Raw genomic sequence first — 279,908 nt, forward strand, 5'->3', positions numbered from 1 at the left:
AAAAAGAAGTCTAGTCTAGCAAATCAAAGTGCCGTTAGGCAGAGCATCTTCCCTTACAAAAAAAAATTAATGTTAATCTTCTAAGCTTGTTAAGAAGAGAGAGAAAAGCCAATAATAAGGCAAAGACATGCTTAAGCAGAGACTCGGATTTGAAGTGTCGACATCGATGGATACCTTCCGCAACCAAAAAAAACTATGCACGCTCTCTCACGCTGAACCGCACAGTCAGAGTCTCCCTCCAGCTCCAGGCTCACTCACTCACCCCCTCACTCGACGCGGGTACCTCTCTCTTTCAAAAACCATAAATAAAGTAAATAAAATAAACACCATTAAATACAATGCTCCCGAGAAAACAATGCTAGTAGGGTAATATTTTTGTGGCTGCGTTTTGCAGTTCCAGTACAATGATGACCCCTCCCTCTAATCATGCATAGAGTATTCTATATTATTTTCTTTATTATTAGAATATACAATAAACCTCCTTTCTTCTCTCTCTCTGCGCCTTCTTACTTGTCAAAATCAATCATCAACATAACATTGTGTTGTTGTATTAACTGATAATTAACTGAAGGGTCTTATTCATGGCAGTTCCACAATCCCGACTTTTTTCTGTTACTTCTTTCTTGGCCTAGATGTTTGCTTTAGCTTGCTATGATTTCCCATTGCTTTCACCTTTCCCTTTTGGAGATACGTTGGCCATCATAAAACTCCAAAAGAAGCACAAAAAACCCTTGCAAAGTTTTTGGCAATTAATAGAACAAAGATAAGAATTTGAGAGAGACCAGTCTCCCAACCAAGCTAGTTCATCAGTAATGGTGCTGGCGCTTCCTCTTCTGGTTCTTGTCTAAGGTTTCTCTCTGGCTGTCTCTTGTTCGGGCACATTTGAGATGGGTGGCAATAAAGGAGATGCAACCAAGAAGCAAACACCCCAGCCAACTCAACAACTCTCATCTTCTCCCAAAGAGCCCCTTGAGGAATCTTCAGAATCAAGGCAAAAGCATCTCCAGCAACCATCAGCTCTTGTGGTCACAGCGACTGGACCTCCTTTCATATCTGCGCCTTTATACGTCCCAACTGGTGCGACTTCTCCCTATGAACAACAATTTGAGTCTGTCAATCCCAAGAGATCTCGATACAACAGTGGCCAATGGAAACTGCTCCCATCACCATCTTCCCTACAGTCGCAAGCCCAAATGGCTATAATCACCAGCGAATCAAGCCCATCACCCACAAATCCCATTAACCCTCAAACTCAGGCTCAGACCACAGCAGCTTCCTCCTCAGACGCAGCCTCATCTCCATCCCACTCTCCTCTCCCATCCACAACCTCAGGCCAGGAAACCAACAAACCGGAAGATCAGCAATTTCATCACCAATTCAGAAAGGGAAAGTATGTGAGCCCCGTCTGGAAACCGAATGAAATGTTGTGGTTAGCAAGGGGTTGGAGGATTCAATATCAAGGAGGGTCTGATGCGCCTGGCTCTTCTTCGAGAAGTGGCCACCAAGAGATTGGTCCTCTTACAGGCAGCGATGTTGCAGTCCAATCAAAAAGAGGCAAGACTAGGGCTGACAAAGATAGGGAAGTAGCTGAGTTTTTAAACAAACATGGAATCAATAGAGATGCCAAAACTGCTGGTACGAAGTGGGATAATATGTTAGGTGAGTTTAGAAAAGTTTATGAATGGGAGAGAGGGGGAGAAAGGGGACAAGTTGGCAAGAGTTACTTCAGACTTTCTCCTTATGAGAGAAAACTGCATAGATTGCCAGCTTCCTTTGACGAGGAAGTCTTCGAGGAGTTGTCTAAGTTCATGGGGCCCCGCATGCGAACTTCACAAAGCAGAGGAGCTTCTGCGATTGCTTCAAGTGATGATGGTCGGTCGGTTCTTTCTGGTCCTAGACCGCTTCCTCCTCCCCCTCCATTCAAAGTAGATGAGCTTCCTCTCTCAGGTAAACAGACATCCTGTATTTCTTTCTTCGAATTTTTATTTTTAAAGATTCTTGAATATAACTAAAGCCAGACCGCTGTTGTGGTTTTATATCGTTTCATTTAGTGAGGACAAAACAACTGGTAACGGCTACCGGAGGAGATGCTTTCTTTCATGGAACAAGAGGAAGTCTGGTAGGGTTCGACACTTCATTGGACGTTGGGTTAGGTCTTCCTTCTTCATCTTCCAAGGAACTACGTAGAATTGGGAAGATAAGAATGACATGGGAGGAGTCAGTAAGTTTATGGGCGGAAGAAGGCGAGCACCATAGAGGAAGAGTGAGACTTCAAGGTTCAAGCTTTTTAAACGCAGATGAACTCACGTTCTTTGATGATTCCGTAGTTGCTTGCACAATGGAAGCCTTTGAAGATGGCCCTCTAAAAGGTTTCTCTGTCGATAGATTCGTCAATGGACAGCAAGTCAAAGTGTTTGGTAGGAGAAAGTCATCCACAGCTTCTGCATCTTCTGTTACAGGCATGTTTGTTAATGTTACTAATTCTGAAACGTTTCAGGAATCTCCATCTAAAAGTCACTCTCTTTCTCTCTCTATGAACCAGGTTTCACTGAAAGAGCGCAGCTTCCCTTTGCAGAACCCTCTATCAGATGTAAGTCCAATTAAAACTATTGTTTTTACTTAACAATCTAGCTTGAACATTGCAAATAGAATCTAAGAAATATCTTGACTTCTCGATGGCTACCTCGGAGAAAGTGCTTTTATAGCTATTTTCATATTTGAAATTTATTCGTATTGTACTGAATTTTATATATTTTTATATATGCATTCTTTGATAAGATTATTATTCGGTTAGCTGCAGCAATGCCTCCCTTGGAGTTCCAAGACCCAACAGACTACTACATTGGGTGTCTTCGAGTTCCCCCAACGATACTGCCAGGTTTGTTTGAACTTTCATGGCACTTGCAAGAGCCTCTACCCGAGGAATATCGATTTCCTCTAAGGAAAGATGTGTACCGAGATTTGCCAGCTGGTAAAGAAGTTTTATTTACTACTACTAGTGAATTGTTAGATTGTAGAGCTATGGTGTATGATGTCTTGAGCTCGATCATACGCACCAACCCTAGTCTCAGTGCTGCTACTGCCACAAGCAGAGACTCTTTTATTGGCCTTTGGGACGATTGCATCAATAGGGTTATCTCCAAATTTTGTTCCGTTGAAATGGTTATTATCCGAAAACCGTCTTCATCATCAACTGAGCCTTTGCAGGATCAATGGCCAAACGTGACTGGTTTTGTTAGAAATTTTTGCTTGTGGAGGGGAGAGGAGACTGATCAAGTGAGGGAAGGTCATCCTGACCCATCATCTTCTCTAGTGGAGAAGTTGCTATGGACTTACATGGATCTTCCGTACGTATTAGGCTATTATACTGTTGGCTACATGGTAACATTCTGCGCATTAAGCCGATCACAAGATCGCATTTTAAGGACAGATTTATATTCTGTAGATCTTTCTTCCCCCTCAGAGAGACTGAAAGCCCTAGTGCCTTGCTGTAGAATAGCAGGCCTGTTGCCCTTGCTGGCTGATCGATGCTTTAATACCATCAGTAATGTTGGTTCGTACAAGCAATTTCCATTCAGCGATTTTGAAAGGATTAATTTGCGGAATGGAAGTATAATGGAAATGACACCAAATACGGTGACAAGGTCATTTTCGAACAAGAAGAAATGGGCAGCAGTGAAAGAAATATATGACATATTGGATCATCGAATCCCGCACTCTGAACTTATTTGTCGGGCATGTGAAAAAGATCTTGTATTGGTGTTTAAACCTAGAGGGTGCAAATTCAAGCCCATCAACTGTGAGCAACTTGTAGAAGCTGTTAAGTACGTGACAAAAGCATTGGTAGCTCTACATGACTTATGCTTCATGCACAGGGACTTGGGCTGGGACAAAGTGCTGAGACGGAGCGACACAGAGAACGAATGGTTCGTTTGTGGGTTCGACGAAGCCGTGGGTGCACCCCAGATATACCCACACCCAGTGGCGGGTGCGGATACAGATGCGCGTGGAAGGCACGCGCCCGAAATGGGGAGGGGGTTGCACGGCGTCAAAGTGGACGTGTGGGGAGTTGGCTACTTGATCAAGACCTGTGGGCTCACAAACGTGCCTAAAATGCTGAGGGAGTTGGAAACCAGGTGCTTGGATCAGAACCCTGAGCAGAGGCCGACTGCAGCCGATTGTTACCACCACTTGCTACAGGTGCAGTCAGCTTCGTCCGGTGCACCCTATTGAAGGACACCGTCACAGATTAGCGATTCACTCTATTTAATTCTACGCTAGTTTCAGCTTTATGTCGCATTAATTAATTCCTGGAGTTGAGCTTAGTTTTAGGTCCTTATGATTTATGCTACATTAATATTTGTTTTTTCCAGTTCGTGGAGGTATGATTGTTTCGGTGGTGGGGGCAGTTGATGCAGTTTGATACCTTAAAAATGAATGAGAAAAGGGGGGGAGGGGGTTGTGTTTTCCAAAGGTGGGCCTCGATCTGATCAACAGCTGATCTGGTCTGATATTTTGGAAAGGAATGGCGGCTGCTGCTAAACGCCGGCTGCTCGGGTTAACCAGTTAGTTCTTTCTATTCAAATCAAATCAAGATTTATAAAGTGGTTTCTGGTACTTTTTCTTCCTTTCTCAATCAGGGAACAAATTTATTAAAGGCTCTACCCTTCCTGAACTGAAACAGAAACATAGAAAATAACACCTAAAATGCCTTTACAACCATGCCGAAATTAATTTGTTGCTAAAATTAAGTCACTCTTTATTATTTCTGACTGATAAAATATTAGTAATTACTGACTGTTGCAGATGCAGTCTGAGATGTCTCGAGGTATGATATGTGCGGGATTTTGTTATTTGCCCACTGCTATTAGTATAGCATATGTATCCTACATTTAGTTTAATTTAATCAAACAATCAAGCCATTGTATTTTGTTCTCTGTTGCTAAAATTGCCCAAACATGCTTGCCTACTTAAAAATTTATATTAAGAGCATGCGATAATAAAACAATTAAAACCCTAGAAATTTTGAACATGTCGATGGCCACCTAAATTGAAATCTCCATGTTTGAAGTTTGAAGTGTAATAATACTGCAGAACAGTTTACAGATTGACTTTTGTTGTAAATATAAAAAAGAAATGAAAAAGCGTAAATGTTTATCATCTTTGCAAACCCCACATATCCTGAAGCACTATAATTCCATCTCCACATATTCCCTATCCTACACTGTCAAAATGCACCTTTAATGCAGCATAATACTTCAATTTCCTTCATCTAAGCCTCTTTTAATCTAATTATTATTACTTCTGGCAGAGAGGCTTTTCTGCCTATATGCTATACCTACGTAACCTAATTCCCTAATGCACTCATAGATGCACTTCTGTAGATCTATCTTTTAGCGGTAACATAAAAATTGCTAGAAAAAAAAAACAAAAACATTTCGATGCTTCTTTTCATGCAGATGATATCATCTACTAAGTCAAGCTTACTGTTCCGTCAATGATGCTGATCATCCGTTAATTGAGATGGCGAGAAACAGAAACCAGGTTTAAATTAAGAGAGGTCCTATGGCCACGAGAGTTACATGTCCATTCTCTCACAAGTTTTCTATATCTTCCTCCGTTGATGTTGCTTTCGTATGGCATCATCCCCACGTAGCCATTGACAAGCATATATGGTCCAGTCCAGTTCCAAATGGACAGTGCTCTCCACGTGGGGCCACTATGTTTTCCACTATGGCGTCGCACCATAGAATAACCTCAACCACGATCACGTCCCTTCAATGTTGCGATCATAGCTTTGGTAGCAAAAAGAGATGCTGTAGATATATGAAAAGAAAAATACACGAAGATTGTGATTTCTCTTCAACCTTTATCTCACCCACGTATATAGGATAACGTAGCCCTAAAGATGGGCTGTTGCCTTGCCTGAATATGGGTTACAGTGACAGAACCAATGATACCAGACATTGTAGCAACTTTTTTGGGCAGCTTATTTATTCCAAACCCCCACCTCAAAATCTTAAAGGAATCCTTGTAAAAAGTTGCCTGCTAGGCTTTTTCAAGGTATCTTGGAATTAATAATTATCGTAGATTAGGAACATGCAAAATAATGGTTTAAAGGGAGTAGATGTTATTTATTGACAATGGTAGATTCTCTTTTGCCAGTGAGGATCTCACGATTCAGCCTTTCGTGCTAATATCTTTATGCATGTGGACTGCCGATTTAATATTTATTAATTTTTACTTTCTTGCCTTCCTACTCTCTTAGTGTCACTTTCCTCTTCTTTTTTTTTTTTTTTCATTTGGACTTGCTGTTTCCCGATAGCGTAGAGTGACTACGTTTGGATTTTGCTTTGACCAAATGAAGCCCTATACCACTATTCATGCATGGTAGAATTGAAGCAGGTTCAAGACGGGATTCTAAATAATGACGCTTTCTCTACATCAGAGTATTATAAGCATATGTCAAATCTCAATTAAGTTCTTATTTTCTTAAGTGTACAAGCATATAATCAATCCTTATCTATAAGCATAATATCATAAGATCATTAACCATTGTCAGTTTGCACCCATTTTCTACTCATAATTATAACAACACAATTCAATTCACAACAAAATTTCATAGCACGATTAGTATTAATTCTCATATCATAATTCTTGATTTATTCCTTATTAACTTATACGAGATAAATGATAAGTACACAAATCAGTCCACTAACACACTAGCATACACACATAAGTGTTAATTGGACATAAAGCTACAATATCTCTAAATACACCAATATGCATTGAAGTGCTAGAATAAGTTGCACCAAAATGTCAGAATACTCTCCATCTATCACATATAAATCTTACGACATATCAACTATACCCGAACTCTATTCGCAATTCTTAATAGGGCAATATTTATTATCAATTCACGTAAATAGATAATTTAGTCTAAGACTTATCACATTAATCATTAACATCATAGTTCATTCTGAAATATTATAATTTATAATAAAATTTTACATCAAATTCATCCATACACACATGTATTCATATATATATATACACTACACCAAAACAGGTTTTTAGCGGCGTTTTTTAGGCCTTTAGCGGTGCTTTTTAGCGCCGCAGATACTTTTAGCGGCGCTTTGAAAAGTGCCGCAACAGACGCCGCTAAAGAATGCGCCGCTAACTTTAGCGGCGTTTTTAGAAATAAACGCCGCTAAAGGTGTTGGTCTATAGCGGCGCTACTAGCACAAACGGCGCTGAGAGTAAGACATTTAGCGGCGCTTTAGTGGAAGCGCCGCTAAAGACCCTGATCTTTAGCGGGATTTTTGGGAGAAGCGCCGCTAAAGATCAGGGTCTTTAGTGGCGTTTTTATCTAAAACGCCGCAATAGACCCTGATCTATAGCGGCATTTATACCACAAACGCCACTAAAGAACCTATTCTTTAGCGGCGCTTTGACCACAAACGCCATAGAAGACCTATTCTTTAGCGGCGTTTTCCCCTCAAACGCCGCAATAGACTCTGATCTATAGCGGCGCTGTCTCACAAACGCCGCTAAAGACCATGATCTTTAGTGGCGCTTTTTCCACAAACGCCGCTAAAGACCCTTATCTTTAGCGGCGCTTTGAACAAAAACGCCACTAAAAAGGCCAACAGCTTTAGTGGCGTTTTTTTTAAAAAAACGCCATTTTTTAATATTTTTGCAGCCCTCTTGTAGTGATATATATATTTCTTTTCAATATCTATCATGTTAACACGTTAATTCACTATGTTTAGTACTTATATACCTTTTAGAAATGACACAAACAATTCATGCTATGGACTTGACACTCAAAATATATCATATAATGAAATCCATTAAGTTAGGACAAATCAATTTAATTATTTGTTAGTAGTCTTCTTCTTCCCTTTCGCTTTTGACGTTCTGACTTGTCTTTAGGTACATATGAAAATTTCGATATAAAAGCAATATCAATTTCTTTAACACTATGCATATATATATTTATATAACTTGCAATTAAACATGTCATGCATATATTCACTTTGGTCCTTAATGATCTTAATGTTTGAATTTCTCATATCTTCAAATTGAATTGAAATTCAACTTCATAACTATTCTCTAGGGACCTCAAGCTATCAATTTATAGCATTTATTTTCTACAACTTTCATTGTTTACATATTGTTCCCTATTAACTAATCTATGGTTTCCTTTACAATTACCTAATTTAGCTTAGTCTCAACATCACCCTCTTCATGTAACCAACATATATCAAGCTTAATAACTAAACAATTCATGATTCCATGCTTCAATTCACTAAGTATTTAACAATGGCTAATCAATCTAACTCCCAAAAGCACAAAAATTGGTTAATGGGTTGTTAGAACAAGTTTCCTACATTAGAAATCTATGAAAATTTTGAAGAAAACACATGCTTACCTCTTGGATTTATGGCCGATTATTGAAGAAGAAAAACCTAGCTTCTTCTTTTCCTTATGTACAATTTAGGGAGGAAGAAGATGATGAAAATGTTTAGAAATCCTCTCCCCCACTTAGCTTAAATAAATATACTTAAGCTTAAATGACTTAATTTACCATTAATCTTGTTTAATCTGATGGCTATAGTTTATCATTATAATAGTTAGTGGAATTTAATGGATGAGACAACTTTGATCTCTTATTGTAAATTTAACCTTTGGTAGTTTGCTATCAAGGCCTTGGCTTAATTCCTAAATCAGTTTCCACTTATTTGGCCATTTTACAATTTAGTCCATGTACTATGTTTAGTAACCTATTTAATGATTTAATAAATAGTTTGTTTTCCTAACCTCATAAACAACTCATGACTGTCTCGGTTCAATATTCGGACACTTTCGATTAAGAATTTACGGCATTGAAATTGGCTTTCTGACACTAATGAAAATTGGGTCGTTGCAGAGGAGAGATAAAAGGACATAACACAAAAGAAGAATTGTTATACAATACCTAGAACTATCTATAACCCTCTCCAATCCTTAAATAGGTGGATAAACATGCTTCAGCTAGCTTGAACCCATGTCCTACTACACTGCACTGACAATAATACCAATGTCAACCAAACTAATACTAAATCGACTACCCTATTAATTTCTAATGACAAAAAAGAGTTGGTTTTATATATTATATAGATTAGCATTTTGTAACATTCAACTTTTGTGCCCTTTATAACTACACCAATTGTCCCTAATTTTTGTTTAAAAATACATTTGGTCACCCAACTTGTAAAAGTTTTGTCACTCTGTTATTAACTTCCGTTAAAAAAGTAACGTTACACCTTAATTAAAAGGGTTAATAGTTAATTTGGTCCCTGAACTATAGTTAAAAAATCATTTTGATATTTTGAAAATATTCTTAACAATAATGGTAAAAATAAAATAAAAAGTCTTAAAAAATCATATAAAAAATCAATTAGAGCAAGGAAAAACCAAGAATTTTGCAACTAATCTTTCCATATCAATCTCATAAAAAAGCAAGAATTTAAAAAAAAAATAGATACCCTTCAGTTTGATCCTATTCGTTTTTCATTTGCTTTGTTGTTTTACGCTCTTTTCATTTTCATCTTTCTTTGCTTTTTTTTTGTTCTCTTTTTTCATGCAGATTGGAGTCGTCTTCGCTCTTTTCAAATCATTAAAATTAATATATATGTTTTATTTATAGTTGAAATTTGAGATATGAAATGGTGGGTTTGGAGAAGAACGAGAGCCTTTTGTATTATAAATTTAAAAAATTCAAAATTCCAAAACTGAAAGTTAATAAAAAGCCCAATCAATCTAGTAATTGGAGTTACAGAAAAAAAATGATGGGTTTAGGAAAGAAGTAAAGTACTTTGCACTGTAAATTAAAAGAAAAAATTATCAAATTTTTAAAAGTTGAAACTTATCAAAGAACGGAGACAATATAATAAAACATTTTGCTCTTCTCTCTTGCCCTCTTCTGTCTTAATTTTCTCCTCTTTTTTTTTTTCATAATTATCAGAAAAATCTTGCAAATATCCCGTGGATGGTAGGAGTATTTATGATTCTCAAGAATGAAAGCAGTATTGCAAGCCTAGATTTTATTTCTTGAAAACTCGAGTAGCAACAATTAGTCTAATAGTGGAATCTGAATCTTGCATTGAGATATATTTTGCTAGGGCTTTGGGAAAAAAATATATATAACAAAATAAAATTTGCTAAGTAATTTCCGTGTAAAATAAGATGAAGTTGATGTGATTGAGTGTGTTCATCAATGGTGGAAAACAAATGAAATTTAGTTTAAATTTTTTTGTGAAAGTTCAAAGATTACGATTTTTAATTAGATTGGATATAAAAAAATAGCTTAGGGACTAAATTAGTTGCTAATCTTTTAAATTAAGGTGCAATATTACTTTTTTTAATAGAAGTTAGCAACCGAGTAAAAGAAATGTAGTAATTTAATAACATTAGTGACTATTGCGTAACTTTTGAAAATTGAATGAGTTTGGTTATTTACTATGAAATTAAGTATACAAACACTAAATTTCCGAACTAAATCACTTCAAACTTGTACCTTAAGGATCATATAATTTAATTGTTATTTGATGCAAAGTTGATAACTCCACACTATAACAATTAGGCCTCAACCCAGAAAGTGTACAACCCCATTTTCTGAGACAATTATTGTGGGCCAAAACCTGGTAAAATTTATAAGGCCTTCCACAAGCCATTTAATCTTTACGGCCAATTGACCTCTTTCAAAGAAACCCAAATATTGACTCCGACATCGTCGAAAAACCGCTTTCTTGATTTATTCGAAAACCTGAATTTATGTACGTCTCAAATCTTTTGTTCTTCTACAAGAAAAATAGTAGACTTTCTCGGCCGCAAACAATACATTTCTGCGCCACAAAAACTTGTGTATGCCATTAAACTACTACTTGTGATGGTTGGTAAATTTCTCGTTTTTGTTTTTCAAGTTCTTTCTCTGCTTCAGAAAAATATAATATTCCTATATCCTCCGTATATATCTATCTATATTTGAGGTTCAACCAATGTGGCTTTGAATATGATAGATTGATGTTTGTTGGACTCTCACCTCATGACACACTTGTGCAAAAGCATATTCACGATCTCATCGAAAATAACTATCACATCAAATTCAATTTCATTAATGCTTTTGATTTCTTAAATTTATCAGCCTTCCATGAGAATTCACAAGAGTTCATATCCTAATATAGGTCTAAGTTAGATACTACTAAAGAGGTAATCATGATGTGAGACACCCACTCCAAACCCTCATTCTCCTATAATTATCCCCTTCTTTCATGATCATGGAGAACTAAGAGATAGAGAATAAGACACTTAGACAATAAAAGCTCAACCATTGGCCATCACTTTGTTAAAATACCATTTTAACCTCCATCTGTAGTGGCTCTCCACACCACACATGGTGTAAACCACCACCATAGTTTACTTCAAAATTTTATGTAACTTAATTGTTATAAGAATTGGCGTCGTTTGTGGGAAATTGGAGGAAAAGTCAATTACTAATAAATAGTAATGAAATCATTTGTTCAAGACATATAAAACGTGGTCATGTTACTTTTTCATCTATCATGTAATGTCAATGAGAGGATCTCATTTACCCTTTATTGAGCTATGAATTCCACTATTGTAAATGAAGCTATGTCCTGTAAAAGTCGTATACTCAACGTACCAGCTTTCGAGTCTTTAGTTATTTGAATTCGGGATTTTAAATATCAAAGTGTACAAGTCACACACACATAGTTAGTCACTTGCCTAGGATTGAGATAAGCCACATTATGAACATCACAAATGAATTAATCCATAAACAAATGTAGGATTAATTTGTTTTGGGTCTTATTTATTCAAATTATAGACGCTCTAATACCCAATATAAGGTATCTCATTATTTGAACTTGATAGATGATATAATAGTCTTTTAACCGGTTTACTCAATTTCGGTTCATTAGATTATGAATTTTTTAGATTACCTACTAATACAAGTTGTTTTCTTGCATTACGATCCAACCAGTAATGCAACCTAGTATTAGTTAAACATTTGTTAATCTATGAGATAATATTTGCTTACATTTTACTTTGCGTGTAAAAATCGTTGAGGATAAAAGCATATGATGTTAATGTGTATAATAGAATTTTATTTAAACTAATTTGTTCGAAAAAATATAAGTATAAATGATGGATAAACTACAATTAGGGCACTAGATTCTAACAATCTCCTACTTTCCCTAGTGAAATAAATGGGTCATATTTCGAATTTTCATATCCTCTACATGTTTCTCAGAACTTTTAGCCACCAGAGTCTTGGTAAACAGATCCACAAGGTTTTCTTAAATGCAATTTTGGCTACATTCATTATTCTGCCAGCCAACGTCGCTCGAATAATTTGGTATTTCCGATCAACATGTTTTGTCTGTCTATTATATTGTGTTTCGTTAATATTAGCTATTGTCACACTATTATGACATTACAGTGCGATATCTTTCTCTATACCATGAATGACTTCAAAATCTGTAAAGAACTTCCAAAGTCAGATTGTTTGTTTTTTACTTTAGTAGTAGCCACGTATTCGACTTCTATAGTGCAATCAGTAGTACAACCATACTTGACACTTTTTTACACTATAGACCCACCATCTAGGACAAAAACACAACTTGATATTGAATTCCTCAAATCTCAATACATTTGAAAAAAGAAATAAATGTCATGATTACAGTAAAGTAGTAAATCTTATAATTTGAATTGTAATGGAAAAGTTAATTTTATATGGAAATTACGTAATTTAATTAAGCATGTTAACACAATTTTTGAGAACATAATTTATTTTATAACTTTAAAATTTAATTACAATTCATACAATAAATTGAGACCATTTCTTTTTATGAAAATAAAAAAAGAAGAAATTAATTTATATGAATGCTACGTTGTCACGTACTTTAACATCTGTTTGGAACATTGGCAATTATAATTACATGGGAACTTACGCAAACGCCTCTCGTTTTCAAAAAAAAGTTGGCAGCATTATTATTATATATAAATAAAAGAATGTTGCAGCATTTAAAGACAAACACAACGACAATGGTGCTTGTATTCCTTTCTATTCTATATATTAGCATAACCTTCCAAATCTCCAGATATATATAAATAAACAAATAACCCAATAAAGTATCGGCAGAAGAATACATTTTACAGAGAAAAGCTAGCTCTGCCATTCAATCGGTGGGTGAGCTCCTCCTTTGGATTTATTTGGCAGCCTTAAGCCCCATGTAAGTCCAACAACTTCATATGCATCAAGATTATTGGTTGATGCAACTTCGGATCAACACATTTGTAATCGAAAAATGAATGATATCTTCTTTGGTATTTAATCAAATCTTTATTGTTTTAACCAATATTAAGAGGTATTATGTGGTCAAATTGTAATACAAAAAGACAACGTATATTAGTAAATTAATCTAAATATTTTGTTACTCTAATTAGAAATGAGCAAAGCGATTGACAAACTAATATACCGTCTATCAAGTTCAGTTGAGAAGATGTTTTGTTTTGAGCATCAGAGCAGATGTGTGATAGTACATCGGACATGACACAATTAGAATAGAACCTGGATCTATTTATGGATTTATTCATTTGTGACATTTATAGAGTGTCATACATTAATCTTGAGTGGATGATGGACTATGTATGCGTGACTCGTATACTTTGATGTAAGTAAAAGTCTGAATTCAAATAGATAAGGAATCGAAAACTAGTGCATTATATGACTTTTGTAGTATGTACAGTATCATTCATAATAGTGAAATTCATAGCCCAATTAATGAGTAAATGATATCCTCTCATCGACATTACATAGATGAAAGTAAATGTGGCCATGGGTTGTTTGTCTTTGTGATAAATGACTTTATTATTATTCCATAGTAATTGACTTTTTATGAAGGAAGATACAATGGTTACCATGAGATAAAATAAGATCATATTGGGAGAATGAATTTATCCCAAAGAGATTAATGATATCCTATGAGGGTAACACACTTGTGACAATTTCATTAGACGAACACCTATTAAGTAGCTTTCATAATGATATGTAATTAGGGAGAGCTCAGTCATGATACTATAGTGAAATGACTTCACAATCAATTGCCTCGGGGCCACTTCGAAGGAGTTCAACACATCAACAAACTAGGGATGTGGGGGTAAATTAAAATCCAATTCGAAAATATATAAGACTAAAAAAAATACCTTTTTTGTTATAAAGGACATCATTCAATTGATGAATATTGATTGTAATGGTGAATTATATCCGTAATCGAGATCCCAAATCCTCCTAAATTGTCATGGTATACACACAATGTGATCACTAGTAGCAAAGAAGTCATCTTGGATTTTTATTTTTCCCTTATGACCTTATTTAATGAACCCCATGATTGATCATGAAGCAAGATAAAAAAAAAAAAAGAAGAAAAGAAACAAAGGAAAAAGACAAAAGCTTACAAAAGTTGCAAATCACAATAATGCAACAAAAATACTTTCCAAGATAAATAAAAGATATTGATGGATGAATCCCGAAAGACAATGAGAAAAGCACCAAAAAAGACAAGAAACTTGAAGAATCAAGGGATAAATACTAGAAGATAGCAAAAGTCCTTTTCAAAAGACCTAAGGACTTTATTTATAGTGAAAAGATTTAAGTTCTGAAACGAAAACAAAATGGAGAAAAAAAGATTCCCAAGTGAAGTAACTGTTGGCCAATAAAATAATGGCAAACCTAACAATAATATTAACTAAAGATGTCATTTTGTACATTGAAATAGCTACAAAGTAATCATTAACCATACAATGATTAACCCAAACAACAAAGACTTCACCTTTGCCTAAAAAGATGTCATTTTGTACATTGAAATAACCACAAAGTAATCATTAACCATACTATGATTAACCCAAACAAAAAAGACTTCACCTTCACCTAAAAATGACAAATTGTTGCCTCAAAATTACAATCTCAAAAAAGCTTAATGGGGGGAGCGATTGTTATACCATTTTACTACCAAGATACTAATCACATCATATCCAATTTATTAATTTTTCCAACATCCCAAGCTCACCAACCCTGTATCAGAATATACCTAGGTTATATTCTAATTTGGGTTTAAATTGGGACTCTATTGAGAATGCAATCATAATGTGAAGGGTCCACTCCAAAACTTCTTCTTTTTTCTTTAAATACCTCTCTTCCAAAATCGAAACGTGAGAGATAATGAAAATAAAACACATAAACAATGCAAAATCAACCATTGACTATCACTCTAGTAAAACACCACCATCTTAAACTTCCATCTTTTGCACCATGTATAACATTAACCGCCATAATCTAACCCAATATCTTTTGTACCTTAATTGTTATAATGATGGTCACTAAACTAACTATAATTACGACAAAGGCAAGTGCACCTATCAAACAATAGTATAGCTATGGTGAGAAGGGAATATCGTATCCACGAGAATTAAAAGTACTAGTAATTACTATTTTTCTATTGTTTAGCTGATAAATTGAAAGAATTGTTTTAATCTAAATTTACTAATCTAAATTGACTAAGAACGAGACAGAGAGTGAGTTGGGAAAAATAAACGAAGAGAACCAATGAGATAGACAATACCCAAGAAAGAATCCATCTAGACTTCACTTATTAATCTAAATCTAAATTAAACGATTTATTCACTTGCACCTTGATCCGTAGAAATCCTTAAATTATGTTAATATCTCTTTCGAGAGCAAGAACAACTGTCTTTAGGTTGATTAATTGAAATCTCTTTCTAATTAAAACTCTTATTGTCCCATTAATTCAATCTATGGATTCCCCTATTAGATTTGACTCTAATCCAGTAGATTTATGTCGTCCTATTTCTAGGGTTGCATGCAACTCCACTCAATTATGCTAGATCTACTCTTAAACAAGGACTTTTGCTCCACTGAAATAAGCACATTGAACTTGAATCGATATCTCAGAAATATTAAAAAAAGAAATAAACATACATAATTGAGAACAAGAATCAAGTATTTATCATGTAATTCAGAAATCAAATAATAAGATCCATCATAGGTTTCATCTTCCCTAGGTATCTAGGGAATTTAGTTCATAATTTGGAATAAAACCATATCAAAGTTAGGATAACATCAAGACATAAAGAAACCCAATAAAACTTCTAAGGAAATTGAATGGAGATCTTCAATCTTAAAGGAGATCCGCTTCTGAGTTGAATCTGGTGGCTTTCTTCGAGTCTTTTCTTCGTTCTTCTCTGTGTACCCCCTTAAGTTCTCTTCTAATATGTATTTATAAACTTTAGAATACTCAAAAACCCTAAAAATGGCTTTTTTCGCGTAAAAGAGAAGCAGGGTACGAAATCAGCACGAGTTCACACATAGGCGTGTGGCCAACCCAGCCCGTGTGGAAATGCCCAGGCCATGTGGATCCTGAAAACAACTCTTTTTGTCTGATTTTGGCCTGTTTTTCACTCTTTTCACTTTCCTATGCTCACCTAAGTATAGAAACATGGATTTAAAGGATTAGGAGCGTCAAATTCACTAATTTACATGATAAATCATCCAAAATGCATCAAGAATGGGATAAAAAATATGTTATTTTTATGGCTTATCAAATATCCCCACACTTAAGCGTTTGCTTGTCCTCAAGTAAAATCCTCAACTCACAATTAAAAATTAATTTTTCTCAACTTATACTTATTATCAATAATGTTTTATCATAATTCACAAATAATCATACATTGATAATTCAACTAAAAGAGCACTAAATATTCAAACAATCCAAATCGAACATTTTTAAAGTATGAAAACATAGGTATTTCCCATTATCTAAGTAATTACCTTTAATTCAAAATCGACAAGAATTGACATCCTCACTAAAGATTCACTCAAATCACTCAAAGTGTTTAAGGTTCAAAAATAAGCACTCGACAGTTAAACATGAAAAGTCATTACCATAGGCTTGCATGAAAATCAAATCTCCACCACTATAAAATGAGATGATACACAAATCAAAAGGTCTTTAAGAGGTTGTAATGGGGCTTAGGTTAAAGGTGTGGAGAAAGGCTGAAAAAGATGGTTAAAATCGAGATCAAATTGATAAATTACCAAACTAGAAAAATAAACAAATGCTAAATTAAAAATAGTTACATCAATCGAAAACTATTTAAGAATAACACGAGCTTTTTCTCAAAATATAAATTTAACTGTTCAAACTCAATTAACATAGAACTAAATAATAATCAATATATATATGTATTTATTTATTTATTTTCTCATCATTTTTTTGAATAAGAATTAGAAATAACTCAGCAAATGAAACAAAAGAGCATAGTTAGGCAATTAACAAAATCAAATCTCGACAAAAAGGGAGTGAATAAGACGAGAAAAATTCTTAATGAACAAAAAAATGAGTTATGGGTTACCATTAATGGGTAAATCAAGAAACGGTATGTTAGGCTCAAAGAGGTTCACTAAGGGTTAATTATGTGGGTAGGCTTTTATGGGATAAGTGAGTTAGAACCTAAGTGTCTTTATCATCTCAGTATATCAAATCAAAGGTGTGGTCTCGACATGCATAATCGAAGCAAGTTCTAGAATAACAAATTAATATTGACACACTCATAACCAATAATAAAAATGAGCAAGAAAAATGTATGCTCTAAATGTTCAAAATCTCACAAAATAAATTATGGTTTTTGATGTCAATCTTGCAAATCTCAAACCTCAAGGTAATACCTCAATTTAACAAAACAACCTAACAATTTTTAATTTTGAAAATAGACTTATCATGCTTGATTCTTTGATGTCTTAAAGTTTAAAACAACCAATGCAGAAATATATATGAATTTAATCTAAAAGATATCAATAAAAATCACAAATCGATAAAAATTCATTCTAATAGTAGTATGAGAAAATTACTTAAGCACAAAACGTAATTCATGGATTTTCTAATAATTATATAAATAACCTCCCCACACTTAAGAGCATTAACATAGATAACCACAGTATAAACAGAATATCATAAGAGAGGGAGAAAACTGAAACTGCCCTGGATATTGGATGAAATCCCTAGAATAGTAAAAAGCGGAGTTGTAGGAAAATCTAAATGTAGAGCATGATTCCAAGCAAACTAATAAAAAAATAAACATAAATAGTGAAGAAGATTAATGGATTATACTCGATTAGAAACAATCATAAAAAAAAATTTAGTTCAAAAGATAAAAATAAAATAAGACTAAGAAAATAACCATAAACATAAAAATAAAAATAAAAATAAAAATAAAACAAATGGAATCAATGGTCCTCATCATCAGATGCGTCGGTGTCGTGGGTCGTCGGCGTCGAGGAAGAGATATGGAGATGCTGACAAATCTGCTACAAAGTTACATTAATATTGTCAAACCTTTGAAAGCAATGCTACTTGAAGCAAGTGAAATGCTCGGAGAGGTCCGTCAAAGTGGCAGCAGAAGAAACATGACGGTGACTCGAAGGTGGAGGATGATGTGGATCCTCATGATGTAGTGGGACATCATCAGTGAAGTCTTCTGGGTCATTCTGAGAGTTAGAATGAAGTAAACGGTACTGATGAGGATCAACTCCACGAAGCTGATCTATCATCCTCATATGGATCATGGTCGAGATTCCTTGTTGGGACATCTAGCCGACGAGTGTAACTGTAAAAGACTGCTCCGGTGTATCGAAGAGACTGAAGTGTCGAGCAAGTCGAGTCACATAAGGGCCAGATGAGACCCTTCATGTGGGTCAGGTCGGGTCGAGCGTTGGGTGTGTGTTGTGCGACAGGAAAAGGGAGAAGGGGCAAGAGGGTTGTTAAGGTGGTTGGTCATGGGGTGTGGGCGCTGCTGGTGGGTGGTTCAAATAGGGAGGAAAGGGAATAGGGGGAAAGGGTGGGTATGGGGCTATGTTGTGAGAAATGAGAAGGAGAGAAGATGAGAGAGGCTGAGGGAGGGTGGTGTCTCGAAGAGGTGAGGAAGGGGGAAAGAATGGCTGCCGAAAAGGAGCGATTGGAGGGAGCGGCGACTAGGGTTTATGGGTGGAATTTGGGGAGGAAGAAGACAAACTTAGAAAAATAAAATTAGGGTTAGGGATTTTTAAGAGTGACATGATCGTGTAAAGGCCTGTGTTGGGTCACACGCCCGTGTGGCTCTCCCTAGACCGTGTATATTTAAAATACCAACCCAGTCTTCACACGACCTCAGACTTGCCCATGTGTCCAGGTCGTATGGCACACACGGCCGTGTGCAACCTCTTTCGCTTCTCCCACACACGTGTGACAGCCCACACGCTTGTGTGCCTCGGCCGTGTCTCGTACACGACCGTGGGTCTTACCTGTGTAACTCCCTAACTTGATTCAAAAATGAAAAAATTAGCTTCAGGCTTCACACGGCCTAGGACATGCCCGTGTGTCTAGGCCGTGTGGGTTACACGGCAATGTCGTCAGGCCGTGAAACTCACTGTTGATTTTTTTAAAAATTTTAAAACTAAATTTTAGGATCCATACGGCTAAGGACACGTCCGTGTGTCTAGGCCGTGTAACTCACAGTCGAACCCCTTTTAGTGCACACGGCCTGGGACACGCCTGTGTGTTCAGGCCGTGTGGGTCAAAAAATCCTTAGTTAACATGAATTAAAAATAAAAATAAATGAATTAGCAGCGTTAATACTAGGGTTGCCTCCTAAGAAACGCTTATTTAAAGTCTAAGCTTAACTTACCTCATATTTGCACTGTTACGGTGGTTCGTGGAGTTAAAACTCCTCTTTCTCACTATCAATTCTATTATCAAAATAAGGTTTGAGTCGAGAAATATTTACCTTAAAAGTGCCGAATTCAGAATGAGTTACCTCGATTGTACCGTATGGGAAGACATTCAATACCATAAAAAGAGTTTTTCCGTTTGCATTAAACTTTGAAGTGGAAATTCGAGGGTCTGTTTTATCCAACAATACCTGGTCCCCAACCTTAAATTAGTTCTTTCCATCTTTATGCTCGTCATGGCGTCGCTTTGGTTTTGCATCGTGTATTCTCGGTTTCTCCTTGACATGTGTTTGCCATTCGTCTAGCTCATCGATCTGTAGCATTCGTTCTTCATGAGTTGTTCTGTTTTGGTCGTATGGACTAGAATGTGGCTCCATCACGTTTTTCCCAGGGATTTTCTGCAAATAATTTTGAGCCACAATGTTATTCATATTAACAGAACTCGTATAATCATCTCGATCACTAGATATCTTAGTAGAATCACGAGCTTAGAGAGTAATCGTGTCATCATCTACATGAAGTATTAGTTCACCTGTACCAACATCAATAATAGTTCTGGCAGTTGTCCTCATCCATGTCTAAAACAATAAAATCAACTGGGAATATAAATTTATCAATTTTCACAAGTACATCTTCAATAATACCTCTAGGAAATCTAATGGTTCTATATGCTAATTGAACATTCATCCTAGTTTGTTTGGGTTTCCCAAGACCTAATTATTTTCAGCTAAAGCATTATTCACATTTAAACTACCAATTAAATAAGGAATAGTAAAAATCCCTGAATCTTTCAATTTGTTGGGTAGTTTATTTTGCAAAATAGCTAAGCAAACTGCGTTTAGGTCCACGTGCAACGAATCATCTAACTTTCGTTTGTTTGCTAAAAGCTCTTTTAAGAATTTAACGGAATTGGGCATCTGCGAAAGAGCTTCAATAAACGATAAGTTAATATGAACTTTTTAAGAAGTTTAAGAAATTTACCAAATTGTTCGTTCGTGCTTTCTTTCTTTGTCGCGTTAGAGTATGGTACTCAAGGTTTATATTCCTTACCGATCGATTTTTGCTCATTTTGGCTTGCCTCTACCTTACCTTTACTTACCATACATTCTTGCATCGGTTCTGGTTTAGATTCAACTAACATTTCTTCATTTCGCACAGTAATTGCATGAAGTTGCTCCCTTGGGTTAGTTTCGGTATTACTAGGCAAGCTACCTTGTGGTCGTTCTGAAATCAACTTCGTAAGTTGACCAATTTGGTTCTCAAGCCCTTGAATCAATGCTTGTTGATTTTTAAGTGTTGTTTCGGTGCTTTGAAAGCGAGTTTTTGACACTGAAATAAACTTCGTCAACATCTCCTCAAGGTTCGGCTTTTTCTCTTGTTGGTAAGGTTCTTGAAAGCCTGAAGGGGGTTGTGGTCTTTGATTTCCTTGACCACCTCAAGAGAAATTGGGATGGTTCCTCCAACCTACATTATAAGTGTTATTGTAAGGATTATTCTGAGGTCTAGAATTATTACCTATATAGTTAATTTAGTCGTTCTCCGTGCTATGACCGTAGGGCAAATATTTTGGATTGCTCATTCCTCCTCTATTTACATTGCATTGCATCATCGAATGTACCTGCGTAGAAACACATAAACCATCAATTTTCTTATTTAATTGTTTTACTTGATTTGATAACATGGTGACTGCATCTAGATTGAAAATACAGGCTGCTCTATTAGGCTTCTTCCTCATGACTTGCCACTGATAATTATTCAGTGACATTTACTGTATAAACTTATAAGCCGCTTCAGGTGTCTTATTGTTTAGGGTACCACCGACTGCTACATCGATTAACTACATAGTTGAAGGATTCAAACCGTTGTAGAAGGTTTGAACCTGTAGCCATAAAGGTAACCCATGGTGAGTGCATTTTCTCAATAAATCCTTATACCTCTCCCATGAATCATATAAGGTCTCTAAGTCGATCTATACGAAAGAAGAGATATCATTCCTCAACTTGGTTGTCTTAGCCGATAGGAAATATTTCAGTAAAAACTTCTTGGTCATTTGCTCCCATGTAGTGATAGAACCTCGTGGTAAAGAATTCAACCACTGTTTAGCTTTGATCCTCAACGAGAAGGGAAACAACCGTAGGCGAATGGCATCGTTAGAAACGCCATTTATCTTGAAAGTATCATAGGCTTCCAGAAAGTTAGCCAAATGAGTATTTGGATCTTCGTCTTGCAAACCATCGAATTGAACAAACTGTTGGACCATCTAAATAGTGTTCGACTTCAGTTTGAAGTTATTCACAGCAATGGTGGGTCTCACAATGCTCGATTCATCCCCAGTTAGAGTGGGCTTGGCATAATCGTACATAGTACGAGTAGCAAGATTTGGATTTGCAGGATTCGCAACAACCACAGGAGGTAGCTGATTATTCTGATTATCAGCCATCTCCTCAGTAATAAGAATGTCCTCTTGCTTTTCCATTATATTCTGTCGACTCTTCTTTGCTTCTTTACGGTTTCTGCGAGCTGTACTTTCAATTTCACTATCAAATACTAGTGGTCCCAACGGATTTCTTTTAGTCATAAACTAAAGCAACCTGCCAGAAGTAAATAACAGAAAAAATAGAGAAAAAATTAAACTAAAAACAAAAATAAAATGCAATAAAAATAAATGGCTAAATTAATAAAAATCAAGTGTTCCTAATATTTTAGTTCGCGGCAACGGCGCCAAAAACTTGATGGTCACAAACTAACTATAATTACGACAAAGGCAAGCGCACCTATCGAACAATAGTATAACTATGGTAAGAGGGGAATATCGTATCCACGAGAACTAAAAGTACTAGTAATTACTGTTTTCTATTATTTAGCCGATAAATTGAAGGAATTGTTTTAATCTAAATTTACTAATCTAAATTAACTAAGAATGCAACAAAGAGTGAATTAGGAAAAATAAACGAAGATAACCAATGAGATAGACAATACCCAGGAAAGAATCCACCTAGACTTCACTTATTAATTTGAATCTGAATTAAACAATTTATTCACTTGCGCCTTGATCCGTAGAAATCCCTAAATTATGTTAATACCTCTTTCGAGAGTAAGAATAACTGACTTTAGGTTGATTAATTGAAATCTCTTTCTAATTAAAACTCCTATTGTCCCATTAACTCGATCTATGGATTCTCCTATTAGATTTGACTCTAATCCGGTAGATTTATGTCGTCCTATTTCTAGGATTGCATGCAACTCCACTCAATTGTGCTAGATCTACTCTTAAACAGGGACTTTTGCTCCACCGAAATAAGCACATTGAACTTGAATCGATATCTCAAAAATATTAAAACAAGAAAAAAACATACATAATTGAGAACAAGAATTAAGTATTTATTATGTAATTCAGAAATCAAATAATAAGATCCATAATAGGTTTCATCTTCCCTAGGTATCTAGGGAATTTAGTTCATAATTTGGACTAAAATCATCTCAAAGTTAGGATAACAACAAGACATAAAAAACCCAATAAAACTTCTAAGAAAATTGAATGGAGATCTTCAATCTTGAAGGAGATCTGCTTCTGAATTGAATCCAGTGGCTTTCTTCGAGTCCTTTCTTCGTTCTTCTTTGTGTTTCCCCTTAGGTCCTCTTCTAATATGTATTTATAAACTTTAGAATGCTCAAAAACCCTAAAAATTGGCTTTTTTCCGCGTAAAAGAGAAGTAAGGTGCAAAATTGACACTGGCTGGCACATGGGCGTGTGGCCAGCCCGTGTGGAAATGCCCAGGCCATGTGGGTCCTGAAAACAACTCGTTTTGTCCGATTTTGGCCTGTTTTTTTCTCCTTTCACTTCTCTGTGCTCACCTAAATATAGAAACATGGATTTAAAGGATTAGGAGCGTCAAATCCACTAATTTACACGATAAATCATCCAAAAACGCATCAAGAATGGAATAAAAAACATGTTACTTTTATGGTTTATCATATAATAATGTTAAATATCATATTCTAAAAAGAAGTTAGCTAGAATCATACAATTAATACTTTGAGTATTATAAAAATACATAAGATTTAATTATCCTATGGAAATTGGAACCACTAGAACTGCGACAGCTTCTCATTTTAGCTGTTAAAATAGTATTATCCTCTTGGGTTTTGTGTGGCTTAATAAAATTGGGCCTCATCATCACTGCCACTTAATTGTATGTTTGATGGTTAATATAATATCAATGGATTAATTCTTTATTTTGACATGCTATTTGTGTATATTATCTATAAAATTTGTTGACATTATTCTAAAAAATGTCACGTGATGTTCACCAAATTTATGAATTTGTTAAAATTATTAGGTTTTTTTTGAGATATTGTTAAAATTATTAGTAACAGTTAAATTTCTTATGATTCTATATATATTTAGGTTCAACTTTTATTTATTTACTTTGCTAGTTTTAGTGTTTTTATTATTATACAATATTAATATTAAAAGTAGGATGTGCCACACGAATATGTGTAAAACCGATGGTTAATAAAAAATTTAACAACGGTTCTATACAAGTCAAGTCTACTAATTTTAGGTTAAATGGTTCACGATCCTAAATACTTTTTTAAAATTTTCTTTTATTAGCATGTGTTACGTATTTTATTCAAGGGTGAGCAAAATCTAATTCTGTTTGAAAAATTCGATAAAAAAATTTAAATTTTGAATTAAATAGTTTGAGTTATTCGAGTTAATTGAGTTATTCAAATCAACTCGAATAAAAAATCAAATTCTTCGGTTTAACTCAAATATGAATTATACAATTCGAATTATCAGAAAATCCGAATAAGAAAAGACAAAACTACGTCGTTTTGATAAATATTTACCTTTTCTAAAGTTAAAAGTCAAAACCATTAAGTTAAAAGCAAAACTACTTCGTTTTAATAAATGTTTACTCATTAAATTAAAATGCAAAATCATTCTATTGTTTATGTAGTTAAATAATCTTGTACTTCGTCTACTAGCTAAATAATCGGTCCATGTAAACGTAAAATTGAGTATAAATAATAGGATTCTTTAACTCGACTCGAAATTTTTTGACTCGATTCGATTCGATTCAAAGAAATTTCAAATTGAGTTTGGTTGCTAAAATATGATCCATCAACTCAACTAACTCGAAATTTTTTAACTCGACTCGATCGAATACTCACCCCTAATTTTACTATCAAACAATTCATGCTGCTTGGAAAAGAAATGTTATATATATGGTCGATTTTGCAAATTAAAACTTTAACAAAAATGACAAAGGTGTTAATATCGAAGATTGTTCCATTTTACAATGTACTTTGTTCCGTGATGCATTTGTAAAACATCAACTCCTTTATAGAACTCAACAATACATATTTAACATGTCACATTAACACAAGAATCGACCACTACACTAAGTGGCAAGCAACAATTTCCGAAACCTTTTTTGAAATGTTTTGTCTCATCCCAAGATATGTCCAAAAGACCAATGGGTTTATATATTGCACGAAACGAACTCTATACTAATTAATATATATATGAATAAAGTTCAAAACTTGTGTCATTCTCATGCACTAGTGGTAGTACTAGCACCTATCATGACATTGTAATATTTATTTTTATTTTAAGTAGATGACGAGGGAATCCGTCGATATAAAAACTAACTAATGGAGGCCACTCGCACATGATCTATTCATCGAGAAGGTAATGATTGATGTGAGCTTAGATCGAATTTCGAGAAGGCAAGTTACGTGGCGAAATGCTAATCTAAGGAGCCCTATATATGTATAACTTAACAGCAACTATAGGTGATCTTGAGTTTAGAGAAGATAAAAACACATGGGGAAAGAAGTGTAGGCAATTCGTCGTCTTCCCCCGACGACATCGCTTCCCATTTCACTATCACACCATGCAGCCAAAAGAAAAGACAAAGGAAATGAGATTTTGATTAACGGTTATGTGTGTTGGACATCCTAGCACGTAATTATGGAATAGGATCTTATGTAAAAATATCACTTAATTATTGGAAAGAAACCAAGTTTCCCAACTCGATTTCATCATGCCTTTTTTATCAGTACATGTATTAATTAAACAGCCTTAAATTAGACAGCTTTGAGTGAGCTAATCTTGTAAGTGATGTTGGGTATTAAATATTAGCATCCAAGTAATCAAGGGCACTCTTGTTTTGCCTTCTTCCTTTTACTTTACTAATTGAAACATCAGCCTTCCTGTTGTCGTGTTCCATGAAAATAACTGAGGAGAAATTATATATATTAACTAAAAGCAAGATAAGAAAGAGAGAGCAGCCCTAGAGCTTCCAGTTATAGCTATCAAAATTAGATTTAATTAAATGGTATGCTAGCTAGTTTTAGACATTAAACTAAGGGAATGTGGGGATAGCATTTGGATTTTAGCTTTGTTTTTCTCCGAATTGTTTATGAATGTTTTTTTTGCCTGAATTATCTTTTTATTTTTACTTTGTACTTGATGATATAAGGGTATATTCACTAATAAGCAATCAATCTTTGTCTCGCCTTAACTAAATTTACATTTAATGTTTATTAGGATGGAAGAAGTGATAAGCCTTCGGAATTGCTATGTATATATCTACCATGATTGTGAGCCACTGTATAATGACTACTCTTCATGTGGGGGAAATCTTGTTGGTTTTTCCTTGTAAGGAAGGAAAGACAGATCAAATTTAGCAATTAAATGTGATTTGTTATATTTTTATGTTTCAGTTCATAATTTACATAGCCTGCAAAATATTACCAATTACAGGAATTTGAAATTATTTATTGGCTGATTTTTGTCCAATCAGTATCGCTAAATTTTCCTATCAAAATAAGCTAACAACTTTTCTAAATAAGTTAGACAACTTACCAACGTGTATCAAAACATTGGGATAGTTTGCAGCATCTCAACTTGGCATAGTCGATTAGCATCTTGATAGTTCGCCTTCAATAGCTTAGAGCATGCCGATTAGCAGGGTAGCTCACGTCTTGTGTATCCGTGAGTCTTGTTTGTATTTGGACAATATTTCAGATAGTCCGCCAATGGTTATCCACTAAATAGTTCACCAACTGACAATCCATTATTCTTCTTGCATTTGGCTTGTCCGTCAAATGACCCACACCATTGTTGTCCGTGGGACTACTTGTTCTTGATTTGTTCGCAAGGTAGTTCGCACTTTGCTTGTCCGCTATATATAATGGTCATCTCGCAACAAATCTTCTATAATTGAAAAGACTTTTTTTTGTGAGTGGTTGATTCAATTATATTTAACTCTATATTTGAGATGAAAGATGAAAACTCCAAAGAAGAAAGAAATAAAATTATAACAAAAAGGAAATATTATTTCTAATTTTATCACAGAAACAATCTACTTATATCGGTATAAAATTTAAATTTTTTTTCTGAATTTTAGATCAAAATTAAACCTATGGTTAAAATTAGATATTATTTTATTTTAAAAATATACTTTTATATTATATTTTCTTTCCTTTTACAATCATCTTCGTCGAGTTAATTATTATTATATATAAACAAAAGAATGTTGCAGCATTTAAAGACAAACACAACGACAATGGAGCTCGTATTCCTTTCTATTCTATATATTAGCACAACCTTCCAAATCTCCAGATATATATAAATAAACAAATAACCCAATAAAGTATTGGCAGAAGAATACATTTTACAGAGAAAAGCTAGCTCTGCCATTCAATCGGTGGGTGAGCTCTTCCTTTGGATTTATTTGGCAGCCTTAAGCCCCATGTAAGTCCAACAACTTCATATGCAACAAGATCATTGGTTGAAGCAACTTCGGATCAACACATTTGTAATCGAAAAATGAATGATATCTTTTTTGGTATTTAATCAAATCTTCACTGCTGTTTGGTGAATCTTTGAATGAAGATAGGCAGATATGGAGAAAGATCAAGTAGCCTAACGCAATAAATCAAATGGGAGCGAGTAGTATGTGACCTTGACTAACTAATAAACTATAAGGTGGTTAAGAGATCAATAATATAACCACAAAAACATTGAGTGAAGTTAAAGAGAAATAATTTTTTTATCAACCCATTTATGTTGATAAAATTTTTAATTGAATTGATCTTACGAGAGTGTAATGTTTCAGATATATTGACTGAATTTTGTAATGCTCCGATGCCACAATCCTATGCAAAGCTATAGGTTAGCTATTATAGGATTGGCTGAGTTTTGGTTCTACGAGGCCATACCTAAAAATAAAAATCTAAGCCAAAGTATGAAACAAAATATATAACGACTTTGCAATGGAAGAAGTTGCTTGAAATATAATAACAAAAGAAAGAACCTAGCAATTAAGTAGCCTAATTTTGTTTTTACATGAAGAGAGGTAATTCTATTGATAGCTTTCTATATTCTCAAAGGAGATACAAAAAAAATTAGTGATGGTCGAGCTGTTTATTGGGTTCCTCGTAGCATCTCATGTCTTGTATTTCATTTCATCACTTAAAATGCTTGTCACCTGACCCCTTATCCCCTGACCTTGCCTTCAACTCGTAGCAAAAATCCCAGCACTTGAATCAGTTTTCTGTCCACCCATCAAGTGTCATGTTCTTGGCAGAGAGGCCAGTGATATGCCATGTCTGTTTTGTAATCACACCTAGCTAATTTACAAGACGGTAGAGACAACAGCGGTTCAGCGGCTTCTCTGTTGAACCCAGTTTGAGAATACTTCAAGCGTATTCATGTCAGCTCTGTAGTGCTTTTGTGTGAATTCAAGCAGCATTGGCCATGTAAAATCTGGATATACTCTGGGGCTATATGCGTCCACCAACTCTTTTGGTGGGGTAACCACTTTATCACCCTTTGGGCACAAAAAGAAAGCAAGGGATTTTCTTGGGGTGTGGCTGTTCACAACCGCCCGGTGCAAGCAACTTTTGTATCTTCCATTTGATAAAGCCTGAAAATTAAACCCACACAGCTTAATCAACATTACTCCAAAACTTAATCACCAAAGCATTCCTACACTTAAAGAATGCACGGATTAAATGGAAAAGCATCTTACCATGAAGGTGTCGCCAATGTTAACAACAAATGCTTCGAAATTTGGGCTGATTGAACGCCATTCGTTGTCTACAAACACTTGAAGACCACCAACTCGGTCTTGGTGAAGGATGGTTAAAGACGTTGGATCGCAATGAGGCCCCGTTCCTAAAGTGAGGTCTGGTTTTTGGCAAGGCGGATAGTAATTCAGCCTCATTATTGAATCATTTTCCTCAAAAAATTCCCTGAACTGTGCTCTGCCTACGCCCAGACTGATGGCTAAAAGCTCCATGATCCCTAGAGAAAGCTTGCTCATAGCCTCGCAGTAGCTCTGGTATACCATTCTGCAGGCAATTAAACTCAAGATTTCAGCATCGAGGAGTATAATAACAATAAGCAGAAAAAATGACACGGAAAACTTTACAACATTCGAATTTCTTACCCGAAATGCCTGAATTCATCTCCCATTTTATTAACAAGGTAGTCTTCAACCATCGTGGATGCGTTTCTCTGAGCTGAGTAGCGAAAAGAAAGTGTTTCTTTCCAAGGCAGCTTGGAGGAGAACCTGCCGGTGAAGCTGCTGGCATATCCACAGTGCTCACCAACTTTTCTCTGAGCCCTTTGCTTTTCGCAGAGTGGCAATTCAAAGAAGTTATCCATGTACCTATGGGCATCGGCCACGAGTGTGGCATCGACTCCATGATTAACTACAAGAAAGAAACCATGCCGTTGACATGCCTCGCCGACAAGCCTTGAAGCTTCCATCGCAGCAACAGGGTCACCAGAGAGGAAACCTTCAAGGTCAATGAGTGGTACTTGGAGTTCTGGTGCATTAACGCAAGGCTTTTCATCGTCAGGCCATATAAATTGTTGTGGTATGCGGGATTGGTATTTAAGCACAGAAGCATCAAAAACTAGTTGTTTTTGCTCATCTTTACTGTCGTCTTTGAGATGATGAGGCATGGAGGCTATGCTGGAGACGCAGTCAATTGCCATTGCATGAAGAGTAAATATTTTGAGGCCTAAGAAAGATGGATATATTTATATACTTGAGTGATTTTAGGAGTAGTTAAGGGCGGTAAGAGATGGACTGAGACAGAGAAAGGAATAGTTAGTTATTGGAAAGAAGAGGGAGAGACATAAGTTTGAGAGGTGTGATGAAAGAAACGCCAAGGCCGCTCTCATTGGGGAAATCAGTGCGCAAAATTTGGAATCTTATAGCTCCTCCCCCTCTCTCTCTCTATCTCGCTCTATCCCTATCTCTGTTGAATTTATTTATTTATTTATTCTTTTTTTGCAAACAAGGGCTACTCAAAAGGGAGAATTGCAGTTTTGGTACTTTTTGAATTGAAAAATTAAGAAAACTGCTACAGGTTGTAGGGGAGGTTGTCTTTTTTTCTTTTCTTTTTAATTTTTAAATGTTTGCCAGGAAAGCGTTTCCATTATATTTGGCGTTTTATTAGTGGAGAGATATCCTAATGTCAACTGTACTAAGACCTCACTATTTTATAGCAGAGGGCGTCCTTGGCAGTCAGACCCATAGATCTCTGTACCTAATGGCAAAGCCCAATATGAGACAGCATTATGCATGCTTTCCCTTATAGGACGACCCGTCGAACTACACTCACCCCACTGATAATCCAACTATACATACACGTGAGCAAACAAATGCTGAAATTCACCTTAATTCATCTAACTCATCATGTATCATTTTCAACTTCTTTCCTCAGCATTATTAACCCTGCTAAAAGGACACAGAAACATCAAGATAAACAGCACTTTAAACTTGCCAAAGTAGCGAGCACCCTGAAAGAGACTGGCTTTGTTGTGTTGTGACAGAACCCAAAAACTTTGTAGCAGTTATAGCTTACTTGTTACCAGAATGATTGTCAATCAAACATAGTACTAAAGGAAAAGACACAAAATTTTCTGTTTCATTTCATATCACCAAGATCTTTCATTGCAACAAACTGACAAGAAGAAAATATTCTGGGAGTTAGCTTTCATATTTCATGTCAAGGAAACACAGCAACTACCACATGACTTTGAGCAGCGTACACTTGTCACAGCTTTTTTTTGGGGGGGTAGGGCCTTAAACTCTCAATGATTTGTGATAGTGCTTCTTCAAGCCTATGCTATGGATGTCTGGGGTTCCGCTAAGACTGAGATGCCTATTTATAATGCTCCTCCAAGGGGCTAAAAACAACGTTTGCCAACAACAAAAATATCTTTTCAACAGCTTTTGATAGAAACAGCCAACTGTTTAGGATTATTTTGGGTATGAAAAGGGCTTTTGGGCAGTCAAACAATACTAAATAGGGCCTTTACCCCTAACATCAGTTTTCTTGAAGATAATCTAAGTTGTTGCCGACATCTTGAAGTCACATGTCTAATGTATCGTGCAAGGGACTTTTGACTGAAGCATAGTAAACTTTAACTGTGTTAATCATTGTCATGTTTTGGATTCTTCTGCTCTTTTGTTTTTGGGCAACAAATTGTTATCATTTTACGGATATTGTCAAAGATTTGTAGCATATTTCATCAGTTTCCAGTTAAAGCAACTACTATACATTGAGCTAACATATAGATGGCAAGTAGAGTAACATTTTGGTACATTAATTTATCCATAACAATCCAAGAAAAAAAATTAGCGCAACCTAACAGCCCTGTTTCTTGCTGTTCAAAATTTGAATTTCCTTGTGCCTTCTAGAGTTCACTGTCTACTGAACAAATTTTATTTTAAACCCAAGCTAGATAAGGCTACAACTTTATTTATGTAAAATAATATATATATTTGGTTTTAATCTACAGCTACAAGACATATATTCTCATATATGTCACTCCATTTTTATATTTTCGATATTGTGGTCCTGAATTTGAGTGTTATGTCACGTTATTAATACTACCTACCACATTTTCTCTATCATGTCTTTATAATTATATATAGTAAGACAAAATGACTAAAAATGATGGATAATTAATAATGTCATAAAAGTAAAGCAAACAACGAAGGTAAAACAACAAGAGATGAAGAGAATAGAAAGGAAAGTATGTATACCAACTAATGGTTAGAAGGAATTTTCCTTTTTCGGGTATTTGGATTGAGTTTGAATCTTGAAAATTTTATTGTTAAGAGGGGTTTACTTGAATAATATCCTTTACTCTAATCTTTTATATCAAAGAGAAAAAGAGTTGATTGGCATGGATAATGTTACTAATGCAGGAAGATGTGGGTTCGAGTTTATTGAAGCATATTATCTTCCTATTTATGAGTTAAGAAGAGGTTATAAGTAGTTCTAGGCATTTTTGTGTCACAATGAGTAGATATAATCAAAATTTATAATAAAATTATTCAAAAGAAAAAGAAAAGAGAGAGAGAAGTGCGTATTATTTATTTATCAATAAGATATTTACTATGTTCCTACAAAGTTTATATTTACAAATATAAAAATATTTACAATACTCCTCGTTTGATATCTTGTTGTCAAGCATATTCACTTTTCATGTCTCATAATATATCACTTATAAGCGATCAAAATTATATACCTATACTTTACTTTCGAAACATAACAATCCAATGCATAATAGTTATGTTTTTATTCATATCTCATTCATTAGAATTAATAATTAAGTTTCATCTGAAATTCTCAAAACTAGACATCCCACCATTAATATAAAAATTTTCATCAAATTTTTTAAATTAGCCATTTAATACAATTTGTCTTCAAAATTTCCCATATTTTGCTCTTAGACAACTTTGACTTTCTTCCATTAAAAAATATTTATCTTTTAGTACAAAACTTGTACAATGTCGTTGTTTGTTCTTCTTCAAAATAAACTCATTAAGATTTTTATACATATAAAGTTCATCTTCCAATTCTTTTCTTTTTATTTTTATACTTTTTAATTATTTTTCAAAATTGAAACAGGAAACCTAAAATTAGATTGACCCTATCTCACCAAAACTGATTTTTCTCATTAATTACAATCCAATTCATTACACTCTTTCTTCTATGTAAAACTAGAATGACTAAGCTTTGATTTCATGTTTAGTTCAAAATTTAACTCAATTCCTACAAATTTTTTTGTAAAATTATAAATTTGCTGTCTGGAATATGTTATATGTTTTAGTGAGATTTATAACATTTTAGCTTTGTAGTTTACTATAAATTAACTAACACAATTCAATCATATTTTTTCAATACAATTTAACCTTTCAACCCTTTAACATATTCATCAATATCTTATTAGTCCATGTCTTTATTTTCGTCGAAACCTAACATGGTAAGAAATTTCCATAAGAATACTTACCTCTTTTTGACAAGAACATCACTTATTTACTTTTTTTTTTCTTTCTGTCACCAGAGGTGAAGCCAGAAATTTTTTTAATGGGCCAAAATTAAATTGTAATTTTTATGATAGCAAAGATGCAACTTTTAAAGGATTAAATCAAAATTTTATCATTTTTAGGGGGCTAAAGTGTAATTTTACCTTTACTAATTTAAATTTTTAAAAACTTTAAAAGGCCAAAATAAAAATTTAGAAAAAAATTCCATTTTAGAAGGGTCAGGGCCCTGCTAGCCCCCTAGATTAGCCCCCTGTCTGTCACACCTTTAACTTCCTTTCAATTTTCTTCAACTCTAACTTCTAATGTCTTAGTTTCAAGATGATCAACAAACTCTCTAAGATCTTTATTTCACTGTTTCTCTAGGTAGCTATGAAAATTCCCAAAGTTTAGTGTGAACTAGTGGAATTTAATGACAAAAGACTAAAGTGAATAAAAGATAAAATTTCTTTCTATATGAAGGCATTTGTTCATGTAAAGACTCATATTAATTCCATTTTCATCAAGTAAATCCAAGGGCTGCAATTAAATACACATCTAAGGGCATTTTGATAATTTTACTAAAAATATCTCTTGTCAAATGACTATTTTGCCTTTATAATTTTTAACATTTACAATTTCACCATTCACACTTTTGAAAAAATGCGACTTTGGTCATCCAACGATTTCATATTTTTCATTTAACCCCTCAACTTTTAAATATTTATAATTTTACCCCTTTAGTTTCCACTTCTTTACAATTTAGGCCACACCCCATATTAATATCTCCCAACATAACTTATTTTCAACTTTCTCCGATATCCAATTACCTTCTCTACTAATATTGATAAATAACATTTTATTTACTCTAAAAAATCTAGCACATATTTTCTCGAAATAACATTACTTATAATCAAGGGGAGTTTAGGGATATTACATTTTATTCAGTATTTTGAATCCAATTTAAGGACAATTGTTTTTTTTTTTAACGTCAGTTGTAGAATTTAAAAAAATCAAGGCTAGTGCACCAAATAATTATACATAGGTCAAAATACAGATATTGATTATTAATATCAAGCACAAGTAGAGTGGTAAAGGACTTGTGATCACGTCTTCAACATCAATCCTGGGTTCGAACACCGAAGAAGTCCTACCCTACTCAATTATTAGAAAAAAAAAGGCCTTTAATATTTAAATAATGTGGCAATTTGGGTTATTCAATTGTTGAAGCAAGGGTGGCAACTCTAAGGGTGTAACCAAGTCGAGTTGAGCTCTATACTTAAAATTTGAATTTTAATATTCGGTTCAAACTCGATCAAACATCATTTTTTAAGTTTAAAATCGACTTAAGATATAATTGAATTACTCGGGTTGGAGCTTAATTTAATTTTCGTACTCAAGCTTGAACTTGGGTTCGATTAAGCTAGTAGACATTTAAACTTGAGCTCGAGCTTGATTCGGTAATTAATGCTAGGTTTGATAATATATTTAAGGGCAATAATATAATTGCATAAAATCAAAATATTTAAAATATATATTGAAAATGAAAAGGTTGATAATGCTTGCAAGTCATTCTAGTTGAGTGTTACTAAACTAATATTCGGCTCGATAATTATCAAATCGAGTTCGAGTATTTTTCAAGTTGAACTCAAGTAGCTTGCTAGTACCAACCTTACGTGAAGCCAAGAATTTTATTCAGGGTGCAAAATGAAATTATAAAATTTTGGGGGGCAAAGCTAAAAAATGTTGTGTTAAAAATACTTAAATTAACATATTTATTTTCGCAGGGGTAAAAATTTGAATCTTTCATTTAACTAAAGGCTTAAATTGAATGTTTTACATTCTAGAGGGCCTAAAATCAAAATTTTACCATTAGGCCAAGGGCCGGCCAGGCAAGGCATGGGAAGAAATTCAAAGAAAATAGGAATACGAGGGTTAAATAGCAAAATTGATATAATTCCAAATACAATCTGGGGAAGAGAACACAAAAGTTTGGAAATGGTAGCCAAGAGCCCCGTCCTTTTCTTCAAAACTCCAAAACCAAAATCAATGGGGATTCTCTGCCCCCCATTTGTAATGTGATTTAAAATCCCACCACCAGACCCACCAACAAATAATGGTACAGACAGGGAGAAAAGCAAGCAATCGTTTTAGTGGATAAATAAATTAGAAGATGGAACTGTGTTTGTCCTAATTGTAAGCACCTCTTCAACTACTGTTTGTGCATGGATCCAACCTTGTTGGGTATATCAATATCATGGGACTTGCTCTTTGCTCTTGGCCTCAACTCAAATTAATTTGCCCCACTTGTTTATGTGCATCACATTATTACAACTCCACCATCATGTTACATGCCTGCTCTGATGGAGAGTTGATGCCTCCCCTCCTGGCTTGTTATCGTATGTCCTCTAGTGTTTCTAATTTTGGATTTTGCCAAAGCGTAGGCCACAATATTTATTCTACTTCAGACAGCAATTAGCTTGCTGCTCTGTGTCATGTGTGTGGATTTTGGACAAGTTGAAATTGACGATGAACTATATGTGTCTGGGATGTTTCTTGATTTGAAGGAAAAAAACAAGAATTATGTAGGAAAAGAGTGAACATGACAGACATTCAGTCATTAACGAATTGAGTCCAAAAAAAATGTAGTCAAAACCTACATTATGTGGCTTCTATATAAAGCACTGAAACAGGAGAATGAAAAGATAGTTTCATATGAACAGGTCATCGCTTCATTATGACTTTCCAATTATGATTCAACAAGTTCAAGTGGACCTTTGTAGTTAACCACACTGCACCCATTCAAGAATTATTATTATTTGTTGCTTGAGAGATAGTTGTCTTCCACTATACGCATTGTATATTTACCTTTAATACGACATTATGAACAAAAAATATCTGATAAAAAGAAAATACAAATATTTTATTATAAGAAAACAAACAAAGATGAGGAAAGGGAAAAACATAAAAAGTTTAGTGACTTTTCCAAAGTTAATCATCACTATATTTAACAACTTTTTTAAAATAAATTTTACAATTTTGTAAAGGTAATATAATTTATCTCTATATAAACTAGAAGAAATGGAAAGCCAGAATCAATCTTTAAGATTATTAGGTAATCATGTAATATTTTAATTAAAAAGTTAGTTATATTAACAATAATATAGGGACCGAATTATGTTAGAAATAAAAGTGTGATGGTTAAACTTCAAATTTAAACATAATAAAGGGACCAAAACTGAAGTTTTACCATTTTTTAAAATGTAAAAAGGAAAGCATTATGATGGTGCACGTGTCAATAAAGAAAGGCTATTAATGCATTCCTTTATAGGAGTTATGTTTTTTCTTTAAAGAAAAGTTATCGAGTCAAACAAGGCATGTTTTTTTCTCATTCAGGTTAAATTAACCATATTTATCCTGACAAATCAATTTATGAGAGTGTAAATGTATGTTCTGATCGAGTTTTGGTCCAACAGTCTGTCACTTGTCACACGCAGATACTGGACACCTTTCCACATGTAAAGTTTGTAATTTTCAAAGCCATGAATGCTATTCCTTGCTAGCTATTTCTAGTTGAACCCCTTTATGTTGTAGCTGGCAATGATAAGGGAACAGTTAAACAGGGAAAATGGCATCTTTTTTAGATTTCCATATACACTGAAAATTTTATGGAAAAGCACGTTGCTAGGACCCTCCTAATAGAAGAAATTTATTTCGTGAAGGGAAGAGGATATTGTCTGAAAGTGTCACGTCCAAAGAAAGGTAGAAATGCATTGAAGAAAGACGTGAATGATACAAATTAAATTGCATGGTTCGAAAGCCACGCAAGCATACTGTCCCAACATGCTTCCTCCCGTTGAGTGCTTGCTGTGCCATTATGTCACTTTTGGGTTTTGCTGGAGAGCGGTGGCTCGCATTTCATAGGAAAACTGTGGGCACGAGGGACAACATTTTTTTGACATCAAAAATTGCATGGTGCTCATGCTTGTCTTAGTTGTACCATATGAGTTGGTCGGGACACTACCATTGGATGGCTTTCAATGTCTCAAATTTGAATCATCCAAATCTCATCAGCTCAAATAGATCTACGAACTCACCTTGACAAGTGAAAGCCAGCTTCTCTCCTATCCTTATCGTAAATTCTCCACCAGATCAAGTCTTCAAAAAGGATGAATAGTGTTAAAAATCAATTTATTCAATTGAAATACCTAGTCAATGAATTCGTTGAGGAAAGTTTTGAAGTAGCCACTTTTATCATCATTGCGGTGATTGTTACTTGTCATGTTTAAAGTTAATAACTTATTAAAATAAATTTTTTTGCGCTTTGAATGTTGTTGATTTTGTGGAGGTATGAAAGTCTGACTTTGAAGATCAATCCATTTGAAGCAATTTATCTTCAAGATTGGATTGGATGATCAAACAATTGGATTCCTTGGATGGGGGAAAACGAATTGGATTGTAATTGATGTTTAATATGTTAACAAGCCTCGAAACCTCTTATATATTAAGATATTTGTATAAATTTTGATCTAGAGAGTATTAATTTGTTCATTGTGGAACACTTTATTGAGTGCATTTGAAAGAGTAAACACATTTTGTTTACTGCCGAAAGGGGGATTGAGAGGTGAGTGGTCTAGGTATTTAGATACAAAAGTGAGATTGTTATACTAGAAAAGTGATAGAATTTAATACAATTGTTGTATTACGGATTAAAGATAGTAAATTTACTTACCAAATTAAGCTTCATAGATGTAAGGAAATTGAACTCCATAAACAATCTTTAGTGTCATTGTTTTACTCTGTTTTTCAATTTGTCCATCACGCCAAAAACTTCCATTAAACATTTTATCTTTTTCAAAAATTAGCAACTACAACAAGATTTTATTAGTTGCAATCGAGTCAAAGTAGAATTTGTTGAAGTTGACTTGCAGCCAAGAAGCAGAGGAGCTACCCGAGCCATGCATGTAGTAGCTGAAGAACATTGCTGCTGTTGTATTTCATTTTGTTTTGTTACTTCAAGTGTTGTTTTGTAACTTAGTCAGATTTGAACTAAGTAGGTAACATATTTGATGTAATTAGGTGAAGCTTAAGCTAAAAAATCAGCTTTGCAAAGTGTACAAGTTATGTTTAAGAAGTTTCAGTGTAGTTTAGTGGAGTTAGGTAAATGTTTAGGTGACGTTTGCTTATTTTTTACCAGCTTGTGTTTGGTATATGTATTGGCATTAAGCCTTCTTTCAAAGTTAATGAAAATTCATTAGAATTCTTCATCTAATGCTCTATTAATTCTTTGGTTTTCATTAGAATTCTTCATCTAATGCTCTATTAATTCTTTGCTTTCTTTTGTTCTTCAAGCTCGATTCTGTTTATGTTTGCACAGCAAGTATCGAGCCTTCAAGCTCAAGAAACTGCTTGTTTCATTCATCTTTGTTCTTAGTTCCAACAATTAGTATGAGATCATTTTCTTAGTGAACCTGTCATTTTTTCAATCCTTAAAACCATGTCTTTATCCGATTTCTCACTAGCTCCACCACCAGTGTTCAATAGAGAAGGCTACCACATTTGGGTAGTAAAGATGAAAACCTACCTGCAGGCATTCGACTTGTGGGAAGTTGTTAACTCCGATGTTGAACCAACATCTCTAAGAGCCAATCCCATAGTGGCTCAGATCAGACAACACACAGATGAAAGAACCAAGAGACACAAGGCCATGTATTGCATCCAAGACAGTGTGTCTGATGTGATTTTCACAAGGATCATGGCTTATGAGTCACTAAAGTAGGCCTAGAATATGCTGAAGGAGGAGTTTCAAGGGACTGAAAGAATGAGCCAACAACAACTATTGAATTTGAGAATGGACTTTGAAAATTTGAAAATGAAGGAAGAAAAATAGTGAAGCAATATTCAGATAGAATGATGGCTGTTGTGAACAACATCAAATTGCTTGGGGACCAGTTTAGTGAAGCAAGAATTGTAGAGAAGGTTATCTCAACATTGCCTGAGAGTTATGAAGCCAAGATTTCTTCCCTTGAAGATTCAAAAGATCTGACTAGCATCTCCTTGACTGAGCTGATCAATGCTCTTTATGCTCAAGAGCAAAGAAGGGCCAGGAGACAGAAAGAGCATCAAAAAGGTGCCTTTCAAGCCAAAAGCAGACCTGCCTTGAGCTCCTCTAGCTACAAAGGGAAGAAGGCCTGGTCTGACAAGCATGGAAGAGATGGAGCAAGAAGAAGGTATTTATCTTGCCCACATTGCAATAGGCTCAGTCATTTAGAAGCAAACTGTTGGTTCAGGCCTGATGTTCAGTACAAAGTCTACAAAAAGATAGGTCATGCTGAGAAAGTTTGCAGAAACAAAGGCAAGCTGAGACAAAACCAACCTCAATAGTCAAGAGTTGAAGCTCAAGTGGCAGAAGAAGGCAGTGACCAGGAAGAGCAAGTCTTTGCAGTCTCTTGCTCAACTGCCAAAGGAAAAGCCACAAAAGGATGGTTGATAGACAGTGGTTGCACAAACCACATGATCCCTGATGCTGCTATCTTCAAGACAATAGACAGAAGCTTCAAAATAAGGGTAAAAGTTAGAAATGGACACTTCATCAAAGCAGAAGGCAAATGAGATGTGCTGATAGACACTCCTACAAGTGACAAACTTGTCTCTAATGTCTTATTTGTGCTTGAAATTGACAGAAATCTGCTCAGCATAGCTCAGTTGCTAGAAAAGGGTTATTCAGTAGTGTTCAAAGGCAAAGAATGCCTGATCAGTGATCTAGGTAGATCCAAGCTTATGTCAGTGACCATGGCTGACAAAAACTTTATAGTAGACTGGAACAAGAGCTCAGACAGTGCCTACACAGCTGTTTTAGATGAATCCAAGTTGTGGCACAAGAGGCTAAGACATGTCAACTATAAGTCACAGTCTCAGCTGACCAAAGAGGACCTGATTGAAAACTTCTCCAAATCAGTTGAGAAAGAAGATGTTTGTGAGGTGTGTCAATTAGAAAAGCAAGCCAGATTGTCATTTCCTTCAAACAAGGCTTGGAGAGCTTCTAAAAGGTTGCAACTAATCCATATTGATGTGTGTGGCCCTATGAAGACACTGTCCTTGAATAGCAGTAGGTATTTTATCGTATTTATTGATGATTACTTGAGGTATTGTTGGATTTACTTCCTAAAGCACAAGTCAGAAGTGGCATCAGTATTTTAGAAGTTCAAGGCTGCAGCAGAAATAGAAACAGGTTGCAAACTCAAGACATTAAGGTCTGATAATGGCTCAGAGTATAACTCAGCTATTTTTACCCAAGACCCTGTGGGCTGAGGTAATTAACACTACTGTATATCTTCAAAATAGGTTACCAACCAAGGCATTGGTTCAAAAAACTCCATTCGAGACCTGGTTTAGGTTCAAACCATCAGTTGCTCACCTGAGGGTTTTTGGTTGCATATGTTATGCACATGTTCCAATAGTAAAAAGAGACAAACTGGCCAAGAAGGCTCAACCTAGCATCTTGGTGGCCTATAGCAGTGTCAAGAAAGGCTATAGGATCTTGGACCCTTCATCTAACAAATTCTTTGTGAGCAGAGATGTTATATTTGATGAGAAGTCAAGTTAGAATTGGGATAAAAATGAACCAAAGGCTGCTGCTGAAGACCTGGTGATAGATCAGATTGAAGTTGATCGAAATGATCCTAAAATAGACATTGGTGATGTGCCAGTTAGGGGAACCAGACCATTGGCTAAAATATATGAGAGGGTTGATGTGGCTACTGTTGAACCAAGTTGTTTTGAAAAGGTTGAAGCTCAACAAGGGTGGAAACAGGCTATGCTCGATGAAATAAGCATGATTGATAAGAATCAGACCTGGGAGCTAGTTGCAAGACCAGCCAATAGAAAGGTCATATGAGTGAAATGGGTGTTTCGAGCCAAGTATAATGTTGATGGAACTTTGAACAAATTGAAGCAAGGCTGGTAGTAAAAGGATTCAGTCAGAGGTATGGCATTGACTACCTTGAAACATTTGCACTAGTGACTAGGCTTGATACAATTAGGTTGCTGGTTGCTTTAGCTGCACAGAAGCATTGGAAGATTATCAACTAGATGTAAAGTGTACCTTCCTCAATGGTTTTCTTGAAGAGGAGATAAATGTTGAACAGTCTGAAGGTTTCAAAGTAACAGGCAAGGAAGATAATGTCTACAAGCTGAAGAAGGCCTTGTATGGCTTAAAACAAGCACCAAAAGCCTGGTATGACAGAATTGTCAGCTACCTAGCTAGCTTGGGATTTGAAAGAAGCATCAGTGAGCCAACCTTGTATGTGAAAAAGGACGATGATGAAACACAACTCATAGTCTCCTTGCATGTGGATGATCTACTGGTGACAGGAAGTAACATTGCCACGTTGTCTGATTTCAAAGGAAAGATGGAGAAGATGTTCGAGATGTCAGACTTGGGACAAATGTCCTACTTCCTTGGCATGGAAGTGTCTCAAACTCAACAAGGGATCTTCCTAAGTCAGAAGGCATTTGTCTTGAAGATTTTGAATAAATTCTTCATGTTGAACTGCAAGGCAACAAGCACACCAGTTGTTGTTGGAGAGAAGGTAGATGGCACAACCTACAGAAGTTTGGTTGGATGCCTGCTCTATTTGACAGCCACTAGACCAAACATTATGTTTGTTGTAAGTCTGTTATCTAGATTCATACATTGATGTAATGTGAAGCATTTACAAGCTGCCAAAATAATTCTCAGGTACATCAAAGGTACACTGAGCTTTGGAATGATGTTCAGCAAAGTTGATAGCATGAAGCTACTTGGTTATGCTGATAGTGACTGGGCTGGATCGATAGATGATATGAAGAGCACCTCAGGGTATCTGTTTACCCTTGGTTCAGCCATTTTTTTTTGGAGTTCGAAGAAGCAAAATGTTGTTGCTCAATCAACTGCTGAAGCTGAGTATGTAGCAGCTGCCAGTGCTGTTAACCAAGCCATTTGGCTAAAAAAGATCAGGACAGACTTGAATCTTCACCGAAGGGAAGCAACAGAGATTAAATTTGACAACCAATTTGTTGTTGCAATTGTAAAGAATCCAGTGTTCCATGGGAGAACAAAGCACTTCAAGATTAAGTTTCATTTTGTTAGGGAAATGGAACAAGCTCAAGAGGTGAAACTGATTCATTGCAGTTCTGAGGATCAGCTTGCTGATATCTTGACAAAGCCCCTTACAAGGTTCGTACATTTGAGAGTCAAAATGGGAGTATGCAGCATGTAAGCCAAGGAGGAGTGTTGAAATTGACCTGCATGCAGCCAAGAAGCAGAGGAGCTACCTGAGTCATGCATGTAGCAGCTGAAGCACATTGCTGCTGTTGTATTTCATTTTGTTTTGTTACTTCAAGTGTTGCTTTGTAACTTAGTCAGATTTGAACTAAGTAGGTAACATATTTGATGTAATTAGGTGAAGCTTAAGCTAAAAAATCAGCTTTGCAAAGTGTACAAATTATGTTTATTAAGTTTCAATGTAGTTTAGTGGAGTTAGGTAAATGTTTAGGTGACATTTGCTTATTTTTTACTAGCTTGTGTCGGGTATATGTATTGGCATTAAGCCTTCTTTCAGAGTTAATGAAAATTCATCAGAATTCTTCATCTAATGCTCTCCTAATTCTTTGCTTTCTTTAGTTCTTCAAGCCCGATTCTATTTTTGTATTCACAGCAAGTATCGAGCCTTCAAGCTCAAGAAACTGCTTGTTTCATTCATCTGTGTTCTTAGTTCCAACATAATTCCATTAATCTACCATTCGAATGGCATCTCTTTTTAGCCTGTGCGGATGTCTTATCAACAGAAATATATTACTGGATCCCACTTGCTCTTCATTATCTAGCGGTGGAAGTTAGATGCTTTATTTCTGCATAAACAGTCCACATAAATTACATGGAGCGTAACGGCCACTTGAGATAACAGTTGACAAGTAAGATTCAGGATGAGTGCGGTTTATGTGATGACTGTAGCTTTCTCTTCCTGTAAAGTGTTTTGAAATACAAGCAAACAATTTATTCAAAACTTGCCCAGAGGAATATATGTAAAATCATCAGTAACTGAGCTATTAATGACTTGAGGGCATCCATGTCGTGTCTGGAAGCATGTGGTTTAAACTGTTCAATACAGATTTGAATGGTAGCACCGGCTGAACCAGTTCCCTGTATGCATATGAAATTAACATGTGATAAAGAGTAAGCAAGTTATGAGCCTTAAAGTTTGAGTTAGGGAAACAAAGCAATGACATACCGATCAACGAAATATAATCCTTGAACCATCGGTGAAGACAAATCAAACACCCTGCTTTGTAGTTACACTTCCATCCACCTAAAAATACGGACGATCAATATTATAGATATTTGAAGATAGTACAGTAATATGTTGAAGGAAATCAAGTTTTAAGCAGAGACAACAAAAATGTAGACTTCCAGGATCAGTGAATCAAAAGTCATTGGCAAACAGACGCAAAATAAGGTCATTTATAGTAGCTGGTGCAGATGGTATAAGATTTGGTTAAGACATCATTTTTACTTTAACTGGAGGATAAGTTTACAGTGAATAACAAAATCCACAAAAGCAACATAAACAAGGAACAGTTGCCTTAAAACATAAATTAGTTCTTTAATGGTGAATGCACACACAAGGGAGCAGCAAAAAAGCAAGTATTCAGGCCCATTATGCAATTCTGAAAATCTGGCTGGTAAATAAGTACCTATGAAGCCAAACGAAGAGTCATATTAAACTGTCTTCTATAGAGATAATGAAGAGAAGAGAGTGCAAATTACTTTTTTTTTCCCTTCCACTCGCAGTTTGGAGCTAATCAGATCTGAGAAATTTGGAGAAATAAAACTATTCACAAGTGTTCATATATAAGTAAACTTTAACTATTCACAAGTGTTGATATATAAGTAAAAGTACTATGGAGCCTATGTATTAGGATTAGGGTTGTATTTTGCCTCCTCTATTTAAAATGGACAAATTAGTCCATACATATTAAATCAAAAAGTCAACTTGTCATTCCATTAAAAATTTTGTTAATATCTATGATAACATGGTTATAATGCCAACGATGTAAGAACCTATAGGGTCACATTCTCTGGTTGTAATGATCGGAATAAAAAAATGTTGGATTATATTTACCATATCAGACAAGTTAAATTAATTATAGAAATGTTATTATAATTATTTTATTTTGACATAAATAAAAATCTTATCGTTTTCTTTTTAAGGTAAATTATAAAAATAGTCACTTTTGTTTGCCTCAGATTACATTTTAGTCACTTATGTTTGAAATATTACGTTTTAGTCACTTATGTTATTGTTTTGTTACGAAGTCATTCTGCCATTAAACTCCATTACCTTCTTAACAGCAATCCTACGTGGTAGTCCAAATGGGTTTTAAATGCCAACTTTGATATTCAACTAGGATAAAAATAGTTTTTTCAGTAAAAATAGAAAAGAAAACTAAAAGTGATTATTTTTATAGTTTACCATTCTTTTTAATATGGATTATCAAATGTGCTTAAAATAAATAGACAATGAAAATACTAATTTTTAGTTGATTTAACTCTTCGTCTAAAATTATTTATAATTTTAACTATAAATTGAAATCAATTATAAAAATCAAGCATAATTTCCTCTTTGACTATAAGGTTTTGAGTAATTAAATAATGTATGTTTATATTTTATAATTAAAGTATTTCTCATAAATTTTCGTTTTGATATTTGGCTCATGTAATGGTAAGGTTTCCAAGAGTAGGTGGAATACTGAAATGACAAATCTAACTCATTCTTGGCATGATTCCATCATGGAAAGATGTTATGTGAAGTATTGCAATGACAAATGGAACTCATTCTTTGCATGATATTAGAGCATCATAAGATGTTAATATTGCAGTGAGTAGGTGAAATACTGAAATGACAATTAGAGCTCGTTCTTTGCATTGCAACGAGTAGGTAGAATATTGAAATTACAATTCCTCTCCAGTTTTATTTCATCAATCAAAAAGTATCAACTTCCTAATGACAGTTCTATTGTACTTTCATTTGAGATAAACCAAATATAGCTTCAGTTCCATGGATCTCAAATTCCCTGCAATATGAAATGAGATTCGTAGCCTAGAATTTCTTGATGCATTTGTGATAGCAGTAACTCACATATCCTGCTTCTTTCTTCTTATCTGAAAGAACAAGGATACCAAGAAATGTTTTTATCAGAAATCGATATTGATACCATGAAAAGATTTAAAAGACAAGTTAACTTAAAAGAGTCTTTTTACCGGATTTGCAAAGTTTGGGCATGGAATATGCACAATGAATGGTACAGTTGTAGACAAGCTGCCAGTAATAGAGTATGCATCTTTTCCCACAGATTTCGTTGCATAGGTTATTAAGAAGGGGAACTTTGTGTCTTATGCAAAGCGTAGAACACCTTGTTTTACAAGTGTTATCTAAAATCCATGGATGTTTAGGAGGATATGGAGGTTTTGTAGGTGAAGGTGGTGTAGCTGAGGACAAAGGTGCGGGAGATGGAGGAGGTGACTGGATTTTGACATTTGAATCTGTTTCATTAGGAAATTCTGATTCAAAAGGGTCTTCAAAAGGCTCATTGGGGTCTTGAGGAAATATAAATTCTGAAGAGAGAGAGGTATTGGGAGAACGTGATTGTTCTTCAAGAGATGACTTTTGGGTCTCCCTGGGGTATTTCATGTCCTGAGAATTCTGAGGAAATTCAGATTGCGAAGAAGAATAATCAGAAGGGAAGTCTCCTTGAGCGTGAACTGCAATAAGCATACATAAAATGGAGACTACATTGGTTATCACAAATCTCTTCTTCATGGAAACTGTTTCCATTGTCTCAAAAATATCTTTGAATGAGTAGCTAAAGACGAACAACAAATTTATAGGCCATGAACCCATTCGAATGCTTGCCACTGATTGATCCTTATTATAATTGCTAATATCTAATTAATGGGGTAGTCTAAGTTCTATAAAGGTTAGGAGTTGTGATATCTTTTACGTAGACATATAAAATAAAGCATGGTACATGAGCCATTTTGGTAGAGTGAGTGTCCTAGTTCTTTAATCCACGCATCAGCATTTTCACAATATTTATTTTACTAGTAGGTCCTATTTTGTAAATTATGGTTTTTAATTACGTTTTGGTAGTAACTGTCATGTATAAAATGTTATTAACACCTTGTATTTATATTAGGGGTGAGCAAAACTCAATTCGACTTGAAAATCTTTTCAAATTTCGGATTAGCTCGAATAAATAATTTAAATTTTGAGTTTGAGTCAAGTTTAACTCTACAATAAGGATAACTCACTATACCAAAACAGGCTTTTAGCGGCGCTTTTTTAGGCCTTTAGCGGCTCTTTGAGAAGCGCCGCTAAAGAACGCGTCGCTAACTTTAGCGGCGTTTTTTTCTAGAAACGCCGCTAAAGACCAAGACGTTTAGCATACGCCGCTAAACGCCGCTAAAGACCACGACTTTTAACGGCGCTTCTCCCACAAATGCCGCTAAAGACAAAAATCTTTAGCGGCGCTTCTCCCACAAACGCCTCTAAAGACCAAGACCTTTAGCGGCGCTATTTCCACAAACGCCGCTATAGACCATGACCTTTAGCGGCGCTTTTTCCCACAAACGCCGCTAAAGAACAAACCTTTAGCGGCGCTTCTAGCAAAAACGCCGCTAAAAACATAATCTTTAAAAAAAATTATTTTAATCAAATAATATTTATTTTTATGATAAATATTTTATTTTATTTTATTTTTAAAATTTAAACTTTAAATATACTTTTTAAGGATAAATAAAAATATTATTTAAATTAAATTTTTTATAAAAATTTTAACTTTAAAACTAAATATAAAAATTAATGAATTTAGTTTTAGAATTTAGGGCTGTAAATTAATAACACAATTAAAATCCAAAAGTTAAAACTCAAGTTGTCGTAAATATTAAAGTAAAAATAAAAATTTAGAATCAAAACTAAAATAAACAATGGAAAGATAGCTCAAATGTAAGTTTTTGATGCAAGTTACACAGACAATAACGAAAAATAAAACACCCACAGATAAAATTTATCAAACTAGTTAAGAAATACATGGTGCAGCCATGCAGTATAAATACAATAGAATCATAGGGTAATTTTGCATAAATATCTTCAGAGTACCAAGAACAATTTGTCACAAAATTATAAAACATGATAATAATAAAAAAAGAACAGGTAGCAGACAAGCTATTTGTTACTTTTTGTTTTGCTTCCAAGGCTTCCTCAGCTGCCTTCATCTTAACATCATGGAGTGACAGTAATTAACACTAGAGATCAACTGCTGAAAAAAATATCTAGCCTGAAGAAATACAAGTAAGCACTAAAATAAATTTTGTTTCCAAAAAAAAAAGTGGGAATGAAAAGAATAAAAATAGAAATAGAAAAAGGACCTCATCTCCACTGAATCTACCAGCACTACAAATTCGATCAAAGAGCTCACCACCAGCAGCATACTCTATCACAATTGCTAAATGGGTAGGCATCAAAACCACCTACAGCATTCATATCCCATCAAAAATAGAAACATCCTAAATTTTTTAAAAGGGAAATGAAGCAAGAGACGATACTTGCCTCCTTGAACCGGATTATATTAGGGTGTCTAAGAGATCTGTGATTGATAATCTCTCTTGCCACATTCTCATCTATCTGCAAACAAACACAGCTAAGCTAAGCTTTCAATCAACCGGTTTGGCATTCAAAAGAAAGAGACAGAAAGAAGAACGTGATTCGAAGTGATGAAGTAATGAACATGATTAATAATACCCAAAAAAATGCAAGAACAAGTGAGAGAGATAATAGACATTAAAGAAACAAACCTTGTGACCTCTCTCAGTATATTTCATAGCAACAAGCTCCTTGGTACCCTTGTGTCTGAGAAGTCGAGCAACCCCAAAATTGCCAGCTCCCAAATCTTTGACCACCTCATATTTCTCCATTTTACATCAATAACTACTACTACTACTAGTAGTAGTAGTAGTAGTAGTAGAACGATATTGCTTCCATTTTTGTCATTACATATTAGAGAAAGTTACTTAGAAATACATTAGCATATATCTAACTAAAAAATTGTAAAAAATCTACTGTTGCAAATACAAGTAATTAAAACAAATCATATTCATAAGATTTTAAAGAAATCATAAACATACCAACTCCAAGAGGTCTATATAAGCATGTTGAGTGTAAACGTGTGATTTGTCAGCAATCCTACATCAATAAAGCACGTTACTACAAATAAGTTACTACAAATAAGCTGTACGATCATCGAGATGCACAAAAACCCATATATCAAAGAAAAATTAATGAATTTGATAGTAACGTGAAATGCAGTCAGTTATTGATTTTAGAACCAACATTATATTCACAAACTAACAAAAATAAAGTGCATTGCCTCCAATATGAGAAGATGAGCAGTAATGAATCGGGTTATACATTTTTGTCCAATTTTTACTGGAACACATACAAAGGCATAAACTTGCACCTTGGTCTGTCTTGGGCCCTTTGCGGTTGTAGTTCCACCCTCCTTTGTCTTTCTGGTGATCGTTGAACAATCTCCCCATTAACAAACAATTCAACTGCAAAATAATAATTGCAATTGTCAAATATCAAATATTATCCGTCTAGAGATTATAGAATATGCAAAGGCAATTTTTTTATGTATCTTCTCAGATAACTCTGTAACTCCGTAAATAAAAAGCACAAAACAAGAGTACCGAGAGGACTTTGATGTGAGTCCATTAGCAGGCTAACTCAAGGCTAGTAACTTAGCAAAGATAGACTGAGCAAATGGTTTTACAAGCATTAGAATATAGACAATTTCTGTTTTTAAATTCCCAATGAACAATATTGGCTTCCATTGACATAACATGCAGTTATCGACAGAAATAAAGGATAAGATAATTAAGGTAAATGCTCGGTTATTGTTTCAAAAGAAGATGCCATAAGCTATGTGCAAAAACAAAATAATGTATCATCTCTATGAATCCGAACTCCATGTAGGATGAGATCAGAAAGTCATGAAAGATGCATTCAATTTAAGTCCATTAGCATTCAAAACTAAACATTGTCTATAAGACGTTTTAGCTTTGCCAAGATGGACTAAATGCATAGCTAAAATACTCAAACATTGTCTATAATGTCTTCTCTAGTTCGCCCTACTGGTTGAGTCCATGTTGTAAAAATGGAAGCACAAAGTTAAAACAAGAGTTATCAGGGTATAAACAAGGCATATAACTAAAGCAAATAAATCAAAATCAAAATTAAAATTAAAACAAGAATATGAAATTAGAGACCTGATAGTGTCGTTATCAGGGTTGTGACTAATAACAATGGCATAATCACCAGAAGCCCGAGCGAACACCCCACGATCACCAACGTGGTGTTCGACGTTGCAAACGACAGCTCCTTCGGGGATAGATCTAAGAGGCAACACGTTTCCGGCCATAAGGGTGGCCTTCTTACCACAGTACACGAACTGTCCGGTGTACATACCCTCAGCGGCGACGAACAGATCCTTCCTTCTGCTTCTTGTAACGGAATGGGTGACGGAACATGACGCGAGCTAAGGGCGCACCGCGGCCTGGGTCATAGATAACATCGGTGATGACGCCTTTGAGGTAGTCGTTTTGTTCACCTAAGTCGAGGCTGCAAAAATGGGCAGGACCAACGGAGATGCAGAGGGCTGTCGATTTGGAGAAATTGGGGGCAAAAAATAAAGGAGAAATGGTTTGGGAAAAATAAAATGGGGAAAAAAGAAGAAAGATTCCAGGTGGGATTTCATTTGAAATTTTGGGAAAAAAAAGGGGGAAAAGAAGAAGGGATTTTATGCGCCATTTTTAAACGCGAAATTCTTTTGTGGCGTTTTTTAAAAACGTCGCTATTGCTTAAGGGGAAAAAGAAGGGATTTTATAAAAACGGCGCCATTTTTAAAAGTGAATTTTTTGCGGCGTTTTTTTATAAAAATGTCGCTATTGCTTAAACCCCTTAAAAATTAATAAAAAAATCAAGTACACTTAAAATAAATATTATATATTTTAATAAGAAAATAAATGATAAAATGGTTGTAATTAATTATTAAGTTAGAATTATCTAAATTAAATAATTACCTATATATCCATATCATTTTTATCTCATTTTTATTTTTGTATTTTTTTCTTATAATTTGGTCCTATCCAAATTAAATAATTACCTATATATCCATATCAAATATATCAAATGGTTTAGATTAAATATTTTTAAATATAAAAGTATTAATTGATTGTATAAAATTGTATCATTTAACAAATCTCAAATAAACCTTAAACCCTAAATTAGCCATTCAATATACATAAAGTCTATCTATTATATATCTCTTAAATAATATAAACTATACTCATAATTTTAATATATTAAATTTATTATTATCTCTTTTACAATTATATAAGAACATGTTTAATATATAAATTAAAAAACTAATTAATTTAAACCCTAAACCCTAACCCGACCCTTAAATCCCTAAATTCTAAACCCTAAATCACTAACTCTTAACCCATAACTCTTAACCCTTAAACCTTAAATCCCAACCCTTAAACCATAATTCCTAAATCCATATATAATTATTTGATCACGGCGGGGGCAAGGCAAAACACACAAAAAACTGAACTGGATAAAAAAATTTGAACCAAGCACTAAAAATACTAAACCGAGATGGGATAAGATGGGGATATCCTTGGCCAGATATAGCTTATATCGATTTTGAAGAACCAAATCTTCACACGATTTTGAAGAACCAAATTAATATTATCTCTTTTTCAATTATATAAGAAATTAATATATAAATTAGAAAACACTAGTTAATCTAAATCTTAAACCATAAACTTAAACCCTAAAACCATAAACCATTAACACATAACCTCTAAACCTTAAACCCCAACCTTTAAACCATAAACCGTAAACTGTAAACCATAAACCATAACCCTAAACCCATAATCCACAAACCTTAAATGGTAACACCTAAACCTTAACTCTAAACTAGAGTGATAATTAATTCAATATTTTAAAATTAATACTATCTCTTTTACGATTATATAAGAAATTATTTAATATATAAATTAAAAAATCAGTATTGTATCCAAAAAACTTTAAAATAATAGTATTTTAATTTTTTCCATTTTTAAAAAATATTTTAAATTATTTTAAATCCCTGAGCATTAACGGCGCTTTTTAAAAAACACCGCTAAAAATAGAGCATTCGCGGCGCTTTATCAAAAACACCGCTAAAAGCCATGAGCATTAGCAGCGCTATCCCAAAAACGCCGCTAAAGCCCTAAGCATTAGCGGCGCTTTCCTAAAAACGCTGCTAAAGCCCTAAACATTAGCAGCGCTTCCCCAAAAACGCCGCTAAAGCCCTAAGCATTAGCGGCGCTTCCCCAAAAACGCCACTAAAGCCCTGAGCATTAGCGGCGCTTACTCAAAAACGCCGCTAAAGCCCCGAAAGCTCAGAAAACAGCATCGTCAGGCTTAGGTTTTTTGCGGCACTTTCTGGAAAACTCCACTAATGCTTGTTTTTAGCGGCGTTTTCATAAAGCGCCACTAATACTCGATCTTTAGCGGCGTTTTTTATCCAAGCGTCGCTAAAAATGCCGCTAAAAGCCTGTTTTGGTGTAGTGACTCGATAAATACATCAAAACTTTTCACAAGCAAAATCAAACACTAATAGTAATAAAAAAGTTATAAAAAAAACACCGAAAATTATAATCAAAATCAATTAAGTTGCAAAATATATCAGTCTAAAAGAACACTTTAGAAAATTTTAATTCTAAAATAAATTAAATTAAATTAAGAAGATATTTAATTTCAAAATTTAAAAACAATGTGAAAGAAAAGGGACTTGATTGAAAAATTTTCTAAATTCAAATGAAATTAAAACTTAAAGGGACCAATCATGTTATCTCAAAAAGCAGAAACACTTGAAAATTAAAAAAAACTGAAGGGACTAGATAGAAAATTTTCCATTTCGCTCACTATTTAACCCCCCAAAACTTTTTTTTTTTTGAAAAACACCCTCCCTTTCTCTTTTCCCTTTATTTTCCTCTATTCTCTTTTTTTCATTTGTCAGGTAGCCTTCAGCTTGCACTTTATTCCGACTTAATGTTTTAAAAATAATCTATCTATCTTATGTTGAAATGGAAGTTGAGAAGTCTCAAATTTAACCCAAATTATTACAAATAAGTCTCTTCAAATACCTCACATTACCTTCAATATCTCCCCCACAAAAATTTCTAAACAATGAGTGTCTATGCACACCCCAAAATGGCTAATAAGGAAGTTGACTAACTAACTATTTATACCTATTCTCCAAGGTTGATTAGCAACCAAGAGATAAAGAGTTTAATATAACTTTAAACACTGATAATTATCTTAAAAGATATTCAAATAAAGCTATTTATAGAACAATTTCCATCAGCTTTAAAGCTTTCAAAAGATAAGAATTAAGTATAGCCTTTCCAAGCACATAAAACTATTCTACCTCTTCTCCAAGTCACACGAGCAAATGATGATGATTACCCTAGAATGTTAACTATGAAATATCTCCACATTTGCAGTTTTAATGATATTTAATTAAAAGTCAAACATGACAACATAAAAGACTTCAACTGTTCCAAAATAGATAATTCTAACTGTTGTTTGAACATGAAAAGAGACAAGCAATATAGCTAAAATTTTAGCACAAAAAACCTCAAACTAATCAAACATGGGTTTGACTACTAGCTTGGTCTTTAAAACATGGTCATTTAATGTTAATAATGTCTACCTTAAAAGATTTTGATTGGAACATACGCTTATTCTAATATAAGTCTAAATAGTAGAGATAGTCATATTTCACTACTTGTTCTAACACACTATGAAACAATCAAATATTCTAACTCAAAATTATTTAGCGGAGCACCGCACACAATGGTTGGAAATTTCAAATTTTTTTCTTTTTTTAAAGAAAAAAAAATCTTCTTTTTCTTCTTCTCAAAGAAAAGATCATAACTTTTCCCTTTCCTTTTCTCAAATCTATTTTTAAGGATAAAAGAAAATTTATTTTATCTTCTGGGCTTAAGGAAATTGATGGGTCTCTCATGACTTTAGGCTTAAACCCTGGTAAGGTCATGTTCATTAGAGCCTTCTCTCTTTCTCATCTCAAAGCCCCAAAAACTTCTCGAAACCAAACCTCAATTATCAACAATGCATCCACACAAAAAAAAAACAAAGGGGAAAAGAAAAAAACGATTTAAAAAATTATACATTTGATATTCTGAAACTGCTACTGCTTGTGCTCTCTGTGTTTGTGTGTGCCTATTGGTATTCTTTTCTAATTTATTTATTTTTTTATTGTAATGTTGATAGTGGTTGATGTTTTCTTGTGTTCACTATACGGGGTTTCTATAATGATACTGTAATTTGAGATAAAAAAAAGTTAAACATATCGTACTAGAAGTAAATGCTCATCTAAATCCTTAGGCAATTAAGGTTTCTAAAATTTATTTATTTGTGCATCAAAAATGTTAGATTTCCATGCTTGTGTTCTTGATCAGAAAGAAACTTTTTTTTCATTTTCCTTCTTTTGATTTCCGAGATTCATTTTAGCAGTTTTTGATATTTTCAAAAGTAAAAATAAAAAATACAATAATAATAAGTGGTATTTACTACCACTTTAGGGTTCAAAACCATAAACTGAAATAGCCTTTAGGCCTCAAAACAAAATGGACTTTAAAATGAACCGTTTCTCGGAATGGGGCTTAAAACTAGGCTCAAATATGGACTTGGGTCAGAATTTAATTGGACTCAGAACGAGCTCTTCCATCGAACCTCATTATTAATAATTAAAATTTATTTAAATACAAAATCAAATTTATTTATAAAAAACATTTTTATTATTTTCAAAATAATCCAAAACAAATAAATTGCAACTCAGCTTGTCGCTATTTGAACCAAAATTTTAACCAAAATCTAACTAGATTAATACTAACTCAACTTTAAAATCAAAATCAAAATCAAAATTGATTTTACTCAAAAGTATCATATAACCTCTATTTTAATGGATTCAAATCCCAATAAATTCGAAATCGCATACTCTAGACAAAATTAGGTGTCCACAGCTGCCCCTTTTAGTGTGTCCTTAGTGTAACAAGGAAGGTGCAAAGGCATAGACACCTCTTCTGTTTTGGCCTTTTTTTTCTTTTCTTTTTGAAAAATAAAATGAAAAAGAGAATTAACAAATGAAACCTTAAACTAGCTTTCTAATCTTTAAAGATGATTGGTCTCATAATTAAACCTTTAAGCCATAAACAAACTTCAAAACTAGGTTTCTAAAGTAAAACAATCTTACAACTACTCTTGCTTTAATTCATTTCTACTAATTTAATATTTAGAATGGTTGTTTGTGTTTTGATTACCATGTGCTAAATTTTTCTAATGGTTGATTAGAATGTTGGTTGTTAAGTATAGTTAATGTGCATGTTAAAGATTGATTGGTTGTTTGATTTGGTTAAAACGCTTGATAAATTACAAATGACGACCGTAGTTGGACATGTAGATAGATGAGACTGAGATAAGAGTTTATTGAGTAGAATGTTAATATGATTGTGTTGAATAGTGAAACCCAGAAGAGAGCTATGAACTAGTTAAGACTGAGAAGAGATCCTAAATTGCAATCCCTAAGTTTGAATGAGGTCAAGAGACGATTGATTAGGGATGACAATTGATACAATCGAGACATGTGTTTGCTTGGTTAGTAACTATTTGACTAATCGATCATCGCCCCACTAATTGCATTAGTCTAAAATAAGAAGGGGGAAGTTTAAGTTAGCTTACTTGGTAGATAACATAGCTTAGCTTTCTATGAATTTGATTTTAATAGCATGAATAATTCCTAAATCGACTAGGCTGGTAATCACTTAACTAGTAACTTGGGTAACTAGAGCATAGTTATCACATTACATTTACTCGGAAAATCACTCCGCATATTTTTGGTATAACACTTTACAAATATAGCATGGTGATTTTAGAGGTATTACATTTAAGAGAAAAATCATGTTTTACACGCACTAGAGCACATTTACTCATTTGGCACTTGTGCACGATTATTTGGAAGGTTAGAGGATTGATCTATGTATTTATTCTTTGTTTTATAATTGGTCAATAAGGGCAAATTTCTTGATGTAAACTAATGTTTGCTATGATAATATCAACTTGAAAAATATGAAGATTTGGCATTTGAAAATATGTTATACCATGAATTGAGGTATTGCCTAACTAAACTTTGAGATATGTTGATCTATGGGTTTGTGCTAGTGATGATATGTTAATTGATACTTTAAGATAATGTTTTGATTATATGAGTTATATTTAATTGATGCTAACATTTTAGCATGCTTAATTGCATAATGGTCATATATTATGAAATTGGTTTTGCTAACACCATTAAACTTTGAAAAGCTCAAAGTGTAGTATGTTTGTTTTGTGTGAAAGTAGTAGGGGTACATACGAGATTTGATTTGATTATCCCAGCAACCAAGCCCTAAGTCTCATCTACAACTTCGTAACTCCTACTTTGAACTTTATTAGTTTGAAGATGTACTTGAGCCACTAAGTGGATTTTCATGTCTTTAAGTATATCTCTATGTGATTTTAGAATATTTGATATATTAATTACTTTTGGTTTGAGTTGTGATGCAAATTATATGCTCATGCATACATTTAAGTGTTAAAATTTACTTGCCTAGTGAATTTTTTTATCTATTATGATAATGATCATATTTTTACAAGTTTCATACTCGTTTTTGTATTTTCAATATGCTTACAATGATTTGATTGCATTTCGTATATGTATAGAGACATTTATAGACTCAACTTGTGATACTTTCTTTCTGCATTTTTAAGGCCATATCTCAAGACATTAAGATTGTATTTAAAGACTCAAGAACAATTTTATGAGATCTATGCTTCCGTGGGTACATATGTTGAAACATATCATATTTGTCTTGATACATAAACACTAAAACCATAAAACATCGAAACTAAAAACATTAATTTAGAGGCCAAAATCTCGAGACATGGTGCTATCATCTCGAGATATATAGGCCAAGTCTTAAGATATAGCTATATTGTCTCAAGGCACGAAACTTCAAAGTTAAATTTAAATATAAAAAAGGCATATCTTTGACATAGCTTTGTATTGTAATAATTTAACCTAGTATTCGTAACCTGTGTTTGATTATCTTTTACTCCAATATCACTTGTTATATCTTTTAATTGTATTTGTCACACTTCAGTTATTTTTGTTCAAACTTTTAGCTTTGATGGTTAGTTTAACATTTATTTTTTATTGCTTTGGCAACAAACGTGACACTTCGCATCTCATCGTCTTCTGTTGGGTATAATATGTTGTATCAAATTTTAATAATTTTTTATTTATAATTAAATTAAATAATGTATTATAAATACTACAATTCTATCACATGTATCTATTTGAAAACTATGTATTTAAAACATACAGATTAGCTTTAAAATAACATATATTAAAGCATAAAACAAATTATTTAAAATAATTAATAATATTAATAAAATATATACAATATTATAATAAAAAATAGTTAATTCAAAATAAACTTAAAATTTTACATTAGTTCAGTCCAACATAATCCAATCCCAATCCCAACCCATGATCAATTTTTATTTTTACTTGTCTTTTTTATTTGAAATTTCAATTTGTGTAAGCTATTTTAATTTTAAATCTAGCTATTATAATAGATATATAATAAATAAACATTTTCCTTCTATTATATATCAATAACCTAATATTATCTCTTTTTTTTTTTTTTGCAATAGCCTCGAAAAGAGCACTGCAATCCACGCGGCATCAACAGATTGGATAAATCCCATACGTTACCGCTCTTTCCTAACCAATTAGGTTCAACCGCGTATAATTATTTTAAAGCAAAAAAGAAATAGAATATGCCCTAACAAGTCATCCAGATAAAAGGTAGTCTTTTCTTCCCGTTGTCTTCCTTTTTTCCCTTAATTTCAAAGCTCTCTTTCTCTATTCTCTTTGGCTTATCTATCGCTTTGATTTCGCGTCCTTACTGTGCACTCGATGGCAAATCGATGGTTGAGGCCTGAGGTAAGCTCAGATTCATGTCGTTGGTCCATTTCACTTTTTTCTATAGGTTATAGTAGATTGTCAGATCTGATGAATTAATAAGAAAAAACGGGGATTTGGGGGTGCTTTGCAGGTGTATCCGCTGTTCGCGGCCGTAGGTGTTGCTGTCGGAATCTGCGGGTTTCAGTTGGTGCGAAATATCTGCATCAACCCTGAAGTCAGGTCTTTCTCTCCTTTTCATATTTTAATATATTTATGATTTTTGTTATATATAAGCTAGTTTGCCTTTTTATAGGTTTTTTTTAAATATTCGTTGTGTTTTATGTTTGATTTATATTCAATACGAATATAGAATACAAAATTTCTAATATATAAAACATATATAAAACGCTTATGATTATTTATTAAATATATGGAAATTTGTTGGAGATTTATTAATAGCACATTTGAGATTAATGTTTTTATACCTTTCATACAAATCATTGTTGAGAGTTGCTAGCACTCAGCAAATTCAACATATTGTTCTTTTTTTTTGGGGGGGGGGTTGCTTCAAATTTACTGATACTCTTGGTGGTAGATTCATAAGGAAGGAGTGCCGAAATAGATAAAGTGTCAAAATTGAAGAGTTTGTGCTTGGTGGTCTTGATCTACGACCAATGAGCTATGGCATATTGGTCAATCACAGGGAGGATGCTACCACTTGAGTATAACTTGCATATTGCCTCATAAATGAGGTATATGCCATAGGTAGCTCAAGTAGTAGCTCTTTCTATAAATGACCTATAATAAATCGAGTTAAACCATATGCAAGCTCTTCAATTTTCCAGTTGTGTCATGACTTATATGCCATTGGTAGCTCAAGCTGTGGAATCGTCTCTATAAATGGCCTATAACAAATTCGACTTAAACCGTCAGCAGTTTAGGCACTTTGAAGCGCTTCCACTTTTTGAATCCATTAGGGATTTTGATAGAATTGGAAGAAAAACCCCAATCGGATGGAATGACCACAATAGCTTACTTGAAACATTCATCTTATCATGCATTGTAAGAAGTTGCTATACTTGCCATTGCATGATCAAGAAGATCAAGAGTAAAGGCGACAGAAATCAAGAAGAAAGCTAGTATTATCATCTTTTTGAAGAACCTAAATCAGCATGGGACAAAGATTTTAGTTGCCTCTCTTGAAATCTAAATCAGTAATATCTTCGGTTTGATCATTAGATAAGATCACATATCTTTCTCTAAAGAGCTCATAGCAAAGTATTACAAAGAGATAGGACAGATCAAGGGATAGGATAACATGGTAAGAATTACATTATTTGACGAACTTCGGATGACTAAAGAAATTATACTGATTCATAAGAGAGCTATATAATCTAAATTTCTCCTAGGATATGATTCAATATCATTTCGATTTCGAGTTCTTTATATGTTTGTATATTTATATGACATGCATTAATCATTGGCGACTATGTATGGAAGCTAAATCTAACCAATTGCAAAAGCAAAACATTGAACAATACGATATACTTAAAATAGAATAACCTACGATAATCACTTCCTATAATGTCCTCAATCATAAAGTTTAGGTTCAAGAATCAAATGTGAACAAATTAGCTAAATCATAAAACATATCAGCAAGATAAAGAACCTATTACCTCAAAAAAAAATAATAAAAAAATCATATTACTTTATTTTAATCTAAAAAACAATTAAAAGAGCAAAGAAATCCTCACCTTTGCCCGATGGCCCTGGACTGGACCTTAAACATAAACAGGACCACCAATCATGTCCCAAACATTTGTTGTAGCTAAGGAAGTTATCTTTGCCGTATTCAGCAAAGCTACGACTTTTGTTCTACTTGTGAAAGTAATTGGGAAAGCTGCTGCTGTAGTTGTCTAGTTGAGGGAGTTGTGAATACTATTATTGTTGTGAAAGTATGAAAGCTACTGTTATTGTTGTTTTTGTTGTAGCTGTGAAAGCTGCTGTTCTTACTACTATAATGGGTTTGTATCTATTGTTGGTGGTACTGGCCATATACATGTGGTTTCAAGTGAAAGTTGATATCACCTTTAAATCAAATATAAGTCTACTTTCATTTAACGATAATCATGGGGTAGGTTTACAAAGGGATTTTTCCTTTTATAATTGAACCATCTTTGTCAAAATTCATCTCTTCTTTTGACACGTAATGAGGAATGCTACTTGTCGAGATTACAGAATGCCACCTGGAGATGTTTTCATAATTGCAACATTGATTTTTCAAGTCAATCGGTCCATCCAATTTGTTTTTTATTACTGATCAGGGATTCCCTAGAGAGGAATCAAACCCGGGTATACACTATTACAGTGCACTTCCTGCTCGCCCTTTGTACAGTTCCATGTCTATGTCGACACGAATGAGTGGAAAATTAAAACTTATTTTGCTTTTAAAAAGTGAATAAATAAAAAAAATAAGCAAATTGGCAAATTATCAAGCCAAATTTTGTCTTTTTGGGTATTAGTGAAAGATTGTGAGAGAGAATCAATTAAACTGTTGAATATATTGATTTTCACAGGGTAACCAAGGAGAACAGGGCTGCTGGGGTTTTGGACAACTTTGCTGAGGGAGAAAAATATTCTGAACATTTCTTGAGAAAATATGTCCGCAACAAGACGCCAGAAATCATGCCCAGTATCAACAGCTTCTTCACTGACCCAAAGTGAGGCTTCACTCTTGCTTTATGCTGAAACTAAAATAAAAAAATAGAAGAACTAAGTCTTATTCAATCAATACCAAGTTTTGCCCTTTCTTTCTGCTGACTGTGATGCAAATTTGTGTTGGTTTTGCACTTGGATGAGGTGTGTTTTTTAAGAGAATAAAAGGTGTTGTGGATTTTTCGAAGAAGTGTTGTTTTAGCTTAAATGAATGACCCTTATTTGCAATAATATGATTTTGGTAAGTGGGCAATTATGGGTTCTGGATTTGCCTCATTAGGTAGAGTATGGATGTGGTAATTTTTAACGATTTATTGACATTTTCTGGGAATTTTATGATTTAGCTAAGATATTACTGTTCTTTGGCTCCAAGGTGATGTGGGTTGTATTAGACTCGTTTTCTCGTCGGTTCTGCAAATAGAAATACAATCTAAATACAATAATCTGTTTTTTATGATCTTCAAGACTCATCGAAATGGAAGAAATAGTGGAGGGAACATCCCAAGAGAATCGGTTTACATAGAACAGAGCTACCTTAGAGCAGCTAGCATCCTGTCGCGTGTTCGAAGGAAAGACAGATGCGAGTCTTTCAACATTAAACAATCACTAATTATAATACTAAACAAGAAGAGGCCAACACATTAACAACCTTAAGGCAATCTGATTCGAATTATTATCCTATAAAAATGTTGTGCTTCTTGAATTTCAGCAAAGCATGGATTAGACCTGATTAAGGGTCATACATTTAAGTTTGAAGATCCGCTTGAAAAGTAAGAGAATTTAAATAAAAATATAGGTCTGAAAAATGAATTTAGAGCTTAAGCCTCGAATAAAATTTTTTTGAGTAGGGTTTGACCCAAACAAATTATATTATAAAATAATAAAAACAGTTCTTTTTTCCCTTATTTAACAATCAATAGCCCTCTTTGAAGTTTAAAGTCGTAAATCCCCAACAAAAACCTTTGTTGTTTTCCACTCCACCAACACCCATTGGCTGCCATCATCATCGTTCATTAGCTGTTTATTTTCGTGCACTGGTCTCGTAAAGATTTAGTAGATCAAGTTCGAAGCATCCAAGATTCAGCAACTCAACTCCGATCAAATTTGCACTCATTTTATATTTTTATAGTTTATGGCATGTACCTAGGTTGAGTTTTGAAATCTAATATTTTAATTTTTTTTTTGTATGTTTTGGTGGTAAGGACTTACAATGTCTTAGATGATGAATATGCAAGTTTAAACATGCTACCGTATATGCCAAATTGATGTTTATGCATTTGTTTATAAGTTGGCTTAGGAATGAATTTGACTGTTGTTGCATGCGTTAAATGCTTACTTTTAGGTCATTTTACTATAGAGTCTCGAGACGATAAGAACATGCCTCGAGACCATAAGAGTAAAATTAACTATTTCATCTCATGCATTTACTTGCTTTAAATCTAACTTAAGTCTTGAGACAATGTCACTTCGAAGCTAAAATAGATTTGCTCTGTTCCAAGTATCGAGACATAAACAAAACACCCAAACATTAAACTAAATTAAGAAAACATGAGAAATTCGTCTCAAGACATAAGGCGCAAAATCTTGAGACATAAACCCCAATGTCTCGAGACATCTTCATAACAAATTATAGTAAAACCCATCTTGTCTTGAGACATGGAAGGTATGTCTCAAAACCTCCAATAGAAATTAGTCACATGTGTTTGGATTCAAATCCTAAATATAGGTTAACCATGTACAATCATTCCATTCTTTAAATGTGTTTAATTAACAAATGTTTTATTTATCTACGTGTACCATATGAGAATGCATGAGAATTTAATTGCTTCAAATGACACGTTGCTTGTCAAATAAAGGTTGAATTGGTCAAGAGATGCCATTAATTAATTGTGGGATGTGAAATCTTGGTTGCCATGGAAGTGTTAAAAAGTATTTTAGGATGTGTATGAATATGTATGAAACACTTTATTGTATGAAAATGTTAATAATGTCACTATAGCCAAGTAAGACCCTGGCCCGGCTCGAAGGCTTGCTTGAAACGTAGGAGGATTTAGGTAAAATATGGCTCGAAAAATGGGCTTGGGCAAAAAAATAATGCTCGTTTAGAAAACGGGTTGGACCTCAGGTAAGACTTTTTCCCCCCGAGCCCGACCCGGCCCAAATATTAAAAAAACAGTTATTTTTTGTTATTTTCTTATTGTTTTTTTTACTATTTTGCTACCATTTCAATATTATGTTGCTACTATTTTGTTGTTATTATTTGGATATTGTATATCTCTTGTTTTATTGTTAATTTTATTACTATTTTAAAGGCATTTACTTGTTAAGTTGCACATATCTTAGTGTTATTTAAGTATACATGTTTTTTAAATTTATTTTCAATTTGTTAGAAACATTTATTTTAATATTTTTAATATTTTAGATGTATTATATATATTTTTAAAAATTTATATAAAAATAATATAAAAAATTAATACAGGTGGGCTAGGCTGGGTTCAAATTTTAGCATTTTTATTCGGGCCAGGTTTGAACAAAATTTTAGGCTTAATTTTTAGGTCGGGTCAAGCTCGGGCCTAGCAAATGAGCCTAAAATTTTAGTTGAGGCCAACTCGACCTGACCCATGAGCACCCCTAAGCCTAGTATGTGATGAATTGTTAATTCTTGCAAGTTGTCAATAGAGTCTATACATAGTAAAAACATGAAAATGACTATGTAAAAGTTGATGAATAAATGAATCATGACTCTCCACCATTTGGGGACCATTAAATGGAAATGAATGTGTATGAAGTATATTTAAGATCATGAAATTTGATATGCTATAACATAAAAATGGAAAGACGATAAATACTACGTGAATAAAGATCTTGATTATGTGGTAGCAATGTTAGGATATTGTTGGCAAGTCAATTAGGGTCTCATTTGTATTTTTACTAGAATTTTGTAATGGTGTTATGTGGGGTTCTAGAGTTATGTGAGTAGACTTGGAATTTTGTTACGTTACCCCTTGGTCAAGCTTGTTTTGCATATCATTAGGCTTACGTTACCTCTTCAGTGGCCCTCATGATACATTCAGAGTTTTGTTGCCTTTGGGTTTAGCACCTTGATGCTCATTAGTGTATGCAGATTTCCTGTGTATCTGAATCCTATTTTACTAAGATTATAGTAGGCGTTAATTCAAAATTTGATAAAAGTTGAAAATGAAATGAAAAATGTGGTTATAAGGTGCATAATCTAAATAAGCTAATAAGAAATTGATATGGTAACAAGTTCTAACTATGTGTGGCCTAAGTGAACATGTCTTTAGTGATATTATGGTAATTGATAATCACGTATGCCCTTAGTGAAGTTACAGAAATAAAATGTATGATACATAAAGAGAATTTTTGTATATATATATGAAAATGTTAAGAAACTATGGTTTAAAGGATTGAGTGTGAGATTAAACTCCATACAAACTTTCCATAAGATTTTGGAACATGAATTCCATAAATGATTGACAAATAAACTATTAAAATGTAATTTGAGGCCTATAATTTAATTAATTTAAATGAATCAATTTGTAGCATTATAATGCGGGTTGAGTGAACTTCGTATGACATGCTTAAGAGGGGATCAACATTATAAAATGATAGGATAAATAGATTTATCTTTAGTTACTTACTAAGCTCGTCAAGCTCACACAGTAATGATTTAGAACCCGTAGGTGAAACCATTTCCGAGAAGATTGAATTAGTGATTTAGATGTATCGCATCACCACTTGATGATAGAAGAATGTTGAACATTGGATGATATCTTAGAATTTGTATCAAAATGACATTTACATAAAGGCTTTGTCCCTTGAAAAAAGTTGTAATTATTTGTTTCATGTTGATAAGTGATAATGTACTTTAATATGATGATTTATAAATTATAATTTGATCATTGAAATTGTAGAGTATGCTCTTATGAATGTATGTGAGTTCTACGAGTAATTTTGAATGTGTTTTAAATTATTTGAAATCGACCGATACTTAATGGTGTTTTTATATGTTTTTAGACTTAATTTTGGATTAAGGAAACCAAGTTCCGGTCCTAACTTATAGGTATCAGAACAGGACTTTACAATAGTTAAAATGCTATAATACCAGGCTTAGGTATCCTGGGTAGGGTTCCTTGCATTGTCTCGGCCGTTTTGGGTTCCTTGAAGCTCGTACTTAACCTCGACCACCTTTAATCACTCAATAAGAGTTTCTAAATGATTTTAAAGCCTTCAAAAATTATTTTACCTTGCTTTTATAGTTCTATTGAAATTATTTTAAGTTTTAAGTTATTGTAAAACTCTTATCTTTCTCAACCTGAATGATCTTGATTATGTAGCACCTGTAACAACCCAGTTTTAGCTAAATCGGAATAGTGGTTTTGAAACCACAAATTTGAGGTTGTAAAATTATTTTAATATTATTTTTGGTGTTTGCAGCATGTTATTTGATATGTGTGAAAATTTCGTGAATTAATTTTACCGATTGGTTAGTTAATTTGATAAAAGGACTTAATCGCGTAAAATACAAAAGTTGCATACTATTTGTTAAAGTGCTCAATTGCTATGATTAATTAAATGTGAGGTCCTTATGATGTGATTAGACCATAGTTAGTGGATAATGACATAAATAGTCATCCATTATATGATTTTCTAATGATTTCATTAATGGCATTAAAGTAATTTGTAAAATAAAGATAAAACTAATAAAATAAAATAAGCCATCATCTTAATTTTCATCTCTTACAACCGAAATTAAGAAAGTTTGGAAGCCACGAGAGCTTGAAGTTTCGGCAAAACAATTTACCTTGCATTGGTATGAATTTTTACCCCATTTTTAATTATTTCTATATTTTTGTGATCGTTGCTTCGTATTCTAGCTAGCCCGTGTTTTAATTTTCGAAATTGTTGATGATTTTGTGAAATTCCATTGATGAATATTCAAGCTTTTTGTTTTTTGATGGTGAAAAATAAATATTTGTTGATAGATTATTATATTTTATTAAGTGATTTTTGATAAAAATGCTAATTAGGGATTAAATTGAGAAATGTGTAAATTGAGTTGTTGAACAGTGAAATAAATGCAAGTTTTGGGCTGCTAGGGACCTCTAATAAATTCAGCTAAGCATGGGTGTATTGAAATTTTGTGTAATTTGAGATTTTGTGAAATAAGAACTAAATTGTAAAAATGTGAAACTTTAGGGGCAAAAGTGTAAACATGTTCAAATGTGTGTTTTGGATTAAATTGATTAAAATAGTGATTGAATAAGCTAAATTTTATATTATATAGATTAAGAAAAGCGGAATTCGAACCTAAATCGAGGGAAAACTAAAGTTATCGACTAAACGACTCGATTCGCCGTTTTAGCATCCCAGGTAAGTTCGTACGCAATAAACCTTGTTACAATTATGATTTTAATGCTTTGTTATTGTATAAATTGTATACACTAGAATACGGTCATGTTTAACGATAAATCAATTATGTTTAGCACTTGTTACAATTATGCTTTTAATGCTTTGTTATTGCATAAATTGTATACACGAGAATACAATCATGTTTAACGATAAATCGGCTATGTTTAGCACTTAGTATGAAATTTGAGATAGCTTCGGCTAATTATGACACTTAGTGTGCGATTTGGAATAGCTTCGGTTATATATATGGCACTTAGTGTGTGTGACTGAGATAGCTTCGGCTATGTAAGGCACTTAGTGTGCGGGATTATAATAGCTTCGGCTATACGATGGCAATTAGTGTACAAAACATTAAGTGCTCGATAATGTTACGAGAATATTTAAGTTCATTATGAATTTGTACAGGAATATACAAGTAAGTAGGAAGTTCAAATAGAAAAGGTTAAGATTTTGCACATATGTATATGAATAAGCTGAAGGTTTGATATTATTTGTGTTTTATGATTTGTTGAGTATATTTAGTACGAACTTACTAAGCTTTGTAGCTTATCCTGTTTTTTTTTTCTGTGTTTTATAGATTTGAAAGCTAGCTCGAGTTCGGGAATTGTTCAGGAACATCGTCACACTATCGATCGCTATTTCGGTACCTTATAAATTTGTACTATCGACTTATGGCATGTATAGGCTAGTTTCGTCATGGTACATTTTGATTAGTGTATATATAGCCATGCGAAAATGACTTAATAATACTATTAATGTTTGTGAATATTGTGCCATGTATTGAGCTCATTTTGGAAGTATGTTATATAGTATATAATTGTGTGATAGTAAGGATGTCCAAATAAGTTTGCCGATTTTGCTTTTTAATGTTAGGATATGAATATTAAGTCATGCTACAAATGTGTTTCAAAGACATTAAAATGTGGTTATTTCGCATATTAATATGATATTCAAATGTGGTTGTTTTTAGATGTATAATGCTGTCCATTTTGAGCATATTGATGTTGTCCAATTTGATGTATAATGCTGTCAATTTTGAGTATATAAATGCTGTCCAATTTGATGTATAAATGTTGTCCAAAACAGAGTAGGTTACCTATGTTTGTATTATGTTGTATAGTTAGTAATTTGTTAATGAAATAAATGTATACAAATAGATGTTTTGATATATGCTCGGTAGATGTTATGTAATGATAAATGTTTGAAAATGTTTAAGTATTTGAATGATATAAAATTTTGATTAGGTAAATGGTAATGAAAGGGTTGAAATTTAAAGCATGATTTGGAAATGTAATTTAATTAGTAAAGCATGATTGATATTTGGTGTGGATTGTTAATGACCTATGTTTTGACGAATAAATTGTTTTGATCATTAGGTGAGATAAATTAGGGTTTAAATATATATAATTACATACACATGACGCATATTTATATACAACTATGATATTTGGTTCATTTTGTTAAGTATGAGATTTTGATATTTAGTAATGTTTCGTAACCCTAATCCAGCGACGGATACAGATCAAGTAAACATATATTCTATTTTATACAATATTCATGTCAAAAATCAAACATAAAGTCTTTTATATGAACCTTCGAGGTCCAAAACATGCATTAGAAACGAGTCAGGACTAAATCGGGTACTCAGAAAATTTTTCGCAAAATCTCAAAATTTTTCCTAGGTGTAGGGGTCACACGCCTGTGTGGTCGGGCCGTGTGAAGGGACATGCCCGTGTCTCATGCTGTGTAACTCTCTGACTTGGGTCACACGGACAAGACACACGCCCGTGTGCTAGGCCGTGTGTAAATACCTGGGTATTTTGTTTTGAAATTTTAAAGATGCAGGGGACACACGCCCAGGTCATACGCCCAGGTCACACACCCAGGTCACACGCCCATGTGCTAGAATGTGTGTCACAGACGGCTGAGACACACGCCCGTGTCTCTACCTGTGTGGACGAAAATAGGCTATTTTCCAAGCCATATTTCTCACCTCATTTTGTCATCCTCCTACACCAACACTTTAATACATTCACAAGCTATTATAGGTCATTTAACCTAACTCAAAATCAAGTCCTATACATGATATAATACCTCATATAATCAAGTATACACACTTACTTAAATTACCAAGTTAACATATATGCATATCTTATCAAATATGCTAACTTAATCCAATCATCAATATGCCAATATAATTTATATCAATCAACCATTTCAAACACATTCCAAACATATCCATCATAAGTCATTCCAATGGCTAGTTACAATTAAAGCATTTATATGCTGATATTGGCCAATTAACCTATACATGTCATTATAACCATAATTGATTTATCATATATATATATACCAAAATGGGCTGATGGATAGTGTAAGTGATCTCTGCCAAGCTTCAAATCCAACGAGCCTCAGAATTACTATAGAACAGGGGAAAATAAAATAGTGTAAGCATGAAATGCTTAGTAAGTTCGTATAACATGGTAATTAACTTACCACTCATTTAAATTCAATATAAACATACAAGGCACATTCAATCAACTTGATCACGAGCCCTAACACATATCCTCATCACCCTTGTTAGTAATATATTTCATATAAATATCAAGAAAAAATGTATGGGCTCAACAATAATTAGATTTCCATGTGCATATACTTTCCACATCATGTATTCATATAACATATACAAATCATATCCTTGTATTTCAAGTACATTTTCATAATAATTCGTCTCGAGTTCAGATTATTTCATGTCGAAACTTTGCCTATTAAACCATTTGAAATATCAATGTCACACGGGTATTACACTCAAGGTGTACAAATTTATAATCATGGATGAACATATTCATCAAACAAATTCCATGTTCATATATTATCATCTCGTATTTCCATATATCATGTATCATCATTTTCATATATTTCAGACAGATACGTGTATTAATTAATTTCATGTTCATATGTTCTCATGTCAGGATTTTGCCTGTTGAATCATTGAAAACATCGATGGATACACAGGTAGTGCTCTTTAAAGCACATAATCGGGAAATCCTCTCTCAAGCCATATAACAGGAAGCTCACAAAGAGCCATTGATCGGGAAGCTCACAGAGAGCCTATCAGGAAACTTATTCGAGTTATATAACAGGAAGCTCATAAGAGTCATAATTAGGAAGTTCACAAATAACTTTTTGTAACACCCCTATACCATGTTCGACTCAAGGAACCTGATATAGGAATATTACATTTGGTGCCAAATTAATTCTTGGCTAATTACTAATATATTAGAACATAAAAAAACGGACACTTGGAACATACTTAATATTTTTCCTAAGTACATACCATTATATTCAAAATTTGAAAATATATCATGTTGTTGCTTGAAGATGTGATGAGATGAAAGCTTGCAATCTCAAATTCAACTCTTCAAAAATCACTATACCTAATATGCGCACTGAAACAAACCATACACTAAGTATATTTACTCAGTGGTATTACTATAATTCAAATACTTAGAGTAAAATATTAGACTTGTATTTTCAATCATAAGTCATTCTCTCTCAATGGATCACTTATTTGTTCATCTTCTAATTCATACTACCAACTAGCTTAATTAGCTTTAATCGTTTCAATTTGCACTTCAAACTACTGTATCATTATTCATTTTACAAAGAATCTTTTTATTCACATATCTCATTCCAATAATTCATTCCATTTCATATATAAATCATTCAATTCAACAATTCATACAATATCAATTCTGATTATCAAATTGTTCATTACCTTTATTAACAACTCATAATCTTTATACTTATAATCTTTAATAACCATTTCATGCACAAAACAATTTGTTTCATTAATAGTATTAACTATCTCAAATTCATTTCAATTTCCAAATTTTCATTATAATAACTCATCCATTATCAATTCCATTGTCAATTCGTTATTTTATAATCAATTTACAGTTATAGTCTTTTAATATTCGATTCATGCATTAAATCCATAAATAAATTTCAAGAACTCGTATTCAATTAAATTCAAGTATTATTTCACTATTTCAAATCACTTTATTTTCACTTCTCATTTCAATTCAATTTAGTTCAATTCAAATCACTTTTAATTTCTAATCAATATATTTTCAAATATTCACATAATTCATAATTCAATATCATTTCTTACCTCAATTCTTTTATTTTCCCCTATTAACATGACTCAGATTTTGATAGATACACGAATTTCAATCCAAACACACCAGTACGGAACATTGTGCCTAAAACAGTACATAGTACCTGATCAGTATACGACACATAAGTGCCTGAAACGACACGCGAGGTGCCTGAAATACAACAGATAAAGTGTTTGATCTTCAAAGCCAATAAATCTCGTACTCTTCCAAATCCTATGGCATGCCAACCATATCCGACTCAACCGACTAGTTAATAGGGTATTCAAATCATTTTTCTATTTCAAACTCACTTTCAATTCAATCACAATTCAATTCAAATTCACTTTCCACTTTTTAATCAGTATACAATTCAGTACCAATACATATTTCAGATATTCACATGCATATAATCATAATCATACTTCGATTCAATTCAAATCACTTTTCAATCAATACACAATTCACGTATTCACACATATTCATAATTTAATTCATTTTCCAATCAAATTCAAATCACTAATTACTTTTCAGTCAATATACATTTCAAATATTCACATATTTTCTTCATTCAATTCAATTTAATTCAAATCATTTTTAATTTCCAATTTGTTCACATTCAATTTCAATAGCCATAAACATTTTTGAATCAATTTCATTCAAATCAATATTATCATTTCAATTGCTTACCTAATTTTATCTACCATGCATTTTAATTAAAATATAACAATTAATAATAAATATATTTGGATTATAGTAATACAAACCCGGATTTACTAGATTACTCCTCGACAACTTTTCCCTTTCCTTTCGATGCCAATGCTTCAGGTTCTTTGCTAACAATTAAACTTGAAGCTTCCAAATTCCAATTCGCCCTTTTTCTTTTCTCTTTCGTCTGTTCTCTGTTTCTTCTTTCTCTTTTGTTTCCCTTTTATTTATATGCTTTTTTTGTTTAATAATAATATAATAAGTTAATAAATATCTATTTAATAATCAGTATATTTATTACAAGTGTAATATTACTTATATTTACACATGTACTATATCATCATCATACAATTGTCATGTTTTAATTTGTTTATCACATAAAAATCTTATAATATAATTATTTAATTAATAAATATATTTTACTTAATAATAAATAATAGATATCTATTTACTTAAAAAGTAATTAAATAAATATATTACAAATGTATGACACTATTATTACATTTGTATATTTTTATCACCATACACTTGGCTTTAATTTAATAATTTTTATTATAATAAATATCTTTAGCTTAAAATATAAGTAAATAAATAATTATACTACAAATGTTTACATATATTTATTACACATATGTTTTATCATCACCATACACTTGTCCTTATTTTATTAATTATAATATAATTATTATAATTTAACATAATTAAATTTATAACTAATTTATTTATTTATATTAATTAAACAAACAAAAATCTTAGATTTTGTTTTGTTTGCCGCCTCAACTTATGCTAAATGGCTTATTTGCCATTTTGGTCCTTTTTATTTTCTTTTAATCTACAATTCAACTTTTACCCTTTATTCACTTTAGTCTTTTTTCCTAATTACTCTTAATTAAGCTAAATTCACCTAATTAGAACCTAATTAGGCACACCACTAGTCTCATAAATATTTCTAATAATTATTTACGAACCCATTTCACTAAGACAGAGGCCCGATATTGCATTTTTTTGATACCCGTGAATTTGAGGTCATTACACTTTTAATTAGGAAGCTCACGAAGAACCTTTAGTCAAGAGCTTCGGATAGCCATATATCGGGAAGTTCAAGCGAGCCATATATTGGGAAGTTCAAGCGAGTCATATCAAGACGCTCAAAAAGAGTTGCGTTTGTGTCTGCAATATATGCAGGATCACAACCGATCATATAACAAGACGCTCACAAAGAGCTGCGGTAGTCTGCAACACATGCAAGATCATTATTGATCAAGATGCTCGCAAGAATCATATAACTGGAAGCTCGAGAGGGATTATAACGGGATGCTCATAGGAGCTGTGGTGTGTCCGCAACACATGCAGGGCCACAACCAATCAGGAAATCCTGTATCCATCAAATTTCATTATTCAAACGAGATTTAATATTTATTGGGCTTTGTCGGGTATGTAACCAATTTCATATATTTGGCATTTATACAATTCACATATACAACATTTAATTCAAGCATATAAATATACACAATTTAGTTACACGAACTTACTTCGACAAATGTTCGTGTACGTATAATCTACTAATCTGACATTTTCTCTTTTCCTCGTTCTGACTCCGAATTTGGTCTTTCCGAATCTATATGAATGAATTTAACATTAATTCATGTTCATTTCAATTCAAGTCACATCTTAAGCAAAATTACCATTTCCCCCTAAACTTTTAATTAATGACAATTTCATCCCTAGGCTCGAAAAATGAAATTCATGCAATTTAATCCTTATTCAAGTCTAGCCGATTTTTACATGTAAAATTTATAGCCCATATATTTCATAAAATTTAGAATTTTTCCATGAGTTTTACGTCTTTTCAATTTAGTCCCTAAATCATAATTTCATCAAAATTCCCTTTACAAAAATTGTTTATATATTAACAACCTTTCATTTTCTACCATAAAACTTCATAATTCATCTATGTTCATCCATGGCAAAACCCTAGTACCTTGATAACTTTGCAAATTAATCCCCGAGATAGCTAGATTAAGCTATTACGATCTTGAAAATATAAAAATCATTAAAAACTGGCAAGAATACTTACCTAATTAAGCAAAATAAGTTGGCTTGAGCTTAGGTTTCCATGGCTAGGGTTTCCATGCTTTTAATTTGGGAAAGATGACATAAATGATGATATTTTTATTTTTATTTATCATTTATCATCTTTTATTATTTCACTTTCCAATTTCATCATTTTTTTTATTTTATTTTCCATGGATGAATCATCATCCTTAACCACTAAGCATTTTTAATGGTCTATTTGTCATATAAGGACCTCAAATTTTAAATTCCATAGCTATTTAATCCTTTTAGCTATTAGAACTCAACTTTTTCACTTTGTGCAATTTGGTCCTTTATCAAATTAAACATGTAATCGGTAAAATTTCTTTACGAAATTTTTTTATACGACATTAATATCATACTACAGACCATAAAATAATTTAAAAATATTTTGTTTTGAAATTAGATTTGTGGTCCCAGAACCACTATTCTAATTTTACCGAAAACGGGCTGTTACAGATTAAGGCAAAGAATTTTCAAATGCTTGTATGAATTGGATATGTCCCTGTATATACTCAATGACCCAAAATGATTTCTAATCTTGTTCGAAACTTTCTAACCTTGTCAATTTGATTTATAGAACATTAATATGATGCGAAATAGATACCTTTATAAAAGTTTTTTTTTGGTTTAAGCTTGAATTTGCCGTCGTTGCAACTCATATTCGTTCCAATCGTTGAGATGGATAAGGAGTGTTATAGTTCATTTGACTAATTCATTCAACATATATACCGATATTACCAAGCCAACAGTTAAACCATGTCACAAGTTCAATAATGGTTATTGTTACGGTTTCAATTTTAGTCCTTAGTAAATAGTGGTGGAATATAAGTAGAATAAATTTTTTTTGTTCGACGTATGTATCCCCATTTAATTTTTGTCATTAAATAATTTTTTTTATGAATAACTAATTCTTTCTTTCAGTTTTCTTTTAGTCTGTTAATAACAAAATGGATTCTTCCAATATATAAAATAAAAATTCTAATAACTTTTGCTACTCTAATCATCCCAACCACAATTTTTTTCATTTTTCTAGCATTTCATTTAGCCTTGAAATAAGTATACAAAGTATATCCATTTGGAAACGAATTGTATAAAACATAGATATTATCACTTTTCAATAGTTTAATGCCACATCAGTAATTTATCTTTAATTTCAGGATTTTTATTTAGATTTGATTTTTTTAGGATAAAAATCTTAAAATTCAGAATAAAAATTCTAATATAACATTAAATTATTAGAAAAAAATATAAATGATATAACATCACTATATTGTTGAATGCTTTCCCACTGAACACACTCCAATTTATCAATGATAGAGGCACTTAAAGTACATCCTACTAAACACTCCAAGACACAATTATGCCTAGCATTTATAATGCCTTTCCTCCTAACACTCTAAGGCGATTCAAGAATGGTAGCACCGAACCGAAAAAGAGTTAGCAATCGATCAACTGAATAAGATGTTGGTCATCATTGCAACCACTAATTACATCTGATCAAATAAACCTTTACTTGTGCGACACTAAGCATAAAGAGATTTTATTATACAAATAACATCACAAGTTATTAGAATATAATTAAAAGCAACCTTCAATCAATATAGGATTACAACAAGTAGTACAGCAAAATCTCCAGATAATTATTTCATCCCTCCCAAGTCCCAACCGCCCTTTATATTCTTCCCAAGCCAATAAAAAATTCTATTTTTTTTATTTTCTTTTCTTCCATTCTTTCATTTTAATGGGTCCTATAATACACTATCTTCAATCATAAATACATAAATTCTTCCTTATCACACCTTAATTCCTTCACCATTTAAACTATGAGGGTTGGCATCGAGAAGGGTTTCTAATGATCTGGCTTTCCTGCTCCGAACTCTTCCAGCTTCTTTTAGTAATTCAGATAACCTTTTCTTCTCATCATAAACCTCAGGAGTAGCAGTCCCAAGTTTTTCCTCTCTCATTTGAACAACATGCTCCAATATTTCAATGGCATCATCCAACCTGTTGACACCATAATCACAACCTAGCGTAACCTAGCGTAACCCGAGGAAAGTCAGTGTAGCGTCGTGAATTTTGACAATCAGGTATAGATATGAGATTGAGAAGAAAGGAACAGAAGCATATTGATACCTGCCACTTGCATCATAAGTGCCTGCAAGATTACTATAAACACCAAGTGTATCAAGGTGGTATGGTCCGCACTCTTGCTCCAATATGCTCTTGGCTTCTTCGAACAACTGGACAGCCTCATGTATAGCGTAGCATTGGACACAAGCTAGCCCCATCTGATTGAGAGCAACGCCAAAGAAGGCAGATTTCCTCTGTCCACATGCACGTAGCTTTGAAATGGCACCTTCGAAGGAGTTGTAAGATTCTGAATAGTTCCCCAGCATGTAATACATTACTCCTATCTGTGCTTCAATTCCAGCAATTGTACTTTGCTGACCAGGGCAATCATTGTATATTTTTAAGGCCTTCTGTAGCAACTTGATTGCCTGATCAAGGTCATTCATTTATTCATAGATAGCAGAAACATCTGTGAGGCCACTTGCAATTTCTTCTGGAGGAATCCCAAGCGTGGGTTTTTCGTAGATTCGGAGAGCATTCTCACAGTATGATTTTGATTCCCTTAATTTCCCTGTCCTGTTATACAAGTCAGCCAACCGGACAAAAACTGATCCAATTGCTGGATGATTCTCTCCTTTGGTTGTCTTAAAAGCTGTGAGCGCTTTCTGATAGGCAAAAACAGCCTCATCATACCTAGACAAAGATAGGTATGCATCTCCAATGCTGCAATCAACAGAAGCCACTTCTGCCTCCTGGCCATTTGCCACCATGGACATACTGGCTAAAACAAGATGTTCCAAAGCTGCCTCATGGTCTCCCCTTGTTTCACATATGAGACCCATGAGCCTCCGATCTGCTGCCTCTTCAAGAACAGCTGATGAACCATTTTCTCTGTGAATGTCAAGAGCCATTTGACATAGCCTCTGAGCTTCATCAAATTGCAATGCCTGCACATGAGCTTCAGCCAAATACCTGCAGATCTCACCAACTCTGGGATCTGTTTCTCCAAGAACTTGTTTCTGGACTTCAAGGCCAGTGGTGTAACAAGTTATTGAGTTCTCAAGCTCTCCTAACATTGCATAAGTGTCACCCAACTGCATATGACCAGCAAATTTAGCGAGGGCATGCTCCTGGCCTTCCTCAATCAGTGGAATCTCAATTGATTGTTCAAGAAGAGGAATTGCCTCATTGTACTGGCCTAAGCTGCAATATATTGCTGCAGTAACATGCAAACACACGACCAGTTCTAAGTTGGGTATCTCATTGGCGCAAAGTTCATATGATTTTGCCGCTCGAAGTGCCAATTCAAGAGCTTTCTGGGGATTGTCTCTTGCAGAAACCAAATCTCTAGCTTGCTTGAGTAAAAATGGTCCAAGATCAGGATTACCTAACCATGACTCGGAAGCATCCTCAGTTCCATTTTGTAACTTCGACCCTTTCTCTTTCTTCATGGATACAATTCCTGTGTTTGATTTCTTCAGAATCTTATTGTTCCGCTTGTTAATGGGAGGTTTCTCAGGTGGACTTTTTCCCTTAAGACTGAGTTTTGTTGATACTTCAGAGACCGTTTGTGATTGAGACGATTTCTTGACATGATCTGGAGAAATGGATTTTCCACTTGCAGATTGGCTCTTCTCCAACAACCCTGACTTCTTACCACTAGACGAGCCTCCCTTCTTAGAAGAGGAATTACTATTACTATCATCTTCTGGTTTATCTATATCTTCTTGCATTATTTCAACTTCTCTCATCTCTCCTCCAACAAGATGGCACAATTCCGAATCAATCCTAGACTCTTCACCATATGATCCAAAGCTCTGCCTTGAGGGTGACTGATCAGAACTCTGCATATCACACACATTCTCGTAAAGCTGCTCAATGGAAGTGTCAGCCTGATTCATCCCATTGTTGAGGTGACTAGCAGATTCTGCACCACGAAGGCTTTGCGGTCTTGCGCTCTTAGGGGACTTATTCAAAACCACATTTTCCTTAATATGTGATGAAGTCCCATTCACTTCATTCATATCTGCTTCTTCTTTATTATCATCCATAATAAGACCGGGCATCGTTTTCTACGAAAAATCCTAAACTTGTCTGCACCAAAAAGTTTCATTCCTTCAGAGAACTAAAATAACTTATCATAACAATTTCTTAATAAAACTTCTTTAATCCCCAAGGACCGTATATAGTAAGAACTAAGAAAAGTCAATGGTCCTCAATCAGATCTTTAGGAATCAAATCCACCCAATTATCCATTAACTCACAACATATAAAGAAACCAATCATGCAAATCAACATAAATAAAGAAAAATAGAAACCCCACAACTAATATCACAAAATATCAAGAAATAAACTACAGTCTACTTGATAGAAGGGGGAATGAAAAGGAAGAAAAAAGAAGTGAAGACATGATAATACCTCCACATTACAGCCAAGTATAAACCAACAAACAAGGTGATATCTTCTCTGGGTTTTACATATACTGGGTATTGTGAGAGGAGGGAAAAGATTTTTACATACGAAGATAAAAAGTCCACCTTTAGGCTTGGTATAAATAAAGCCAGAGCCTGGGAAAAGAAGCAGAAGCGGAAAATCAAAGGGCAAAAATGAGAAAATGAAGCTGTAAATTTAATATAAAAATTAAACTGAGGGAGGTTTTGCATATGCAGGGGTTTGAATGTCAGAAAGAAAAGGGGGAAAGGTAATCTGAGTCGGAACCGTATCCGTATAAGAACAGTAGGCAAGTTTACGCTGGCCTGTAGTTTTCAGTTGGGCGATAATGCCCTTTATCAATTTGGGACTCACATTCCCAAATCTCAAATTAAAAAAAAAAACCCCAAATCTTTAAATAATAAAAAAAATCCCCAAATCTCGTCTTAAATTATTCTCAAATCTCTTCACGTAAAACACCCACGCTCTTTCAAATCACTAGCAGTACCATTAGCTCTCAACTACTTGCAAGAGTCCAAGCTTCTTACCTAAAGGATTCAAAAACACACAAGTTATGTCTCAAGGTGCAACAACAGGGAGCTAAGCACCCAAAGTACAGCTGGGATGGTAGATTCCTTAGAAGGAAAGGCAAAATCGTGGTAGGTGATGAAAATAACCTCAGGCAAAAACTATTCCAGCTATTCTATGCAAGTGCTTTGGGAGGGCACTCTGGTATCCATGCTACCAAAAGGAGAATGGGAAGTCTATTGTATTGGAAGGGACTGTCAAATGACATTAAGCGTTGGACAAAAGAATGTTCCACCTGTCAAAAATACAAGTCAGAAAATGTTGCACCTCCAGGCTTACTGCAACCTCGTCTAATGCCAGTGAGGTCTTGGTCATCAATCTCTATGGATTTTATAGAAGGCATTCCAAGTTCAATGGAAAAAATTGTCATACTGGTGGTGGTAGATCGTTTGACTAAATATGGTCATTTTATTGCCTTATCTCACCCTTTTACTGCTCTATCAGTAGCTCAGGTATTCTTGGATAATGTCTACAAGTTACATGGAATGCCAGACTCAATCGTATCTGATAGGGACAAGATATTCATCAGCAACTTCTGGCAGGACCTTTTCCAAAGGGCTGGTGCAAGACTTCATCTTACAACTGCTTACCATCCTGAAACTGATGGACAAACCGAGGTGTTGAACAGATGTCTTGAGAGTTACTTAACGTGCATGTCTGGAGAACGGCCACAAGATTGGGTGAAGTGGTTACCACTTGCCGAATGGTGGTATAACTCCACCTTCCATACTGCTTCCATACAGCAAGTTTCTTTAAATGACCATATCCCTACACTACTCATGGCCACTTGACTGGACCTGCAGTTTTTTAACATTTAAATGTACCTGTATCTGGGGGTAGGTCCTTAAGTCACATTTAAATCTATTTTATATTTACTTTTAAATCTAATATTCTTAAAGAACTGGTTTTAAAATTCAGAGCTGATTACATAATTTGCTCCTTCATTAGGTTGTGGATTAAAGAATTTTAGAACTTGAAGCTACACATGAGCTTTCGACGATATGGTACGTGTAGATATGGCTGTGTTTTAGGCTGCTGTTGAGATTTCTGAGTAACCCTTCAATAAAGGTAACTGTTGGCAGCAAATTCTTTAGTAGAGAAGTAGAAAACCAAAAGCTAGCAGATATATATAAGCAGAACACCCACCACTACCCGGTCTCCTTCAATGAAATTCCTGATGGATGTACTTGGTATGAGTTTTGACGCAATGCACAGGTAATGTTTCTCATGACATGATCAAACTCAAAGTGTAGATGAGCTACAATTGATGAAGAGTTACATTCATGACTTTGACAAGCAATTTTATTCTCAACTTCATGCATACAGGAAAACATCCAGTTGTATTTGGCCCTTAAAACTTGAAAAACTGGAAGGAACGACCAGTAATAAGCAAACAACTGATTGAGCAATATTTAGCAAGAGAAAGAGATCTAGGCTTATTTATAGGCTTATTATTGAGTAATTAAAATTTAATCGAGATAAAAGTTGAGATTACAAGTAATGAGCACTCATGGAACAGAACTCCTTGATGAATTCAAACTCCTGAAGGATGTGGCCAATCTTATCTAACAAGAATTTAAAATTATTTACAACTCTTATTTCCTAAGTAACTTAAAATAAATAAATAAAAAACCATATAAAATTATTAAATATACTTCTGTGCTTATATATAGACATTAAAATTAAACCTTATGATTTAAAAACTAATTAATACCTAAAATCGTAATTTTCGTTATCTTGTTCAAATATTGTGCTCACACATTCTTCACTAAAATGGTAATAACTTGAGCTATCAGATTTGAAATGATTCAAAGTACATTTCGAAGTTAAGAGATAACTTTATGAAGACATCTCAGCTTATAAATGTCTAGATCTCATCTCAAAAGTTATTATCACAAGTCGACTGATTTTTCAAACTTGAAAATTGACAAATTTGATAAATTGAATTTAATAAATTTCAATTCATCTATGCATGTATCATTCTTCCTTTCCTCGAAAAGATTCGTTTTCGAATTTATCATAAATGAAATGATTTAATTAAGCTATTTTCAAAAAATCAACAAATTTTTAAAAGAGACCAATTCAAATTAAGATTAGTAAAACATAATATTTTTTTCTTTGTATGGTTTCATTCTTTGTTTCCATTCTCTTTTTAAATATGATCGAACTCTCTAAATTTACATTATACGAATTTTCACTCTTCAAAATTGAAAATCGGGAGATCTATATACTCGGCACTGGGGCTACCCCTATCCAATATAATAAATTTTCGGCCTGGCCCTTAACAAGCCCAAAGCGAAGAGCAAATTCTGCACTGATGTTAGGGGTGAAGAAAGCGAATCATTAGAAGAGGCTCAATCGTTCTTGGAGCGGCAAGAGATCTTAAAATCCACTGGAGAGGGCGAGGCGGAGTTCAATAACATTCTTCTTCTTCGTTTCTCTTTTGTACAGCGAAGATATTATTTCTCCGATAAAGGAAATAAAATGGCCGACGATCCAGAGAAGAGGTTTCATTCGATCATGGACAAGCTCTTCCATTCTTCTAAATCTACCACTCCCTTCTCCAGGTTCCTTTTTGTTTCCCTATTTGCTTTTAACTTCTGATTTGTTTCCTTCTAGTTGATGAAATTTCTATTAAACTACGGCTATTTATTTGTTTATTTATAAATATTTTTGTAATTAATTAGTAGTCCTCCGGCACCGGGAACGGGAGGACAAAGACAACTATTACGGGCGAAGAAACGACCCGTTCCATCGTACACTACAGCAGTGGAAAAGCCGCAGCACTGCTTAGCTGCGTCTGAAGCTCCACTTTGCAGACCATGGGATAGAGGAGATCTTTTGAGGAGGTTATCAACTTTCAAATCCATGACTTGGTTTGCTAAGCCCAAGGTTCCCTCTCTCTATTTTGACTATACACTTTTATAAGCTTTTGGGTTTTTATTTAATAGATAAAGAGATGATCATGTTTTCCGTTGTTTTAGGTAGTAAATGCTGTTAATTGTGCTAGGAGAGGTTGGGTCAATGTAGATATGGACATTATAGCCTGTGAATCATGTGGAGCACGTCTCCTGTTTTCTACTCCATCTTCTTGGACACGGCAGCAAGGCATGTCATCCATCAGATATTCCTTCACTTTGAACTAATAGTTCGAAAAATCTGGTATTTGTAAGGCTAAATTATTTAACTTTTATACTCTTCAGTTGAGAAGGCAGCCTTGGTATTTAGCTTAAAGCTGGATAGTGGACACAAATTGCTTTGCCCTTGGATTGATAATACCTGTGATGAAAGATTGGCTGAATTTCCTCCTTCTGTGCCTGCTGATTTAGTTGATAAATTCCGGGAGAGATCCGACTCACTCTTTCAACTTATAGCTCTTCCTGTTATTTCATCTTTGGCCATTGAATTTATGAGAAGCCCTCAGCTTGAACAATTTCTCAGACAACCCTTAATGCTGGATTGTCTGAAAGGGAATGCTGAATTTTCTCATTTAGAAAGGATAGAAGATGGTTCTGCAGTGGATTCTGCCAACTTGTATTATCAGGTATGTAACTTGTTTCTCATTTTGGTTTGGGATTACAAGTACATTAGGACTGACAGCTTTTGCCAGTTTCAGTTGCATAAGTACGTGTACACTTAAACATGCATGTTTGTTTTCTGAAACTTTCTTCTACTGCATTTTCATACCATTCTACCTGCTTTCTTTTAAAAGGAGTAACAATAATCCAATGGATTCTCCAATTGATGACTGTACAACATGTCCTGCATTTTTTATTGTGGTTTTGTCTTTTATGGCTTCCTGGATTTGTGTTGGTGTTGAAGACTGATGAATCTGAAAATGTTGCAGGCTCAAAAGCTTTTAAGTCTTTGTGGCTGGGAACCACGTTCACTACCTTATGTAGTTGACTGCAAGGATGGTCAGAATCAGTTTGTTAAAGATGCTGATATTTTGAGTTCATCCCAGGGAGTTGATTATGGACTAAATTTGCATCTCAGCTTCCGTCCAACTGATGAAAATGAGAATTTGGAGGCAAATAAAGACTTTGAAAATTCTTTTGGATTGCAGTATGATCCCAAATCTGTTGTTTTAGATTGCAGGCTTTGTGGCGCGAGTGTTGGATTATGGGCTTTCTCCACTGTCCGACGGCCTGTAGAGTTATTCAGATTATTTGGATGCGAGGAAGTCAATCCTGGAGTCCGCGATTCTGGCCATGAAAGCAATGCCTGTGAGGTTCCTTTTAATAGTGGGTCATCATCTATGGAGCAATCTTCAAATTCAAAATTAACTATAGCTGGGGGTCCTCCACCAACACGACAAAACTTTAAAGCAAGAATCTATGTACCTGTTATTGGCGAGAGTTTAAGGGCTAGACTTTTGTATCCAAAAAATACTCTAGTAGAATCCAATTGTAATAGGATTCCGGGAGAAATAGATTGTTTCAATAATAGTGTTAATCAGCTAGGTGTTCCGTTAGCGGACTTGAGAACTTTAAATGGAAAAAAAGATGGTCAAGTGAATTGTAATTCTAAAAGCAGTGATCAGTCTCCTTGTTCAAACTATGATGTTTGTTCAGGAGATGATACTTTTAGAAACGTCACACCGTTGGAAGGAACCGACTTCACTGCAAAAGAAAGTTCTCCTTATACTGGTATAGATGATTCTAATATTGGGGGTCAAATAGAGAGTTCTCAGAATTTAGTCCTAGATTCTTGCCAAAGTAATAACTTTCCTGAAAAGGTAGACAATGATAGAACTTGCAACTTAGCAGTAAAGAACTCTGATGCTATGCTTGTTGGTGAGTCTTCTGTTATGACTCAAGGTGCTAATGTTTCCCCTAGAAATGAAGGAGCTGAGGCTAATGATTCATCAGTTATGGTTACATCTGAAAAGTACTATCCAGAACAAAATGCAGAACCAGATAAGGTTTGTGATAAAAAAAATTGTTTTTCTAATCGAGACTCTACATGTGTTGCCTCTTGCTTGGAAGCTGATGTAAATGTTGATGGCACAAACAAGATGCACTCCAGAGAAGACAAAACTTGTTCCAACAGCGAGGAAGGAGTGATTGCTGAAGTCCAGGCTGTACAAAACAATAAGGTCTTATCCTGTCCCAAAGGTAAGCATTAAAGCAGTATTGTTTGTGATCAATAAGTTTTGTTCTCAGTGTTATTGGAAAGGATCTTTAGCAAAATGAAAGTTTCACTTATGCTTTTTTTTTTTTCCTCTTTCTGTGTTGTTAATTAGTTCCCTTTGTTAGGGGCTTTGCTGGGCTTTTAACTGATTATTGTTTATTGATAATGAAGTTAAACTTTTTTTTCAATGGGAGAAGATGCTGTTCACTTTATGTTACAGGAAGTTAAATTAGGATATGATATTTTTTAGTGCTCTGATTACCAGCTGATTAATATGTGATTTAGTGCTCTAATTTGCCGAACTCTCCTTTTCTGTTAGTGTGATTGAGTGATTCTTGTTTATATACTCATTACACATTATTTTTTTTCTGTCCTTTCGAATTGAGTTCTACGTACCAAGTTGGGTGTTTGAGTTGTACTATGTTTCCTGTTTAGAAGTGTGCAATAAGCACAAGTTGGAGACCTCTAGAATTTTCTAGAAGATATTTGAAACATATGAGCTTTGTATGTACAATTGAGCAGAATTTTCAACTTCCCTAGTACAGTATAGCCCAAGGAGACCAACTATGTTCCTACATGGAAGGAATAACTTCCCTTCAGTCTATCATGTTGAACCCAAATCCATAGATAATATCAGATGGACTGAGGGAAGATTATTCAGTGCTTCTCTATCCCACTTTTCCATCTGATGTGTTGTCAAGAATGTCACACATTTTTCAGTGCTCCTATGCTCCTGATTTGATTCCAACTTTACTTTTCAAGAATGGACTTATTCAAGATGCTTGTAGGCCTAGTTGGGTTAGACATTTATAGCTTATAGTTTTTGCTTGTAGACACCAAAATGGTTCTGTAGTTTCTTTTGATCAATCAAGTACCTTGTTGAAAATTAATGCCCTTGTTAATAAATCTTTCATCATTTGTTACTGCAGAAGGTACATCCAAGGTTTTATTGATTTGCTCTTGCATTTGCTAAAATATTTTATGTAACCTTTGTTCTAGTTTAGAGGTGCTCATGGGCCGGGCGGCCCGACCCGGCCCGATGGCTCACTCGAAATATGGGAGGGTTTGGATAAAAATATAGGCCCGAAATATGGGCTTTGGCAAAAAAATGTGGCCCGATTAAAAAAGGGCCCGGCCTCGGGCACCACTTTTTTGGCCCGGGCCCAGCCTCGGGCACCACTTTTTTGGCCCGGGCCCGGCCCGGGCTCAGCCCGAATATAATAAATATTTTTATTTTTTATTTTTTTAATTTTAAAATACTTTTTTTTAAATTTTTTAAAGTTTTTAAATTTTTAAAAAATACTTTTTTAAATTTTTTTAATTTTAAAATATTTCAAAATACTTTTTTTAATTTTTGTTTTAATTTTTAAAATAAATTTTTGGTATTTATTTAAAAAACGGGCCGGGCCGGGCCCGGGCTTATGATTTTTTCCTGGGCCGGGCCTGGGCAAAATTCTAGGCCCATATTTTGGGCCGGGTTGAAATTTTTCTGGACCCGGCCCAAACCCGGCCCGGCCGGCCCATGAGCACCTCTATTCTAGTTCTCTAGGTATAGAATGAGAGGTAGATCTGTTGTTGGACGGGCAGACAACATGCTAGAGTTGTCATGTAGAAGAATCTTCCTAGAACTGCACCTTGATGAATTAAAAGAAACATAGCCATCAACTTATGCATTTATCTAGATATGATGTTTGAAAAATGGTACTTGATTAAATTGATGCTAGGTTACTGGGGTGGTGATGGTGGTTGAGGCTATCTTCATGAGTTGCTTTCAACTTAATGGTGACGGGGTTTAATATAATTTCTATTTTATCTTTTTTTTTTCTTCTTGGAATTTGCGACTGAACAGTTTAAAGTTCTTACTGGACTGATAGAGGACAGTGCTCCAAGGTTGTGAAGGCAATAATTAACTCTGATTGCACTCAAACACTTCAATTTCACTGGGATGATATGTTTATATTCATTGACAATTATCTGTCTTGAACGATTTAACCTGCAACAGTGTCTTGTTGTGAAACTTTGCCGCAAAGTTAGAATTCAACTCTTTTGTTTTTTTTTCTTTTACTTGCGTAATAATGCCCTGAGTATGTTGTACTTTAAACCTTTTGTTGGATCAGCTAGGAGCTTTTGTGATCTATCTCATGCTAGTGCTACCTGGAAAGGTTGATCCAGTAACTGCATGGCTTTTTTTTTTTCATTTCTTTTTCTTAAGTCCTCATTAGATCTTTGCAATCCAGCTGGTTAGTAATGAAGTATGTCTTTCTTGATATGTAACTTATATATGGTCTATGTGTTTGTGGTATTTGCAATTGCTATATTCCTATTTGTGATTTCATGATTTTTCAGTTAATAACAAGAGTGAGCAACTGATGTGCCTCCATTTTCCAGGAAAGGATCTAAAGCGACTACATATGGATAAAATATCAGAGTTTGATCCGATCAGGCAGCACAGGCATTTTTGTCCATGGATTGCACCAATGAGTGGTGGGGCACCTGGATGGCAACAAACATTATCTGCTTTGCTTTATGGGAAAGATTTTCCTCATTCTTCACCTGTGTATTCTACTTCAACCGTCTCCATGATTAAGGTAAGTTGAAATGTTACTTAGTTCAAGTAATGGAGGTGTTGCTGTATATCTTGTTCTGAAACAGAAGTATATATTCATATTAATTTGTAATCGAGTATAAATATGAATTTGGTATGCTTGCTGTTAAGAGTTTTTTTTAAATTAAAAATTGATTTACTGTGCTTACCCCCAGTTCTACCATCTTACTCTAATTTTTGAATCTGTTGTAAAATTCAGGCTTCATCCATAAAGCAGTTCGTTATAGGAACTGTTGCTTAGCCTTGATGATTAAAATATCCTAAGTTTTTGTTTTTACCGGATTAACATCCTTAGCTTTACCATCCCTAGAGGATTATAATCATCCTAGATTTTATTCTGCAGGTTGATGATCCCATTGCCTCAGTTAGAAAGCTTTTCATGTCCCCTACGGCCAAAAGAACTAAAATCACTCGAGAATGAAGCTAAAGTAGTATTTGTACCTACAAGCATTATCGTGGTATGCATCATGAAAGAGATGGAAGATTGAACTCGCTCATTCTGTATGCGAATAAGGAAAGCACACATATCTTGGTTTCTACCATGTGAAACATAGAAATATATTGTTGTATCCATTGGTGGGCTTTGTGAAATAGTACTCCAGTTTGCAGCCAAATTATTGCCGAGACAGCTGAAATTGAATGAATGAGTTTTAAAAGTCAATTTTGGGGAGTTGGGAAAGTTTTAAGATTTAAATGAGTCGTTTAATTTTAGATGATAGGAGTGGTAAGTGTTTTATTTCCAAAAAAGAAAAGAAGAAAGCATGCATGCATGCAAATCGGAGTACATCAAGATGAAGGCACAATTTATGATGACCACCTTTGAAGCCTCTTCTTCAGCCACATAAGAAGAGATGACACAAAACTGGGGATAATTTGAACTGTTTGAGAATGGAAAAGGGGGGGGGGGAGATGAAATGAATGTTAGGGAGTAAGGGAAGAGGTTGCAGAGTTGCTGCTGTAATTGTGGGGAAGAAGGATATTGTAAGAATTTTGGCTCCTCTCATAACTTTTCTTTTCTGTGTTCTAAATCTACACTGCGTTCAGAGAGTTCTGCTGCTTTTGCTTCACGTAGCTCTATTCTATTATTTTACCTATTTTTAATTGGGTGACTCTCCAAATTAGCTACTAGTATGTCTCTTTAGGTTCCCCAGTTTATATTGTTAATAATAACCAATAGTTTTCGTTTGTAAGTTTGTTTGAGTTAAAATAATATTCATTTTTATATAAAAATATAATTAATTTAACCATTATATATACTAAAATGTTTTAAATTTGGTTTAATGGTGTAAAAAGTCATCAAATTTTTTCAAAAAAGTCAATTAAGTTTTCGCCCTTTTTTTTTTTGCATTTAATTGATTATTTGAACTTTCAAAGTGTATCAAAAGGGCTTTTTGAATGATAAAGTTAACTGACTCTAATTTTTGTAGTTAAAGTCATCCCGTGTCACAATCATACACAATTATAGCATGACATGTGGCAAAAAAATTATAAAAAATAAAAATTAATAAAAAGTTATAAAATTTATAAAATTTTAATAAAAAATATTTTAAATTTATTAAAAATTAGAAAAAAAATTATAAAATTCATAAAAAATATAAAATGCATAAAAAGGACATTTAACCATTAACTTTAACCGTTGACCGTTCAAATTATAAAAACAACCTGCTAGTTTTTTTTCCAGTTAAAGTGATTATGTGTTGCAACATAGCGTGATATGTGACAAAAATTTATAAAAATAAAAATTAATAAAAGTTATAGAAAAATTATAAAATGCTTCTTTGGTAAGATAATTTTTATAATTCTTTTTACAAATTTTATATTTTTATATATTTTTATAATTTTCTTACGACTTTATAAAATTTTATAATTTTTTCTATATTTCTATATATTTTATACTTTTTTACGATTTTTATAATTTTTTTTTCTAATTTTTATAATTTTTTTTTCTAATTTTTAGTAAATTTTAAATATTTTTATTAAAATTTTTAATAATTTTTATTTTTTTATTATTTTGTTACCACATGTCATACTGTGATTGTGACACATGGTGCTTTTAACTAAAAAAATTAGAGGATGTTAATTTTAACCGTCAACTGTTAAAGATAACAGTTAAATGATTTGTTTGATGTATTTTGACAATTCAAATATCTAATTGAGTACAAAAAAAAAGACTTAATAATTTTTTTAAAAATTTTGAGGATCTTTTTTTATGTATTTTAAAAGTTTTCCAATTAGATAAAAAAAGCAGGTACTTAATTTTTATTTTTTAAGTCCGGAGGGTTTCTACATTTTGAAAAAAAAAAATTTGATATTGCATCAGAAAGTGTAATAAAAAATAATTATTTAAAAAAAAATTAAAACTTGTCACATATTTTTTCATTTTCATATTAAATAATTGTTTTTATTTAAATAAATATATCATACCAAATAATTATCCTTTCAATAATACAAAATATGGCGGCCTCTCTAGTTGTATTGTTGTAAATAAAAGGAGAAAAACATTAATTGAATAAAGAAAATTTAGAAATGTGGGAGTGTGTGAGTCATACATTGCTAGGGTTTAAGCTTTGTGTTTAAGAATTAAGCCTACTCTGCCACCGCGACATTCGAAATTTTCCAGCTCCAGCCAAAAAGGAAAATGGCGAATTCGATGGCAAATTTATCTAGAAGGGTTTATAGATGTCTTCTCTGTAACCCCAGAGCTTCTCAACTTTCAATGCCCTTTTGCACCACCACCCCGATTTCCTCCTCTGCTGAAACTTCCGACTCGGACTCTGATCCATTTTCCAACTTACCTTCTTCGCAATCCTCAACGCCCTTAGAATCTGCCAAGGACTCCAACACTAAGAGTCGTTTATACGACTGCCCGCTTGAGAATGGCTTTGATACGGGCATTTACAAGGTGCATTCATTTTCACTCTAATGGCTTTGCATACTTCTCTCTTATTAAAAGAAATTTCAATATTTCTGTTTGGTGATTTCTGGGCATTAGCTAACTCTAAAAAGAAAACAAGAGGACAAAAATGTCATATATGCTAACTCGAAGTGGTTCTTTGGCTTTTGGTTGGTTTTCCTGTTGGTAGGCAATTCTGGTTGGACAGGTAGGGCAGACCCCAATTAATAAGAAACTGAAGAGTGGGCTGTCAGTGACATTATTTTCCCTGGGGACAGGTGGGATTCGAAACAACAGGAGGCCATATGGGAATGAGGAACCAGTGGAGTATGCAAATCGCTGTGCTATTCAGTGGCATCGCGTTTGTGTTTACCAAGAGCACTTGGGAGGTCTTGTCCTGAAGCATGCTCTCCCTGGGTAAGGTTTCATTCGAAGCATATTTCATTGTACTTAATATGCGGAAATGCTTCTTTATATTCAGATTATGTCTATTTTCTTATCCTTGAATTTCGTCCCTTTTATTTGTAAAAGTTATTGTAAGGGTTAGTTACTGTGTTTTCTTTTGATTAGAAGTACATACATGCTGTAAAAGATTAAGGGTGAATGCTCTGGTATTACTAAATCATTAAAGTTATTAGACACTTATACTGAAGATGCTCTTGTAACAGTCTGTTTACATCTAGAATTGGGTAGCCTTCTTTAATGAATGTGAAATGCATGAGAAAAGGTGGCTGCAAGAATCCGGATAAAGTCAACCTTCTTCTGTCGAGAGAATAGTTGGTTTTGAAGGATTTGAGTTATGTCTGAGTTTAGACTGAATGAGAACTACTAATCAGCTGATGAAATCTAGGTAGCTTTTGGATTTTGTGCATTCCATGTTCTTGGGTGGGGAAACCGTTGCGGATCATTTCTGAGCATAACAGTTTTCTGATAGCATTATTTGCAGTTTATAAACTTAGGGCAACTAGTTCTGTTTATGTATGAAATTCAAAATGAGGTTTCTAATATGTCTCTTGGAATGGGTGAGAGTGGGGTATTGAATGCTATAGTAATCTGGTTTTGAGCAGGGTTTGATGCCTTTTAAATGCTTTCATTCTTTATCTTGATTGTAGTATATGTTTTTTTCCTCTGATGTAGCACAACTCTATATCTAGAGGGTAATCTGGAGATGAAAGTCTTTGCTGATCCAATCAGTGGTATGGTTCGACGACTGAGAGAGATTTCTGTTCGTCGAAATGGTAAGCATTTTGTTTTCTTCCATTCTATGCTTACTAATTACCTGTTTTAGTACTTGCTCTATTGAACTGAAAAGAAAAAAATGAAACCACTATACTTGTCTGCCAAGATTTTTTCTTATGTCTTTTTAGTGCTCAAATGGATGTATTTCTGATTAATATTTCATACTGCGATTAATTCCTTATTTGACAATAGCAAAAATTTAGATGTGTTTAGTCAACTGGATGAGTGATTTTATGATTAAACACTAATTTTTGGTTTACTGTCATGGGATAGATTTTGAAATCATGAATGCTTTTTGACTTTTGTTTTGTTTTTTGGCATGCCAAACTTGGAGTACTTACCTTGAATTGAAAGAAAAGTTAATAATAATTTATAATATTATTATTTTGTACCAAGAAGTCCGCAAAATCCCGAATAGCCTTATGGGTCTTTCAGTTTATGCCTGTTGGAAAAGGTATCCTTGATCTTACCTTATAAAAATTGAAAAAGGTCAAGTGGTGCTTATAAGAAGAATGTGTTCTCTTGCTTGAAATTTTCAGATTCTTTTTTTGTTTACCTTGGTTCTGATATTTAAATATTTATATTTTATGAATGTTGTGTGTCCATGTATGGATGAATCTGACCCTAGGCTGTCTTGTGCCTTACTGGTGTAGTCTTTTTTTTTTTCATCCATTTTTTCCTGGTCTTGTTTCTGCTTCATGGAGGAAATGAGAGATTTAGTCTGTTTGTTTTATTATATTATCTTTTGGGGGTGAAAAGTACTTGACTTTAAAGTTAATGTTTGTTGTGAAATTTGTAGGTCGGATTGTGTTTTTGGGAAATGTTGATAAAGCAGAGGGGCCAGCTACTGGAGAAATGAAAGGTGTTGGGTTTTTCTAGAAAGAATGGTGTTAGTTGAAGTGAAAATGTATTTGATATGGAACCAATTTGAGCAATATAGTAGCAATAACTGCGAGGGGTAGTTGGTTTATGGATGAAGAAGGCATTGACGGGTAAAGACGTGAAAGTAGTTGAAATTGCATCTAACGTTTGAAGTAGTTATGCTAATATATTACAACACATCTATTTTGGGGAAACATCTGTTGCCTATCTTTTGGATTGAACCAGCTTATCTACCCTCATTTTTTATAACAACAAAAAAGAATGGAACAGAAAACCAGCTCTTGATGGTTTAGACAAAATATGGTATGTTGAAATTGCGGGTTGTTTGTTATACTTCTGTAGTGGAATCGACTTGACATTTTAATTTGAAAAGGAAAGGCGAGGTTTTTTATGCTTTTTAAGTGCTAACAATAAAATAACCAAATGTACGTCTCATATGAGTATATAGGATTCGGCTCTAGAAAGTATGAAGTTAATATGGGAATGACACGTGATTAGAAGTGTTTGTGTGTCGGGTTTGAGTCGAGTTTAGACATGATATTAATATATTTTATGTTTTTTCAAGCTCGGTTTGGTTTGGAATGTGCTTAAAATTTTGACTAAGCCTACTCATTTGTAAATAGTTAATTCAAGTTCATTTTAGGTTTGCTCATATTATTTTTTAAAATTTTAAAAATATCTATTTATATTATTTTTAATTTAATATTTAATGATTTTTTATATTTTTTATTTATTAAAATGTTATATTTAGTTATCTTTAACATTTTTTAATGTTTACATTATAGTAGTATTATATATTACTATAGATTTAATTTTTATGTATTATAAATTAGATAATTATAGAAAATAATATAATATAAAATATTACAAACTTAAAAGTGAGTCGGGTTGGGTTTGGGCCTCAAATGTTTAAGCCTGAACCTAACGTATATTTTAAATGGGCGTAAATTTTTTTATTGAAGTCCATTTTTTAGGCCTAATATTTTTTTCTCAAACCCTCATCAATTTCTAACAGGCCTTTGAGCTTGGATAAATAACTCGATCCATGAACAGGTCTACACGTGACGTCTCGAAAAGGCACCTCCTTTTAAGACCTATAAACATCAGAACAAAACATTTCTCTCTCTTTAAGAGTTTTGAATTTTGAATTTTGATCACCTTAATCACCTACGATATAATTATAAAACGAAGCAATAGATTTGATAGTGAAATGAGAAAGTAAATATGTGTATATGATTTGCCTTATAATACAAACACTTGAGCTGGTATTGAAATTGTATAGTAAATGGATTCAAAGTAATTGAAAGTGATTTGTTACAACAAGCATAATAAGTACATGACACAAGAGTAGATGATATGGTTTCATTAGTTATGAATTATATGTTAAGAAATGTGTTTAACTTAATTATGCATTGATTCATTTTGTTTACAAATTATGTTAGTATTACTGAATTTTATTGTTCAGCATACGGTTTTATTTATTTTCATGCACAAGTAATATTAAATTTCGAAGATTCAAAAAATACGATAACATTTAAGATTCAGTTCTCAACTTAACAGAGTTTGTATAGCTTTGGATATGTTTTGTAGCAAATTAACATGTAGCTAGAGTCATTGAATAGTCTTTGAGCTTATTGGATGTTTTGATACCTATCATGTTAAAGGCTTGTTACTTGAATGTGGTCATGTATGTATGGTGGTGTGTTTATATGTTAACCTAGGAATATGATGGTATGCGTGCTCATTTTGGTTATGTTTATACTATATTTGAGGTATTGCTTGCACGCCAAATAAGTGAAATTGATGCATGGAATTAGTAATGTGGTGTATATGTTTGTGAGCATGTGATTCAAGGCGTTAAATATGCTTGAAATTTTGAGATGAATTGGCAATGTTTTGGATTAGGTGAGTTTTGGAGTATTTTTGGGTTTTGGCAAATTTTTATCAATACAATTAAGTCAGTAGTTAAAAATAAACAGTAATACCCAATAGTATCAGCAAAAGTATTCACTTGCATCGATACAACCGGGTCAAATAGGGGCCCTTCCTCTATTTTGACTTGATTTGACCCCTAGAGACCTGAACTTAGTCCTGATTATCCCCAAACACTTAGCTCAATTAAAAATGTTTCTAAAGTGTTTTAAATGATTTAGGAATATCGAATTTATAAATCATAGATTCCAAAGATAAAATTTTGAAATTTGAACCCAAATACAAATTCTAATTTTCAAACACCACCCGAAGAAATGATAGTAAATCTGTTTTTCACTAACAAAAATAATAGTAAATCTGTTTCAAATCAAGTCTAGAACACATTAAATTAAAGCTCTCTCTAATCCAGTTGCATCAATATAAAATATATAAAATTCATTTTCAAGAATAATTCTCATGAGTACTAAAACAGATCCAATTATCCAAGATGAAGTTCTGACGACCTTCGGTTCCAAACTTTTGTTAAATTCGAGTAAATCATAATTACACCTAAAATAAATCACATTTTTTAAAGATTAACTCAAAAGGACACTTGAATCGAAATTCAACCGTTTCATAGTAATTTTGTTTGTAAAGAAATTTTAAGATTGTAAACTTTTAGAAGTTATAAATAAACTCTAAAGTTTTCTAAGTGAATTGAAATTTGTTTGACTTTCATAAAACAATAATGAAGAAAACAGTAATGGCTTGGGTGGTGTAGTTGACCAGTGGGTGGTGCAGTTATCATATTCGGGTTCTTGTTTTTGTCTTGGACTCAAAGTTTTAGATAAGTTATTTTTGGGATTCAAAAGTCCCTGGCGATGATGATTGTTCTTGTCTGGGAGTAAGGGGTATGATTTTGGTCAAGGCGCTTATTGGCTTTGAAGAAGGTTTTGGAAGATACTTAATAAGGATCTTAAGTTATAAGAAATCGTTTTGCAAGCTTTTGCTACGAGGGAATCATGTGGGATGATTTGTTGGCTTGAGAGAGGATGTTGAGCTGATGTTATATGTTGATTGGAGTGTTCTCACAACTGATTATGGTGGTTTTTGGCTTCCATCGCAGCTCACTTTTTGAGCCTTTCTTTTTGGCATTTATAGGAGCTTTTAAGGCTGTTTGTGTATGGTGTTCTTATTGCTTTCTCCTCTAGGGCTTAAGTGTGCTTTATGGATTCAAACATGTTATTTCTTTTCAGGTGTGTGTTTTGGTGTGATGCAGGGGTGCTTTTGGTTAGTTTTTAACCTTTATTCCAGCCGGTAATTTGTTTTCAGTCTCTTTCTAGTTTTACTTCTAAACTTGTTCTTATCCTTATTAAACACAGAAGCTTTATCAAGTTTGTTTCATTTTCTGTAAAAAAAAAAAAGAAGAAAAAAGCATAGAGAAGTTGAGCAATATATGCATAGGATAGCAGTTTGATTCCACTAAACAAGATTTGACCTTTTGTAGCATTCAAAGTTGAATTGCTACACTGTCATATAAAAATCAACAAATTTCTCGGGTAAGAAATCCAATTAATTATATACATACAGACATGCATGTTTGTATACAGTTGCTAGAAACGGGAAGAAGGTTAATCATTAATGTGATTTGAAGTAAGCCAAGAGACCAACGAGAGGTGCATTAATGTATGTGGTTGGCTCGGAGTGTGCAAAATCTGCTCTGGAATCAGCATAAGAATCCTTAATATCAGGTCCTCCAACAACAGCTCCGGTTAACAAATTAGGGTTAGGATTGTCAGTATAGAAATAGGTGGCTCCGCCGGTGCAGTCAATATGTTGGGGATGTTGAGTAATGGAAGGTAAAGAGGAGCCCCGATGATGTATCCTCTCCGGGAACTTCTTACTATATCCCACTATGTATGACATATTCAGTGGATTGCTTCCTAAGATGTAATCCACCTGCATGCGCGCATCAATATATTATTCCCAAAACAAAGCTAGTCACAGGGGTATGGACATTAATGTATAATCATATAATTCATTACCTGGCTTCTTGCAACCTGTATAAGCCTGGCAGGGGTGGCAACAACATTGCCACAATGGATCACCCGACTGTCTTTACTCAGACGGCGACTGTACACTAGAAGAAGGAAGGATAAAGCTGTTGCATGCTGCAAATTGCTTCCTCCAGGTTTAATAAGGAGCCCACCTGACGGGAAGGGAGATAGATAAATGTATATTACATGTAATTAATTTCCAAGAAAATTAAACAACAGTCAGCCAGTAAATAGAATTGAGTTTGGTCGTAAGAGAAAACTGATTGCCTTACCTGGCGAGTAGGAGACTGAAACAGTTGGTGATTCAGGCAACACAGAGCAGACAAACTTGTCTGCATTGGTAATGAAAGGCTCAGGAGTTTGACTCTTTATTAGCTGCGCGCAGATGAGTAAACTATTACATTGATATTTGATCATCTCCATGTTTTCAAGAACAAAATAAAAATAAAAATTACTCAAGTCAGTAAATTAAAATTTAATACTACATATACTTGCCCTCGAAACAAGTACGTTGATGCCAGCATGCTTGGTATCCCATCCAAATTCCGCAAAGCTACTACTCTTGTCCAAGTTTTGAATGTTGGCTAAAACATAATTCCTGTAATAGGGAGCCTTTGTTGCCCTCAGTAACCATGCTGCCCCCCAAACTAATTCATCCTTGCATTGATTAAGGTGTATCGGAAGTCATTATTAATTTATATATGCTGAGCTGATCATTTGAATGTGTATTGTTTCCCCTAACCTTACCTGATATCCACTATAATCACAGTAAAATGGACACGCCCATGGTCCAAGACTATCATTGTATGATCCCCTGTACTTATCTGCAAATTCAAAAACCTAACCCCAGCACAAGTGTTGTGTTACTCATGGGACATGTTCCTAGATCCAAAGAAAATTATTTAATTTAGTACTACCATTTACCATTCTTGCTCTTTTGAGCAGCCTTGCAGAATATCCACGATTAATAGGTCTAAACACCATTGAAGAGGCTGCAAGCGCAGCAGCTATCTCAGCCGAAACTTCTGACCCTGGAAACTCTTTACTCACTGCATATGGGGTTCTAGGAGTGTCCATGTCTTCAGGCCTCTCCCAGCAGTTGTGATCACCATAAGGATCGCCAACTTGAGCAAACACAAAGCCTGGGACGCTTGTGGCTTTCAGCAAGTAATCCGTTCCCCACTGAATTGCCTTTAATGAATGCTGCAGATCTGTACCAAGGGATTGGCCAAACTCTAGTAAACTCCAAGCTAGCATAGTTATGGAGAAAGCCATTGGAAAAGTGAATTTAACATTATCACCAGCGTCATAGTAACCTCCCACCAAATCAACCTGTGAATGAAAAGCCATATAATGTGATACCAAACTAGCTAGAGCATGTTTTTTTTTTTTTTCAGTTTTTATGGTCTATTCTATTTTACGTAATTTCTGTTCCATGCAAGTATTTCTTAGGCATGAATCCCATGAAATGTAAGAACTTGAGTCACGCAAGTGCTATTGCTAGCACACAATAGTTCTTTTTTTCGGGTAGTCCAACATTACTTGTCAAACAAAGACTTTAGCTCATTGCACCGTTGTGCTGCCGAAGAGGGAAGACAGAAAGACTTACACCAATCTCAAAGCCATCGCGAAGAGCAGAATCCTTCCTCCAGGTGATCCTTTGAGTAGGAGGCAACTTCCCCGACCTCTGGCCTTCGTAGAACAAAATACTCTTTGTTAATGCCGCACCATAATCATGTGAAGCCACCAAACCCATCGCCATTGCCGCCATTCCCAACACTGATAACCTTTGTATTAGGCTCATGACTAAACGTTTCCGTTGTTTAGTTACCCTTTTAGTCTGTTTCTGTCTACTTGCAGATGTCCAAGGAAAAATATAAGCACGTATTATATGTAAGCACGGATTTGGCTTAGAGGTTGAATTTTAAGATGAATGGTATCCAATTTATCTATGGGATAATGTTATATAATTAGTTCATGGATGACCAAAACCAATCGCTTTGTAATGAAGCATGCATGCATTTGCTTGCTTCCGCCTAAACAAAAGAAAGCAGAAATAAGGCACGCAACAGGCGGAGACTTCGTGTACCGTCGTAACTGGTGAGGCGTTAGTTTCAGATTATTTGGAATGTTGGATACGTAGTTGCCTTTGTCAATAAGCCAAAGATAAGTTGCCCAAAAAGGTATTTTGGGAAAAGAAAAAAAGAGAGAAATTAATGGAAGAATAAACAATAACTAGTAGATACAATTTCAGTTGACAATTTCAAAAATCTGGGGTTAGATCAAGCAGCAAGGGACTTCGCCGCCTAGGTTATGCATGTATATCTTGAAAAGGTAATCTGCATTGATTGAAGAGAAATTAAACAAGCTTTTAAATTGAAAAGCAAGATGGGATCATCTGGAGGCTCAATGGCGGGCGCTTTTGCCAGTGGCACTTACCTTAAGTTACGTACTTTAAATTAATTAATACCAATACTAAATGCCCTTGTTTTCTCTTTACGTTTATTCCATCGGCCTCATCCTTTTAAGCTTCCACTGAGTTCACCTTGCTAGGTTTGACATTTTTCTCTTTTTATTTAATAAATCCACAGTATTGCCGAAGAAACTTGGGAAGATAACATGGGCTGGATCCTTGCACAACTAGCCTAAGAATCAAGTTGAGAATAGATTTTGCCCAGCCCACCACTCGGGACTTTATATGTTTATAAAAACTATTTTCCTTTTTAATAATTAGTTCTTTCTGTTTTTTATTCTTTATTAAAACATTTTTTTTCATACATTTAATATAAATAATAGTGATAAATAAAGAAGCTAAATGTATAAACCTAAAAAATGGGTTTGAAAAAAAAAACAAGGCTCGTTTAAAAAACAGGTTGGGCCTCATGTAAGGTTTTTTTTGCCCAGTCTAGCCTGACTCGAATTTGCAAAAAGAAAAAAAATTGTTGTTTTCTTATTGTTTTTCCATTATTTTACTGTTGTTTCTTGCTGTTTTCTCAGTATTTTGCTTTCATTTCACTATTATGTTGTTGTTATTTTGTTGTTATTGGTTAGATATTGTATAACTCTTATTTTATTGTTAATTTTGCTACTATTTTAGAGGCATTTACTTGTTAAGTTGCACCTATCTTAGTGTTATTTAAGTATAAATATTTTTTAAAATTTGTTTTCAATTTTTGGAAAATATTTATTTTAATATTTTTAGTGTTTTTGATGTATTATATATATTTTTTAAAAAAGTGTATACAAAATTTTACTATGGACGGACTAGGTTGGGTTTGGGCTTTAGCATTATTATTCAGGCCAAACTTGAGCAAAAATTTTAAATCCATTTTTTAGGTTGGGTTAAACCCAAGCTTATCAAACGGGCCTAAAATTTTGTCAAGATCCAACTAAAACCCTACTCATGAACAGATCTACTTTCTTACCATATGTTTATTATGGGTTAAAGCATAAGTGTTATTTGCTAATATACCATCGTACCCTTAACATCTTTATTTTTATATATATTACATATTTCCTGTAACAGCCTAATTTTCAGTGGTGTCGGAAATAGTGATTCGAGATCACTAAATCCGACCAATGAGTTAAAATTTAATAAACTAATAATTATGGATCAAGTGTGAATTTAGAAGAATTTTTGAATTAGTGAATTTTGTGATTTATTTAATTTTGTGATTTAAAAAGAATTTAATAGGTAAAATGGGTCTAAAATGAGGTATCGAGACCTCGAGTTCATAAACTAAGCCATAAATATTTTTATAAATATTTATGGAGTGTCATTGAGTTAGTATATAAGTTTCGTTAGAAAATTTTAACGTTTCGATAGTCAATTAATTAAAAAGAACTAAATTGAAAATAGTGAAAATTTTGTTAAATTGTGATTAAATAGCTTAAGTGACTAATAAGGAGGGATTCAAAAGGCAATTAGACCCAAATTATATGGGCTGGACGGTTGGGCAAGAAAAATCAGCAAGAAAGTAAGGAGAAATAAGGGCAAAATTGGAAATTTTACAAATTAAATATATAAAACAAAGATAAAAGTGAAAAATCTAGAGATCTCTTCATAATTTATCAGCAAAAACGCCATAGGAGGTCTGAAACAAGCTGGTTTCTCTTATTTTTATACCATGTGAGTTAAATTCTTGCTTTTTCCTTCAAATTTTTATGTTTTGTGACTTTTACAACTAGGTCCAACTATTGAATTCATTAGTTTTTGATTCCATGGGTGATTTTTTAAGTTACCATGAATAAGTTCCGGAATTTTATGATGAATTATTATATATTTTAAGTTTTAATTTCATTATATTATGATCTTATTAATTGATTTTAGTAGAAAATGATTTTTAGGACCTAATTGTGAAAAAGTTAGGAATTGGGGTTTTGTACTGAAATTATGAATATAAAAGGCTTTTTAGTAGTCTAAAATGGTTGGATAAGGTGTTAATTGAGAAAAATTAGATCAATTGAAGGGTTAATTGAGTAGGGACCAAATTGTAAAAATTGTTAATTTTGGGGGTAAAAGTGTAATTTCGAAAATTAAAAGGCATAAATTGTGAAGTAAATTAGTATTGAATTAGATGCTAATAAATGGAAAATTTTATATTATAGATCGAGAATTCGAAGATAAACGCGGAAAAGAAAAAGTATTGAATTAGTTTCTGAACTTTTACAACTTCTACGAATTGGCCCAGGTAAGTTCATATGGCTGAACTTTTATGATTAATTGCTACTGTGGGAATGATATAATGTATCAATTTGTATATTGTTGTTAAATTATGATTATGGTAAAAATGAGAATAAGATGAGATTGTTAGTTCAAATTAAGGGATACGCAGGATTGAGTACATACGTTCGATAACTAGTGATGAATTGACGGATAAGTCCATGGTGGATCCATGGCAAAGTGTGAAACGTAGGTATGGTATTTCAGTGAAGAAAACCATACTGAATTGTGAAAAGTAGGTATGGTGTTTCAGTGAAGAAAACCATACTGAGTTGTGAAAAGTAGGTATGGTGTTTCCGTGAAGAAAACCATACTGAGTTGTGAAAAGTAGGTACGGTATTTCCGTGAAGAAAACCATACTGAGTTATAGCAATGTGAAATATTCAAGCAAATCGTGGCACCGGGCAAACGATGTACTCAAATCCGTAAGACGATCCTTAATTTGACAAGTATTTGTAAGTGCAATTGAAGCTAAATGTTGGAATTGAAGTTGACATCTGATATTGAGCTCGATTGGATAGATTCATTGTTTGAGATTGTGGTTGGCAGGAAATGTTGAATTTTTATTTGTTTATTAATGTTGTTAGTGAAATTTTGGTAAGATTTTATTATGAGCCTATGAACTTACTAAGTTTTCAGCAAGCTTACTTGTGTGTGTTTATTATTTCTTGTAGATTGATATATATATGTTCGGAGGATCGGATCTACATCAACGATCACACTATCCAGATTTACTCCGGTAGATTTTGTTAAACAACTTTTTGATTTATATGGCATGTATAGGGAATTGAAGTAAAAAGTAATAGAATGAATGACTAAGTATGCAAGGTAAATCTGAATGTGATGGTTGTGTTAGACATTTAAATATACATGTTTTTAGCTTGAAATGGTTGATTGATTGAACTTTATTAGTATTTAAATGAAGTAGTTGAAATACTGAAATTGGTAGTGAATTGAAATTTGCAGGGAAGGTTAGATAATTATAAAAGAGTTATATTGAATTAAAAAAATACAATTGCAATGAAACAGTTTTTGGACAGCAGCATTGATGTAAATTTGAAAAATCACCAAAAATAGTGTAAATTGAATTAGAAGCTGAGTGAGATATGAAATTAAAGCTGAATAAGCCTACTTTCACATGAAAGAAATATGGTAAGCAAAAGAGTTATATATTTTTAGATATTTTAATTTTAGTGAGACAGGGTAAGAATGGTTTTTGAAGTCCCCTGTTCTGACTTTATAAATTCATTAAAAATTGTACAGAAGGAATTATGAGTTATAATTTATATGTCTAGATTCCTTAATGAGTCTATTTTAAGTAGAAATAAGTGGAGGCACCATATGAAGTCTGTACAATGAGATAATTGGATTTTAGTGACGAGAGGTCAGGATAGTCGATCAGTGAAACAGTGGAGAATTTAACTAATAAAATGTACTAATTGGTTGAACCAAACATTCTGAAACATTTATGGTAAAAATATATATGAGTCTAGTTTCAGGGAAAATTTACGGATCTAAATTTTGAGTTTTTTAGCTTGAGTTATAATTAATTTAGTGACTGCTGCGCAGGTGGACAACCTTATTATAAACAGTGAAATAACTTTTAAAAGTAAATTTTTATGCTTTGAACTTTTAAGTTAAGTCAAGTAACGCCTCATGCTCGACTCCGGCAATGGTCTCGGGTAAGGGGTGTTACATTTCCTTTTCTTTGACTAAAATTTTATTTAAGAAATCTATTTTATCAAATTAAACAAATAAAGTTGAATTATATAACATTTCATCAAATTAATTTTTGATATTTTTAAAAAATAAATAAGATTTTGGTCGGAAATCATCAACATGTCATTTGAGCAGAAATGCTATCATAATATTATTTTATTAAAAGTAAATAAAATGATAAAAATATTTTCATTTTAGTACTTTATAAAATTAAGGTGCTTACATAATTAAATTGGTATGACACCAATTTAAGTAAATATTTTATAATAATTATAAATTTTAAATACATAAAAGTTAGTATATGATAAATTGGAAAATAAAACCTACAAATTGCTTAAGCTTTAGTCCATTAATATTATATCAACAAAAGAGGATATAGGTTTAAACGTGATTACGCGAGAACCATACAAGGTTTGTAATCAATACTTGCAGCTTTGCTAAATTTCACGTGCACTGAAATTTGGGATAAAAGACGGGGAGTCCCACCCTCAAGTGCGAGCTTAATGATAGTGGCTAGCCCACGCCGGACCGCAAGCCGCAGCATACAGAGACCCACCCAGGGGGAGTATTTCTTTATTATTCACTTCTGATCCATCTTGCCTTGCGGGACCTACTGTTCACCAGTCACGTATAGCATAATGCAGAGATTTATTATTTAAAAATATTGTTTAATTTTTAATATCTTAAAATTTATTTTTATGATTTTTATGAAATTCTTTAATCAATATATATTAAAATTTAAATTTATTTGATTCTGTTACTAATATAAGAAACTATGTTTATTTAATAAAATTGAATCAGAGAGATATTAGCGCATAATGTAGCAAAGGTGGTTTCCAGGGAGGAAGTTAGTTGGACCGACGGCGAAGCCACTGGAAATCGGGAGTAGTATGGTTCTCAAAGCAACAGACCAACCCAACGGAGCCACGTACCGTTGTTTGGTGGGCGTCATTACTTGAAGAAAAAGGACTCGCACGGGACGGGAGGGATAAAAGCTATGAGCAAGCTGTTGAAGCAAAATTGGGAGATTGAACTCCGTAACAATGGCGCAAGCTGATGAGCAGATACTGGGCGTGTTTTCTTTATAAAATGGACTGCCCATATATTTATTATCATTATGATAGTGAAAGTGGAACAGAAACTTATACAAGTTCTTAACACACACTGTATTCTTAGTGAAACATTGTTAGAATGAATTAATTTTCAAAAACATAAAAACAACATCAATGATATCTTAATTAAAAAAAGAAAATTGTTGGCTCATTAAACCATAAATTAAAAAAAAATTCTCTTTCAAATGTATTAGTGAATATATGATGTTGCCTACATTTTTATGACAAATAAGACAAGTGGAAGCAGCTTGCCAAGGTTTGCACGCACCCCTTGTTTAGCCAAAATAACATATTAGAGGAAATGGTAGGGAGTAGGAAAGGAGTTAGGGCTAAGAGGGGGGCCGGCCATACATAGGGAGATTCATGGAGTAGACCATTTCCCTCTGCTGGAATTTATCAATAATATTATCAAAGTATTCGTGGGCTGCTGGTGGTTGTTGGGTTGCGTCACCCCACTCCAGATCAGCACTATCACAATTGATTCACACCCCATATAGCTAATATGATTTCTGTTACAGTTGATGTTGTGGTTGGTTCCTCTGACTTCGAAACTGAAAAACATTCACACTCATTAGGGTCGTTGTCATTTACGGGTGGAGGTGGCAGAAGAGTGGGGTATTTCTCTCTCGCCATCTTTCTCTCAGCCAATCTTGCGCCACCATTTTCCCGCCCTAAGCTTCTGCACCAATTTAGCTCCAAACCGACAGCGAGAGACAATGATTGGTTATGATAGATAATGAAAACATTTAGCTTACTAACATACATCTTACCAATTCTTCCATCATTAGGGTTTCCCTCTCTCTCCAATCACTTTCTTTTTCTTTTGCTTCCAATATAACCCTATTCTTTCTCCATTCCTCCAAACCCTTTCCCTTTTTCTCTTTTTCTTCCTTCGGGATTCGACCCACCGATCCTTTGTCCAAAGCAGTTGGGTTCAGTTTTCGAGACCACAAAAAATATCTAGTAACTTGTTTCTTTCTCTCTCTTTATTTGTCTTCTTGGCCAAATTTGGAGTCAATAGTTAAAAGCAAAAAAAAATAAGACTACCTATTGCCACTAATTAATCACTTGACTGCTTCTCTGTCTTGGTCTTCTTGTCCAAATTTGGAGCCTGCTGAATGGTTAAAAGTTTAGAACACTGTCGACATATTTCGGGAGAAAAAGACATTTTCTTGATTCTTCCTGGAAGATTCAATCACTCCAGATCCGTGTGTTAAAAAAGAGCTAGAGATCTTTGGTTGCTTGATCCGTGAGCTCTCCCTCTCTCTCTCTATACACACACATCACACACGCACGCAATTCTATATTTTTCTTTAGATTGTCTAAAACACTGTGTGTGTTAGGTTTAACGTTATGGGATGAATTTAGTTTGGGTCAAAAGAACATCTTTGATCAGATCTACAAGTTTTTCTTTCTAATGAAAAGTGGGCCTCTAACTCATTTTGTCATTGATTGCATATTTGTACCAGTTTTGGATAATTAAAACTTGCACTAATCCCATGATCATCATACTTACATTCAGCAAAAAATTATCACTTGTAATATATATTTCTTTTTCTACGACGCATTAATACATTCTTCTAGACTATTTTACCAACTGTAGACCTCGAAAGCATGCGTGTTCCATTAAGTTTCCTTATCACAAAATAGGATCTCTCGCCACAATGAACACTTGTTCAGCCATTTCATGAGTTTACAATGGAGATGACATAATGGGTTTATCACGTGCTTTTAATTTCACTGCATGTCGGCCTGTGTTCGTGCACCTTATTGCTGTAATAACAAGATAAGAATGAAATACTATGTCAGGTGCTTTTATCTTCTTCTTCTCTTTATTTTTTCCATTAACACAGCAGAAAAAAGGGGTAAAAAAGAAAGCTAACTTTGTTTTCTCTCTTTTAAGCTTCTATTACTTTAATCTATTATGATTATATACGAAAAGTGTATTAATATGCGATTAAATACATGGTATTTCAACATGTTATTCTCCTCTTACCAAAACTATATATCCACATTCTCCTACAATGAATGTCCGAGTTACACTCCTTTCGGCCTTGTGAAAAAGGGACTTATCAAATATAACATATCATCATATTTCCTTTAAAAGGATTTAGGGGAAACAGAAGGACAGTTGAATATGCATAATATAATGTTACTAACATGATTCTGTTTACTTGTCTTCATTATGTTATTGTCTTATTGGCCTCCATAAAAACATCCATTGTAGTTTTATCTATTACAAAACAATGATAATGTAGGCCATTGAATCTGCAAGGAACGTGCATTTCAATTTAAACTGCATAAAATGGTAATGAAAATAATAGAAATCAGACTTATCTTAACTGTTCTTGCTTCTATGAATTGATTTTTGTTTTCTTTTCTTTTTTTTTTAGATTTCTTCATTTAGTCGAATATATGTAGAATCTAAAGAGTTATAAAATGAAATTTACAGATTATATGATGATTTATTCATATACTTTCATCATGTCTTGCAGATTAAGAACAACAGAAAATGGAAAATTCACTTATTTTCTTACTTGGTGTAACATGTGCATTGATATTTTGTAGTTAGAGTTATATTGTTGAGCCAGTTGTAGTTTATCCTTTACCAATTGCTTTGGGAATCAAAATACGAAAGTAATTAAATATGTAAAAATATGAGTACGTAGACTCTCAAAAGAGCTAGGTTTTGCCCGCATTGAGATGGTCTGTTATAATTGTGCAACAACCATGGAACAAGTTCTCTCTTTTGATAAAACCATGTCCCAAGTTGAATGGGCAAGTATTAGTTAAGCCATGAATTTTGCTAGGTCTTAAAATCTTAGTAGCTAAGTGTACATTTCAATAAATTCTTTGATCGATCCGTGCTCATCTGTTCTCTGATTGTGGTTAATGGAAAATTATGTTAATATATCATGTGATCAAAGTTTAGTGTGGTGATGGGTTTGCAGGGGAAAATGAATGCATTTTCACAAGTTCCTCCAGGCTTTCGCTTCCATCCCACTGATGAAGAACTTGTGGCCTATTACCTGAGGAAGAAAATTACATCAAGAAGGATTGACCTAGATGTAATTAAAGATGTTGATCTCTATAAAATTGAGCCATGGGATCTTCAAGGTAGATAAATTCTGAAATCTTTGCAGATTACAAAGTTAAGGCCAAATGACACTAATTCAACACCTTGCGTGTATTTTGAACAGAGCTATGCAGAATAGGGACAGAAGAGCAAAATGAATGGTATTTCTTTAGTCATAAGGATAAGAAGTATCCAACTGGAACTCGCACAAATAGAGCCACTGCAGCTGGGTTTTGGAAAGCAACCGGTAGAGACAAGGCTATTTACTCTAAGCATGACTTGATTGGCATGAGGAAGACCTTAGTGTTTTATAAAGGTCGAGCCCCAAATGGACAAAAGTCAGACTGGATCATGCATGAGTATCGCCTTGAAACAGACGAAAACGGGACTCCACAGGAAGAAGGATGGGTTGTGTGTAGGGTATTCAAAAAGAGAATACCAGCTATTAACAAAGTCAGTGAGTATGAGTCTCCCTGTTGGTACGATGACCAAGTCTCTTTCAATCCAGATCTTGCTTCACCAATGCAAAATATGGCTTACCACCACCTTCCCTATTCCTGCAAGAAAGAGCTTGATTTGCAGTACCAAGCCCCAAATGAGCATTACCTCCAGCTACCACTTCTAGACAGCCCAAAACTACTCCACCCACCCGTCGAAGCATTTGGGCTAGACATCAACAATGCAAGCACTCTACAGGAAACTCATGAGCAACACTTGCAGACACTCTATGCTAACACCAATAATGAGCATGCGGCGGATCAAGTCACTGACTGGCGCATCCTCGACAAGTTTGTGGCTTCTCAACTCAGTCGAGAAGAAGTTGCCAAGCAAAATAACTATTCAAGTGCTTCAGCTAAGAATGTCTTCCACTCGTCGCAGCACGCAAATTTGCTCATCAGACATTTCAACAAACAAGAAATGGTACCGGAAAATGCATCAACATCCAATCGTCACACTGATCTGTGGAAGTGACTGGTCCTTTAATTATTTGACAGTATATATTACTAATCATAGCATATATTTCAGTTTCAAAGGGAAAAAAGAAAGAAGGGAAGGGAAGTTATTATTTAATTTTCTGTACATATCAAAACTATATAACAATTGCTAGCTCTTCCCTTCCCTGGTAGTATTAAATTAATAACATGATTAGTCAGGGGGAAAAAAGTTGTTTCCATCAAGAAGAAAAATTGGTATAGGTAGCAAAGGAGTATTACAGTGAGGAACTGAGTTGTTTAATTATGGCCTATGGATTAAGTATATAACAGCCCCAGACACATATATTATTGTTTATTGATCGACCCGACAGGTGATAAGATATTTATACTTGTCAGTAAATAGTAGCGTTAATCAGAAAAACTTTCCTTTGCCTCTTTCTTTCATCTTGTGATCAATATTAGTTTCTAGAATTGTTTCTTATGGACTACTGATTGGATTATAAGTAAAGCAAATTTAAATGCTTTGCTGCAATATTGAAAAAGACGATAAAAAAAGATCCATTTTTGCAATGAGGGTCCAAGCAGCATGTATAGATATCAAACAAACATCTGGTGGGACCAGAATCAAATATAAATTGTCTCAGCTTGTCTAAAATGATTACTTGAATGCTAGCTTTGCTGGAAAGCTTGGCATGCAAGTGAGGCACGCAACACAAATGCGTAGGTATACTCTTTTTTCTTTTTTTGATTCTTTTTAAACGTAGAAGCCACTCCAAAATAGTTCTGTCATCCTAAAAATATTGCTGTGGAAGTCAAGTTTCTGCTAATACGTAATCCTAAAATGTGTTGAACATAGAGGTAGAGAGCTACCTAACCTCATATAATAAAAGGTATATAAAATATATATGAGCAAACTAGGTGCCTATCAAGCTATAGATAGAGGCCAAAATGACTAGGAATGCATGAAAATGAGTATGAAAAGCAAGTTTCCAGAGTTTCAGAGAATTACAAGCTTATATAGGAACACCGAACTCATCCTAAAGGCATTTGAAACTCCCAAAATATTCTTGCATGTTCTGATACTAGGAAGGTGTTTGAAGGGCATGCAAAGTACGTATAAGAAACATCTTAAACTTGGATGATGTGAAAGGACATATAGCAGATATGATACAAGTCATTGCATGTAGAGAGTGAAACTAAGAAGCAAGAAATACCTACCTTGAACATTTACGTTTGATTCAACTGAAGGTGGACCGAGAGAATGCAAGAAAGGGCATAGACAGTGATCAAGAAGTGTCGAAGGATGAGGGGAGCAAAGTGATTGAGCATGAGTACTGCTTAATATGAACTAAAAATGCTATAAAGTCAATTTAAAAAAAATACTGCCATGAAATTAATTTTTATAGAAGCTTAGAGAAGTTTGAATTGGAAAAACATTTACTCATCAGACTCATACAAGAGTCAAGACGGCTTTAACTTTAGCCAAAGATATCTCCCCATGGACATACTCATAGTGCTCCTCCTTCTCAACGCACACTGCACATGAGAGAGACACAGAGATGGACATTAATATTCGAAACAAGGAATCCAAGGTTAGAGAAAAAAAAGGAAAAAAAAAAGAAGAAGAAGCGCAAATACAGATGATATATTATTTTATAAAAAAACTATTGTAGAGAATTTTTATAAAATTTGATATTTTGTTGTATGTATTTTTTTGGGTTCTCAATAGACTATTTTCCTTCAATACAAATAATCATTAGACTTTACTGAATCACGCTTTTACCCACCTATATATATTTGAAAAGAAAATTTATCGATCAAGGCCACAAGCTGCAGAATTGTTGAAACACAGCATAGGCAGTGTAAGATGGTGACTAACACAAAAACTCCACAAAGTAGAGAAATGGAAGATATCATATATCTGGTTAACTTTTCTAGCCTAGGTGGAATATAGGGAAATCATTGGCTTACATAATATCATTATTATGATATAGAAATAAAATCTTTTAAGAGAAGTGTAACACAATAGACATATGTTCGAAATTAAGATTGTGAATGCTTATGGTGACATAAATGATTTTTTTTTATATATTTATATAGTTCAGGAATAATCTATAATCTCTGGTTTGATAAAAAAAAATTTTAAGATCTATAAAAAAATTTATGTGTACCTTGGAAGCCAGAAAACAAAACAAAGATGTGAGTATGACAATGTTTAAAATAGGAAGATGTCATTGGACTTATTTGAGCAATGGACATGGTTTCAATCATACTTATAAAATAAGTAGTAATATCTATAATAAAGAGGTATATATGTGTGGTGTTATAGCCACTTGATAGCACAATTATTGATACTCTAATATGACTATGTTCTTAAAATAAATGCAGTTTTTTAAGAAAAATAATAATGATAACTCCTGTCTCTCTATTTTAATTAAAGTCTAATAAAAATAATATAGTAAGGTTAAAATATCTAATTCAAATCAATATCAAATCAAGCAAATATACCTCTATACGGATTCCACTTTTAATAATAATTTTAAATTTATTTTGATATTAATTTATAGTTTCCATTCAAAAATTGATTTTATCTAGGTGAGGTATCACTTTGCGCAAATCTTTGAAAATTTCTACTTACGACAATTATGTATGGAATTTTGTAAATATTTTGACCAAGCAATAAAGTTTAAATTTTTGTTGTTGTAATAATCTCTTATATTACTTGTATAAAAAATAATAATTATGAATGTAATTACTCCAATAATTTATAAATGTTGTCATGTCAAGAATAACATTTTTGCTGCTTCGGCACAGTCCACCTCATCATATCTGCATACCATTTAGTGATCCTATTATTGTTGGATACTGCGTTCTCGAAGCCAACAATCCGCCTAGCTTAGATATTGCAAAATATTCCTGCTTTTATCTTCAATCCTAATTTCTCTTTCAATCCAAAAAAATCCCAACTATTATAAAGCTACTTTGCCCCACTCGTGCTAAAAGTAGATGAATTGTCTCTCTTGTGAAAATCTAAATCAAGATTATGAGTTATGATACCCCATTGCTTCAAGTTAAAGTCATGTTATAGAACTGACATTCAAAAGTTCCACACAACACTGCTAAAATGAATTGTCATAAGTACCATAAAAAGGTCCTGTTCTACTTACAGAATCAAGACAAATAATGTAGAATGTAGGTAATAAATCTACCCAGGAAACATAGAAAGCAAAATTTTAACAAAGAAGACGTAAGGTATTCTAGTGAAGTCCAATGGTATAGAGAATGTGAAGTACATAATGATGGATCCCCTCATGATGCAAATTACAATTATGTAGAAAGAGGAGAAACTTTTAACACCAAAACAAAGAATAATGTGAGGTCTGACTTCATTTGCACGCCTAATCTAACTATCAAATAGGAGCAAACCACTCCTACAGGATAGAGAAAGATACCAAACCGCCGAGGAGCTGTAAGCTTTGAATAGTCACCTAAAAGTGAAAATACAAGGCTAAAATTGTGATGGCTAGAGTTAGAAACAGCTTGAAGTTACCACAGTGCAATGCCATTGCAGAAGAGCTTTGTGATTCCCTGCAAATACAACCGGCCATTAGTAATAGGAAGGGATGGAGAGAAATTTTAACAAGGTTTCATTATCAGATATATATACATACTTCTGCAAGCTCTGCAGAGCACCGCAATAAATAACATTATCAGGAGGGACCATCTCTGTCTTGCCATTTTCCTCTGGATTGATAATTCTCATGTAGGTCTCTTGGCCTAGGTACCATCTATCCAAGTTCTCCACTCTAAGGTTCCATACTCCAACATTATCAAGAGATAGAAGGACAGCCGTCCATCCACCTGGGTAGACCTACATAAAACAAATTAATAGAAATATTAATTAATTAAGCACTTGCCACTGCACACAGCGGTGAACAAGGTGGTGGTGTTAGAAAAAAACAAACCTCTGTTGTGGAGCGAGAAATCGCATCCCATTTATTATAATTGTTTCTGCTGTTCTCACTCCACACACCAAAATCCATTCTGCATAAAACACCCAAGAGTTGCTTAAAATACTATAAAACATAAATGCAGATTGGCACTTGAAACATCATGTATAAGTTTCTTACCCGACCACAAAGAATGCATAGCCATCCATGTGAAAGCTCTGCATTTTGGTGTCATTATTCTGCAATATAATTTCTATGAATCCTTTGTATGTAGCATTAATGACAGATCGGTCCATGTGGGGAGTTCTATCATGTGGCTTATTGGGGAAATCCAGCTTATAAGCACCCTTTACTTTGTGCAGGTCAGCTAGCCTGATTGGTGTATCAGGGTTGACGAAAGAGATACCATTCAGTGTAGCACGAAACTTCCCATCAATCCTAACCGGAGGCAAGCTCTGTATCACATATGTGTCAGTCACATTAATTGAACCATAGTGAAAAGACCCTTGGGGGTTTGGGCGAGCTCCACTTGCAGTAGTATTTTGCCTAATCATTACAAAATAGAGAGTTCAATATGTGAATCTTTGCAGACAAATTTGTTCTAAAAATAAGCCAACTTTAGAAAGAGGGGCCGTTGGAAGTTTATAAAGCAAGGAAAGTATGAATCTAGACACATGCTAAGGAACTGTGAGCGTAAACCTGATGGCCCGGGGCTGGTTCATTGCTGACCATTGATTGTAAATATCACTTGGCGCAACAGGCAGAGGCCCACTGGCTGGTCCTTTTGAGTTGGAATAATGCAAGATGGCCACACCGGTTACTCTTTCCCACACTGTTTCATTCACAAACCTAGCACTTGCCACAATGTAATAATCTTTAGTTGCATTCTGATCCATGGTAACCAGAAATGAATACGACTGTCCCACATGAATATCAAAGCTGGTGAAATTCTGTTGTGTTGTATAGAATCCCTCAGTTTCCACTAAGAGAAGATTATGGCCCTCTATTCTAAAGTTCAAACTAGTAGATGTCCCAACATTATGCACTCGAAAGCGATAAGTTTTGCCTGAAAAACACAATGCCATTGCAGATTAAGACTTCATACAGTAAAAACTAAAAACCCCTTTCAGCTGATGTTACATGAAGCGTTATCAATAACTGAATGAAACACGTGAAACCTATTACTTTCAAGGGTGTGGGGTATATTTTAGATAAAGCTTAAAGGATGCCAACGCAAAAGGTAAAACCATTCAGTTTAAATCAGGCTCAGAAAAATTACCGTAACTGATGATACCATATACCCAGATGATAAGAAAAACAAAGCAAACTTGTTTGAAAAGAATACCTGGATCAACATTAATGATTTCATATTCAATACCATCAGGTACAAGAGTTGAGTTATACCGGTAGGGTCCTTTCCCATTAATGAGAACTCCATCTGGCATCCCAAGTTCTTCACCAGACTCGAGAGTTGTTCTCAATGCCTAAAAGAAGCGTGTGTCAATTATTAGACTTAAACTGCAAAAAAAAAAAAAGGTAGAATGCGGATAAAATCAAAATCCCAACCCTTCCTCAGTTACTAACCGTGTGGTTTTTGGTATACCAATCACCCACCAAGAGGACAATGTCAGCATCCGGATGAGCAAAAGGAATTGCTATAATATTCCGGTTATTAATAATAATGGGACCAAAGCCACCCGATGCTCTTTGAAAATTGAGGGAGGGGAAGTAGAAAAAGCTCCCAATTTGATCCTTGACTTGAAATCGGTAAGTAAAATTCTTCTTGGGATGAATTGGACAGTTGGTGCCAAGAACACCATCCTGCCATGAATTTCTCCGCATTTGAATTCCTGGCCTGTAAAATCTCAAGTTTCAGAACCTGACGTTGAACAAATAATAGTAGTAATAATATCCCAAGGGAAACACTCAAATCCTACCAAGTCATCAAAAGATTTTCGTCCAACTGATTGTGAACATTAATATTCACATTGTAATTAGTTGTGACATTAACAACAGGACCAGGAAACGCCCCATTCACTGCTATAACCTGCCAACAGATGAATTAAACATAAGGGAATTTGAACTTTTATAAGTATCCGGATTTTCAAACACGGGGACAAGTCGTAAGGTCCTATGCGACATGCATATATGCTAACTACTAATCTAGTTGAAGCAAAACCATTGCCAAGTACTAAATTTAGGTTCAAAAGTTAATCAAAGAACACAAATATAATATACTAACAATCCAGTTTGTAGATGCAGTTACTTAAAGAGATACCCTCTGATGTACTTCAAAAATCTAAGCCAGAAACATCCCACAAAGTGTAAGTACTGAAAGAAACAGAGAGTAGTAAGAAAACAAACCCGTTGAGGAACACCAAGAGGGGAAAGGGTGATGTAAGAGAGTTTAAAATCAAGGAAGACGGAAGGGTCGGCAGCAAAACAGAGAGTGGAAAACAGAGCAAAGTGAATCAAAAGAAGCAGAGCCATATTACCAAAAGAAAAAAAAAACGAGATCTTCTTCTTCGCAGCGAAGAATGGGATTTGAATAAAATGGAATGAAAATAATCAAGAAAGAATATTTATGAAGTTTTACAACATCAAAGTAAGAGAAAAAGATGAAATAAGACACAAGTAGTAGAAAGAGAAAGAGGAAGAGCGGGCCTTTTGTTGTTTATTTAATTTATGTATGAATGGAAAACATTAATTTCCAAATATTTTATTGTCTGTTACACCGGAAACGCGCTTAACCGGTTCTCTGAAATACCGATACTGTTTCAACCTGTATAGCTTTAACTTGCTGCAGCCGGTGGCATGAGACAAACAGCCCAGTAATGAAGGCAGGGATGAACAGAAGAAACTGCACAAGTTTCGGTCTTCTTTTCTCACATTAATATTATTTAAATGTGAAATCAGGATTTCCTCCCCTTTTTCTCCAAACTTCTAACCTTCAGTTGAGATTATGCTGAGAAAAGCGTCCGCCTCACATGCACCGCAACCCAACGACTCACACCATTTTCACACTCTTCATCTTTCCAACGTTAATCCTAATATTTTAATTTTAATTAGTATTTAAATTTTAAAATTCAAAAAATACAAAAGAAATTGACTTTTTCTCAAATTATTGAAAGGCCCACCCCGATTACTTAATTGAAGGCCAATTCATGAGCGAGAAGAAGAAGGAATTCTTTTTGTTTCCATTTACTTTTGGTATTAAGTAATTAATTAATATTAAATAAGGCAGACAATACCCACCATGACTTGTTTGAATTTGGGTTTAAGTGCGGTCCCTAATCAATCAATCCCGCCTGATACTAAGGGGGTGGAAGTCAGGGTTTTTGGAATGTTTGAGCATCCATTCAACGCGCTTCATCCCCAGCAAATGTTAATGTATATCTTTTCCTTCCACTTAATTAATTCAAGATTTGAGCGTCCATATACTTGCTTGCTTTAACATATCACAGATCAGCTTTGCCCAAAATTAGCAGATTCTCATAATAATAATAATAATTTTGGGAAATGGATTTAGTGGGGACTCAACCATCATTTGACTACTGCCATTACTATCCCATCATCCAATCGTGGTACTTCGACGCGACAGTTGCTTTTTATTTATTTACAATTCGGATATCTTCCCGAAGAGTAAGAGATTGGTTGAAAAAGACAGAAGCAAAGCAAGGGACTATTTTATCTATAAAGTCCCTTTTCAAAGTTTATTTATGGAAATTGGCCTGACTTTTGTATTATTTATCAAAAATGGCCGAAAATGAAAAAATGCATTCATGTAAGAGCATTTTTTAGAGAAATTTCAGCAAAACGCGCTCCTAGGAGAACGATTTTGTCATGTCAGCACAAAAAAGCGCTGACATGAACGCGATTTGCTCCGTATTTTTCTAGGTTATGGCTTTTTGCATGTTTAGTCCTTAGGATTTTTTGGTTTATGATTTTAAGATTTTATAGTTTAGGGTTAGGGTTTTGTTAAACTATTTTAGGGTTGGGGTTGTAGGTTAGGGTTAAAATAATTTAAGGTTTAGGGATTTTAAAAAATAAATTAGGGTATGTGTTTTTAAAAAATAATAATTAAATTAGATTTTAGGGGTTTTAAATAAATTAATTAACTTAGGGTTTAGAGTTTTTAAGAAAATTAATTAAATTAGGGTTTAGATTTTTTTAAATAAGTTTGTGTTTAGGTTTTGGGTTTAGGAAAAATTGTATTGACAATAAGGATTTTTTTTACAGTAGTTCTTGAAAAAATAATTTTGAGAAGACTGTTCTGAACAAATAGTGTCAAAAACGCTTCAAGCAGGATGCACTGTCAGCAAAATTGACGAAAAAAGCTTCTACGTGGACGCTATTTTTTTTACAGTAGTTCTTGAAAAAATAATTTTGAGAAGACGGTTCTGAACAAATAGTGTCAAAAACGCTACAAGCAGGATGCACTGTCAGCAAAATTGATGAAAAAAGCTCCCACGTGGACGCTCTTTTTCTACATTAGTTTCTGTTTGGCCTTGGGCTATAAATGAGCCAAATTTCATTATCAGGTTGCATAAGTTACAACAATAAAAATTAAAAAGGCTAAGCAGAATAGAAATTGAAGATGAGTTAACGTATTAGTGCTATTATTTACTATGATGGTGAAGTCCGTGACACTGAGAATGGCGTTGTTTTTTTATCGGAGAACAAAACGCGACTGGTTTTTAACCAGAACATAAATTTGACAAAACTTCGTAAAAGAATTAGGCGCAAATTCTTCGGAAAAACGCCAATGAGGGTTTATTCTATTAAGTATCGATTTTGTGTTTCGATTGATCCTGTGACATATGACTCATTTGATATCAAAGGTGATTGTTGTAACACCCTTAACCTTTATCTGTCACCAGAACGGTCCCCGATGAACGTAAGTGGCCGTCTGTTTCACTTGCTCTGTTTAAGTTGTTACCCGATAGAGAATTACGCCGCAAACCAAAAGGTCGAAACGTAATAATATGGATATCCGGGAAAGAACGAACCAGCAGAAGTTGTGCGGATGGTGTAGGAACCCAGGTCATACAGTTCGATCATGTCCAAACTAAAATAATTGATAATTGCTGTAATGAAACTATGTTGCATTATTTCTATCGCCTTATTCAAAAGAACTTCTATTTTATTAAATAAAAATATAAAAATAATTTACTATTAAAATATTAAAAACAACTTTTATTTTATTAAATGAAATAATATAAAAAATTTTGTACAAATATATTTAAAAAAATCAATGTATGTGACGATCGGAATCAGTGCCACATGGGGGTGGTCGACGATTATGCGTTGAATTTCTCCTTGGTTCAGCTCTCGATGGGGGTTGTGGTTGCTCCGGTTATGGGTGTTGGGAGGATGACCTACCTTAATAGAATAAAGAATGTGGAGGTGTTTGCATCACCCACGACGGAGGTGTTTGAATCCCATAAGGCTATGAGGATTGGTAATGAGATGAGCTCCCAGACGATGCCTCGTGTGATCTCTCCAGTAATGATGGCCTATATATCGGGGGTTGAATCGGAGTCATCGAGAAAGGAGATGCACTGGGCTATGCATTCCAACCTATCATAGGACTGAGAAAAGGAAACATATAAGGTTTAGGGTACATATAAAGGTTAGGATACACATCTAGCATAATTTCAAGGGGTTGTGGTGTGGGTATCGTCGGTTGAGGCGTTAGGCCTGTTAATTGTGTGGGCGTTGTTGATGGACCCGTACCGTCATCCATTCTCCTTGGATTTAAATGACCCCATTGTTCCCTTTCGACATGAATTTTCTGATGCCTCCACTCTTCTGACAGTAAATATGGCTTGCCATGGATCCTAAGTCATGGCATGTAATCCGGCACGCATGCTAACTTTAGAAAGATGATCGGTTCGCGACTAGGTATATGATCATATCGATTTTCCTAAATTTTGATATATTTCGAGAAGAATACTGACCAATTCGTATTCGTTTGCCGTAAGTTAATTTTGTGCTCATCATCAAGCACCTCAGGTGCCTCAAGAATCGGTTGTCACAATCCAAATTGTCGCAACACTCTATTCGTGTAGTGCATATCGACAGTAGCATAGTTAACCAATGGGACCTTAACATGCCAAATGTTCAGATTTTAAAAGAATTCATCCGAAATTACTACCCGAATTGCCAGATCCTAGTATGGTGTCCATTGAAACTATATGAACGTGATAAAAATATTAGTTATATACATAATACTAAATACTAAATACTAAATATGAAACGACTATTTTATGCATTTATATTTTATTTAATAAGTACTTCTGCTTCCGACCGTTGGTCTAATAGAAGCCGTATTTATTCAAGAGCGGTAGGTATTCCAACATAACTCGTCGAATGGTTCCACCTAATTAAATAAAATTTTAGCATACAATTATATTTTAAATTTATGTAATAATTGTAAAATCAAATATAAATTTTATCTCGTTATGAGTGGGAATGTATATGGGTGGTTCACTCGAGGACGTAAAAATGGAAAGTGAAACCGAGCCCATGATTGTAGTAGTAATAGACAACCTCCGATTTAGGCTTTATTTGGTGGCGTCGCCTCGCACATCTCCCGGTATAATGTTGCTAACACGACAGACCCCCAACTAAATTCGCCAACTGCTCTAAAATCAACGAGTTTCAGCAGTCACCTCAAATGTACGAGGTTTCGTGACAAGTCCGACATCAAATAACCTCCAATCATCTCAAGGATATATGCCCGAGCATATCATATTCTTTCTATTTTAGTCGAATCATTCCCCGGCTCCAGTAATGTGTCTCGTAACCAGCCCATCTCGATCCGGCCTCCGTAAATATTATCCGAAATCACACCCAAAAGATCGTAGCATACGACTCCCCAATCAACAGATTGAACGGACCCGGTGAGTGCAAACCTATCCACCGGCAATCCCTATTGTAACTGCACGTCCTCCAAAGTAATGGTATACTCTCTGCATGGAAGATGGAATGTGTGCGTCTTGGGTCTCCACCTCTCTATTAATGTGTTGATGAGTTTCGGGTCCAACTTGCACCCCTAGCCTATAGTGGCCACGTGCCAAAAACTTGCTTCCCTCAAATAATTTTCTATCAACAGTGATGGAGGACCAGACATGTTACGAATATAATATTGTAACACTCGATCTACAGACTGTTATAAAAATTATAAAATAAAAATTAATTAAAATTACATAAAAGAAAAAATTTAAATAATATTCAAAAATTAAAATTAACCCTTGCCATTTTTATTTGTTCGACGGAGATATGTTTATGATCAAGACGAATTAATTCCCCGGCCATTGCTAACACGATCAAATATTTTTGAAATTATAAAAAAATAATACTAATTTAGAAAAAAATTTAAAAGGAAATAATTAATTAAAGAGAGCTTTGAGAAATTTAAGGAGAAATTTGAGAGTTTTTTGCCAATTTTTGAAGAAATGATGTGTGAAAAAAATAGGAGGGGGTTTTTATAGTTTTTTTTTACCGTTGGACCCCCCAATGGTAAAAAACAATAGTCGTTGGGGAAAAAAAACACGGAGCAAAACGTGCCCCTAGGGGAGTGGTTTTGCCACGTCAGCGCGTTTTGCTGAAATTTCACCAAAAAAGCTCTTACGTGGGTGCGTTTTGCCATTTTCAGCCCTTTCCGATAAATAATACATAAATTGGCCCATTTTCGTAATTAAACTTAGAAAAAGAGCTTTTATAGGGAAAATATTCAAAACAAGGGCTATCCCATTTTTCGATGTTATTTGTTTGGGGTGAATTGGAATTGAATACAATCAAACAATTTGGGGCAATAGCAGCTAAGCCAGGCCACAACCAACTTCCACATGCCATTAAGCCAGACCCTTTTTTTAATAATAACAATGCTGAAGATATGGTAGGCAAGTCGGAAACCACTTTTGATTGGGATGGCCGAATCCTAATCCTAGTTGTAGGAATTGTTATAAAATTCAATCCCAATTCCCACCGACTCATACCTATTCGATACTAAGTTAATTATTTTTTGTCAATATCAGGAAATTTAAGTAATGAAATTATCAGCTATACGTACGTTTAAATTTGAGTTAAAATTGAATTAGTCAACTAAATCGATTAAAAGTTAATTAAAGGTTTTTTAAAATTTCGATTAACAGTTATTTCGGTTCGAAATTGAGTAATTAATTAAATTAATCAAATTTAATAAATAATATTATATATTATATGTATTAGGCTATTACTAATTTAGTTAATTCATTCAATTGAATATTATCAATTTATTTTATATGTTTTATACTTGTTTTAACAACAAAAAAAACATATAAATTTCGATTAACCGATCGAATTAACCGAAATATTTCAATTCGGTTAACGGTTAAATGATTAAAAAGTTCGGTTAATACTAGTTCCGTTCGATTAACGGATCGGTTAATCATTTGAACACTCCTACCCCAATGAAATATCTTAGATAAAACTCAATCAATCATGATTTATTATGTTAGATTTTATAAAAAAAAAAAAAAGCTAGATGGATCGATAGTGATTTCACCAGAATTTGTTGTTTCTGATGATGGGTTAAGAGAAGTAAAATGATGATGATGGGTTAAAAGAAGTAAAATGAAGATTATGTGCAACATGTACAACAAGATTATGTCATTGCATCTTTATGGTTATCCACAGTTAGCGCATATATCTTGCCTCAATTAGTTGGTGATGAAACATCATTAACAATTCGGAGCACGTTGTTGAGGTTGTTCTTCGCTCACTCCACAACAAGCGTTATGCACCTCTCTTGTCGGTTAAGGGCTATGAGAAAAGAAAATTAAACAAATATGTGATACACTAGCAGTGTGTGGAAGCCCTGTATTTAAAATAGAACACATTGCCACCTTTTTTAATTGACTGCCTCAAGAGTACGACTCATTTTTGGCCGTAGTTACTTTCAGTAGGGTTCCTTACTCTTTGGACAGTGTAATCTTTGTTTCGATGGATGTAGAAACAAGGCAAAGAAAGCTTGTTAGAATGTCGATTGGTGTTGATGCAACTCGATTTCAACTATTCAAGCATGAAGTTCATGCAACAACAAAGAACTTTTCTTATGAGACCAGTGGTTCAAATGTGCAACATTCGACTGAATCATAAGCGTTTTATAGTCGTGAATGTGGTCGATATAGTAGTTCAAGAATCCAGCGCTAATTATGTGGAAAGAATGTGCATCTCGTTGATTTTTGTTATCATCAATTCCATCGTGGTTTCCTTTGAGTCACAACTTCTTATAAGCTGTCACCTCAGAACATATATTTGTCCAATCCTATTATGCATACTTGTATGGAAACAAATCCAAATGACTTTTGGGAACCCTTCTCACACATGCCCTGGCAACTACCCCACATTTAAGTCCTATATTATCTGAATCTCAAATAAAACCCATTAACCCAAATGACATTTCCCAGTCCTCAATCACCCCCAATCAACCGCAGGTAAATTTTTTTGGCTACATCTCCCAAAATGGACCATCCCATGGAGTGTGGTTCCCATGGAAAAAAAATGAATTTCTCTCTCCCACAAGTATGCATACATATACTTAACATGACAATTAGTACAATAAATAAACTAAAAAAAACAAACAATAGCAAGTATTAGTTTAGAAAGAAAATAAATTTTGCGTTTAAATCTTAACTCGATTGAAACGTATTATCTTTAAAGGGATTATTTGTAGTTTTAGATAATTTTAGAATTTTAAATTGTTTCATCGAAATAATAAACATTTTAGCAATACATTCAACTTGTGGATAAAAAAAAAATCAAAATTTAATATTTGAGAATATAAAAAGAAATGGTTGGTCTGTAATTTGTACCCAGCTCCAAGGAAAAATCAGAAATTAATGGTAAAGAGAGGAACCCTCTAAATTGCATGTTTTAAGAGTTTTGGGGTTACTATAATTGTCTTGTGAATTGGAACCCTTACAGGCTCTGAAAAATCAAATCAAATTCATAAACTTAAAGAACATTGAAAAGAAATGACAGGAATAGGAATCGGAAACGTTGAAGTTGGTGCACTAATTACCATAATTCTCATATTTGCTCCAACTGTTTCATCGCAAAGTTCACCAGAGATACCCGAAGATAAATCACAAGTGAGTGCGTGGTTTGACGCCAACGTCATGCCTGCATCTGAGAGAACTGGCAGCATAGACCCTGTCCTTGCACAGGCCGAGACTGAACCTACAGTGGTAAAAGTGGTGCAAGGTGGCGGTGGAGATTTTGAAACCATAACCGAAGCCATTGAGAGCGTTCCGGAAGGGAACGACAAACGCGTGATTATATCGATTGGACCTGGTTCTTATAAAGAGAAATCAAAATTGAACGAACTAAACCATTCATTACATTCCATGGGGATCCCGACGGGATGCCAACTTTGACATTCGATGGTACCGCACATGATTATGGAACAGTAGACAGTGCCTATTGTGGAGTCTGATTTCTTTATGGCTGTTAATCTCATTATAGAAGTAAACAACTAAGTATTGGACAATATATATATTCTTCTAACCAATTTTTTACTGAATATTTATGGTATTTCTTGGCATATACATAGAATTCTGCTCCGAGACCAGACGGGAAAACGGAGGGAGCACAAGCGGTTGCCCTGAGAATCTCTGGCGATGAGGCGGCTTTCTATAACTGCAAGATCATTGGTTTCCCAGATACTTTGTGTGATGACAGGGGCAACCATTTCTTTATGAACTGCTATATTCATGGCACTGTTGATTTCATTTTCGGAAGTGGAAAGTCTTTGTATCTGGTAAACTATTAATCTTTACCCTATTTTTCAAATAAACTAATTGGAGAAGTTGACTGACAATGGTAATTATCATAATTAATCATGGGTTACTTCCATAAACATGATGCAATGGAAAATGGACCCGCTATCATAAGTTAAATACGTTAAGCTTAACAACACATGCGATTTTTTTCCCAGTATAACACCCTACCATAATTTGATCATGCAGAACACAGAATTATACGTAGACGGGGATACGGGACTAACAGTAATCACAGCACAAGCAAGGGAAAGTCAAGAGGAGAACACTGGTTATTCTTTTGTGCATTGCACCATTACTGGAACAGCGCAAGGTGCATATCTGGGTAGAGCTTGGAAGACCAGTTCAAAAGTTGTTTATGCCTACACTGATATGAGCGAAGTCATCAATCCCGAGGGATGGTCTCATAATTTACAACCTGAGCGCGCCCAGTAAGTTTCATTTACATATCTTTTTTCCCCCCATGACTAAGCTTCACATTCAATCTTAACCGTCCAAAAGCAAGCTTCTTCTTTCTTTTTATTACACTGATAAGAGAAGTTGACAATGGTGCTTTTTCTGGGGGTTCATTTGCAGAACTGTTTTCTACGGAGAATACAAGAACACAGGGCCAGGAGCTGATCAAGCTGGGCGAGTGCCATTCGCTGCACAGCTAACTGAGAATGTTGCCCAAGAATTCTTAAATCTTGGCTTCAATGAGGGTAGCAGATGGTTGCTTCCGCCACCAAATATCTAAATCAACTATTAATCTAGGAAAAATGGATGAAGTTATTAATAACTAACCGATTAAGTCTTAGTTCGATTGACATCAACATTGTTGTCAATATAGGAAGACATGGGTTCAAGTGCGTAGAAGCGCATTATTCTCCTATTTAAGGCTTAGGAAGGGGTTATAGATAATTCTAGGCATTGTATGAAAAAGAATATGAAGGTTATGGGTAGTTCTAGATATTATATGAAAATATATACATTATGTTTGGTAGAAGAATTGTTTTTTATATAATATTTTAATATATAAATTAATAATTAACTAATTCAATCTATAATATTTAGTTATATTAAGAGAATAAAAACTAGAAAGAAACACAGTGTGTTAATCAAGCAGCATGTTCTTTTCTCATGCAAAGTGTTTTATTTATTTATTTACTTTTTTCTTTTATTTTTTATTACTTGAAATAAATAAGCTATTGTTTGTTACTAAAATTAGATTTTTCGAATTGGTGGTGAAACGGAGCAAACTCAGAAACTCTATGCATGTGTGTTGAAATGGTTGAACTTTATGCTATTAAGATGGCTTTAGAGCTCTTTCATGATTCCCAATGGAATAGCAAATTGGATCTTATGGTGGAATTTGATGCATTTGCAGTTGTTGAATGGTGTTGTGGCAATTCTTCTACACCATGGGGCATTGAGTCTCTAGTGGTTGATATGGATACTTTGGTGAGAATTGTGGTGAAGTTAATTTTTTACATATATATATTTAGAGAGGTTAATATTTTCGTTGTCTCTCGTCAAAAGTAGGGATCATAGAAAACACATGTATTAAGGGAAGAAAGGATTGTATGAAATTATGATTTCACCTTATCTCTATCCTTTTTCTAATAAGAAAATGACGAATCGGATTTTTCCTACTGATTTTCAATTTTTTTCTCCTAAACAAATTCAAATTCAACTAAAAGTGCTAAAAATTAAGAAAAAAATCAGATTTGTCATTCTCTTATTCAAAAGGGATAAGGATGACGTAAAATTATAATTTTATATAATTCCTTCTCCTATTAAGAGTGACTAGAATCGTTTTTATTTTGTATATGGGAACTTATGATAATGCTGATGTAATTTAGCTCTTGTATTTGATAATAAATCATAGAAGTGTATACTTCTAAAATAACACAACGGTACTGGGGTACCTTGAAGACTTCCCATGAAATGGTTGAATTCATCTTGTAGTCGCCACTCTTAACACTTCATTTTGGGACTTTGCAATTTCTTTTAACTATTACAACCAAAATACTCGTCTCAACCTAATAACAAGGTTCCTAAACGCATGGGTACAAATTAGAAAACTAATTAACAAGTAACAACCCTTTACCTTTGCTCAAAACCTTCCAAACATCATGAGAGCTTCCCAAATGTAAGGAAATGTGTCTAAATTGTCTCCTAAACATCAGTTTTTATGTTTGGAAACTTCATACAAAACTTCCAATTTGAATTTCTTTTTAAGAAAAAAAAGAGAGAGTCAAACTTGCACTTTAAAACGATAGTCAAGGGATTTTTTAAGTTGGTTAGAAATAGACTTGATTATGGGCCGAGTCATCCATCCAAACTCAAAGCTTCACCTAAAAAATAGAATGGTTTGAATAAAAATATAGATATAAAAAATGGGTTTGGACAAAAAAAAATAAGATTCATTTTCTAAATGGGTTGGGCCTCAGGTAAGAATTTTTGGTCTGGCCCGAATTTGACTAATTTTTTTCTTTTAATGTTTTGCTGCCATTTTATTATTATATTGCTACAATTTTGTTGTATAACTTTTATTTTATTGTTAATTTTGCTACTACTTTAGAGGCATTTGCTTGCTAAATTATAACCATCTTAGTGTTATGTAAGTATAAATACTTTTTTTAGTATATTTTCAATTTGTTGAAAAACATTTATTTTAATGTTTTTAGTGTATTTGATGTATTATATTTTTTTAATTTTTTTATATACAAATTTAAAACGGGAGAGCCATTCGAACTTAAGTTTAGCATTTTTTATTCAAGTCAAGTTTAGACAAAATTTTAAGCTCATTTTTTTACCCGAACCTAGACAACGGGCCTAAAATTTTACATCAGTCCGGTCTGAATAACCAGATTTAAATTAAAAACAAACTCTTGAATAAAGGAATTAAGTTTGATCTTCAATGAAAAGTTACATCTTGATGCTTATTTCGTTGGCTTCTTTGGCTCATGGAGTTGGTATCATTTTTACTTATTCCATAGCTTCTCGAGGAACTCCTCTTTACTCTAAAAGTCTCATGGAATATAGACTTTGAGGTCTTTAATTCTTGCTTGGAACAAGTTCCTTAAATGTCAAAACCATAGAGACCAAGGAAACCAAAATTTTTTCCCCTTACCAAATAAAATTGAGCATAACCTATCCATTAGACCCATTAGCTTCAAATCTTTGTTTTGAGTTTAAGGCTCTCTTTGTTTTATTGAAAATGGCTTCTGAAAAATAACTTATTTTTCTGAAAAAATTAATATTTTTTGGTATTTGGATGAATTTGTGTAAAATAGTTTCTAGTGTTCAGCAGATTTCCTGAAAATATTTCATAAAAGTTATTTTCAATGAAACAAACATGCATTTGAGATTTATGATAAGTAGTAAATTGATTACAAAGTGATGTTAATGTGAAATTATAGTAAATAATGAATTTTCATGATGTTAATGATTAAATTGTAAACTTTGTGAAATTTGCAATTGAAACAAGAGAAGTGATATGCATAAAAATTTTTTATGTGTAATAAAATATTATAATGAATTATTTGATTAAAGTGCTTATATGGTGAAAATAAATTACATGGCAATAGGGACTAAATTGAAAATGTACAAAAGTTTAAGTGTGAAACAATTTAATATGTGAATAAGAATACTATGATAACAGTTTAATGAGTGTGTTATGAGATGATGAAATATGCATAAAATATTGTAAATGTGAAATTGTGGAAAAATATGTAATTTTTATGATGACAATGACTAAATTGTTAAACTTGAAAAAATATGTGGATGAAATAATAGAAGTGAAACACAAAGAAACTTGACATGTGAAACAAGATTTTGAGATAAATTATGTGATTAAGGAGTAACAAGAAAAAAAAATTGATTTAATATGATTAATTTAGTGAATATTGAACTTTTATGACAAAAAGGACTAAATTGAAAAGTTATGAAAGTTTTTAAGAAAATATTTGATAACTGAAGAATGTATTAGAGAATGTAACATCCTGGTACTTTGACATGATGTTTGGGTCGAGTATGATGGTGTTACAGTGAATAGAATATTATCAGTTTGAAAAATGTTTTATAAAAAATAAGTTGGTAAGACATTTTATAGGAATAAAGATGTAATTTTACGTTGATCATCCTATTTTACATGAAACAAATATAAAAAAAGTGGAAACAAAGTATTTAATTAAATCTAATTTTAATATTTTTTTAATAATAAAAAAAGTTAAAAGTGAAATCCACAAGTCTTCCTTCTTCAACGATGGTAAAACCACTTGCTTCCAAATTTTGCTTTAACTTTTCAACAATTTCTAGGAATCAGTTATCAGTCAACTATAGACACCACTTTGATGTTGGAGTTTCTTAATTATAAGTTTTTGGATTTCTTTTTTATTTTTAGAGTTTATTTCTTTCTTAATTTTTTAATTTTAATTATTTGAAATTGTAAAAAAAATTTAGAAAATTTATAAAAATTTCAAAAAAAATATAATAACTTATAAAAAGTATAAAAACGCTAACAGAGAATTTATAAATAAAAAATAAAAATTCTAAAACAATTATTGATAAACTTATAAAAATTTAAAAGATTTTTAAAATTATTTATTTTGTAGCACCCTACACTCTATTCGGTTTCCGAATCCAAATGTGATGCCAAATTCCGTCGAATTCAGAGTTAGGATTTAAACCCAAACTCAATATCCAAAATCCAATAGTATGTCTTGAGACAACAAAACTATGTCTTGAGACAAACCTCCCTTGGTTTAGTATTTTTGCTTTGATGATGATATGTCTTGCGACTTTGGGGTTCAAGTCTTGAAACTTAGTCTTTCCTATCTTGAGGCGCACTTCCCTTGTTTTCCTAATTTAGCTTCAATGTTTGTTTTCCTAATTTAGCTTCAATGTTTGGATGCCCTTCCGAACTTGGTTACCTAGAGTTTATCGTAGGCACAATAACTGGTACACTTGAGGTGCGCCCTTCTCGATCCTCTTGTACTAGGAAAAGGTCCTCTCAATGCTCTAACGCCCACACCAGAAATGGAACTAACTGTCTCAGGATGTTTTGAACCCAGCTTACATATCACTTTAATAGGCGAACAACCCAACCCTTGGAACATACTACAGCCCCAAGTGACAAAGAGCCGAAATTGATGTGTCAAACCTTTCCATTGATGTGAGCTCATGGGGAAGAGCAGCCTATTATCCCTAGAATAATTTTTATCCGTTGAGCGACGACCCTTCCACTCGGCATAATCGGATCACTAAAGCTGACTTTCGTCCTTACTAGACAGGTGAGTCTTGAATCAAGCTCCCTTCTACCTTTACACTCCTTTTAAGAGGCCTACGCCCCATAGAAACTGTACTTTTAACCCATAGGTCTTAACAAAGGATAGTGAATTGAGCCGTAGTTTTTCGTTTTATTTTCCACACATAATATTAATTGTTATACAAAAATGTTAAGTTATACACTATATATGAATATGATTCAGAAAGTGACTAAGGCTAAAAGTTTTAAGATGATGGTTCAATAAAGTAATAACTAATGATTCCTCTTGTTTCGTGTTCAATGTCCCTTTATCATAAAAGAAAGGATCGACGTGTTTAAAAAATTCGAACAAAATTGAATTTAGTGTAACATTTCGTAGTGATGCTTTTCATGACAAGAGGCGTCCAGCAATATTTTGTATTAACATCTTTTTTGTCATTTGGAGTGGGTCATTTATTCATTCCAAAATCATATATATATGTATATTTGTCTGGTCGGAGGAGATTGTGGCACGTGACAGAAGTGGTCCCGCAGTGTATTGAGATGAGGGAGGAGATCTTCATTTTGGTTTTGGGGATTCCAAACACTTCTTACCTTAATTAATTACAATTAATCTCTAAAGTCTAAACTTAATTAATAAATTATAAAGCATAGCCGTTGGTCCCCTTCATTTTGGTGTATTGGTTATAGGAAGGGATGGAAATGGTCTCCTTGGATTTGGAGGCAATCTTGTAAACCAAAATTATTCACATTTAATCCCATTTTCTGCACACTTTATCTTTAAAACATAATTAAATTAAGCTTACTTTTTAGAAATGAGCAAAAATAGTTTATATTCTCGTGAGAGACTGAGGAAGAAATTATTAATCGGTAAACCGTATAAAAGCTCTACATATTCATTAATATATTATTTGCATGTGTTTTATTAGTCATAATATCCATTTTAATTTTCTCCTCATTTTAATGTAGATTTAAGATTTTAAAATTTATTTTTCAGCTGATTAAATCTTAATTCAATTGATACGAATATTATTGTCAGTGTAAGAGGAGGTAGATTTAACTGCGTTGAAACGCATTATCCTCCTATTCGTAGATTAAAGAGACTATAGATAATTTTAGATATTATATAAAAAAATAAGACATGAATTTTAAAAAAAGTATTTAAATTTATATAATTCAAATATTACTTAGTTGGCATCGTAATTATCAATAGCTCCTAGAAACTAAGAGTAAATTAGAAGACACATAAAAAAAATCATTAAATTTGGAGGTGATCTTAAAAAAAAATTAAATGTGATTTCAAAATTCATATTTTAGATGGGAGTTATAGTTATGTGATTGACTCTTGTTGCCCTAAGCATCACCCTCATTTGCAGGAGCTAATTAAAAAAAGAAAGGGTAATGATGGATAATAAAATGGAAAGTAATAGTATTAAGTTAATGAGGGGCAGTGCAGGCGTGCTATATATGTTAGTTACATATAAGAACTGAGCTTAGAAAACAAATAATAGTATGGTGTAAGTAATAACAATGGAGGCAACAGTTCAATTGTGAGAAGGAGGGCGTGTTCTAGGTCTGGAATAATCAGAGAAAAACCCACTACGTTCATCCAACTCCTTGCCCGAAGCTGAAACACCTACTGCTGTCTTTGACCTTTCTTCTCTGCCCTTCCTCTCATGGAAAACTATGCTTTTAACTGATGTTTCTGTCGGTTGCTCCTTGTTCAGCCGTTTAACACTTCCCATCACCTGCAATTATGTATAACAAATCCCAAATAAGAAACACAAATCAATTAAGGGTATTAGTAGTGAGAGAAGAAAGGTTTACCTTGGTAGAAAAAAGATGTTTCTTATTGGATACATCATTGTCGTCCATGACTACTCCAAGATGTCGTGCATTGCATGCATGCATGGCCAGGCACACAAAGATGAAGAAGAATAGACAAGACATGATCGGATTCGGAATTAAATCTAGTTGGTAAGTAAAAATTTCTTTTGGTGGTATTTTGAATAAATATAAATGGCAGACTATTGCATGAAAGGCAGATGATTGCTGTGGGTGAGACTGACTGTCTAAGAGCATGAGAGGCAACTAAATGCCGCCCCCAGAAACTTAGACCCTTTACCCTACCAAAGGAGAGAGCTCCAGCAGCACCATCAAACTTTTATTGCAAGTATATATATATAAATATTTTCATTGGCGTGCGTGTAACTCATGTTAATTGCTTAGTGATTTGTGAAGCAAAATTGTAGACGAAATGGATGTAGTCAAAAAAGGCACATTCACGAATGACAAGAGTAGAACAGTAATGGAGGATTACAAAATGCAACATTTTCCCATATGGAGAGCAAATTCCAATTCAATTGTCGCCTGCTTTTATGACCACCCCTCCTACATTCACCACAACAATTACCGACAATCATTATTTTATTTATTACAATTACTACGTTGATGTTTTTTCGTACTGTTAACAATCCCCGGATCTTGGGTCGACAAAACTACCTTTTTTACTGCCAACTTGTCCACTTCAACTCTGTAGCCCTGCCTAATCTAGTCTACTCTCAAACATAGGAAATAAACTTGTGGGTGTGTTAAAGTACTACTAATCGAATTTCAGTAAATGCAAGATCAAAAGCCTGCTTTATTTTTATTAAACTTGTGGGTGTAGTTACAATACTACTTAAAACCCAAAGTAAAGTTGAGAGTTTCGGATCCACTGCCACCATTCTCATACAAACATCTAACAAAACAATGTACGCCTTTCTCTCTCCTTTTGCTGCTTCAGCTGTGGTAGGATCGAGATTCAAGACCAATGTGAATGGCATTACCAACGCCAACCCTCGTACTCATTGCTGATCACCAACTTCTATTTTTCACATTAAAACAATAACAACAACAAAAACCAATACAACTGTTAACTTCTCAATACTTTCTTTTCTATCCATAACACCATCTGATTCACCAACCTTGCCTTCATATTCACGCAACCAACCATCATCATATATTTATATAAGAGGAACCGGCCATTCTCTGATCCCAACAACCTCACAAAGGTTGGCATTGCCATTGGCATCAGCATCACATATGCTAAAAGACCAGGATATTTGTTAATGAACTAGAATGGATGAAGCATGTGTCCAAGGATACAGCACATCATCACATTTGGAGAAGAAGATTATTCACTGTGTCAGTAACAGAATTTGTTCTCTGCAAGTCCTGCAATTTCCAATGTCAAATTACATCATTTCTTATAATTATAATAAACAATAAATTCAATTAGCTAAGCTGTTCCTTCCCTAGAATAATTTTCCTTTTCCTTTTATCTTTTAACAAATGAAAAACCACACTCGACTGAACCGAGTAAAATCTGCAAGCTAAAAATCTTAATTGTCATATTAAATCCTAACCATACCTGAATAATCATCTCATCTGGGATATGTGGCAAAACCTCTCATACAGTCTCAGTCATAGCAAGTATGTTTGCTATGTTGCCATTTCCTGTACTTGGGGTAGTCCTCATACGTAAACTGCCAGCATTTCCAGGGTATCTTCCACCGACATTTGGTGGAACTGATGAAACAGATGCAGCGGCCTGAGACGGATTCATGGACCAGGGGCTCCAATCAGTATGTTCAACAGCAGTATCTCCGACAGATGCAAGATGCCTCATCATCATATGAACTCTCCCAAGTCCGACAGATCCAACACCGGTAGAAGGACCTTCTCCATCAACACTCTGGGTTGGCCAAGAATGCGGCCATCCAGAATCCAGTCCTGCACTCCTACAAAAACCAAATAATATATATCAATAAGCATCCTGAAGAACAACAAAGAGAACAAGAATTTCCAACTCACTTCCAAAATCAATTTTGGGTTTGCAACAAACATTATATCTTAGGCATCTGAAAGTTGCCATCTCCCTTCTGACTCCTGCATCAACAGAAGAAATAATGCATGCGATGCAATTTACTTCTTTCTAAAACCAGAGGAACCTTTCTCTTTAAGGACATGGATATGGAGTGATAACAGCAGCAGATGTAGGGCAGCAGTTTGCTGCTAATGGAGTTGAAGTCCATCAAAATCCCACCTACCATTCCCCCAAACCTAAATTAATTCCTTCCTTGAGAAAGAAAGGAGGCAGACCACCAGTTTAACCCTACCTAACAATAAATGAACTACTTATTACCCAAAAAATAAAAGAATTCCTTTGTAATCAGGATCAAGAGTAAAAGTTTCCCATCTCAATTCGAACTTCTAAATGATTGTTCAAACAGAAGGTACAACGTTCAAACAGAAGGTACAACACATGGTTATTTCAAAACAAGCTGGGGCAAACCACCTTTGACCCTCACTAACAGAAAATCCATAAACTATTCAAGGCACAACGAAAGAATTCCAGTGATACTCAGGGCACTAAATGAATCATACTTTAATACTAACTTCTAGATTAAATGATTGTTCAAAATGAAAGTACAACACACTGTTATTTCAAGGCAAGCTAGGGAGACTAATTTAAAGGAACCAAACCTCCAAGGGCTGCCCTCCACTGGGTTCTGCATTTGATTTGGGAATACTCCGGTAGCTAAAGTGTGACCAGGCATATTTTGCCGATCAAGCCCAGAATTTATTTGACGGGAATTCACCTCATTTTCAGTTCTGCCCAGGAAAAGTGGCTTTCTACATGTTGGACATGAGTAAGCTTCATTTAAGCCTTGGTCCAACCTGGCATGGTATATTAATATCCAGCATTAGGTTCAGCTGCACACATAGCAAATACACAAACCGAATTTGATAGTAGCATATAATCATACCAAGATCTCAAGCAAGAAAGATGAAAAAGGTGATTACAATGAAGCTTTTTAGCCTTGGCCATAGATTCCTGAGCTTAGGCAAAGTTAGTTAGACATTAAGAAATCAACGGAAACCAGAAAGGAAACAATTAAAAAAACAAAAGCATACCCGACATATGGCACATTCATCATCATATGCCTGTATCTCTTCAGATGTTGCATCAGGAAGTGCCGCATGAAGAGCACTTAGTGCCATTCTCAATTTGATAAATCCCTTTATTCGTTTCACAATTGCAGTTAGCAATGCCTGCTCAAAAAAGTTGAATTGGTGAACAGAAGGAACATGTATTGGGATGTCAAATTATCAATATTGGGCTGTAAAATGCTCCAAATACAATGGAATATTTACGCGTATATTCAAGAAAAGAACTGCATCTGCTAGATGGAATGCCATGCCATGAAGCCACCAAATAAGCACATAATGGCCAACTGCCATTATCAGTGTTGCCAAGTCAAGGAAGAAACCTAGATTGCGAATAAGAATCCCCTTCCATTCCCAAAACGAACCTGTAGGTGCAATCATCAAAAGAAAATAAGAGGAAGAAAGTGCAGGGAACAAACAGAAGGCTAACAACAAGGAACCTCGCCCTTTTCAGCCAGATAATAAATAAGAAAATAACAATCATTCTAAAAGGGGGAAAATGTCACATAGTAAAGGAATGCAAAGAACTTAAGATTTACTAGAGGACAAATATGATGAAACCTGCAAGCCTAGAAAAAATTTAACAAGAAGCATGAACGAAATTGCAAATAACCAGAAGGCATAAAATGTTGCAATCTGAAAGACTTGAACATAATAGCTCCAAGTCGTATGGATACTGAAGAATAGATCACATTCACAAATACAAGAACAGGTGCCTCAGCTTTCTCCATTTATTCATATGTCCTTACCTAGTATATATGAAAAACTATAGTAACAAGGATTATGTTAATGAGAATGGAGATGATAATATAATGAGAACAATACAATGAAATCCCTTTGATTTATTGCTCACTTGCTTAGCCATCTCAGGAAACAAAACTCTTCAAGTCATGACATTCTAAAGTAGAGAACCATCAAGTATGAGAACATCCAGCCAACCTATCAACAAACAAAGTACTTATATCCATGCCAAAAAAAAAAGAGCAGAAATACCTGCAACTGATAAATCAAATAGTTTTGATCTTTGGCAATCTACAGTGTTGCCCACTGCATGGAATGATATTTCAAGCAGCTGAAACCCATGAACCAAAATTGCCTGTATAGAATACCATATATAACAAAGCCACCTAATCAAACCAGGATCCAATATTTTCACTGAATAATAGTATTATATAACTTTATCAACAAAAAGTGTTACATAACTTCTAGAATGATTGCATTTATCATAAAAACTGCACATGTATATATCAAGCATACCTGCATGGTCTCAAAAGTAATACTGAGAGGCTCAAAAAACAACAGCAGAAACGTAGACGGATTCAGTGTTTTGTATAGCACAAAGCTTAGCCCTATCCTGAGTGCACCCACAAAAAAAACAAGGATATTTCACATATTTATTAACTTGTGCGAAGCCAAACTGCCTTCTTCCAAATTATAAAAAGCAGAAACTCCACTACCCGCAACGCAGGAACAAGTTTTTGTACTATACTGTTTGCCTTAAGCTTAGAATCACCAAAATTAACGCCATGGAATTGCACTCTAAAGGCACTATTTAGTTTAGACAGATAGAAACAAAGAAGTACAATTCTGAAGCTACTGTTCACTTTAAGGCACTTTAGAGTTGGGACCTATCCGATAAACAAGGTTATTTGTGTAAGATAACTTCAAAATACTGTACAGGCTTCAATAATATTTTCAATCCCATCTTTCTATTCTTCTTTTGGTGTTCAGAGTGGCAGTAAGTCCCGGCCACCAAAATAGAGGCATCGACAACAGAATTCATATTCCTATTAAAAAATAACTAACATCATTATAGCCTTTGAGTTCTAATGCTGCCATGCATTCTAAAAGTATGATAATGCTATTCATTCTATAGTAATTTTAAAAAAACGAAAAGAAAAAGAAGGGATGTTGTTTATGGATGTATTTCCTAATTCACATAAGTACAAGACATAGAGCAATACCAGAAGAAACTGAAAGATAGGACAAAGAGAAACACTGAAAAGACACGAAAGTATGCCCACGGTGTAACAGAAGGAGATGCATTCAAATGCTCAAGTCTATCCCTGCCCAAAGCTTGAAACATCTGTAGTGTGTGCTCAAGAAAATGTTAGGATACATAAGAAGCAATTCAAATTCAATCTCTTCCATCCTCAGCTAAAAACAAGATTTCCATCACAAATAGTATACCTTTAGACAACATATAACAGCCAACCAGATTAACCAAAGACCTGCTTGGATTATTGTTGGTGGAATAACTAATGGTAAAAAGGTCCCCTGTGCAATATCCACCAATATACATATCAGAATTAGCGAAAAGAAAGAAGAGGAAAGAAAAAACCTTGAAAGCATGTAAGAGAACTTAAGATGAAAATAGTCCCAAATATTTACCAATTTCAACCCTGATTTAGTTTCACCATAAGAAAGTATCAGCAATTCAACCACAAACAACTTATGCCAACCCACACAACATATTTAGTTCAATTAATCAATTCAGCTGCCAATACAGTAGTACCTATTGTCATACACTACAGATACAGAGCTAGAAAAAGAAATCTTGGGGATGGTATGCTGATTTCCTGTAATATATCCAAGAGGACCATGAGGTTTCTACAAGCAAACAGACTGATAATTTAATCAAAGAAGTGTAAATTGATCTTCTTCTTCCTCAAGGGGCTTTCCTCTCTTTCCTTTCTCTTTATTCTACTGACTAGGTTGGCATTCTCTGAAAACCACGTATATCCTCATTTATCCATATGCATCTTCCATCCAATACTTTAGTCAAAGAAATATTCCTTATGCATTATAACAAAAATAAAGAGTTCTCTTACACCCTCACACAAACAATGAAGTTTACAATCCACCCATCCTTTGGTGTATCCATCATATTGCAAAACCATCAGCATTCAGCATATCTAAGGTTGACCACAAAGTGGCCCTTGAGATGAGCCATGACCGAGGGAAAGATACTATTCTTATTTGGTGAGAAAATAAATGGTGATCAAAGTTAGTAATCACGAATTGTACAAACCTAACTTCAGCAGCTTAATATACCTCCTCAAGAAACCAAATATAATTGAACAAAGGGACCCTATCCTGAATACTGTCTCAGGAATCCAAATGGTGAGCCAGACCAAAAATAATTCACAACAGCTGGTAGTTCAATTTTCACCAGGTGGTCTCCAGCCATCAAGAAGCCCAATATGATGACATTCTGATACAAGAGACCAATACTCATCAACTCAAAAAGTATCTATTCCTCATTAAAGTATTAATAGTTGTGTTAAAACCCTAGAAAAACTTAAGCCTTTGCCTGTCCAATAAAATGTAACTATTCACAATCAAATCTTCAATTAAACCTTTTACCAAGAGCACTAAGAACTTCCTCAATTTAAATCTGCCCTAAGCACTGTCATCTCTGTCAGTTTTCTGCATCATCAAATTTACTCTCCATAACCATACTCTCTAAATATAAGAAAGAAGGAAATAGCGTGTTCATATGCCTAAAGGATATACAGACTAAACATATCAGAAATCCAGGAAACCATCCATTACAGGTTAATATTGTTTAAATCAGTTAAAACATTTACCTTGTAGATAACATAGTTGATAATGCGTTCTATTAATTTCCGAATTTCTAAAGGGTATAACTGACCAAAGAATACAGTCTGCACATGGAAGAAGGAACCGCCAAAGAGTGAAACAAGGTTAAAGTACGACAGCATAAATTTACTATCACAATAAATAATTACTCTTAGATATATAAACTCCAAAATGAACCTGCCTATTTCTTCAAAGCTCAAAAACAAATTTACTTAGGAAATGGATAACAAAAACCCACTAATTAGCAAGAACCTAGCTGAAGTTCATTTTCATAATTTCAGACATGGAGCACTTGTAAATCGAATCATGAGAACTTCAAACAATTATCAAAAGTTGACATATATGCTTCACATTTCCACAGCTTTTGTTTATAGCCAGGCCTTGGAATCAAAGTATCAAACTGGTTTCAGAGTGTTCAGAATTTCAAATGATTCTTCCAATGTAATAAATAATTTTGACAACGTCATTTATCTTGCAAAACTATGTCAGCATATAGCTGCTTCATATCAGAGTAATGTCTTAAGACAGATAACAGTTATCAGCTCTCATTATAAATTTAAATTTTCAAAATCATTAATACTTAAAAGGCTCATGGAAACAGACTAAACCAACCTTTAGAGTAAGGATGACTAGAATAAATACATTGAGCACAAAATTTGCCAGCAGAGCCATGGAGTAAGAACCCAAAAGAAGCTCAAGTACATGGTTGACATTTTCCGTATGAATAAAATTCCCAGTAATTAACCCATCAGTTTGAAGTTTATCCAGTGAAAATTCTGTCCGAAGTCGAAGAGCTATAAAGCTTAAAGCTGTAGAGAACGCTGAGATCACCAAGTAGTTCACACCCATTGGTGACAAACACAACTTTTCCACCAAAAACGAACTTGCTGGTTTTCATTAGAACCAAGTAAACATAACTAATCACTGGGCAATAATAGCAAACTTCGAAATCGGCACAATCAATGGTAATGAAGTCAATTACTGAGGCTACTTTGCAACCATACGAACCTGAAAAAACATGCCCAGATATAACCAACAAAAGGGGAAAAAAGAACAAATAGTAGAATTTCTTGAATTCTTTTATGACAAATTTTCAGCTTCTAAAAGATCATTTCCTTTTCTTGCCTCATTAATTGGTTCCTTTTAAAGAAGACATATGTAGATGGAATATGAAACAGCCACCATATAAAGCATAACTATATTGAATGACCACCAAGAAAAAGCAAAATTGTATTCAGGGAATGATCTATATTACAATTAAAGAAGAAGTTTATACCATTTAACATTCATAAAAAATCTCATCCTAATTGCCATAAATAAAAACTGAAAACCGAAAGAATATGGAGGACCAAATAAAATTAGGGAACTGAATGGAAATGGGAGCAAGAACAGTTATCGAATTGGAGATATTAAAATTTTTTCCATAAAGATCAAAAATTGATAGATTCGAGAAGCTAAATGTAAGAATTTATAGATATTTTAAGTGAATAAAAGATATATAGGATGAAAAGAACACGAAACCTGATTCGATCTAAAGAAGATGAAGAAAATGCTATGACGAGTTTTCGCAATTCACCGACAATTTCTTTCCTTTTTTCTAAAGAAAAATCTGAGAATAAAACGAGCAGTTAATTTTTGCGGGAAACGCAAGAAAAAAAAAGAGAAGAAACTCGTCAAAAAGAACAAATATAATCAAAGAATAACTTCAATGTTTACACTATTATCCAAAAGCAAGTGCAAAAAACTGGCAAGGATATGCCAAAAGTAGAGGTGAAGTTTTTAATAAGCAACAGCATTGAATGATGCCTTCATCAATTAATATAGTGTAACATACAGAATGTACATACAGATTGGCAGAGAAAATCCTCTCTCATTACTCTTCTATTTTCTTTTACTCCAACTTCTCCCTCCAAATAATTCCTATAATAAAAAATAAAAATAAAAACTCCACGGTAATCATAACTAGAATCATGGAGAAGGCTAAAAAAATCTTCTCCTTGCCAAGTCATAAAGAAAGCTTTTCCTCTCTTCATTTTATAACTACAGCAAAGAAAAATATGAAAATCACACACTATTTATACAGGTGGAGCTTATGTTGCCCCTACAAAATCAATCATACATCCAGTTCTGGAGCTTCAGATCCTGTTTGTGATCCTCCTTGTGACCTTGATTCGGAAATCCTAGCTGCCACCTCGGCCACTACAAGCCTTGTCAACAGTAGCCCTGCAACTAGTGCTGCTCCCATGAGCATTGTGAAAACCGCGCTCCAGCTCTCCGCAGAGATGTAACCAGTTAATAATGGTCCGATTGCAGCACCAACAGAGCCTGTTCCATCTATGATTGCTGTTACCGTTGCCAATGCCTTGGAGCTCCCTTTTAATGAACTGTGTGTTCCCAGGTCTGCTGAGACAGCAGTTGTTATAAGAGCATAGGGGCCATTTACGAACATTCCGCAGATGAACATGAGAGCTACATTCATCACCACGGAAACGTGTCCGTAACTACGGTAGAAATACAGAGCAGGGATAGCACAATACATAAAAGTTGCCGCAGTTATGGCTCTCGCATCTAGACGATCAGAAATGTGTCCAGCTAAGATTCCTCCAAGCACCCCTCCAATATCAAAAAATGTCGACAAGTTTCCAGCCGCCTCATTGGATAAATATTTACCCTCAATCGCTGCAAGATCAAATAAAGAAAGGCTAATCAGAAATGAATCATCTATGGACAGCCAAGTTTAGCATGTTTAAAGGAATACCATATATCCAAATGGTATAACAAATTATCTATCAACAGCATTCAAAACTACAATAGAGAAATGCATAGGAGAAGGAAATAAAGAAGAATACCTGTATGGCTAATGTAGTATGGAAGCCAATAGAGAAATGTGTAAGCGACCAATTTGGCAAAGAAGAGGCAGAAAGCAAAAGGAGCAACCCCAGGAATTTTCCAAGCCTCAATGAACCCTACAGCTTTTTCCTTGAGCTCCGTATTTGAGCCCAATAGAGGCTCCGTAACTCCCTCTTCCTCTTCGCTCTTCCTAAGTGAATCCACTTCATCTTCTTCTCTATAAGCACCGACTGATTCGGGACTAACAGGCAGAAAAAAGAAAACCACCAAGCCCATGAAAGCAATAAGCAGACCTGGCACAACAAAGGACCAACCCCATCCATAGCTCAATAGTGCTGAAGCAATCAAAGAACCAGTAATGTTGCCAACAGATGTGTGAGCATTCCATATACCCATAATCAGCCCTCTCTTTTTCTTCCCAAACCATTTACCAACTACTGCAACAACCGAAGGCCATCCCGTCGATTGAAACAACCCAGCAATCATTTGCACTATCAGGTAGTAATAAAAGCTATGGATTTTAGCCCAATACCCAGCACCAAATAGTGAAGTAAACAAGCCAGTTCCAACCATTCCCACTGTCAGAAAGATCCTTAGGTTCATTCTATCACCCATGTGTCCAGAGAAGTACATTCCTAAAGCATATACTGAAAGAAAGGCCACATCAAGTTGACCAAGCAAGGCCGTCCCATCAGATCCATTAAAGGGCGCCCAACCATCTCCTAGAGCCCATGAAAGTCCTTTGCTTTCAGCTGGAGCACTAAGGTATGTTATCCTCCATGGGAACTTCAAGCCTACATCTGATGATTGGGGATCAAGGGCACTCTTGACAATGCTGGTGGTTTTCCTCGTTGCATGATAGCTAGCGTATGCGAAAAATGTTACGATCAAGACAATGGCTTGATGACTTTCATAGGAAAGCTTCGCTTTCTTAATGTATTCCAAGAATCGAATTCCAAGAGGCTTGCTATAACTTCTATCAGCTGGCAATTCATGTTGTGAACCCATATATTTTGATTCCCCCCAAATAAAAGAAAAAGACCAAGTAGAGCTCCAACTTCCCCTGGTACACCAAAATCAGACAGCCAATAAGCTACGTTAGATTGTTATTTGATATACAATTCCAAAGTAATAATTGCTCAATTAAAAACAGAACTTAATGAAAAGAAAAAGCAACAAATAAATAAAGTTCTAAATCAAATCAAACAAAGAGAGAATACTTGATCGGGTATCACTCAGAAATAGTTAAAATTCGTCAAATGGTTGAAAATAGGTTATACTGTTGATATGGCTCCTAGAAATTAATTGAGATGCTGCTAAAAATTCAGAATCCCCAGAAATATAACAATATCAAGTTTCTAAAATTGAGATACTGTGCTGGAAAAGTCCATGAAATTCTAGTCAAAATTCAATAAAGTTTCAAAGTGTAAACAAGTCCTTCAATTAGAAACTTATAAAAGAAACGATATTCCTTGTCTTCAGTAAAGAAAAGACCCCAATTGCAGTTATTGCTTTCAACCATTAAACAGTCTCAAATTTAACATAGAATATTAACTGGACCCATGAAATAGATTGTAACCAAAGCAAAATTAGTTCCATAACAAATAATGATGCAACGTAGCAGAGGATTCAATGGAATCTTAAAAACATCCAACAGGTTCATAAAAACGGCAGCTGAAAACGCAAACAAAACACCATCAAACGCAGGTGTCGATACATATTCCACATGGAAAAAAAAACAGAGAATCGCCAAGAAACAGGTATCCAGAGTTTCCAATGCAAATTTTGACCATTCCAAATAAAATAAAACCCAAATGGTCAAATTTCCACCCTGGGGAGTTCCCCTCAACACTAACGCCAAAGCAATCTCAAAGAAGAACCCAGAAAATAAGTATATAAAAAAAACAAATTTACAAGAATTACAGCTTCAATATTGACGAAACAGATACATTAAGGAAAATACAGCAGGAAGAAAATGGATCGTTACCTCGAGCTTAGCTGACTTCACTAGATTGCTTTGCTATTTCCTTCGATTTCTCTCTTTCTTTTTCCTAAAAATTCTCTTCTATTGTTTCTCTGCTCTGTTTTTCTCTTCTTCTTTTCCCCGGTTGTTAAGGACACGGACTTTCAAGCTCCAAGTGCAGCGGGAGGGAGGATTCCGAAACTTGACATAAATAATAATTTAAATATTTGAATTGTCAAATATACCCTTACTTATTTTCCTATTAGTATTTTACTTCCTCGTTTATTAGATCACCTCATTTTTATTAAACTGACATAATTGCCCCTCATCAGAACGTACTGGCCAAGCATTATTAAAAAGCGAAGGCAAAGTCTTTGTGGTCCAATTCCTACTGCTAAAAAGGGTTAGTAGTTGAATTTTTTATTAAGTTAATAGTCAATTGGATGAGATTCAATATTTGCATATAAAAATTGATAAAATTATTATTTAGACCCCCAAAAATATTGATAAAATGTTATTTGGTCCCCCTAAAAAATTACTTGACTTCTTAATCTAAAATTTCTAATTTCGCAACTAAATCTAAGGCAAGAATCTGATTATGCATGCATAAATTATGCAATGTTCTCTTTCGCCAATTACTTTCACACCAAAAAAGAAAAAGGAAAATGAAAGTGAAATTTAATTTCCTTATCACCTTAAAATAAAAAGCAGCTCAACTTCAGTGGCTACTGTTTCTCTTTTTATGGTTTTCTATTTCAGTATTCTAAGCCACTAAATTGGCTACCAATGCGATTTCTCCTTTTGCACATCCTAATACATTAATAACGAATATAAAGGCAGGGGCCAGGGGTTTTGAGAGGGACTACAAGGACTAAACCCTGAAATTGAGTATAAAGCAAAGAAGGAAGGATAAGTATAAATGATGTAGGTTATTCAATTCTTCACGTATGAAAAATGTGGAACCTTTCGGAGAGAAAAATATTTGTCAAACCAACAGGGTCGGGGTATGGAATACATAAACAAATCCACCCACAACGTGCTTTTTTTAGGTTTCAATTTGTTTTGAGGATAGGGTCAATTGGGTCACGGCGGTCAAAAAATAAGGAAAATGGCGAAAGGGTGATTTGTGGGAAACAAGGGAGGATATTTCCGTCAATCCAGGTGAGGGCGAGAGTCAAATAATGGAAATGGCGGATGGAGTCGGAAAAGCATATTCGCATATCCGAGAAGAATTATTCTGAGAGGAGGCGTATATCCTCATCCTTCTTTCGAGGTTGGGACCCACAACTGCCATGTCGGATTTTGGAGAAATTACATGGCATGATGTGGATCGTGTTTAGGATCTTAGTACAAGTGGAACTGAACATAGTACTCCGCCAACCTTGTATTCCCATGGGCTGCCTGATCCTGTCACTGTCATTATTGGCAAACGCCGACTTTGGATCAAATCTATTGGAATAAAAAATTTTAAAATAATTAAGTTCATGAATTTTATTTTATTATTTTAATTTGATTCGAGTCTTTTTCTAATGGAATTGAATAAAATTAAAGAAGTTAAACATTTTAATTAGAAATTTTATTATAGTATAACTAATTTCATACTAGATAATATAAGTAAAAAAAATAAAAAAAACATATCTTAATATGATAAGCTCGAATCATTAATTAACTTATTATTTTAGAATATTTTTAAAATTTTTATAAAATTTTTATAATTTTTTAAAAAAATTTATATTTTTAAAAAATATATATAAATTTTAGAATGTTTATAAATATTTTGAATTTTAAAATTTATTTTGAATATTTTTGTAATTTTTGTTGAGAGAAAACAATTTGCTTATTTACACAAATTTGTTATTCAAAATATATAATTCAACTCGACTCAAACTCAAAATTCAAATTATTTATTCGACTTGACTGATTAACTCAAAATTTAAATTTTTTTAATTTTTTTAAATCAAATCGAGCGACCGCTATTTCCGGAGATAGCCTTTGGCTAATAAAACTGGAAGCTAAAAATTTTATATTGGGAGTTAATGATAAAAATAAATAAATTGCTAATCTTTTATTAAAATATGGAATCCAGCTCGAGTCGACCAATTCTTGGCTAAATACGCCTTACCTTCTTTTGGTTCAAGTCAGAATTGGTGCGCAGTCTATTCTCCTCCTGTTTTCAGTCATACAGTACTGAATGAAGTGCTTGATATGCATAGCAGATAGCACCATGTTCTCTACCCTACCTCTAACTTTGCCTGCAACTTGACTAATGGATGATTTTTCTTTTAATTTAATTTTAAATTTAAATATCTTTTCATAGATTTTACACTAAAAAACAAAAATATTATTATAGTCATATTTATACACATGATTATTGTTCATGAAATTGACATTTTTGATAAGTTTTATGCATGTTGGGTACGTGTACTGTTCTAGTCTACCCCATATGCGAACTTCTTGTATATACAAACTAAAACCACAAACTACTCTTACAAGCTCCTCTGACGAACCCCACTACAAGACCTACACGCATCCAACTGGTAAGGCCTAACTAGATTACAAATAGGTGATCTAAATTTTACTTAAATTTTAGATTAGTGATCATAAATCCAGAAAATAAAAGAAAGGCTACTCGGAGTCGTAGTACTTTGAAGTAGTCCCTGCAAGTTGGAATTTAGAAGAATAAAAAGAGTGGGTGGTAGTGTCTCAACTGGGGGGCGGTGTGATGATTGGAGGGTCAACTTTATAACACTAAAGTCTTCGTGGCGTGCGCATGTGGGATATACAAACTACATGGTTTTGGTTTGTTTTACTATTTTGGTAGCCCACTTGTGCCTTCCCCCATCAATTAAGTACGAATATATATATGTCATATAATTATGGCACTACTATAAGTTCTAAATAGATGTGCATGTGTATGCATAATAATATTAAATTGAGTTAAAAAAATTTAGGGATAAATTTTAAATTTGTATATGATTTTTGTTTTAATGTGTAATTTGATACATGTGTAATTATATAATTATATGAAACTTTTATTGTGGTACTAGTTTATAAATAAAATTTTAATTTTGATTTAATTATATAAATTTAAAAAAAAATTTATTTTTATATTTGATAAATATAATTATGTTTGTATATATGTGCTACATCAATAATTATGTTAATAATTTGTGAGAAATATTAGATTAAATTAAAATTTCATATATAAATTTGTACAAAATCAAACTATATATATAATGGTGATGGGACTAAACATGAAGATAGGCCAAACAGATCTAGGGGGAAGGGTGGCGAAAAAGGTATGAAAATTTGAGGAAAGGAAGTGATATGGTTATTGGAGATACAAATCATTTGTTCAAACTCAAAGATCTACTTAAAAAATGAGAGGATTTGGACAGATATGAGACTCGAAAAATGGACTTAGGTAAATTTTAAGGTCTATTTTTCATATGGGTTAGGTTTTAGGCAAGATTTTTTTGACTCGACGTTAGCTCTGTTCGACCAGACCCAAATATATTATGTTATAATAAAATATAATATTAATTATATATTTTAAATAATAATACTATATATTTATATTAAATCACTAATCTAATAACAAATAAACCCCCAAAACCTGAAAAAGAACTTACCCAACTAAATAACCCAACCCAAAATATAAAATTCTAAACATCATATTTAATAAAATATTTATTATATCTATTTGAGTTTTTTTATTATAATAAAGCATTTATTATATTTATGGTAGTGTTTTTAATATAAATACTTTTTAATGTATTTTTAAGGTGTTAGAAAACTTTTATTAGCGTTTGTTAATGCATTTAGTATATTACATTTTTAAATAATAATAATGTAAAAAATCAAATATAAACGAGCCAGATTGGGTCCAGATTTACTTTTCTTAAATTGAGTTGAATTTAAGCAAAAAAGTAAATATAATTTTTAATCAAACCGCACCTAGACTTTAAAATTAATTTAAATATATTATATGAGCCCAATCCAAGCCCAATCCTACATATGTTTACCTCTAATTGACAATAAAGTGATCCAAAGCGTATCTTTCGAAGATAAACTTTTGTGTGGAAATGTGTTGAATTCACACCGTGGAGAAGAGGTGTTGGAACGTGGATGGTATTCCTTCTATCTACTTTTCTAAACGAGCCCCTGATCCTTAAGGCTAATCATAGGGCTAGGCCCTCAGGAAGTATGCGGGTTGAGGACCCTAAAACTTCCATTCACAAAGGGAAACGAAAAGCCCATACTCCCAAGTTTAAATCATGCTTGCTACAGCTGGCGTTTACAAATTAGCCAATCAACAGAACAGGTGGTTTAATTCTCTCTTATGCTCATTATTTAAAAGGAGTTTGGAATCGACATAAAGATATATTATCCAATTTTTTCATTCACCTCAATCCCTTTTCTAGCACACTAGAGAGAATTTTGAACCATTAGATTTTGTTTGTTGAATCAGATTGATTACATAAAGATAAATTTAATTATTTATTATGAATACACTATCATATTTGAATTGTCTACTTAAATTTACGGAACGAACATCTCAATCGTTATCTTATACATGGATGGTGTTCTCCTCTCCTTTGACATTGCTGGGGTGGATGCCACTGGTGGTGTGGGAGCCCAAGGCCTTGACCTCAGTGACACAGTTCGAAGAATGGAAGAATATATTCCTCAAGTTATTGTTGAGGCAGCTGTAGAGAGGTGCTTCAAGTTTGGATCAGAACCAGTTCCATGTCATGGATGTTTCACTCGTGGTCCGGAAATTGTATAACCTTTTAAATCACGTATATGAAGATAGTATATGTGCTTCCTTTATTATCTTCTGTGTTGCTCAGCAAATGGCAAAATCAACCTTTAGTCCATAGCATACCCCCCCCCCGGTCGTATGTGTAGGTGGATTTATAACAGTGACACCAACCATGATGAAGCACAGTCAGTGTGTTTCACGGCTGTCTTTTGGGCAAATACAAAATAGCTTATCCTATATATGTGGTAGATAAGATGTGTTACTGTATGAAGAAGAAATAAGTCCACATGGCACCCCAAATTGCTGTTGATATAATAAGACAGAAAAAAACAAGTAAACCACTGGCTGTGAGTGTGAGGAGCTTAAAACCACAAGGCAAATCCCTCATAGTATTATCCCCGAAACCAAAAAATTCCTGTGGCTCTCACTCTCCTTAAACATGTCAAGAAATCAAATAAGGTGTTCACTAGGTTCATCATTATCAACAACACCCAAAAAGCTTTACCCTCACCACCACCTCAACAATGAATGACACAGTAGACAAGCTTGTGATCTTTCTAGCCAAGAGAGATGGCATTGACAAGCTTGTGAAGACCTTCCAATACGTCTCTAAGCTTGTTAACTGGCAAGTAGAAACCACACACCCAGACCTAGCAAACAGGTTCAAACAATGGGAGGTCTCCTCCGGTCTTAGCAGAAAAGCCTTTAGAACAGGCAGGTTCCTCACTGGTTTCAATGGGTTGAGAAGGAACCCTGGTGCCACCCCAACATTCAAGTTCCTAGCTGTACTTGCTAATGCAGGAGAGATGGTGTATTTCTTTTTCGACCACTTTCTATGGCTATCGAGGATTGGAACATTGGATGCCAAGTTGGCTAAGAGGATGAGCTTCGTATCTGCATTTGGTGAGTCATTCGGTTATATTTTCTTCATTGTTTCAGATTTGATCGTCATGAAACAAGGGGTTGAGGCCGAAAGGAAGCTCATGGCTTTACAAGAAGAAGAAGAAAATTCAAAAGATGCAAAAGAGAAGATAAGAAAGATAAGAGGGGATAGGGTGATGAGGCTGATGGCCGTGGCAGCAAATGTTGCTGATTTAATAATTGCAGCTGCAGAGATCGAGCCAAACCCTTTCTGCAACCATCCTCTGTCTCTTGGTATCAGTGGCTTGGTCTCTGCATGGGCCGGTTGGTACAGAAATTGGCCCTCATAGAACTAATGAATGAAATTGATGAACAAAGTCTTTAATCTTATTAGATGGAAACTCTTTACCTGTGTATCTTTGCTTTGCTATAAATGGTGAGGATTTCACTCTCAGAGATCGGTTTTCCTTCCATGTATGTTCCTTTTATTGGGAGCTATGGTTTCACTCTTATACTGCTACAAATAACTACCATCCCCTGGTATTATAAGGAACCAAAAGGCTTCATTTTCCACTTATTTTTACTCTCTTTTTTCCCTTTGCTGAAGATGGGAATAAAATTGAAGCCCCCCCTCAACCTCGAGACAAAAATAATTGATCCAATAATTCTCTGTCTTGCTTGGTTACTTACGGGGCCTAGTCCCTCTTATTATATCCGTAGCCTGTAGCCTGCACTGCACTCATTCCCCGTAACGTCACACTTCCCATTATTTCTTTTTTTAAATTTGAATTGCGAATAAAAAAATTTTGGTCTAATTTTAATTTTGATCCTTTTATGTTCATATTTAATTTTTTTTCTACTTTACATTGACATCTTTATAATATTATTAAAAAGTATAAATTATTCCTCTTAAAACAACCTTAAGAATTTGACATAAAAACCGATTTAAATGTATTGATTATTATTTGTTAAAATATTGGTAAAATTACATTTTGAACTAATGACAAAATAAAAATGAAAAGAAATCCCAATTTAAGTGGAGAGATTAAATCACGAATTTCAGAATAACAAAAAGGACTAAAAGCGTATATAACCCAGGAGTTAGTCTCTTTTTGGAGTCCAAATAAAGCAAATAGAAACAGTGTCAGTCAAAGCTCAAACTTTGAAGACACTTGCCTTCCTCCCTGCAACCATCGTTCAAAAACAACACACCCAACTAGTTTTGAGTGAATGGAGAGACAACGTTCTTATAATGGACGAAGAAATATTGACGAAAGACCCAAAAATCTTTCACAATGTAGGCTCCAGCGTTCTTCATCTCTGCCGCCGGTCGCCAGAGCTCCGCCACCACCTCCTCCTCCAAACCAATTGAAACTAGCAGCAATGGCCATCGATTTGAACGTCCGCCTGAGATCCGCCGATATGCCTCTCGCAATGCAAGAGCGAGCTATCCGGAAAGCCAGAGCTTTAGTCGACGCTAAAAACCCAGGTATTACCAAACCTACGCAGGTCGCAATGTGCCTTAAGAAGGTAAACCTAAAATCTTGCTTCTTCAGTCACATTTTTGGATGTTGGGGGTTTTGAGTTTTTTTTTCCTAAAAAAATGTTTTTTTGGGGATGCAGGAATTTGATGCGTTGTACGGACCGGCATGGCATTGCATAGTGGGGAAGAGTTTTGGGTCGTTTGTGACGCACGCCGGCGGAGGATTCTTGTACTTCTCGGTGGACAAGCTTTGTTTCCTTCTCTTCAAGACGGAGGTTCGTCCGCTTGTTAAACCTCCTTCCTTGCATAGATTGAAAATTAATAATGCCTAATTAATGTTTTGGTTAGAGAAAGAATGATTTTTCTAAATTTTCTTGCAAATTATTTATTGGGTTTCATCGTAAATGGAAAGTGTGATGAAATTTGGCGGAAGGTTTCAACCCATCTATGCAAGGATTGTTTATTTTACATGCTCTGTTTGTGCACTCAAATTTGGATATGAAATGAGAAGTTTTTCGAGTTTGATTTCACCATTGTCGACTCCTGCCCTACCTTACTTTTCAAAAGCTGAAGACTTGTTTAGAACATAGATTCAAATAATTTTACAAATAATTTAGACTCAAATGAATAGATAAATTTGATTATTTTTACAAAAATATATTTAATGTATAGTACATTATTTTTATTCAAACGAAGTAATTAGTATCGTATTGATGGATATATCATATATTCATTAAAACTACTACATATTAATATCGATTTGTTTTAGTATCCCGTTTTATCGATATTTTTGCTACAAAAATGTAACTACAGGAAAACTATTCCTAACTACACTTAACAGAAACTACACTGGTGATAGGGTTGGAATTGGTGAGCAACCAACTATACTGGGTGGAAGGTGTTGAGAACTGACAAACCTTCAATATAAGTTCTCAGCCAGTGGGGGAGCCAAGTGGCAGGCAGGGCCCGGGTACCTAAATTTTTTTTATTTAGATATTTTATAATTTATAAAATTTTAAATTAGTAATAATAAAATTATACTTTACTTTCCTTAAAAATAATAAAAATTTAATTTAATCTTTTAAAATTTATAAAGGTATAATCTATTAAAATAATAAAATTTTATTTTTACGATAAAATTTTTTTTAGCTTTGCCACGGTTCTCAGGCATGAAAAACAGATGGAAAAAAAATCATTTGTTGGCTACAATCGGTGCAGTTTTTTTATTTCTTCCTTCGAAGTACAGAGGCGGTCTCCTTTTATCACTATTCAATCAACCATAGAAGATGTACCACTTCCAACAAAAATGAAAAAGAAAATTGTTTTTATTAAGTGCAATTTGTTCCTTAAGGTTTTTGAGAATCTTAAATTAAAAAATTTTAGTGTTGTTGTTAAGAGATGATGATCAGAAGATATAATTAAGTTTAAATGAAAATTTAAGTATTTATTAAAAAGTACTTTTAACTTTTTCATATTTTATTTAACAGTGATATGATCAATAATGCCATACTAAATTTTAACATATCTATTATATGGGTTAAAAATTTTATTCAACAATTAGCAATTTCAAGTTTTATTGACGTTTAGAAGTGATGTGTAGGAGAGTGTGGCGAAGATTCAAGACAGTTGGCCTTGTCTGTTTGGACGGGAAGTCATTCTATTCGAGAGGTTAAAAAGGAGAAAAATGATGAGAAATGGGACCCAATGGAAGAGATATAAATGAGGTTTGAGGTGAGAGAAATGGTGAATGAGAGCCAAAATTTTTATTAATAGGATCGAAATAAAATGTAAAATCATTGAGGTCAAAGTCCAAAATAAAAAATTTGTTTAAAACAAAAAAAGCCTCAAATTAAAAATTTCAAGCACTAACAGAGCAATTAATCCTTTTGAGCCACAAAAAGGCCAAAGCTTTACTCACACGTTAGGAAGGGGAAAGGATTGTAAGAAACATAATTATTATCTCTTTTCAGCAATTTAATTCTAAATTTCAACAATTTTATTAGAATTTAATTTTTTTAAGATAAAAATATTGACGTGACATTAAATTATTAAAAAATAGATATAGGTTTTATATACTCCTTTCTCTAACTTTGAATTGTATAGGCCACATGTCACCTTTTGATAGATGAGTAATATAATATCATTTAAATCGTAAAATATAAAAGATATAAATGATAAGTTTTATCGAAATAATCTTATTGTTAAGGATAACTCAAGGAAGTAGTTGGACAGAGTCAAAGGTTGTGGTTTAATTTTTTTATGATTTTTTATACTTTTTAATAATTTAACTTTTTTTTAATTTTAAAGAATTTTAACCACTTTTTAATTATTTTAAATTCTTTTGAATATTTAATGACTTGAGATATAAAATAAAATATGCTAACACCATTTGTTTATAATTACGTCATTAATTTTCAATTTTGAATTTTTAAAATTAAACTAATCAATTATTCTGATTTAATTTATCAAAATAAGTAAATAAATAAAGGAATATTAGAATATTCTGTTGCGTATTGGCTGCAAAACGTCGTAGTTTGAATTATGATAGGAGTCTAACCCTTAATTGATATAATTGAAGTCGGTCAGATCACTCTCTATTATTGTTATCCATCTCCCGAAGGGAATGGACTAAAAAAATTCCATAACCTAATCAAACTCCTCTCTTCTTCCCATAAACCTTTTTCCATGGCCAGAGGAATCCCAAATTATGACGACGGTGGCAGCTTCTATGATCATACAGGCGGTGGTGGTGGCAGTGGAGGCCAATACTTTACCCAATCTTCTTCCCTTTCCACATCTTCTCCTTCCGATTCTTTGTACCACTCGTCTATCAATCGCGGCACCATCGGAGACGTATTTTTCGGCACCGACGATATAAGAGACACCAGAGATTTGCTTTACAAGGAAGATGTGCTGGAGAGTTACCAAAAAGAAACAGCACAAAAATACTTGAGGCAACGATCAAAGAAAAGATCAATCTCAAATTTCGGGTGTGTCGAGTTCTTGAAACTTCTATTACTATATTGCTGCAGATGTATAATATAGGCTGATTAATTTCTAGTCTGTAGAAGCTGAAAATCTTTTGCAATTTTATGTTTATATTTTTCCATCATAAATTGAATTTATTTCCAATAATAGTAAGGAGATCAGCCTTTCAGCTGTGAATATTTGTGAAATTACTCAAGATTTTCATTTTCAATTGTTTTTGCGACTGAGAACGCCATTTTCGATTATGGAGTTTTAGAGCAGCAGTATACTGGAAATGCTTTGCTGGTTCCAAATATTCTCCGCTACACTAATTTTTCGGTTCATTTAATTATTATTATCATCTATTTTTGGCAGTACTTAGCATGCCATTTTTATGCGCATATTATTTGTGTGATTCAGAAGTTTTCAAAATTTCCAGGCCCAAAGTGGATTAAGATGTGAGCTGGCATTTGATTTTATTATGCCATTGTTTATCGTAAATTGTTCATTTGTTGATTTTAAAATAATTTGATTTGAATTAATCCAAAAAAATTGAGATCCACATAACAATGATATTATATCATGCATGATTGGGGTATTGGGGTACACACTTAAAAGTAACCATTTCTCATCAAACTAATAAAATAAGTAATCAACTTAGCCGTCCAAAGAGTCGGTGGCTTGTGAAAGCTACCATTTTTATCATTGAAAAGTGACACTAACAATTAACCATTTTTATCATTGAAAAGTGACACTAACAATTATTACTTTAATTAAATTCTTTAGATACACAACTGATATAATTGTTGATTATCGAAGATGGAGAAGGATGTTGAGGGCGGTTCGCATAGAGGTGTGCGGAGAGTTGCATCCCGAGCTACTAAGATGCAAGGTCAATTAGAAAGAGAGAGTGTGGGAGAGAGAAAAGGGTCAAGGAGGAAGTTGGAGAGAAGGTCTATATTTGCATGTTCCCTGCATTAACTTTTCTGGTCTTCATCCGATCAATCATCCCTTAGTTTGGTAGGTTTAATGAGTTATTATCTCTCTTAAACAACAGTGTTGCAAGTTGAGGAGAGTCTTGTCTTATAGGTAGATGGATTCAATTAAATCCATGTGTCATGTGATTGGTAAGGCTTAGGGTCTCTTTGGATGAATAGTGCGTTTAGTGTAAAAACTGCAGCGCGATGAGATTAAATATTATAAGAATATTGTAGCGTGAGACAAAAAGAAAGTTAAATATATCTCATTTTAAGGTATAATTGGTGTGGTGAGGTACCTACAATGGGTGAGGCGTGCTTTCTATGGGACGTACTTGTGGTGAAGTTTTCCTTTTATCTATAATAGTAAATAATTTCCATTTGTACTTATTATAGAGAAGCTAACTAAGTTTGACGTCACTTAACTCTATGAAAATAATTCAGTAGTAAAATTACCAAAAATGTCATTTTTTATAGTATATTTATCAAGTATAATATGTCATCTACTCTACAAAAGATCAACCCACTAATTTCTTTTTATCCGAAGTATAAACAACTAGATTCTATACTATTTATAAACAATCAATTGAACAATAGCTTTCTTGTTAAGAATGACTATATGTTGGTGGCTCGTATGGATCATTTATGGGTACAAGTGCTTCGGTCTAAGTATAAAGTTGATAGAAGGCTTTAGGAGGTTCTTCATCCTAGAAATGGATCACGATTATGGAAGGGACTATGTAAGGTTTGGGATGAGGTTTGAAATGGAGTTGTTGGGGTTTTGGGCGATGGGCGTTCTGTTGACTTTTGGAGAGATGTTTGGATCCATGGAAGTGAGTCCCTTGCGGCTTATTGTTTGCAATCGATTTTGATACCGGCGTTTCATGTTTTAGTTAGAGATATGGTGACTAAGCATGGACAATGTGCATGGAATCAGTTTAGTTTCTTACTTCCGACTCAATGCTTGGCCAAGATTGCGCCTATTCGTCCTCCCTGTGGTGAAGAGATTATGGATTGGCCCGGTTGGAAATGGGACGAAGGAGAATTTTCACTACAAAATCAACATATGCAACCATGGATCAAATGGTTAGTCCCTTGAATCCGAGATGGTAAAGTTCTATGGAAATCTCGCTGTCCACAAGAAGTTAGAGCTTTCTTGTGGTTGGTCTGCAGTGGAAAGGTGCTAACTAATGTTGAAAGAGTTAAGAGGCATTTGACTATGGATTCTAGTTTTCATATATGTGGTACTAATGTTGAGGATATAGATAATGTATTGAGAAGATGCTCGATGACGATCCTTTGCTGGAGAGTCTGGTAAATAACGATAAGTTAGCAGAGTTTTATAATTTAAGCATTGAGGACTGGATTGTTCGTAACCTTACCAGGTCCTGGTATTTTTCGAGCTCTATAAAAAACCGGGATATTTTCTTTGTTTGTTGGTTATTATGGAAGAGAAGAAATGCTTATATTTTTAAGCCTGGTTGTGTAGACAATGATGGTTTTATCATCATTGCATGAGATATAAAGAAGCGATTTTATTTTTAAGTCAATTGAAACAGATTTAGGGATCTACAAATGTCCAAAGAAGGTGGACGTAACTTTCATGGTCTCCGCCATTGATGGGGAAATGGAAAGTAAATGTAGACGGTGGCCAGAACTTGGAATACGTAATAGGAATGGCAGGCGACGTGATCTGAGGTGCATCTAGCTCGTGGTGCTTGGGATTTTAAAGAATATCGGGTTGAGTAGTGCTTATGAGGTGGAACTTTGGGGTATTCTTGTTAGAAACGGATTATTTGGAAGCGTTGCATAATGTTAAAGGTACTTTGATGATATATTAACCGGATTCGTATGTCATTCATATCATCCGAGATGCGTCGAGATTGAGATATTGATATTAGGCATGTGTAGACGAAATAGTTGATTGCTCAGCAAAGGCTTAGAAGAAATGATTGTTGACTTTTACCCTTGATATCAACCTCCTAATTTTACTTTGAATGTGTTGCACGAAGTTATTATTGATTTATCTTTTCCTAAATTGATTGTTATACAATAATTTATACCCGAAATAAACAACTAAATGAGTTTAACGTCACTTATTTTAATACATTTATCAAATAAAAATTTTATTCTAATACATTCATCAAATAAAGACAAAATGTGATTTATTCTCAAATAAATTTCTCGCTTTTTAAAAAAACCAATCACTTGGAACCCCTTATTACGAAAGAATGGGTATACAGAGACAGTAGTTTGCTGAGTCCGGAGGATGTTTAAAGGGGTATAATCTCCGAAGAACTTAAGAGGTTAAGACAACTGGAGGTTCAGAACGGAAGACAGATTAGCGAGTTTGCTCAAGAACAGGTTATCTGATGCAAGCAAAGGGAAAGGTTGTTTAGGAGCCAGTGAAAGGTTTTTTGGTTTTGTTTTTGGCTTTAGGAAATATTTGTAGTCCTGAGGTACCGTATGTGGCTGCAAGTTAATGGATGACGCATCGGATTTTCATTTCAAAAAAAAAAAAAAACCCCACCTATATATATAATATATTATTTTTATCAATAATTATTTACTATCATCTATACTGTTTGCAAAGGTTGTGATAATTAATTGAATAAATGTTGAAGATTTTTTAAAGATATTAGCAGACATAGATACACATATAATAATCTAATTATTTATCTCTATCTTTAAGCTTTTTGATACATGCACAAATGAGATGAAATTTATTAGATTTCAATCATCAAATTTGTCAATTTTCAGGCTTAGGAAATCAGCAGACTTGCAACGACTTTTTGGATAGGATCTTGACATTTTTGGGTTGAGATGTCTCATGGTGTTTGAAGATCTATCTCTTAGCTTCGAAACGCATTTTGAATCACTCGATTTTGAGTTCGGGAGCTCAAGTTATGACTGTTTTAGTGAAGACTGCACGAGCAAAATTTTAAAACGAGATTATAACGGTAATTACGAATTTCGGGCTTTTAATTCAAGTTTAAATCATATTGTGTTCGGCTTTTAGACTTAATTTTTATTATATATGAGCCCAATATTATATTTGTCAGATCTTATTATTTTATTATTATTTTTTTATTATATATGAGCCCAATATTATATTTGTCAGATCTTATTATTTTATTATTATTTTATTCCAAATTTTTTTTATAATTATTAAGTATTTTAAGTTATTTAGGAGTTTTATGTTAACAAGAAAATTTAGTTTAAAACTACTTCTTATTTAGATTAAATTAGAGTTCTAGTATATTTAAAAATTTTATTTAGATTTATTTAGTTAGCCTATATATAGACCTTTGTATTGTACACAATTAATTTAATTCATTATTATTCTATTTCTCTTTTGAATTAATAAATTCTCTCTGGGTTTTTCTTTTTAAGAATTTTTCTTAAATTTCTTTTAGAATAGTTTTAACAATTTTTTTAGATTGTGGGGATCATTTTCAAATTTTTTCTTGCCAATGTTTCTATCTTGGAGGGGACAATAGAACCGCTTGAAGGAGATTGTGGATTCTTCGTGCCATTTATCTTCTTTATTTGCTTCCTTAATCTTTGATTTATTGTTTTATTTTATTTATTTATTTTAATTTTTTTATTTGACATGAATTCAATTTCGTTTCAAGTTGTGTCAAAATCTAAATTTCTTTCCAAATGTCTAGAGACCTAAGTCAAATCCGTGACTTTGACGAACTTTATGATCCGCTTTCGCATTCATCCATCTCATCTTTTATCACTTTTAATTAATTTAATTTCATGAGTTAGATGGACACCTAATTTAATTATAAAATTATTAAAATATCTGTACTTTTAAAAATAATAACCTAAACACAATAGTATTTTTGTCTTTTCATGTTTTTAATAAAATAATAATATGATAGGCTTTTAACTTAGGAAAAATAATATGGGTTTGATAAATTTTAATATTTTTTAATTATTTTAAAACTTAATTTTTAATATTTTCTCAACTGAATTGGTGTCACTTAACGTATGACTACAATTAAAGCAAAAACATATATAATACTATAATTTTGGGTGAAATAAAATATGTAACAAATATGTGCATAAAAATTTTAACATAACAAACAAGGAAAGTTTTAGTTGAAATTGTAAAGTTATATAGTATTAAATCTTATCACGTTTAATTTTCTAAATTTCACATATAATATAAAATGATAGAAATGTCATATATATATATATATATATATCGTGTCTTTAATAAAGTTTCGATTGAGTTGGTGTTACTCATCAATTGGGTCCTAATGTAGTTGAAAATTTATCAAAAACAAAATTATTCCTTTTATAAGTTAAATTATATCATTAGAAGGATGTTTTGTTTTGTTTTCGTATTTGATAAAATCAATAATAAAATTTAAACAATAACATTATACATAGCAAAGTTTGGTTTTTTATATAAATTTTTAACAAATATTTGTTGGATAAATTTCACCAATACCGTGCATATGTCATGAATCTATTATATTAATATTTGAAAAGAGTTAAATAAAAGAATATATGGGATAAAACATAAACAAGGAAGAAACTCAATCAAGCTTACTAGCATAACAGTAGACTTAGTCCTAATCCAGTCTCAAAAGTTTGTCGAAAAGTAGGAGAGTTTGGATAAAAATATAGGTTTAAAATTTGGGTTAGAACAAAAAATAAGTCTGTTTTTTAAATTGGCCGAGCCTCAAATAGGATTTTTTGACCCGAGCTCGACCCGACCCAAATCAATCTATACTTTCTCTTTTGTTGTTGTTTACTTCTATTGTTTGTTGTTATTTCACTATTATATTGTTATTATTTAGATATTACATAATTCTTGTTTTATTATTAATTTTGCTACTAAGTTGTAGCTATTTTAATGTTATTTAAGTATAAAATATTTTTTAATGTATTTTGAATCTATTGGGATACATTTATTTTAATACTTGTAGTGTATTTAATGTATTATATTTTTTTAAAATTTATTTTTATATAAAAAATTAATTTAAATAGAGCGGTTCAAGCTCTAATTTAATATTTAGTTTAAACATAGTTTAAATTCATTTTTGGGTCTGGTGTGTACTTAAAAAATGGAACTACAAATTTTGAATTTGCATCACTCTTTAGCAGATCTACGTAGCAGCTGGCCCAAGCCTTACACATTTAACAGTTGGCTTCCCCGCCAAATCAACGTAACGGTATAGACCGCCAGAAACAACGTGAACTAGTGGGCGGTTAATTTTTGAACATGAACAGGTCGCAACCCTTCATGCTTGTTATAAACTTCCCTCGCCCCTTCTTTGTATTCAAAAGCAATTTAACCAGAAATCTCAACCCTCTTTTATATACTCAAAACAAATTCCATTTCATCATATTCTTCTTGTTACGAAATGGCTCTCGCTTCCTTCACTGCCCGTTTCAAGCAATTTGTTACCCCCGATGCCCTCAGATCTTATCTCGCTGAGTTCATTTCCACATTCTTTTATGTCTTTGTAGTTGTCGGTTCTGCCATGGCTTCACGTTAGTGCCTTTTCATTCTTGTTTATGAATCTGGGTTTTTTTCCCCTACATGACATGATGGCCGACTTGTTATATTTTTACCAGGGAAATTGATGTCGGACTTGGCAACCGATCCGTCTAGTCTGGTGTTAGTCGCCCTTGCAAACACCTTCGCGCTGTCCTCGTCGGTGTACATTGCCTCAAACGTTTCCGGTGGGCATGTGAACCCGGCCGTGACTTTTGGGTTGGCAGTTGGGGGTCATATAAGTGTCTCGACTGCTCTGTTTTACTGGGTTTCTCAAATGTTGGCCTCTGTGATGGCTTGCCTTTTGTTGAAGGTCGCCACTGTCTCCCAGGTATATCATTTCATCTGTTGTTGCACCATCATACAGTTACTTCATTTTTCATTACCCTTATAATGACATTATAGGTATTTACAGGATGTCCCAATATATACAATTGCAAGTGAAATGACAGGGTTCGGAGCATCCATGGTAGAAGGTGTGCTGACATTTGGTTTGGTGTACGCTGTTTATGCCGGAGGTGACACAAGAAGCGGTCCACTGAGGAGCATTGGACCACTGGTAATAGGATTGATGGCAGGAAGCATGGTTCTGGCGGCAGGACCATTCTCTGGAGGATCAATGAACCCAGCATTAGCCTTTGGGTCAGCCGTAGTTGCTGGACGGTTCAAGAACCAGGCAGTTTATTGGGTTGGACCATTGATTGGAGCAGCAGTGGCTGGGCTTCTGTATGATAATGTTGTGTTCCCCGGTCATGTTTCTGGAAGGGTGAATTCCGATGGAACAACTGGAGTTTAACTGTGCTTTGTCTTCTTCTGTACTAAGTTTCTTATTTTGTAAGAGATAGATTCCATATGATATCCACAAGTCCCTCAGTATTTTGTAAAATTATATTTTGTATTTTAACATAATTAATATATTTATTTTTATATAAGGTGTTTGATTAAATTAATTTCTTAAACCAACTCATTTGGAGGATGAAATAATAATTATATTATAAAATAATTTTTAATAAAATTATAAATATTAATATCATAATTTTATCTTTTACTATTTTTATATCACATGCTTAAATTAAACAACTAAATATAATGTCTAAAGCCTAAAGACAACTTATTTATAAATATTTTAACGTTGAATATAGGTAATTACTTGTCTTTAATTTTTACTATTTATTTGTAATATTTTCTATTTTTTAAAATCAACGGGATGAGGATGGATTTATTCATAATCCATGAAAATGTTAGTGGTTGTCAAAATTATACATTCATAATGGAGTGGAGCTGATGATATTCGTCCTCATTTTACTTCATTATTATCCCTAAATATTAAAACAAAAATAAACAAATGTAAGATAAAATGTAAAATAATAGATTAGTTTTGGGCTAAATGTAATAAATAAAAGATTAAATATAAATTTTCCAAAACTTATAATGACAAATAGATAAAGTTGGAATGTTAGTTAAACAATATATAAAAAAGGAGAGAGTTCAATTCATTAATTTTTATTGATATTTCCTTAAAAAAATCACCTAATAATTGGGATAAAATTTGTAAAAAAAAAAATCAATTGTAAAAATCACCTCAAAAAACACTTGGCTTCCTCATCCGTCAGATTTCGAAAAATCAATTGGCACATCCGTTTCCCGCCCTTTGGTTTGGTCAGTTTCATCATCATCACCACCAACACAGTATCTCAAACGCTGACTTTCGAAATTCTGAAAAGCCACCGTTTCTATCTCCAACGCCGTTTCCTCTTACCGAGTACGTCGGCTCCAAACTCAGAACACACTCCCTCACTCGCTTTTCGCTCCAAATGCGAATCTAATCGCCGCATCTACCGTTGCTTCCTCCACAATTTCATGCGATTTTCTTTTCTTTCAAATTCTAGAGTATTCCTTCTATGAGTCCCTGAATTTAAGGCGCCATGTACATCAAGGAAATATGTTTGGAAGGGTTCAAATCCTATGCATCGAGGACCCTGGTCCCTGGTTTCGATCCTTTCTTTAATTCCATAACAGGTTTAAACGGCTGTGGGAAATCCAACATCCTCGACTCCATATGCTTTGTTTTAGGGATCACTAATTTGCAACAAGTTCGTGTTGCCAATCTCCAAGAGCTAGTTTACAAGCAAGGCCAAGCCGGAATTACCGAGGCCCCTGTCTCCATTATCTTTGATAATTCCGATAGATCCCGGAGTCCACTCGGTTACGAGGACCACTCTGAAATCACTGTAACTCGACAAGTAGGTGACGCGTAATTGTCTTCTTCTTTTCTTTATTTCAGCTATGATTTTGTTTCAATTTGAAATATTGCTGCAAATGCAATGTTTATCTCTATCTTTTAAAACTGAAAATCTTATTGAAACCTTCGTAGATTGTGGTTGGTGGAAGGAACAAATATTTGATCAACGGAAAACTTGCGCAGCCGAGTCAAGTGCAGAATCTTTTCCATTCGGTTCAACTTAATGTTAACAATCCGTATTTCGTCATAATGCAAGGTCGGATCACCAAGGTTTTGAATATGAAGCCTCCCGAGATTTTATCTATGCTCGAAGAGGCTTCCGGGACGAGGATGTATGAAACAAAGAAAGAGTTTGTGTTAAAAACACTTGATAAGAAACAAAGTAAGGTTGATGAGATTAATAAGCTTCTTGATGAGGAAATACTGCCTGCTTTGGAGAAGTTAAGGAAAGAACGAATGCAGTATGTGCAATGGTCTAATGGGAATGTTGAGCTGGATAGACTTAAAAGATTTTGCGTTGCTTATGATTACGTTGAAGCAAAGAGGATTAGAGATAGTGCGGTTGGTGAAGTCCAAAGATTGAAGGCAAAGGTCACCGAAATAGATAATGATACAGAAAGGGTAAAGGTGGAAATTCAAGATATGGAGACTAACATATCGAAGTTGACTGCTGAAAAGGAAGCTAATTTGGGTGGGAAAGTTAAAGCTTTATCAGATGAAGTAGATTCCTTATCTAAGAAACTTGTGCAGGAAGTTTCTGTGCTGAATAGCAAGGAGGATACTCTCAAGGGTGAGAAAGAAAATGCTGAAAAGGTTATTGATTTATTGTCCCGACCTCTGCTGCTTTATAAGCATCAGCTCAAGCATCTGTTTATCTTCTGTTCAATTTGTTTAATCTTTATCTTGTTTTCATGTAAATTACTTGTATTTCTTATTTTCTGTTGCAGATTATTCACTATATTGAAGTTTTGAAGCAGTCTATAGAAGAGAAAGCCGTTGCTGTGCAAAAGTCTAAAGAAGGATTAGCTGATCTGAAAAAGAGAGTTGGGGACCTTTCTAAGAGTTTCAAAGAGCATGAAAAGGAATACCAGGTAACCACCTTCATATGTGAATTTTTTTATAATAATAAACATTATATTTCTTGCGTTAACTAGTAAACCAAGTTTACTGAGGAATTTTTCTGTCATTAAAATGGCAGGCTATCGTAGCTGGCAAGAGCAGTGGCAATGAGGAGAAATGCCTTGCTGATCAACTAGGTGATGCTAAGGTTGCAGTTGGGGCTGCTGAAACAGAATTGAAACAGCTGAGAACGAAAATTAGCCATTGTGGAAAGGAGCTGGAAGAGAAAAGGCATCAATTAATGTCAAAGCGTGATGAAGCACTTGAGGTGGAGAATGAGCTTAATTCTAGGAGAAAAGATGTGGAAAAAGTTAAAATTGAATTGGAATCTCTTCCACACAAAGAAGACCAGATGGAAACTTTACAAAAGGTTCCTTATATGTTTCTTTCTCCAGTGTGGAATGCCCATGAATTTTCTTTTGGCTAAATTGTTTTTAATGGACAAATTTATCTAGGACTGTGCAATTGAGTTGGAGCTCATCCAGAAGTTGAAAGACACAGTACAAGATCTTTCAGCACAGCTAGCAAATGTTCAGTTCACTTATTGTGATCCTGTGAAAAAATTTGATAGGTCAAAGGTGAAAGGAGTGGTTGTAAAACTGATAAAAGTGAAGGATAGCTCAGCAATGGCAGCCTTAGAGGTTGACAACATGTAAATGATATATTTGTAGCCTACCATCAAAATTATATGGTAACTCTTTAAATCAATTTGTAGGTTACTGCCGGTGGGAAGTTATTTAATGTGGTAGTTGACACCGAAAATACTGGAAAGCAGTTGCTTCAGAATGGTGATCTACGAAGAAGAGTAACAATTATACCATTAAACAAAATCCAACCTAGTACTGTTCATCCAAGGGTTCATCAGGCTGCTATGAAATTGGTCTCTTGTTTTTGTCTTTGTTCTTTTTCTTTTTGAATCTCTCTTTCTCTGTTCTGATTTAATGTTCGCATTGGCAGGTTGGCAAGGAGAATGCAAAGCTGGCACTTTCTTTGGTTGGTTATGACGAGGAATTGGAGGTATGTTTTCATGATGCTATTTTATTTGTTAAACCTCCTGCTGCATGGTGCCTATTAGAAATTTCTGATGTATGCTTAATGTAATTTATAATGTGGTGCTTAAATTCGATTAATTGAGCTATACATGCTTTTGGACCTTTTTAAGTAGCCGGGATGGAAATATTGGTAACTTTTATTTTGTTTGATGTCTTATTCTGAAGTTTTGAATGGTCCTGCAGAGTGCTATGGAGTATGTATTTGGGGCTACTTTTGTTTATAAAACTACCGATGCTGCAAAGGAGGCATGTCCATCTGAATGCTTTTATATGTGGTTCTTTAAACAATGTGAAACGATTCACTATTCTCTTATTTGGCTAGAGCTCATGTCTAAGTTTTACCTTTATTTGTCACCTGAAAACAATATTAATTGTCAGTTCATGTATGGTTTCTTTTCTTTTCAACTCAACGTATTGCAGGTTGCTTTTAATAGGGAAATTCGGACTCCTAGTGTCACCCTTGAAGGTGATATATTTCAACCTAGTGGTCTTTTGACTGGTGGAAGCCGCAGGTACATGGTTGTTTATTCTCGTAAAGTATTTTAGTATTTGTCCTTTCTTCCCTCTTTTTTTCCCCTGAAACTTGAGGTTTCATTTTGCTTTTGGAAAGGTTGGAGTGGATGTTTAAATTTTTTTTAGAAAGTGACTGTTTTTCTTCTTATAACTTGTCCTAAGTAATTGTCTCCAAGTAATTAGTTGTGTAAATTAAGAGGTTTGAAAATTGAGGCTTTTTTCACAGGGGTGGGGGTGATCTGCTTAGACAACTTCATGATTTAGCAGAGTGTGAATCAAAACTTGCAGGTCATCAGAAGAGGTTATCTGAAATTAAAATGAAGGTAATCTGCATTGAATGAATATCTTTTCATATTTAGTACGTTACTGATGCATTTGTGTCTTGTCAGATTCTTGTATGAGTTAGCTGAATTGTTCTTTGATGTATGGATATAATCACCTGCTATCTTAGATACATCTGATTCTAATATTAATAAGAATATATTTTATTTTTATTTTCGTGTTATTGTTGTTAACTGCCAATTTGAGGATTAATTCTATTATGTGATTGAGACTAAGATTCGACTAGTTGGTTTATATCATGTACGATACAAAACTATATTACTCCATAGAAAATATCATTTCCATTTAGATTCTGACTTGTAATTGTTCTTAAGCATGCTCGCTCTTATCAGAAAATGAATTGATTGAGAGGATTGATTAAAAGTACAATTGCTGCGCATTATGTCACATCCTCTCTTTTTGGCTTCCTGGAAAGAAAAAAATTACACTCTGCACCCTTGCTTTTGATGGATCATCAGAATCATGAAGTCAGCGTCAAATTTTGCATTTTACATTTTGATGGGGACTTGTTATACAGTTCTATCGATTTATGATTCATTAATTTAAGACTGAATAGTCTGTATGGTTTTAATCCATTCATGGAAATATTGCTGCAGTGATATCAATTGCACAGATCGACACTTGTCCATATCCAGGATTTTCAATACGTTGGTAGCGGTATTATCTAACTGGATCTTTGATTTCAGTAATTATTCCGATATTCAAAATCACATTTTCTATGAATGGAAAAATCTGTATTCTGTTTGTTCCCAGGTTCTATTGTATTTTGTTTTGAACGTTTATTTGCCACTTAAGTGCCGGTTTCTACAGTAAATCAAATTTCCACTGTTTTCAATTGTTTATCGTCTTCATTTTTCTGGTCTTGTAGATTGCAGACCTACAGCCTCTTCAGAAAAGGTTCATGCACCTTAAAGCTCAGTTAGAACTTAAAATGCATGATCTTTCCTTATTCCAGAACAGGGCAGAGAAAAATGAGTATCTTAAGGTTTTCCACTTCTCTCTTTTTGATTATACTTTTAACCAATAAATTTATCTCATTTAAGCCATCATGAATCCCCTATTTTTTTTTCCTTTCCTTCTTTTAATTTTCTCATTTCCTTCTTTTAAATGAAACTAGCTTGCAGAAATGATAAAGAACATTGAGCAAGAACTTGTAGTAGCAAACTCAGCTGTTAAAGAAAAGCAAACTTTGTATGAAAAGCATGTTAGTGCAATTTTGCAACTTGAGAAATCAATTAGGGATCATGAGAATAATAGAGAGGGCAGACTTAAAACCTTGAAGAGAAAGATTAAGGCTACAAAATCTCAATTGTTGTTGGCTTCAAAGGATCTAAAGGTATATTGACACTTTTTCGTAGTTCCTGTAAAAGTGATTTTGAAGAAACAAAGAGTTAACTTATTTGAACTTTTTATGCAGCGTTGCTATATTGTTATTGAATCTAGAGACACGGTTTATGTTGAATTTGTGTTTGTAGATGTTTTTGGATTTTAGTTAATGTGGTTACCATTATAAGCACTAGTCACACTACCAATTTTTTTTTTTTTGGGAGGGGTGGTGGATGGTGGTTGTAGAATTTGAATGTCTAAGTCTCCCTTGTTTTCTTTTAGTAATCGGTTGTGGTTTAATTTTGAGTACAGATGAAGACTTTGTTTATTTTGGCTCATTCATTTCTTGGACTTGCTGTTGCATGTTTTAGGAGCATGAAAATGAAATAGAGATGCTTGTTATGGAACGAGAAGCAGTTAAACAAGAACAATCATCTTTAGAGAGCCAATTGGCTTCCTTGAGAACACAGATTTACAATCTTAATTTGGAAGTAGAAGAAGAACTGGCCAAGGTACTGGCAGATTCCTATCTTGTTTATTTCTATGTTATAAAAATAATTTTTTTCATGCTCTCTGGTGTAGGTTGATACTCTAAATAAAAACCATGACCAATTGCAATCTGAGTTAGACTCAATTCGTTTAAAGAGTAAGGAGTGTGATTTCCAAATTAGCAGCTTTATTAAGGAGCAGCAAAAACTTCAGCTTAAGCTTAGTGACATAAAGCTTGAGAGGAAAAGGTTGGACAATGAGGTAAGTTTTTTTTAGTAGTCCATGTAGGTCTCCTATAACTTGATGTAGTTAAATACTACTTATTATTGTCTCTTAGGTAAAGCAAACGGAGAGGGAGCAGAAAGATTGCTCCATGAAAGTTGACAAATTGATTGAGAAGCACGCCTGGGTTGCTACTGAAAGACAATTTTTTGGCAAAGGTGGAACGGATTATGATTTTGCATCCTGTGATCCTCTTAAAACAAGGGAAGAACTTGACAAGCTTCAAGCCGAACAATCAAGGTGCAGAGTTAAATAAATTCTGTCGCAATTTTTTTTCATATTCATGTAGTCCAGAACAATATCATACTTATTAGCTTCTAATAATATGAGAGGTTATTGCTCACTTTTCCTTGGTTTGACTTGATTTTCAATTTTTTTTTGGTCGCCTCTCATAAAGCCTTGGAAAAAGAGTGAACAAAAAAGTAGTGGCAATGTTTGAGAAAGCAGAAGATGAATATAATAATCTGATGTCCAAGAAAAACACTGTAGAGGTTAGATACTCTCAATCTGTCATCTTTTTTAGCCTTTAACTTTTCCTTATCCTATGGTTCCTCCGTCTAGAATGACAAGTCTAAAATTAAGAAGACGCTTGAAGAACTAGATGAGAAGAAGAAAGAAACACTTAAGGTCACTTTGGTCAAAGTTAACAAGTAAGCATTACTTTCCGTTATGTTCCTTGGTTTTTCTGCATTTTACGTATCTGTTTGAATCTCGTTTTTTAGATGTTATGTTTCATCTCTCCTATGACTATTTTGATTTTGAGGTGTCTAAAAGTTAATTTTGCTGGGTCTTCGTGATGCACTTTTCTTAAAGAGACTTTGGGTCCATCTTTTCTACCCTTTTGCCCGGAGCCATGGCAAAGCTCGAACCCCCAGAAGGTTGCAGCTTCTTAGATGGTCTTGAGGCCCGTGTTGCGTTTGGAGGTGTTTGGAAACAGTCCTTGTCTGAACTGAGTGGAGGTCAAAAGTCTCTACTTGCACTTTCTTTAATCTTGGCTCTGCTGCTGTTTAACCCCGCTCCATTTTATATACTTGACGAGGTATGCTTATTTTCTTCTTCCTACTTGCTTCTACTGCCCGCTCAATACCTGCACACATCCCAAACCGGTAGGGTGCTGATATTTTTTCTGCTCAGTAAGGTTCATTGTTTCATGAAAGTGGGTCCGGTTAAGTAATTGGATTTAATTTTCGTGCTATGAGGGAGTGGCATCTTCAAAACTAACCCTCAGCAAGTCCACACAGGGTTTTTGGTGACGATGCTATTCTTAATTATTACAAAAAACATGATAACAACATAAAACGACAGAATAGGCAATTATCATGTATTAAAAGATGATTTATGCATTTATAGACACTAGCAAATGTGAAAACTTACACAACCACGATCCTCTTCCAGGCCTGTGTTTTCTTTCGGAACTGTACATTCTGGTTTTACTTCTTTCTACAAATTGTTTTGAGTGCATTTTTTTTCATGGAATGACAGTCAAAAGTGAAAGACTTCTTTTCGACATGGTTGCAACAGGTCGATGCAGCACTTGATCTAAGCCACACTCAGAATATAGGGAGAATGATTAAAGCTCACTTTCCACAATCTCAGGTTTGATGAATGTGATAAGTTAATAGTCTGTATAAGTCTGACATGTGGACAATGGTGTTGTTGATACACAATGCACCGCAATTCATGCAGTGGTGGAAGTATTTCATGTTGACATGGCTTGCCTAGTTTTGATGGAATTTAGTCATTGAACTGATCTTGAACATTTGTTGTTGAAACTTGCAGTTTATCGTAGTTTCACTGAAAGAGGGCATGTTTAACAACGCTAATGTTCTTTTCCGGACAAAATTCGTGGATGGCGTTTCCACTGTCCAGAGGACTGTTGCTTCTAAAGCCGAGCAGGTAATTTCCAGTGCCACTTACAATAGAAGAAAAAAATGGTGAAACAACTTGGTAGATGAAAGCTAAGGATGAAAATTTATCTACGGTAAATAGCTTCTATGGAATAAACTTATGTGATCTCCAATACTAAACAAGAAAACTTAGATTCAAATAGCGTAAGGTAAAAAGGGAGGAGTTGGGCAAACATCAAAATCTATAATAAATTACGAATATCGTATTTAATTGTATATTTCTGCGAGGGTTAAAATGCAATCAATCTAATAACTTAAATTTTTTTTAAAGTTTTATCATTTTTAGAGAAAATTAAGTGCAATTTTATTATATATTAATTTAAAATTTTAAAAAATAAAAAATAAAATTTCCAATTTTAATGGACTAAAATTTCTGTCACCCTGAAACATTTGCATCAAACAAAATACAGTCAATGTGGGATCATTTTATATAGTTGTAAAGATATAAACAGCCCAACCCATTCCATATTAGCTCGCCTTCCTGTCTTTAACTTGTTCCCTACTTAGGTTAATATCTCATCATTTAGACTACTTCATTTTTTAAATTCAAATATTTAAAAAGTAAATATGAAACTGATTTTATCTGATAAATCAATTTCATCAAATCATGAGAAAAAAAAGAGATCAATTTTATCTAACATATTAGATTGGACTTTCATACCGATTTGAGCAGTCAAACTTTTTTCTTGTACCTAATTAATCTCTTTAAATGTTTTTTTTTGAAAAATAGATAGTGGTTGTTTATCTCATATCTTAATTATGAGGTTTTGATCTTTATTTATAAAAATAGAGCACATATTAACTATTTACATTTCTGAATAACACAGTAAAAAAATTAATTATTACTACCAACAATGAATATATTCATCTAATTTCGATGAGAAAAAAGAGCTAAGTCTAATAATTTATCATTAATTACCTGCCATTTTATTTCTCAAAACTTTTGCAACAGCTTAAAATAAAAGCTATCATATACATTTCAAATTATCAGTTATTATTATTTTATTTGGGTAAATATACCTATGATAATTTAATGTAAAATATATTTAGAATGTGCACTTATCTTCTTCATATTTAAAAAAAAAATCTTATATTTACAATTAATAATTAAATATTTGTAATTTATATTTAATTCAATTATATATAAATTTAGAGATGAATTCATTAAATCATTTTATGGACATTCTTTAATAGGTAAACATATCAAATTTATTGATTCAACAATGCTCAATACAAAGTCAAAAACAAACATAATCTAGTACTTGCTAAAATAAGAGCACACCTGGGTAGCAAAAGTTGAGGAAGGAAGTGAAAAAGGTTAGGCAAAGTATTGCAATAAATAACCGTCTCTATTGGCCCCTACTTTGGCGAGATTATTATCCTCCATATTAGTATTGCGGGATATATGACGAATTATCCAAAAATATGAAGAACCTTCCTAATAAAACTACTAATGAAATTCCCAACGACACCCCGTGCTAGAGAAGGATCAGTGCATCAATTGACAACAAGATCAAAGCAAATGACAAGCGCTTTCCAAATAGCTAGAATCTCAGATAGAGAGGGCATTAGAAAATCACGAGTGCCGGGCCTTTTCCATTTCGGAGAATACCTCCAATGCCTTCCACACCATCTTTAGCAGAGCTATCGACATTGAATTTTAGCACCCAAGGGGAGGCTACACTCATCGGGCGCTAAAGTTAGTCCCCTTATTCTTCCTCTCCAAGACAACTTGGTTAGGGGAATTAAAGAACAAATTAAATGGATGATCGCCATTAAGGTGTATTGATCAATAACAGGAAATCCAAAACTTTGCCGAAAAAATTTAAATTATTTCTAAACAATCAAATGGACCATATAACAGCAAAGAAAAACATTCTCCAAATTGTCGCATCAGCACGTTTAGGAGGTGCAAAAAACCAAACACTAGTAGACATCTTGGGGTCTTTCGGGACAACAAAATAGTATCCCCAATATTGATAAAACAGTTAATATTATAATTAAATATTTAACATATCCCCAAAATCAAAATAAATCAATTTGTAAGGTTTTAATAGAAAAGAAATTGATTGAAATATTAAAGTAACAAAAATCATCATTGTAACAACTCAGGTTTTAGTGGTATTAAAAATTGTGGTTTCGGGATCCCATTTCGAGCTTGTAATTATTAAATAAAAATATTTATAGAGTTGTTGTATAGGTGAATTGAAATTTGAATAGTTAATTTAATCGAAACTGTGATTAATTAAGACCCAGAGACTAAATTGTAAAATTTAATCACTATAGATTTTTAATTAGAAAATGACTTGAGAACTTAAATTGCAATTTACTATATGTCCAAACAACAGGTAGACCTTGTTAAAATAAGACTTAGTAGACTGTATAATGATGATTCATTAATTAAGTAGAATTAAGATTAATTCTTAACTAAAGCATAATTAACTTAAGTTGAACAACATTAAGTTAAGAATAAATACAATTTGTGTAGGAAAGGAAGAGAAATTTCTCTTCATCTTCCACATTAGGCCGTCCTCCACAAAAGAAAAACAAAGAAAACTTCAATATTTTTCCTACCATTCGGCTAAGTAATTAGGTAAGTAATTCAAGTAATTTTCTTGTAATTTTTATAAATTTAAGGTTATGAGAGCTTCATTCGGCTGACCCATTTATTAATTTGTAAAATTTTTATAGTTTAGAAAGTTACCATTATTGAGAATTTGATGAAATTTGTATGAATTTATGAGAAATTAAGTTTAAATTATGAAAAGGACTAAAATTTAAAGTTTTATTGTTAATTTTGTATATTAGGGAGAAAATTGAATAAAATTTAAAATTGACATAGAAATAAAAAATAGGAGGTCCCTAATGAGTATTTGTGAAATCGGATTTCAATTCAAAGCTTTTAATTGAAAGTTATGTTTGTCATGGGTTTAAGGACTAAATTGAATAAAGTACAAAAATTTGCATAAACGGATAATTGATTGTGAATTGACTGGAATTTGATATTTTGATATATTTTGTGATTATTCATAGTTAACAACATCACTGAATCGTCGAGAGGAAAAAGAAAAGCGAGAGCTAACGACAAGTAGCTCAAGTGTTCGGTTTCTATTTCTATGATTCATGATATTGAGATGAGTCGAAAATGGTTAATTGAATTGAATTGATATGATTGTGATTGATTATTGAGATAGATAACTAAATTGAATCTCCAATTCGTCCAAAACATTTAATAATATAAGGAAATTCATAATTAATATATATACCAAACTTTCTTGAAATGTTCATTTTGTGCATTGTGATAGAGCAACTTGAACATACATTGCACATTCAAAAGTTTTAAAATGAGTTGTGTTGGTTCTGATAGAGAGTTTTTATAATAACTTATTGACATGATGCATATAAGTATTAATTCATGTAAAATTTCATTTCCTTATATACAAAAACTTTTTCTCTCAAAAGATGTGATTTAACTACTAATTGAAGACATTTACTTTATAAATTCTGTTAAACCATTTTATACACGTATTAGGCTCTCCAATACTTACTTGCACTGAGTATCTAGCAAACAGTAATTATTAAAACTCAAGTATAAATTCACTAACATTAGCAAGAATTATCTCGACTGCATAATTTGAAAGTTTTGTTCTTAAACAAATAATCTCACAAACTACAGGTTGCGAGTTGATAACTCACATGTGATTAACTTGTAGATGCATCTACCGAATTATATCAAAATATCCACTTGTTGGATAAATGGGCACATATTTCTTTAAAAAAATGTAAGAGATCCAATCTTAACTTTTGCTAGTGAGATTTAATAAATCTTCTTTGAGAACAAACAACACTTGATAAATGAAGAATCTTTCAGGTTCTTTAATAAATTCAATGTAAATTCTCTTTTCGTCACATCATTATTGATCAAGATGGTCTAACCAATCATGTCAACTAAGGATGTGTTTAGTATTGCTTTTAAGAAGCAATTTTCAGACAAAAAAACACTTTTGAGAGAAAAACATTTTTAAACAAGTTGCTTTTTAGCTTCTCCCCAAAAGTAAAATATTTTTGAGAAGTAATACTAAACGAAGCCTAATTAAACTTTTAGTTTACTATGCACGTGATTAAATAATACTAATGTATATAAATAAATTTAAAATAGAGATAAATTAAAAAATTAATAGATTAGGGTGGGTTTGGATGGGCGGTGAGTTTATCTGCGGTTAATGTAAAAACAGTGGTGGCAGTAAAATTAAATAGTGTAGCGTGAGACAAAAAGTAAACTAAACGCACCACACGTTAGACAAGGTGAGAGTTGCTCCGGACCTTATGTTCAGATTCGGCAAAGAAAGGCTTAGCAATTATATAATAAATAACAATACTAATCTCCCTTCTTTCTTTTAACCCACACTCCTTTGTTCTCGTGTTGTTTCATCTCGCTTACGGCCATGGATCAAAATTCCAGACTATGTACGATCTGTCTCCGAAGATTCTCCAACGGCAAAGCCTTGGGTGCTCACATGAAATCTCACTTTGGTAGATTCTCCTCACCATCTTCTACTTCTTCTTCCAACCCACCTCTTGCTTCCACCAAACATGAACTTTCTACTGAGTCCACCGAGTCTGCTAAGTACCCAACCGGGAAAAGATCTAAAACTCTTCGCAAGTTCTCCTCCAACATGGCGATGACCGGCTCACCATCTGACTCGGTGAGCTCACCTCTCTCTGTTGAAGATGCTGCCCTGTGTCTTTTAATGCTTTCAAGGGATCAACGGAGTAATAATCCAAAACTAACCCAAGGTTATGAAATATCTGATGCTGGTGTGGGTTCTGATAATGAGAAGGATGAAGAAGATGATGAGTTCTTTGGTGCAGCCAAGGTTCACCCAAAGCGCTACAAGTGTGGGACATGCAATAGAACTTTCAGATCTCACCAGGCTTTGGGTGGGCATAGAGCTAGTCACAAACTGAAAAGCAAGAAGATTTCCCAAGAAGAAGAAGAAGAAGAAGATGATGAAAATGGCGGTGATGCTACTGATCATAAGATTCATCAACAAAGAACCTATCTTTGAATGCCCGTTTTGTGGGTGTTTCAATGTGGTCAAGCACTTGGTGGCGATAAGAAAATTCATTTCGATTACTTACCACCGATTGCTTGACTTCCATTACGTCGTCGTCTACTGTTCAATCATTCTATCTTAATTTTCTAGCTTTATCTTTAGAACAAGATGATGATGAAGTTAGCTTAGTTCAGAATCCAATGCCCTCCATCTTTTAACAAGTTTATATGAATGGTTAATGAAGTTTTTTTTTGTTTGTTTTGTTTTTGTGTATGTACAAAAGAGTGCTTCTTTTTGGTTCTTCATTTTACATTGAAACAGTGCCCATTTTCTTTTCAATCTTTTTTAGTTCATTCCCTTTCGCAAATTAACTCTTCTTCATTCTTTGAAAATAATATATAATAAATAATAAAGTATAAAATTTTAAAAATAATATTATTATTGAGTTAATTTGTAAGCGAAAATAATTATATAATATATTCATTGTTTTATTAAAATAAGTATTTTTACTAATTTAAAAAATAAATTAAAATTTAATTATGGATGAGAATTTTGATATATAGTATAGACATGAATGTCAACATTTTGTTAGAATAAAAATTCAGCTTGAGGAATTTTGAGAAAAATAAATTGGTTTAAAACAAAAACAGTAGGCTTCACTGATTTTTTTGGGTAAGTGTAATTGATTGCTTACAAAATCATCTTTTACAAAAGAAATTTTAAAGCTAATTTTTGTTTGCAATTTGGTGTATTTTTATTTTATTTTATAAGTAGTCTGTATTTTTTCTTTTTCACTCAAAATACCTTGTTAAATATGTTTGGTATAAAATCCGAAATTTTAGACCTTTGTTCACTCATATTTGCATTGTTTCTAAGTGATTTTTAATAAGTATGGAGTCTTTTAATTGATTTTACAACTAGTTCTAACATGAGTCTTTTTAGTATTTTAAGCTACTTTATTACTTTTTAGATTCTTTTTTTAATAAGTTTTTCAAGGAATTTTATACGCATTGAACCGAGTTTGAAGAGAAAAGAACAAATTTGGAAACAACAGAGCAAAGAAAGAGTTGGTAAATGAAGATGTGTACATTGCCTTCTGAAATCGCCAAAATGTAAACTTATTAATAATTTAATGACATTGGATATAATTTATGGTCTAAATTAGGAAGGCCCATATTTGTTCTTATATTGTAATTTATCAAATTTTCTTTGATTTAAACCGATACCTTAGTTCAATAATAAAGTTGAGATTATAGCAATTTTAAATTTCTAAGTTCGACTCTCACCTAATTACTTAATTTAGTTAGAGATGAGTTAGTTATTCACTTCAAGTTGAAATTAGGAAATATTTTTGGGTTTGAAATTAAATTGTATATTGTTATGAAAAGTTAAATTACGATTTTACTATTTTAGTAACTTATATATTTTTTAAAATTAAAAAAAAAACTAAATCAAAATTGTATCATTTTTAGAAAGGTTAAAGTGCAATTCTATCGTACACTAACTTAAAATTTCATAAATTTTAAAAAGTTAAAAATGATATTTCCTATTTTAAAGGAACCAAAGCCCCTACTAGCTGCCTAACGCCACCTTTTAACTCTTATAACGATCGATTGTATTAAAACGGTTATAATTTTGGTATATGAATATATAGGAAAAAAGGGGAAAACTATAAAAATAATCACTTTTGTTTGCCTTAGATTATATTTTAGTCACTTATGTTTGAAACGTAACGTTTTAGTCACTTACGTTAATGTTTTGTTACGAAGTGGTCACTCTACAGTTAAGCTCCATTACCTCCTTAATGGCGTTCCTACATGACAGCCCAAATTAAATTGATTTAATTAAAAACCTATTTTCATCCTAACAACCGGAGATCCAAGTTGACATTTAAAACCCACTTGGATTACCACGTAGGACTGTCGTTAGGGAGTAATGGAGTTTAACGATAGAGTGACCATTTCATAACAAATGATAATGTAATTGACTAAAATATAATCTAAGGCAAAACAAAAGTGACTATTTTTGTAATTTACCCTTATTTTCATATATATTCGTACACCGAAATTATAACAGTTTCAACACAATCGATCGTTATAATAATTAAAAGGCGGCGTTAGGCAATTTGCAGGGGCTTCGATTCCTTTAAAATAGGAAATATCATAAATTTATAAAATTTTAAGTTAGTGTACGATAGAATTGCACTTTAACCTTTCTAAAAGTGATACAATTTTTTAAAAATTAAAAAACAATATAGTTATTAAAATGTAAAGTGACCATAATTTTTAGAATTTACCCAAAAAAATTATAAAATGCTGACGTCATATTTAGATAGATATATCCGTTCCAAATGAGTTCGCCTGCTTGTCTTTAACGTAGCTACTTAGGTAAATATCTCATCATTTAGATTTTGTTGAGAAAAAGAAATAAAATTAGATTGAAATTGCATGCCAAATAGGGCAGTCAAACTCATTAATTACCCTTCTTTTTTAACTTTTAATTGGTATGAAAACCAGCTAAGCCTAAAAATCTATCCATAATTACCTTCCATTTTAACTCTCTACACAAAACCTACCTTATATATCTCATTTTTGGATCAACATGCTTACTCATCACATTTATTGTCCCATTTTATTTAAAATCACAATTATACCCTTGTTATTATTTATTTTATTTTTAATTACAACCTAATAAAAATTTATATTTACTTCTTTAGAATTTAGTACTAATATTTTAAAAACACAAATTCCGTAACTGTGTAATTACAACATAGGGAATTACGATGTAGTTACAAGACAAGAGAGTGTAATTACACTTTTATTCAATTACTCCGTACATCATTTTATGTAAAAGTAAGTAATTATCATTATTTAGAAAGTTTTAACAGAAAAGAAGTCAATTAGAATAATAATTATAACGGTTTTTTAAACATAAGCTTAAAAGCCCAGGTTCAAGTCGATCTCGCTCTATCTAAACTATGTTTGAGGTCAATTCATATTTATTTTTGTTTACGTTATGTCATATGCGGAGTTTGCATAGATTCATTCTATTATAAGTCGAGATTTATTCTAACTATCAACTTAATTGTACTTTATAATAGTTTACGATTATAGTTACTTGAATATATTCTTCGTAATTGAATACATTTTCATCCAATTTTAAGAAAATAAGCAAATATTTTCAAATATAATATTTTTCTTTAAAAGAATAGAAAATTATTTTCAAGGTTGTTTTAAGTTATAATTTACAAAATCTTTTTTTATAATTTATTTTTATAAATAAATAAATAAAATAAAAAATAGAGATAAATAAAATAAATTAGGCAAGGTGAGAGTGGCTGTGTGTGCTGATGTTCTGATTTGGCAAAGAAAGGCTTAACAAATTATATAAATAAATAACAATACCTAGTCACCCTTCGTTCTTTTAACCCACACTCCTTTGTTTTCGTGTTCTTCATCTGGATTACGGCCATGGACCAATATCCCAAAGCATGTAGGATCTGTGACCGAAGATTCTCCAATGGCAAAGCCTTGGGTGCTCACATGAGATTTCACTTTCCTAATTTCTCCATTCCACCTTCTTCTTCTTCTTCCAACCCTCCTCTTTCTTCACTGACTTCCACCAAACATGAACTTTCTACTGACTCCACCGAGTCTTCTGAGAACCCATCTGGGAAAAGATCTAAACAACTTCCCAAGTTCTCCTCCGACATGGCGATGAACGACTCACCATCTGACTCGGTGAGCTCACCTTTCTCTATGGAAGATGCTGCCCTGTGTCTTCTAATGCTTTCAAGGAATGAACGGACTGACAATCCAAAACTAACCCAAGGTAACGAAATATCTGATCATGGTGCGGGCTTTGATTACGAGAAGGATGAAGAAGACGGTGAGTTCTTTACTGCGGCCAAGGCTCACCCAAAGTGCTACAAGTGTGAGACATGCAATATAACTTTCAGATCTCACCAGGCTTTGGGTGGGCATACAGCTAGTCACAATTTCAAAAACAAGAAGATTGCCCAAGAAGAAGAAGCTGAAAATGGTGGTGACGCTACTGATCATAAGATCCATCAACAAAGAATCTTTGAATGCGAGTTCTGTGATAGGGTGTTTCAATCGGGTCAAGCACTGGGTGGCCATAAGAAAATTCATTTTGGTTACTCACCATCGGTTACTCATAATAGGATTTCCATTAAGTTTAAGCCTACTGTTCAACCATTCGACCTTAATTTACCACCTTCAGAACAAGATGACGATGAAGTTAGCCTAGCTCAGAATACAGTGCCTCAGCCCTCCATCTATGACAAAGCTATGTGAATGGTAAATGGAGTTTTGTTTGCGTATAAACTATAACTTCATTTTACATTCAAACAGTGGGCTCTTTCTTTTTACTCAGTTTAGACACAGTGGTTAGTTTATTTCAGGTCTCTTTTAGCAAATGAGCTTTTATCTTTTACTGTACTGGTAATGTATTTGTTGTTTTAATACAGGGTTTGATTCAAGGAAAATTTCATATGATTTTCTTTGTTTCTATGGTGATGCTAAGTTATAATACAATATTAATCATGAAATGACTGGAAACCTTTTCTTGTTTTTTGTTTGGATACTCAAAGATTACCTTTGCTTTGTACTGATGATAATGAAGTCAAATATATATCCATGTATGTATGTATGTTGGGATAAATTTATGTGTTCTCTAGGGCTAGCCTATAATGTGGCATTTTGTGGAGTACCATGGAAAGAAATAGAAATCCATGGAGGGGATTAGGTAGAGTAGGTACTAGGTTTATGATTCATGATGATGATCTTCTTAGTATCAGAATGAAATGACAATCATATGCCTCCATTCCAGGCCCTATAATTAATCTCTACGGTGACTGTCTATTTGAGTTGGGTAATACCTACATAAGTTTCCCTATTTCTGTTTACTCAGATTTTCTCTAACTCTTCCAAAAAAAAAAACACCGATTGAATCAAAAATTAACTGTGTACCAATATAGATAAAGAAAATAATCAATATTTAAGTTACTCGTTTGAAATCGATAAAAAAATCGGATTGAAAAAAAACTTAATTGATTATTATTAGATTAATAGTTGAATCGATCGCAATGATTCATCGATTTAATCACTAATTCGACTTTTAAAACATTTCGCTATAACTCATGTCTATTTTTTAAAATTCTTTCCTACAAGAAGTTGAGAAATTTCATTTCCTTTGAGTAGGAAAAAGAATTGATTTTTAAAAAGTTTTTAAGATTCAAATTTTAGTATTTTCTAGACATATTATATAATTTTGCTCCATTATCTTAAAGAAGTTAGGAAGAAGGGGCAGTATGTTTTATTTTAGTTTAAAGTTATAATAAAAAACGATATTGTTAAAAATGACCATGTGTATTATATCAATTAATTCAAGTTTAAATATTAAAAAAACGACATTGTTAAAAAGAATAATTATAAATTTCAAAAAGGATTCTTTATAAACCATAAATCAAACATAGAAATTATCTTAGTTCTAAATAGAAAACTATAATATCATGGTTGATTAAGGATGTGAGTTACTTTCACACTATAAAATTGAAGATAATAATTCTCAATTATTTTTCATTCTTATTTGATCCACTATAGGTGGAGTAGCACAGATGAAATTCTGTCATATGTTCTGAGGGAATATTAAAAAAATTAAAATAGATACATGTCATGTACAAAATCTTGGTTCTGGAGTTAAAAAACTCCACTAACAATGGCCAGATTACTAACCTTCATTTAAAATTAATATTCAATGTCACAAAGGTAAGCAAAATTGCAAAAAAAAAAAAAAAGAAGACCAAATTACACTATGTGTAATATGTTGATGGTTAATTTTTTTAGAATAAATATTAAATTGACACAATGTACAATTATTAAAGGTTAAAGTTGCTACTAAGTCAATTTTAAAAGTTGCCAACATATCTTTCCTTTAGTAATTTCACGGTTAGTGACAAAAAAAGAAAAAAAGAAAAACAAATAACTGAATGACTATTTTATAAACTTTCATAATTAAATGACCAAAAAAATATTAATAATTAAGTGACTATCAATATAATTTATCCTTGGTACTACAATTTTCTGCTTGTACCCAACTTTTGATGATTTAAAATAAGGGAGCAAATGTTATAAAAAAAAGTATAACATTTATTACGTGCCAATTTAGCCAAAAATGGGGTTTTTTCTCTCTCAAATTTAAAGTTATTTTTTATAAATAAAAAACCTACCATAATAATTTTTATGATTAAGTCCTTGCCATATAGGTTCGTTTGGTTACCTGGCCAATAGTTATTGCCCACCATTTGATAAAAAATATTGAATTTAAAAAAAAAAGCAATATACTAAATTTGACAAAAAATCAAAAGTTTTTAGCCTACAATTGCCTATTAAGTAACTCAAAAAAGGTTGGTGGGGATGATGTTATTTATTTGTGAAATCTCACATTAATGACTACAGGATTTCTTGCCAAGTTTTTTCTGAAAATGCAGCTTTTCTCATCATAATTAATGAATTGAACATAACCCAAATTATCAAATGTGCAAACAAAGACCATGGTGTCATTTAATGTAAAATAGTGTTTTTAAGTTGATAGTTATTTTCTTAAAATTAAACCCATCTCTAATATTATATGTGTTAACCTTACGAAGTCAACTCTTAATATTTTTATGATCTTGAAAATTAAAGGGTAGGTCTCTTTTGGGATTCTTTTTCAGTAGTAAGGCTGCTTAAATCCCACATCGAAAGTGGGAAAAATTATGCGGCCTCAACCATTGTATAAATAACGGCTTTTAGCCTCTCTTTTAAGACAATTAACTTTTCTGCACCCTTTCGAATGCTTCTAAGGGTTAGTTTAAAAAGTGATTAAGTAATTACTTAACCAGTAAATGTAATTAAGTTGTAAACAATGCTTGTAGACTATTAAGAGAAAACTGCTTTTGAAAGTCAAAATTTTCCTTCAAAATTTTTTTTGTTTAGTTTTCATTTTACCTTAAAAGTGCTTTTCATGTCACTACTAAATACAACTTAAGTATATATTTTGGAAATCCTTTTAATTAAGAGTTTCATTAGTTTATAAACTTTTTCGTATTAGTGAAGTTATCGTTGTGTTTAAGGACGTAGACAATATGTTGAATTTCTGTAAATTTGATGTTTTGTTCTTTTATCATTTTATTTCTACTTATTGATTTTTCTGTTACATTTTGATATTTAATAGTAATTTGTTGGGTTAATCCGCTCTACTTGGATAGTTTCAATTTGCTTTTGGTGTTTAGCAGTGAAGCTATATTCGTGTGAGATATTACCCGGCATCCTCGAAAATTGATATCAAAGCCTTGAGAAAGAAGTGTTAATTTTCTTAATATGCTCTGTGGTTGTAGCATTGTCTAAGCTTTCACATTAGAAAGGAAAATTTCACTATTGGAGTTTCTAGCCAAAACTTTTATTAAATCAAAGTGTTCGAAAAATATAAGTATATGTAGATGAAAATACTAAACTTAGGGAACTATATTTAACAAAAAAAAAAGGATTAGAGGTGTTTGATCATTGTTCAATCCTGAAGGTTACTTTATATGGGTCGTGTTATAAATGCCCTGGCTAAGCCTATTGACGGTCGGGGTGAAATTTCAACTTCTAAATCTCGATTAATTGGATTTCCTTCTCCGGGTATAATTTCAAGACGTTCCATTTATGAGCCTCTTCAAACATGACTTATTGTTATTGGTTCGATGATCCCTATAAGACGTAGTTAGTGAGAATTAATTATTGGGGATAAACAGACCGGTAAAACAATAGTTGCCACGAATACGATTCTCAATCAACAATGACAAAATGTAATATGTGTTTATGTAGCTATTGGTTAAAAAAACATCTTCTTCTGTGGCTCAGGTAATGACCACTTTCCAAGAAAGAGGATGCGATGGAGTACAGCATTGTGGTAGCCAAAATGGTGGATTTCCTAGCTACATTATAGTAGCTCGCTCCTTATATAGGAGCTGCTTTGGTTGAATAATTTATGTATCGTAAACGACACACTTTAATCATTTATGATGATCTTTCCAAGCAAGCACAGACTTATCACCAAGTGTCTCTTCTATCACGAAAATCGCTGAGTTATGAAACTTATCTGTGAGATGTTTTTTATTTGTATTCGCGCCTTTTAAAAAGAACCGCTAAATTAATTTCTCAATTAATCATGTGTGGTATTTCGAGACTGATATTCGTGACTCATGACTGGTAATAGATTGTGCCTATCTAATTTTCATGAGAATCATGAAGGAACTGTGGCAGCTGGTAAAAGAAAGGGACAAATCCTTGGAAAAGGAGTCCTAAATATTGAAGGCATTTAAAAAGCTTTAGAATGTCTTCTTGGTAGAAGGATCAAAAGCCAATGTCATCGATATCAGTCAACTATGTAACCAACAAATGCTTGTTAAATCCATAAAGAATAAATGCCTGATAGCCAAGAAGACAGATGAACTAGTGTTGGAAGGGACCAAGACTTTTGGTAATTGCTAAAAGCAGACCAGACAAACGAAGTGTAACAAAGCAAGTACCTCTGAGCTTGAAATGTGGTATGAGAAGTTGGGACATGTGCATTACAAAGGGTTGCAAAAATGTATCTCATACATTTTGAGTTGAAACAGCGGACACTACAATTCATGTAATCAATAAAGCCTTATTGAGATAAAAAACAACGGTGACTCTATACAAAATGAGAAGAGGAATGAGGCCTACTGTCAAATACTTCCATGTTTTTGAAAGCACATGTTATATCTTGAGAGATCGAGCGTATCAAGGAAAGGTCAATGTAAAAATTGATAAAGGGATTTTCTTGGGCTACTCCAACAACAACAAGGCTTATAGAGTCTATAACAAGCATGCTCAAATAGTGGAGTCTATTAACGTTGTTGTGAAAAATGGAACCACCAGACTGACCCTTGAAGATGAAGATTTGACACAACTAGATATAAAAGCAGTTGCTACTGCTCCTGACGAAACCGTGTCACAGGAACTAATTGCAAAGGAACAAGTAGATAGTGATGTTAATGAGGAGAATGTTGAAATGGATGATCTTTCCTAACCCCAACAATCTTCAAGGGTGAGAAAAGATCGCTACATAGATGATGCGTCACTGCCAACACACCAAGCAAATTTTACTGGTCATGGCTCTGAGTATAGCCACTAACTTCATGGTCATTGACACATATATATTCAACTCTAAGAATTGGAAAATATTGAGATCATGTTTGGTTTCATGCCTCACGTAGTCTTTTTTTTTTCTTTCTATTTTTTAATTTGTAGCTTCTTTTTCATTGTAATTTTGCCTTTGGATGCCAAAAAGGACAAAAAAAAAATCTAAGAATACTTATTCAAATTAAACCATCTATATTAAAAAATGAACATGTTGATGTTTGTGTTGAAGTTGAAGATGTTAAAACAATATTCCGATCTTCAATCAATAATAAATAATTGAATTGATTATGTAATGGAAATTATAGAGTCGAATTCAGACAGCCAATAGGTAGTTGATATTATTAATAATTATAATATAGCATGTGTTGTAGATATAATTAGGGGTGAGCATTCGATCGAATCGAATCGAAAATTTTCGAGTTAATCGAGTTTTCGAATCTCATTTTATCATCTTAACTTTATTTGAAGTTTTCTCGAATCGAGTCGAGTGAGATGGAATTCGAATCGAATCGAATCGAATATATTTGTTCGAGTTAAATTTTAAAAAATAATTTTGGGTCCTTGTAACCACTGTCACCCATCGTAATAAAATTTGTCCACCTTAATCAAATTTTTTATTAACTTTCATCACCTCATAATTTATTTATTAATTTTTTATATATTGGTTAGCTTCTTTGCTTGCTTTGTTGTTTCAATTATCTTCAGATTCTTGTCACTATGTATTTTGGAATTAAAGAATATATTAAATGTAAAAATATGATTTTTTAATAAAAGTTATTTTAAAAATAAAATGTGAAATTGATACCAATATAAAATTTTAACACGAATATTTTATGGCATAATTAATAATTCAATTTTAATATAAATATTCAATATAACTAAACAATTAAATAATATAAATAATATAAAATGTGAAATTTAATTTAATAATATAAATAGTAGATATAAATAAAATTATTACTATTTATGTTTAGTGAATTTTTTTTGGATAATTTTGATTTTTTATTTGAGGGTAAAGGGTGAGAAGTAAAAGTTTAGGGGGAAAATAAAAAGTTTTGGAGAATAAAAGTTTGAGGGAAAGTAAATAGGAGGAGTAAAATTTTGGAGGGAAAATATTAAAAAAAATTGGAGGGGGAGGGTTTGGGGTAGATGGGAGGTGGAATGAGAAGGGAATAAAAGTTTTAGGGGAAAAGTGGGAGGGAGTAAAAATTTTGGGAGAAAATAAAAAGTTTTGAGGGTTTTTGGGAGTAAAATTTTGAGAAAAAATAAATGAGAGAGTAAAATTTTGGTGGGAAATGGATTTTGGGTTGATTGGGGGGTTGGGAGGGGAGGGGAGTAAAAGTTTTGGGGGGAAAGTGGGAAGGAGTAAAAGTTTTGAGGGAAAAGTAAAAAGGTTTGGGAGTTTGGGGTAAAAATGTAAAATACTATAGTTTGATATTCGAATTATTCGAATTATTCGAGTTATTCGAATTTGAAAACTCAACTCGATTCGAACTCGAAATTCGAAAAATAAAAATTCGAGTTGATTCGAATAATTCGATTAACTCGAAATTCGAATTTTTTTTCGAATTTTTCGAGTCGAATCGAGTTTTGCTCACCCCTAGATATAATATTAATTATAAAATTGTATGTATGGTAGATTAATGAATAAGATAGATAAGAAATAATTAAATTTTCTGAGGTCGTAAATAATATTCCTTGTTCGTGGAAGCCTTGACGTGAGGGAAAATAGTCTTCGCTTCACCTACCTTCCTTACTGCACTATTGTCATGCATTTCACATACATATATATATTCCTCATCAACGTGCCATCAACTTATACTTAGTTCCATTAATGTATTTTAAACTGCTGCAATGCAATTTAAACCATGGATTTGCAATTTCTCTATAAAACCCTATTCACTTAATCTCTAAGCAAACACATCTCATCTGAACATAAAATTTGTAACATAAACGTCATTGACGACGCGCCGCCATCAGTCGGAGGCAAGGTCCGTATCTCCACACCTACTGCGGAGTCGAAGTGGAACCTCAGCCCTAAACAGGGCACCGCCGGTGATGAACTCGACCCAAAGCTCGGCTCACAGGTCAAAGTCGACGACAAGGTCATCAAGAACCCTAAGAAATGGAGAGAACATTAACCCCACCACCACCAACATGCAAAAGAAGCCTAACCATCAAGAGGGTAGAGATGGGGTGGTTAGGTTCATGCAGCAGCGTGGCAGTGGCGGTGCAATAAAGGGATCAAAATCAGTGACGAGTTCTCCATCAGCATGGGCATTGTCTCCAGGTAGGTCTTCGCCGTTGATGGTAGGAATGGAGCCACAAGGATCTTGTGGGTCGACGACTGAGGTAAAGGCTAAGTACTCCAAAAGTGTAAGTGGGTTTTTAAAGTATTTCAGGCAAAAGAAGGTGTCGCCTATTCGAGAAGAAGAGTATCATCAGTTTCGAGTTTTTTATAATAGGATGTTGCAGTGGAGGTTTGTGAATGCTAGAGCTGAAGTTGCCACGAACGCTGTGAATACAGATGCACAGGTACGTATACATATATATAATATATATTTTTAAATTTTATACGTTGTTTCTAGTAAATTTTGAACCAAACCCAAAATTCCTATCCAATTCAAATTGGCATAAACTCGAAATGACTTAAACACGAATCAGCCTTAAAAACTCAACTAAAAACTCAATCAGTGCAAAGTTAAAATGATTCAAATTTAAAATTTAACTTGACTAAATTTGGATTAAACCAATCCAAAACCTACTCAATTCTCCCGAACTTAAAAAACTCTATTAAATTCAACTAGTCTGAACACAAAATGTTCCAAACTAAAAATATCTCCGACTTGAAATGATTCGAAAATATTAATACTCAAAATACAAATTAATTTGATTCAAAACTAATCCGAGTAATTGATTATGTTGTTTCCAATATTTGATTTTTTAGGATAAATTGTTTGGTGTGTGGCTAAGAATCCTAAAGATAAGAAACTCTACTTTAGAAAAGAGAATTCAACTTGAGAAGCTGATACATGAGATCAAACTACATCAAATTGTGGGTCCACAGTTATGTGTACTAAATGAGTGGGCGAAATTGGAGGCCAAAAATTACGAAGCTGTTAGCCGGGTGATTCGTAAACTCTCAGCAGTCCTAGTTAGAGTCCCTCTTAATCAAGATGCCAAGGTATATATTGTATTATGATTCTAGTAGTCTAATTACACTTTCAGGTTCTATATTTATTGCATATTTAAATTTTAATTTTTTTTATATTATAATTGGTGAAAGAAATTTCGTTGAATTGGATTATACGGTATTCTTAAAATAATATTAAAAAGTCACATATAGCTAACATCACACGTGTGGAAAGCTACATATGGAAATAACAATTTGAGTTTGAAATTGTAATGTTTCAAATTCTGAATATGAGGTTATAAGGTTCTTCGTTATAGTGCGGCTTTAAATCAATCATGTGATTGACTAAAAAAGTGAAAAGATTAAATTTCGAGGTTAAAAGTGAAAGAACTAAATTGTATATGTTCAAAGAGTATAGGGACTAGAAGCAAAATTAGACTTATATATATCCATATATCTTATTAATTAGCTAGCATTGGTTAATTAATTATGGAGAAATCGGAGTGCAAGGTTGATTATAAGAAGAAAAAATGTTGAACCAGTAGAGTGCATGCAGGTAGATGTGGAGTCTCTCTATGAAGCTGTAAGTGCAGCCATTGCAGCCATGGATGGCATAGAAGCAACTATTATAAACATCTTCTCACAGGTTGGTTTTACATATATAATTAAATTGTGGGTATTAAAGTAATTGGCACTTGTATAAATTTCATTTCTATATATCTAATTGTAATTATGTGAGTGGAAGCAGCCGGTGGAGAAAATGCTGTATATGGTTACTGAGCTTATAAGCATGGTGGAACAAGAAAAACAGTGCTTGGAAGAAATGGAGAAAGTTATCACCTTGGTTCCTCCAAAAAACCTATTGGTGCGCTCTTTAATAATTTACCCTTTGATTATTTGCTCATATTATAATTATGTTGAATGTTTTTCAATGTATCTCAAATGAGTTAATTCTGTGTATTTATATGATACGGTCATAGTTCATAGATGTGATATGCTAGGTAGATTTTCATGCATGATGATACGTACTCTACTTTAAGATTAATACGTGTATATTTAAAGTGGATTTGCGTACACTAGAGGTGCTCATGGGCCGGGTAGATTTTCATGCATGATGATACGTACTCTACTTTAAGATTAATACGTGTATATTTAAAGTGGATTCGCGTACACTAGAGGTGCTCATGGGCCGGGCGGCCCGTCCCGGCCCGGCCCGATGGCCCGCCCGAAATATGAGAGGGTTTGGGTAAAAATATAGGCTCAAAATATGGGCTTGGGAAAAAAAACGAGGCCCGTTTAGAAAACGGGCCGGGCCTCGAGCACCACTTTTTGGGCCCGGGCCTGGCCCGGCCCGGCCCGATATAATAAATATATTTATTTTTTAATTTTAAAATATTTTTTACATACTTTTTAAATTTTTTTTAAATTTTAAAATATTTTTAAAATACTTTTTTTTTTTTAATTTTTTTTTAATTTAAAAATATTTTTAAAATAATTTTTTAAATTTTTAAAAATTTTTAAAATAAAAATGGGCCGGGCTGGGCTGGGCCTGGGCAAAATCTTAGGCCCATATTTCGGGCCGAGCCCGGGCCTAGAATTCGGGCCGAAATTTTTTATGGGCCCGGCCCGAACCCGGCCCGGCCCATGAGCACCTCTAGCGTACACTGGGTTAGCACCATGTGTAGGCGAACCCATATTATGCATCCTCATCTAGAGCTCACCCATATACGAGCATTATGCATGTGCGAACCCATACAAAATACGGGTAAAGACTCGACAAGCTAACTGGTTAATGAGCTAATAATGATTAGTATCATATCATGACTATAATTGAAGTGTAAATGAAGAACATATACACTAATTACCATACATTTATTTAATTTAATTTCAAAATTTTCGAGTTTAAAGTTAATATTGAATTGAAATTATTTCACGTTCCTTGAAACATTTTATGTTGAGATTATTCGAGTTTGTCAATAAATAAATCATGTAGAGACCAAAAGCATTGAATAATTAGCCATTCCTCCTAAGGTCTTAATTTGTGTAATTACAAATGTTTCCTAAGCAGGTGTCTGAGCAGAGTCTACGTGTGCATCTTATCCAAGCAGCTAAGGAGTCAAGGAAAGGTCAAACTCCTCACTGAAAAATTCATCTCATAAATTAAAAAAGAAAAAGAAAAAGAAAAACAAAGGCATATGTAAAAGCAGAGTAGTAGTTGTTTGAGTCTTAACTTGATTGGTACAAGTATTGTTGCTAATGTAAGAGGAGGTAGGTTTGAATTCGTTGAAACGCATTATCCTCTTATTTAAGCATTACGTAAAAAAAGAAAAAGAAAAAGAAAACAGATATGACCAGAAGTTTAATCTCGATCTTATACTTACACATATTTTTTGAACTTTTTAAGACACTAGGCCAAACAAAAATGGGTTACATAGATTATTTTGGTTATGCTTCAATCTTGATGTTAATCAACCCTCTAATCTATTTTAATTGTAAATGTTAGTTGAATGAGTAGAATTAATTTGGAGTTAAATCGATTCAAATAAAATTAATATAGTTTTTTATTTAAATAATTATCCATTATAGTTTAAGTTACGTGGGAAAAGTCATTTACTTCATCTTTGTATGAATTTGAGCCATTTCATTTTTATGAATTTGTGTGATTTTAGGTTTTAATCATTTTGTTTGAAGTTTGAGTTTTCTGAATTATATCATTATAGATATAAATCTTAAGATTAAATTATTTATATCATTTAAGTTTAGATTAATTATGATAGTGTTGGTGTTTTTATTTTTTATGCTCAAATAATTAACAATCAAAATTACAATAACTTCAATCATATCAAGCATTCAATACTGTTTTAATCTTTTGCGTGCCTTGTACGAACTTATATAAGTTCTAAGATAAATTCAAGAATGAACATGAATCAAACTGTAACGTTTTTGAAAGATAAAAATACTTTTAAAAAATAAAGATAACACGACTGACCGTGTGCCCAGACCATACAAAAGTTTGAATTATAATAAAAAAGGAACTAACAAGCCGAACAACTCCCACAAATATAGCTTACTCACTCAAGTTTTTGAGTGTCCACCAATTAATTGGTTTGGGCCATCAAATAAAATATCTTCCCCTAGATTTATTGGTCAAAAGTTTGAAATGAAAAAAGAAAGAAAGAAAGAAGCTTAGAAGGAGCTTTGCTTTTATTTAAAAGTCTAACTTGATAAAATTACAAGTCTCATTCAAAATATATATGTATGTATGAAGTTAATAAGAGCACTTGAAAATTCCATTGAAAGGAAAGAAGAGAAGAAAAAAAAAATGAAAACCACTTCTCCTATACCAATTCCCCACCATTCTAAATATAAACCATACAAAGAAAAGGAAACGTAAAAAGTAATGATATTATATGTATATATATATTAACATTCTAGTTTAGCCTTTTGTGCTATAGGATCATCAATGCCAACAACAACCACATTGCTCCCATTGACACCACCACCGCCACCCTCCGCAGGTAGTTTCCGCTTGGGCTTAGCTTCTTGTAGCATCAACACGACGTCCCTCATCGACGGCCGCTCCGCCGGGTTGCAGCTGGTGCATAACAACGCAATCCTAAGCATTTGCATCATTTCTTCCCTCACGGATGCACATGTTGCCCCAACATTTTTATCCAAAACCTCAACAATCCTGTCTTTATTCTTGATTTTAGACCTAACCCAATCCACGATGCTGTGCCCATCACCGAATTCCGACTCCACCGATCTTTTCCCACTTATAATCTCCATCAACACTACCCCGAAACTATATATATCACTCTTTTCGTCAACTTGTAGAGTATAAGCATATTCTGCAACAATGATACAAGAACGTTAATGATTACTACAGCATTACAAAACAGACAAAACATGATGTAATGAATGAAAAGGCATTGACAAAAGTCTCCTTGGGATGGGCCCATCATTGTAATATTATCTTACAAGGATTTACAAGCAAAGCAATACAAAGGGCTTCATGAAGATCATGCAACAGTTACAAAAAACAGGGCGGTGCCAAAATAGGCTTTTTAGTTGTTGTGCGGAATGCGCACCAGCACGAGTCTAAAGCAATGGTTTAAATGGAATTAAATTTTATATGTTTGTTACCTTAATAAGTGTGATGGGATGGACCCATTTTTTTGTAAATCAACAAAAAGGTTAAGAATGTAATAGATTCACTAGCTGAAAAGTGCCATTGTACTATCAAGACTCGAGTTGATCTAAAATGGGATTAATTCGAATAAAAAATTATTTTAATTTGAAATAATTTCGTATTTAAGTTTTCAACTTAAATTATTATTATTTATATCAAATTCGAGAATTTGAATAAAATTTACAAGTATCTCCTTGAGCAAATAAAATCTTATCCTATGAGTTTTTTTGAACTAGCAAACAAAATTCATATGTACGGACCGACCATGAACAAGGATTAAGCGCAGGTTAGCAATATTCCATAATATCAAACTAAAATCAACGGAAAGATTGGTAAACGCACCTGGCGCAATGTAGCCATAGGAGCCAGCAATGACCGACATGGACTCATCGCTTTGGATCAACTTAGCCACCCCAAAATCCGCCACTCTAGCCTCCATCTCACCGTCCAATAAAATATTACTCGGCTTCAGATCACGGTGGACGATCACCGGATCGCAGTCGTGGTGGAGATAGCAAATGCCTTGAGCCACCCCGAGAGCGATTTTGTACCTAGTCACCCAATCAGCCACCAAATTGTCCCCTTTGTTTTTGCCATGCAATAGGTCATCGAGGTTCCCGTTGGGCATGTACTCGTACAGCAACATGGTGCACTCCCTGTTGCTGCAACACCCTAATAATCTCACTATGTTACGGTGCCGGACGTTTCCCAACACCTCCACCTCCGCCAATACCCCTCTCCGTCGTCTCACCGTCTCTTTATGCTTACCCCACAGCTTCTTCACCGCTATGGTCTCGCCACTCGGCATCTCGGCTTTGTATACCGTTCCCGTAGACCCCATCCCTATGATCTTATCGGTCATCGACAAGCACTCCAGCACATCGTCCGACGTGAAATTCAGCCGCTGGAAGGCGGTTAGTTTCCACGGTCCGATCTCACGGTCATCGTTGAATCTACGGCCGTAACTGGCATGGAAACAACGGGTCCCAGCCACGAGAACGAACAAGCCGATACCAAAAGCAGCTGCCACAATCCAAACTATAGCTCCCGCTGCTTTCCTGGGCGGATGTTGTTGGTTGTTATTACCAGCTTCCATATCACCTGTAGCCAACGCCTCCGGGCACGGTTTCGCTACAATTCTGCCGCAAAGTCCGTCGTTACCGGAAAATGAGGAAGGGTGTAAATTGGGAAATGTTGGACCGGACGATGGGATTGGACCAGATAGCAGATTGTAAGAAACGTCGAAATTTTCCAAAGTGCTACAGTTTTCGAAGCTTGAAGGGATAGTTCCGGTGAGCAAATTATGTGAAAGATCAACCGCATTTATCGAAGGAAGCATCGATAGTTCCCTTGGGATTATACCCGTAAGCAAATTGCTGCTTAAATTCAAAGACAAGAGCTTTTGACAACGATCAATATCCCCAGGGATGCTTCCGTTTAGAAAATTACCTTGGAGTTCGATCTTGTACACGTTATTACAGTCAACAAAATCTGGTATTTCGCCTGTGAGCTTAGATGAACTTGCTGAAAAAATTTGCAAGCTCGGTGCACTCCATATGTTGCTTGGCAGTTCGTTGTTGAAATCGTTCTCCGAGATGTTAAGGTACTGCAACATTGGTGCATAGCCAAGATCCCCAGGAATCTCGCCTGTAAACTTGTTCTTACTCGCATCCACAAATGTTAAGTTCCTTAAGAGCCCGAAGCCGTATGGTATGGTACCATTGAGGAGATTGTTTTGGATTCGGAATCTGGAAAGCGATGTGCAGTTCACTAGGCTTCTTGGCAGCTCATTTGTGAACATGTTGTTGAAAAGGATGAGTTTGAAAAGCTTATTTCCATGGCAAAGATTTGGAGGGAGTGGCCCAGTTAGAGAATTTGATGATACATCGAGAGTCAGTAGCTTCCCATTTGAACCCAGTTTCTGTGGGAGAATGCCGCTGAAATTGTTGTCCCAGAGAAGTAAAGTGTTGAGATTTGGCAACTCACCGATGCTTTGTGGGATAGTACCAGAAAAGTTGTTGCCAATTAAGCTCAACCATGTTAGCTCAGTTAAAGAAGCTAACTCTTCTGGGATTGTACCACTGAGTAAGTTATTAGATAAATCAAGAACCTTCAAAGCTTTCAACTTTGTGTAACTCATTGGGATTTCACCTACAAAGTTGTTTTTGAAAAAATATAAATCTTCTAACTTGGTTAAATTGCCAAGTTCTTCAGGAAGTAGACCTGAAAGTGAACAATTCGAGATGTCCAAGTACTTGAGATTTGATAGCAGTGCAAGTTCCACTGGTATTTTGCCTGTAAACCCATTGTAGCCAATCTCTATGTGTTCAACCTGGGTCAAGAATCCTAGTTGTGGTGGTAAAGTACCTTCCAATGCATTTCCTGCCAAGTCAAGGAACTTTAATCTTTTGAAGTTTCCATAGCCAACTGGTATCACCCCTTCAAAGTAGCTTCCCCCAAGATTGAGCTGTTCCAAGAACTGTAAGTGTATGAACTCGAGCGGCAATGGGCCAATGAAATCGTTGCTGAATCCATTAAAAAATTTCAAAAACTTAAGCTTTGAAACCCCAGGTGGGAATGTTGCATTGAAGGAGTTGTGGCTTATGTCAAGAGTTCTCAGTTGAGTGAGCTCAAAAATGGCAGGTTGTAGCGGCCCATCGAAATAATTTCTGCTCAAATTTAGGTCGACCAAGCTAGTCAAAAACCTGAGCTCGGGTGGGATAATCCCAGAGAGGTTGCGAAAAGAGAGATCAAGAGACGTGACTTGAGCAGTAATGGGGTTGCATTTGACACCTGACCATGAACACCAAACCGGGTGATCATGGGAACCAGGGTTGGAAAAGGCAGGGGAAGGGTCCCAATCTTTGAAAGTGGAGAAAGGGTCATTAAGGGAGGATTTCAAGGAGAGAAGGGAGAGGAGAGGGAGAGGGAGAGGGAGAGGCAGAGGAGGTGGTGCAGAAGCAGAGAGGACTAAAGGAGAAGATGGAATTAGTAGATAGAAGAAGAATGTGAGGAAGAGAAGAAGAAAATGAAGGATCATGGTTATGGCCGGGATGTGGGGCGTTTTGAGGTGGATGTATGAACCTTCATCTTTGGTTTATAGAGGTAAATTCGAGGCAAGGGAAACAAATGTTTTAATTGGGAGACAAAGGTAGATGCTTTTTGAGAGCTTCACCATGTTTGTGTTTTTTTCTCCCATTTATCTTGATTTTAATTTAAAAAAACATTTCGATTTCAATCTCTGAATTTTGTTATAATTATTCAAATATTAACCTTTAAATACTATTGTCTTCATGAATGTGAAACTTGATACCAAAATGCAGTACTCTTTTGTTTTTCAATTTTTTGTTTGTTTGCAATGGAGTTTGACTTTTTCTTTTTAAGGCTAGCTTTATCCATGATGCCCATTTACTTTGTATCATTAATGCCGGTAAAAAGTGATTAGTATCACAATTATGATTTTTACTTTCCTTTTTTAATATTATATTATATACTTCAAACCACTCCAACCCATCAATAAAAAGATAATGCGCTTAAATACATTTGAATTTATGTCATCTTTCATTAATAACAATGTTCATACCAATCGAGTTAAGATTCAATTCCTTGACTAAAATTAATGTTAAACTGGTGATTTATACACATGTTGTAATAGAATTTTACTTATTTATATTTAGATGTACAAATGTGAAACTATAAATCGTGTTTAAGTATGTTGTGTTTTTATTATCTTTTTTCTTTTTTGAGAAATACAAGCAAAAAGGCGAATAATGTTCGGCATGCTTCGCCTTTTAAGCTCCACGCCTTCTATCACTTTATTATTGTTATTGTAATTATTTTGCTTTGGAGAATCTAATTTTAAACCTTGTTAATTTCACTTGTGTAATGTCACAGAACAGCTAATGAAATGCTAATTATTGGTAATATATATACCTTTATTTGCTCTTACAGGACATAATTAATTCATTTAGTAAAAAAAATGAAGTGGGTAAAACATTTTAACATTTGAGAAAAAAAAAAGTAATAGTGATTGTTTCTGTCGGGGCTCTACTTGATCAGAGAGGGACTTGGATCTTTGGTTATAATTGTCTTCTAGGAGCATATTCAGTATTTGCTACTAATCTTTAGGGTATTTTGGATGGACTAATTCTTTTACAGAGATGAGGATGTGATAGGGTGTTGATCCAATCTGATAATTTAAAGATTGTTAAAGCAATTCAGGAAGGTGTTTTAGCTGTTTCGAATTTCACTTTGATCAAGAGGATCATTCAAACCTTACAGCATACAAGACATATCCCAAAAGAAAGAAATTTAACTGCAGACCGTTTAGCTAAAATAGTATCTGACAAGGAAGTCGATGTACGGATATTTGCTGAAACTCTTAGATAGAGTTAATGACTTTTGTGATCTTAATAATTTAAATTATTTTTTCTTATTTTTATCACCAAAAAAGAAGCAATAGGAAACAACAAAACTACACTAAAATTTTAAAAAGCTACATAAAACATTATGCTCATATATAATTGCTGGTGGGGATTCCCACAGTACACCTCTAAGGCCCCTGAATTGAGATTTAATTGATAAATAAATTAAAATCGAACCAAATAGTAGAAAGGGGGAGGGAATGCATGATGGGGGTGGGTCCAAATTGGTTTCACCACTTAGTTTGTCCCCCTTATACCCATCGCTTGCAAAAAGGAAGGCTATGGAGGGATGGGAATGGCAGTATTATACAGGGCTCACGTGCCTGTCATGTGCAGAGAATCGGGGTCGGGGTGTGTGTTTGGCGTGATAGTCATGGCATGGCAGCATGCATGCATGTATGACCCTACCACCAGAGCAAAGCAAAGGATGCATCATATTTGTGGCACTGCCATCATCAACATGCATCATCATCATCATCATCATTGGTCGGTTGCTTTCCATTGCGAAGCCAACGCGTGATATTTTGTCGTCTCAATTTCCGCCCTAACTGTAGCTCCTCAAAATACTTCACCCATATGCCTTTTTCCCAAGGTTTTCTCCCTTTCTTTTCTATTATAAAAAGGGTTGAATCGAGAGCTTGTTATCTTTCAAAATTTCGATTCGGTTAAACTCAATTTTAAATATAATCAAAATTCAATATGATTATCGAATGCTCAAGTATATTAAAAAAAATATTATAACAAATTTAGCTCTTAAACACTTTCCTTTGCTATCAATTTCATCCTAACTAATTCCCTTTTTGAATTACTTTCTCCTTCGACCTTCAAATTTTAATTACTTTGCTGTTCTTTGATTGAAAAGATGGATTGAAATGTTCAAATTTTAACAACGATGATGTAGGAGCTTACGCGCCAATTCATGTGTACTTCATAAAATTAATAAAAAAGTTCATAAAAACTTTAACAATAATTATCAACATTAGCAATGAAATATATATAAATTGTCATGTAGACTACGACACCAATATTACTAAATATTTAACAATACGTACAACTTTTACATTAAAAGCAAAACAATTTAACTAAAATTTAAAAGTTAATAACTATCGTGATAAAAAATAAAAAAATAAATTTATCATTACTCAAAAAAAAAAACAATATCATAGTCTCGAGTGGACTTTTTTTTTTTTCTCTTTTTCTTCATGTACTAACATTGAAGAAGAGTATCGGGCACGCATGAAGAAGGTTAGTGGAATAAATGCAGCTACCTTTTCCAAGCACTGCTTGCTTTCTGATTAACTTGCACATTGACTTCTTTTCTACGGTTATAGACTTCAAAATTTTTATTTATTTTTAAAAATTATCTATAGATATAATATTTTAAAGGGTAATCTACACTTATGGTCACTTTTGTTTATCTTAAGTTACATTTTAATCACTTATGTTTAAAATGTTATATTTTAGTCACTGAGCTGTTAATTGTCGTTAACGTTAAGCTGGCACGTTAAATCATCATTTCAAACAATAATTTTAGGTTAAATTATACAATTGGTCCCTATATTTTTTCGTTTTGAGAAATTTAATTTTTTCTTTTATGATTTTTTAACTTTCCTTCTTTTGTTTCCATTCTCTTATACTTTTTCCTACCTTCTCCATTTCTTTTAACTACCATGAGCTCATTTATGACAAACCCAACAATATCATTCCCTCACCAAACAAAGCCACATTCAAATCAATCGAGAGAGAGAGAGAGAGAGAGGGGGGTCAGATTCATGTCAAGGGTTTGAGGTACTCTGACAACTTTCTTGTTGACCCAACAGTCAGGAAGGAGATATTGGTGAGGAGGAACACATATCAAAAAATTGAGTTGATCTAATGGCCGATGATGGAGATTTGATCTTGGGTAGTCCAAAAGTTGGGGATTTATTTAGATCTTTTTGAAAGGAGGTCACGGTAGTAGTAAATGTGTTAGTGGATGAAATAAAGATGATGGGTGGTGGTGGAGGGTTTTGATAGTTAGCAAATGGTATGGGTTTATGGGTTTTGGTTATAGACAATAATGGCTTTTGATTTCTTGCTTCTTTATTCACTGCTAATTCGCTAATATCTTAAAAGAAATGGAGAAAGTAGGAAAATAGAGGGAGGAGCACAAGAGAATGGAAACAAAAAATAATAATAAAAAACATAAAAGAAAAAAAATTCAAATTGCTGAAAAGGAAAAATATGGGGACTACTTGTATAATTTAACCTAAAATTTGTTTAAAATGATTATTTAACATGCTACGCCAGCTTACCGTTACACCATTAATGGCAATTAACGGCTTAGTGACTAAAATGTTACAACACAATAACGTAAATGACTAAAACGTAACATTTCAAATATAAATGACTAAAATGTAATCTAAGATAAACAAAAGTGACCATGGTTGTAGTTTACCCTATATTAAATATATGAAAGCACTTAAAACTATTAGCCAACTTCTCGTAGCATATATAAGAATAGGGTGATTTAGGGATTTTTATCAAAATAATATGATTTGGAAAATTGTACAACTTTGAAATAATTATTAGGTTGTGCGACACCCTGCAAATCTTCAAATGGGAGTACAGGTGCAGCAGCTATTATATTTGGGCATATTTCCTAAATAAGTCCCTCAATTTTAAATTTTGTTTTAATTCTAACTCTAATTGGCAATTTTATTTTATTTTATTTTATTTAGTCATTTCTTTTAATATTTTTGAATTTAGTTTGTATTATCTGGTTTTTTAAATTACTAATGCCTTTATATGTATATGGTGAAGATTCACTTTGTTGTATAATAATTTTAGTTGTGTCTATTTACATGTCTTTTTAATATAGATTCAATTACTAATGTCTTTTTATTAAATAGACACAACTAAAATTATTATACAACAAATTGAGTCTTCACCATATACATACAAAGGCATTAGTAATTTAAAAAAAACCCAGATAAATACAAACTAAATTCAAAAATATTAAAATTGTGAATTAAGGTTAGAATTAAAATAAAATTTAAATTTAAGGGGCCTATATAATAAATATACCAAACTAGAATAGCTGCTGCACTCCCGTTTGAAGATTTGCAGGGTGTCTGTCGCACAAGCTAAACGAAATTTTTTTTATCGTGATTGGGTCTCACTTGTCTACCTCTACAATCCTTAACTATCTTTTTATTTTTTGAACGCTAAAATAATTTGGTGAAGTAAAATTTTTTATAATGGGAGCTAATTAATACAAGAAGAATGAAGAATAAAATCTTTGATTTGAGCTTATTTTAACTTTAAATCTAGTCTCTTTTCTTCATTGGAGGTACTCCTTATGTTAGGTTCAAAACTGATAATTGCAATTAGAAATTTAGTGCTAGAAGTAGTGCCAACTGCTTTAAGTATTGGTGAAGAATAAAGTAGAAAAGTAATGAACACTTCATATATTTACACAGTTCAGTTTTTCCTATATCTGCGAGGCCATGCCAAGAGAGATAATAAACTATCTTAACACCTCGTACAATTAGTGATTACAAGCACTAACACTCACTAAATTAGCAAAGTCACTTTTGCACCTAAGATCTAGTCACCAAATTAGTGACAAACTTGATTACTTACAAAATGCACTCTAAAAAACAAGTTCTAAATAACAGAATAAGTGCTAAAATTCTCCAATTCTTTTTACTTCTGCAAGCCTTTTATATATAAGTGTTAAGATGAATTACAATCCATTTTTCCATCAAAATAGCAAGATAATTAGCATGAATAATTCTAGCCATTTAGGGTTGTTAGAGGGTGAAAATAGTCATTAGAAGCAGTTAACATGTAAAATCTGACAACTCTACACAAGGGGAATTGATAGAAATTGATAAAATCCTGAGTACAGACATGATGAGGCTTGATCCCTCCAAGTGGGGGTCAATGAGATTTAATAAGCTGTTGGCTACTGACTTGCATAGGAATGATCCTCCCTCTAGCTTCTTAAATGTTAGAATTAAGTGACTCGAATCCTTATTTAAATAAAATACAGTGGTAAAATAAAATAAAAGTAAAATCCCTATAGAACTACGCTTCTTTTATTTTATTTTAGGATAAGGTTTTTTAAACCTTATTAAACTCCATCTATTTGATATTGATTAGAATAAGGTGTTTCAATCTTACTACACTCCTATTAGAATATGATTTTACAAGCCTATATAAATAGACATAGTCTACTCCTCTTGTAATTATTCGAATTCGACATAGTGAATTATTTCATCATCTGCCCATGGTTTTTTCCCGAAAGGGTTTCCATGTAAAATCTGTGTGTTTTTTATTTTTCTCTCTTTATTTTTCTTTACAATAAATTGTCCTTACTGATGTTCTATTTTTACAAATTGGTATCCGAGCTTCTGGGTTGTTCATTTCAATCATGGTAATGGCGTCTTTGAAGTATGAAATTCAGTTGTTGCAGATAAAGATGCAGGCAGCTCTTGCACAGATAGACTTAGAGGAAGCTCTGCTAGGGGTAGATAAGATGCCTTCAACATTGACGGAGGAAAAGAAGAAGCGCAAGGATCGAAAGGCGTTAACACAGTTACATCTTGTCTAACGAAATTTTGCAGGATGTGATGAAGGAGAAAACCGCCGTTGGATTATGGAAGAGGTTGGAACAAATATGTATGTCGAAAACTCTAACTAGCAAGTTGTATATGAAGCAGCGTCTTTATGCTCATCGTTTGGAGGAATGTGCATCTATGCATGAACACTTAACAGTGTTTAAAGAAATTCTCTCAAACTTGGAGGCCATGGAGGTTCAGTATGATAAGGAAGATCTAGGGTTGATTCTACTTTGTTCGTTGCCCCCGTCTTATTCAACATTTAGAGATACAATTTTATATAGTCGCGATTCTCTCACAGTTGATGAGGTTTATGATTCTTTAACCTCATATGATAAGATGAAGCATCTTGTAGTTAAAACCGACTCTCAGAAAAAGGGTCTCATTATTCGCGAAAGACAAGATCGGAATGTTGATGATGATCGTGGAAGGATACATGAACGGAATCCTCGCGATAAATCTAAGGGTAGATCGAAGTCTTCAAACAGAGGTAAAACTTGTAACTTCTGCAAGAAGAAATGGTACATTAAATCTGAGTGTTATAAGCTACAGAACAAGATCAAAAGGGAGGCTGCGAATCAAAATGGAAAACAACCAGAAAATCTCGGTAAAGCTGATGTTGTAGAAGACTACAGCGATAGTGAACTTCTAATCGCTTCTGTCAACAATTTTAAAGTGAGCGAGGAGTGGATCCTTGATTCGGTCTGCACCTTCCACATGAGTCCCAATCAAGATAGGGGTGAGCAAACTCGATTCGACTCGAAAAAATCGAAAAAAATTCGAATTTCGAGTTAAACGAATCGAGTTATTCGAATCAACTCGAATTTTTTTTCGAATTTCGAGTTCGAATCGAGTTGAGTTTTCAAATTCGAAGAACTCGAATAATTCGAATAATTCGAATATCAAACTATAATATTTTTACATTTTACCCCAAACTCCTAAACCTTTTTACTTTTCCCTCAAAACTTTTACTCCTTTCCACTTTCCCCCCAAAACTTTTACTCCCCTCCCCTCCCAACCCCCCAATCTGCCCAAAATCTATTTCCCACCAAAATTTTACTCTCCCATTTATTTTTTCTTAAAATTTTACTCCCAAAAACCCTCAAAACCTTTTATTTTCTCCCAAAATTTTTACTCCCTCCCACTTTTCCCCTAAAACTTTTATTCCCTTCCCATCCCATCTCCCATCTCCCCCAAACCCTCTCCCCTCTAATTTTTTTTAATATTTTTCCTCCCAAATTTTACTCCCCCTATTTATTTTCCCTCAAACTTTTATTCTCCAAAACTTTTTATTTTCCTCCTAAACTTTTACTTCTCACCCTTTACCCTCAAATAAAAAATCAAAATTATCCAAAAAAAATTCACTAAACATAAATAGTAATAATTTTATTTATATCTACTATTTATATTATTAAATTAAATTTCACATTTTATATTATTTATATTATTTATATTATTGAATTGTTTAGTCATATTGAATATTTATATTAAAATTGAATTATTAATTATTCCATAAAATATTCGTGTTAAAATTTTATATTGGTATCAATTTCACATTTTATTTTTAAAATAACTTTTATTAAAAAAATCATATTTTTACATTTAATATATTTTTTAATTCCAAAATACATAGTGACAAGAATCTGAAGATAATTGAAACAACTAAGAAAGCAAAGAAGCTAACCAATATAAAAAAAATTAATAAATAAATTATGAGGTAATGAAAGTTAATAAAAAATTTGATTAAGGTGGACAAATTTTATTACGATGGGTGACAGTAGTTACAAGGACCCAAAATTATTTTTTAAAATTTAACTCGAACAAATATATTCGATTCGATTTGATTCGAATTCCATCTCACTCAACTCGATTCGAGAAAACTTCAAATAAAGTTAGGATGATAAAATGAGATTCGAAAACTCGATTAACTCGAAAATTTTCGATTCGATTCGATTCGATCGAATGCTCACCCCTAAATCAGGATTGGTTTACAACTTACGAAATAGTGTCTGAAGGTGTTATTTTGATGGGAAATTATGCTTCATGTAGAATTGCAGGTGTTGGAACAATTAAATTTAAGATGTTTGATGGAGTTTTTAGAACACTTAGTGACGTAAGACATGTTTCAGAATTGAAGAGAAATTTAATTTTGTTGAGTACTCTTGATTCAAAAGGGTACAAATACACAACTGAAAGTGAGGTTTTGAAGATTTCCAAAGGTTCCCTCGTTGAGATGAAAGGGAAGAGAAAGATTGCCAAGTTATATGTTTTGCAAGGTTCTATTGTTACTGGTGATGCAGCTATCGCATCATCTTCCTTATCAGATGATGATATTACTAAACTTTGGCATATGTGCCTAGGGCATATGAGTGAGAATGACATGGCAGAATTGAGCAAAAGAGGAATTCTTGATGTGTAAGAAATTTCCAAACTGAATTTCTATGAGCACTGCGTTTTTGGGAAGCAAAAAAGAGTTCGATTCACCAGAGGAATCCATAACACGAATGGAACGTTGGAGTATATTCATTCTAATCTATAAGGGTCATCTAGAGTGCCTTCGAGAGGTGGAGCTAATTATATACTAACTTTTATTGATGATTTTTCCAGAAAAGTGTAGGCGTTCTTCCTGAAGTAGAAAAGCGATGTGTTTTCTGCATTTAAGTCTTGTAAAATTATGATTGAAAAATAGACGGGAAAATAAATAAAATACCTCTACACAGACAATGACTTAGAGTTCTGTTCTGATGAGTTTAATAAACCGTGCAAGCCAGAAGGGATCGTGAGACACTTGACAGTTTGTCATACTCTACAGCAAAATGGCATTGCAGAACGAATGAACAGAACGGTCATGGAGAAGGTTTGATGTATGTTGTCAAATGTCAACTTACCAAAGTCATTTTGGGCCGAAGCAGCCTCTACTGTATGTTTTTTGATAAACCGATCTTCATTCATTGCCATTGAGAAAAAGACTCCATAAGAGATATGGTCTGGTAATCCTGCTGACTATTCTGATTTAAAGGTCTTTGGGTGTCCTACATATGCTCATGTTGATAATAGAAAATTGGAACCAAGATCCATTAAATGTGTTTTTCTTGGTTATGAAGTTGGTGTAAAAGGGTATAAGTTATGGTGTCCTAAAAATAGAAAAGTTGTGATTAGCAGAGATGTTGTTTTTGATGAAATTGCTATGCTACCTAATATATCTTTTAAAGGCTCTTTCAATAAAGAAAATCAAAAGCAGGTGGAACATCAGATTAATCCAAAATTTACAACAAAGTCGACTCCTCAATCTAGTACAAAAATTCAGAATAGATTTGCTTCTTCACCACAATATTCTATCGCCAAAAATAGAACTAGAAGAAAAATTAAACCTCCAAAGAAATATGTCGAGTCTGATCTAGTTGCTTATGCTTTAAATGTGGCTAAAGATATAGATACAAACCAATAGCCATCTAATTATTCTGAGGCGGTTAGTTGTGAAGACTTAGAAAAGTGGATGTTTGCTATGGAAGAGGAGATGGAATCACTCCACAAAAAAAAACATGGGATCTTGTAAAACTTCCTAAAGGTAAAAAGGTTGCTTATTGTAAATGGGTGTTTAAAAAGAAATAGGGGACTCCAGGAGTTGAAGAACCCAGATATAAAGCAAGGCTTATTGCAAAGGGTTACAGTCAAATTCCAAGAGTAGACTTCACAGTTTTGTTCTCCCCAGTTGTAAAACATAGTTTGATTTGAGCTTTGCTTGGTATTGTGGCCATGCATGATTTGGAGCTTGAGCAGTTAGATGTAAAAACTGCATTTTTGCATGGAGAACTTGAGGAGGATATTTACATGTAACAACCAGAGGGTTTTACAGTCTCAGAAAAAGAGGACTATGTTTGCTTGCTGAAAAAGTTTCTTTATGGTTTGAAACAGTCACCAAGACAGTGGTACAAGAGGTTTGATTCCTTTATAACTTCTTATGATTTTAAAAAAAGTAGCTTTGAAAGTTGTGTTTACTTTAAGAAAAACAATGATGGTTCTTTTGTGTATCTACTCCTTTATGTTGATGACATATTGATAGCAGCGAAAGATAAAAGAGAGATAAGAAATGTCAAAGCCCAACTATGTGAAGAATTTAAGATGAAAGATTTGGGACCAGCAAAGAATATACTTGGTGTGGAGATTCTCAGAGATAGAAATGCAAGTAAATTGTACCTAAGTCAGAAGGGGTACATTAAGAAAGTTCTTTGCAGATTCAATATGTAGAATGCTAAGCCTGTTAGTACTCCTTTAGTAGCCTATTTCAAACTTTCATCGGCTTTGTCTCCACAATTAGAAGATGAAATTGAGTACATGTCATATGTTCCATACTCTAGTGCAGTGGGATCTCTCATGTATGTTATGGTTTGTTCACGTCCAGATTTATCATATGCAGTCAATACAGTTAGCAGATGCATGGTGAATCCCGGTAAAGAACATTAGAAAGCAGTTTAGTGGATTTTAAAATACTTACGAGGTACTACTAATGTTTGCTTACAGCTTGGAAGAACTAGAGATGGAGTCATTGGGTATGTTGATGTTGATTTTGCTGGAGACCTTGATAGAAGAAGATCTCTCACAGGTTATGTCTTTACAATTGGAGGTTGTGCAATCCGTTGGAAAGCCACTTTGCAAACTACAGTTGCTTTGTCTACCACTGAAGCTGAGTACATGGCGATTACTGAGGCTTGTAAAGAAGCTATTTGGTTGAAGGGACTCTTTAGTGAACTCAATGAAAACCTTCAAATTAATACAGTATTTTGTGACAGTCAGAGTGTCATTTTCCTTACAAAAGATCAAATGTTTCATGAGAGAACAAAACACACTGATGTTCGGTATCATTTTGTTCGTGATATTATTGCTCGTAGTGATATTGTTATGAGCAAAATTAGTACTCATGAAAATCCTGCAAATATGATGACTAAGTCACTTCCTATAATCGAGTTTGAGCATTGCTTAGACTTGATTGATGTTCATTGTAGAAGTTAAACCCTTAAGGGGTTTTATGGAAGAGGTGGAGAACTTGTTCGTTGAGAGTTCACGATGAAGAACTTGTTCATTGAGAATTCGTGTCAAGGTGGAGATTGTTAGAATTAAGTGACCCGAATCCTTATTTAAATAAAATAAAAGTAAAATCCCTATAGAACTACACTTCTTTTATTTTATTTTAGAATAAGGTTTTTTAAACCTTATTAAACTCCATCTATTTGATATTGATTAGAATAAGGTGTTTCAATCTTACTACACTCCTATTAGAATATGGTTTTACAAGCCTATAAATAGACATAGTGTACTCCTCTTGTATTATTCGAATTCGACATAGTAAATTATCTTCTCCTCTGCCCGTGGTTTTTTCCCGAAAGGGTTTTTACGTAAAATCTGTGTGTTTTTTATTTTTCTCTCTTTTTTTTCTCTGCGATAAATTGTCATTACCGACGTTCTATTTTTACAAAAATACTTTTAAATATTTCAAAAAGATTTTAGATTAACTAAAAAACCATTTTATACCAACTAAATCATTTGGAAACACCTTTATGAGTATTTATAATATTTGAAAATATTTCATAAGATATTTCATTTTAATTTCATAAATTAATTATAAAATTAATCTTAAATATCAGTTATATCAAAAGCTTGATTAATCAAAACTCATTGTTATTTTCAAACAATTTGTTAGGCAAAACAAGAAGAAGAATCCTCATCTAATCATATCAATGTTTGAATAATTATGGATAATTCAGCATTACTCTCTATTTTCCACTATATGCATACTTTGATCATAAAGTGGGGAAAATCACATTCAAACTAATTGGCACATGAAAATCTTTGAAAGTTCTCCTAGAAATTTCCCCTTTATTTTTTCCTCAATATTTTCCAGCTTTGGATGATAAAATTTAGTGGTTATGTCCATTTTCATCTAAAGTTTTGACAATGAAACTGCATTCTCTTGTCATCCAAGTCAAGTAATTTCATGCTTTTGTGTGTGATTCTATGAACCGCTAGTGCGTGTGAAAACGTGCATGGGTCACATTCTCCCATTAAAACTTGAATAATGCACTTGATGATCTTGTTTTATTATCTTCATTTTCTTTTGCTTTACACTGAAAATGATACGTAATAGTTCAATTTATGCAATTATTCGACCTTTGGTTCAGCCTTATCTTTCCTCTCTTTTTTTCTTCTCCCTTCGTCCCTTTCAATATATTGGCTTCCATTTCAGCAAAGTTGTGCTGATCCTTGAATAGTACATATGTTTTGGGCAAAAACAAAAGGAGGAGTGGAATTCTATGTATATATTGCCAAATATCCATCGGTTGGTTATTAGATAAGAACGCAGCAATGTCAAATCTTGCAAAGATTTGCATTATGCTACAAGTTAATCAAAGTATGTTTTCTTTAAAAAGAAAAGGGTTTGATTCTGATATGCAATTCATTTTTGTTTATAAGACAAGTTCTATCACTAAAACCTTATGCATGTCTTAAGTTTAGATGAAATAATAGTGGAGATTCAGGTTCCCTAGCAGTCTAATTGAACACTTTGCTTAAAACTCTAAATGGATGAGTTTCATTTGGTTTTGAGTTGGGTTGGATCCATTAGATTAGGTCAATTTTAGTTTAAAAATCTTCAGATTATTTTGGTACCCGTGAATTTCGAGATTAAATATTTTAGATTTGAGTTAATTTCAAGTTTAGGTTTTTCATATTCAGATCATTTAGGTTTTAAACTTAAATTTTCAAGTTAAGTCATTATGAGTTTAAATCATTTCGAATTTTTTTCAATGAAATAACCATGGACAAATCATGTTCTGTAGAAGTGTAATTAAACACTTTGCGTAGACCTTCAAATAGGGTGGATCATATTCGTTTTGGTTGGTTCATATTGATGATGTGAATTTAGGTTTTAAAAATTTTCAATTTGAATTAATTTCGAGTTTAGGTCAATTTTAGATTCAGATTCAGGTTTAAGATCAAGTCATTCAAGTTTGAGATTCAGGTTTTTTAAGTCAACTTATTATGAGTTCAAATTATTTCAGGTCTTGATCACTTTAGGTTCAAGTGGTTTTGAGTTATTTATTTTAGTCATTTTGAGATTAAGTCAATTTAATTCAGTTTGAACTAGTTCAAGTTTTTTTTTTATTTTTTTATGATCAATTAAGATCGAATCTCAAATTATAACCTATTATTAATTGAGTATTCATCTATTTCAAAAATAACTTGGATTTGAAATCGACTTAAATTTTCAAGGTAATATCAAAACTTTGTCTAACATTATTTAATATAAAGTATGGGTTTTAATAGGTTGGTGTAGTAGATAGTGAACATCGTTGTCACATAACATTGAGTTAAAAAGTAAATAAAGTGACCCACAAGCGAGTGAAGTGAGGGACTTGAATTTGATCATCAAAATACTCTTATTCCATGGGATTGGAGATTGATACATTACATCAAACATTTGGTACCCATTAAAGTACTAATCCATCAATCTTCCAAGCATATAGCAACCTTGCCATCATTCAATAAATTTAATATACTCTGGGCCATTTATTAATTTCATGCCATGTGTCACATTTTTTCTAAAATAAAAATTTTAAAAATTCCATCTCGATTTTAATTAAAATTTATACATTTGTTTATAAAAAATGCAGCGCTTTTAACGAGATATCATTATTAATTGATTGTTAGTATAAATTTATAATTATAATATATTAAATACAAACTCTTTATTCTAACGGTTGATTGAATTTTAATTCAATTAGTATGAGTATTATTGTTACTGTAGGAAGATGTGGATTTGAGTGCATTGAATCGCATTATTCTCTTATTTATGGGTTGGAGAGGAGCTATGAGTAATTTTAAATATTGTGTCAAAACGAGCGGATACTATGAAAACCTATAATGAAATTGTTAAAAAAATTATTTTATGATTTTTTTTTTGCCATTAGGTTTATAGTGGTTGCTGGGTGTTTTGCTTCGAAGTCACGCATAAGGGCAATGATAATTAGCAAAATGATTTAAGTGGGTTAACTATTAATTGTTGAGAATATGATTGAAGACTTAATGAAGGTGTAGGTGTAGGTGTAAGTGAGGCCAATTTTTATTGAAGTAACCAAAAATCAAACACCAAGTTTAAATTCATATATAGGCCTACCAAGTTACAATGATGGTGTGATTGCTTTTGCATCAATTTATAACTTCTTGTTTTTCTATAATTCTCCTAAAATGCCACAATTAACATTGATTTTGTTTAACACCTAAGCTTTATGTTATACTTGTAATTATTTAACATTTTGGAAGTTTAGGGTTTACTCTTCACTTTAAAAAAAATATATATTCTTAAGTAGATAATATAGGTTTGAATTTTGGAGACGACATTGTTTAAAAAAAATCCTAAACCTCAAATATGAATCGTAAAACGAAAATAGAGTTTAGTTAAATTGGACCCTTAACTGGAGGGCATGCTCTCCTAATGCTTTTTTTAAAGATATATTATAAGTACTTATACTCTTTGTAGTTTTGAAATTTATTCCCTATACTTTTTTTTAAGAATTTAGTCCTTCTACTTTTTAAATTTTAATATCCAAATCTACCTGTTTACAATTAAATTTCCATAAAAAATATTTTACACGCGACAGAAAGAATGGCATACATCCTCACATGCTTGACCTAAGATTTAATTCATGCTGTCCCATCCTCATCCCCAATGAAGACTAGCACTGAAATATTGTCAAAGTAATATCCATACATATATATACATATGTAGATTCAGTGATAAAGGCCATAGTTGTGAAGCAAATTAATCAAATTGTGAACTAATCAAGGGCTTAAGGCAATTAGGACAAAGACTAAGTACAGAGATCCAAAACGCTGTAATGAAAAGACAAAGAAAAAGGAGAGGAGGGTTCCACAAAAGAATGATGGAAGAATTTGAACATACTCTCCACAAAAATAACATCATTGGCTGACCAAATTATAAAAAAATAAATAAAAATGGACCCACTATTTCTCTTTTTTTTCTGCAATAAAATTTAAACACAGTAGTTCCCTTGCTTACATAGATTTATAGGTCCTTAATCCCAACATTATATTATTTCTCATTTCCCCAAGTGGAGAACAAAATGATGAGGGTTTCAAGGTTGAGTGAACTTAGCATGTGACATACCCCTCTCTCCCTCTCTCTAACTCAATCCTTTACTATGTATGCATGCACACTCTCCATTAAGACTGCTATACACCTATTCAACTGTGTAGATGCTATGTATGCATGCATGCATGCATGCATTCTGCAGATCATTTGTAGGTCAAATGGTAAGTAGTGTGGCAAATGGGCCACAAATTTTTGTTGTTTATCTTGAAAACACACAAAATTAACCAAGCTTTTAGGGGGGGGGGATTCATTAGAAAGTTAATTAAAGAAGATAATTGAGATCCCCAAAAATATTTTTAATAATTACACATTTGAAAGCTTTAATGATAATAGTGGGCAGTGGTTGTGGGATGTGTTTGAAGAGACCAAAGAGGATTTCAAAAGGAAGAGGGGCCCAATATATTATGATTAGATGCCATGTTCTCCCATTTGGTTTTTGTTTCAAAAGATGCTTTAATATGAAGATAATGTGAGGGACTTACAATGTAAACACCACTTCTTTTGACAACAATAACCTTATGATTTTGACCTTCTAAAGGAAAAACAAAAAAGGTTAACTATTAACTAAAGGGAAACTTAACCCTCCACTTACTACATTAGTTTCAGTTCAATATATATATATATATATATAAATATCCTAATTAAAGAAACAAAAGAAGTCATATGTGAGATTTCTAAATGCTCAAAATTTCAGATTTAGTTTTTTGTATTTAAAAAATTGTAGTTTAATCATCAATGCTGCTAGTAATTTTTGTCAAAATTTTCATCAATCATATATCATCTCATATGAATACAACCTGATTAACATGTCAAATTGGTAAATTCTAACAGAAATACTAATAATGTTTATGATTGGACTAGAATTTTAAAATTGAAAAAGTAAAATGACTTAATTTTTAATTAGTTTCTCAATATAATGATTAAATCTCAAAATTTACCAAAGTACAATAACTGGCTACACATTTTAACGATATAAATATATATAATATTTTAGCCTTGATAGAAAATTATTCCAGTACATTTCTTTTTAACAATTTTAAAAAAATTGATTTAATATCTTAAATTTCAACATCTAAATTCTTTCCTATTTTAAAAATTAATTTTAACTTTTCTTATAAGAATAACTAATTTAATATTGAAACCCTACTAACTTTCATATTCACAAATTATCTAAAAACTATATTTATAATTATAACACCACTTATTTTGAGAACAAACATGCCTATGATTTAGACCTTCTAAAAGAATAACAAAAAAAAGGTTGTATAAGGTTAACTATTAGCAAAAGAAATTGAAATTTTGGAAAACTTAACCCTTCAAAAATCATATATGTGAGATATATATATATGATCAAAATTTAAGGTTTAGTTTTTATATTTAAAAAATTAAAAAAAATTATTTTTTCAATTTAAAAAGTTTTAGTCTAATCATTAATACCATTAAAATTTTTTGTCAAAATCTATCAACTTGATATGTTTATTTTTTATCAATCATATATTGATCAATATGTCAATTTGCCTAGTTTTGAACGAAATACTAATGATGCTTGTAACACTCCTCACCTGATCCGAGTAAGAGATGCTATATTTAAACATTAAATTCGCCACTTAAACATATTATTGTTTCATTATAATCGAGGTAACCTATAGCACAAAACATTATTGTTCATACATAATTCACATTTTTTGTTTACCAATAAACCTAAGTACATGTCAAACTAAAGTCTAATATATATATACACACACTAAAAGGCTTGAACTTGAAACTTGAAAAGAGGCTTGAACTTAAAGCTTGAGGAGTGATGTGATCCGAACTGAAGCAACAATCCTCGATTCTTTTCAAAAGTTATCTATCACCTATGCGTTTAAAACAAATGCGTTAAGCTACATGAATAATTTAGTAAGTACTCAACTGAATTCAATTTTACTATGTATATATATACAATTTAAATAAATTTTCAATAACATTTATTCACATAGTTTCTTTCACTAATACACTTAAACTTTTAATTTTTTTTCCAAAACTTAGAATCATTTAAATTAACTTTATAACTTATAGTCTTAACTTCAACATATATTATCACTAATTAACTTTTGCATTCACATATCAAAATATTTCTCTCATTTCACAAATATAACGTAAACACTTAATTTACATATATCTTTTAACACTTAAATCACATGTTCACTTTTATCTTTATTTTCACATATTATTACACATACACCTTTATTTTCACAATATATCACTTTTGTAGTCCTTAGTGAGTCTCAATCTGAGTTTCAATAATTTTGTTACATTGCATAGCTCTAGGCCAAAATAGAACTCTTGGCCTTTAATGGAACTCTGGTAACAGAATTCTAGAAAATGTACAAAACTCCATTAAACACATTACCTATCCCATTTCTCCTCTCCTAATCCCCTCCAAACCCCCGCAACACCAACCCGATTCCCATCCGAACCCCCAACCCCTCTCAACTTCAAAATCATTTCACCATCACATATCATATATCCTCTTAGCTTATTAAGGCATTTATTCACAGAACACTTTATTCGTTCATTTTAGATCACATAAACATATACATAATATTTTCATTTTACACATTCACATATTCACTTTCATATAACATACTTGACATATCACATATATCACTTTGTATCACTTACTTATTCACTTTGAATTTCATAACCACATGCGCTACTTCCTCATTTCATTAATTATTTCACATGAACACAAACATATCTCATATTTACAATACTTTACACTTTAGATTTTAATTCAATTTCATATAGCACTTTGCTTAAATATTTATTTCACTACTTCAGCACACGTAGTAAATTTTTGAACATTTTACAATTTAATCTCTAAATTATGAATATTCAATATTTACTTTTATAACACTTCAATATCACTTTTCACTTTATTCAAACCTTTAATCACAATGTTTATTTCACATATCAAATCTTACACTCTTTACAATTTAGTCCTTTCTATAATAATTTCGCTATACTACATCTATTCACTTATCAATTTATGAAAATTAAATAAATTTTTACTCTTTATAATTTAATCCTTAGTTTCATAAAATTCACTAATCACTAAATTATCACTTTATCATTTCTTACATTACTAACATACCTTTAATTACATATTCACTACTAAATTCAATATACATATTCAATAATCTTAAGGCATAATTGCAAAAAAAAAAACCCTCTACGTTTGGGGGCTTTTGTTTTGTGCCCTTAACCTTTTTATTTTTTGATTGACACACTCAACGTTACAATTTTTTCATAAATCAGCCCACTTTTAACGGTCAACATGAGTTCACTGTTAATACTCTTCACAATCAACATAGTAGCCCATGTGGCATGCCACATAAGTGCACAGCGTCATAGATGACATCATCTATTTAACAAAATTTTTTCTCTCATTTTCTCTCTTGCCAAACACCACTTTTTTTCTTCAAAACACATAGTTGATGCCATTTTTTTTTCTCTTATTTTCTCTCTTACCAAACACCATTTTTCTTTTTCAAAACATATGGTTGGCTCATTTCATCTACAAGAATCTCCATTACCATGATTATAATCATGCTTTTGTGCAATTTTTGTAAACCCACACCACACTTTCAACTTAAAATCATTGTTTTTTTCCCCACTGTCAGCTGCCATTTTTTTCTCTCATTTTCTCTCTTGCCAAACACCATTTTTCTTTTTCAAAACACAAAATTCTTGAACATGTTCTGTCGTTCATTGATCTTCATCTTCAAAATTTTCATTCTTGAACATGAAGATTGATTAAACTTGATGATTGCTAAAGCTCATCAAATTAACACCCTGTTTCGAGAAATACAAGGAAATGGGATTATTGGATTAACAAGCATTAAATATTAATGTTGTACTACTCTATTTCATGATTTTAGTCTTTAGATTCTCTTCATGTGTGTAATAATATTCAACGGGCGAAAGTCTTATGCGAGATTGTGGTACATAGAACCACTCAGACTACCATCTGCCAAAATTGCTACCCTCAGGTACGAATGGAGCTAACAATTCACGCATGCGTGTTGAGTTTCATTTTATAAATATTGTACTCTGTTTTATAAACTTATTGTCAATTTGACCCTCACATAGAAATGAAGTTGGAAGGGATGGGTACAAGGAATGAAGTGGAATGGATTGGATTGCTTGCAGTGCAGAAAAAGCTGAAAGATTAACCAGTGTTCCACAGCCATCATTGTAAATAGATATCGAAACAGGTTTCTTAAACTTGTGCAGCATATTATTTCATGATATTGTAATTATAGTGTATCTTGTTTCCATTATGTTGGACAAATTGGTTAATCTGTATAAAAAAATGATTTCGATTTTCCCATCAGCTGCTTTTATCATTGTTAGATAGAAAGTAGTAATAAAATAGGAAAGTGAGGGATGGGAACAGAAACAGGATAGTAAAACAAGGATGGTTTGGAGGTTAGGTAATGAAGAAGAAAATTGGTGTTTTGAAGAAGAAAAATGGTGTTTGGCAAGAGAAAAAATTACAGAAAAAAATGGCAGCCGACAGTGGATGATTTTAAGTTGAAAGTGTGGTGTGGGTTTACAAAAATTGCACAAAAGTATGATTATAATCATGGTAATGGAGATTCTTATAGATGAAATGAGCCAACCATATGTTTTGAAAAAGAAAAATGGTGTTTGGCAAGAGAGAAAATGAGAGAAAAAAATTTGTTAAATAGATGACTTCATTTATGACATCGTGTGCTTATGTGGCATGTCACATGGGCTACTATATTGACCTACAATTTAATTAAAGGTCAACTCACATTGACCGTTAAAAGTGGGCTGATTTTTGAAAAAATCGTAACGTTGAGAGTGTCAATCAAAAAATAAAAAGGTTAAGGGCACAAAACCAAAAGCCCCCAAACGTTGAGGGTTTTTTTGCAATTATGCTAATCTTAATCTATCTTATTTAATTATTTACTCAAATATTCAAATTAAAACAAACCAACTTGAATTCAATTAAATACTTACATCTCTTTTAGCCAAAACCTCACTTTCTTTGCTTTTGTTCTCTTCCTTTCTCATTCTCATCGCAATCTTTCACTTTTCTTCCAACTTTCTTTTCTTCTAATTTCTTACTTCTTGCCTCTAAGATGTTATACAAACTCTTCTAGACCTGTACTTCATCTTACCTCTTTGGTGGCTATGAAAATTTTCAAGGTTTTGGAGTGAAATAGTGAAATTTTATGACAAAAGACCAAATTGTATAAAAATTAAAGTTTCTCTCCCCTTTTATTTTTCTTCAAAGTGGCGTGAACCGCTTATATAAAGATAAAGAAGTTTCTTCATTTCTTCATCAAAATATCTCAACTAATTTAATAATAAAATTTTATTGTTTAATATATAAAATTCTAACTTTAATCATTTTAATCAAATAGTTAAGATTTCATCTTATTTTTCAATCTCATCCAATGGATCATATTTTTCCAAAAACCATGATTTTTTTTTCATAATTATCTTATTTAAAAAAATGATTATTTTTCCCTTGACTTTCTCTACCATTCTATTCTTGATTCATGACATTTTCTTGGTATAATTACACTCCTAGTCCTTCCTTTTTTCTTTCCCTTTTATTTTTGCTGCCCTTAGCTGCTACCTGTCAGCCTTTCAATTGGGTAGAAAATTCTACACTTTTCCTTTTGATTTTGTTTTAGTCCACTTATTTCATCATCCAATCAAATTTTAACACTTTCCAACCTTAATTTCTATAAATTTTGACAAACTTTCCTCAGATATGGGATTTTAATCCCATCCCTTTTTCTCTAAATATCAATTAAATATGGAAAATTTACATTTAGATCCCTCCTCCATAAAAATGGGAAACTACACTTTAGTCCCTATACTTTTCTATTTTATTCAATTTAGTCACTATCTCAATTTCCAATTTCCACATATCAATATATCTCCATGTCACATTCATGAAAAAAATTCTAAAATTTTTGCCTTTTCTCTAAAATGGTAAATTTAACTTTTAGTCCTTCAACTTTTAAAATTTGCAATTTAATCCTTACTAACTTTCATTATTCATACTTTTTCTCCAAATATTTAACTCTCCTTTAAAATACTTGTTGTTTCTTAGAAACCAAAATTTTAGGGTATTACAATGTTAATTATTGGACAAAAGTTTTAAAATTAAAAAAAAAGTAAAATGAATAATTTTTAGTTTCTTAATATAATTATTAAATCTCGAATTTTACCAAAATAAAACAATTAACGGCATATTTTAACCATATAAATATATATAATATTTTAGCCTTAATAGCAAATTGTTCTAGTAAATTTCTTGTTAAAAATTTAGAAAAAAATATTGATTTAATATCTTAAATTTTTCTAAATTTTCATACCATATTTAAAAAACATTATCTTTTTTTCTTAAGAATAAGTAACATGATTTTGACTCTTAAGAACATATTAAATTATAACACGTTCACGATATGGATGAAAAAAATTAAGTAAAAATTATACTTATAAAAAATTTTATGTAAAAATCTAATAAGATTTTGATTTGAATATAAAAATTGAATCTTCAGGTATTTTGGTGTTATAGGTTCAAATCCCACCATTTGTCGAATTTTTTAAATTTAGTCTAGGTTTAGAATTTTCGTTCTTTTTTTATATAAAAAGATAAAAAAAATATTATCATGGTAATTTTTTTTTACTTTTTAAAAATAATAATTTTTTTACCAAAAATTGTATAAAATAATGATTAAAATTCATATTTAACATCTAAATGGCACTTATCTCTTTCTTCTTTTCTCAATATTGTAACCCCATAATTTACAGTTACTTTTTAGCTCTAGAGATAGGTGAAGTTGTTTGTTGCTTCATAAACTCATTTGACTAATTAAAGAATTTTCACTTTCTTTTTTTCCATTTTGAATAATTAAAGATATTAACAATAGAAAGTGTTAATACCAAATTAGAATAAGACCCAAATGATGATAATCAGTCAAATTGGGTGTTTGAGGTAGATTATTTTATTAACTAGATTTTAGCACCTATCTAGACAAAGGGCATCTCAATATTTGTCTCACCAAGTCCAAGATATGGCTATGGGATGATAATTGTCCTTTCTTTTTTGGAGGGGGGGATTCAACCAAGATTTACTCTTGAATTTTCATATTAATTTAGCTGATGTCATACTAAATGTTTTTGTTAAGGAACTATATATATATTTGTACAAGGTTTATGAATATGTTATATTTATATTTAGTGAGCTTATCTAATTTCTTATTAGTTTGATTGGTTAATGTCACGAATTATAATTTTCTTGTAAACTAAGAACACCTACTAGGCCAAGACCTCGTGGCTTCAAAATTCTGTGAGCTTGTAACTTCATAAACTCAGGACTTTGTAAACTGACACCATAGGGACCATACTACTGGCGTGGACAAAATACTTTGTTATCTGTATATCACATATATCCATCATCCTAACATGATAGTCCATACTTACGAAAACAACACAACAATTGGTCAATTGAGTTTCAAGGAGTACGAAACTAATATAAGGATGACATGTGATGTCTAGGAGGATAACTAAAAACTCCCCTTTTAAGGCTCACAAATATATAGAGGTCTTTCTCTTTTATCATACTCTTATCTCTCTTCCCACTCTCAAACTTCAATATCTCAATAGAACTCAAATCCCGACCACCTTTACTTACTTATGGCTCTCCACCATTAGATGAACTGTCACCTACCACCACTATCCCAACTTTATACCAATAACATATAATAATGTACCTAATTTGTTTTAATTTAGGTAGTAATATTTGTGTCGATTACGAACTAGTTCAGTTTGTACCTAGAGGTTGTAATCTGGAGGAGATAAATGTGAGAAATGCGTTCCTTGTGAGGGGTTTAATGAATTAAAGGTAGCTGAAAATTAGAAAAGAAAAAAGGGGTAATATCTTAAGAGGCATGGTGAGACACTAAAATTTGATGAAGCATAATTTTGTTTTAGAATATGGAATTATGAAACCAGACATAACTAGATCTTATGATTATGCTGATTTTGTTAGTTGAAATTGAATTGGATACAACTACTATAAAATCGTAATGATGACTCTTATTTGCTAACTTTCTTTCAAAACAAAACCATCTAATTACTACTTACAAAGTGCTAACGAGTTAAAAAGGGCGGCATTGCATCACAGCTCAATGCGCACACACACACAGTAATAAAATAATATAAATATTAAGAAAAGAAACAATCCTGAGTCCTGACGACTCATGCCAGGCCCAGCCATGATATGATAATAGCTTATTATGTTCAACATTTATATATTTACGTATTTTGATGCCATAAAAGCAATAAAAATGGTAAAAACTAAAATCCCATTTCTAGTATTTAATAAAAAAAAATCAAACAACACAATCTCAATATGACAATAGCATTGGACATTTTCAGTGAGCACATAAATCTCAATAGCCTCTAACATAGAAGATTTTCAAGATGTCCCACACACAATATAACTGTCTCAAAATTCTTATAAACCCTACAATAGTAATGAAGCCAAGATAGCAGTAACAAAAACACCAAGTACGGTCCAGGGGATCAACGGTAGCGGCGAAGGGAGAGTGTGTTGTTTCTCTTCCAGGTTGCCCTCCTTGAAGGTCGAGCCTTGTGGTGCAAGTGCCCCTTGCCACGAAGACCCCTGTATTTCTTGCCAGCAGAGGTCAGTCCTCGGAGTTCCCTGTGTTTGTGAACCGGATTGCAGATCCAGTTGATTCTTGGGTCATTGCGGATAGCATTGTGAGCAGGATCGACTAAGATGACTTCAAAGTATTTGTAAGTTGAATCCTACAAAGAAAAAGGAAACAAATCGGAACATTAAGCACCCACAAAGAGTTGAGCATCAAACTCCATTTTAAAATCAATACAATTGATTGGTGTGAATTGATTCCCATTCAAAATAGATATAAAATCTAAAGATGCAAGATATAACTTTGTTTAGTGCTATTCATTATGCTATGAGAATAAAATGTTGCCAATGGAATTAATCAGTCATTGTTCTTTAGATGAATAACTAATGTTAATAAATTGGGCTCGGCTCTAAAACTCACCTCATTGATCCAATAAGAGTTCACGACCCTAAGACCACCAAGCTTCCGGCCAGCTCGTTCCTCTGCAACTGATCGTTTGCTACGTTGGAATTTCAGCTGGGTAACACCCTGGTTTGTTGGCTTTCCATATACAATACCCTTAGGAACTGGTCTCTTCCTCCCACCACGCCTTACACGGACACGATAGACAACATAACCCTGTTAAAAGAAGATTAGCCACCAAATACAACATACACGCAGAGAAAGTATTAACAACACATTGAATGTCCTTAACGCACAAATGAAATCAAGTTACCACTGTAAATATGTAGGAGTTTAAAGAATATTAAAAGACTAACAAGGCATCAGACATTAATCAGGTAGAAACATTACCACCCCAGCTTTATCCAGAGGCAGAAATTCCCAGTTAAGTGAATACAAATAAAACAAGGAAAAAATTGTCCTTGCATGCATAGAAGTTGAACTAGGCACTTAGTAAATCTATTTAACACTAAGAATAATTTAGAACTCCAGTCACCATGCACTTCTGGTTTTCAAATCTCAGGATAAAAAAAGTTTCCCTACCCGAAGCTTCAGTTTCCTTTGGAATTCTTTCTCTTGTGGCTTTTAATTCGATGAACATTTCAATATGCAGTTTTGAAAACAAAGGATAATCTTAAAACTAGAATGTGTTACAACTACGACAACACGTATGTAATAAATTAAAAAATACAATATAAAAAATCAGACCTTATAAGGTTGCATTAGCATAAAACAATATTTAAAGAAAAATGATACATCAATTTACCTGCTTGGCTTTGTACCCCAATCGACGAGCCTTGTCAGGGCGAGTTGGGTGGTTAACTCGCACGATGGAAGGGTGCTGACGGTACTCCCAGCACCTCACCCTCTGCAAGAACCTCATCACATCGGATTGCTTCTTCCTCCATAGCTCTGACACGTACTTGTAAGCTCCTAATTTCACAAAAATCACAACAAAAATTAAAATCGCCACAAATCAAAACCCAAAATACCAAAAGTAACATCTAAATAAATAATAAAAAAAACCATTTCTCATAAACTAGTCTTTGAATCTAAAAACGAAAGCTGAGAACCTAATCAGTAAAAACAAAAGCTTTAGCAAGCTTCTAGATTCTAATTAAAGGACATTAAATCAAGGTGAGGAAAAAACCGATTAATTTACATAAACAAATAAACAAACCCCAGATTTCAATTTATCATATTAACATCAAACGAGAAAGCAAATGAGAAATTAAAACAGTTGTTAGAATAATGATTAATAGATGCGAAATGGTAAAGAAAAATAGCGTACCCATGGCAGATTGAGCTCCTGCGGTGTCTGATTTGGGTTTAGAAGGAGCTGCTGCCCAATTTGAAATAATATTATATACTTAAGAAGTCGGAATCTCTCATTAGGGTTTTAGAAGGCATGACAAAGGTTTTTTGAATTGACAAATTTACCCCCATTGTTTGGTCCTGTTCAAGTAGGCTGTTGGATCGATCCTATCTTTCGGACCATGTTTGAAATGGGGCCCCGACCTGTTTATTTTTTTTAAATTTGAAATGTTTTGGGCCAACCCTATTTTTCCCTTTTATCTCATCAAATATTTAAATTCGTATTTGTAAATATAGTTTGATAACACTAAACTAGTAGGGACAAATTTTGTTGAATTTTCTTGTCTAAAATTTTCAAATTTTCTAAGTCAAAATATTTAGTGAAATATTGTTGAGTGTGAAAAGAGGAAGATGATGGTTCACACTGCGGAGGTATGTTGAGAGTCATCATATTAAATTGTTGAGAGTGAAATAAAGGAAAAAAAAAGAAGAAAAAGAAGTACGTAATTCACGCCCATCATGGAAGTGCGCTGATAGCCGCTTGGCCAATCTGAAAGTTTATGTGGTGGGATTGGTTGTAGCAGTGGAATTCTTGGAGATGTTCTTGTCGGGATTAAACATGTTGTCCATGCGCATTGTATCAAATTGTTGAGGGTGAAATGAGGAAGAAGAAAGATAACAATTCACATGGTGGAGGTGTGCTGAGATGGAGGTTGAGCAATCTAAGTACATAAGAAGAAGAAAAGGTTCAAGGGTTCTCATCAGATGAGTCATGTCATCCACACTCATTGCACTAAATTATTGTGGGTAAAAAAAAGAGAAAAATGATAGTTCATCTGGTGGTGTGTTAAGAGCCGTTACACCAATTGTTGAACATAAAACGAAGGAAAATGACGGTTCACACAATAAAAGTGCGTTAAGAGCTGCTTGAAATGGAGGTTCAACAATATAAGCACATAACAAAAAGAAAAGGTTCAAAAAGCAAGACTCCTTATAGCCAAAGAAGGATATTTAGCAACGATGTTGATTGTCCTCTTATCCTGAGGCCTAGACACATGTGTATGCTGGCCTTGCATTGATTGGCTCCTTACGTGCATCATAACCTTCTTAACTAAACAGTGATGAGATTGACGGATTTAGTAATCCAGACTGTGATTAAATTAATATGGAACTGATGGAGTTTCATATGTGGTTCATGTGAGGAAGGGGCTCAACACCTATCTTGGTGAGATAGATTAAATGCATTTTATGTATCGATCACGTAGGTATTGGCGAAGATCAACCTTATTGAGAAGTCGTCCATAGACAAGGTTGTCTTAAACATGATTGGCAAGACCTACTTTGACGAGACATGTATAACATATATAATTTAATAATAAACTATTTTAAGATCTAAAATTTGTTAATTTACTAACATCGAATTCACATATGGCATATTTGAGAGTTTAAATATTCTACTCAAAATAGTAAATCAGATTGGATAACACAGGATATCTTCTTCTTCTTCTTACAATTATTACATTCCTAAAGAAAACAAAAGTCCGGAGTGACAACTACCCGTTGACCAACCTCACCAATGACACAACACTGTTTGCTTGCGGTATTGAAGGCAGCAACATCCTGCGCGAACACACAATCTTCACCAGTCGATGCCTGCATTCAATTTCTTAACCTATAAGCTTCCATCAAAATATATTTATTACTAAAATTCTTTACAATATGCATAAGCACCAATAGATAAAACTTGGAAGCCACATCCATAGATCAAACTGTCACTGCAATCCATGGAGAAATGCACAAAAAGATGATACAGATTAGGAATGTTAGTAAACCTGTCAATAGGGAGGATTGGATTGGTTTAGAATGAGGTCAATTTTGGATGTAAAATTTTCATATCATTTCATGTTTTGAGTTTGGGTCACTCTTGTATTCTAGCTATTTGGGCCTGCTAGTCGGGTCATTTCGGGTTTGTTCGATGGGTTTGACACTTGTGTCTGTGTCATTTCAGGTTACTTCTTGGAGCATTTTCGATCATTTTAAGTTATGGGTCATTCTGGTGTCATTTTGAGTTCGAATTATTTTGAGTTGTAGTAATTTCTGATTTCGGTAAATGCATGTATAGGTTATGCTTCGGTAAGTATCAAGCAAGGTATATTTAAGACTTACATCAAAGAGTGTTTCTCCTATCTTCAACTTGACCGCTCCGCTCTTGTAAACCAGCATTTTCCCCACATATCCCTCCGGCAGCTCTTCCAACCGGCATCCTTTCTTTAAAGCTCCAAACCTATCAGATGATACCAAGTGCTCAGCTTTCTCTTTCCCCTTCTTGCTAACTGGTTGCTTAATTCTAGGAAGATTTCCGGGGAACTGAAAGAAGAGCATCTTTTGTTTGTCACCTTCCTCCTGTCACCAATTATCATCATTTTAGATACTTTTCTCACAAATGTAGAATTTAAAGGGGTTGGAACATTATTATTAATATAATCACCAACCAGTAGCCCAAGATCTGATGCAGGATTAATAGTTGTCTCATCATATTCCTTTTTAGCAGTCTCTACAAATTCTGCTTCATCTAGAAGTTCTACAAGCAAGACACGAAAACATGCTCAATACATGTTAGTTCAAACAGGCAAAAGTGTATGACTAGTACTTGCAAACACAGGTTTCATTCAAATGAAAAGAGTAATATTATCTCAAATTGCCTCCAGGGAAGGTAAGAAGACACTTTTGGAGTTCATTTGACTCATTTTCGACGCAGAAAACCTACCAGGGTCACCCGAGTAAGGTCTTCTCAGAGGAAGGGTAGTAGGATAGTAAGTGCGGTTGTAATCCTGCAATGTCATGGAACCAAACAGTGCCAGTTCGTAAGAGACGAATGCAGGCAGGAGGTTGCTCTCATTCACGGACACATGAACAAAAGGCAAAATTTTACCCATGGTTCTCTGTATTCACTCTTGACTCTTGGGGCTGGTGCTTCAATAGCATCTGAAGAACATATATCAGTGCAATCTTCTTTGGAAGTCGAAGACGAATCATCTAGGATTCTACCAGCTCTTTTATTGCCATATGACCTCAATGAAGTGGATGATGGGGCTCCAGGACCAAATGCAATTTGCACTGAAGCTGCAGACTCAAAATTTGAAAATTACCAGCAGAAAATTCCGTGCAAACTCGAAATAGCTAATAGAATATAAAGGTGGAGCTCTTATAATCCTTCACCATGTAAACTTATCTAAACCACAACAATAAGTCATGCATTTCAACCATACCTACACTGCATTCTTTTAAGTTAGTTTATCATGGATCTTCTCTAAATGCTTTCTTCTAACCTCACAATGGTTTTTTTTTTTTTTTTTGCTCGTCTTTTACGAAAAGCTAGTTAGTATGCTACTGAATTTCATTATCTATCTTCACAGATTTCATGTCAACTTCGAGTCGGGAAAGAAGGATTAAACTCAGGGACCAGATTTTTGCAGGACAAAGCTAGGCACCAATTAGGCTTTACCTCGACTACCTAGCAGAAAATACCTAGAGAAATTATAGAACACTTTATATGCATACAAGAAGATATCATATGAAGGGTATTCATTGCTAGTTTATATGATTATAAGCCTGCTATCATCAATCTATTCTATGATTCCCGTACAAAAACTAGTACACAGAAATGAAAGAAAAGCTCATAAGGGATTACATTTCTTCTCAACTTTCGGCTTTTGTCGCGTTAGATTCTCCTGCAAAATGCAACAGCAAACATATGAGTTTTTGGCCAAAGAATGTAAACAACTTGGATGCAAATGGCACAAAAACTTATCTTACTCATAGAATAAAAGCCATTCAATTCATGTATTAACTTTTTGTTGTGAAAATGAACAAAGGGTGTTTGTTCAATCTAGGGATATTATATGCTGCTCGCCACCGTTTGGCAATGCAGGCAGAAACAGGAATGAAACAAATGTTTTTGCAATGTCAAAATTCAGAAAATTTCCGGCATGACTAAACCTTCTATGGTCCACATGTATACTACTTTACTTTTAGTATATTTTGAAAAAGAAATTTTGTTTTCACACAAATGCTAATCAAATTTTGATACCAAAATATATATAATTAATTTATTTTATTTAGCAAAAATAATGTGTAAAAATTATCATAAATGATATTACAAATACAAGTAATACACATCTGAAGCCAAAATCAATCAACTACTAAAAAATTGATAACTGAAATATGTCCAAACTTAAATCAGAACAAAATCCGAATAAATTTCACACATGATTCATACAAAATAAGACTCAAGGTTGTCACGATGTGAACCTTACTATTAAGCTAATGCCACATCCAGATTATTATTATTTTAAAAAATCATAAATTCTGCAATATATATTGAATAAACTAGTATGCGTCAATTGTACAAACAGCCCCTACTGGTAGTGGTAGTAGTGACTTACAAATAATAATACAATAAAAACAAGGTAAACAGATTATTTATACGGCCAAATAAATTCAACTCCCTAGCATGGAAAATATTACGGCCAAAATGAACCAAGGACCTGAATTTAAAGAGAACAGAAAATCAAGATACAATATTAGCAAAAAAAAGAAGCAGCAAAATTACGTACGTTGAAACGTCCAAGAAGATATTGCGCCTGAGCAGCTTCTTCATCTTCATCACTCGTTTCACTGCATTTTGACCGATGAATAAAATTTACGCGTTATTTGAAATATGAATACAGAATTAGAGAGACCAAAAAAGAAAACTGAGAAAAGAAAAAGGGGGGAAATAGGAATTATCCGATTTGGCAACAGCGAGTTTGGGCTTTCTTGAAGATTGAGGAGCTTTAGGAGCGAATCGGACCTGGAAAAAGAACAGCAAGGTTAAACCATGACAAATTTAACTAGATCAAAACGTTACATCTCGAGATCTCGATAATCGACGGAATAAAAAAATCGTGGAAGAAAACTGAGAAAATTATTATGATGTTTTTTTACCTTTCGCCGACCAGAGGAAGGCCCGTCAACATCCATGGCGGTTTCAGAGTTTCCGGTAGAAAGAAGACGAAGCAGGGAAGACAAAAAAAATTATCAAAAAAGTGAAAAGGAAAGCTTCGAACCCCAGACCTCGAGGATGAAACAATGACTTTACCACTAGGATCTAACAAACTTTATGTCACGTTTGTACTTTTATTTTATCTAACTCTAAATTTTGTACATTAATTGTATATTAATTTATTTAGGGGTGAGCATTCGATCAAGTCAAAAATTTTGAATTAGTCGAGTTGACGAATCCTATTCTAGCAACTAAACTCAACTTAAAATTTTTTCAAATTGAATCGAGTCAAAAAATTTTTAAGTCGAGTTAACGAATCCTATTATTTATGCTTAATTACATAAACCGATTATTTAACAAGTAGACGAAGTACAAAGTTTTGTCTTTTCTTATTCAAATTTTTGGATAACTCAAATTGTGTAATTCATATTTGAGTTAAACCGAAAGAATCGATTTTTTATTCGAGTTGATCCGAATAACTCGATTAACTCAAATTATTTAATTTTGTTTTAAGAATCCTAAAAGAGAAATTATTAGAATAATACTATGTATTAGTGATTTTTATGGTACTGTAATGAACAACAAAATGAATAGGATCAAGACCTACATTAGGAACTGCATTAGTGGTGAATATGAGATAAAAGGTTTCCTCATAGCACATTTTCGGAATCTTTTGTCTAAGCAACACGTGATTGATCATGTTATATCCAGAAAAATTAATGAAAAATTGAAGCAAGAAATCTCACAATTTTCAATCTTAATGCAGTGCAATCCCTAGGTTGGATGGCTTTTCCAATCTTTTTTACCATGCTTTCTAGGATGAAATCAAGGAAGATGTCATTTTCATGGTAAAAGATTCTTCAACACAGATGAACTTCCTACCAATATTGTCTTGATACCAAATAGTGCTACAGTATTAATATTTGTATAGGTTAAATAGTAATTGTATAAGTCACTAATGGGTAATATTGAGAATAACACCACAGATAAAGCTAGTTATAAAGAGGTAGTCATTCATGAAATAGAAATGTCTTCTTCTTAACTCTTTCTTTCTTTTTGGTAAGTGTTGAAAGTAATATATTTTATCCTCGTTCTTAATGTGTTTTTGGATGACTATTTTATGTAAATGGTGAATTTTAAGCTCGTAATCCTTTAAATTCATGTTTTTATACTTAGGAGAGCATTTGAGAGCAAAATGAGCGAAAATCAAAAAATCAAAGCGAGTTACAGGAGCCACATGGGCTGGACCATTCCACACGACTGTGTTGATTTTGCGAATTGCACTCCGAACAGTGGAAAAATGCAATTTTTAGGTTTTTCAGTCATTCTAAGACTTATATATGTCAAAAATAAGAAGATAGGAGTGAGCCGTCATAGAATACTCAAGAAAACAACTCGAAAAATACCATTGAAGCTAATTCTAAAGCAGATTTCCATCCAAATCGAACATTCCTTTTTGATTTCTTTGAAGATTATTATCAGTTTCTTTGCTTATTGTGGTTATACTATATTTAGATATTTTTATTTGCTATCATGAACTAATTTTCTAAATAACTAAGGAGATGAACCCTATAATGGATTCTGTCTTTTGATTTCTATTTTACGCTATAAATACTTAGATCTTGTTTTCAATTATGTGTGATTAATTTATTGTTTAATATTTCTAGACTATGGATCTATGTTTGATATGCATAAATCAGAGGAGGACTAGCTCCCGTTTAAGAGTAGATCTTGAGTAATTAAGTGGAGTTGCATGCAATCCTAGAAATAGGATGATATAAATCTACTGAATTAGAGTCAAATCTAATAGGGGAATCCATATATCGAGTTAATGCGATAATAGGAGTTTTAATTAGAAAGAAATTTCAATTAATCAACCTAGAGTCAGTTGCTTTTATTCTTGAAGAGATATTAGTATAATTTAGGGATTTTTACGGATCAAGATACTAAGTGAAGAAATTGTGTAATTTAGATGAATAGTGGCAGATGAAATCTAACTATACTATTAATTGATAGGTGCACTTACCTTAATCAAATTTTTAGTTGGTTTCATGGACATCACTTTTCCTTCTATCTTGTGTTCTTATTTCTTTCTTTCCCTTTCTTCTCCTCTTTTATCTCTAAATTTATTGTGTAATGTTTTGATACACAAAAAAATAGTCAATGCCCTAACCCATTGGTTGTTATAATTTTGCTTATAAAGTCATATCAAAGTTAATGTCTAATCGAAGGAGTTCTTTGTTAAAAGAATCTATTTCACAAGCTCAAGCAACTTGGGGTTGAGGTGGCAATTTGTACATATTTGGTGCCTAAATTTTTTTTACATAATTAATATCTAAATTTAAAAATTATAAGTCAATCGGGTTTTTTTAGGTACTTGAAAATATTTGACGTGACATTAATGACCAATATCAATGGCAACATACAGAAACCTCACATTTTGAGAAATGATAAAAAAAATAAACTTTTAAAATATATAAAATTTATATATAGAGAATAAACCTAGATTCAGGTCCATTTGTGCGGTTCATTCTAGGCATATTTTTTAATAATTTTTAAATTTTTTAATAAAATATTAAATTTTTACATTATTATTTTAAAATTTAAAATATATAAAATCTAAAAAATATTTAAAATTTATAAAAATATTATTTAACATTAGAAGAAAGTTGGTAAACTAGTAGGAATTAGTTTTGGTTATAATTTGCATGCCAATAGAAAATCGATTAAATATTGGATTGCTCACCAGTCGAATAGGCTTATGGAAGGTAAAGATTTGCAGCCAATAACCTTGTAGAAGGAGCAGCGAAATTGTAAAACATAGGCCAGCCTTGTGAACCAAATACCCGTGTGGTAAAATCGATGTAATCCGATATGGTTGTTTGTTAAAATTCCTCCTAAGGCCAAATGTTGCTCATTAAAATTCTTCTTTTGTATTAAAATTTAGATTGCATTTTGCCTATTTTACTCAAAATATGGAGAAATTAGTTCTTCTACGTTAGATTGAAGAGCAAATTAATTCTTCTATTAAAAATTCCATCTATTTTTACTATTAAAAATTGATCAGCATGAGGTACATGTGGCACGTCATGTGCTATATTATCTTATGATTTTATTAGCCACGCTAGTTTTTAACAGTGCAAATAGATAAAAATTTTAACATAAAGGATGAATTTACTATTTGATATAATGTATGAGGTCCCAATTTGCTCATTTTTTGAGTAGAGGGAGTAAAATATAATCTACCTCCTAATACAAGAGCCTTTATAATACTATTATTGGCTAAACCGTTATATATGTATGTATATTGTTGTGTATGATAGATGGAAATATAGTGCATTATAGTATTACTTAAGGGAAAGATCATAGCATAGTCAAAAATTTTCTCAAGGCTTACCAAAATTTTTGTAAGAACATACATAGATAAAGATCCAAGACCAAGAAAAATTCTCTAAAGCTTCATAAAATACAGAGTGTAACAACCTCAAAACCCTTTTGGTCATAAATAATATGAGATAAAATCTTACCGAAATAAGGCATAAGATCAAAGAAAATGAAAGTTGCAATATCTCAAAAGAGAGTTAAATCAAGAAGCATGACATGATGTATTAAGGAAGGGACTAAATCGTAAATATGTGAAAAGTTTTTTGCTCAAGTGTAAATATTCAAAACTTAGGGATCAAAGTGTAAAAATGAGAAATTTGAAGGACCAAAAGTGAATATAATTCAATTTAATAAGATATGGAATTGACATGCAGGGACCAAATTGAATAGGTGAAGAATTGTGAGGGACTAAATTGCAATTTTACCAAATTAAGTGATGATTCAATGATGGAATTTTGAAAGATCATAAAGGGTAAAATGGTCAATTAGAAAGAGGGAGAATTCTAGAATGTAATGATGATGTTGATGATATTTTGGTAATTTTTTTAATTAATTAGTTAAATATTATTTTATTAATATTTTACTTAGATACTTATTATTATTTTATTTAGAAAATGGTAGTATAAAAAGAAAGGAAGGATGAAGGAAATTTATCATCTTTCCAACGTGAGCCAAAGGGTGAGAAAGGAAGTTTTCTTTTCTTTACAATTTAGTCCTTTGCCATGAAAACTTGCATTTTTACCCAAATTTTTTGAAAATTTCCTTAGATATTAAAGAGAGAAGATGAAGTAGATATTCTAGAGAATATGTTCATCAATTTAGAAGCAAGAAAATAGTAGATGAAAGTTGAGAAATGCATGGAAATGAAGAAGAAATGAAGAAATTCTTGACAAATGAGGTAAGTTTCACATTAAACCTACTTGTATTTCAATAGATTGAGTTAAAGATGTTTTTAGTGAGATGTATGAAACATGTATTTAATCTAAATACTAGAGATAGAAAGTATTTGATGAAGAATAGACTTAAAACACTAAATGGGCAAGAGAGAATGTAATTTGTATGGTGAGAAGTACTAAGATTAAGAAATGAATATGTAATCTACACATAAACATAAGTGGCTAAATTTTATAGTAATCAAAACTATGGCAATTATGTGTGATTGAATGAAAGATAGTGCAAAGAACCTTGGAAAAGAAAATATTTTCATTAAAACAGTTTGACTTAACTTTGAAAATTCACCTAAAATTATAGAAATTTAGTTAGATATTTAATTAAATATGGAATTAAAGCTTATTGAGTCTAGTTTCATATGGAAGAAACGGTGAAAGAAACGGGATTTTATAGTTTGAGATATATTAATTTTCATGAAACAAGGTCAGAGTGGATTCGAGTTCCCCTGTTCAGACTTTGAAAAATCATAAAAAATTGTAAAAAAAAATGATTATGAGTTTAAATTTATATGTTTAAATTATTAATGAGTCTATTTTCAATAGAAACAAACGAAAAAAATCATCCAAACCCCGTACTAAGAGATAATTAATTTTTAGTAAAGAAAGGTCGAAGCTGTCAAGCAACAGAATAGGGACAAATTTGAGTAATTTACTGTACTGATTGGCTAAATTATAAATTCTAAAATTTTTATGATAAAAAGATATCTGAGCCTAGTTTCAAAAACATCAAGCGGATCTTAATTTCGAATTCCGTAGCTCAAGATATAAATAATTTAGTGACTATGATTCAAGTGGACAGCTTTGATATGAACATATAAGTAAATAGTGGAATTATAGACAATGTTACATATAAGCATGTTATATACTAAAAGCTAAAGATTCTAATAAATATATATATAAAGGATGTGGAATGGAGAGGAGGAGGAGGAGGAGGAAAAAAATATATGAATATATATAGTAGATGAATTTGAAATATTTCGAAATGGTTGTAAGTGATGGAATGATTAATACATGTGAATATGCTTAAACAAATTGATAAAATAGTAAGTGAATAATTGTTAATTGATGTGATATTGAATTCTAAAATTTTATGAAGAATTAAATTGATTGGCACAATTTAGAAATAAATATGAAATATACATAAAGTGGGTAAACTACTTTGAAATTGCAAGTCGTCCAATGGTCTTATTTGTAAAACTTTAATATTTGTGTTAATTTTTGTAAACTTTGTTATCTTTGATTGAGTTTTCATGAGGACTTGAGATTAGAAATAGATGTAAGTGGATGATATGTAAAATGAAGTGGCGGTTATGACATCTGAATACGGTTCAGGTAAAGATATAAATAAATAAATAAATAAAAATAAAGCGTGGAACTTGTAGAAAAATGGAGACGGCGTCACGATGACAAGTTCACCATGTCACGATGTGGAAACCCCAACGTCGCGACGACAGTTCAATTTTTTTTATGAACTATACAATTTAGCCTTTGATCAACTGTGAATGTTTTAATGAGCTCCTTTAACTCATTATTAGTTCTATCGTAAATTTAATTATTACTGAAATGAGTTAATGATCTATATCAATTAAATAATATGATACATTGATTTGAAATTTTCAATAGTTGCTTTGGTAACAAATGTGACATCCTGATGCCTTGACTCGGCGACCGGGTCGAGTATAGGGGTGTTACACAAAGAGAGTTCTCAAAGCTAAAAGATGATCATAGAGTTCAAAAAAAGAAGTGTATAAAAATTGTTATGAAAATAAATAATATTAAACACGGCAAGAAGTTTACAAAGTACTAAAAGCTAATAAGAGAGTATAAAGAGAGCCAATAGTATAGTCAAAGTCCTTAAAAGTATACTAATTTGAGCATAAAAAGAGAAAAGATTGTTAAAATTTTCTAATAGACTCGTAAAGGTGACATATAGCTTTACGACATATAGTATTTCAAGAGATACAAGGATTAAAGCTTAATAACAAAAATTAAAAGATTGAAGAGATACATTGTTATGGTATTCGCTATTATCGACCTGTTACTCAACTATTCGACTGAGATCAACTCGATCCTCTTTACTCTAACAGTGATAACTTGTATAGTTCACTTGTGTGGGCCCGCGCGTGGAGGGTTTGCATCTCCGTATGAGTTTGCACGTGGGGTATTCATATCATCATGTAAGTGAACCCACATCTAAAGAACACGAATTAATCTTAGAATAGAGTACGTGTTGGCATACATGAGAGCTTACCTAGAACGTCACAATGATGAAATGCATAAGATACTATTTAAATTTGCTGTTAATAGTTAGTTATAAAGTATTTTATATGCCTATGTTAGAGTTTGTATGAGTTTTGAGGAAAGCTCAACACATGAAATTTGATGTTTTTGTACGTAGGTAATTGATCTCGAGAAAAAGAAAGAGTTGTACTTCGAGTTGCGTCAAATCAAGAAAACATCAAGCATTTTAATGTGAATATTTTAATTTTGGTTCATAGTTGTGTCATGTATATCGTCAATTATGATAATGCATACATTACTACAGGTTTAGATGTATTCGAGGCCATATAGGCCATTTTAGTTTTGGTTGTGTTTATACTTTATAATGCTAAGTTTTGTGCCTTAAGGCTATGATACGAAAATGTATATAGTGATGGTATGTAAGTTATATATTTTGAAGGATGTGTCTTTTTGGTTTTGAAGAGAGTTTAGAAGCATCTTTTAAAGTCGTCGAAGAGCGAAAGCGAGTAAAAGGTTCATGGTTGTTTGAGAGTAAAAGCATGTGGAGAGTGAGTGTTTGATTAAATTGAACATAAAAGGTTCATGTATCTTGATAGAGGTATTTTGGGCAACCAAGATACAACATGGATTAAGGATGAGTGTTCGATCGGATCGAGTGAAAACATTTTGAGTTAATCGAGTTGAGGAGTCCTGTTTTATTATTCTAACTCAATTTGAAAATTTTTGAATTGCGTCAAGTAAAATTATTCGAGTTAAATTAAAAAAAAACTAAACATATTAAATTAACATCTTGTTATCATATAACTAATTCTATTTTAAAGCATATATATTTGAAAACTCTATTAAAGTAAAATAAGATTAAAAAAAAGATACTTTAGTACGATGAATTAAATCGTTAATTTACTTATTTAGATACCCAAAATTATTATTTTAAAATTTTTTTTGAACTTTTTTGATATATTTTTTAGATTTTTAATTTTTAATTTTTTTAAAATATATATAATTTGGAATTTTTATAAGTTTACACCAATCAGTTATGTGAGTTATTCGAATAATTATAAAGTTCAACTCGATTCAAACTTGAAACTCAATTACTTATTCAAATAACTCAATTCGATTAACTAGAAATTTGAAATTTATTTTAATTTTTAAAGTGTCAGGTTACTCCTAACTTATAGTGTATACTTGTGTAACTTCTACATCTTAAAGGTTTTGAGTTCGCCTTACACTCTTTTGCATGAATTTTTGGGTTCAATCCACTCTTTTGCATCACTTGTCGGTTATTCATCGGGTAGTTATGACTCGAACCTTACTTGATTCTGCCAAATTGAGCTGAAAAAGGATAACGATTCGAGGCCATGCATTCACGAATGAACCATATATACATCAGCATGCGACATTGGTTACCTCATCTCATGGCTCCATAATACTTCCGACTTTAGTTTTTGGTTAAAATATCTCATAAATCCCCATATTTTTCATAAATTTAGATTTTAGTTTTAGAAATTTAATTTTTTTACTTTTTAAATTTCAAAATTCAAGTCTAATTGTTAAAAAGTATTTTATTAAATTATGATTTATTACAACGTCATTGTTTTAATTACATAACTACCTAATGAGTTTTTTAATTATTTCAAAATTTCACATTAATAAACTTAACAAAAAAAATTAACAATATTAATAACTGGACCAAAATTTTAAAATATGAAAAATAAAAAGATTAAATTTTTAAAAATGAAAATATATAGACTAAATTCTTAATTTGTAAAGAGTATAAGGACTTATGACATATTTTAACCGTAATAATTTTTTGTTTCGTTTCTAAGTTGCATTAACATGTGCATGAGGCATGACTGACCTCAGCTATATCCCCTTAAAATGAAAACAAAAACAATTAAGGGTAGGGCAGTCAGTGTAATATTTGGCCAAGCAAGCATTAAATTATTGCAGGTTTGCATGCATATGTTTGACTTTCTTGGTCCTTCAAATTTGATAGTGACAAATGCATAGGTATATATGTACTGTACACATCTAGCAAGTTCAAGGCATAATGATAATATTTATTTTTTTTATTTTTATCTTATTTCTTTTTATTTTTAATTTTTAATTTATAGTTTAATTAAAAAAATTAATTGAAGCATTAAAATTTTAATAATAGTGACGTGATCATTCTCATGCAATCTCATGCAATACATGTACAATTCATAAAAAAAATAAAACTATTAATAATTTTTAAAAATATTTAATAATTATTTATGTTAGCAGTGAAATATAGGTAGACTATCATGCGTGCTGTCAAATTATAGCAATTCAAGTAATTTTTTATTTAAAAAAAACTAATTTAACTGAAATTTGAAGTTGACAGTGGAAACTATAAAAAAAAAGAATAATGGGCAAAGTCACAAAATGGTAAAAGTGAGGAGCTAAATTTGTCTTTATACCAATTTTAAATTAGATAATTATTAATTTAGGCCCTAATATTTACTCATTTTATCACTTAGTCCTTTTTTTATCACTTTAACCATTCTCCTTCAAAATTTAGGCAAATTACATTAATATACATGGAGTGCAATGTTAAATGTGATGCTAATACTATTAAAATTTTAATCATTCAGTTAAATTTTGAAAATTAAAAGTAAAAAAAAAAAATTAAGATGTAAGCGAGATGGTAAATTATTCATTATGTGTATTTTAATTTCATAAAAGTTTATAAAATAAAATTAAAAGAATGGATTTTTACGACCATGACGTGGGCTAATCTTGTCCAACCATTGTCTCTTATTTACCACAAGTGATGGGTTAATACCTTCTTTAATGCCTCGTTTTTCATTCCTTTTCAAAATCGTTTTCAAGTCAAATCAATTTTGATGTGAAATCATAGTCCTCATATGTATAAATTATAAATTATAAATAATTTATATTAATTGTTCAAAAAATATAATAATATTAGCAATGAGTTGTTATTTATTATAATTTAAATTAATTCTAAAATGGTATTTCATATATCATAATATTAATAAAATTATTATAAAATTATAATTAATTATTTTATAATATTATTTAACATTAATGTTAAACACTCGAAATTTAAAAATATTTTTACTGAAAACAATGTTAAACTAAAGAAGATAGAAAGAGTAGATAAAGGAAAAATCCAGATTTAGAAAATATAAACGAGTTTATTGCTTTTATTATTGGTTGGGATTTAATGTAGATGGGGATGATAGGGGCAGTACGGTCTCTTTGGCTGTTCTTCCTTTTTCTTTAATTACACTTAAATTTGTCAATTTATTATAATTATCATGATTTTCAAGCTCTCTTTTTCTTTTTACGAAAAAAGCTATTTACTTTTTAAAAGTATAAATTAAAAATGTTTTTAAAAAGTAAAAAGAAAAAACACATTTGAAATCAATGACGGGCAATCTAAAAAGGCAGGTAAGGGCCTTGATCGCCTGAATAAAAGGATTGTATTGCAATTTTAAACTTCGTTAAAAATTATCAATTTAATTTAACCCCTCAATGATTTGTATTTTTATCTTCGTCCCCCAATCAAGAACTTTTGATTTCGTCCTTATTTTTAACCTTCATTTATAATTCAATATATTTTTATGTAATATTTATATGAAATATGTAACATTTGAAATTGTAATGGCTATATTTTAATATTTAAAATATGATTTATATATTCAAATAAATTTTTACAAGTAATTAACATTAATTGCTTAAAATTTACTTCAATTTTATATTTTTATATCCAAAATATTAATGATGAGTTACAATAAACTTTTTATTTTATTTTATTTTATTTTATTGAAATATCATAATATTAACAAATTAGAACATCATTTAATTTTTTTAATTTAATATCATGTCTAAAATGAACATTTTATTTCTCAAAAATACTTTTTTTCACAATAATACTAAACTCTTAAATCTTAAACCAAACTTTTCAAAAGCAATACTAAACTAGCCCTTACTCTCGTCAATTTGATAATTTTTCTCAACTTGGTCTTCGAACTTTTTCCTATTCATATGATTCCTCAAACTTGAATTTCGTCAAACAAAATAGTTTTTTTTTTTCTTAACACCATTAAGAGATTATCAAAGTGTCGCGTTATCATTTGAATTTTTTTTTAAAATATATTAAAATACTAAAAATGCACCTCGTAAATGAACCTAGACAAATTCGTAATCATTTTGGACATACATTTTTAATAATTTTTAAATAAACATTTTAAAAACCACAAAAAAAAATACTAAAATTGTCTTTTATCTTTTTGTTTTTAAATCAAGATCGTGCCTTTTTTTTTTCTTTTCAAAGGCTAAATTATTAAAGCCCCAATCTTTCTTTAGATAAAAAGGATTATTTTATCTATAAAGGCCAATTTTCAACTTTATTTACGGAAATGAGCCAATTTTTTCATTATTTACCAGAAAGGGCTGAAAATGACAAAACGCATTCACACAAGAGCGTTTTTGAGTGAAATTTCAGCAAAACGCGCCCTTGGGGGAGCAATTTTGCCATGTCAGCACAAAACGCGCTGACATGGGCGCACTTGTGCCTGTTCTCAAATTAAATTTTCAAAAAAAGTCATTTTTAAAAAAATTATAAAAATAGACCAATTTTTTTGAAAATTTACAAAGAATAAGCCTTTATAAAGACCCAAAATAGCAAAACTTTTTTTTTTAAGAAAAATAAGGAAAATGAGACTTTGGGTCTATATAAAGATCTGCTTTGTAAGTTCTATTTCTACATTAATTGGTGACACTTTAAAATAAAACAAAAAATTGCGTTGCTACTTTGTGTCTTTATAAAGGCTTATTCTCGTAAGTTTTCAAAAAAATTGGTCCATTTTTATAAATTTTTTTAAAAATGACCTTTTTTGAAAATTTAATCTAAGAACGGGCAAAAGTGTGCTCATGTTAGCGTGTTTTTGCTGATGTGGGGTAAAAAGCTTTCACGTCATGAGTGTGTTTTGTGCTGACATGGTAAAAATACTCCTTTAAGGGCGTGTTTTGCTGAAATTTTACCCAAAAATGCTCCTATGTAACCGTGTTTTGTCATTTTCGATTCTAATAAATAATGAAAAAATTGATCTATTTTCGTAAATAAAGTTGGAAATGAGACTTTATAAGTAAAATAGTCGATAGAAAGAGGAAGGATTTGACTCTTGCCTTTAAGAAATGACATGAAATAAATTAAGAATTAAGGAAAAGCATAAAGCAGAAGACTTGACTCTACTTCTAGCATGCTTCACACTTTCAGATAACATTCTGCTGGATTATTTGTACCAGAGATCTCCAAATTACTATTTAATTTTTAAATTGATCCTTAAACTTTAAAATATTCTAGTTGAATCCTTAAATTATTAGTATCTTTTATCAACCATGTAATTGAGTCATTCATTTTGATGTTAAATATGCTCCAATTTGAATTAGAATTGATGCCTAAATTAATAGGTTATTGATACTTGAAGATCTCAATTATGTTTTGAAATTTAAGACCAATAGAGAATTTCAGTCATAATGCGAGGACTTTTGATGGAATTAACCCTATTCTTAATTTAGCCTAACAGATAAGTTTACCTTACTTGAAAAAGGAGAAAATAATTACAAACTCCGAACATACACAGTAGAATAAAAAGTATGATGAGATTATTATTATTATTATTACGAAATCTTAGCAAATAGAGTGGAACCCATTATAGCCTGACCTAAATGAAATCTTCAGGTTCCATTATTACAAATACAATGAACTAAATAGTCTTTATACATGTAAAATTGGTGAATAGAAAAACATCCATAGCCCCAAATTCTTTAAACAAAAGCCATTAGCTATGATGATGAGGTATTTATTGGTAAAATACTAAGAGCTTGATTGTATTTTATTCTATTTATTAAAAAATTAGAAAAATTAATCTTTATACATTAGATCAAAAAGCAAACTAGTCATTTTGTTAAAAAAATTCATCCAATTCCACAGTTAAAAAGTGGTATTTGTACGTTTTGTCAGTTATACCAGTTTTCAATAGTAAAAATGAATGAAATTTTTAACATAAAGGATTAGTTTGCTCTTTCGTCTAACATACAGGGATTAATTTGTCTATTTTCTGAATAAAAGGGGCAAAATGCAATCTTTTCCTAGTACAAGGGCCTCTAGATAATTTTACCTGTATTCATTCCATTATCGTTTCCTCAAACTGGAAATCAGTGTGAATTCCAGCTTGTTCATGTTGCCACCATGAATTGAAACCAAATCGATGATGGGTTCCATCTGGTTCAAGTGAGAGATCAGGAAGGTCAAACCACATACTCAGATCACTATCCTCCGATGACATTGTAGTCGAACTTGTTGCTTCCCCTTCAAACCTTTCTTCTTCTTCTTCACCAACCATGCCATTGCCATTGCCATTCCCATGGGCTGCTTCATTAGCAGCCTTTTGAATATCCCTATGGCTACAAGTAGCAGGACGAGGAAGTTGATGAGCTAATTTGGGAAAATTAAGGTAAGCTGATTCACCTTTGATAGCTATGGAGGCTGCATCGTGTGCTCGAGCTGCCATTTCCGCCGTGGGGAATGTGCCCAGCCAAATCCTTGAATTCTTCTTGGGTTCACGTATTTCAGACACCCATTTGCCCCAACTTCGCATCCTCACACCACGATACTTGCAACTCTTTTCATGATTGTTGCTGGCGTTGGGTTTCATTGATGACACTCCAGGTTTTTTTGCTGGGTTTGATGATCTTTTCTTCCTACGGGATTTCTTTATATACTTTAAACCCATTAGAACATGTTACTAGTATAGCTACTATTTGGAGGAGACTTGGTGCAAGGGGAGAGTTTGGCACCTTTAATACACTTTCTTGGGACCCAATGTTTTAATTACTGCAACAGTGATACAATAAAATATAGATTTTCGATTCAGTCGTTGTTCTATCAATAATGAAAAATTCATAAAATTTAAAATATTAAACTAATTCAACTATCGATATTTTGGATTCACCTAGAGATCTAAACTCTTATCTCTAGACTAATATACTAGTCAATTCTTGATTCAACTAGTTTAACCGATCTGATTCAAATAACACTGACGGGCTTTTTTAATACAAGATTGTGTCCCGAAAACTTTGAGTTGTTAAGTTTAAGACTCATATTTTGCAAATCCTTAAGTGAGTTTGCAGTCTAGAGTTATTTTATTTTATGTTTAGATATATTTCGAGTATTAATTTAATCATGTTTTGTAATTATCAGATGGTGATAGATATTATTTGTGTATTATTTATATTTGTGGTTGAATGTAAGATAACAAAAGCATAAGTCTAATTATGCCCCCAATCCCAATTGCTAGCACTATTAGCCGACTTATGTGTTAGGAATTGGACTTTTAATTTTTAAATTAAATCTTTAAATACGTGTTAATAGAATTATCGATTGGAATTTAATCTTAAAATCAAATAAAAATAAAGAAAGTAAATGAGAGATTGAAAGCATAAATGAAGTCAATGTAAAAAAGATCAGTAGCCACGTTTCAATTATATAGAGAGAGAGAATAGAATCCTATGAAGAAAAAGAAGGAAGATAAAAGGGTTGATTGTTCCATTGACCATAATTCAATTAATTAGTATGTTTTAAGTCATTAGTGCTTGTTAACTCTTTTTTCTTATATGGGAAAATGAATTTAAAAATTTATATTTCAATAATAATATACGTGTGAAAAATATAAAAAAAATATGATTTTTATAATTTAAGGTTTTTAAATTTACTGCTAAATAAACATTTAATAATTTTATGAATTTAATGAATAATCATACTTTTTAATTTTTTTAACATTAATCTCATTATTGATTCTTTATCATATCTGTTCTTTTTGATACAATGCCTAGAACTACCCATAGCTCCTCCCTAACCTTTAAATAGGAGGATAATGTGTTTCAGCGCACTCGAACTCGTTCTCCTACATTGGCAATAATACCTATGTCAATTGAGCTAATACTCAATCGATTACTTTTTTTAATTTTTAAATATTTACTTCTCAATTTATATTATTTCTAAAACTCTAATTCTAATTCTAAAATATAAATTTAAACTATTTTAAAGATTTTACAATTTGAGATAGAGTACATGGTGATTCAAACTTAACATTATTAGTTAGGAGAAAAGATTGTATGAAACTGTGATTCCACGTCATCCTTATACATTTCTAATAAGAGAATGACAAATCAAATTTTTCTTCCTGATTTCTAGCTTTTTCCTCCTGGAAAAATTTAAATCCAACTAAAGCTGCTAAAGGAAAATCTGATTTATCATTCTCCTATTGGAAAGGGATAGGGATAACGTGAAATCACAGTTTCATACAATCTCTTCTCTATTAGTTAGATACGTTTTGAAAAATAATTAGATGAGCAAAAACAAACATATATATTTTTCTTTCAAAAACTTGTCCTATGGCTTCACATGTTCCCTAACTTGTGGGTTTAGAGATAATTTTTAAGGGAATTAAAACTTCACATTGATTGCAATTTTGCAAGTCATTGAATGTATATTCACAAGAAGGCTTGTTATTATTTTATATATGAAATTGAAAGAGCAATTGCTTGTTCTAGCAAGGAACTTGTTTTTTTTTAAATGCAAAAATTATTATAAGCAAGTTGTTAGTGTTGTTCAATTTGCAATTAAGTTTTAAAGTGAAAAAAATCGTAATAGGAAAGCAATCTAGTTTTGTATAGGAGAGAAGTTACAACTTGATCGCTGAGTTGGACTTAAATCATGTATTGGACATATTGATTTATAATGGACTACTCTTTGAGAAACACTGTATAAACGTAGGAAGCTTCCAAATTGTGTAGCCAAACTTCTGTGTCCATCTTCTATTACAATTGCTAGTAAGTTAGTCTAATTTCAACTGAGCATACATCTGAAAGGCAAAATTAACAAACTCACAACTAGTATTAGATCTAGGAACATTGCATAGCAAGTTGTAATCCTAGTTGCAACTGAGGGTGAAACTACTATGGAGGACTTGCAGAAGCAATTAGCCCTTTTTACTCATAATTTTAATAGGGCATAATAAGGTAACCAAAAAGAATAAGAGGTTTGATACCAATACAAATTATTGCAAGGGAAAGTGCCAGGGAGTTGTGATCAATGAAGATGCACCCAAAGAGAAAAAGAAAGGAATATAGTGTCATGAGTGTCGAGGTTTTTGTTATATGCAACCTTACCTCTAGAAAAATCTTGATTTGGTCCAATGTTTGGTTTTTTGGATTAGAGCAACTTTCTAAGTAATAATGAGATTGAGAATACCTAGGAAAATAATAAAGTGAGTAATTTCTCAATTATTTGTGACATTTCTCCTTTTGAACTATTTTATTTATGTTCTTAATTATATTATTTATATTTTATTTATTATTAATTTAGGGAATACTTGAAAAAAAATATCTTAAAGTTTATTTTTGACAAATTTTTGCAATTTGGACTTTCAACATAGTACAATTTCAATATTTTGGTCATGACTGATATATAACACTTGCATTCTTTAAGCCAAAGGGCATTACATTGTAACATAATAGTTCATCCTCCATGATAAAAGAAGTCTTTTCTTGATCATTTAATGCCATTGCAATATAGTTGTAACAAAAAAAATCCATAAAGCTCATGTATTTATAACTAGATGATACATTAACTAGTCTATCAATTAGGGGTAAGCGTTCGATCAAATTGAATAAACAAATTTCGAGTTAATCTAGTTAACGAATCATGTTTTATTATCTTGACTCGATTTGAAATTTTCTTGAATTGGAGTTGAGTGAGATGGAATTTGAATCGAATAGATTTGAATATGTTTGTTCGATTTAAATTAAAAAAATGACTTTGGGTCCTTGTAACCATTGTCACCGCCGTAATCAAATTTGTTATTAACTTTCATCCCTTCATAAATTATTTATCAATCTTTTATATACGAGATAGCTTTTTTGTTTGCTTAGTTGCTTCAATTAGCTTCTAATTCTTGTCACTATGTATTTTGAAATTAAAAAATATATTAAATGTAAAAAATGTGATTTTTTTAATAAAATTTATCTTAAAGATAAAATGTGAAATTAATATCAACATAAAATTTTAACACGAATATTTTACGGTATCATCAATAATTTAATTTTAACAGAAATTTATAAAGATTCAATATGATAAGCAATTCAATAATATAAATAGTACAAAATATGAAATTTAATTTAATAATATAAATAGTAGATATAAATAAAATTATTACTATTTAGGTTTAGGGATTTTTTTTGAATGATTTTTATTTTTGTTTTGGGAGTAAAAGGTGAGAAGTAAAAGTTTGGATGAAAAATAAAAAGTTTGAGAAAAAAGTAATGGAGGAGTAAAATTTGGGAGGGAAAATATTCAAAAAAAAAATTTGAGGGTAAACAGATCTATATTTTTTAGTTTCAATGGGACTCCTTAAGAGCGTTGTTTCTATCTACTATTATCTAAAATTAATCGAGTTATTAATGACTGGGCAAAATTAAGAAATAGCCCCTCATGTCTGAAATTATAGAAGATCCCCTCTAAAATCAACTTATAACCAAATCCTTGTTGGAACATTTTCAAAATATTTATAATGTTCCAATATTTACAAATGAAAGATTACAAGTTATCAAAAAATTATATCACTTGATTATTAACCAAAAGTTATGACTTTTTATTGAGATGAGTTATGTCTTTTAAATTTAAATTTTATGTCACTTGATTATTAACAAAGAGTTATGATTATTCGAGTAGACATTTATTGAATAATTATATTTCTTGTTAAAAGATACGACTATTCAATTGAATAGTTGTGTTCATTGTTAATAAAATGTCACTATTCAAATAGGCATTTATTGGATAATTATGTTTTTACGAAGAGACGTGTGAACTCCTATATATAAATAGGAGTTAAATTTCATTTGTTTAGAAAAACAATAAATATAGAATCTATTGTTTCTCCTCTATTTTATATTATTATTAGATTGTTCTGTAAAGAATTATTACAGACATTCTTTATAGAAATTGATATTCTTGCTATGCTCAATGCTCAGTGCAGAGGCGAATTTAAGCGGGGCTTGCATGGGCCCAGCCCCCCTAAAATGAAAAATTGCCATTTAGGCTCTCTAATTTTTTTTTAAATTTTGAATAAGTAAAGGTAAAATTACACTTTGGCCCCCTAAAATTATAAGAATTTGACTTAATCATTTAAAAATTATAAATGTCTAGACTATAAAAAAATTAAAATTTCATTCAGTCACCCTAAAAAATTGTTATGGCTTCGCCTCTGGCTCAGTGAACTGTTTTCGTCAGTTCAAAACATAGACAGCCATTGAACTTCATTGTATTCTCAAGGCTTATTTGCCAATAATTCTTTTACACATCAACAATCCTTAGATTGGCTCCTACCGCTTTGAATGAGAAAAGTTTACAATTTGCAGAGAGAATTGTAAAGATGCAACATCACATTACCTTACTATTTATAACCTTATCACCTTATTGCTTCCTCTATGAAATCATTTAAGAAATGCAGTCTCCCATTTTGTGGCCAACATTACCATAGAATCTGACCTACTCGATAATTTTTAATTATAACAATTTATAATTTTTTTAATAAGTTTTATAGTTTTTTTTAATGATTTTCTACCTATAATTTGGCTTTTTTTTAAAGATTTTTTAAAATTTCATATAACTTTTTAGACTTTTTTGAAAATTTATGTAATTTTTATTTTTATATTTTTAAACTTTTAAAATGTGAACTAAATTGATAGAATATATAAATATTGAAAACCAAATTTATTATTATATCAATATCAATAAGAAAAGTTGGTATTATTATGGAGTTAAAGATTAAAAAAAGTTACTAAAATGAAGTTAATAATAATATCTATAATATTTTGATGTTTTAGTAACCAAAAGAGCAATACCTCAACAATAATTGAATAGCGATGTAATTAGTATCTACTCAACTGTCATTGCCTCAGCCGCTGTTTCTGCACGCAGGAAGAAGTTTCAAGACCTTCACAACTTTAGTGGGCTGAAAACTATATGCAGCCCATCGCAACTTATTACCCACAAATCCGAACCCAAGTCAAGCAGTCTTCTTAAATTTTCTATTAGATGATTTTGGGTCGTGATACCTATCAATTTGGATTCAAGTTATTTACGTTTGTTTGTTAATATGTTTTGGTCTAATTTGAGTTTTCTTGAATTAGGGCTTTGTTTGTGTTTGAATCTTGGGTTTGGGCTTATGACTATTTTTGGTTTAAACCATTTTGTGTTAGTTTTATGGTTAAATAATTGAATGGACCAACAATACTTGGTTTTCAATTTCAGTTCCAAGTACTAGTTGATAAAAAATCAACGAGTTCTAATAAGCTTATATTGAAGCTTACTTATATAACTAAATTTGACTATAACCTAATTGTGTTGAATTTGGATCCACCGATGGAGTTTTGATTCAATTTCATTTTTATTTTTTTGTTTACGGCAAAAACAAACCCTGAATTCTGTAAGCATTAAAAAATTTGAGAGATTAGCTTTGATTTTCAATCTCAAAACATGCAAGAACATTGATCTCCTAGGGGTTGGTGATGATGATGATGCAAGTAAATAAAGAAACCTGGAAAAATGTTTTTAAGATATTGATAATAGTAACATCATTTACAAATATGGTAAGCTATAGGATAGGGATTTGATTACTTTAAAGGTATGTCAAAAGTTTAAACATGGGTATTACTGTTCCCCAAATTACAATGTATATATGTGTGTGTATATATTATGAAAATTCCAGTATAAATTGTTATTTTAGATGATAATACATAATAGTAGTGTAGTGTTCTTCTAGACTCGCCTGGGATTCTTGTTCATTGACGACCTGGGAGCAGATAGAGCCAACCATGTTCTTGGAGAACAAGGTGAATGTGATGAGTATCCCCTTTCCTGTTCCTCCCATTGGCTTGTCTCGTTCTCTTTCTTAGTATGTATCATCTATAAAAGAAAGTGAAAGTACAATGTCAGTTTCAGTTATGTTAGAACTAATTAATGAAAAGGGTATTGCGGGAATGTATATAAAATATACTCGCGGCAAGGAAGTGGAGGTTGTCCAATGATGATGTCTTCTCTGGTAGGTGAGTGGACAAGGTGAGCTGTGAGACCCGCAATATCCATGATCATGGAGGTTGCCGGGGACCTCATTGAGGTTGATGAGAGTAGTTTCAGTCGTTGCCTCTGGAGGCAGAGGAGGAGATGTGGGTAAGTATTTGATAGCAACAGTTTGTCGTCTCTCAGCCAATGGTTCGACAGTGGAAGTCGGTTGGGGGCTACGACGGGGAGCTGTGGTGGTGGAAGAGCTGACAGAGGGAGGAGTGGGGACCACAAGTAGGTCATCAATGGGAGCAACAACTTGACGAGACAAAGCCATGTTTGGCCAAAGGAAGGTCCCTTGTGGTTTGCATATTCTAAACCCACTCTTCAGCCTTCGAATTTTTGCTGCTTTATTTTCTGTGGTTGCCACTGGGTTTCTTCTTTTTCTAGTAACTGATAGGATCCTTTCTTCTGGGTAACCATCTTTTTCTTCATCTGATACTACCACCATAACTTTGTCACTATCGGTGTTTAATGGCGGTGTTGTTGATCCCATTATGACTAGGGCATTTGCAGCTTCCACTTTTGATCTTAGCTTCCCCATCTCTTCCTGCATGATTCATCATCCACTCCATTTCATCATCACATTCTGTGAAAAAACAATACATGAACTTCAGCCAAAGGAAACTGAGTGACTCATGATGAATACCTCCACTCCACATAAAGATTTTGAGATCTCCCCGAGCTGCCCCTCAAGATTAGCTTTCCATTTCATCAAGTCCATGTACTTTTCCTGAGCAAAAATCCAAGAAAGTGCTAAGAGAAGAGCATATGGGATGGTAAACAATATAAGTCAAGCTTTAGTATCTACCTTCAATGGAAGTAACATAGTAGTAGCATTATGAACCATGTTTTGGCTAGCAACAGAAGCATTTGGGGTGATAACAAGAGCTAGATTTTCATCAGTCTTTTTGGCCTCCAGCATATCCCTTTATTTTATAAATGAAAGCAATTAGAATCATATAACACATAAAAAGGCCAATACCAGCTAGCAGTGAATGATAAAATATATAGTAAAAAGAAGAAAAGGTCCATACCTTCTTAGCTTAGCTATCTCTTCCCTAAGCTCCTGCAGCTCTCTAGCACAAACTGGATCCTGGGTAGGGTTATCACCAAGCTTCCAACCAGCAGGAGGGGTCCAATAAGGATCCTGAACCCCGGCCTCTTTCCTTATGTCCATTAAATCAGCACTCTCCAACCAATATTCCATAGCCCCATCGGCATTATGCCGCCTCATGAATCTTTCTTCACCTCCAGGAGCCACCTTCCAAGCCATGTGTTTCAGCAAATGATCCAACAAACCAGTGTCCCCAATCAACTTCCTTGCTTCTGCTCTCAATGCTGGCCTTAGTATTGGGTTCCCAAATACTGCTCCCTTCTCCTTCATAATCTTCAACATGTTTTTCTCAGCTAAATTATACCTTCATGAAAAACCAGCTTTATATAATAAAAAAATAGTTAACAACAAAATTAAATCAAAAACACTATAGCTCACCTCTGAACAGACCATCTTTCAATGGAGTTTTTGACTTCTTTTCTCTTACTTGGCTTGTAAAGAGTAATTTGTTTATCATTCTCCTGCTTCGGTTTCTTTGCTGTCTGTGTTTTGTAGTTTTCTCCATGGACCTTCCTCTTACAGCTCTTCACTTCTGTCTCCATGATCTCATCATCACTAGCTGTCTCTTCTTCCTCCTCTTTATTATCTTCTTCATTGTCTTCCTCATTTTCCTTCTCGTCCTCTTCTCCTTTAAAACCTATTGACCCTCTCTCCTCCACGTAGCGTCCCAAAAACCTAACCTGCCTACGCCGACCCCATCGGAGCATCCCAGCGGATATCAACTCAGACCAGCACAGTCCTTTCTTAATCACCATGTTGACATAGCTGGTAATAACAGCTGGGCTTGGGCTTGGGTTCTTCCCTATTTCTTGTTCCTTGGGAGAAGAAACCCCCATTACCCAAAAACTCCATCGATTCCTTTGCACTGCAATCACATGCGGTGGAATCCTACGATATAAAACATCTCGAGCAATCTCCGATTCCATGGAGTACTGTTCATCTAATGCGGGTAACATCTTCGCATCCACTTTCCTCCGGTTCCGTTCGCTGAAGTGTGCTCGAAGAGAATACATGCTTGGGTACCTTAACGACACGCTGCACTTAGACTTCTTACTCACCTTACAAACAAAAAACACCAAGCACACAGTTATCGCCAGGATTCAAAAACTAAATTCATAAACAAAAAATTTATTTATCTATTACCATGATAACACGAACTAACTTGAGGTGCTCTGGGGTTTTAGTGGGAAGCTTGGAATGATCAATTTCATAGTAAGACCCAACTCTAATATGAGCAACAGCATCTGATATAAAATAAAAAAGAATGAAAAGGTGGGCATTAATGGAGCATAATGAAGAAAAAAAAAAGTACGTACCATCGAGTGAGGAAGGGAGCAGCAATTGTCTGCCCAAAGCAATCTTCATTGCGGCGTCAAATCTGATATTTACAAAAAAGAAAAAACCATAAAAAAGAAGAAGAAGAAGAAGTAATTTGAATATAAAAAGATGCATGGAGAGGAGTGAGTCAGGGCTTCCGAGAAATACTGAAAATGTAATATACTAAACACAGAACCGAAGTTATAACAATGGCGGCTTTGTTTATTGATTTTAGCTCCATCTATAAAATTTTAAATGACATATAAAAAGAAGAAAAGGGAGATAGCTAAATGAAAAGATCAAACAAGAGAGGTAACGGAAAAACTTCAAAGTACAAAAAAAAATAAAACTAAATTAGTTAGTACTGCATATTTTGTTTTCTCTGAAAATGCAAAGCAAATGCTAATGATCAAAATGAAAGAGAGAGAGAGAGAGAGAAATAGGAGATAACATACACTGGGTTTGTTGAATTAATCTGAGCACAAAAAGCCTGGAAATCAACAATAAGAAAACAATGGAAGACGTGAGGGGTGAAACGAAAGGAATAGCAGAAGGGAAGCGAGGAAATGAAGGCAGGCAGGATATTTATAGAGTTGGGTTGTGAAATTAGAAAAGTGGAACTCAGTGTGTGCGTGAGTCTGTTAGTAATGAGTGGAAGCAAAAAGCAAATAGCAGCATTTGCAGAGAGAGAGAGAGAGAGAGAGAGAGGCAATGATGACTTTTATTCCTGTTAGTGTGCATGAGCTATTTTTCCCGCTACCCCCCTAACTAATATCCAAATTTAACATTTAAAATTAAACAAAAATCGAATTATTTGGAATATAAACACACGGGGGTGGAGGTTAATTATAATAAACATATTAATTTAAAATTTCTATATAATTAACTTTATAACTTATTTAAAAAATTAATAATTATTTAATATATATACTTAATTAGTATATAATTATAATTTTTTTTATAGCGAATGAACAATTTTTTTGAAGACGTTTATTGTTAGAGTAGTATATAATTAATAATAATTTTATTACTCAGCTTATTTTTATATATTTATAACATAATTATTAATATTTGTGTTTGATTATTTTATATCTAAAAATAAATATTTTTATTTTTTATTATTCATGAATATTATTTTTGAACATTATTAATTATATGCTCACGAACATATAGTTTAATGTTTACAATCATGTTTATTTAATATTCACGAATAAATTCATTTAAAGTAAAAGAACAAAAATTAATACATAGTTTTGGATAAACAAACACGGACATACATTTAAAATTTTAACCAACAATAATAAACTTCAAAGTAATTAACAAACATGAACAAAAATATGTGGTAAAAGTATCTTGAAGCCTCTTATACTAGGAGGTGGATTGTATTTTATCCATTCTATTATTACTAAGTGATGGCGTATAATTGTCTGATTGCTTGAATTAGTTCCACCACGTAAAAAATTGCATTCATTGCACTCTATGTAAACAAATTTAGCCATTTTTTCTATTAAAAATTCTATCAATTTTGCTTGAATTAGTCCCTCCACGTCAGCATAGGGTACATATGGTACGTCACGTATTATTTTTTTATTGCTTCATCAATTATGTCAACAACTAACCGTAGAAATAGATAATTTTTTTTAACAGAAAAATAATTTACTCTTTAATTTAACATATTAATTTATCATTTTTTTCGATAAAAAAAATATAAAACAATACAAAACCTTGATGGTACTTTTACCATTATCCAAACTTAGTTCATTTACATTCACCAATCTCCATCGAGGCCAAGCCTACTGCCCGTCCGACCAGTGAACAGGCCTTACTTCTGGATTTGTGAACATAGTAAGCAACTCAGTGTCCTTAACATTCAAGTCCAATAAATTAATTTCCATCGAGGTGCACAAAATTTTGGATATTATTTTTGCACCACTGATTTTCTTTTAATCCTATTTTAACTTCATCATTACATAAATCATGTGTGTGTATATATATATACATGCTTAACTAATAGCAATAAGTTATTCAGCTGCGGCTTCAAGCCTTTCAACATGCACTTCCATATACATAGATCAAGTTCTAACATAATCCCACACGTTATAGTTTTTTATTTTTCTCATGCAATGGGTGTTCAAAGCCACAACCGAGATGCTTTCATGGAATCAACACAATCGATCCAGTTGTTCTGCGATTCTCGAGCTCTGCATGTGCCTGCGATGCTTCTGACAAAGGGTACTTGTGATTCACCCGAACCCGCAATACGCCCGATGCAACATTAGCAAACACTTCCCCTGCAGTTTCCAGCAGTTCATCCCGAGTTAACGTGTATTGCATCATGGAAGGCCTAGTCAAGAACAATGATTTGGGTGCAAGTGCAGACAACGGAACCGGATCTGGTGTACCGGATGACTGCCCAAAGCTCACCATATAGCCACGGGGCTTTAAACATGCCAACGAGCCCTAACAAAATATAAAACTTATAGTAGAATCCTACAAAGTTATGTGAAGTTATATCATCTGTCGCTGTGGATATTGTAATCCTTTAATGCCCTAACTTAAGAATAGATTCATCCTAAAAGTAAGAACGAGCAAAGTAGATGATAGAGCATCAGTCTCAGAACCGTGATTACCTCAAAGGTATTTTTCCCAACAGAATCATAGACAACTTCCACCCCCTTGCCGGATGTCATCTCATTGACACCGGAAACAAAATCCTCTTCCGTATAAATAATAACATGGTGACATCCATCTTCCTTTGCTTGAGCTGCCTTCTCTTTGGTCGAGACAGTTCCGATGACAGTGGCACCAAGTGCATTTGCCCATTGGCATAATAAAGATCCAGTCCCACCAGCTGCAGCATGGACAAGAACTGTGTGTCCCGGTTCGACCTATATTACATGATATTGTGTTAAAGCCTTTTGTTAATACAATTATGACTCTGTTTCTACATTTAAATGAGATTAATTGATGAGAGTTAATGTCAGGATAAAGAGAAAATAACCAAGCGCCAAATCTATAATATGATTTAAGTTATGAACAACTTGTATCCACGCAACCTACCTTGAAGCAACGACGTACTAGATACTGAGCAGTCATACCCTTCAGCATGATGGATGCAGCGATAATAGGGTCAACTGAAGGAGGAACTGGCACAACTTTGTCTGCTGGAAGAATCTGCTCCTCGGCATAGGAACCCATACGATCACCAGCATAAGCTACGATATCTCCAACTTTCCTGCCAGTCAGTCCAGGTCCCACAGCAGTCACCTCTCCAACAACTTCCATACCTGTAATTAAAGAATGGAAACAAATGATTTCTGTGATAATCATTACTGGCAAAGACTCATGCTAACATAGTGAACACATCCTTTTCCCAATCCATGGGGTTGGCTACTACGTGATGAGATGGAAGAGAAAGAAAATCTCGAAAATAAATTCAGCGTTCCATTTACTTCAGGACATGCAAGGAAAAACAAATACAGAATACTTACTGAAAAAGACCAAGAGAGAATTAATTCATTCAGATTTTAATTTAAGTTTAATATAGCCTGCATCGGACATCTAAAGTTCCATTGGTTAAAATAGTCACAACACCTTCCTGATCCATAAAAGAGTCCAAGGCCTAGCATTTAGACAATACTCGATGAGAAGAGACTAGAAAGACTTTCTGTATATCAACTAATCTGCAAAACACGTATCATATCAGCCTGGAATGTTCTGCATTTCTCATAATGTAAAAACTTGTTCTACTTTTAAACTTTCACACAAATCGAACCAACCTGGAGTGAAGGGCATGGTAGCAGCCGTATAAACTCCTTTCCGAAAATAGATATCGATGAAATTCAGTCCAATAGCTTTGTTTTTAATACGTATCTCACCCTCTCTCGGTTCCCCAAGTTCCACATCCTCCCATTTAAGGACCTATATAGCCAATGCAAAGAAATCAATTCAAGCAAACCATAGCCGTAAACACTCCAACCTAAGCTCCGTTTTAAAATTCGCAGGATGTAAACGACATTCATAACAAGAGTATGATCCTTCTTTATCAAAAAATTAACTTTCTAAAAAACCCAGAATTAATTCAATCAAAATTAAATAAAAAAGGCCAAAACAACAAAACCCAGAATAATTGAATCAAAGTTGAATAAAAAAGAAGGGCAAAACTGCAAGCAGCAAAGCATGAAAACAACAAGAACACATATTTTTAATTTCCCAAAAGAACTATTCAATGAAACTCATAAACATTGTAATAGCAAAGTAATGAAGCATTGGAAAGGGTAAGAAGAGACCTGAGGTCCACCGAGTTGATGAACCCTGATAGCTTTCACCATTTTTATTGGCTGTGCTGTGGCAGCTTCGTCAGTACGTAGTGCCTTGGCTATTACAGAATTAATCCTGGGAGTATAAGATAACGATGAGTGGTTGGTGGTGTTATTGTTGGTCAGATTTTGCACCCAAAAGGTAGATGGGGAGACATTGGAAGACTGTGGTGGAATAAAGCGAAGCAAATGGAAGCGTTGATTGTTGAACCCAAGTTTTAAGAGGCCCACTCGGTTAACGTTTCCGAATTTGACTTGTTTAGCTTACATAATCACAATATCTGTCGTCTTCAAAGCGGCGTAGAGATAATCAGATGCCGGCTCTCTTTAGAAACTGGCCAAATTTTTTAATTATTTATGAAAATGACTTGCAAAAATTAAATTTCAATTGTTGACTTCATTTACGTCCTCAATCTACATAGCTGGCCTTATTTCGTCTATCTTGGCATCGCCGGTGACCGGAGCCTTTGGCCGCAAGCCCTCCATCCTTATAGGAGGAGCTACATTCCTTGCTGGTTCAGCACTTGGTGGTGCGGCTGTTAACGTCTACATGTTGATACTCGGTCGTGTCTTGCTAGGCGTTGGGGTTGGATGTGCGAACCAGGAATGTACAATATTTATATTTTCGGTTTAATTATGGTTTTAGTCCCTCCATTATGCTTTAATTTTGAGATTTAATTTGGCATAATTTTGAGGATGAAACGAGAAATTTTGTATTAGGAGGTTGAGATAAAATTATAAGCTTTTGGAGAGGTCAAGAATATAGGGGATTAATGGGAATTTCCTAAAAAATATCAGTCTAATTAAAATTTTAAAGAGAAAATTTTTGAAAATTTTAAAGGTTTTAAATGAAATTTTCAAACATTTTGAAAGACTCAAGGACAATTTTCCAAATTTTTTACAAGGCCAAGACCTCCTTTTTCTCGTTCAACCCCTGAGGCTTATAATACAATTTCTTAATTTAAAGCAAGGGGGCCGAAGCATCTTCGCTTTTGGATCCCTCTCTTCATATTTCGGTCCTCTACTTTTATGGTATTATTAGTTTGTCTAAATTGACAATAGGATTAGTTGTTTTCATTAAAGTGAAAATTACATGGATTTTTTGGTTTTATCATGAAAAATTCATTAAATATTTTTAACTAATAATAAATTTATGTCGGTCAAATGCTTAAGATTGTTAAAAAAAAATAGTGTACACCTAAGTCAAATTAGAGTAGAGAGATTAAATCTAAAATTTTAACAGTATAGAGGGACCAAAACCATAATTAGACCTTCTCTTTGAATTTGCATATATTTAGGGACCTAATTGTGTTTTTGCTTTGTTGCATTTGGTTTACAGCCAGTCCCATTATATACCTCTGAAATGGCACTTCCCAGACACGGAGGAGCAATGACCATTTGCTTCCAATGCGGTGTTGGTCTCTGTAACACCCCTAACTCACATCCTTCGCCGGAACAGGGTTATAAGATGTTACCGGAGTTTACAAAATAATTGCACATAATTTCACTATTTACTTTGTTCATATCAAAGCAGTCCACGAGAGTCATAGTCATTAAATCATTTATATCTTGAGCTACGGAACTCCGAATTAAGATTCGCTAAATTTTTCTGAAACTAGACTCACATATCTTCTTACCATACAATTTTTAGAATTTATGGTGTAGCCAATAAGTACAGTTTATTCTTTAAATTCATCCCTGTTCTACTGTCTGACAGTTTCAACTCTTCTTCACTAAAAATTAATTATCTCCTCGTACGGGATTCGAATGATGTTCCTGTTTGTTTCTATTGAAAATAGACTAATTAAGAAATTTAAACAGATAAATTATAACCCTTAATTATTTTTATACAATTTTTAATGATTTTCCAAAGTTAGAACAGGGGATTCCAAAATCACTCTAACCCTGTCTCATAAAAATTCAAATATCTCATAATATGAAATTCTCTTGCTTACACCATTTCTTCTATGTAAAACTAGACTAAATAAGATATAATTTCATATCTCATTCAACCTCTAATTCAACTTTCACAATTTTTGGTGATTTTTCAAAGTCGAACTACTGCTGCTGTCCAAAACTGTTTTAGTAAAAAATGTTAATAACCAAGTTTATAACACCTTCACTTCCTCTCAATTAAACCCTATACATGCTATATAAAACTTATGATGCACAATAAAATTTACAGAAGTAATCTAGATAGTGTGCCCTGATGTGTTGATTCGATCCACCGATTTCACATCAATCTACAAAGAACATTAAACACACAGGAGTAAGCTTACAGAAAGCTTAGTAACTTCATAGGCCCATAATAAAATCTTATCAAGATTTCAATAATAATTTTAATAAACAAGTATAATTCAACATTTCCTTCTAACCACAATCTCAAACAATGAATTTACTCAATCGAGCCCAATATCAGATATCAACTTGCTTCCAACATTTAGCTTCAATTGCACTTACAAATACTTGTCAAATTGAGGATCGTCTTACGGATTTAAGTACATCGTTTGCCCGATGCCACGATTTACTTGAATCTTTGGCAATGCTATAACTCAGTATGGTTTTCTTCACTGAAACACCATACCTACTTCTCACAACTCAGTATGATTTTCTTTACTAAAATACCATACCTACTTTTCACAACTCAGTATGGTTTTCTTTACTAAAATACCATACCTACGTTCCACACTTTGCCATGGATCCACCATGGACTTATTCGTTAATTCACCACTGGTTATTGAACGTACGTACTCAACCTGCGTATCCCTTAATTTGAACTTACAATTGGATTTTCACATTTTTACAATAATCATAATTCAACAACAATAGACAAATTAATACATTAAACCATTCCCACATTAACAATTAATCATAAAATTTCAGCCGTATGAACTTACCTGGGCAAATTTGTAGGAGTTGTAATATTTCAAGGACTAGTTTGATATTTTCTCTTTTTCCCGTTTATTTTCGGATTCCTGATCTATAATATAAATTCTTTTTCCACTCATTAGCATCTATTTCAATACTAATTCACATCGCAATTCATGCCCTTCAATTTTCAAAATTACACTTTTACCCCAAAATTTATAGTTTTTACAATTTAGTCCCTACTCAATTAACGCTTCAATTGAACAAATTTTTCCTCAAATAACACTTTATATAATCATTTTAGGCTATTATACAGCCTTTGATATTCATAATTTCAGTACAAAACCCCAATTCCTAGCTTTTTCATAATTAGGTCCTAAAAATAATTTTCTACTAAAATCACTTAATAAAATCATAATATAATGAAATTAAAGCTTCAAATCTATGATAATTCATCATAAAATTCCAGCACTTATTCATGGTAACTTACAAAATCACCCATGGAATCAAAAACTAATGAACTCAATAATTGGACCTAGTTGTAAAAGTCACAAAACATAAAAATTTTCAAAGAAAAAGCAAGAATTGAACTCACATGGTGTAAAAATATGAGAAACCAACTTTTTTCAGACCTCATATGGAGTTTTTTCTGATAAATTATGAATAAATCTCTAGATTTTTCAATTTTATCTTTGTTTTAAATGTTTAATTTACAAAATTTCCAATTTTGCCCTTGTTTATCCTTACTTTCTTGCTGATTTTCTTGCCCAAACTGTCCAGCTCATATAATTTAGGCCTAATTGTCTTTCAAATCCCTCCTTATTAGTCACTTAAGCTATTTAATCACAATTTAACAAATTTTGTACTATTTTCAATTTAGTCCTCTTTAATTAATTGATTATCCAAACGTTAAAATTTTCTAACGAAACTTTTATACTAACTCAATGACACTCCATAAATATTTATAAAAATATTTATGGCTCGGCTTATGAATTTGAGGTCTCGATACCTCATTTTAGACCCAATTTACCTATTAAATTCTTTTTAAATCACAAAATTCACTAATTCAAAAATTCTTCTAAATTCACACTTCATAATTATTAATTTATTAAATTTTCAAGCTTAATTTTTGGATTTAGTGATCCCAAATCACTGTTTCGACACAACTGAAAATTGGGTTGTTACAGTCGCGATGTTCTTTTGACTAACATTATAAACTTCAACACCTAAAAGATCAAAGGTGGATGGAGTTGGCGAATCTCCCTTGCACTTGCCGCATTACCGGCCTCAATCCTAACAATTGGAACAATCCTCCTCCTCGAAACACCCAACAACTTAATCCAAAACAACAATAATCCTGAGAAGGCCAAAATCTTGTTGTAAGGTATACGCGACACTATCGATGCCCAAGAAGAACTAAATGATCTCATCAAAGCAAGCTTGATTTCGTAAATCATCAACCACCCATTTCGAAAAATTATAGATAGAAAATATAGGTCTTAATTGGCAATAACTATACCATTTTTTCCAACAAGTAATATTAGGCATAAATGTCATCACATTTTATGCACCAATTTTATTTAGGACCATTGGCCAAGGTGAAACTGCTTCGCTCATGCCCGCAGCTTTAACTAGCCTTGTTGGTACTATCACGACATTCATATAAGCACTCGTGGTCAATAAACTCGGTTAAAAGGCCTTGTTTATAATATGAGGAATTCAAATGTTTGCGACACAAATAACAATTAGAGTAATTATGGCTATTTTGTGAGGGATCATGGCGGATTAAGCAAAGGCTATGCTTATTTAGTTTTCGCTTTAATTTGTGTATATGTAGCTGGTTTTGCATGGTCATGGGGACCATTAGGATGGTTAGTTCCTAGTGAAATTTTCCCATCGGAGATTAGATAAGCAGGACAAAGAAATTACAGTGGCAATTGGATTTCTCTTTACATTCATCATTGCACAATCTTTTCTAGCTATGCTTTGCCGTTTCGAGTCCGAGATTCTTCTTTTTCGGAGAATGGGTTGTGGGCGTGGCAATGACCGCATTTGTGTACTTTTTGTTGTAGGAGACAACAAATGTGTTGATTGAACAAATAGAAAAAGTGTGGAGGGATCATTGGTTTTGCAAGACAATTGTTGGAGAGGTGAATGATAAGAAGAAGGCTTACACACAACAAGGGACATAATGCAAAAAAAAAAAAGTTTGCATGACCTTATATACAATGCATAATGAAATTCGATAAAAGGGTTGGAAAAAACTCATGTGAAGAGCTTTTTCTTAAGAAAAATATAGCATACAAAATAAATGTTTTTCTCAATGCTATTATTTTCTTTTGGTCTAATTTTGTTTTAGTCCCTGATGTGATCCGGCTCGGTTGATTGAGTCCGGTTCACTTAAGTTGCCCGATCATCTACGATGAGTAGTTGGAGTTGTCAAAATTGGGTGATTTAGGCTAAGGGTTGCGGAAGCTTTGAGAGGGTTTAGATGAGTGGTTTGGTGTTGATAAATTCGGTTTAGAATAGAAACAAGGTAGGTTAGAAAAAGGTAATTGATAGAGATGGAAAATAAAACTTAAACGTCAAGAATGTTCAATACTAAAAAGTATTGCCCGAGTCTTATATTGCTTAAGGTGAAATTTGATGAAGGATAGAAGCGAACCTTGACCCAATACCTATATAGAGGTAAGAACCAAAGGTATAAAAATATGGTTGAACGCCACACCGGTTTGGTGATAAGTTCAATTGAGTTTGGATGGACGCCACTAGCAAGCTAGATAAGTCGCTTCGAGACTCGAACGAAAGAAGAGAGGAGGTAACCTCACAAGAACAAAAGTTCTATTGAGTTTAATAATCAAATTCTGTAACCTTTCACAATAAACAAAATAAACTATTTATAGGCTCTCTAATGCCTATTAAAATTCAGCTACTAATGTGTTCACACAACAATTAAAAATGTTCACACTTCAAGCATTAAATCTCAGTTCATGGATAGTGTAAGTTCATGCATGGTTGAATAATCATGTTTCTTCCCAAAACCCGTTCATGCATGCTTAACCAATAAGAAAGCTTCCTTGTTCCATGAATGTGCATCTTCAATTCATATCCAACCCCTTTTGGACGAATGCTAGGTGCATGGGTAATGCATCTCTCTTAATTAAAGCTTTAATGATGGGCTGGTTCATGAATGGAAGCATGTACCTTTTAAATTCGTTCTCCCCTTTGTACATGCACATTATACATTCAATGTGATGAATTAAGGTAATATTCCCTCCCTTTGGACGTTCATGAATCCACCCATACATGTATAGGAGCTGATTGGTCAAATTGAGGTGTGAATGGCTTAGATGCTGCCTTGGGAATACGATCGGCCAAGCTTGTGCTTTAAGTTGCTGGACACCTTTTGGCCAAATAGGTGCCTTGGGGAGCCAAATGGATCAGCCACCATTCATTGAAAGAGGCCTTACATGCACCGTCTCATACATTGAACCTATCATGCATGAACCTTGTTTAATTACTCTCCAAATTCAACTCACCTACAAAAACACATGAACCAAAATTAAATCACATAAAATTCAGCTGAACAAACATTAATATAATTTAGACACACTAATTAAACATAAATTAAATTAGACAAATTTAATAAAGTCTTAACAAGACATATTAAATTCGGCCAAGACACATTTAAAACATGTAATAAGTCAAAACATAATTATAAGCTGTAGTAATTTAAGCTAAATTAATAAATTACTTAATTTATTCAGACATTAAAATAAATGAGTTGAAATAAACTTAAGCCAAGCTCAAACGAGCTAAATTAAGCTCATGCGAACTAAATCGAGCTGGGAAAAACTAAAATTGAGCTTTTTGAGCTGAGATTGAGCTTCATCTTGCACTTGGGGCCCTCGTGTTTTAGGCCAATCATGATAGCAACGAGTGGTGCCACAACATGATGCGATTGAGATCACATCAGTCCCCCTCATGAAATGACATAATTGGATTCCTTTTAGTAGCCTAAAAGATTCGGTTAATGTAATTAGATAAAAAGATCTCTCCAGTCCCTCTCAAATTTGAAATTGAACAAATTAGTCCCTCTCAAAAAAATTAAAGTAATTTAATCATTGTTAATTTTGAAAGTGACCAAATAAAGACAATTAATCACGACATTAATATTTTCCATCAATTGTACATGATTTTGATTGGTATAATAATAAAATTAGCCCTCAAAGTTTACATATTCTGCCAATTTGGTCCTAATTTAACAAACTTGTCCCGTAATATTTGTGTAATTGTGTAAACATTGAGGTTAAATTTGTTGAATTTATAAGAATTAAGGTCAAATTGACAAAATATGTAAATATTGAAGTATAAATTTGTTACCATACCAACCAAATTTATGTACAATCGACGAAAGACATTAACGTAATGCTTAATTTTCCTTAGTTGCTCATTTTTGAAATTGACAGAGAATAAATTGTACAATTTTTTTTGAGAGCGACCAATTTACTCAAATTTGAAGTTGAAAGGAATTGGATAGGTTCATTACTGTAATTTTATTACTAGTTGAAAATGGTTCACTGTGTAGTTCGTATTGTGCGATGGAATAACAATAGAAAAAATCATACCATCATTTTGGCGACAACAACTAATGGTATTTTCAATTTGGATCTACTAATAACATTTAAAAAAAATAAATTTATGCCAAATTAAAATAATTAAACTCCAAATTTCTATGTCGACCAAACCCGTGATACAGTGAAGTCCTAACATCACAATTAATCTTTTTCATTTTCAACTATAGTTTGTAGTGAAGTAACACTAAATTTCTTAAAACTAATGTGTAGACAGTCCAAAATGAAAAACCTTGGAAAAGTGGTCCATAATTTCATTAAATTTGTCACTATATAAGCCACAAATTAACAGGAAAATAAGGGCAAAAATGCACTATTCCACTTGATGTGCATCTTAATCTTAAGCGTCAAAATAATTCAATGTTAGTCTGTGTCATTTGATCATCTTTATCATAGTATACACTCGACCATATCTTTCTTGTTTTATTTTAAACAATTAAAATTTCAAATCTTTTTTTTATGGAAATTCTAAAATCTGAATCCAAACATTTATACTTCAAAATAGGTTAATTTCTAAATAAAAAATTATAATGAAATCATAAAAACGACTAAAAAATCAAGTTTAACTATACTAACAAAAATCTGTGGTAAAAGTAAATTAGGAGGTGGATTGTAGTTTACCTTAACTACTTGAAAATGGGTAAATTAGTCCATATACATTAGATCAAAAAAGTAAATTGGACATTCTATTAAAAATTTTACTCATTCTATTGCTAAGTGATGGATGTGTTATTGTCTAATTGCTTGAATTAATTTCACTATGTAAAAGTTGCATCCACTCTATCAAAAATTTCGTCCATTTTGTTTGAATTAGTCCCTCCACATCAGCATGAGAAACATATGATACGCCACATGTCATTTTTTGATTGCTTCATCAACCATGTCAACACTCAACAGTAGAAATAGATAGATTTTATAACAGAAAAATGCAATCCATGTACTCGCATAAAACCTTCATGGTACTTTAATCCAAACTTAGTTCATTTACAACCACCAATCTCCACCGAGGCAAAGCCTACTGCCCGTCCGACCAGTGAACAGGCCTTACTTCTGGATTTGTGAACATAGTAAGCAACCCAGTGTCCTTAACATTCAAGTCCAATAAATTAATTTCCATCGAGGTGCACAAAATTTTGGATATTATTTTTGTACCACTGATTTTCTTTTAATCCTATTTTAACTTCATCATTACATAAATCATGTGTGTGTGTGTATATACACATGCTTAACTAATAGCAATTATTTATTCAACTGTGGCTTCAAGCCTTCAACATGCACTTCCATATATATATAGATCAAGTTCTTACATAATCCCACACGTTATAGTTTTTTTTTTATTTTTCTCATGCAATTGGTGTTCAAAGTCACAACCGAGATGCTTTCATGGAATCAGCACAACTGATCCAGTTGTTCTACGATTCTCGAGGTCTGCATGTGCCTGCGCTGCTTCTGACAAGGGGTACTTGTGATTCACCCGAACCCGCAATACGCCTGATGCAACATTAGCAAACACTTCCCCTGCAGTTTCCAGCAGCTCATCCCGAGTTGACGTGTATTGCATCATGGAAGGCCTAGTCAAGAACAATGATTTGGGTGCAAGTGCAGACAACGGAACCGGATCTGGTGTACCGGATGACTGCCCAAAGCACACCATATAGCCACGGGGCTTTAAACATGCCAACGAGCCCTAACAAAATATAAAACTTTTAGTAGAATGCTACAAAGTTCAGTGAAGTTATATCATTTTTCACCGTGGATATTGTAAACCTTTGATGGCTTAACTTATGAATAGATTCAACCTAAAAGTAAGAACGAGCAAAGTAGACGATAGAGCATCAGTATCAGAACCGTGATTACCTCAAAGGTATCTTTCCCTACAGAATCGTATACAACTTCCACCCCCTTGCCGGATGTTATCTCATTGACACGGGAAACAAAATCCTCTTCCTTATAAATTATAACATGGTGACATCCGTCTTCCTTTGCTTGAGCCGCCTTCTCTTTGGTCGAGACAGTTCCGATGACAGTGGCACCAAGTGCATTTGCCCATTGGCATAATAAAGATCCAACCCCACCAGCTGCAGCATGAACAAGAACCGTGTGTCCGGATTCGACCTATATTACATGATATTGTGTTAAACTTTTTGTTAATACAATTATGACTCTGTTTCTACATTTAAATAAGATTAATTGACGGGAGTTAATGTCAGGATAAAGAGAAAATAACCAAGCACCAAACCTATAATATGATTAAAGTTATGAACAACTTGTATCCATGCAATCTACCTTGAAGCAACGACGTACTAGAAACTGGGCAGTCATACCCTTCAGCATGATGGATGCAGCGGTAATAGGGTCAACCGAAGGAGGGACAGGCACAAGTTTGTCTGCTGGAAGAATCTGCTCCTCGGCATATGAACCCATAGGATTACCAGCATAAGCTACGATATCTCCAACTTTCCTGCCAGTCAGTCCAGGTCCCACAGCAGTCACCTCTCCAACAGCTTCCATACCTGTAATTAAAGAATGGAAACAAATTATTTCTGTGATAATCATTACTGGAGAAAACTCATGCTAACATAGTGAACACATCCTTTTCCCAATCCATGGGGTTGGCTACTACGTGATGAGATGGAAGAGAAAGAAAATCTAGAAAATAAATTCAGTGTTCCATTTACTTCAGAACATGCAAGGAAACAGAGTACTTACTGAAAAAGACCTTGAGAGAATTACTTCATTCAGATTCTAATGCAAGTTTAATATAGACTGCATCGGACATCTAAAGTTCCATTGGTTAAAATAGTCATAACACCATCCTGATCCATAAAAGAGTCCAAGTTTAAATATTGAATATATTTGATTGTGCTGATCATTATCTTGAAGACCTAAAATCCGGTTTAGTATGGTTAAGTAAGCCAAGTAAATTAAATTATGAAATGGAAATAAGTATCAACAATCAACCATAAAGAGTAATTTACAAACTTTTATGCTACTCTTTTCATCTCTTGCTAAATGTTAACTCAGCTATTTTTTCCGGAACTTAGGTGCATTCATACTAATTTGTTCAAAGAAAGTACCACTAAAATTCAAGTGACAAGAGTCCAAGGCCTAGCATTTAGACAATACTCAATGAGAAGAGACTAGAAAGACTTTCTGTATATCAACTAATCTGCAAAACACATATCATATCAGCCTGGAATGTTCTGCATTTCTCATAATGTAAAAATTTGTTCTACTTTTAAACTTTCACACAAATCGAACCAACCTGGAGTGAAGGGCATGGTAGCAGCCTTATAAACTCCTTTCCGAAAATAGATATCGATGAAATTCAGTCCAATAGCTTTGTTTTTAATACGTATCTCACCCTCTTTGGGTTCCCCAAGTTCCACATCCTCCCATTTAAGGACCTATATAGCCAATGCAAAGAAATCAATTCAAGCAAACCATAGCCGTAAACACTCCAACCTAAGCTCCGTTTTAAAATTCGCAGGATGTAAACGACATTCATAACAAGAGTATGATCCTTCTTTATCAAAAAATTAACTTTCTAAAAAACCCAGAATTAATTCAATCAAAATTAAATTAAAAAGGCCAAAACAACAAAACCCAGAACAATTGAATCAAAGTTGAATAAAAAAGAAGGGCAAAACTGCAAGCAGCAAAGCATGAAAACAACAAGAACATATATTTTTAATTTCCCAAAAGAACTATTCAATTAAACTCATAAAAATTGTAATAGCAAAGTAATGAAGCATTAGGAAGGGTAAGAAAAGACCTGAGGTCCACCAAGTTGATGAACCCTGATAGCTTTCACCATTTTTATGGGCTGTGCTGTGGCAGCTGCTTCAGTACGCAGTGCCTTGGCTATTACAGGATTAATCCTGGGAGTACAAGATAACGATGAGTGGTTGGTGGTGTTATTGTTGGTCAGATTTTGCACCCAAAAGGTAGATGGGGAGACATTGGAAGACTGTGGTGGAATAAAGCGAAGCAAATGGAAGCGTTGATTGTAGAACCCAAGTTTTAAGAGGCTCATTCGGTTTACGTTTCCGAATTTGACTTGTTTAGCTTACATAATCATAAATATCTATCGTCTTCAAAGTGAGTAAACATGGATAGGTCTAGACCCGACCCGATGTAAAATTAATTTAATTCGTCCTATTCTTAAATCTAAATTCACATTTGATATTCTTAAATGTATTGTGCTAAAATTTTTTCTCTTTATTTAAAAAATAGATATACATTAGATAAAAAAATTAATCTTTCTATTAAAAATTTTATCTATTTTTATCTTTGAGAATTGATTAATCTATTGTATATAAACTGATATTCCTATTTTTTGAATGTATACAATTTCTATATTACATTTGTTAGGCTAAGCAAATTTAAATTTACGTTGTATATGGTCTGTTTATTTAATTAGTTTAGGCATGGGCGAATTCTATTGATAAAAAATGGTTAAATTAAAAATTAATTTATAATAAAAATGTAATTGCCTTCAAATGAAGAGAATTATGTTTGATATTTTCAATCTTTAAATTTTAGCCCTTAAATGAATTTTTGAATTCCTCATTGATATGGATACCGGTGGAAGCTGTCTTCTCCATGGTTAAGACGAGAGATAATGTGAATATTCAAAGAAAATTTGGCAAGATGTTGTTAAGCTCTTCAAATTAGAAGAAGAGTTGGGTGCTGAATCACCATTATTTTGAAGCTTGCGTGGAGTGCCTATATCCACTCGTTTTGGTGAATCTCATAAACCAGAAGCTTACATTTTAAAGAAGATTAAAAGAGTAAAAGAAGACGGTACAGTCTGGTCTTAATTATTAGCTCTATAACACAATTTTCAAACAAAGTCTGCTCCATTATCTCAAATCTCAAATCTCTCTCACTAGGTGGAATTGAGCCATGGCAGTTGGGTTAGCTATAGCCAGTGAAGGTGGCCAATACAATGGCAGGCTAACTTTGCTTGTACTTGTTTCATGTATGATGGCTGCTACAGGAGGAATCATCTTCGGTTATGATCTTGGAATTTCAGGTTCTTTTCTACTTTTATCTATCTAACATCAATCTGCAAGATGTTCTTTTATATTTCATCTAAACTCGAGTGGGTTAAATTGATTTTGAGTCGAATCAATTTGGATCATTCCGAATTCGTGCACTGATTCTCTACTCTTGTATATAGTCTCTATTGTCCTAGTAAGGGAAAAAATTGCATCCTTTTGAAGTTGATGTAATCGCCTACATAGGCATTGAAACACTGTCAATAAGCTGTATAACCTTCTTGGCATTTGCTTTGCTTGAAACAGAATGATTGGAACAACTTCATTATTGGCTGAAACTTTTTGTTAAAGCAGTGACTATTTTATGAATTTAAGGCTAATGAAACTTAGTCTAAATCGTCTAATTAAGTTTTAGTCCCTCTGCTGTGTTGAAATTTTGGTTTTTTAACTTTATAATTTAATTTCATCTTCTACTTTTATAATAATACGAGTATGGTGCTCAACCCACTCTTTGCGTTGAGTTAATTATTTGATTGGAAAAAATTATAGGGTAAAAAATTTGGAAGTTGAAATATACTTCAAGACCATACACATTTCGTATAATTGAAATTTAGTTCTATTTTATTTTTAAGAATTTAGTTCCTCTTCTTTTCGGATTTAAAAATTTAGGTTCAATTTTTACCATCATTAGAAAATTCTTCTAACTTCATTGGTGTTACATTTTGAAATTTAAAAAAAAAAAACCTCTCAGTAGCCATATAACAAAAAGATGACCTTAAAAATGTTGATATGAATATTGTTTTTAGAAACACCTATTCGAATTCATTGCGATAAAATAAATTTTTTTGTTGGAATAATATTTTTAAGAAAAATTGGCATTAATGTTTTAGTTAACAATATTAACTATATAGACTAACTAATGACAATATAAAAGTAAAGAGATAAAATTGTACTAAAAATTAAAGTATATATATTAAATTTCAAATTTTAACTTAATATAAGGATCAAAATTAAAATTTGACCATTATATTATCATGTCAAAAAAAAAAAAAAGCAAATCGGGAGTCACTTGTTAATTTCCAGTAGTATAGATAAGTAGGACCAAATTTATAACACAGCTAGTAGTAGTTGTTGCCAGATTTGATATTCTTTTACAGCTTTAAGCCTCTTATTGATATGTAAATTTGTTATTAGTTGAATTCTATCGATTTAAATTAAAGCGGTTAAATCTCAAAATTTAATATAATTGAGGGGTTAACTACAATTAGACCGAAACAAATTGACACTTCAACTGAAGAAAAGTCAAACTTATGGAGGCATGTGCTGTGTTGTAACAAAGGTGGAGTGACGTCGATGGAGCCATTTTTGAAGAAGTTTTTCCCAAAAGTTTACACAAAGATGAAAGAAGATACCAAAATCAGCAATTACTGCAAATTCGACAGCCAACTGTTGACTTCATTTACGTCCTCACTCTACATAGCTGGTCTTATTTCGTCTTTCTTGGCATCGCCAGTGACCGGAGCCTTTGGCCGCAAGCCCTCCATCCTTATAGGAGGAGCTGCATTCCTTGCTGGTTCTGCACTTGGTGGTGCGGCTGTTAACGTCTACATGTTGATACTCGGTCGTGTCTTGCTAGGAGTTGGAGTTGGATTTGCAAACCAGGTATGCACAATAGTTATATTTGCAGTTTAATTATGGTTTTAGTCCCTCCATTATGCTTAAATTTTGAGATTTAATTTGGCATAATTTCAAAGACGAAACTAGAAATTTTCAGGTCGAGATAAAATTATAAGCTTTTGGAGAGGATAAATCCAGAGTTTTTTTTTTATCAAAAGGGCATAAATGGAATTATAAACTTTTAGGAGGGTCAATAGTGGTGGAATTTAGCATAAGTTTGAGGGATCTAATTAAAGTTTTCAAAAATTGTAGAAGTCTGATTAAATTTTTCGAGAATCTTAGGGATTAAATGAGATTTTTTTTAAAAAGGGGTCTAATTAAAATTTTTAAAAATTCTGAGAAAATTAATGAGAAATTTTGAAAATTTTAAAGGTTTTAATTAAAATTTTCTAAACTTTTTTAGAGCTTAACATTTTGAAAGACTTAATGACAATTTCTTAATTTAAACCAAGGGGCCAACTCCTCATAATTTGGTCCTCTACATTTATAGTATTATTAATTTGTCTAAATTGACAATTCAGGGTTAATTATTTCCATTAAAGTGATAATTACATCAAGCTTTTTTTGGTTATATTTGGTCACATAGCAAGGGCAGCATGAAAATTTCATTAAATATTTTTAACTAATAATAATTTTATATGTATGTGAAATGTTTAAGATTGTTAAAAAAAATTGTGTACAACTATGTCAAATTAGGGAATAGAGATTAAATCTCAAATTTTAGTATTATAGAGGAATCAAAACCATAATTAGACCTTCTCTTTGAATTTGCTTATATTTTGGGACCTAATTGTGTTTTTGCTTTGTTGCATTTGGTTTATAGTCAGTCCCATTATATATCTCTGAAATGGCACTTCCCAGACACAGAGGAGCAATGAACATTGGCTTCCAATGCGGCGTTGGCCTTGGTGTTCTTTCGGCTAACATTATAAACTTTGGCACCGAAAAGATCAAAGGTGGATGGGGTTGGCGAATCTCCCTCGCACTCGCCGCATTACCGGCTTCAATCCTAACAATCGGAGCAATCCTCCTCCCCGAAACACCTAACAGCTTAATTCAAAATAGTAGTAATCCTGATAAGGCCAAAACCGTGTTGCAACGTATACGCGGCACCACCGATGTCCAAGCAGAACTAGATGATCTCATCGAAGCAAGCTCGATTTCAAAAACCATCAACCGCCCGTTTCGAAAAATTATACAAAGAAAATATAGGCCTCAACTGGTAATGGCAATAGCTATACCATTTTTCCAACAAGTAACAGGCATTAATGTCATCACATTTTATGCACCAATTCTATTTAGGACCATTGGCCAAGGTGAAAGTGCTTCACTCATGTCCGCAGTCGTGACCGGCCTTGTTGGTACTACCGCGACATTCATATCAGCACTCGTGGTTGATAAACTCGGTCGAAAGACCTTGTTTATGATAGGAGGAATTCAAATGTTTGTGACACAAATAACAATTGGAGTAATTATGGCTATTTTGTTAGTGGATCATGGTGGATTAAGCAAAGGGTATGCTTATTTAGTTTTAGCTTTAATTTGTGTATATGTAGCTGGTTTTGCATGGTCATGGGGACCATTAGGATGGTTAGTTCCTAGTGAGATTTTCCCACTAGAGATTAGATCAGCAGGACAAAGCATTACAGTGGCAATGGGATTTCTCTTTACATTCATCATTGCACAATCATTTCTAGCTATGCTTTGTCGTTTCAAGTCCGGGATTTTCTTCTTTTTTGGAGGATGGGTCATGGTGATGACCGCATTCGTGTACTTTTTGTTGCCGGAGACCAAAAATGTGCCGATCGAACAAATGGAAAAAGTGTGGAAGGATTATTGGTTTTGGAAAATAATTGTTGGAGAGATGGATGATGAAAAGATGGCTTATACACAGCAAGGGGCATAATGCATAAAAAAAAGTTTGCATGGCTTTATATTTGATGCATGATGAAGTTCAATAAAAGGGTTGAAAAAAACTCATGTTGAGAGCTTTTTTTTAAGAAAATTATAGCATACAAAATGAAAATTTTTCTGTAATGCTATTATTTTCTTTTGGTCTAATTCTATTTTTAATCCCCCTCATAAAATGACATAACTGATTCTTTTTTAGTAGCCTAAAACATTTGGCTAACATAATTAGATAAAAAAGACCTCTCAAATCCCTCTCAATTTTGAAATTAAACAAATTGGTCCTTCGTAATAAAATCAAATCAATTTAATCCTTGTTAATTTTGAAAGCGAGCAAATAAGGACAATTGATCACGAAAGTATCATGCTTTTTATTGGTATAATAATAAATTTAACCTTCAAAGTTTACACATTTTGTCAATTTGGTCATAATTTAACAAATTTATCCCGCAACATTTGTGTAATTGTGTAAACATTGAGGTTGAATTTGTTGAATTTATAAGAACCAAAGTCAAATTGACAAAATATTGAAACATTGAAGGCTAAATTTGTTAGATTTGCCAATCAAAATTATGTACAATTGATGAAAGACATTAACGTCATGCTTAATTGTCTTTAGTTTTTCACCTTCAAAATTGGTAGGGATTAAATTGGTCTAATTTTTTTTAGAGGGATTGAAATTGAAAGGAACTGAAGAGGATTTTTACTGTAATTTTATTACTAGTTGAAAACGATTCACTATGTGCTTCATATTGTGTGATGGAATAACAATAAAAAAATCATACTATCATTTTAGCGACAACAAGTGATGGTATTTTCAATTTGGATATAAGGATAACATTTCAAAAATAAAAAAGGCAAATGTATGCCAAATTGGAAGAATTAAACTCCAAATTTCTGTGTCGACCAAACCCATGATACAATGAAGTCCTAATGTCACAACTAAACCTTTTCATTTTCAACTATGGTTGGCAGTGAAGTAACACTTGAAATTTCTTAAAACTAATGTGGAGACGGTACAAAAAGAAAAATCTTGGGAAAGTGTTCTATTAAAACACCCCAACCTGACTAAATCGCAGGATTCGGACTACAACGTGCTACACTCCATTACTAAATCTACCTAATATGTTCATTTAAAAAATACCACCAATTCAAGTCATGTAGTACTAACTCTTATTTATAAAAGCTTACCTTAGTACGACTCGCATGCTGAATCAAATTAATAGTAACCATTTATAACCTAGTTAAGTAATTTATTTCGTTAAGGGAATTTAATACAATTTTAAGACTCGTATAAAACAATTTACATCGGAAGTTCTACTATATTGAGATAGCTACTTGGTTTTAAAAGTTGATATAAAATTTCCAAACTTAATTACAACTCAACTCGGACCCTGAAACTTCGTTTCTAGGTCGCCCTGCTGTATGTATATTATATCAAATAAGGAAAGTCCCATGAGCTCGGCAAATCCTGGCCTGATCCCTCCTCGAATCCTTGAATCGACATAATACCTGCAATTCATGACAAAACACTGGTAAGTTCAATTGAACTTAGTGAGTAATCCATACCTGAAACCATCATAATGCTAACAAGCTAATACTTCAAAGATCTGAATTCATATATGATGTTTTCTTGTACAAGAACATTTCATCAATCTTGCTGGTGCAATCTTGACTTCAGGCAATTTATCTTAGTTGGTACTTCTTTGAGAACAATTCAGCTTGCTAGGTTGTATTAGATCCAGATCAAAAGATGGATATCAGGAGAGCACACATTCTAGACTATTCGCAGTCTTGCCCATATAAGGCTTTCTCTTATGAGAGTTCATAGATAGGTAATCACAAATATTGGTCTATATACATTTGATATTTTGGCGGACAATACTTGCGGATTCTTTCTTCAATAGTTATCCTTGCAGAATCTTGTGCAACCATTCCCTTGAGAGTTATTCTTCGTGGATTCTTACTTGGGAACTTATGAAATAAAACCTATAGATAAACCCCATAGCACATTTTGTACCAATAAATCCAGATAACCAATTAAGACAAATCTTGGCGAATAGTTCTTTTTACGGACTGCTATTAATAACTTGTCCTAACAGGCTCAAATTCATAATACGATCCAAATAGGTTTTGGTTTCAGACCCAATGTTGCATATTCATACTTTGTGAAACATAACTGTGGATCCATAAAGAAGACCCCATTAAAGATTAAGTGGAAATCTACTCACCTCAATTAAGTAAACATTTTGGTGGACTGTCATATCCTGCCTCTGTCTTGCAAAAACAGATAGCCCATTCTTAGTGAACTGCTCTTAGAAACAGATAACATGTAGGCGAATTCATACAAGTGAATCCTTTTCTGTGAAATTTTACATATGAGATAGCCTTAACGGACTGTCATATATTTTATATATGGACTCACATAAACAGATAGCTCGTACCTTTGGAGTTGCACCATACCATAGATTACCAAAAAACAAACTCATTTTTGGCGAATTTATTAAGTAGACTCCATATTTATGGAAACATAGTTGTGGACATAAACACAAATTTGCATACGTGAATTATCTCGTGGACCTCCATTGGATCTTGCCTTATAGGCGATTCTAACAGATGCGTAACCGTAAACTGTTTCGCGGACCTCCCTGGTTCACGCCATAACCATAGACTTGCATTCATTTATACGGCTTAAAACATCCGACTCTGTAAAGTCTTTTACTACCTATAAAGGGTTTTCATACGTCCCATAAAAGGCTCTTGTATACTGGTGCGCACTTTTCTTCTTACAGTCCGCCCAAACCTCTGCAAAGCCAATATCATTAATATTCAGGTTCTGTATAGTTCGCCCAGACCTCTAAAAATCCTCCTTGTTAATTTGAATGCATAAGTGTTCCCCCGTAAGACTGGGGTCATTTGCAATCTCGATTTGCATTCACATGCCACACTAGAGGCAAACTTTATAACATATCAAATTCTCCTTCTCCGTCTTCCATCTCAAACACACTTTGACAGCTCTCCACTACTCCGCACAATTCATACACATGTATTTCATACACAAACAATCAACCAATACTACTGTTTAAACATGAAACATATTATGCTAACATTTCATCCATATCACATGAATAAACCTACGACCAATTATACATTTTCATGTCAAGACATAGCACGCATCTTTTGAGACCTAAGTTAAACATACTCCGCACATGATACTAAAAATAAATAGACATCCTTTAAGACCTAAGTGCTGGAACTAACCTGGAGGTTGACACCAAGTCTACCTACTTAGCTTTTCCATTGCTACATGAGCCTCAATAGTCAACAAAGTATAACAATCAATTTAGAATTCTAACAAAGACAATTCATCATCATAAAAACCATAATTACTTTACATGCAAAGGCCATTTAAAATGATTACACATAAATTTACCCGATACAAAACAAAATCAATGAATTAACTGAAATCCTTAACTTTCTCTCTTTTCCTTAAATACATGAACACAAAAAGATTAAGAAGCTTATCAGCTTGATAAATCATCAGTTACTTATGCACAAACTTTATTTTCTTTCCTCCATGCAGACCGCTTCTTAATCTTTCTCTCTTATAACCAAACTAGTGAAGAATATGAAGAAAGAATAGAAAAATGAAAGAACCACCCCAAAGAATAATGTCTCTCTCTCTCTCTCTCCCTTATATACTACTCCCGCACTTCCTTCATTAATTTCAAATTCAACACCCAAGTGTAAAAATCCACCATTACCATGTCTCCCACTATGATATATTTCTAGTTCAAATGTAACGAAACCAAAGTTGAAATCCAACTTTTCCTCAACTAGTCCTTAATTCCTTTTATTTCTACTAGAATCCGCTCAATTTGTAAACTTTTCAAATAAATATCTAAAAATCACGATTTCAACTTAAAATTTAACATTTCGGGGTGTGACATCTATAATCACTTAAAATTTGTCACTATTCCACTTGATGTGCATATTAATCTTAAACTTCAAAGTAATTCAATCTTAGTCCATGTCATTTGATAATCTTTATCATAGTATATATATTTGACTATATCTTTATTGTTTTATTTCATACAATTAAAATTTCTTATTTTTTTTTAAAATACTAAAATTTGAACTACTCGTAAACAAAGATTGGAATTGAATTTAACAAATTTAAGATTGAAGTTTTTAAATAGATAACTTAGAAAGATAATTGGAAGTCACCTTCAAAGTCAAGCATTTATACCCAACATTCATGCAATAGATTACTTATAAATTTTGAGAAAATAGAATGTCGGTAATGGCAATATATCACAAAGAAAAGAGAAATAAAATAAAGAACACACAAATTTTTTAAATGGAAACCCTTTCGAAAAAAACCACGGGCAGTGGAGAAGAAAATTCACTATGCCGAATTTGAATGATTACAAGAAGAGTTTCGACTACATCTATTTATAGGTTGGAAAAAAACCTAATTCTAATCAAAGTCAAATATATTATGCTAATAAATGCTAAATATATTATACTCATAAATACTAAATCTTTTAGAAAAAAGATATATTTTGTTTAACTTAACTTGCAAGCAATCTCTTAGAATTTGGGTCACACAACTCTAACAATCTCCACCTTCACACGAATTTTCAACGAACAAGTTTTTCACATTTTCCATAAAGCCCTTTAAGGTTTAACTTCAACAATGAACACCAACCAAGTTTGAGCCAAGTCAAAGCAATGCTCAAACTTGGTTATAGGAAGTGACTTAGTCATCATATCTGCAGGATTTTCATGAGTACTAATTTTGCTCACAATAATATCACCACGAGAAATAATATCACAAACAAAATGATATCTAACATCAATGTGTTTTGTTCTCTCATGAAACATTTGATCTTTTGTAAGGAAGATGACATTTTGACTATCACAAAATACTGTACTAATTTGAAGGTCTTCATTAAGTTCACTAAAGAGTTCCTTCAACCAAATAGCTTCTTTACAAGCCTCAGTAATCGCCATGTACTCAGCTTTAGTGGTAGACAAAACGATTGTAGTTTGCAAAGTGGCTTTTCAACTGATTGCACAACTTCCGATTGTAAAGACATAACTTGTGATAGATCTTCTTCTATCAAGGTCTCCAGCAAAATCAGCATCAACTTACCCAATGACTCCATCTCTAGTTCTTTCAAATTGTAAGCAAATATCAGTAGTACCTCGTAAGTATCTTAAAATCCATAGGGCTGCTTTCCAATATTCTTTACCGGGATTCGCCATGTATCTTCTAGCTGCACTGACTACATATGATAAATTTGGACGTGAACAAACCATAGCATACATGAGAAATCCCACTGCACTAGAGTATGAAACATGTGACATATACTCAATCTTATCATCTGATTGAAGAGACAAAGCCGATGAAAGTCTGAAATGGGCTGCTAAAGGAGTATTAATAGGCTTAGCACTCTGCATATTGAACTTGCAAAGAACTTTCTCAATGTACCTCTTCTAACTTATGTACAATTTACTTGCTTTTCTATCTATGAGAATCTCCATACCAAGTATCTTTTTTGCTGGTCCCAAATCTTTCATCTCAAATTCTTCACTTAGTTGGGCTTTGACCTTTTTTATCTTTCATTTATCTTTTGCTGCTATCAACATGTCATCAACATAAAAGAGTAGATACACAAAAAAACCATCACTGTTTTTCTTAAAGTAAACACAACTGTCAAAACTACTTCTTTTGAAATAATGAGAAGTTATCAAGGAATCAAACCTCTTGTACCACTGTCTTGGTGACTGTTTCAAACCGTAAAAGGGACTTTTTCAGCCAGCAAACATAGTTCTCTTTTTTGAGATTGTAAAACCCTCTGATTATTACATGTAAATATCCTCATTAAATTCTCCATGCAAAAATACAGTTTTTACATCTAACTGCTCAAGCTCCAACTCATGCATGGCTACAATATCGAACAAAGCTCGAATCGAACTATGCTTCACAACTGGGGAGAACACATCTGTGAAGTCCACTCCTGGAATTTGACTGTAACCCTTTGCAACAAGCTTTGCTTTATATCTGGGTTCTTCAACTCCTAGAGTCCCTTCTTTATTTTTAAACACCTATTTATAACGAACAACCTTTTTACCTTTAGGAAGTTTCACAAGATCCTATGTTCTATTTTTGTGGAGTGATTTAATCTCCTCTTACATAGAAAACATCCACTTTTCTGAGTCTTCACAGCTAACCACCTCAGAATAATTAGATGGCTCTTGGTTTTCATCTATATCTTCAGCCACATTTAAAGCATAAACAACTAGATCAGCTTTGGTATACTTCTTTGGAGGTTTAATTTCTCTTTTAGTTCTATTTTTGTGATAGAGTATTGTGGTAAAGAAGCAACTCTATTCTGAATTTTTGTACTAGCTTGATGAGTCGGCTCTGTTGTAGATTTTGGATTAATTTGATACTTCACTTGCTTTTGATTTTCTTTATTAGAAGAGTCTTTAAGAAATAAGTTAAGGAGCATAACAGTTTTATCAAAAACAACATCTCTGCTAATCACAACTTTTCTATTTTCAGGACACCATAACTTATACCCTTTTACACTAGCTTTATAACTAAGAAAAACACATTTAATGGATCTCGGTTCCAATTTTTCATTATCAACATGAGTATACGCAAGACACCCAAAGATCTTTAAATCAGAATAGTCAGCAGGATTACCAGACCATATCTCTTGTGGAGTCTTTTTCTCAATGGCAATGGATGAAGATCGATTAATCAAAAAACATGCAGTAGAGGCTGTTTTGACCCAAAACAACTTTGGTAAGTTGGCATTTGACAACATACATCAAACCTTCTCCATGATCGTTCTGTTCATTCGTTCTGCAATGCCGTTTTGCTCTGGAGTATGACGAATTGTCAAGTGTCTCACGATCCCTTCTGACTTGTACAGTTTATTAAACTCATCAGAACAGGACTCTAAGCCATTGTCTGTGCGGAGGTATTTTATTTGTTTTCTCATCTGTTTTTCAATCATAGTTTTTTAAGACTTAAATGCGGAAAACACATCACTTTTCTACTTCAGGAAGGACACCCAAATTTTTTTAGAAAAATCATCAATAAAAGTTAGCATATAATTAGCTCCACCTATCAAAGGCATTCTGGATAGCCTCCACAGATCAGAATGAATATACTCTAACGTTCCCTTTGTGTTATGGATTCCTCTAGTGAATCGAACTCTCTTTTGCTTCCCAAAAGCGCAGTGCTCATAGAACTTTAGTTTGCAAATTCCTTACCCATCAAGAAGTCATCTTTTGCTCAATTCTGCCATGCCATTCTCACTGATATACTCTAGGCGCATATGCCAAAGTTTAGTAATATCATCATCTGATAAGGAAGAGGAAACGACAGCTGCATCTTCAGTAATAGTAGAACCCTACAAAATATATAACTTGACAGTCTTTCTCTGCCTTTTCATCACAACTAGAGAACCTTTGGAAATCTTCAAAACTCCACTTTCAGCTGTGTATCTGTACCCTTTTGAATCAAGAGTACTCAATGAAATTAAATTTCTCTTCAATTCTGGAACATGTCGCATGTCACTAAGTGTTCTGACAACTCTGTCAAACATTTTAACTTTAATTGTTTCAACACTTGCAATTTTACATGAAGCATTATTTCCCATCAAAACAACACCTTTAGATACTGTTTCGTAAGTTGTAAACTAATCTCGATTGGGACTCATGTGGAAGGTGCAGCCAGAATCAAGGATCCACTCCTCGCTCACTTTAGAATTGTTGATAGAAATGACTAGAAGTTCACCATCGTTGTAGTCTTCTACAACATCAGCTTCACCAAAATTTTCTGGTTATTTTCCCTTTTGATTCACAGCCTCCCTTTTAATCTTGTTCTGTAGCTTATAGCACTCAGATTTAATATACCCTTTCTTTTTGCAGAAGTTACAAGTTTTACTTCTGTTTGAAGACTTCGATCTACCCTTAAATTTACCGCGAGGATTCGTTTATGTGTCCTTCCATGATCATCATCAGCATTCTGTTCTTATCTCCCACGAACAATAAGACTCTCTCCCTTAAAGTCATGTTTAACCACAAGATGCTTCATCTTATCATACGATGTCAAAAAATTATAAACCTTATCAATTGTGAAAGACTCACTACTATATAAAATCATGTCTTTAAATGTTGAATAAAACGGAGGCAACGAACAAAGTAGAATTAACACTAGATCTTCCTTATTATATTGAACCTCCATGACCTCCAAGTTTGAGAGAATTTCTTTAAACACTGTTAAATGTTTGTGCACAGACGGACCTTTCTCCAAACGATGAGGATAAAGACGCTGCTTCATATGCAACTTGCTGGTTAGAGTTTTTGACATGCATATTTGTTCCAGCCTCTTCCATAATGCAGCGGCAGTCTTCTCCTTCATCATATCCTGCAAAATTTTGTTTGAAAAATGCAGATGTAATTGTGTTAACGCCTTTCGATCCTTATGCTTCTTCTCTTCATCTGTTAATGTCGAAGACATCTTATCTATCCTTAGCAGGGCATCCTCCATATCCATCTGCATAAGAACTGCTTGCATCTTAATCTGTCACAACGCAAATATGGTGTTGCGATCCAACGGTAAAATTTCATACTTCAAAGACGCCATTATCGTGATCGAGATGAACAACCCGGAAGCTCTGATACCAATTTGAGAAAATAGAACGTCGGTAATGATAATATATCGCAAAGAAAAGAGAAATAAAATAAAGAACATACAGATTTTTTACGTGGAAACCCTTTCAGGAAAAAACCACGGGCAGAGGAGAAGAAAATTTACTATATCGAATTCGAATGATTACAAGAGGAGTTTCGACTACATCTATTTATAGATTGAAAAAAATCTAATTCTAATCAAAGTCAAATATATTATGTTAATAAATGCTAAATATATTATACTCATAAATACTAAATCTTCTAGAAAGAATATATATTTTGTCTAACTTGACTTGCAAGCAATCTCTTAAAATTTGGGTCATACAACTCTAACAAATTTAATATTCACCTACCTAAGTGTCAATATCACTGACGATAATATTAATTCTTTTAAGGTAGACAATGTTAAGTTTTAATTTTGGGTTTTACTACATATTTTATTAATTCACAAAAGTTGAGCACAATTTCTCAATTTACATAAATTAGAATCACGATGAAATTTTGCAAATATTGCCTATTCTCTGCTCTAAAACATTTGATTAAATTGATATAACGAGTTAATATATATTTAAAAAATTGATTTTTTTAAAAAAATAATAGATCTTTTAAGGATATTTTGGGTTTTATAAATTTTGTATAATGTATTTAAATAAAATAACTTAAATTACCCTTAAAAACTAGACAAACAGAACTTAAATATTGTCAAATATCATTATTTTTAAATATATTTTATTACACCTTAAAAGAAGACTCTGGCACTTATCTAACTTTGGCCATCAATGTCCTTAAAAAATCAAATTTTTTTTTAAAAATAAAAAACCTCATTTAAAAAATAATCTCTTAAAAGAAAAACTATCATTTATTCCTTCTAAAGAAAATACTATTAATTTAAAAATATAAGTATATATTTTTTTCTCTGTCAAAAATATATATTTTTATATTTTTTCTTTAACCAACATAATGGAGGTGATAAAAGCTAATTTGTACTAGAAAAACTTGTTTTGATTAATTGATACCGATTGTTAAGGGTATTTAAATTTCAGTTAAAACCAAATTAATTGACTGAATCAATCTAATTCGGTTAATTGATTTAATTTGATTAGAGATCGATTAATGATTTTTTAGAAGTTCGATTATCGGTTAATTCGGTTTGAAATTAGGTAATTAACTGAATTAATCAAACTTAATTATGCAGTGTTTCAAAACTTAAAATTTCAGTTAACTTTCAAGACAAATGAACATTATCAATGTATTTTTTGATATGTTTTATATTTGTTTTAACAAAAAAAGAAAAACATATAGATTTCAGTTAATTTGGTTAACCAACGAATTAACCGAAATATTTCGGTTCGATTATTTTTTTTTTGAAAAATTTTCAATTCAATTAATGATTAAAAAATTATACAATTCAATTAATACTAATTCAATTCGGTTAACCATTTGATTACCTCTAACCACGGTAAACATAGCTCATGAAAAGTGTGGTATATATTTTATTATAATTTTGTACATACTACCTATATTATATTATTTTTAGTTTAAAATAATAAATTTGATTATTTACTGTATGTAATTTTCCACGCACATGTATATTTTAAATATGTATATGTCATACTTGTGAGTCTTTTAGTAATTATTATTTTTTAATAGAGATTAAAACAAATATAGAATAAAAAGGGTAATTCCTAGCTTCACTAAGCATGCTTCATATGTCATTTAATACCTTTATTTGGTGGAATTTTATTTTAGATAAAGAATCTAAATTTATTTAGCTCTAACATTAATTATATATGATACCAACATTATTTTATAGAATTTTCATCTTAATTAGTTAATGTTTTCATGGAATTTGCAATCATATTTGCTGGCCGTGGAGTAATTATCACTTTCACTTGTCAATCCCTTCTATCTCCTCTATCTGACCATTAAGTATATTGACCGTAACCAAACAATTACTTCCATCAATAATTGTTTTACGCCTCTTTTGTAAGTTATATCCAATCCGTCCATGATTGCCCATAGTTTCATATTAAATACAGAACAAACGCCTATATTCCAACTGTAATTAGTAACCCATTTACTTCAATGATCCCAAAATAGATCTCCAGCAGAAGTTTGGTCGAATATTCTTTTAAAATAATTTTATTTATTCAAAAGAATGGAAAAAGAAAAAAAAAAGCAGGGATTAAGTTGTTGATATTTCAAAAATTAAGATTTAATCTCCATATATATATATCTTTTAAGTCAATGAAAATGAAATTTAGTTCAATCTTATATACAATGAAATACATGCATGGGACCAAATCTACAAATTAAAGATTAATACCTAAAAAATAATATGCAACCAAAATAAACCCATTCTTTTGATTTAATTATGCTATTATTCCTTGTATTTTTTATATGTTTAAAATTTAATCTCGACCAATTAGTTATTTAATTTTTCATTCTTTCAATTTTAATAATTAAAATTTAATTGATAATGCAATAAAAAAAAGTAAAAATAATTCTCACGTACCAATAAAATGTTATAATTAGATTTTAATTACGAAATCAAAAAGTAAAAATATTAAAATTTTAATGTGTGAAGAACCATAAATTAATAGCAAAAATAAACCCACTGCCATCGAAAATAACTTTGAAAGGAAGAGCTCTAAGAAACTGCCAACTTTTATTGTGTGTGTGTGTTTTTCCAATAAATATCCTTGAATACACCCTTTGGTCCCAGATTTCATCATTCTATTATGTAAAAATTAAGAAATTAATCCTTATATTTTATAAATAAAAAATAAAAAAGGTTAATAAATATGTAATTTTGAATATTTGATTTTCACTTTTGTTTTTTAGGATAGCAATTTAACCCAAGACATTGTTATCCAATTGGAATAGTTCCCAAAGTAGAGGGATTAAATTAAGAATTAAACCCAGCTGAATTCAGCTACAACTCAATCTCTTTGAACTAAACAAATTTGATAAATCTTACCATATTATCCGAAAAATATGAAGTCTTTTCTGATGATTTTCTTGGAAGGAATATACCAAATATTTGCATTTTTATACTAACCAGAAGCAACCAGCCATTTTCGTTTCCTTTAACATGAACAAAAAAAACCCAGTAGCAGTGTGAAAAGAAAAGAAAAAGTCAACTAAAAATTGATGAAATTGTCGTCATCAAATGATGGTAAACGCTTCACGGCATAGTTGTCTCTGAAATCTGAATATATTATATGTTATATCAGTAATAGTAAATATATATATATACATATATTAAGTATGATTAGTTTAGTTTCTTGTTTAAGTATGATTAGTTTAGTTTCTTGTTTAAGTAAAAATGGTGGATTTCTTGAAGCTGTTGAGCTGCAAAGGAAGTTGGTATGTTTTTTTTAGTACTTTTTTTTTCTCTTTTTTGATTTGATATTTGTTTTACTTTTATGGGTTTCTATTAGTTCTTGAATTATCTGAATTAAGGGTATAGCTTTTCATTTATGTCTGTTTTCTTTTTGCAAGCTTAAGCTCCAATGGAAAATGCCCTTGTTAATATATATTGATTTTTAATTTGTACATTTCTATACTTATTTTCATGAATTTGTTTCTTTAACTTGCATTGATTGATTGTATGTGTATATAGGTATATATATTGTAAGCAAAAGGGGACATTATCTTTCTCTATTGATTACATACCAAAAGAGTACTAAATCTGCAGGTTCTTTCCTTGTATTCAAGTTCTAAGCCAAGTAGAGTTGCTAATGAATAATGAACAATGAATAATTGTAACATTGTATTTTCTATGAAGCTGCAGATTATTTGGTCTTATAAGAAGAAACTGGCAGAATAATGGAGAAGAAAGAAAAAGAAGCAGAAAATGAACTGGTGTTGCCACCTTCTCCAACTTTAACTATTGGTATAGCTATCAATGGAAATAGAGAAAGCAAATATGTGGTTAAATGGGCATTGGAGAAATTCGTTCCTGAAGGAAATGTCATGTTTAAGTTGTTACATGTTCGTGCGAAGATTAAACTTATTCCTACTCCAAGTGAGTCAAGGATCTTAAAGATTAGTGTATCTGCTCATGGATGATAGTTAAACTTTTTTGTTTCTCAAGAAACTTTTGTTAAATATTTGGGAAAATTTCATCAATTTAAGAATGCTATGTTTAATGCAAATTGACTGAAATCATATCGATTCTAGTGGGGAACTTGCTTCCGATTTCACAAGTTCGAGAAGATGTAGCTGCAGCTTATAAGAAGGAACTGGAATGGCAGGCAAATGAAATGCTTCTTCCTTATAAGAAAATGTGTGCTCAAAGAAAGGTATATTCTTGTTTTTCTTATTGAACATTATTGTGCATGTTCCCCCAAAAAGTGAACTAAATTTGCTTAAATTCTGAAGGTGGAAGCTGATATTATAATCATTGAATCAGACCAAGTGGCGAATGCAATAGCAGAGGAGGTTTCAAAGAACACTATCACTAGACTTGTTATCGGAGCTTCATCTCGTGGGATGTTTACAAGGTATTTTAACACAACATAGTGAAAAAAAGCAATTCCCATACCTTTTTGGATATGAATCAGTTGCTGTTGTGTAAAATCTACTGATGCATTGATTTTCATATTCTCGGAAACGGGGTATTCATATCGAGTTTTCCTTTTCTGGTTCGTCCTAGGAAAAGGAAAGTGAGCATCAAAGAGCCAGTCTTTGCATATCTGTTTACTTATGTGCTCTATATTTACTGTTATCCACTAGCTCCACCAATAATTTTGTAAATATGATGATATCTGTAGGAAGCTTAAGAAAAATAACTTGTCCTCGAGAATATCAGCCTGCGCTCCAAGCTTTTGTACAGTCTATGCTGTTTCTAAAGGAAAGTTGACATCAATTCGGCCATCTGATTCAGAGATGAATGGAAGCACTAAAGATGACAGTAGCGAAACAAGTTTTTCTTCGAAGAACTCATCGGACTACAGTTTCAGTTCGCAGACAGGTACTTATCTTTCACTAAATGATTGACACAAACTACTCATAAAGAACCATCGTTTCTCTTTTCTGTCACTGCAGAATTAGGCTCTGTGGCAACCTATGCTACTTTCCGTTCTCCATCCCTGCCAATGCAGAGATCTCAAGCACTTTCAACGATAAATCAAACGCATTTACATTCAAGAACGAGTTCTCTTTCTAGATCGACTGAGTCCACTCAGTTTAAATCTCCCGATAACAACCATTCTCGATGCCAATCTCTTGACAATGCAGCAGGGAATGATGATATGAGCTCTTGTCCCAACAGTTCAGAATCTAGAGAAGCAGTCAGTCAAAATTCCAGTCACAGAAGCTTGCAAACCGATCAACAATCATGGTTACCAGATCAAATATCAACCTTGGATGCACAGACAGACAATAATCCGTCCGAATGTCAGGTAGGTTTGGCCTTTATTGTTCAAAAACGGGATGAGTGTTATGCATCATTATAGCCTTATATGGTATTTCATTACTCATCATGGTAGCCTTATGAATAAGGATATTCATTCTTTTGTGTCATCATCTTTTCAGTTAATGGATGTGCATAGGTGAACTCTGTAATTTTCACGGTGCTTACATTATAGGATGCAGTAACTCGTAATTTGCATTGACCTTTAAGTAGTAATTTACCTTCAAACAGATGTTTTAGTGAAGAAAAATGTGATTTTTACTGAAAATGCATAGTGCCTTTGGGTTTAGTTTTGGAATTCAATATGAAACTTGCACATATACGCAGGTAAATATCAACTTTGAGATAGAAAAGCTGAGAACCGAACTCAGACACATTCGAGAAATGCATGCGGCAGCTCAAAGTGAGACCATTGATGCATCCCAGAAGGTTAGTTGCATTATATCGACTTTGCCTTCTTCCCGAATCACATCTTTGCTGCTATTTGGCATCCTGGTCACTGAGCTTCTTTACTTTTCTAAGTTGTTCTCTCCATCATCTGTTCGGGTTAACGGACTGATTCACTTCTTTCTCTGTCAACACTGTTTTCTCAGTTGAATACTCTAAGTAAACGTCGCCTAGAGGAAGCAATGAAGCTTAAGGAGGTATGTTTGAAAGAGGAGGAAGCTAAAGAATTAGCTAGACAAGAGAAGGCGAAGTGTGAAGCTGCTATAAGAGAAGCTGTGCATGTGAAGGGGCGTGCCGACAGAGAAGCTTCACTGAGGCAAGAGGCGGAGATGAAAGCCTCTCACGAAGCTAAAGAAAAAGAAAAGCTCCAGAATTATCTGACAGGTCCCCTCCAGCAATACCAGAAGTTCACTTGGGACGAGATTGTGTCAGCTACATCCTCGTTCTCGGAAGATCTTAGAATTGGAATGGGAGCATATGGAACTGTCTATAAATGCATATTCCATCATACCGCTGCAGCGGTGAAAGTTCTCCACTCAAAAGAAAATGGTAGGACTAAGCAATTCCAGCAGGAGGTACAATTTCTTGGATTAAACCAAAGAAATAATAGTTCATAGATAATTATGAGGTGATTTGACCCTGAAAAATCTTGTCTTTCTTCCCTGTTTCAGCTTGAAATATTGAGCAAAATTCGTCATCCGCATTTACTTCTCCTTCTCGGTGCATGTCCCGAACATGGTTGCCTAGTTTATGAGTACATGGAAAATGGTAGCCTGGAGGACAGATTGCTGCGGAAGAACAATACCCCACCAATCCCTTGGTTCGAAAGATACAGAATTGCTTGGGAAGTAGGGTCAGCTCTTGTTTTCCTCCACAACTCAAAGCCTGAACCAATCATTCATCGTGACCTTAAGCCTGCGAACATTTTACTTGATCATAACTTTATGAGCAAGATCGGTGATGTAGGACTTTCCATGATGATAACTACAGATTCTTCCTCTACATCCACCGTGTACAAGGACACTGGACCTGTTGGAACACTCTGCTATATCGATCCTGAGTATCAAAGAACCGGGTTGATATCTCCAAAATCTGACATTTATGCTTTTGGGATGATAATACTACAGTTGCTAACCGCAAAACCCGCTATAGCACTAACTCATGTGGTGGAAACAGCAATCGATGACGACAACTTAACCAGAATTTTAGATTCAGAAGCTGGAAACTGGCCAGTTGAAGAAACAAAGGAATTAGCTATATTGGGACTGAGTTGTGCTGAACTTCGACGTAAAGACCGACCTGGTTTGAAAGACCGAGTTCTTCCCATACTAGAGAAAATGAAGGAGGTTGCAAATAAGGCCCGAAATTCAATCTCCAATATACAGTCTGCACATCCTAGCCACTTCATTTGCCCCATATCAAAGGTATGCAGAGATAGTCTTCTACAATTTGTTAAATGAAAACAAGGATTTGTCGTCGTTGCACGTTGGATATACACTCAAAAGAACACACCAGCAGTAGCATATGCACTGATGCTTCACAATGCCCATTCCATTGCCTGATTGAAATTTGGTTTTTTTTTTTGGGTCCTAACAGGATGTAATGGATGAACCGTGTGTAGCTGCAGATGGATACACATATGAGCGCAAAGCAATAGAGAAATGGATTGAAACGAATGATATATCACCAATGACAAATTTGGCTTTGCCAAATAAGAATCTGCTTCCAAATTACTCTCTTCTTTCTGCAATTTTGGAGTGGAAGTCCAGAAAACAATGATTTCTTTTTCTTCTTTTTACTGTATATTCTTTCCCTTAATCCCACTACTGCAACTATATATATATATATATATGCTTCCTTTCTGCAACTTCAAGTCCACTGTAAGTCTTTGCTAGTATTTCATCTGTAAGAAATGCAATTGTATATTATATATAGCGGAGGGTCTTGAAATTTAGTTATGTTTTGAGCCAATATCAACATAATTCCATGGAACATGTTCTTGTTATAATCATTCTCGATTAGCATTATTATATGTTTATCTATTGTACACATAAATAATTATATTTATCTAATGTAAAAATAATTTATACATTTTTTTAAAACTGTACAACTGAATCAAAATCAAAGTTCTATTTATATATTCAAACCACAATTAAAATTTCATATATATAATTACGCTAAATGATAGATCATGTATCTAATCACACATTAGATTAAAATTGATGTATAACTTTAAAATTTATCTTGTTTAATTAAAGTAAAAAAATAAAAAGATAACACATAAAATTCAATTAT

General features: G+C 33.2%; 30 protein-coding genes, 2 long non-coding RNA genes, 1 other non-coding gene and 3 pseudogenes across 53 annotated transcripts; 19 read left to right on the plus strand and 17 right to left on the minus strand.

Annotated features, from left to right (window-relative positions):
- The first annotated feature begins 463 nt into the window (after positions 1 to 463).
- LOC107953652 (uncharacterized) lies at positions 464 to 4,930 on the plus strand. Its single transcript, XM_016889022.2, has 4 exons — positions 464 to 1,947; positions 2,052 to 2,459; positions 2,543 to 2,590; positions 2,801 to 4,930. Exons 1-4 carry the CDS (start codon positions 888 to 890, stop codon positions 4,231 to 4,233), a joined length of 2,949 nt encoding a protein of 982 aa, XP_016744511.2. The 5' UTR covers positions 464 to 887; the 3' UTR covers positions 4,234 to 4,930.
- A 16,811-nt stretch (positions 4,931 to 21,741) lies between these two features.
- LOC121219613 (small nucleolar RNA R71) lies at positions 21,742 to 21,848 on the plus strand. Its single transcript, XR_005916503.1, has one exon. It is a non-coding gene; the product is annotated as a small nucleolar RNA R71 (small nucleolar RNA).
- Positions 21,849 to 28,136: 6,288 nt separating this feature from the next.
- On the minus strand, positions 28,137 to 31,018 carry LOC107953651 (gibberellin 20 oxidase 1-D). Its single transcript, XM_016889021.2, has 3 exons — positions 29,314 to 31,018; positions 28,894 to 29,215; positions 28,137 to 28,788 (listed from the first exon to the last, which is right to left on the minus strand). The coding sequence occupies exons 1-3, from the start codon at positions 29,865 to 29,867 to the stop codon at positions 28,525 to 28,527; spliced, it is 1,140 nt and encodes a 379-aa protein (XP_016744510.2). The 5' UTR covers positions 29,868 to 31,018; the 3' UTR covers positions 28,137 to 28,524.
- Positions 31,019 to 45,135: 14,117 nt separating this feature from the next.
- LOC107956572 (uncharacterized) lies at positions 45,136 to 46,416 on the minus strand. The gene is made up of 2 exons (XM_016892184.2): positions 45,497 to 46,416; positions 45,136 to 45,397 (listed from the first exon to the last, which is right to left on the minus strand). Exons 1-2 carry the CDS (start codon positions 46,134 to 46,136, stop codon positions 45,336 to 45,338), a joined length of 702 nt encoding a protein of 233 aa, XP_016747673.1. The 5' UTR covers positions 46,137 to 46,416; the 3' UTR covers positions 45,136 to 45,335.
- Positions 46,417 to 47,313: 897 nt separating this feature from the next.
- LOC107953649 (serine/threonine-protein kinase SRK2G) lies at positions 47,314 to 50,144 on the minus strand. 2 transcript variants are annotated; one of them, XM_041097163.1, is made up of 6 exons: positions 49,562 to 50,144; positions 48,751 to 48,844; positions 48,089 to 48,476; positions 47,844 to 47,918; positions 47,663 to 47,764; positions 47,314 to 47,571 (listed from the first exon to the last, which is right to left on the minus strand). In XM_041097163.1, exons 3-6 carry the CDS (start codon positions 48,206 to 48,208, stop codon positions 47,506 to 47,508), a joined length of 363 nt encoding a protein of 120 aa, XP_040953097.1. In that variant the 5' UTR covers positions 48,209 to 48,476; positions 48,751 to 48,844; positions 49,562 to 50,144; the 3' UTR covers positions 47,314 to 47,505. The 2 variants fall into 2 exon arrangements, with proteins under 2 accessions (XP_040953097.1, XP_040953096.1); XM_041097162.1 differs by having other exon boundaries at positions 48,733 to 48,844; positions 49,562 to 50,095.
- A 7,059-nt stretch (positions 50,145 to 57,203) lies between these two features.
- On the plus strand, positions 57,204 to 60,280 carry LOC107953648 (uncharacterized). The gene is made up of 3 exons (XM_016889017.2): positions 57,204 to 57,417; positions 57,530 to 57,618; positions 59,955 to 60,280. Exons 1-3 carry the CDS (start codon positions 57,391 to 57,393, stop codon positions 60,100 to 60,102), a joined length of 264 nt encoding a protein of 87 aa, XP_016744506.1. The 5' UTR covers positions 57,204 to 57,390; the 3' UTR covers positions 60,103 to 60,280.
- A 4,581-nt stretch (positions 60,281 to 64,861) lies between these two features.
- On the plus strand, positions 64,862 to 66,454 carry LOC107956571 (uncharacterized). The gene is made up of 3 exons (XR_001700161.2): positions 64,862 to 64,927; positions 65,402 to 65,487; positions 66,104 to 66,454. It is a non-coding gene; the product is annotated as an uncharacterized lncRNA (long non-coding RNA).
- Positions 66,455 to 74,012: 7,558 nt separating this feature from the next.
- LOC107953647 (protein KINESIN LIGHT CHAIN-RELATED 3-like) lies at positions 74,013 to 77,700 on the minus strand (annotated as a pseudogene).
- Positions 77,701 to 79,765: 2,065 nt separating this feature from the next.
- On the plus strand, positions 79,766 to 86,361 carry LOC107953646 (uncharacterized). Of its 7 annotated transcripts, none has more exons than XM_041097166.1 (8): positions 79,823 to 80,143; positions 80,264 to 80,468; positions 80,561 to 80,684; positions 80,780 to 81,120; positions 81,424 to 82,500; positions 82,594 to 82,693; positions 85,056 to 85,297; positions 85,658 to 86,361. In XM_041097166.1, exons 1-8 carry the CDS (start codon positions 80,061 to 80,063, stop codon positions 85,733 to 85,735), a joined length of 2,250 nt encoding a protein of 749 aa, XP_040953100.1. In that variant the 5' UTR covers positions 79,823 to 80,060; the 3' UTR covers positions 85,736 to 86,361. The 7 variants fall into 7 exon arrangements, with proteins under 7 accessions (XP_016744503.1, XP_040953099.1, XP_040953100.1 ...); XM_041097167.1 differs by having other exon boundaries at positions 79,826 to 80,143; positions 80,267 to 80,468; positions 85,098 to 85,297; XM_016889016.2 differs by having other exon boundaries at positions 79,830 to 80,143; positions 85,098 to 85,297.
- A 1,397-nt stretch (positions 86,362 to 87,758) lies between these two features.
- LOC107953645 (single-stranded DNA-binding protein) lies at positions 87,759 to 90,719 on the plus strand. Its single transcript, XM_016889013.2, has 4 exons — positions 87,759 to 88,216; positions 88,398 to 88,624; positions 89,345 to 89,445; positions 90,246 to 90,719. The coding sequence occupies exons 1-4, from the start codon at positions 87,953 to 87,955 to the stop codon at positions 90,323 to 90,325; spliced, it is 672 nt and encodes a 223-aa protein (XP_016744502.1). The 5' UTR covers positions 87,759 to 87,952; the 3' UTR covers positions 90,326 to 90,719.
- Positions 90,720 to 93,684: 2,965 nt separating this feature from the next.
- LOC107956570 (endoglucanase 8) lies at positions 93,685 to 96,797 on the minus strand. Its single transcript, XM_016892182.2, has 7 exons — positions 95,906 to 96,797; positions 95,221 to 95,628; positions 95,044 to 95,136; positions 94,792 to 94,953; positions 94,569 to 94,671; positions 94,285 to 94,448; positions 93,685 to 94,198 (listed from the first exon to the last, which is right to left on the minus strand). The coding sequence occupies exons 1-7, from the start codon at positions 96,098 to 96,100 to the stop codon at positions 93,878 to 93,880; spliced, it is 1,446 nt and encodes a 481-aa protein (XP_016747671.1). The 5' UTR covers positions 96,101 to 96,797; the 3' UTR covers positions 93,685 to 93,877.
- Positions 96,798 to 102,034: 5,237 nt separating this feature from the next.
- LOC107953644 (NAC domain-containing protein 7-like) lies at positions 102,035 to 106,321 on the plus strand. 2 transcript variants are annotated; one of them, XM_016889012.2, is made up of 3 exons: positions 102,035 to 103,099; positions 104,802 to 104,967; positions 105,051 to 106,321. In XM_016889012.2, exons 2-3 carry the CDS (start codon positions 104,808 to 104,810, stop codon positions 105,896 to 105,898), a joined length of 1,008 nt encoding a protein of 335 aa, XP_016744501.1. In that variant the 5' UTR covers positions 102,035 to 103,099; positions 104,802 to 104,807; the 3' UTR covers positions 105,899 to 106,321.
- A 2,660-nt stretch (positions 106,322 to 108,981) lies between these two features.
- On the minus strand, positions 108,982 to 112,493 carry LOC107953643 (monocopper oxidase-like protein SKS1). Its single transcript, XM_016889009.2, has 9 exons — positions 112,176 to 112,493; positions 111,749 to 111,858; positions 111,396 to 111,666; positions 111,157 to 111,295; positions 110,511 to 110,877; positions 109,992 to 110,357; positions 109,827 to 109,905; positions 109,533 to 109,732; positions 108,982 to 109,449 (listed from the first exon to the last, which is right to left on the minus strand). Exons 1-9 carry the CDS (start codon positions 112,299 to 112,301, stop codon positions 109,350 to 109,352), a joined length of 1,758 nt encoding a protein of 585 aa, XP_016744498.2. The 5' UTR covers positions 112,302 to 112,493; the 3' UTR covers positions 108,982 to 109,349.
- A 7,325-nt stretch (positions 112,494 to 119,818) lies between these two features.
- Positions 119,819 to 121,385, plus strand: LOC107955962 (pectinesterase PPME1-like; annotated as a pseudogene).
- A 5,953-nt stretch (positions 121,386 to 127,338) lies between these two features.
- Positions 127,339 to 128,307, minus strand: LOC107953642 (uncharacterized). The gene is made up of 2 exons (XM_016889008.2): positions 127,716 to 128,307; positions 127,339 to 127,636 (listed from the first exon to the last, which is right to left on the minus strand). Exons 1-2 carry the CDS (start codon positions 127,968 to 127,970, stop codon positions 127,433 to 127,435), a joined length of 459 nt encoding a protein of 152 aa, XP_016744497.1. The 5' UTR covers positions 127,971 to 128,307; the 3' UTR covers positions 127,339 to 127,432.
- Positions 128,308 to 128,499: 192 nt separating this feature from the next.
- On the minus strand, positions 128,500 to 136,209 carry LOC107953639 (E3 ubiquitin protein ligase RIN2). Of its 3 annotated transcripts, none has more exons than XM_041097169.1 (13): positions 136,005 to 136,191; positions 135,096 to 135,491; positions 134,471 to 134,548; positions 133,071 to 133,157; positions 132,845 to 132,966; positions 132,138 to 132,234; positions 131,874 to 131,976; positions 131,088 to 131,245; positions 130,848 to 130,985; positions 130,700 to 130,767; positions 130,416 to 130,610; positions 129,301 to 129,670; positions 128,500 to 129,104 (listed from the first exon to the last, which is right to left on the minus strand). In XM_041097169.1, the coding sequence occupies exons 2-12, from the start codon at positions 135,330 to 135,332 to the stop codon at positions 129,340 to 129,342; spliced, it is 1,614 nt and encodes a 537-aa protein (XP_040953103.1). In that variant the 5' UTR covers positions 135,333 to 135,491; positions 136,005 to 136,191; the 3' UTR covers positions 128,500 to 129,104; positions 129,301 to 129,339. The 3 variants fall into 3 exon arrangements, with proteins under 3 accessions (XP_040953103.1, XP_040953104.1, XP_040953105.1); XM_041097171.1 differs by lacking the exon at positions 128,500 to 129,104 and adding an exon at positions 129,744 to 129,818 and having other exon boundaries at positions 129,536 to 129,670; positions 136,005 to 136,209; XM_041097170.1 differs by lacking the exon at positions 134,471 to 134,548 and having other exon boundaries at positions 136,005 to 136,139.
- Positions 136,210 to 136,259: 50 nt separating this feature from the next.
- Positions 136,260 to 139,487, minus strand: LOC107953640 (putative glycerol-3-phosphate transporter 1). Its single transcript, XM_016889007.2, has 3 exons — positions 139,321 to 139,487; positions 137,333 to 138,396; positions 136,260 to 137,162 (listed from the first exon to the last, which is right to left on the minus strand). Exons 2-3 carry the CDS (start codon positions 138,339 to 138,341, stop codon positions 136,597 to 136,599), a joined length of 1,575 nt encoding a protein of 524 aa, XP_016744496.1. The 5' UTR covers positions 138,342 to 138,396; positions 139,321 to 139,487; the 3' UTR covers positions 136,260 to 136,596.
- A 5,098-nt stretch (positions 139,488 to 144,585) lies between these two features.
- LOC107953637 (peroxisomal membrane protein 11B) lies at positions 144,586 to 145,376 on the plus strand. The gene has a single exon (XM_016889004.2). The coding sequence runs from the start codon at positions 144,586 to 144,588 to the stop codon at positions 145,270 to 145,272; it is 687 nt and encodes a 228-aa protein (XP_016744493.1). The 3' UTR covers positions 145,273 to 145,376.
- Positions 145,377 to 146,152: 776 nt separating this feature from the next.
- On the plus strand, positions 146,153 to 148,652 carry LOC107953638 (dynein light chain, cytoplasmic). Of its 2 annotated transcripts, XM_016889006.2 has the most exons (4): positions 146,153 to 146,452; positions 146,546 to 146,680; positions 147,265 to 147,375; positions 148,006 to 148,652. In XM_016889006.2, the coding sequence occupies exons 1-3, from the start codon at positions 146,153 to 146,155 to the stop codon at positions 147,277 to 147,279; spliced, it is 450 nt and encodes a 149-aa protein (XP_016744495.2). In that variant the 3' UTR covers positions 147,280 to 147,375; positions 148,006 to 148,652. The 2 variants fall into 2 exon arrangements, with proteins under 2 accessions (XP_016744495.2, XP_016744494.2); XM_016889005.2 differs by lacking the exons at positions 147,265 to 147,375; positions 148,006 to 148,652 and having other exon boundaries at positions 146,546 to 146,935.
- Positions 148,653 to 155,620: 6,968 nt separating this feature from the next.
- On the plus strand, positions 155,621 to 156,745 carry LOC107956569 (probable aquaporin TIP5-1). The gene is made up of 3 exons (XM_016892181.2): positions 155,621 to 155,863; positions 155,948 to 156,198; positions 156,283 to 156,745. The coding sequence occupies exons 1-3, from the start codon at positions 155,734 to 155,736 to the stop codon at positions 156,661 to 156,663; spliced, it is 762 nt and encodes a 253-aa protein (XP_016747670.1). The 5' UTR covers positions 155,621 to 155,733; the 3' UTR covers positions 156,664 to 156,745.
- A 704-nt stretch (positions 156,746 to 157,449) lies between these two features.
- On the plus strand, positions 157,450 to 165,355 carry LOC107953636 (structural maintenance of chromosomes protein 2-1). Of its 4 annotated transcripts, XM_016889002.2 has the most exons (19): positions 157,454 to 158,110; positions 158,242 to 158,922; positions 159,057 to 159,200; positions 159,308 to 159,598; positions 159,684 to 159,869; positions 159,944 to 160,108; positions 160,186 to 160,245; positions 160,464 to 160,792; positions 161,020 to 161,116; positions 162,004 to 162,120; positions 162,253 to 162,471; positions 162,833 to 162,973; positions 163,044 to 163,211; positions 163,288 to 163,472; positions 163,630 to 163,723; positions 163,794 to 163,882; positions 164,046 to 164,271; positions 164,754 to 164,828; positions 165,012 to 165,355. In XM_016889002.2, exons 1-19 carry the CDS (start codon positions 157,793 to 157,795, stop codon positions 165,168 to 165,170), a joined length of 3,744 nt encoding a protein of 1,247 aa, XP_016744491.1. In that variant the 5' UTR covers positions 157,454 to 157,792; the 3' UTR covers positions 165,171 to 165,355. The 4 variants fall into 4 exon arrangements, with proteins under 4 accessions (XP_040953107.1, XP_016744492.1, XP_016744491.1 ...); XM_016889003.2 differs by lacking the exon at positions 164,754 to 164,828 and having other exon boundaries at positions 157,452 to 158,110; XM_041097172.1 differs by lacking the exon at positions 162,253 to 162,471.
- Positions 165,356 to 169,414: 4,059 nt separating this feature from the next.
- LOC107956568 (zinc finger protein ZAT9) lies at positions 169,415 to 170,397 on the plus strand. Its single transcript, XM_016892180.2, has one exon. It carries the CDS (start codon positions 169,585 to 169,587, stop codon positions 170,206 to 170,208), a length of 624 nt encoding a protein of 207 aa, XP_016747669.1. The 5' UTR covers positions 169,415 to 169,584; the 3' UTR covers positions 170,209 to 170,397.
- A 3,269-nt stretch (positions 170,398 to 173,666) lies between these two features.
- On the plus strand, positions 173,667 to 174,512 carry LOC107955961 (zinc finger protein ZAT9). Its single transcript, XM_016891735.1, has one exon. The coding sequence runs from the start codon at positions 173,667 to 173,669 to the stop codon at positions 174,510 to 174,512; it is 846 nt and encodes a 281-aa protein (XP_016747224.1).
- A 6,701-nt stretch (positions 174,513 to 181,213) lies between these two features.
- LOC107956567 (QWRF motif-containing protein 7) lies at positions 181,214 to 184,901 on the plus strand. Its single transcript, XM_016892179.2, has 5 exons — positions 181,214 to 181,946; positions 182,359 to 182,595; positions 183,101 to 183,190; positions 183,293 to 183,409; positions 184,613 to 184,901. The coding sequence occupies exons 1-5, from the start codon at positions 181,470 to 181,472 to the stop codon at positions 184,685 to 184,687; spliced, it is 996 nt and encodes a 331-aa protein (XP_016747668.2). The 5' UTR covers positions 181,214 to 181,469; the 3' UTR covers positions 184,688 to 184,901.
- Positions 184,902 to 185,726: 825 nt separating this feature from the next.
- On the minus strand, positions 185,727 to 189,926 carry LOC107953635 (leucine-rich repeat receptor-like protein kinase TDR). The gene is made up of 2 exons (XM_016889001.2): positions 187,079 to 189,926; positions 185,727 to 186,395 (listed from the first exon to the last, which is right to left on the minus strand). Exons 1-2 carry the CDS (start codon positions 189,774 to 189,776, stop codon positions 185,968 to 185,970), a joined length of 3,126 nt encoding a protein of 1,041 aa, XP_016744490.1. The 5' UTR covers positions 189,777 to 189,926; the 3' UTR covers positions 185,727 to 185,967.
- Positions 189,927 to 208,729: 18,803 nt separating this feature from the next.
- On the plus strand, positions 208,730 to 209,305 carry LOC107956566 (uncharacterized). Its single transcript, XR_001700160.2, has 2 exons — positions 208,730 to 208,964; positions 209,065 to 209,305. It is a non-coding gene; the product is annotated as an uncharacterized lncRNA (long non-coding RNA).
- Positions 209,306 to 213,312: 4,007 nt separating this feature from the next.
- LOC107953634 (60S ribosomal protein L15-1) lies at positions 213,313 to 216,205 on the minus strand. Its single transcript, XM_016888999.2, has 4 exons — positions 215,371 to 216,205; positions 214,846 to 215,012; positions 214,059 to 214,256; positions 213,313 to 213,795 (listed from the first exon to the last, which is right to left on the minus strand). Exons 1-4 carry the CDS (start codon positions 215,372 to 215,374, stop codon positions 213,550 to 213,552), a joined length of 615 nt encoding a protein of 204 aa, XP_016744488.1. The 5' UTR covers positions 215,375 to 216,205; the 3' UTR covers positions 213,313 to 213,549.
- A 571-nt stretch (positions 216,206 to 216,776) lies between these two features.
- On the minus strand, positions 216,777 to 220,532 carry LOC107953633 (DNA-directed RNA polymerase III subunit rpc4). Of its 2 annotated transcripts, none has more exons than XM_016888998.2 (9): positions 220,380 to 220,532; positions 220,184 to 220,245; positions 220,010 to 220,070; positions 219,085 to 219,124; positions 218,326 to 218,516; positions 218,161 to 218,224; positions 217,886 to 217,974; positions 217,560 to 217,793; positions 216,777 to 217,046 (listed from the first exon to the last, which is right to left on the minus strand). In XM_016888998.2, the coding sequence occupies exons 1-9, from the start codon at positions 220,413 to 220,415 to the stop codon at positions 216,918 to 216,920; spliced, it is 906 nt and encodes a 301-aa protein (XP_016744487.2). In that variant the 5' UTR covers positions 220,416 to 220,532; the 3' UTR covers positions 216,777 to 216,917. The 2 variants fall into 2 exon arrangements, with proteins under 2 accessions (XP_016744487.2, XP_016744486.2); XM_016888997.2 differs by having other exon boundaries at positions 217,560 to 217,796.
- Positions 220,533 to 233,188: 12,656 nt separating this feature from the next.
- LOC107955960 (ethylene-responsive transcription factor ERF039) lies at positions 233,189 to 233,797 on the minus strand. The gene has a single exon (XM_016891734.1). The coding sequence runs from the start codon at positions 233,795 to 233,797 to the stop codon at positions 233,189 to 233,191; it is 609 nt and encodes a 202-aa protein (XP_016747223.1).
- A 5,980-nt stretch (positions 233,798 to 239,777) lies between these two features.
- LOC121219280 (protein DYAD-like) lies at positions 239,778 to 240,914 on the minus strand. The gene is made up of 3 exons (XM_041097174.1): positions 240,836 to 240,914; positions 240,122 to 240,736; positions 239,778 to 240,030 (listed from the first exon to the last, which is right to left on the minus strand). The coding sequence occupies exons 1-3, from the start codon at positions 240,908 to 240,910 to the stop codon at positions 239,884 to 239,886; spliced, it is 837 nt and encodes a 278-aa protein (XP_040953108.1). The 5' UTR covers positions 240,911 to 240,914; the 3' UTR covers positions 239,778 to 239,883.
- Positions 240,915 to 240,979: 65 nt separating this feature from the next.
- Positions 240,980 to 242,668, minus strand: LOC107955959 (protein DYAD-like). The gene is made up of 5 exons (XM_016891733.2): positions 242,620 to 242,668; positions 242,447 to 242,547; positions 241,682 to 242,361; positions 241,224 to 241,607; positions 240,980 to 241,115 (listed from the first exon to the last, which is right to left on the minus strand). Exons 1-5 carry the CDS (start codon positions 242,666 to 242,668, stop codon positions 240,980 to 240,982), a joined length of 1,350 nt encoding a protein of 449 aa, XP_016747222.2.
- Positions 242,669 to 244,478: 1,810 nt separating this feature from the next.
- On the minus strand, positions 244,479 to 247,321 carry LOC107953631 (quinone oxidoreductase). Of its 2 annotated transcripts, none has more exons than XM_016888996.2 (5): positions 246,910 to 247,321; positions 246,400 to 246,541; positions 245,681 to 245,907; positions 245,251 to 245,508; positions 244,479 to 245,080 (listed from the first exon to the last, which is right to left on the minus strand). In XM_016888996.2, the coding sequence occupies exons 1-5, from the start codon at positions 246,949 to 246,951 to the stop codon at positions 244,775 to 244,777; spliced, it is 975 nt and encodes a 324-aa protein (XP_016744485.2). In that variant the 5' UTR covers positions 246,952 to 247,321; the 3' UTR covers positions 244,479 to 244,774. The 2 variants fall into 2 exon arrangements, with proteins under 2 accessions (XP_016744485.2, XP_040953109.1); XM_041097175.1 differs by lacking the exon at positions 246,910 to 247,321 and adding an exon at positions 246,215 to 246,303 and having other exon boundaries at positions 246,400 to 246,533.
- LOC107955958 (hexose carrier protein HEX6-like) lies at positions 247,316 to 251,999 on the plus strand (annotated as a pseudogene).
- Positions 252,000 to 255,683: 3,684 nt separating this feature from the next.
- On the minus strand, positions 255,684 to 258,517 carry LOC107953630 (quinone oxidoreductase). Its single transcript, XM_041097176.1, has 5 exons — positions 258,217 to 258,517; positions 257,707 to 257,848; positions 256,728 to 256,954; positions 256,299 to 256,556; positions 255,684 to 256,128 (listed from the first exon to the last, which is right to left on the minus strand). The coding sequence occupies exons 1-5, from the start codon at positions 258,475 to 258,477 to the stop codon at positions 255,823 to 255,825; spliced, it is 1,194 nt and encodes a 397-aa protein (XP_040953110.1). The 5' UTR covers positions 258,478 to 258,517; the 3' UTR covers positions 255,684 to 255,822.
- Positions 258,518 to 259,059: 542 nt separating this feature from the next.
- On the plus strand, positions 259,060 to 263,199 carry LOC107953629 (hexose carrier protein HEX6). Its single transcript, XM_016888994.2, has 3 exons — positions 259,060 to 259,479; positions 260,784 to 261,106; positions 261,945 to 263,199. The coding sequence occupies exons 1-3, from the start codon at positions 259,350 to 259,352 to the stop codon at positions 263,025 to 263,027; spliced, it is 1,536 nt and encodes a 511-aa protein (XP_016744483.1). The 5' UTR covers positions 259,060 to 259,349; the 3' UTR covers positions 263,028 to 263,199.
- An 11,494-nt stretch (positions 263,200 to 274,693) lies between these two features.
- Positions 274,694 to 279,571, plus strand: LOC107953628 (U-box domain-containing protein 35). Of its 5 annotated transcripts, none has more exons than XM_016888989.2 (11): positions 274,694 to 274,925; positions 275,373 to 275,447; positions 275,544 to 275,777; positions 275,933 to 276,054; positions 276,134 to 276,255; positions 276,526 to 276,725; positions 276,800 to 277,155; positions 277,494 to 277,595; positions 277,760 to 278,188; positions 278,285 to 279,037; positions 279,210 to 279,571. In XM_016888989.2, exons 3-11 carry the CDS (start codon positions 275,579 to 275,581, stop codon positions 279,390 to 279,392), a joined length of 2,466 nt encoding a protein of 821 aa, XP_016744478.2. In that variant the 5' UTR covers positions 274,694 to 274,925; positions 275,373 to 275,447; positions 275,544 to 275,578; the 3' UTR covers positions 279,393 to 279,571. The 5 variants fall into 5 exon arrangements, with proteins under 5 accessions (XP_016744478.2, XP_016744481.2, XP_016744479.2 ...); XM_016888990.2 differs by lacking the exon at positions 274,694 to 274,925 and adding an exon at positions 274,971 to 275,116; XM_016888992.2 differs by lacking the exon at positions 275,373 to 275,447 and having other exon boundaries at positions 274,719 to 274,925.
- The last annotated feature ends 337 nt before the right edge of the window (positions 279,572 to 279,908 follow it).

The sequence above is a fragment of the Gossypium hirsutum genome, chromosome D07 (assembly GCF_007990345.1).
Source record: "Gossypium hirsutum isolate 1008001.06 chromosome D07, Gossypium_hirsutum_v2.1, whole genome shotgun sequence".
NCBI lineage: Eukaryota > Viridiplantae > Streptophyta > Magnoliopsida > Malvales > Malvaceae > Gossypium > Gossypium hirsutum.

Coding starts and splice junctions, on each gene's coding strand:
- LOC107953652 (XM_016889022.2), top strand. CDS start 888: ATGGGTGGCAATAAAGGAGATGCAACCAAGAAGCAAACACCCCAGCCA. Junction 2,460..2,542: donor TTCTGCATCTTCTGTTACAG/GCATGTTTGTTA, acceptor TCTATGAACCAG/GTTTCACTGAAAGAGCGCAG. Junction 2,591..2,800: donor TGCAGAACCCTCTATCAGAT/GTAAGTCCAATT, acceptor GGTTAGCTGCAG/CAATGCCTCCCTTGGAGTTC.
- LOC107953651 (XM_016889021.2), bottom strand. CDS start 29,867: ATGGCAATTGACTGCGTCTCCAGCATAGCCTCCATGCCTCATCATCTC. Junction 29,216..29,313: donor GATGAATTCAGGCATTTCGG/GTAAGAAATTCG, acceptor AATTGCCTGCAG/AATGGTATACCAGAGCTACT. Junction 28,789..28,893: donor ACATTGGCGACACCTTCATG/GTAAGATGCTTT, acceptor TTTAATTTTCAG/GCTTTATCAAATGGAAGATA.
- LOC107956572 (XM_016892184.2), bottom strand. CDS start 46,136: ATGGGTTCATGGCCTATAAATTTGTTGTTCGTCTTTAGCTACTCATTC. Junction 45,398..45,496: donor GCCCAAACTTTGCAAATCCG/GTAAAAAGACTC, acceptor TTGTTCTTTCAG/ATAAGAAGAAAGAAGCAGGA.
- LOC107953649 (XM_041097163.1), bottom strand. CDS start 48,208: ATGGAGAAATATGAGGTGGTCAAAGATTTGGGAGCTGGCAATTTTGGG. Junction 47,919..48,088: donor ATACTGAGAGAGGTCACAAG/GTTTGTTTCTTT, acceptor GTTTGTTTGCAG/ATAGATGAGAATGTGGCAAG. Junction 47,572..47,662: donor GTAGATTCAGTGGAGATGAG/GTCCTTTTTCTA, acceptor GTATTTCTTCAG/GCTAGATATTTTTTTCAGCA.
- LOC107953648 (XM_016889017.2), top strand. CDS start 57,391: ATGGCAAATCGATGGTTGAGGCCTGAG. Junction 57,418..57,529: donor ATCGATGGTTGAGGCCTGAG/GTAAGCTCAGAT, acceptor GGTGCTTTGCAG/GTGTATCCGCTGTTCGCGGC. Junction 57,619..59,954: donor TGCATCAACCCTGAAGTCAG/GTCTTTCTCTCC, acceptor TGATTTTCACAG/GGTAACCAAGGAGAACAGGG.
- LOC107953646 (XM_041097164.1), top strand. CDS start 80,061: ATGGCCGACGATCCAGAGAAGAGGTTTCATTCGATCATGGACAAGCTC. Junction 80,144..80,263: donor TCTACCACTCCCTTCTCCAG/GTTCCTTTTTGT, acceptor GTAATTAATTAG/TAGTCCTCCGGCACCGGGAA. Junction 82,694..85,055: donor GGTCTTATCCTGTCCCAAAG/GTAAGCATTAAA, acceptor ATGATTTTTCAG/TTAATAACAAGAGTGAGCAA.
- LOC107953645 (XM_016889013.2), top strand. CDS start 87,953: ATGGCGAATTCGATGGCAAATTTATCTAGAAGGGTTTATAGATGTCTT. Junction 88,217..88,397: donor TTGATACGGGCATTTACAAG/GTGCATTCATTT, acceptor TCCTGTTGGTAG/GCAATTCTGGTTGGACAGGT. Junction 88,625..89,344: donor CTGAAGCATGCTCTCCCTGG/GTAAGGTTTCAT, acceptor CCTCTGATGTAG/CACAACTCTATATCTAGAGG.
- LOC107956570 (XM_016892182.2), bottom strand. CDS start 96,100: ATGAGCCTAATACAAAGGTTATCAGTGTTGGGAATGGCGGCAATGGCG. Junction 95,629..95,905: donor GCGATGGCTTTGAGATTGGT/GTAAGTCTTTCT, acceptor TTTCATTCACAG/GTTGATTTGGTGGGAGGTTA. Junction 94,954..95,043: donor GTGATTATAGTGGATATCAG/GTAAGGTTAGGG, acceptor AATCAATGCAAG/GATGAATTAGTTTGGGGGGC.
- LOC107953644 (XM_016889012.2), top strand. CDS start 104,808: ATGAATGCATTTTCACAAGTTCCTCCAGGCTTTCGCTTCCATCCCACT. Junction 104,968..105,050: donor TGAGCCATGGGATCTTCAAG/GTAGATAAATTC, acceptor TATTTTGAACAG/AGCTATGCAGAATAGGGACA.
- LOC107953643 (XM_016889009.2), bottom strand. CDS start 112,301: ATGGCTCTGCTTCTTTTGATTCACTTTGCTCTGTTTTCCACTCTCTGT. Junction 110,358..110,510: donor AACCAGCCCCGGGCCATCAG/GTTTACGCTCAC, acceptor TGTAATGATTAG/GCAAAATACTACTGCAAGTG. Junction 109,906..109,991: donor TATGCATTCTTTGTGGTCGG/GTAAGAAACTTA, acceptor TGTTTTATGCAG/AATGGATTTTGGTGTGTGGA.
- LOC107953642 (XM_016889008.2), bottom strand. CDS start 127,970: ATGCTCTTAGACAGTCAGTCTCACCCACAGCAATCATCTGCCTTTCAT. Junction 127,637..127,715: donor AACATCTTTTTTCTACCAAG/GTAAACCTTTCT, acceptor ACATAATTGCAG/GTGATGGGAAGTGTTAAACG.
- LOC107953639 (XM_041097169.1), bottom strand. CDS start 135,332: ATGGGTGTGAACTACTTGGTGATCTCAGCGTTCTCTACAGCTTTAAGC. Junction 133,158..134,470: donor TCAACTATGTTATCTACAAG/GTAAATGTTTTA, acceptor GATATTGCACAG/GGGACCTTTTTACCATTAGT. Junction 130,611..130,699: donor CTTTCTTGCTTGAGATCTTG/GTATGATTATAT, acceptor ATACCATGCCAG/GTTGGACCAAGGCTTAAATG.
- LOC107953640 (XM_016889007.2), bottom strand. CDS start 138,341: ATGGGTTCACAACATGAATTGCCAGCTGATAGAAGTTATAGCAAGCCT. Junction 137,163..137,332: donor ATACTACATTAGCCATACAG/GTATTCTTCTTT, acceptor TTGATCTTGCAG/CGATTGAGGGTAAATATTTA.
- LOC107953637 (XM_016889004.2), top strand. CDS start 144,586: ATGAATGACACAGTAGACAAGCTTGTGATCTTTCTAGCCAAGAGAGAT.
- LOC107953638 (XM_016889005.2), top strand. CDS start 146,153: ATGGAGAGACAACGTTCTTATAATGGACGAAGAAATATTGACGAAAGA. Junction 146,453..146,545: donor TCGCAATGTGCCTTAAGAAG/GTAAACCTAAAA, acceptor TTGGGGATGCAG/GAATTTGATGCGTTGTACGG.
- LOC107956569 (XM_016892181.2), top strand. CDS start 155,734: ATGGCTCTCGCTTCCTTCACTGCCCGTTTCAAGCAATTTGTTACCCCC. Junction 155,864..155,947: donor CGGTTCTGCCATGGCTTCAC/GTTAGTGCCTTT, acceptor TATTTTTACCAG/GGAAATTGATGTCGGACTTG. Junction 156,199..156,282: donor AGGTCGCCACTGTCTCCCAG/GTATATCATTTC, acceptor AGGTATTTACAG/GATGTCCCAATATATACAAT.
- LOC107953636 (XM_016889002.2), top strand. CDS start 157,793: ATGTACATCAAGGAAATATGTTTGGAAGGGTTCAAATCCTATGCATCG. Junction 159,599..159,683: donor AGATGGAAACTTTACAAAAG/GTTCCTTATATG, acceptor AAATTTATCTAG/GACTGTGCAATTGAGTTGGA. Junction 160,109..160,185: donor ATCAGGCTGCTATGAAATTG/GTCTCTTGTTTT, acceptor TCGCATTGGCAG/GTTGGCAAGGAGAATGCAAA.
- LOC107956568 (XM_016892180.2), top strand. CDS start 169,585: ATGGATCAAAATTCCAGACTATGTACGATCTGTCTCCGAAGATTCTCC.
- LOC107955961 (XM_016891735.1), top strand. CDS start 173,667: ATGGACCAATATCCCAAAGCATGTAGGATCTGTGACCGAAGATTCTCC.
- LOC107956567 (XM_016892179.2), top strand. CDS start 181,470: ATGAACTCGACCCAAAGCTCGGCTCACAGGTCAAAGTCGACGACAAGG. Junction 181,947..182,358: donor CTGTGAATACAGATGCACAG/GTACGTATACAT, acceptor TTGATTTTTTAG/GATAAATTGTTTGGTGTGTG. Junction 183,410..184,612: donor TTCCTCCAAAAAACCTATTG/GTGCGCTCTTTA, acceptor TTTCCTAAGCAG/GTGTCTGAGCAGAGTCTACG.
- LOC107953635 (XM_016889001.2), bottom strand. CDS start 189,776: ATGATCCTTCATTTTCTTCTTCTCTTCCTCACATTCTTCTTCTATCTA. Junction 186,396..187,078: donor CTATGGCTACATTGCGCCAG/GTGCGTTTACCA, acceptor TCATTGTTGCAG/AATATGCTTATACTCTACAA.
- LOC107953634 (XM_016888999.2), bottom strand. Junction 214,257..214,845: donor TGGGGTACAAAGCCAAGCAG/GTAAATTGATGT, acceptor TTCTTTTAACAG/GGTTATGTTGTCTATCGTGT. Junction 213,796..214,058: donor ACTCTTATTGGATCAATGAG/GTGAGTTTTAGA, acceptor TTTTCTTTGTAG/GATTCAACTTACAAATACTT.
- LOC107953633 (XM_016888997.2), bottom strand. CDS start 220,415: ATGGATGTTGACGGGCCTTCCTCTGGTCGGCGAAAG. Junction 217,797..217,885: donor CATCAGATCTTGGGCTACTG/GTTGGTGATTAT, acceptor AATTGGTGACAG/GAGGAAGGTGACAAACAAAA. Junction 217,047..217,559: donor TAGGAGAAACACTCTTTGAT/GTAAGTCTTAAA, acceptor AATTGAATGCAG/GCATCGACTGGTGAAGATTG.
- LOC107955960 (XM_016891734.1), bottom strand. CDS start 233,797: ATGGGTTTAAAGTATATAAAGAAATCCCGTAGGAAGAAAAGATCATCA.
- LOC121219280 (XM_041097174.1), bottom strand. CDS start 240,910: ATGGACTTGATGAAATGGAAAGCTAATCTTGAGGGGCAGCTCGGGGAG. Junction 240,737..240,835: donor AATCTTTATGTGGAGTGGAG/GTATTCATCATG, acceptor TGAATCATGCAG/GAAGAGATGGGGAAGCTAAG. Junction 240,031..240,121: donor CCTCCACTTCCTTGCCGCGA/GTATATTTTATA, acceptor TTTCTTTTATAG/ATGATACATACTAAGAAAGA.
- LOC107955959 (XM_016891733.2), bottom strand. CDS start 242,668: ATGAAGATTGCTTTGGGCAGACAATTGCTGCTCCCTTCCTCACTCGAT. Junction 242,362..242,446: donor AGTTAGTTCGTGTTATCATG/GTAATAGATAAA, acceptor TTTGTTTGTAAG/GTGAGTAAGAAGTCTAAGTG. Junction 241,116..241,223: donor GAGATAGCTAAGCTAAGAAG/GTATGGACCTTT, acceptor TATAAAATAAAG/GGATATGCTGGAGGCCAAAA.
- LOC107953631 (XM_016888996.2), bottom strand. CDS start 246,951: ATGGTGAAAGCTATCAGGGTTCATCAACTCGGTGGACCTCAG. Junction 245,908..246,399: donor TACCATGCCCTTCACTCCAG/GTTGGTTCGATT, acceptor CTTTAATTACAG/GTATGGAAGTTGTTGGAGAG. Junction 245,509..245,680: donor TAGTACGTCGTTGCTTCAAG/GTAGGTTGCGTG, acceptor CATGTAATATAG/GTCGAACCGGGACACACAGT.
- LOC107953630 (XM_041097176.1), bottom strand. CDS start 258,477: ATGAGCCTCTTAAAACTTGGGTTCTACAATCAACGCTTCCATTTGCTT. Junction 256,955..257,706: donor TACCATGCCCTTCACTCCAG/GTTGGTTCGATT, acceptor CTTTAATTACAG/GTATGGAAGCTGTTGGAGAG. Junction 256,557..256,727: donor TAGTACGTCGTTGCTTCAAG/GTAGATTGCATG, acceptor CATGTAATATAG/GTCGAATCCGGACACACGGT.
- LOC107953629 (XM_016888994.2), top strand. CDS start 259,350: ATGGCAGTTGGGTTAGCTATAGCCAGTGAAGGTGGCCAATACAATGGC. Junction 259,480..260,783: donor TTATGATCTTGGAATTTCAG/GTTCTTTTCTAC, acceptor GTTGTAACAAAG/GTGGAGTGACGTCGATGGAG. Junction 261,107..261,944: donor GAGTTGGATTTGCAAACCAG/GTATGCACAATA, acceptor TTTGGTTTATAG/TCAGTCCCATTATATATCTC.
- LOC107953628 (XM_016888989.2), top strand. CDS start 275,579: ATGGAGAAGAAAGAAAAAGAAGCAGAAAATGAACTGGTGTTGCCACCT. Junction 278,189..278,284: donor CTAAGCAATTCCAGCAGGAG/GTACAATTTCTT, acceptor TCCCTGTTTCAG/CTTGAAATATTGAGCAAAAT. Junction 279,038..279,209: donor TCATTTGCCCCATATCAAAG/GTATGCAGAGAT, acceptor GGGTCCTAACAG/GATGTAATGGATGAACCGTG.